At 41.0% G+C, this 288,358-nt stretch overlaps 1 protein-coding gene across 4 annotated transcripts; it reads right to left on the bottom strand.

Annotated features, from left to right (window-relative positions):
* Positions 1–49,940: 49,940 nt before the first annotated feature.
* Positions 49,941–273,680, bottom strand: LOC141925972 (sodium channel protein type 5 subunit alpha-like). 4 transcript variants are annotated; one of them, XM_074830944.1, is made up of 27 exons: positions 273,489–273,680; positions 230,973–231,291; positions 229,145–229,262; positions 223,794–223,884; positions 220,237–220,365; positions 215,327–215,418; positions 207,061–207,291; positions 191,184–191,247; positions 178,294–178,435; positions 176,482–176,679; positions 172,491–172,673; positions 159,917–160,049; positions 156,195–156,433; positions 151,218–151,391; positions 149,458–149,814; positions 125,394–125,864; positions 109,903–110,049; positions 103,005–103,125; positions 93,775–93,929; positions 89,736–89,909; positions 74,587–74,709; positions 67,930–68,211; positions 59,816–59,869; positions 58,125–58,266; positions 57,289–57,389; positions 56,535–56,805; positions 49,941–54,746 (listed from the first exon to the last, which is right to left on the bottom strand). In XM_074830944.1, exons 2-27 carry the CDS (start codon positions 231,237–231,239, stop codon positions 53,512–53,514), a joined length of 5,694 nt encoding a protein of 1,897 aa, XP_074687045.1. In that variant the 5' UTR covers positions 231,240–231,291; positions 273,489–273,680; the 3' UTR covers positions 49,941–53,511. The 4 variants fall into 4 exon arrangements, with proteins under 4 accessions (XP_074687045.1, XP_074687055.1, XP_074687066.1 ...); XM_074830954.1 differs by having other exon boundaries at positions 109,903–110,046; XM_074830965.1 differs by lacking the exon at positions 59,816–59,869.
* Between the last annotated feature and the right edge of the window lie 14,678 nt (positions 273,681–288,358).

Below are 288,358 nucleotides of genomic sequence, written 5' to 3'. Positions count from 1 at the left end.
CTTTTATAGTGCGGATGTGTGTTATTTTCTTATAGCTTTTAAATTTGTTCCTTGATTTGTTTCTTTATCTGTTCCCTGAGACTTTCCTGATTAGTTGAGATTTTTGCACTCACTAGTTGATTAAATAATGAATACATTTGTTTGATTTGCAGTTGCTTACTTAATTAAAATTTCTTTTCAGTGCCCCAATTTTCATTATGATTTCAATTTTGCATTTAATCACTGTGTTGTTCTTTGCTGCCACCTCTCTTAATAGAGGTCTACTCTCCTGTCAGCTTTATTGCAAAACTTGGCTTCAGGCTGCACATGGGCACACGGTAGAGAGAAACCTCCATTTGTGCTGTTGATTTAGACAGGACCTAGAAAGATGGGGTGGAGGCTGGGAGGAGGTTGAATTTGCAGGAATATCTAAAGAGTATAGGCGCGTTTTAGGCTTGAAAATTAAAGTAAACTATTTCTAACATTGTCTGGTCAAGGAGCATCATATTTGCTGGTATAGGAAGATCAGATTTTATATTTAACAGCCTGAAATCCAAGTATAAAAACAGGTCTCTTCGTCCCACAGTGCAGAGAAAACGATCACCAGTAGCAGTAGGTGGTTTGTAGCAGTGGGACAATATTTCCTTCAGCAGAAATTGTGTGATGAGATATGTGTTCAATGTTTTAATGCTGCTTCATTTTATGATACTGCAATTTCTTCCCCTTTCTCTTTCTTCTCACTTTTTCCCTCATCTGATTCTGCTCTTTTGTCTATATTTGCTTTCCTGCAGTGATCCCCAAACTTCTATGTCCTGTACTTCTTTCTCAGTCTGAACCTTTTGGTATTCAACAGTGGGATCATGCATGAAATGGTTAATGTTGTCCCATCACCAGATTTTAATCCCAATCTGATTAATAAGAGTGAGGGAAATCCCACTTTTGATGCTGATGCGGTCTGCAGACGTGGGCACATGTCCCTGTGTTGGATCACAGTTGAAGGGGACCCTGAGTCAGAAGTGTAGTATTGGTGTTTCAAAAGAAAAAGGCATCTGTCATCCCATGTGCAGCAAGTTCAGCAGGTTTTTTTTTTTTTTATTGCCAAGCAAGGCAGAAACACTGCAAGAGAAACCCATCCCCAGGCTCTCGATAATACTGTTATGATAGGGTTCTTGAATAATAAATTATTTCTGATATATTTTGTCATCTGCACAAGTATTACAGTAAGACTTATCAAAATATCTAGCTGGAAAAACTGATCACCAGATCAGAAGTGAAGAGAATGCAACACAGAGGGGTTTGAGGAAACAGGCACTGAGGACAACTGATACTTTGGGAAGTTGGGAGGAGGGAATGACCAGGGTTAATGCCTTAAATCCTTATCCATCCAGGAAATCCCTTTAACTCCACTGAAGTGAATATATGTCATCTTAGAAATCACAAGAACATCTGGTTTATGTATTTGCAGAAGTAAGTTTTTATAAGGACTCAAATTTTGCTATACTTCTATGTCTGCAGTTTTTAATTCAGGAATAAATACAAAAGCATCTTTTAAAGCTGTCCGCAAATAACGACTCTTCTGGAGTTATGAATTATTTTTGCTAACACCAAAAGCAGTAGGAACAGATCTTGCAATCTTGACAACTGTGCATGACAGGTCTATGACAAATATGCCTTCTCATAGAAATTAGAAATCAGCTATTCATAAAAAAACAAAGCTGAAAGAAACCTTGAAAATTCATCTTTCTCAGACATAGAGCTTCTGGGAGCCAGAATCAGAGCAGAAGCCTCCCTTCCCCTAAAAGCTGGCTTGTTTCTAGAGTAAGAAATACAGAATAAATGAGTGAAAGAATCTCATCCATCACCTGTTCAGGCAGGGACTAAAGTGTACTTACTCTGAAGCAACCTCATGAGGATGTTTTCAGAAGGTATGTACTGTAATGTGGACCTTTAAAATAAATATGTGACTTCAAGTGCATTAATCTAATACAAACAGTTATGCTTCCTCATTCTGGATATTTCAATAGCTCTCTTGCTCAAGGGGTAGCAGCCCAAAGATTTCCTGCTCTGGTCTGTGATTTGGATCTATTCTAGTCACCAGTTGCAATGACTATAAAAGTGGGTTACACCTCATTAAACATCTTATACCACTGAAAACACCCATTTCTGAATTATTCATCTGTTTTTCTTATTGACCATGGAGTTGGAAGAGTCCATGGGTTTGGAGGCACAATTCACCTTGTCCTCTAAAGCCTGTCAGATGAATCAGGTCCTCAAAATGCATATTTCTCTGCACTAACTATGAGAGCTATGCCAGCTGAGATGCAGGAGCCTGCGTGGCAAATGTCTGAAGTTGGAAGGATATTAATCTTGTAGAGCATATGCCTCTATATTTTTTCTGCTATCTGTATTGATGGACCAGACAATATACACCCAGGTCTTATCACTAGGAGAAAGATATATGAGTGCAGCGTGGAAGATAGGAGCAATGACCAGTCACACAAACTGAACAAGAGGTTATCTCTTGTCTCAGTTAGTCTTTTCAGGTGGGTTTTCCTTTAATATTATTTCTCACAAAGTTAGATGCTAAAAGGTCCATTAGCAGTCTGTGATGAGACAGGTGCCTCACAAAGGACAATTCATCCCCTCTTAAATTAGATATCTCAGATAAGTGGGATGAATCAGACTCTAGAGGAATTTATCCCTTTCCACCGACTATATATTAGGTTCAGTTAATCATGTAGTTTGAAAGTTTAGCCTTTGCTAAGCAGTAACAATGGCAGTAAACTTGCTATGAAAGAGCACTTGGCATCTAAGTTTTTGAGTTAAGTTGCTGCTAGATACTTTTTTAAAACTGCCTCCATAAATCTGAGAGCTAAAATGTAAGGAAAGAAAATCAATCTGATGCAGGATTTTATTGTTTTTTTAATTCTCTAACCATTCAGCAACCTTCCCATTTTAACATGTAGCAGCTCATAGTGGTTTAACTTGTGGAAGAACCATCGTTAAAAAGATAAATCCCATTTTACCAATAAAAGACTTGTCCCACTATAAAACATATGCCAATGGAGCAATTGAGCATTTCTTGATGGCAGTGTCCCTGGGGAAGACTTCTTTGACTTTGTATTTATCACAATCCGAAGCACCATCAGCCTTAATGTCTTAAATTTAATTACCTCTTCTTCACGCAGTTCGTAATTCAGATGACTTTGTTGTAAATCAACCACAACATAATAACCTAAGTCACTTTTAAGCACTCACTGGACAAGTGTATGTTCTGTGCTTCAATAAGTATTGATAGCAATTTCAAGTTATAGAACAAAGATTCAATTATATCTAGGACTAGCAACATCTCAAGTATTTCTGATCAGTGCATTCATTACAGAGTGAGAGCTGGAGAAATTCGTAAATAAATTATTTAAATGAAAAGCGAATGCTGCCATTCTCTAGTCTCATGAGTGAAAACAAAATGCAAAAAGCATAATACCCGCTGGAGTTGTTTCATTTGGAAAGTAGCTGGAGATTTTGGTATGGCAGCACCCCTCTCCTGTATGGAAGGACCGAAGTCCAAACCTCACTAAATATCTGGATGCACAACCCATCATACAATTGTTTGAGTCAACCTGCAATTAGTGGAAATATTGTGGAATATGGTGCTCTCTAACAAATGTATGACTGGATTTGGACCTTTGGTAATATCAGCTACCCTGAAACTTGCTCAGTGAAGCCTGGACTGTTCCTGGCACCGCATCGGAAGCAGAGGGTCCAGCTGCACCACGGTGGAGACTGGCTCTGGGAGGAATCTGATGGCTTTTGGTGATGGTTTCTGAGAAGGTGGACTGAGAAACTGAAATATGAAAGGTAGAGACATTGTTACAGATGTCCACAGGCTGAGATGTGGAGAAATATGGAAGGAAAGCCCAAATGTTGTGAAGGAAAGAAAGAACAGCCCTTGGCAAGAACAGACATCTATAAAGTGCTTGAAAATTATGTGAACATTGCAATTCTTTAAATAGACATTTTGGCTTATGTTTACCCATGATGGTTAACAAAAGGAAACAGAGACTGGCACTCTAATGAGCTTTCGTTCCCTGAGGCACATGTTGCCTTTTTTTCAGGTAACAGCACCCTTTTCAGTGCTAATGATTTTCTTCTGTGTACCACGCAGATTTTTTTTTTTACCGTTTATCCTCCACCTCTGTACAACAGATGGTGCGATATGTAGTTTTGGGAGCTAGTCTAGGGTGCATGAACTGATATACATTAAGCTCACAAAGTCAATTGTGTCTTACCTGTCTGCCCGATGAATCCATCTACTAGAAGAAGTGAAGAGCCAGAGAAAGGCAGCAGCTTATGTGTGTTTGTTGTGTTTTTCTTTGCCAAAAAAACCCTGTAGTTTTGCCTTTCTACTAGAACTTTAAATCACATTTCAACAGAATATGTCGAGGGCTTAAGGTCATCCTCTTATGAAAGCACAGGCAAAGGGTCTGGGAAGCTTCAGGATGAAATAAGTGTTCCTGATCTAGATAAATTCAGGGTATGCAGCAAGATGCTTTGCTCTTAGGTATTTAGGTCCAAAGCCTGCAAGCTCTGAGGTACTTAACTTTACTCACATGAATAGATCAGCTGAAGCCTGTGCATCCATTTCCAGGAGACAGGCTAGGCATGTGCATAAATAACAATAAATCAGGTAAAAATCAATGGTTTCCAACCTTTTCAGAGGCCTGTACCTGCTCATTCAGTTACAAAAATGGCAGTTACAGTTGGTACCCATCTTTCCCAATTTTACCTCTAATGGAGGATGCATGGCTGAAGCTCGGGGCAATCTGTGTTGACCCACATATGACCCACAACTGAACTAGAGACTGATTAAAGCATTGTGTGGTTCAGCATCACATAATCATTGAAAAGGGCAAATATGGTAAAATAAGAGTACTAATCACAGGAACAAGGCTGGTGCACATCCCTTGGCTTGCCAGGTGCAATGATTTTTTTTTGCCCCAGGTTATAGAGGGCTGTATTGAAAACAAGATCACACTGTTTGTGGCCTAGACAGACATCTGTTCCTGGGGGACTATTTCTTTCCTCTTGCTGATGTAGAAGAATAATTCGGTAGAGAGAGTGTCAAGATGTGGTGGGTCCCTAAAGAACAGGCTGAAATAACTTAAGCTATCACCCATGCTTGATACAGGGCTGAACCAGACTTTTTTACCAAAACAAGGAGCCAGGCGAGAACACTCTGACCTCTTCTTCTGCCAGCACAGTATTGCACTATTTTTTACATTGGGAGAAGAGGAGTTGCATTGTTACAGTATACCCCCTGCAACCAAGTTATGGGAGGTCAGACCTAGAGCATCTGTTGACCAGCTCACAAATTACCTTGTAGAACACATTTCACCTGTAAGCAAAAGTTTTAAAAATATCTCTGATGCAGTGGCCTGGGTGGAGGAAGGCTCATAAATTGACATACATATAGTAAATAATTAACATTACTGACTATTTTCAATGAGCAATGAGATCTGGCAAGGGAAAACAGGTCAGCAATATTGGTTTATTTATTTTTCTATTTAAGCTATAACTCTCACTTTTTTTTGGCACCACTCACCATTTCCTAGCTGTCCAAACATATGGCCTGTGGTGAGACTTGAGACAGGTCTAACTCAGATACTCATATACTCCCTCCTTCCTTCTCCCTTCAGCTGTATCCTTGCAATGTGTCATCTAGATCAGCATCAGCAGTTCTTGCTTTGTAAGTGTTTAACACCAGCAAATATTGGTTTGAAAGCATGCATGAAAAGTTCATGTGGAAGGAAGAGTGTTAAATGGCAGTGCAATGGAAACATAAAAGGTAAAAATCCCTGAACTGAAGCCTTGCAATCTGAACTTGCACTATTTCTAAGGTCACTTTTTCACTTTGAACCAATGTGGTGGTAGTGATCAAAGTCTGGGATGTCCTTTGTTGCAGTGTAAAATCTAGAGAAAAAAAGTAAGCTTGTTCCTCGTGCTGCTTCTTCCCTTCACCCTGCATCATGATTCTCAGCATGTCCTACCCAGAGACTCATTCCTCTATGGAGTGCAGGGATGTAAACAAGAGGACAATGAAGGAAAAATTCTGGTAAGAATTTTTTAAGGAAAAAGGTGATGAAAGATGTTAAAATATCATTGATTTAGATGGAATTTGCAAATTAAACTGCTTAGTTGGCTTTCATTGACAGCTAAAGAAAAAAGTAGATTTCTCTGTGTCCCAATCTCCCTCAGCCCAGGAAAACACAGATACCATTCCAAAGGCACTATTTTTTCCAGTTTTCAAAACCCATGTTTTCCAGCGTTTTCTAAAAAAAGAAGTGTCAGCTAAATGAAAATTTCCTATGGAGAGTTTTGGCCAAAAGCCAGAGGGGAATTACCAGTTCATTCATTCAGATGGTTCTGTGCAAGAGCAACGAATATAGGGAATGTGGACCAAGTCCTGACTTTTGAGGATGTTAAACAACCCTGAAGATACAGAAGTGTGACCTCATTTAAAGCAGGCTGCCGTGGCATCAGTTCCCGGTGACTAAGACCCACAGTGATGTCAAGCTTTGCTCATGTTCCACTCAGTTATCAGAAATGTAATACGAGTGCAAAGTTTAGCATAAGATTTCATGGCAAGGGCTGAGTACAAGGTTTAATTTATTAGTCATTAAAGTGTAAAGAACTGAGATTGTGTGGAAAAGTAACTTATCATAAAATAGAGAAACACAACAGTGATGTCCAGATGATTTCTTTTTCCTTGACCATCTGGGGGAGCCTTATGCCCTACTGTAGAGACCAGACCACATATGTTAATTCTTTTTTGAGCAACACCTGCATTGGGGTCCTTCTGCATACAGAATTTCTTAAATTTCCTTCTTAATTCTGTGCCAGAAAGAATGGAGAGATTTGGTACCACCTGAAGCTTTGAGCAGGAGTGAACTTGCATTTGGATCATTCCTTACTCAGTGCTAATGTAGGATGCAGCATTTCCCCAAATCCTGATCTGTTTATCTAATTGTAGTGAAGAAGGTGACACTACCAAAAGTTCACCAGAGGAAATGCACTAGTGAAATAATAACTATGCTGACCTTTTCTGCCTTCTAAAGGTCTAGGATGGAAAACATTTTTCATTTTCCCTCATCCTTTGCTGTTTTGATGTTCTTACTCTATTCTCTGCTTTGTGAGTGTGAAGCTCTTTACTTGCTTTCTCCCACCAAAACCACTTTGGAAGTAGGTGCTGGAATTTGGACTGAAGAGGTAAAACCTGGCCTTTGAGCAGACGTGGCTCCACATTGCACGATAATGGGGACCAAGAGCTGAATGTAGGTACAGTCTTTTGTACTCACTTTGCATGGGTTGGTGCGGCAAGGCTGGAGAGAACCTGGCTCAGAGGGTGAGCACAAGGAAACCAAGAAAAATGCTAATTTTGAGAAGGTGTCCTCTCTACAGCATCTACTTTGCCTTATTGCACACCTTAAACCATTTTCTTACCACACGGTCTTGTAGGAACAAGCCTGCAATTCAAGCCTTTTTTTTTTTTTAATTACCTCTGGCTTTCCTCACCATTTGGCATATGTACAAAAAGAGGATAGAAGAGATTTTATGGGAGTAAAATTCTGTAATGAATCACTTATATACAAAACAGATCACATACTAATGGGGGGGATGAGAAAGTTGCTTTGACCATGGGTTGTTTTGTGCCATTACCTTATTATTATGCATCCCAGAAATGAGTGGAAAACTCATTTGCTTCACAAAGTCTCTCCTTTGCTGCAGTACAGCGACATTACCTATAGATACTGAATTCTAGTGTGTATAAAGGAGACCAAACAGTGCATTTGCCATATGTAAAATTTAATTGTAGCATTTCCATGACAACAAAACTGACCATAATGCTTCCTGGATGTTGACACAAAGTTTGAGTGTTGACTTCTCCCAGTTATAACATATTCCAGAGCTGATTTAATATTCTGCATCCAACCTTTTGGCATCACCTACCTGGCACAAAAAGCCATTGTCTGACCAAACTACCCATTCTCTGAAGAACTTTCATGGGAAAGGACTGAAAGATGGCAAATCACAGAGAAAATGAGCTTTCATGCCAACTGCTCCAGTCATCTCGGCATGGGGATGTTTTGGGGCAGGAGCCAACTCCTCGCGGGCACACAGTCCTTTCGCCACTCCAAGGCATGAACAGAGTGAGAAGCACAGCCCTTTCCCAGCCCCTTATATGGAACAGATTTCAGTAAAGGAGATAATCAAGCCCAAAGGGGTTATACAGATAATACCCAACAGGCATGATGGAGGCATGCTCTGCTGAAATGCTCTGCTGAAATACCCTTATATGTTGTAGCTGAATAGACTCAGATCTCCCAAATATCTGATGCATAAGAGAACCCTGCATGAGGTCATACAGCAGATGGAAAGCCACTGTACACTGTCAGAGCACATCATCCCATCACTCTCTCTAAAGCCAGATCTCAGAACGCTGCAGTCTCTCTGCCCTGCTGGTTTCCTGTGCATGAAAGCCAGCTGCCCCTGCACCCCACATGGGTGGGTGGGTGGGTGCCTGCCGCGGTGCTGCAGAGTGGTAAATGCAATGCATACATTTGCTTTGGGGCAGCACCTAAAGTGCAGTTGCATTTTGGAGGGGATTCATCTCATTTCACTTTAGGTGTCTACCGTGCAAACATCTGCAGAAGAACTATTCACCCTAAACTCCCTTTAGAGAGACAGGCACTTCTAGTACCATTTTTCTGCCCTGGTTTAGGCATTGTGATGGAGCCAGGCCATGGACAACATAAAGTGCTTTGCTCCTTGCTGGCTGTGCTGGTTGGTGCCCTGATCAGACACAGACATTTGTACTTAGTCAAACAAACCTATATTTTCATGTGAAACCTGGCACATCTTTAGATATTTTTTTTCCACCCCCACTTCCAAAACAATTACTCAACTTTTTTTTTTTTTTTAGTGTGTTCTTTCATCTTCAAATAAATTGCCGAAAAGCACTTAGTGTAGGTACTAGCAGAACAAAATGACATGTTGTTAAGGCATTTTCAGAATGTTGTTTATACCTACAAAACTCTGTTTCTTGAAAGTTTTTTCTTAATTTTTTTTGAATAAATATGAAGTATTCCTTCCAAGTCCAGAACTTGTAAATTTATGACAAAATTCCAGTCCTGTCAGACTCAGCTCAACACAGCTATTTTCCATTTCAAAACAAAAAAATACAAAGTGACTGGTTGCTACATTTTCTGACATACATCTCTTTTTGAACTTTATTATAATCATTGTGCAGCTGAAGAAAAATTCTGAATAAATCCAACTTTGTAAAGCCCATGGTGCTCCAGCAAAGGTTGCTGTTCACAAGCCAGACCCAGAGGGCCCAATGCCCAGTCACCTCCTAGCAGGGAAATTCTACTTTTCCTGGGAGAGCAATGCACCTTTCTCCATGATGCCCATTCCTTCCTCAATAACCTTTACCTTGTTTCTCATGCATCGACATGAAGTATGTCAGCATATGCTGTGGAGGGATATCTTAACATCTGGTAATTTTTGGACAGGATCATGACTTGAATGGTCAGCCATGTTTTGCAAAAATGGTTTAAAAAATAATAAAATCCAAGTCTCCTCTGACAGTACTCTGCTCTTGAGCCTTTGAAAAACTTACGTCAGTACTAAGGATTTTACTTTTTTTTTTTTTTTTTTTTCATTTAATTGATAATTACCAGTATGGTGCACTTTGAAAGATGAAAAACCTGATCTGTTCTGAAACTTCTAAAATTCCCAAACTGAAATTCTTCTTCTGGAGAGTGTCATATACTAGAAAAGGAGCTGATCTCTTGCGGCTCTCCTCCTTAGGGAAGAGTGGGAGTGAACTGGGTAGCAACTTGTCTTCATCTGAGATTTCTGAGAGGGAAAAAAATACTGAAAAGTTTCAGAACAGCATCATAAGTAATGTAACTTATTGCTTGCTAATTGCATAATTTTCTGCTCAGAAACTCTGTGGTTTGCACACTCTTGTAAGAGTAGGGTTTCCTCTGCTGCAGCTCCTGGTCTTCAAGCTGTTTGTTCGTTATTGCATTAAGCAGCCAATAGACTAAAGCTCAATTAATCCAAGGAGCACAGTGGCCCATTTTTCACAGAAGAGGTAGATGGTTCTCTGTCTTCCTCTCTTCTAGCATTTTCAGTGCCTAAACCTGCCTAAGTCACATCTAGATGCTTAATCCTTTCTTGGGACTGGTCCTAAGTAACATCCCAGGAGGTGCCCTGCATGCCAGGGTGGGAGACCCACTGTGCCACAACATACTGCATTCCTCCAAGCACTGCCCGGCATTAATTTTTAAAAGCTAAAGGATTATATGTGCTTGCAGCTGAATAAACATGCATGGAATTCACAGACACAGACAACACTTGCTTGTCCATGCAATGGACACTTAGGTATCTCATGTGAAAAATTATGTGCTTGAAGTACACATAGCTGGCTATTTACATGGGTACAAAAGCATGCGTGCTAAGCAGGTGTCTGACTTCAAAATGTATCTACTTAGTTTTGTTCTTTTTATTTGCACTTTCTTCAATAATTTCACCTGCTAACAGACTCATCAGAAATGCAAGATGCTCTGTAATGGCTGCCTAGCAACTCAGTGGAATGAACAAACTCAATTTTGTTTAGGTGTTAAATAATCTAAAGTGCAGCAAATTTATCTTATGCAAACATCGGAGGGCTTAATAACAGCAGCAACAAAACGCAGCATTGGCATAATGGTGATGATGTTCTAATATAATGGAAAAAACTGATATTTGGAATTTTTGAAGCTGCAGTTTGAGAGGTTTGTTAAAAGCACATATCTACTAAAATGAGTGAATTGTTTTATGAGTTCTGCCTTTGTAAAGATGGACAGATAAAGTAGTGATCCGATCACTGCACACACTCCATGTGTGTTCATCTAGGGCTTCATGATCTACCTAAATATCTGCAGATTTTTAAGTTTGGCAGACCGGAAGTTGCTGCTTACCAAACCAGCAATTTTTACTGCAAAATATTTGGCTTCAACTTGTTAAACAGTTCATTGCAGATTGTTAATTTTAGGTTGTAAGCAGAATAAAAATTGACTTTGGAGAAAAAAAAAGTTAAAAACCCCAACATTGTTTCTGCACAGGAGGTATTTGTGTGGCAGAGTCCTAGCTGGGATGGACAGAGTCTGCCAGGTAGAGATGAGGGAGAGGAATGTATGAAAATAGTATAGAAAAACTAAACCTCCTGGATATTTTAGTAATGCTGATTAAAATGATGGTTCAGACAGTGCAAGGAAGAAGTCAAGACTGAGTTTTTCTATAATATATATACAATGAAGATAACAAATTCACAGCTTGTGAGGCTCATGGGTGGTTGCTTCTGCTCCCACTGGGCAGAGCAATGATTTTCTTGGAGGTCACAGTTGTGTCAGGCAGTGGGGAATGAAAACTTAGGTGGCTGCTATCCTGGGACGTAACCAGCTCAGTTCAGCTTGAACTTAATGAAGTTGCTACAGCAACCTGAGAAGGTTACTGTGTGGCCTTGTAATGGCCAAGCTGTTTCAGAGATGTGGAGAACCAGGAGTGCTGCTGGGGAAATGTCATTTCCCAGTGTCATGGTTTAACCCCACTAGGCAGCTCAGCCCCATGCAGCTACTCCCTCAGTCCCAGCAGTGGGATAGGGGAGAGACTCGGATGGGTAAAAGTGAGAAAATGCAAGGGTTGAAATAAAGACAGTTTAATAAGTAAAGCAAAAGCAAAATAAGGAATTAATTCACTACTTCCCATCAGCAGGCGGGTGTTCTGCCATCTCCAGGAAATCAGGGCTCCATCATGCAGAATGGTGACTTGGGAAGGCACACACCATAACCCTGAACATCCCCCCCCTTCTTCCTTCTTACCTAGCTTTTATTGCTGGTGTGGGATATCCCTTTGGTCAGTTGGGGTCAGCTGTCCCAGCTGTGTCCTCTCCCAGCTTCTTGCACACCCCCAACCTACTTGCTAGCAGAGCAGTGGGAGAAGTAGAAAAGTCCAGCTCAGCAATAATGAAAACATCCCTATATTATCAACACAGTTTTGGTCACAAATCCAAAGCGTAGAGCCATACAAGCTATTATTAGGAAAATTAACTCTATCCCAACCCAAACCTACATCTAGGCACTGGTGACACTGTCTGGATGCAAACTGGATGTAATGCATCAAAGTGACTCCCCCAGAAGAAATGCCTAATTATTAACACAGATCTTCACTTTTCCAATGGATTCGTAGTGAATTTACACTGATGGGAAAACCAAAAGAAAACAAAGCACAGTGCAGCTTTGAGTTAGAAAAAACCTGAAAATAAGTTTTTATTTTATATTCTGCTTCCCCCTGTAAGTTTTATCCTGTGGCAGTAACAGAGCAAAATCAATTATTCACACAGATCTGTTGGAAATCAACAGTAAAGACTAGCACACCCGTATCATTTCACAACAACACTTAAACAGTCCTTACAGAGGCAGAGTCTATTTCAGAGCAGTGGAGCAGATCTCAGTCTCTGCTCATTGTGGAAAGCAAAAAGGCAAATATTTTTCAAGTCAGCATGTGTGTGTGAGAGGCAGATTTTCAACAATGGTTTTTAGATTGTCCACATAAATGTTTTTCTCAAAGAACAGGTCCTCCTAATTGCAGAATATCTGCTCTGTAGATGAAGGTCTTTGTGCCAAACTGCTCGCTAATCCTCTTCCCTTGTAAATGTATTAGTAGAGAATACAAGTCCATTAAGACTCACATTTAATATTTACAAATCCCTATTTATCTATAAATGCCCTCCCATCTCTTTCTCCATCACGCTATCATCACCTGCCTGTCTGCTGCCTGCAATAATATGTCATGGTGGAATATGATTTCGTTTGGGAGAACCTGCTGCTTTAGCTTTTTGCAGAACAGTATTTATTACTTTAAAAGTATGGTAAAACACTGCATTTTCTCACTTAAGCCTCTCTTTTTCCAAAGGAAATTCAATTAGCTTTAACATATTTCCAACCAAATGGAAACCTGGACTGTGTAACCTGTATAGGTCTCCTCTGAGAATAGTCCTTGCCTTTCTTTCCCAATTACTACTGAAATGACAGAAAAATCTGCTGGCCAGACCTCCCCTTTTATCAGAGGCAAAATTAACTTGTCCCTCATGTGTTTTGGATTCCAGTCTAAATCTGGATACTGGGGGATTTTCTAGTTGATTTTGACCTTGAAATAGGACATGTGGGTGTAGCTGAACACACCTGGCTGTAGGGTCAGAGCAGCTGAAAGACTTTCAGGAAAAAAAGTATGAACCAAGTCCACTCCCAACCTCTTTCACTTCTCTTTATCTCACCCAGCAAGGCCCCATCTAAGAGATCTTCCTGTTCTAGTTTGCATCCTAATAAAATACATCTCAGAGATTTGAAACCCTTTTAGGGTTTTTTGGGACGTATTCAGTTAAGTTACAAGATGCAGGCATTTTGACTTCACCCATGCCTTGGGCTCCCGTCACAAGTACAGATACTCAGTCGAACATTTTGCAGGCTGCATTCAAAAGACCTATTACAGTGCATCTTGTTATCAGATAGGCAATATAGGGGTTTCCACCCAGGTGACATGTTTTTCTGAATAACACATTGCTCAGAAATGGGGAAATGGGCAGCAGAGACCATGTAGGGTGCAAGTGACAGGTGGGGTACATGTCTGTGAGCGCTGGTTGGCAATATCCGTGCTGCCTGGCTGTCCACTTGAAGCTGCAACCTGATGCTCTTGTCCCCTTCCTTCTACGCCATTTTCTGTGCTCTCCAAAGCCCCATAAATTATCTGAAAAAAAAAAAATGCTTTTGTTCTGCAGTACTTTGTTTCCTCTTCCTCAAATTCCTGCTGCAGTTTGAGACTCCAACCCTTTCTGCAGCAAGAGCTGGTGATATCAGAGGCAGAGGACTGTGACCTTTAAGTGTGAACAAGTCAGAGAAGGAGATAAGTTATAAGAAAGTTCCTGCATGAAATAATTCAGTGACAAGGTGTTCTGAGGGACAAATATCTGTAAATATATAGGCTGTAATTTCAAAGCTGAGGGGGAACCCTAAATGATCTTCAAAAAAAACGATAAGCTAAAAAGTGGCTTAAAGACCCAAGGATTTATTTTGTTATTCAAGTCCCATGCTATCCCAGTGTATATGAGGATATATAGGGCTGAAACAATACTGGATTAGAAGCAATGCTGGCACTGTAATGTTTGAAAATACAGCCAGTGAAGGAGAGAGGACAGAATATATATAATAATAATAACTATAAATATATATGTCTATGAGATTGAATTAATTTGTTTTGTTGTTGCATTTTGCCTACACTAAAAGCAGAGCATTAGATTCCTCCAAGTGTCACTAACACTGAAGATACATGTGGACCAGCATGTGATCAGGTCTTTAACGAGTCAGAAGACTAAGACAGTCCTGTGGGTAACTTTGGATTTAGAACTGTATCAGCTTTTCATTTTTTGGCTATATCCTCTGTCCATACTTCAGAGCCAGATTTTTCATGCTGGCAACCTGGATCAAAGGCAGAGGTGATGTTTCAAATTTATATAGATTTAGCTGAGAGCAAGATCAGAGTCATCTTGTGACTACATTTTAGAAGTCCAGAAAAATGGAACTGTAGCTGAAGGAAGAGAGAAGGAAATGGTAGCTGGTCACCGTGAAGGGGAATGGTGACCCCAAGTTTTGGAAGCAATGTTAGAAGGCATAGAGTCAGGCAGTAGTAGATCAGTAAGGATTTTTTAATGTTCTCATACCAAGGATGAAGGATGAACATTGATTTAATCACAAAATCAAAAGCAGGAGCATGGTCTTGTATTTAGGTAAGGAAATAAGATGCAGAAAAACAGTGTTTAGCTCCTGCCTTTGGCCAGGTCTCAGTGGGTACTCCTGAGGTTTTGTATTGCAAATGTATTTTAAGATTGTTCTTGTGGTTAAATTGTCTAGTCATCTACAGAGTTTGAATGGGAGAAACCTTAACATGGGCTGGCTCTGACCCTGGGCGTCTCCCTGCAACTGGAAGAGATCTCATTCCTGCACACGTGCCTGTAACATGGAGGGAACAGCATCTCCTAGGGCTGCACAGCTAAAACAGTGCTGTTTGAAAAATGTTTAAATAATATTTTGTGGCTAAACCGCTTTGCAGAAAGCCTTAGAGGGAAAATGTGAAAAAAGCACTAAAAACATAGCTGGAGTTCAACTGATTGTCTGTGTGAAGGAGACCCCTTACGTGGCTGGGCGAGCACCATCACAGAGGAGGCTTGCCTCGAGCAGGCAGAGAGCACGCACAATGTTGTGTCTTGGGCTCACTCTTGATGTGTAAAAACAGAGGTGCTGTCTTGAGATACTAACAGGAAACTGCTCATTTTTGGCAAATACACGTTGCATATCAGAAACATAAAAATACCTATGCTGCGCCAAACCGGAGCTCTGTCTTGCCCAGTGTCCCACCTTTGCCCATGAGCAAGAGCAGGGTGAGCAGATAGGAGCAGTGCCCTGTGGCACCCCAACAAAATCCCCATACTTAGCAATCCCTGGAGGACTTCTCATCCATCAGTTTGCACTATCACATTTTGAGCCCATGTAACAAAATGTAATATTTACAGCATCCCGCAGTCCAAGCTCCAAAGCTGTAATGCACAGAGGATACAAAATATCTTATTTTATTTCTTTCCCACTTGCTGCTTGCTGGTTTATTTGACACTTCCCTAGTCCTTGGATCAGAAGAGTCAGAGTCTCCTTCCCTATTCATTTTTTCCAGGCCAGTCATGATTTTATATCCCTCTATCACATCCTCCTTCAGTTTATCTGCCCTGCAGGCAGAAGAGTCCATCTATTAAATCCTTCCTCGCATGGGAGCTGTTTCATACCTTTGATCCTTCCTGTCACCCTTCTCTGCACCAACTCAGCAGCATCTCTGGGGCAAGGGGGAGATGAAAACCAGGCACAATGGAGACTCACCCCACATTTATGGAGCAGCACATTGATATCTCTCCCAGTAATGCCTAAGGGGTTTTTTTTCTGCCTGTGACCACTCTTCGAGCTGATATTTTCTTAGAATACCCATTTCAGCTCCAGGATTTATTTCCTGAGTGGCACCTATTTCTCCAAAATTGAGGCTTTTTGCCCACCTCTCTCTGAAACTGGCTGTGTGGTGGTGGCACAAGCGAGATTGCCAGCTGAGCTGGGAATAGGATTAGAGACTTCAAAACTGCAAAACACATGAACAGAGCTACACACATGGGGGAAACTGATGTTTCTGTGTTTGCTCTGCATCCAAAAAACACATAGATTGCTGATTAAAACCACTACTACTAATGGACATCAGAGGCATGAATGAAAAGAAAGCAAATAACTCCATGTAGACCTTTACTCCAGAGTTGGATCTGCACAGATGGGAAGTAGATCTGATGGGCCCGGGTTGCTACTCCTCTAGCAAAGGACTTGGGGTATTTTTTCCTATTTTTAGCTTGTTTGATGAGGAGCATTTCCAGAAATCGTGCCCAACTCTAGAGTCTCCACACAGTTTCTCTAGTGTTACTAGCGTCTGGAATTCAAGCTGCGGGGCTCTCTGGACAACCTGGTGCCAAGCATGTTTCACCACCCTGCAGACTGTGCAGGAAGGAAAAACACCACCTTCTTGTAGAAAATGTTTTCCCTTCCCGTAGCACATGGGTTACCGGAAACCTCCAGGACTGTCAGCAGTTGGTAGCTGGAGCAGCAGCCAGTGTGATTTCTTCTCCGAGTTTTCTCAAGCTCTGGAAGGGTTATAAAATGCTTAAGCTATGTAAATAAATCTCTTTCCTATGGACCACTTGATCTTAACTGGGTGGTGAAAATATTGTAAGTTTGTGCTTCTGCAGCATCTTTTATGCAAGGATATCAGAAGTGCTTTATAAACATTAACTAATTGAGCCATTAAACCGCACAACACCCCACTGAGTATGTAAGGATTTATAGGGATATATACAGTAAGAAGATTAAGTTTTACTCTTAGATTTTTTTTTTTTGTTAAAAATTGGAAAAATAAATCCAGAAATTATTTTTCTATATAAATGACTTAAATATAAATCAGGATGATGTCAGCAAATCAGAGACGGACAGGCTGTGGGTGGGTGGTCTTGGGAGCATGGCAGCAAGCACCACGTTGGGAGGTTGCTCAGCATTTGCCCCATCCTGTACATTGATGGGAAGTAGGCACAATTCAATGTCAAATCCCTCAGCTTTAAAATAGCCCCTACCCACTGGTACTTCAAAGTGCTACATGTTGAAGAACACAGATGCCCACACTGAAGGCCTCTGACATCTTAGCCACATCCATCACATTAAACACATCTGTGCTGAAGCAATATATATTCTCATAAACTGATGCTGCATATATTCATGCAGAAGTTGCATCTGACAGCCTGGAAGAAAGGAGAAGGGAGGATGGAGTTGTCACCTCCTGATCACCGGCTGCAGGAAGACAAGGAGCACCCCAGGTTTCAGGAAGGGACAAATCCCGTGTTTTTCACAGGATGCCACAAGAGCAGTGGTGGTGGGTATCAACAGCCACCACCACGTCAGCAGACCCAACTCAACAGCTTGCTTGGAGCTTTTAGTTTCTCAGACACTTCGGTATCGCCCCAAGGCACGAAAGCTGTTCGGTATCGTGTCTGCCTGTCATCTGGTCTGAATCAGGGTGTCAGGGCTGATGGCCGGGAAACTTTGGAAAGTTTTTCAGGTCGCAGATAAACGGCAGCAAGTGTTCTCAGGACAACACATTCTAGAGCCCCAATCTTATCAGGGCACTTAGGACGCAGTCTGTATACACGTTTCAGGCCAGACAGCCAGAGCACACAAAACAGCTATGAAGACCATGTTGATGACTGCAGGTTTTGCTTGCTTCTTTCTTTCTTTCTTTTTTTGCCATCCTGATATAACAGGGAATGCTCTGCAGGGCTGACAAGAGAGTGCTGATTAAAGCCAGCTTTGCAGAGATTGATGCAAAACCTAATAGCCCTGAGTGCCTTTACAGCTAACAGGCTCACCATGCTGTCTTGTGGGGATGGTGGTAGAGAAAAGCAACCCAGGTCATCCATTCACATGTGAGACAGTTTTGAGTTCTGTGTTCCCTGCACACAGCTTAAAGGGAGCATTGCACAGCATTTGCAGAAACAGCTTGCTTCATGGCTGGTATGCAGCCCCTGTTCACCCCACATTGCCCAGGCAAGGGTAATCTAAGCTGGCAGTGTGAGTGTGGCCATGGGGCTTCTGATATTGTTTGGCTCACCTTTGTCAAAGCAAGCTCAAATCTGCCTGCACCGTATATTATAAGCTTAGCCTCAGTCCTTGCTTTGCATTCACAAGTGGTTGGTTGGGTAGTTTGCAAAAAATCATCCCACTATTGTGACTTTGAGAGCTCTTATTTAAAAAAAAAAAATCAACACAAACGACTCTTCATGGCTTTTGTTTGAGTAAGGTCAGGGAGTTATAAGTAAAATATGTGCATTACAATTTGAGGTTGGAAAAATCAATGTGTTTCACACCTACGTGTATGTTGTTACCTAAAACACCTCCTCCTCCTTCCTGTCTCTGCCTGGAGACTTCCCTGCTGCTCAGTTACTGCTAGCGGATCTCTGTGATCTTCCTCCATCAAAACAAGCTCCCCCGCTAAATTCTTTACAGCCAAAGGATGTGATGGATATGAGCCCACACATCAGCCCCAACTTCATATTGAAGTCAGATGTGAACTTCAGGTGAACTCCCACATATAGTGAGAAAGATGATGCCTGATCCCAGACTCCTTTTTTTCTACACTCTCTTCTGCAGTTTGGACAGGGTGCTGTCACAGTCAGGTCCTTTTAACTATGCCCTCACCTCCTCTTCCCTGCTGCTTCAGGATGGAGTTGTGGCCAAGATTATGTTGAGCAAGGAATATGATGGGCTTTAGACAGATTGTCAGCAACCAACCTTAAAGGTTCAAAGGGACAAAAATACAGTCAAAGCCTACTTCTTTTGCAAGCAGAAGGGACAAGATTGCAAGGGTAAAGGGCTGCATCTTCTTATTGATCCTCATACCTTCTTCCCTGCACTGTTCCCCTAAAAGCAAATATAGCTTTTGGTGCATGTATGTAACTTTAGTGTTGCAAACACTTCCCCTGATCCTGCTTCACTGCTGTGGATAATCAGTGTTTGTCAAGCTCTTCTTGGGGCATCTGTCTGATGTGGGAATGGGCCAGCTGCTGAATGAAAGCTGAAGTCAAATAAAGTGTCATCAGAGCTAAAACATTGCATTTTAAGGTGATGTTTGTGTTATTCTATTTTGAGTTGGATGTAAGCATGACAGCACAGTCCCTCCAGCAGTGTTGTACTGTTTTCGGTATTAAAGGTACTGCTGGAGATGCATCTTTGTAACCAGGAAACTAAGCATAAAACCCCGATGACTTTTACTGGAAGCTCTTGATTTAGCCAAAATTTTCTTATTTTTTTCCTTTTTTACTTACATTAAGGCATTCTAAAATTTCCAGGTCCTTTTATCCTAACCAAAGCATTCCCCTTCCATACCAGCCTTTACAAGCTAAGAATCAGATTCTGCCAAAACCTGCTCCTCAGTACCTAACATAAGGACAGATATGGATAGAAAAGGATGTAACATAACTCACTTTTTCCTGCACTTGCTTGTTCCCTTCACAGCATACCTACATAATCCTAGCACATAAGCCTATATTGTCATCATACATAAATCAGTCTAATTCTGATTTATTTTTAACCCTTCTGTCTCTTACTTTTTCATACTTCTCTCTCCATCATCTACCCTGACTTCTTCCCTTCCTATTAACTGTTTGCAGAAATCAGTACATACCAGGAAATCTCCAAAGTCACAAGAACTCGCTCTTGCTATGGCCAAGCCCACCTCTGCAGGTCTCTTGGTAAGCAGTCTCCACTGCCTGGTGGTGGAAGGGCTATGGGATGTTGCTGTCAGACCTTGGATGTCTCAAGGGTTCCCAATTTCCTTTCATGATCAGAGATGGGTATTCTCTTGCAGTGGTCTCTTCACAGCATTTTCTATTGCTTATTTTTGATCTTTATCACACCTAGGATGTTGCACCAGGAGAAGAGAACTGAGCACCCACACTGAAGCTTTTTTTTATAAGGTGACCTGACATCTTCATCCTAAGTTTCCAGTATTATCTGGCAGGAGAACACACTTAAGATAAACATCTGTCTGAAGCTTATCTGGGGTCAGATTATGTTCACAGAGAACAAATGAAGAATACAGGGATTTGAAACTTTTCCTTCTGTTAAAAATTAGTTTAAACTTTACATAATCTGAAAAAGCAGAATCACAAACTTAATTCAACATCCAATGAAGTTGTTTAAAAAATTTTTTCCTGGGGTATGAGCCGACCTTTTCCCAAATAACAAAATGCCAGTGACTTCTATCAGAGCCACTCTCAAAAATGGCAGTTAGGTGTTTTTATGCCATCTCTCCCCACAGCTCCTATAGGAGCTTGTTTTCTCAAGGTCTGACTGTATTTATCCTTACAAAAACCCTGAAGGAAGCAGAGACGCAATCATTCCTACTTTACCTGTTGGGAACCCAGACCTAGAAGAATAAATCTTGAATTTTGAAGCCACTGTGGAGCAGTTTAGCTGGGCAGATAACAAATGGTGAGCATGAATCCAGGCATGGAGTACACAGGTGTAGACCCTCATGTATTTGGGCATGAACATATGGACAAGCTGTCAATAGGGGGCCATGGTGAATTATCGCATGTTAAGGACACAGTACAGATGTTGAGTCTGTGACTGTATCTGTGCCTGCTCTAAGAGCACAATGGAGTAGACAGAGCCAGGATGAGACTATTCAGCCAAGGGACCTCAGCTGAACTATTGCTTCAGGCTGTCTTTAAGTTAATGGAGAGAAATAGGTGCCTCTACAGAGTGATTCATCTTCTCCTAATATGGCTGTCTATGGGGAATTGCTCCCTGAAATTGCCTGTTTCTATTGACTCCCACTGGAGACAAGGGCTTCTTTCTCAGACTGAGACATCAGTTTTAGGGGAGAAACTCAGAGAAAGGATTTGAACCGGATTGTGCCCAATGTCTCAGAACTCCTGGAGTAACCTTTCCTGTGGCTTTGCTTTACCCAGGGCACATTACCCCCATATCTCAAAACAGCTGGTAAACTCTAGTGCTCTAAACCCCATCTCTATGGCTAAACCAAAGGGTCCACAGGGGAGACACGGAGCAGGTCCACAAAGGATTTATCTGCCTTCCAGAGGGTTTGCTCCAACACTTAGACCTTCTTGCCAAGCAAGCTGGCAGAGTTAGAGGGAAAACTGCCCCATATAAAATATTCTGAGTTTACATTTACAAGACTTTCAGTCATGAATAAACAACAGAAGGAGAAAAGACTGCATTACAGTGACGTAATCCACGGGCAGAATAACAATGAGCATCCTTGAAGGCGAGCACTCAGCTATTCAGCCTTAAAAACAGCAGTAAAGAGAAATATGATCCATGTCTGGATTTTCTAATTCCCTTAAAGTTTAGATTCTACATAATTTAATTTCATGAAGACAGATAAGTGTTTTCCAGCAGGAGTTGTGATGAGGAGGTCAAAACTTCCAGCTTACAAACACTGGTGCAAACTTTCATTTAAGGATTAAATAAAAAAATGTCCCAGACTTCATCAGCATAGTTCAATTCCCTGTTCTGCATCCAAGAACAAGCATTACATGCCACATTTGCAGAACTTATTACACTCCCCTCCCCATTTAGTAGTCATGTATATCACAAACACAATCAAAGAAAGATATGGCCTCCCTCAGCATGGTTTTACTTGCATAATTGACCCTTCCCTCAATAAATAACACCCGGCAATATTTCTTGGGTAGACAGCTGTATGCAGCTGCTGCAAGGAGCACCAGTTCTTGGATGTCTGCTTCTGCAAGTGAGATGTCACAGGAGCAACTGAAGATGAGCTGCCAGGTCAGCCTGTGGCACCCACACCCTGCAGAGAGCAGATTGTCCAAGCACTGAAAGCATTTTTGGGGTCGTAAAGGCTCATTCTCCCCCACTCATGGCTGGGCAGTACAGTGCAGCTGGGAGCCGGGGGGCACATCCCTGAGGCTGGAGCAGGGAGGACAGGAAGAGCTACCAGCCCATGTAGGAAAGAACCCTCCGTTGGCAGCCATCATCAGACAAAATGGCGCTGAGATGTACCATGCCCCCATTGTCTTGGTAGTAAGTGGGACCTTGTAATTCTTGCTCATACTAATTAGGATCTAAATCACTGTTCCCATAATTATGGATTCTGCAAGAGGCAATTCTCATCTCTTGTGAGGTTGTTCAAATTCTGGACACCCTATCTTATACACAAGCATTTAAATGGTACTCTGGAGACAGGATATGGAGAGAAGGACCCAAGAGGTTACTGCCTGTATCTACTTTTCTATTACCAATATGAAAAAGGCTGTTATAATATTCCCAAACAACAGGTCCTTCGAGTACACATTACTGTCCAACTAATTTTATTCTATAGTACCTTTTTCCTGTGCTATCACCCCTGTTCTCCTAACAATTGTTTTATTTTTAGCAGGACAATAATCATATAGTTGAAATGAGCCAGCCAACAGAGCCTCTCTGAAGTGATAGTCCAAATACTAGAATAAGCAGCCACTGGCCCTGAGACAAATAACTTGAATGGTATGGGAAGTCCTTCATCTTTTTTTTTATATGGGGTAGATGGTAGGTTTCTAGATGAAGAGAGCCTGACTTCCATCTTGCATGCATGCAGTGAATTTTCTCACACTGACTGTCTAGCAACTTTTTCATGGCTGCTAGGCAGGACACCTTTCCTAACCCTGTGACCTTTGATTCTGCTAAATACAACAAATATGGGTCAATGGCTTTTGGAGAGATAAAACTCCAGAGCAATCCTGTACTGACGTTGAAATAATTCCAGTGCATGAAAAGTGAGAGCAGCTGTGACTGCTCCCACATCCATAAGCAATGCGGCTTGCTTGTTGCCAGTGATCCTTAATCCTCTTTGAACTCCTGACTTTACATATTGAATGGTTGCTCCATGGAGTAATATCTGAGTATTATTGCCCATTCACTGTAAGTATTTTACAAGGTGATATAAAGTCAGGAAATGTATTCTCAGGAGCCACAGGCACAAAGGTTACTGAATGCAAATCATATTTGTGTTGGCACTGGTATCTGACATGTTTGTAAAACCAGGAGCAGGGTATCAAGTGTTAAAATGAGAAAAATTCCCTCTGCATCCTGTGAAAATGCTGGCAGCCCAAGGGCAGAGGGTGCCCACGGGTGTGGTAATTCAGTATGGGCGCTCCTTACTGAACAAAATAATTATTTCAGCCACCAAATAAAGGGATAAAACTTTTTCAGAAGGCAAAATGGCGTTTCTCTTAATCTGGGGAGAAGTAATAGAAGCCTTTAGGTCTACGTGAGAGCCATGGACGAAGGAGCACACTCTGTTAGTGTCTGCTTTTCAAATTAGCTGTTTTGCAGTATTCTGTATTTTCCTTAAAGCCCTGGGTTTAGGAGTCTAGTGGTTAGGTGTTTTAAACATTTTTTTAGGAAAGATTTTTAAAAAGCAAGCTTTTTGTCTTACAGTGGAGAAAATACCCATCATGTTGCAGCCTGAAAATATGAACTGCAGATGCTGAAAAGTCAGAAGCCAAAAGAAGGAGCTTGAACTTTTTCTTGATTTTTTAAAATACTGTTTCCTTCTCTCACCCTGTTGTTGGGGGCAGGAAGGGAGAAAAAAGGGTTAGCCAGTCACAATTTGGGAACATTTATGTTAGTGATCCCATCAGCCAAGGGGATTGTGCTCCTACAGAGATGGATGCTCCCTCAGAATGGAGTCATTCACTGCTGGGCAGAAGGGTATTCCTGCATGTATATATTACACAGAGGTTAAGAATAATTTTTTTTCCAGAAGATATTTACAGCTTGTTTTCCCTTTCAAAAAATTTGTTTTGGTTTTTGTTTGTGGGTTAGGTGGGTTTTTTTGGGGTTTTTTTTTGTTTTTGTTTTTTGTTTTTTTTTTTAAATAAAATGATTTGATTTCCTTACAAGACTGAGATTTGTTAATCACAAGAAAATACTTCTCACAACAGATGGCTTCACCACAGAGTCAATTTCTTGCTGAAAAGGGATTCTGACAGATGAACTGAACAGTGCTCAGGTCTCATTTCCCCCAGTCTCCCTCTTTTGCACAGGGACACAGCATAAGGGCTACGTGGTCAGAAACGTGTCAGCCACATAAGCCACATCCCAAGGCAAACCTTCCTTCGAGTGGATGCTAGCCTTGGGTGCAAGCTGATTTTAGTCCCATGAAAGTACTTATGGTAAAATTAATCCCCATGCTTTAGGTTGCCAGTGTTAGGGGTGTTGTGCTGTAGGGTATCAACCAGGACCCATAACCAGTCCTTGCCAGGCAGTGCCTCCATGAGCCTTCCTTCAAGCCTGCTTGCAGTGGTCTACATATTTGACTGCAGAAGGAAGGTCATTGATCAACAGCTTTTTTATGGAAAGACATTTGCCTCATTTGTTTGTATTTGGGTCCACCTGAAGCACAATACCAAGGCTGACTCTTCCACAGAGAGACTGAGGGCTCCAACTCCCTCATGTCAAGTCTGTCCTAGGGAAAAGACTGGAAAGAAAGAAGAAAGTCTGTTCTTTCCCCACCAAATCTGGTACAGAAAGCAAATCCTGCACCGAGTATGAAGAAGGGTTAGGAGAGCTGAGACCTTGTCTGGAAGCCATGGTCCTGTCAACTGAGCACTATATTACTGTCAAAACCTTTCCACAACCATATTTCTAATGGCTCTTGAATTAGGTGCATGCAGCATTAGCATCCAAAACTCCTCTCTGGACTGAGCCCATGCTTGGGAGGCCTGGTGATAGATCACACTAAAGACCAGGTCCACATCCACATCTCACAGAAGGCACTTGCTTTAACAAGGCTAGTGGAGCATGTGGGGTCAAGTCTGTGTCCTGAAACACTCTCACTGCAGCTGACTTTTGACTAGAATAGAGATGACTCCTGGAGTCACAGGCAGAATAAGCTCTGCTCTCAGCTGCCTGTCTAGAGATCTGAATGCAGGACATGTCCCTGAGTTTCCACCCTTTACATAAAAAAATGACAGAACCTTGGGACAAGCAACCTGAAGAACTTTGTCAAATTTTACTGAGGGAGGAGAAATGAGGGATTTCACCAGCTAGGTACCAAGTCTATGCCAGAAAAACATAACCCCTGTACTTCAGATTTAGAAATACTGTTTTGCTCTGAACTCCACTTCCTTGCATTTTCCCCAAATAATAGAAAAATAGGTTTACAAAGGAATAAGGCAGTTTCCTGGAATACATCAGCTCCTGTCCTCATTTTCTATGGTCAGTCATGGTGTCAGTCATTGAGCATCATCTGAAGATGGGTATGATCTTAACAGCATGAAAAATTATGATAATCTTTAAAATTCCATTTCTGAAGTTTACGATCCATGCTGGGGCAAGAGACAAAATTAAAATGTGAATTTACTATTCAGATATCAGGGATGTTCATTCAGTTCAACACGAGTTAAATGTCAAGGAGATGCAATGAAGGGGTACAAAGCCAGAAGCAGTGAAACTGTAACTCATTAACATCATTATTCACAACAGTGTATCTCACTGATGTTCTTGCAGAGCAGGTCACTTACAGAGTAGAAGAGATTTCTTTAATTAATGAGACAGATACTAAAACAATTAAAAGATTCCGGAAGTGCCAGGGCAAAGGTAACTTGAGGCTGCCTCACGTTGTGATACATCCTAGGGATACTCATGTTTGTGAAACAGGTAGATTGTTTTCTATACTCATAAGAGAATGTGTATGTCTTACCAGATAAATGGCAGGAAAAAGCATTTGTAAATAACATATATAGAGAAGGGACTCACTTGGAAGCCATAGGCATGGGCTTCTTTCTAGGGGATAAGTAAAATAGGTGCATTGTGAGCTACCTGAACTATGATTTTTGTCTGTGCCAGGGTATAAATCAGCAACACACAGCATCTTCCGTGAAACAGCTTTCCCAATATTGTTAGTTGTTTTTTTTGTTTTAGTTTTTTTTTGTTTGTTTGTTTTGTTTTGTTTTGTTTTGTTTTTTTTCCAAATAGGTAAAACACATATTGCAGACCATTCTTAAATTGCATTTGGGCATACCCTGTTAAATGGGTTCTCTGACAGGGCTGATATTGTAATTATGACATGTGTTGTGCAGTAACTCTTCCCAATCATTCCTGATCTGCTGGGCTGGAGGGGTGGGGAGAAGCTGTCAGTGGTGGTGTGCAGCAGCATAACCCAGCTCCTTGGCTGCCAGCCAGCATGGATAATAGACATTTATTCAGTAGGTGTTCCTCTGACAGACCCCAGGGAAACTTCCCAGCACATTTGTGACACTGGAGCAGTAGTCTGCACCACCTCCACTCTATATAGGTATTGCCAACCCCCTCTTGCAACAACCTGCTGCCCCTTCACTTCGGAGGACAGATCTCCGGGTCTCTCACTCTGTGCAGTGAGGCTTTCCTCTCCTCAACAAGGGCTGTCTTTCTTTCGTCTACTCAAGTGACCCTTGCTTGAAGGTGTGGACTCCAGGATGAGGTTCCCTAGTACTGTCGATTTATTGTTGGTACTGGTTGCAAGCCAAAACCTGTTCCTGCTGCAATTAACAGGCATTGGTATAAAAGGACTAATATTTGGCCTTGCTCACTCTTTGGTGAGTTTCAATAGGAAACTTCAGCTGATAGTAGGTTATATCACATCTTCTCTGCAGGGGAAAATCCCTCTTCCACAGGATCCCCAGGGAGCCCCAAATCACACTGAGCTCTCAGACCTTATGTCCAAGGTTCTGGTAGGTCCCTCCTCCCCTCAAAAGTCCAAAGGTTGGACACTGACAGCTGTGCTCTCGAGGTATTGCAGAGCTGCCTGTGATAAGGGTAATGTTCACATGTGCATGAGGAAGAGCTGCAGTGGACCCCAAGCCCATGTTCAGCAAGGGTATAACCTAGGAGCTGATGGCTACCTCAAACCTCAATGTCTTCTGCTCAGAGCGGGGCATGCATACTTCGTCTTGTCTTTTGCACAGCACCAGGTACCCAAACCCCACATTTGGTGTCCTCAAAACACACTTAAGAAAACCTGATGCTGGTTTTGTCGTGTCTCATCTGTGTGGATAAGAGCTACTGTGCTGATAAAGGCTAATGAATTTACAGAATATTTCCAGCATGATAGCAGCAGCTGCAGCTGATCCCAGGGACATTCCCCAGTCACTCAGTGAGTCGGCAGAATTGTTAATCCTGGGGCATTAGTGACATGAGGAAGAAATTATGGAAGAGACACAGACTGCTGCTTGGCCAGAATTATGGGGGGGGGGGGTCTCCCATTACCACCCTCAACATAAAATTAAATACAAGAGCCGTAGAGACTCTGCATGTGGCAAGATTGGGAGAAGTGCCTGCAAATGCTATACTTGCTTCTTTGTCTTGTTTTTTCAAGCTTCTGGCAGATTTAAGAGAGGGTTTTATGAGGCAAAGCACTGATCCATTGGGGTGGGTTGTCCAGGGAGTGCCCAGACATGCCCAGACCCAAAGTCTAGGAAAGGTGGATATGGATGTTGATCATGGTTGGGGTCTTGCTACAGGTCTTATGATACCTTCTGCTGTTCCCAGATATCATCTGCAATTTCAAAACCAACGAAAATACCAACTGCAATTTCCAACCTCTCCTCTAACATCCAGGGATCTGTTTTGGCATGTCAATGACTACCTTAGACACCACCATAAGTTTTGAATTCTTCTTCTTAAACACATTTTCCCTTCAAGGAGGTGATACACATGGAAATGTCAGAGCAGGCACTCTTTTTCCACAGGTCATGCTAATGAGCATCGCTGAAACATCCTCATCCTTGAGGCACCACAGCAAGTGACTTGCTATGTTAAGTAATATGTTCCTCAGCGAGACAGATGAAGGCCAGGCCAGCACATAACATTCAAGTTAATGGATCAGATCTTCATCTGATCTTCAGGACACCCCTAATAGCCCATGGAGCAATACTCTATGATGCATGCCTCAAAGATGCTGTAGACTCTGCTGTAATCCAAAATATTCCCAGGGTACTTCTTAGGTAAATCTTAACACTTTAGGGGATGCCTTCATGGTGTGGCTCTACCACAGCTCTCACTTTCACCAGGTGTGACATCTATTTGACGATTTATTTTCTGAAAAGCCTCAATCATTTTAAATCCTAGGGTGCTGCAGAAAATAACTAGGTGGGGTTTTTTTTCTTTTTTCTTTTCTATGGATAATTAAACTTCATTTTATTCAAAGCCTTTCAAAGAACAGCTGGCAGAAAATAAAACCTCAAACTCCAAGAAATGAAGGACGAGTTGCTTTTACAGAGACATCTAAATTACACACACTTCGAAAACAGAACATTGGCACCAGCAAAAAGGAGGCATTTAAATAAGGGTCCCTTGTTCTGTGGTTGCCAACAAAGACATCATTGTTACTGGACAGAGCTGCAAAGCCTTTTTTAGCTCAGTATAAACAGCTTTTTAAAATCCAAAGAAGTCTTTAAAAGGCCGTCAGATTAGGGCAAGAGAAAAATTGTAGCTACATTACATTGAAAGCTGTGCTACAAGCCAAGGGGAATGTCTATGTTTTTGGCTGTGTTTGCTTCTACAATACTTACTCTTCATTTCTGGCTTACATGCTGGGATGCTATTCCTACCAGATGCATCTGCTGAGAAGAAACAAATGGGAAGGGCTTCCCCTCCAGCACAGTGACTTAAGGATACCTCACCATCTTACTATGTAAAAAGCAACATCGTCATTTTCAGACAATTCCTGCATTTTTTAAACTCTGACAGTGTTCACATCAAGCTGGAGGGAGAGGAGGTGGATTAGACACAGGCTTTTGTTTGTAGAAATAATCCTCCAGCCTTGTGAGCCTCTGACCCTTTCCATAGTTGTGTCCCAGAAATTACTTATTACCACGGGTAAGGAGCACGGAATAGATGTTCAGTCACACAGCCCAGATTGATTTAATTAGTGGCATTTTTAATTAAACTTTACCATGAAAGTTGTAGCAGGAACACGCTTATATAAAAAACATTAAGATTTCCTTGGCATCAAAGAAGAAAGGTGTGACTTCAGCTTAATTACTTAGACCAACAGAGGTAGAACTTGGATGCATCTGAGAATTGGTTGCAAGCAGTGGTCATAATTCAACCACCAAATTAAGGCTGTAAACAAAGACATTTGCTGTACACCCCATGGTTGTTCTGCAGTGTTTACTGGCATGGTGGCTGTACAATTTGATGTCAGCTGAGATACAGGTCTTGGGACATTTTTACTGTTTACATTATATGATTGATTAGACCTACAATTACACTGTGATAATTGTTAGCCAGGAAGAGACACTTCTGCTCTAAGCAGGCAGGTAATAGGATGTAGCATAATATAAGTTCCCTTGAAATTTTCAGACCAAGAGACAGATTTAGGAGTTACCCAAATCTTGCTCAAATGGAGCTGGGATATTTGAACCTCATGGATCCTATCATGACCAAGGCCCGTTATCTCTGTTGGAGGGCTCTGTTGCAGAAAAGGAGTTAGTGAAGTTCCCCCTTACTGGTTTTCCTTCCAGAAAGGGGACACTCGTCTGGTTTGTGAGTCATTGCATGCTTGGAAGAAATGTCTAATTTGTCTGTTCATTGCCAGACACATCCCAGGCTCATCATTTTCTACCAGGAGGCCATTAAACCCAGCAATGAAAGAAGAAAATCACATGCACAATTTGCTGCCTGTGCCTCTCCCCTGGGACTCCAGGGTTTAATACAATTTGGTGTATCCCAACCGGTGGTGCTTGGCTGCTTTTAATTAAAAAAAAATTAAAGGATTTATGCTGGGATTAAATGGGATAATTATTGATTGATTTCTGCCTTCTAAATTGAAAAGCATTTGGATTAATCAGCTTTTAAGTAGGAAATCACTCAGTTCTGGACAGGAAGCCAGCCTTAGGCCCTGCACTTTGCCTCTAGAAAGGTTTTATTTTGTCCTCTTCCTCCAAACCCAATGGGGAAGATTTTCCTTTTTTCTCTTCTTCTTGATTCATACTCACAGCTCAGAAGAAAATTGCTTTTATTGAGGCAGGCTCTAGGTCAGAAGTGTTAAGATCACCCTACCTTTGCAGGTTACCTTGCATTACCCGCAGAGAACATCTGCCAGCCTCTGTAGCGTCCTGATGCATCTGACCAGGGGGCCTGCCATCCTCCAAAACCCTTGTGCTGGGAACGGGGCAACCTACCTCCCAGGCAGATCAAATCAGCACTGAAATACTTCATGGATGGAAAGAGAAGGTTTGTACCAACAGTGATGTGGTAGATCTGCCTTGTAGGTCAAGCAAAGCAGACAGCCAAATAGTCAACTCACCGATCGGAAGGGACTTATAAATAAAATGGTGTAAAGCTTGCTCTTGGTATATATCACCCCATTTATACATGTAGTTGGAAATTAGGTTAAGCAGGTGAAGAACGTGATAGGTCAGTACGAACTAAAAATAATAATGTCACACTCAAAATAATAATATTCTCCATCCTCAGCTGCAGAAGTAGGCTGCTGACCTAAGCATTGTGCGCTCAGCGTTCTGCATTTATTCTGGAACAGAAATGGTGTAGCTGTCTGACTCTCATCTCTACTTTGGTTGTTCCACCTGCATGAAAACAGAAGTCTTGTTAACTCCTAGGAAACCCCAAATGGAGAATTTGGAAGAAAAGATTCGCTATTTCAGGAGAAATATTATTTTAGAAAACAAGAGTTCCAATGGGATTTTTCAGCCTCTGAATAAAATTCCCAGTTCCAATGAATCATGTTTCCAATCTTAGAACTTAGAGACAAGTTTTAACTTTACCCTTTGTGAATGAGAAGAGTAATGTCCACATCACAGACATTGTTCTCTAATTTATTTAGTGTTGGGAAATTTTCCTATTTTATTTTAAAAAGTTCCTCCTTCATCTAAAAAAAATCTCCTTTCTAAACACGTTTTTTTTTTTTTTTTTTTTTTTTTAGGATTCCCCATCAGAGAAAGGAGGATGCTCATCCAGAAAGACTACAGTTTTCTAGGAAGCATTTCTGCTGAAATACTCCAATCACTGAGATGCCGATCCAGCATTGACTCACATGTGAACCTCCACCACAGCTAACCTACTGGAAGTAGGTGACCTTGCAGCGTGGTGGCAGATTACATCCTTCTGCAGATGTAAGGATGATTTGAGTTCCTCACACAGTAGTCATCTCTATACTAATTGGAATAAACAACCTTTCTTCAGCTCAGTGAAAGCCTCTCCTCCACAGACAGCCAAACTTGGAGAGCAAAGCACCCACATTGTTACAGCCTCATGCTCTGAGCACCCTGAAATTATACCCCCCCCTGACCATAACCCCTGAACAATCCCTTCTGCTCAGCTTCATTAGGAAGAGCATACTCGGAGCTGATCAGCCTAGCTCACAAGTGTGTCAAGATCTACTGATGAGATTAGGTTAATGCAACATAAAAATGGGTGAACTTTTATTTGAACTCTGAAGTTACTTGTCTCATCTCAGTTAGAGGGAACAGCTAGTGCATTTTCTAAAGTGGTCTGATCCTCAGACTGACTTCACACATCTTGGGTACAGGGCTCCCATAGGATGCCTTCTAATGGACGTGAAGAAATGAATGAGCTCCACCGAATATTGACCAACTCCAGTGGGGCCATTCAAGCCTCTGCTCCACGCTCCTGGTGCATGTACTGGTCTGCATTTGGAGATGAGCACAGGGGAGAACAGTTTTGTCTACATATGTATGCAGGCATATATGTATAAGTCTATGTTCACAAGTCTATGCAAGTGCATGAGTGTCATGAGAAAGGGTGGGTCCATGCATCCCTGTGCATGATCAGCATGTCTCTCCACTATGTCCTTTAGCTACTTCCAGAGCTGATTTGATCAGGTGCAGCATTGAGATGTAAAGCTACACGTGTCTCTGTGTCCCCAAAGTGCTGTTCTCCCTGGGTCTGGTGCTGCAGAGCATGTGACATGGGATGCAGACTCAAAGGGATCTGCAGAAGTCACTCCAGACCTAGGAGAACTTGTTGAGCAATGTCATACACCAACCCCTTCTGGACAAAGCGGCTCAGGTATTTTCATTACTTTATGTTTATCCCAGGACTACATGATGGTGGAAAAAAAGGGAATTTGTTCTCTTTTTAAGAAGAGACTACGTAAAACAATGAGGCACAATAAAATGAATTGGTTAGAGAAGATAATTGAACATGCTTTTCTGCATAAGAGTTGTTACAATAAAAATATGTAAGAGCCAGTGACATAAAAAATTTAAGGCTAGACATTCTACCTTGAATGCAGGCGAGAAAATATAAAAAACAACTCCTGTTCTTGTCCTTTTCCCAAAGTAAACAAGAAGCAAGACTAGGGATTGGGGATCAGAAGAATGCAGAACCAACATGATCACCTGCTCAAGGGAAATCATCTTGCTCAAGATCTTGTCAGACTACTGCACTATGCTATTCCCTATGGTGAAACTTAAACCCACTCTCAGATATGTCATTCAAAAGTAACTGTCCTTGCTTAACATCTGATAACCACCTGTCTAATGACCTCCTGGGTTGACCAGAGGGAGGCAGCACATTGAAGCCTTAGTCCCAGATCAGCTCCTGCACCTAGGAATAAGTCCCCTGCTCCTTTCCAGGAGATTAAAGTCACTTGGACCACCAGCGCAGCTCTTTTCCATCTTCCAGACTGCGCATGGCAAGAAGGAGCTGAAGTGCTCCTTAAAATCTTGGTCAGACTTGCCCTGAGACATAGGAGACTGGGACTGAGTTTTATTTTACCAGACAATGGGTAACAGAATATTTTCCTTAACAGTGTCTTAAGACATATTTTGTCCTCATCCTTCAGTTAATGTGCTTACTGGAAGTCTGGTGTCACCTCAAAAAGAAGTGGTACAATTCTACCAGTCAATCAATGACCTTTTTGAATTTCTTGCTTTCCGATCTCAGAAGCCATACATACCAGGCATCAAGTGCCACTTAAAAGTCAGCTCGCGTGCCAACTATTACTTTCCCTGGAAACCAAGGGGAGCAGACAACATGGTGAGGGTCAAGGCTGACATTAAGCCAGAGAAATGGGCAGAAGGGAAACATCACAAATTGCAGCAAGAGCAAATGCTCTTGCAGTTTGCTCAGCAAGAACAAGTACCCCAGTCCTACACCCGGGGCAGAATAACCCCACAAAATTGGACCTGCTGGGGACTGACCAGCTGGGGGGAGCTTTGCAGAAAGGGTCCTGGTGGGTAATGAGTTGAACAGGAATCTACAAGAATCCCTCACAACAGTGAAGGTCTACCACATATTGGGCTGTATGAGCATAAATGCAGCCAGCATACCCAGACATGTAATTTTTTTCCTTCTCTTGAGCCTCATAAGGTCATATCTGGATTACTGTGTCCAGTTTCAGGCTTCTCAATTCAAGGGAGATATGACAAACAGGAGCTTGTCCAGTGGAGGGCCAACTTGATGGTTAGGATGCTGGAGGGCACAGTCTGTGAGAAGAAGGGGAGAAAGTATGTTTTCCTCAGCCTGGAGAGAAGAAAAGACTAAGACTAAGACTAAACACTGCTGTTTTCACCTACCTGATGTGGGAGAAAATAGAGCCATATTTTTTCCCAAGGACCACAGCAAAACAATAAGATGGGCATGCTGCACTGTGATAGCTAAGAGGTGACAAGCAGACAAGCTGTATCGCTGATCAGTAGGAAAGGATATTTGGTCAGGAGACAAGAGAAAGTCTAAATTTCTGGGTGATGCTTGTTGTACTTTTAGCAGGTGTTGCTTGTGGTAGGAGGACACCATGCCTCATGCCTGAGGAGCTTTTAAGGCAGCAACTGAACTGCCCCTGCAAGAGGCTGTAGCATTGATAACCCCTCACCACCTCCTTGCAGGCAGTAATTGGGGCAAGCATCAGCTACTGCCCGCATCACTGTAACTTGCTTAAGCAACTGCCTCTGCATTTAGAGCCAGCCCTGCTATGGGATAACTGCAGAGAGAAGGTAACCTTCACTCATTTCCTAGGAGCGTCGCAATGAGTTTCTTTCTTCTCCTCCCCCATCACTTCTCCATGACCTCAAACTCCCCCTGGGGACTGTCAGAGTTTTGAATTATTTATTCCAGTAATAGCAAAAGCCCTACAGAGCACATCCTCTTCTTCTAAGTAACTGCTGGCTGTTTGGGACAGCTCAGGTCACCAGAGGGTGCTGCTGGGGCCCTCCAAGAGCCAGCCTGGGAGATTGAAAGCAAAATGAAGTGATCTTTTGCCCCTGCTCCTTTTTTTCTGTGCGGTGACCCATGTATTTTCAGGCAGGTTGGCCTTTTCTCTTGTGTGGTCCCCATTCCTGTGAAGGTAGGCAGTGTAAAACTACCTTTCTTTGAAGTCTCAGGGTTGCAGCATCCTGGACAGAGATGGTGTGTGCTCTCCTGAGATTTTGCTCATGTTTGTTCAAAAAGTCATCTGGCAGCCCCTCGGTACAGGAGGAGCAGGAGGGTCTGTCAGGCTGAGTGGTTGACCACAGTTACACATTAAGAAGGTCTTCCACCACCCCAGAGAGGAAAGGAGAGAATGTGTGTGTATTTGTGCACATATGTTTTGCTGATTAAGGATACCAATTAAACTCGGACACCAGAGTGAAAAGAGTAGGCGTATTTTACTGGTGATAACCAAATAATGTAACAGAGTAATACAGAAAACATGCAGTAAGAAAAGGCAGAATAATGCACCTAAAGCAACAAATAGGAAAATACAGGGTAATGCATCAAATCATTACTACACGCGAGAGAGAACAGTGATTAAGAGAGATACTTCACCACTTGCATATATCATCATCATCATCCAGATCCGCAGTCTCTGGGGAGCCCCGGTTACAGCGAGGATTTGGACAGCCTGTCCTGGCAAGTGGGAAATCCTATGTGGTGCCTCCACCCATAGGTGAGGCTTCCAAAGTCGCTGCAAATGGGCCCAGCCTTATATACCAGAGATCGACAAGCTAGAATAGCTGGCACCTTTGTTTTGAGTGGAAAAATTCTGGTTTCATTCTCCTGTTGGATTCCACCCAAAGCTTGGCCAGGGCTCGGGGGGGGAATCAAGGGAGTTTCTAACAAGGCCAAATACTTGGGTTCTCAGCCTCGAACAAGGCTGTGGAAGGAAAGTTGGATACATTCTCTCCTCACTACTGATTATATTTTGTCTTTCACTAGCGAGTTTACATATTTTATTAATGACTACATGCTAAGTTAGCAGCTTCAGCTTGGGGCCTGTTGTTCAGGCTGCAGTATTTCAATGCTTTAGGACTTTTTACACCAGCATAAGTGGGTTGTTATAACTTAGTACAATACCTACTAGCACAATGGTTATCAGTTATAAAATATACAGAATTCATCTATAGGTCAACTCTGGCTTGGGCCTGTTGTCCAAGCCTTAGCACTTCAACATGTGCTGTACACAAGCACACATAGAATCACATAAAGCCAGTAAAAGCCAACACATTAGTTTCATGGAGCAGCAGGGAAGTCCATCTGGACATTTTGGCTTCTTGTGCCTAAAGCTGCTGTTGTGACAGATTATCCTAGCAGTTTCTGAGGCATCCTTGAATTTAGTCTTACATGTTTCTATACTGTTTGGTTTCAGCCAAGTTAATCCTGGATGTCACTTGAGTACAGTTAATGGTGTTCTACTCATAGATTTGCAGTTGTTCATAATGGGGCTAAAGTCCCTCCCTGTGTTCTTCATGATGTTTTCAGAGAGCTTCTTTTGGGCATGCAGGAGTCACAGCATTTTGCAAAGGAGTGCTTGAAAATTAATTCCGCAGTCCTAAATGAGTTGCTTTATAATCCTTCTATCTTCTTCAGGCTGTCTCAGATTAATTTTATTTGCCAGTCACTTCCACCTCTCTCTAAAAAAGGCACATATTTTTAGCCTCTCAAAAAATCTGACACACTGGAGTTTCCCTTGCGTGTAATCCCACTGTCACCATTTCTAAATATTTTTTTAAAAGCTCTTAACTTCATGTAGTCCAGGACGGGGAATTTAAGATCAGTAGTTTAAGCAGCTAGTGCCTATGGATACATGTGCATTTATAATACTTGCAAGAGGCACAGCCCTCAAATTGCACCGGGAGAAAAAAAACAACATAGGTTTGTAGAGTCACAGAAAGGCTCTTACTGAAGACAAGCTCTGTGGTGAAGTCAATGGCTCTCTCCAGCCCATGGTTTTAACGTGCCCTGTGCAGGCCAATTGTGGTTATATAATACTGGCTCCAGAGCAGATGCTGCCGTGTTTGGGCCAGGAGATTATCGCTGGCATGCACGACTAATGGAAGCTTTCTGACAAATGCAGCCATCTCTGTCAGGCAGGGGATGCAGTGAGGCAGCCGCTCTACAGCTTCTCACTCAGCAGCTCTTACCCACAATTCTGTGCAGCTGGGATGGAGATGGGGACCAGACTGGAGGCTGCAATGGGACCCAGTGTTCCACTGGGAGAAAGCAGCCTTCCAAAGCAACAACAAAAAATCCCCAACAAATCCAGCAAATACTCTCCTGCTCGACCTGTGTATGTGTGGAAGTGTACTACAGGCTGTAACTGATGGACTGTAACAGTTGTCAGGCACGGGTGTCTCGTTTGGAGGAAGATGATATACCGCGTCCAGGATGGTTAGTGTGCTCCTGTGGTTGAGTATCTGATTGAATATTTCTTCATGTTCCTTTGTGATTCGCCACATGTTTGGTGTATCGAGTGTCTCATTACCTTTTTCAGTGCTGTGACTTGGCACTGTGGCATGTGCAGCATAATGCCACCATGAAAATGGAACAGGTCCTTATCGCAGTGTGCTGGGTACAGCTCTGAGATAGGCTTTAACACTCAGGTATCGAAACACTATCTTAACAATCCCAAATCTGCTCTGTCTCTGCTTCAGAAAATCTCATGCGTCATCTTTTGGTGGCACGGGCTTTTTCCAGGCAGGTAGGAGACAAGAGGGAAGCAGAAGCAGAATCTCCAGCTGCTGTTCACAACAGCGCTGCTCCCATCCTCACCCTTGAGAGACTTTCTATGTCTGACTGATCAATGACAACCCCTGCTATCCCCGAGGGGCTGCACATGCAGCCTCTCAAGCGTCCTGCAGTTTGACAGACACAGCCATTGCAGTCTGCTGACTTCCAGCACATCCCTCCAAAACTCTGGGCTGCTACATCATGTTAAAGTCATAGATAAGGAAGAGCCGTACCCAGCAGATTCAAACCATTCCTTGTTAGTGCTTAAAGGTAGCTTCACATCTGGATCCCATTAAAAAAACCCTATCCATCTTAGTTACCAAATAAAACTCTACCAGGCATAAGACTAAATGAGCAAGCATTTCTAGTAAGACCAGTATTGTCTGATTTGAGATATGTGCCACCACTGATGCCTTTATGCTACCTTTACAGAAAAAGCTAAGCCATACTAGGGATAGGATCCAACTAGATCCTTTTCTTCATGAAATAAAATAATCAATAGGGCATCTCCTACTTATACCCATTTGACCATTTTCAGCTTAACTTTCTGTTGTTTTCTGATGTCTGACAAAACAGGCCTTTCCTGTTGCCACTTGCATCTGAGTCAAGCAGGGAGATGAAAGAGGGTGGTACATTCCCATGGCATACACCATGGGACATCTCATCTGTCCATATGGAGCTGTGGGAGGACTCCATCTCACCTCAGCCATTTCCTAAATCCTCACTGAGAAGAAAAGCAAAAGGAGATCTGAAAGGTATGCAAGTGCCTTAAATATGCCTAATAATGTCCCTTGGGAAGGTCTACCTAGGAGAGTCTTCCTACCTTTCAGTCTCAGCTGAATAGCCACCTCACCATTTATGGTCCTGAACAGTGAGAGGTCAGATGTGTTGGAGCCTCAACCAAGGGAGGATTTGGCCTTGCTGGGCTGCAAACACATGTATTGACTTCTAATTAACACTTTAATTATTCCTTTCTTTTTTTTTTTTTTTTCCCCCTTCCAGACCTCTGTGCACACACATTCCATCCATTCATTTCACAGAGGTCAGAGAAAGCAGGCAGATTCCTCAAGGGGTTAATCTGCAACATAACCCTTTGGTTGAACTTCAGGTTCTTCTAGGTACCAGCTGTACCTGAGCTTGTTTTAAGACTTCTGGCTTGCAGCAATCTAGTTAAAACAGCACAGAGGTCAGAACAGGCTGTATAATTTACCCAAGACAGCAGATGAATCAGTTCATAGAAGGCTCTATGCTCATGTCTGTGGTTACAGTGGCCACCAGCACCTGAACTATGTAATGCCCATCTTGCAAAGGCATGTCTACATGATGCTGCAGCTCCCAGCAGTGGTGTTACCAGAATAAAATCTTGGGCTCCAGCCACTGTCCAAACCACAAAGCCTCTCTTCCCTCAGTAAACAGCAGCTGCTTCTCTTCCCAGAAGTGACCACATTTCAGCAATGCCTGTTGCAATGTAAATATTTTCTAACCCACCAGAAACATGTGGGCAGACTGTACTTAAGGGTTTGTGTTCTTAAAGTGAGAGATGCAAGTGTGGATCTTGATGGTCTTACCAGGTTTATTTGTTCACAGGGAGCGTGAGAGCAAATGATCACGTATTTGCTGTTTAAGAGCACTGCTGTCAGCTGGATCCAACTACAAATAGTTCAGTTACTTACACAAGAATATAAGAAGCATTGAACCACAGAAGGAAGAGCAGTGATCCTTTTGTGAACCTAATTGTAGCAGAATAGTGGCAGCTCCATGGTGCAATGTGTGCATAGCAATGCTGACACTGGGGAGCCCATGCCACATTTCTGCATCCCAGCTCCTGTATTTCATTTGGAAAGCAACAAGAGATAGGATTGCAAGTCATCATGACTGCATAGGCTCTGACAGTCCCACAGACCCAGCAATATGCCTCAGAGAGGCAATATTTCATTGTGTAGCTGGAAGGAGGCTGTGGAAGAGATTACTAACATGACCACTACCACTAAAATCCTCTAGGACTGTGGTCATTTTCTTAGGCTGTTCTGGGGAAAGCAAACATGACAGAGGGGGCCAAAAACAATTATGGTAGATCAAGCAGGCTTCAGGTAACAGTTTTCAGTTGCAGTTTCACAGCAGGACACTTCTTAACCCCCTTTTTCAAATTTGCATGAATTTGAACATAGTTCAATTGTTAATAGCATATAAGGAAAATTTACAGTCATTTGAAGAGATATTAGATGACCTTGGTTCTTTACAGCATCAGCCATCTAGGGCAAAGGCTGTCTTCATTCATGGCCAGGGTTGGTCTTGCATGTGGAGTCCAGCAATGCATTTGCAGAGGAGCAGGCTGGATCTGGGCAGAGCTGGGGCAGCTTGCCAGTCTCCGCAACTAAGTTTGCACAGTGCTATGCTCCAGCAGCTCACAACTGTCTGTTCACTGCTGCATTAACAATGTAGGGATGTTCTCAGATGCTACAAAACCCCCAATAGGTAATGGAGACTTTCATCTCCAGGACATGGTACAGCTTCAGGCTGGAGTGCTACTAGAGAGGAATTCAATTCTTTGGACTGTAGCACTGACAGTAGCACCAGGGACATCTGACATGAGCTGGATGCCCAAGCTTGACCAAGGCTTGAAATTCTTTTAGTCTGAATCTTAATGAAACAAAAGGCAGGTAAGGAAACAGAATATTCAGAGAGAAAACTGCGGACTCCAAATGTTTGAGCATGATATTTCAGTATGATGTCTTCAGCAAAAGCTGCCTTTAATAAATATACAAGTAGTTCTGGTTCAGTCAAAATGTTTAATATAAAGTTGACCAAAAGATTTGAGTTTGGAACTTTGTTCAACTATTGAAATAAAATGTCTGCTGGCTGCACTTCTCTCACTGAAAGTCAGGGAAAGTCCTGGCAGAAAAACATTTTTAACCAGCGCTGAGCTGGAGACCTCCATGGTGAGAGCGTGAAGGAAGGAAAGTGAAGAGGAGCTACGGTGTTTCTGGAGACCATATCAGCATGGCTGATGCCGCTGGACTGCCACGTGGCCTCCCATGAAGCATCCCGTGGCCCACTGAGCCCCAGACACCGGCCATGAGCAATGCAGGACAGACTGCATCTGCCATGTGGCTAAAGGACATCAGTTGTCAGTGCTCTTTGGAAAGCATCTTATGAAGAAAAAGGGAATCCTCGACTTATTTCCCTCTCTCAGAGACCCGGGTCTTGCTGAGCATGCAATCTTTATAGACCTCCAAGCGTCAGCAGAAAGCTAACTCCTGGAGCTTGTCCACTGCTTCTCACACTGATTTGTGGCAGAAGATTACATTTGCTCTACATAAAAGCCTTTGCTTGTGCACAGCTGAATGATTACCCATTTTAATGTGCTATGACAAGGACAACTGGGTCTTGAACCTTTTGGCCTTGCTGCAAGATCACTTTTAGCCTGCAGTGCAGTTTGAGTTTTCCTGCTGAGTGTGACAGGAGACATACCAAGATTTCTTAGATGCCTCTTTGCGCTGAACAAAGGGACAGCTGCTGTTACGAGAGATGCCCAGAGCATCCTTTATGGATCAGCAGTAGTCATGCTGCACGTGGGGAGAGGAGGAAAGCTGATTTACTGCTGAGTCAGATGCATTTGTCTCACTCTGGCCTTGGGTCCTGTGATGATGTTGCTGTCACTAATGAGATGAGTTGTTTCTAGCATGAGGAGCCTCCTGGATCCCTCTGTGATCCCCTATAAACAAAAAGGAAAGAGATTTAACAAGCAGGAAGCAACAATAACAGCAAACTGCACTTACATCTTGGGTTGCCAGCTGCTTGGGGCAGGTTTCTAGCCCAGCAGGTTTTCTCCCCAGGAGTGGTGACAGTAGTGGCCAGATTGTGCTTTGCATTCCTTATGGTTATCTTCTTGCAAGCCAGCAGACATTTGAACTCCACCAATATTAGATTTTGTGGTCACTTTGTAATGCAAGTGTAATTGAGCCCTTTTGTGGTTTTGGCTTCATTAATATTGCACTCCTTTTTAAGAGTATAAAATAGCCTACCTTCTCCATCCTCTAAAAGTGAAGAGCATGTTTTGGCTTAGACAAATATCCTCAGAAGTCCAGGATGGAGACATGGAGTCCTCTCCAGGTAAATCACTCAGAAATTCCTCCTGCAGCCATGTATTTCTATGTATACACACACACGAATGCAGAGCTTTGCTTTTCTGATTTTTTTTTTTTTTTTCAATATGATGAGATTTGTTAGACTTGTGGAAAAAAACCCAAACCATCAGACATCAATTCCCCAGAGTCTTCAATTCCTAGGAGACCTACCAAGGAGAACTCTCAAACCAGAATATACTACACTTTTTGGTGACTTGACAAATCAGCGAGGTTTCTCATCAGGACTGAACAGATGGAGAAGCAGCCCATCTAGGGAAATTCCTGAGTTGCTCCCCAGGTGTGTGAACCCTTTGTCAAAGTGATTATTCCTATACCACTAAACAAGACACGTCCAGGCACAGACCTCAGTGCTGGCACACTATCATATGGACTGCAAAATTTCTCTGAGCACTGCACCACTTGCTCCCTGTGTGCTTTCTGGTAGTAGTAGCAGCTTGGTGGTGTCCCCAGGCCATTCCATGCTACCCATATTTAATCCCCCTGTACCCTCACACCCCTTCCCATTTATCATTGATTGTCTCTCATCATCAGCTGCCTGTTCTGCCTACATTTCTTTTCCCAGCAGCCATTTTTCCTCTCAGAAGCTTTTGAAGCTTTGGTGGAGGCTGGTCTAGCAGCAAGCCCTGATAGATGACGAGTGAAAGATCCTTGGGACTGTTCTGATCTAGGTTAATCTGAATCTCCCAAACATGTTTTCCAGGGTTTACACTGGCTAAGGACTTCTCCAACTAAGCAGATTGGAAGGTGACACCCTGCTGAGGAAGATCAGAGTTTAGTCCTGCCATCCTATTTAGCCTCTGAGCAAGAACAACCTGTGATTCATTTTGGTTACCAGCATGGGTGTAACCTGTATGAGTTGGAAACAGTCTAAAATGTGGTCCATGCAGGGAAACAGACCTGCCTGGCTCACTGCTGCAAAATTACTGATGTTTCAGGTTAACAAAGAGCATGTCTTCATTGTGCTTATCTAAATCCTACATGCAAAGTAAAAAAACCACAATAGTCAGCAGTTCATGTATATCCTTACAAACAAAGAAATCAGCAAAAAACTAGCACTTGAACAAGTGTAGCAAATCTCAAACATTTTGAAGGGGTGGGGGAATGAAGTGTGTCTCATGCTGGATGTGAGGACTTGTGCACAGTGGTATAGCAAATGCTGTAGGCCAAGGAACATTTGATTCATATCGAAGGGACCGCCTTCTCATAGCTTTTGTCAGTGACATGATGCCCTTAAGAAAATCTGTGCCTTGCAGGCAGACCTGTCTGACTCCATCAGCTGGGGAGGGAGATGAGTGTTTGGAATGGAAACTCTCATCCTGATTCTTTCATAGACCAATAAGACAGAGCACCAAGGTGCAAACCTCAGAGTGACTCATAGAAAGCTGAACTGAAATAGAGGTGATACTGAAGCATTAATAACAGCATCTTTGCACTGCGGTGTTTAGAAAACCAGTTTAGTGACGGCAAAGGAGAGTAGAAACCAGACTTAGAGGGTAAAGAAGCTGTTTGTGGGCCTGACTGGAGAGCATGAAGTCCCCCTCCTTCAATAAAGGGATTTATTTGCTGAGTAGGTGACAACATCAAACTGACACCCCAGAGAGAGAGCATCCCAATTTAGGATAGCGTCACGAGTATGTTTTGCCAGTCGCTATGAAGGTATTTACATGCATTTAATCCACACAGTCAGCTGGTGTGAGAGTCAAAGCTCTCGAATTAGAGCTGGGTAAGGACCTTAAGCTTCAGGCTTCAGGGATTTGGACACAGCTCTGAGACCAGAGCTGTGATACTTGCAACCATCAACTACCTACACCAAGAACGGAGAGGATTACAAAAGCTCAGATTGCTAATTGCAAACATCATCAGATAAAAAGATTCCCACAAGATTATGTTTTATCACATTCTTTACTCTGTGAAGCTCACTTTAACTTTATTTGGATTTTGCTCCAGGACAGATTGCTGAGGAAGATGCGCCCTCGTTGCCTTCATGGAGGTGATAATATGGTTTTACTGAAAATCCCCCACACCAGTTCTGAGCATGTGAACTAAATTCCTTTCAGAGGAAACTATGGAGGACATGCCACTTCAAGCATGAAGGGGTGTGCTTTGTCCACCCTTCTCAATACACGTTGCAACACTGAACTGACTTGAGAGGTGTTAGCCAGCAAGTCGCCCCCCACTCCCCATGTCACATACAACCTTATAAAGCAACAGCCCTACTACCCCTGTTAGATTTGGACAGGGGCCAAATTTACCACCTTCTGAAGGCTGGGTAGCTCTTCACCTTCACCCTGTCAGTGTCCAGGAGTGTTTCTATGCCAAACACTCCAAGAATGTGAAAGCCGACTAATCTTCAGGATGATCTTCCCACCCTCCCCAGGGAGGCTGAGGTGTGAGGAGATCGCAGCTGCTGGGTAGCAGGTTCACACTCTGGCCCCTGAAGCTGTTAAGTCCTTGAGACCCTACCCAAAAATAAGCTCTGCAGCCTTTGTGGATTATGGCTCCCAGCATATGCATACCATATGTGAAATGCAAGACCTCCTGGTGCAAGAGCATGGGTCAACAGTGGGGTGACAAAATGGGGCTTTATCCTTGATGGTCACACATGACACGTGGACTCCTGACCAGCTTCCCCTTGCACCATGCACTCCTGTTTTCACTGGGGACAATTTATCTTTGGCTGCACTAAGGCAGCCCAATGCCAGGCCCAGAACAGGATCTGAAACCCAGCTTCACCCAGCTGAGCATTTCCCTTTCTGGCTAACCACTAAAAGCTTGCAGCAAAATGAAGACAACCTCCCTGGAGCCCAGCAAGCCTCCATCTGTGAGAAGTTAGGTGGTTTTTCTGCTGACCTCTGTTGTCTTCTCACTAGATAAAGTGAGATCACTCATTTACACTAGTTCTGTTGTAAATGCTACTATAAGGAGCTACTTTTTCACCAGGCACACACTCATGGCAAAAGAAATTTCACCATGGCTTGAATGGCAAAAAACTTAGGCCTTTAAAACAGGGCATTTTCATTGTGTTTTTTCTTTCTTATCCTATACCAACATCCAGCTGTACAGTGTGCCCTGTTATACAGAAAGGAGAGAAACAACTTGACTTATAGCTGCTAACAGGAGTAGCAACAGTGGAGTGAATATTACAGGGCTTCAGAGGGGCTTTCCTCTGACAACAAGAAGAAAGAGGACTTGAATTCAAGTCCCCCAACACAGCCCTGAATTTTAAAAACAAAATAATGAAAAAGGATCTTATTTCCAGTGAACATATTTTCTATCCCACCACATCTTCTCTTTTGACTTGCTGTATCACAGTGCTTTGTGATACACTTTCTGGGAGGTGAATCCAACTGTTGGAGCCCCACGTGCAGTAGCACATCCAGACTGCTTCCCTCTGCACCTCCTCGCTGCCTGGAGAGGACAGTCCGGGCAGCCTTTTGTGCACTGAAACCCTAAGCCTGTATGGCTAAACCCTACAACATTTCTATGGGGATAAATGAATACTGGAGCACTAGCCGTGCAGATAAGCAGTTATCTGTGCTGTGCACATGGAGACATTGGTTGTGACACTGCACACAACCCTGAGCTGCTTACAAGTCTGCATCACTGCTGATGTTATTGAGATAAGCATTGCCTATTGCAAGCGATTTATGCCAAGGTCATCACCACTGAGCTTACCGCCTCACCCACCCACCACACTATTCATTAACTGCTTGTACCAAAGCAAATCAAAGTACTTGTATACTCCTACTTCCCCACTTTGCTTCTCCCCATATTTCCTCAACTCCTCAAGCTTTTGATGAGAAGCACTTCACAGAATTGTGGCAAGGGAAAAAGGTACAGGGCTGATCTTACTTCTAAGGTGCATAGCCATCCTCCCAGGTCTTCATGGAAAACAAAAAGTACAATAGCATCTGTCTCAAGCATCTTCCCATTCGATAGTGAAGACAATCCAAACAAATCTCAAGACACCAGAACTAACAACTTCTGACATCCTGTGTTTCATGTTATGGAATTGATGGTCCCTGATGAACCTGATGAAGAAAACGTAAATTAATTGTTCCCCCTACAAATTGAGGCATTTATAAGATCTGCCCTCTCTATGAAAATGTTTTGTCTCTCCTTAAGACCTGAATTCTTTTTACAACCTTTCCTGCTTGCTGAAGCCTCACAGTGGATATCTCCCCAGATGCTTATTTTCTCAAAACTCGTAGGGATTCACTTATCTTTGAGACTCCCACCCCTCCATCAAACCAGACTGAAACAGGCCAGGGAAGAGACACAGGCAGATCCCTGTGAGCATGTAGCTTGTGTCTCCATGGAAAACCAGATAGGTCCTCAGAGACACCTGCCCTCCTTTGAGGGCTGATATCACTATCAATCTTCCCCTTTTGGGTAAGGGGCTTCCTTCTCCTATAGCACAAGAGAAACAGCTATCTTCACCCCATTTCAACCACAGCCTTTAGAGAAGACCCTGCACATCTGCAGCACCTCAGCACAGCGCTGCTGAAGCACTTGTCACAGCTACAAACCTCCTCCTGCAACATACAGAGCAACCCACCTTCAAACCATAGCCCCCCAAATTTTTCACAGGCTAAGGAGGACCTTCTTCTCTTCTGCTTCCCTTGAAGTCTTTCCAGCAAACCTCACATCAACTCCAGACCATACGACAAAGCCAACTAATCCTCAGAACATCCCTTCAGTCCCCACTCCCATAATAAGAGAAGGAAGCTTGTTTAAAGCTGCCTAGCTCTTTCTCTGCCTTGCTTGGCCTGTGGAGTAAGGCAAACACAGGTAGAAGTGATGCTTACTCCTCTTTAAGGTTTAATGTGGCCGTGACTGCAAGTTGTGGTCTGCAGTCTTCAACTGAATAAAAAAAAGAACATTAAATTTCTTCAAGATCAACAAAACACCTTTCAGAAAGAGCAGGTGTGCCTTCCAAGCATTGTCATGCTCTGTTGTGAGAAAATGCAGCCCTTTACACCAGTCTGGGAAGGAAAGCGGCCCCAGAAGTGTACTGAGAATTTATCCTTCCCCCAGGTCTTACTCCACTCAGGTACAAACTGGGAAACAGCTGCAGGATGAAGAGCATCATCCATGATATAAAGGTACAGAGAAGACATGGGGATGTGTAGGAGGGTGGAGGGCTTCTTATGAGAGTACCTAGGTTAGAGACTAAAGTGTGAATGCAAGCTTTGCCTCACCTGAAAGTCTTTAGCTCAGCCTGCAGTGTTTCCACATCTGCTGGTAGCAGGTTCAGTGCAGTACCTGCAGTAACACAGCAGGTCTGCAGATCCTGTGAAGAAAGAGTGTGAACAGATCTGCAGGGGGCATGTGGTTTTGTCTAGAAAAGGGCCTGTATAAAGGAGAGAGCTTTGGGCTCTAGGGTCAACTTTTCCTTGTGCCTGAGCTGTAATTGCACAAATATTTTCTAAAAAGCCAGCCCTGCGTGATGCAGTGATCTTTTCTCCTTCTCAGACATCACCAAGACAAACCATGCTCCTTTAGCTGGTTCTCAAAGAAGGCAAAAATTCCTTTGCACGCCAAGACATCACTGAGGCCAGCAGTGGCTGAATTGGGCCCCATGACTCCAGGTTTGTATTCTCTATAGAAATCCTATTACCTGCACAGCTGGTCCCTGAGCTAAAAATGAAAATTATTTTATTTGTGCTTGGTCTGCAGGTTTGGGAAAATTAAAAATTAAGACAAATGTGAGCAACTGGGGCAGTATATATGAAAAAAGAGTTGAAAACTTGGCTTCCCTAAGGGCAATTGCTAAATTCCCTTTGGCTTTAGGGTAACTGGGATTTCACAGAAAACACAGATGTTTTAAAGTACAGGTACACAGTTCAAGTCACTTTTAGCAGAGAACAGCATTTTAACTCCTTTTAGGACCACTTTGCATGGTTTTATCATAACCATCTCAGTCTTTGGTCTTTTTGTCTTAAAGCCCCAGGTTTTTTCCTAACATAGTTAGAAAAACAGAAAGCTTGAAAATATGACCAGGACGTACCCTTGAAATTCTGGGGAAATAAAAATAAAATAATAATAATTTAAAGAAAAAAAAAAAACCAAGACACATTCCTTTTGAGTTAATATCTCACTTTTTAGGCCACTTGTGACTTTTGAGCACTGGATCATGGTTTCTGGGACTGTGCAGTATTCAATATAGTTATTTTCTAGGGAAAAAAGATCCACTCATGCCCTGGCCTGCCAGGGACAAACTACCCAATGTACAGCAATGAGACTCCAGGGACAACAACTGCAGCAGTGGTCTCAGAAACTTTTCCGCAGCAAAAGCACATGGGCCAGGAGCTGCTCAAAGTCCTGTTTTAGCTGGCTAAAATAGCTTGAGTGGAGGTGCTGACAAACCCATACCCACACTGCAGGCCAACACCTCCAGCCCTCGTGGGGTTATCGGTGACATTTGACTCTGAAGCATTTTTTTGCTTGCTGCCAATAGCCATTCCCCTTAGACTATTTGCTTTCACATGCTTTCCCTTTGACATGGCTGCTATTTCTTTGCAATATGTAAACACTCAGAAGGATTTCCATGTTTGTTCTTCACCCGGCGCGGCCAGTCTTTCACAGCTTGCTGTGAGAATTGACACGAAGAAGCAGCCGTTCGCAGGAGTTTGTTATTTTTTGTATGTGTGCTCTGCTCCAGTCTGTTTTCTCTTGTTTTAAATCCAGTTCTGCTCTTGTCTCAGCACCCTGGCACACAGCAGAGAAATGCATTGCACTTGTCAGAAACATGACAGTTACTGTCATCCTACATGGGCGTCCTTTAATACTAGAGCCCAGTGGAGGCTTTGCACTGCAAAACATTTATTTTTTTATTTTTCCTCTTCCTACAGCAACTTTTGATGATTATAACAATTTTCTTCAAATGTAAAGCAAGTTGCTAATGTGTGTTTCTTTCTAAGAAAACTGCCTGAGTTAGTCTGTGCTGCTGTAACTGTCTGTCTTAACGCAGACTTGTTCCCAGAATGACCCTGGTATTTAGTAAGACAATTTGCATCAAAAGTAAGAAGGAACTGAAACCACTGAAAAATCTCAAGATTAATTTGAAAATTTCAGGCCCTAACTTCAATCTCATGAATTTCACACTGGCTTGATTCAATAGATCTGCGGCTTTGTGAAATCAGCATAATTTGACCAATTAAAAAAAAATCCTATAAAAACTCGCATTTACGTAGGAGCCAGTCCTCCAGGTTTTTCGTTACGGCTGGAAAACAAGAAATCCCTTTGTCAAAAATTTTTCTAAATTTCACCCTGAAAAAACAGAAAATCTGAAAGCCTTTAGAAAATTCCCTAAGATCTGCATGAAAATAAGGAGACTCCTGTAACACAAAGCAGCCCCTAGCACAATGATGGGAACACATGTATAGGACTTAGGTGATTCTGGTAAAAATCTAGGTGTGGAAATATTCATTGTAGGGATTATGACCCTGAATTTCCTTCAAATGGGAATTTTGACCACAAATTCTAACCAGGACTTTCCCTAACTAACCTGACATATCTCTACCGAGAGTTCTCATTTCAGCAAACTTCTTCCAACGAAAAATATCTTGCTGAAGATTTTTCAGACAGATTTATTCTATACACACAATTACTCAGAAGTCATTATATGACACATTTTAGCAAAAGTTTATTTAAAAAAAATGCCTTTTCCACAAGGCAGACTGCCCAGGTCAATGTAAAACATGATTACAAGCTGATTTTCATAGAATCATAGAATCATTGGTTTGGAGTAGAAGGGACCTTAAAGATCTTCTAGTTCCAACCCCCCCTGCCATGGACAGGGACACCTTCCACTAGACCATTTATTAAACTAATTTCATAAAATAATTTAATAATTAAACTAATTTAAAGGACTGAGTGGACTTTTTCATTGTTGTTTAAACCAGCTCAATTTTGTTCTATTTTAATATGATTAGGAACATGCCACGTTTAAATAGAAATCAGAGCACTGAAACAGGGTAACCAAATTGGTGCTAGCCTGGGTGAAGATAAGGCTTATTCAATCAGTGCTGATAACAGCTAAGGGTCATCCATGTCCCTTCTGAAGGTCCTTCCAGGATTAAGGCATGCATGTGTTGAGAACGATGTTATTCTTTGTTTAATACAAATTTTAACAGATAGCTAATATAATAATAACCAAAATGCAAATCAATATAATTAAACCAGAAAGACGTCCATATTACCATTAAGAAAATCTCATTTATGTATTTTTTTAATCTCTAGGTGGCTTCTATGTTTCCAGTAAACCCCTTCCTCTTCCACCTAATTCTACCAGGCAGGATAAGTTGAAATATTAATGCTGGGCTCATCCTATAGTGACTCTCTTTGAAGAGAATCTTTTGGGTCTACTTCAAATTCTTCTGAAGTACCCAGGAATTCTCCATCAATTTCAACAAGCTTTGGCTCAAGCCTTTAATGCCCTGTAGTTAGTCTTACAATGCAAGATGAACTGGAGAGTTTTTCATGACAAGTTTCTAAGAAAAGTCACCATGCATTTCCCAAACAAATGTGCTGAAAAAAGTCAGAGAAATGATAACATAAATGTCAATAAAATAACAAAACAAACAAACAAAAAAGGCACGGGAAGTATTTGTTATCCTTATTTATTTAATAAAGAAACATAATAAACTTGAATTTTTTCAGGTACAAACAGCTTAATATGTCCTATGATATTGGCTGATATTTTCCTTGCTCTTTTTGTAGCTTGGGTGATTCATGTGGTAGCCTTTATTGAACAAATCAACAGAAAAAATGGTAGCACTCACCATGCTTATTGACAGCGTGGGCCAACTATTGAGTTAGTGTCGTTAACTAAATCACTGCACCGGGAGGTTGTATGACTGCTAGATTCGGATCGGCATCTCCATTAATAAAGATCTGCAAGTGAGGTTATTAGAAGTTTTTGAGGGGACTTCTGCATACCGTACAAAGATACCATTCCCTCTTCAGCTCTAAAGAAATGTGCCACAAAACAATAGAAAACCCAATAGAAAACCAACCTTCCAGATACAAAGGTTTTGAAAGTAATTTACAATTCAGTTTTAGAAAGTTGCACTGTAAACATCTATAGTTAAGACCCTCTTTCAGATTTTTTTGCATTATGATTTTTTTTCAAAGGTTTTGGGTAGAAGACAGAACCATTTGTAATTGCATCAGTACTATAGGGTCTCACAGCAATGACAATAAAATGTTCAATGCAAGGGTGAAGTGACCAGAGGAAGAGATCTCTCTAATATAATCAGTGACCAGCTTTTCATCCCATTACAATCTGTTCATTACTGGGCCTGACTCTTAAGGATATCAGTTGAATATTTTCTAATATAAGTTTCAAATAATTAAAATATTTTTAAAACAGCGTGAGCAACACTGCACTGCTGAGTGCAGGCTGGCTTTCTCTTTGGGTTTTGAACAGCTTATATTGTATGTGAAAAAAATCACATAAGAAATGCTTCTTTTTCTTAGTATTTTTCCCTCTTTTTTATTCTAAAACTTTGAAAGGAAAATAATTTTATCTGTTGTCAGCCAATAAATGCTTGTTCAGCAAGTAATGGATGTACTATTTTCTAATTAAACAGTTTCATTATAGACAGCAGGTCATTGCTAATGATCAATAAATCCCATTGAGAAGAAAACATTTTAATCAGTAAGTCGTGTCCTCTGAGTGTCAGCCACTCTATAAACTCACGAGATGATACATATATATGTATAGATTTACGTATGTGTGTATATATATATGCATATAAATATAAAAATCGCATACTCTGGGTGATATGTATGTACAGTCAGAACAAGATTACAGCATAAATACACAAGGAATCTGTATAAAGTTTCTCTAATTCGAGAAGCCTTGAGCAGTTTTTGTTTTTGGGAGAAGTTAAGGGTGGGGAGGGAGGAAAGAATAAAGAGATGTTTTCACTTTAAGGAACAAAGAGTAGTTCCCTTAAATTAGAATCTAATTACATACAAGATTTAAAGGCAACAAAATGCCCAGAGCAACAGCCCTATGTTATATACCATAGACATGGGGTTAAAAGGGCAAGAGAGGATGATTATAATAATACTTATATAGTACGTTTCATTCCCTTATAGCACTTTGCAACCAGAAAGTCTTACAACACCCCTGTGAGGTAGGTAAGTATTATTATCCCCATTTTACAGATGGGTAAACTGAGGCACAGATAGGTTAAATTATTTGCCTAAAAATCATGTAGTAAGAATCAGGAATAGACCCCAGGAATCCTGACGGCAAATCCTCTGAATTAACTGATAGACCACTCTCAAGTGAATGCCTGAGACACCTCTCAATGAATGGAGAGAATATATTAGCCCATATTTACACAGATACATCGTCATCCTTTTGACATGTTGTCTTTACATATTCTGACTTGTTTAGAGGACAGATAACAATGGCCATAGATAAACCTGACTGTAACATGTTGCTTTAATTCTTTTTGCCAACCCCATGTATTTTGACTCCTTTACAACCTGGGATATAACTAAATGTCAATGACAATACACCATAAATACATTCCTGATATTTTTGCTTCTCCAAGGTGAAAAGCACAATTACTCTTCCTTAAAGTGCAATGGCTCATTACAGAAATCTCAAGATTTTCCATGAAGTCCAACCAAACCCAACTACAATCAGTCTGAAGGTGGAAAAGAAACAACTTGTCTGTAATGATGGACTTGTCTCTATATTCCATAAACGCTTTTTCAGATTCTATCTAGGCTGAAAGTTTAATAATAAATAATAATCTATGTTAGCACGTAAAACCTCTAATACTTTTCTACAGCCACACATCCACCTTTCACCTCGTTGTCATTTCTTTGGCCTGAAGCTGATGGACACGTCAACTGTAAATATTACTTTGCCTACAGGAATGAGGATATATCTATTTTCTAGTAGATTCTTTTTATTGGTTCCTGTATTTCTTGTCCTTCCCCAGTAATCTAACTGTACCATCTGAGAAAATGAAAGATGGACACTGAGTAGAAAGGATTCAAATCCTCAAAATTTACATACAGATCCAGAGGCAATTCCCCTCCCACCTCCTTGATCACACTGTCGCAGCTATTCTGCATGGTCCAATTGGCTGTTGTTGTTTTTAGTAGTAGTAGTAGCAGTAGTAGTAGTAGTAGCATTTTTTGAGTAATATTGATGCACAGAGTTTCCAGTAAGGCTGCTTAGCTCAGTGTTCCTGGGGAAAACATAACCTATCCCACTACCTTAACAAAAACATTGCCAGTATAGATGGTGCTTCAGAGCACTACGCACAAACGTGATGCACTACTTCTATGGTGAGTTTGATTGCGGTATTCAAAGCAGATTCTTGAAACATACTAAAAAATTAGTGCTTTTATTAACAGTTTTACAAAGAGAATCCATTACTGTCTAGTTTCCTGAAGGATAGAACAAGCCATTTCTCATATTATTTTGACATAATTTTCTTCTCTGTTTTTTTGTATTTCTGCTGACTTGCACTTGCAAGTCCCAAGAGGGAGGGCTTAGTGTAATAAACAGTTAAATTGTTACTAATTTGATAGTTTACTTTGCAACAGCTTTCCTCTTCAAACGTTGGGGATCCTGCAAGTTCCTATTACCTTGACTCAGACTTCATCACGAAGAGTGTAAGGATCATTAATCTCCATGGAAAAAGAGACTTTTTTAAGTAAAAAAATATCAAATATAATAAATTTATGAAAGACCATTCACAACATATACAGTAAGTGTTACATTTTGCTACAGCAGCTGTGATTTTTTTTTTTTTTCTTTTTAGAATGCAAGGTCATACATTGCCATAAGTAGACACACTAATATGAGTAAGACCTTAAAAGAATGTATACAGCCAGGCTTTATCTGTGGATAGATATACACTGTTTACTGTTTTACAGTCTAGCATATTCTTATTCACACCATTGATATAACAGCTATGACCCTGCAAAGATTCTTCCTGTGCATATATAAATATAAATATTGAGCCAAGTCAAAAAGAGCAGGGTCAAAGGTTATATGACTTATTAGACTCCTGTAGTTAAGGGTAAAAACTCCACTGTTTCTTCTGCAACTAATTTTTAATAAGAAGGCTGCTTCAATTGTTGTGTAGTTACAGCATTACATTCTGTAAACAATATTTTAAAGCATTCTAAACAAACATTTAAACGATTGATTCTTTATCCTTGTCTGGTGAGAGAAGACAATCTATAGCTTCATCGCTTTTGCTCGAGTCCGTCATCTTCAGCTGGAGATTCTCACTTGTACCTCTGGTGACGCTGTCGTAGGATGGAGGGAAAGACGTGGAGGACAGAGTTTCTGATTTGTCCATTGGCCTGCCGTAGTTTTCGTTCATCATGAACGCAATAAGACCCTCCTTCTCTGGTGCATCGTCCTCAAGGATGCTGCTGTCAAAAGTTCTGTGCCGGTACAAGTAAGACGCCTGCTTCATGGAACGCCGAAACAAATGTCTCCTGTAGGCCCGCTGGATGATGATGGCAGAGACCTCTTCTTGTTTCCGTCTGAGAGTTGTTGTAATTGGTTCATAAGAGATCTTAGATGGATTCGCTGCCATGAACTTTTCCTCCATCTGTATTTTAAGGGCATCCATCTCTCCAGATTCTCCTAGCACCCTTTTTGTAAAAGCAAACAAAATATCCAAGCAATGGATCCTATCTCCACTGACCATGGGCAGGTCCATTGCTATGAGTTTGATTTTGTTTGGTTTTGCTATGCGCAAAGGTTCTGACAGCGCGTCTGCAAAGTCTGAAAGTGCAGAATACTCAATAAACTGAGTGGCTTCAGGGTCAAACTTCTCCCAGATTTCATAGAACATATCAAAATCATCCTCGCTTAGAGGCTCTGTACTTTCCTCAGTGGCTACACTGAAGTTCTCTAAAATAATTGCTATATACATGTTTACAACAATGAGAAATGATATAATGATATAAGTAACAAAGAATAAAATCCCTACGGCAGGGCTTCCACAGTCTCCCTTTGAACCATTTGCATTTGGAAGGTTTGGGTCGCAATACGGTGGTCCGGTGTTTAAAATAGGATTAAGAAGACCATCCCAGCCAGCTGATGTTGTGATTTGGAAGAGACAGAGCATGCTGTTAGCAAAGGTTTGGAAGTTGAACATGTCATCAATCCCATGCTCCTTCTTAACATAGGCAAAGTTAGCCATGCCAAAAATGGCATAAATGAACATGACCAGAAAAAGCAAGAGACCAATGTTGAACAGAGCAGGAAGGGACATCATTAAGGCAAACAGGAGAGTTCGAATTCCTTTGGCTCCCCGGATGAGTCTTAGGATCCGGCCAATCCGAGCCAAACGAATGACTCTGAAGAGTGTGGGAGAGAAAAAATATTTCTGGATGATGTCAGAAAGCACGGTGCCTTGAAAAGAAGAGAGACAAACAGCGAGTTAGTACATGGGAAATAATCCCAGGCTTCCCTTTAAAGCAATCAGTCAGGATTATGGACAAAATCAATTAAAAGTTCCCCAGATTGGAAGAGTCATGATAAAGGGAATGACATTGTTGTTAGTGTTTTCATGCCCATTTAATCCATGCAAACTTTGTTGAGACTATGAGCAAAGGTGTCAATGATAGCGGCAGTTTTATTAAGGGAAAGCTTGTCTATTGGGAATGAGAAACTAAGATAAACTCAGATAGGACACGGATATCTGCAGCTTCTGGCCATGACCCACCTGAGAAATTTGTCCTGAGTACAGCTGGTCAGAATTTTTCTGATATGACAATATTTTTGTCTGTAAAATGTTAGCGAGTCAGCACTGAAACACTGGTGTGCTGGGCCCGGTTTTCTGAGCCATCACCAGAACAGTGCAAGTTTCTACTGGAAAACGGCTTGGTTGTTTGTTTGCTTATTAATTTTTCCAGTTTCCATGGTGGACTGGGAGGGAACCAAGGGCTTAGATAGTGCTAACAAGGAAATGAGCTTGCATCCCTGTAGCTAAACTCTTCCTGCAGAAACAGAGTATCTTGGTCGAGACTGTCTAATGCCAACAGTCCCTGGCTGCGCTGAGCCGTGCTGAGGTCATGTCTTCCAGCCCAGCTGGGGAGAGGGCTCACCGGCATGGCCCAAGTCCTCTGACATTGAAACAACCTGGTTGATCATGGGGCAGCACTATGACCAGCGTGACAGCTCTGGTTAACTGGCTGCTATGGTCATATCCAAAGCATCCAATATGAAGGCTCTGATGAGAGCTGTGTGGTAATGATCTTCTCTGGGTAACCCAAATCTGTGAAATCCAGGTGGTCCAAGGCCTCCAAAGCACAGGCTGCTCTCTGGGCATCAGCAATCTCCTGCATAGGGATCCTGCAGGTTCCCTGATGAGGGGAGAAAACTCTCTCCCTCCAGAGAGAATTTAGAGCGACAGGAGCATCAGTCAAAGAGAAGATGGCTCTGTTTTCCTAACATGACACTCTTTCATTCACCTATTCCTTCCTTCAAAATGGAAACTTTTTGGGAAGAGAGAGATTTCTGAGTTCCTTCTGCTCACTGGATCAGTTGTTCATTTTCTAGTTACTACTGTATTTCCAACTTTAATGAAAACTCTTTTGGCAGGATTTCAGATTCACATTTGACCTGCACTTCTGTAGCACCTAACATACTGCTGGTTGGGGCTGCAGAACAGCAAAAGGCACAAATTAACAATAAAACTGTGTCTTTCTGTTTCATTCCTTGGATATATAAGTGTGGAGCTCTAGTGACAACAGGGCTGAGAACAGCCAGACTCACTGCACCTGCCCAAACCTGCCGTGAAGGACTGTTTCATACTATTGTAATAAAAAGTAAATAGCAAAACAATAGCAATCCACATGTGCCCTTTTCATGGGGCTTTTTTACTTCTCTGCCTTTGGCTGTTATGCAGAACTGGGGTTAAGTGTCTGGTGCCAGTTCTGGACCATATATTATCACCATGAACCATTAAGTGTACACTGAAACCAATACTGTGGTATGATAAACCTCATCATTTTGCTGATCACACAAGTTATTGTTAGGCAGTGTTATGTTATAATTACATATTAAAAAAATATGCTTAGGATCCAATTCTCTGAGTTGAAAGTGTACAGTATTGCACAAAGCCTTTAACTATGTCTAATTAATTTTATGTCTGCCTTTTTAATTTTGGAGTTTGAGTGAAAATCCAGGTTCACCTACCTACAATAGACAGAATCACGACGACAAAGTCAAATATGTTCCAGCCATTGGTGAAGTAGTAGTGTCGCAGAGCCAGCATTTTGATGATGCACTCCCCAGTGAAGATGGCAACAAAGAGCATGTTGATTTTATGGAGGATGTTCACTTTTTCTTGACTTTGGTCATCCGTTTCCACCATCATGGTAACCATGTTAAGGCAGATGAGAATCATGATGGAGACATCAAAGGCTTGTTTTGAGACCACATCAAAAATAAAACCTTGGTATTTGTTCTGGAGGAAAGGAAAAGATTTAGTGAGGAAATTTGAACCATGTCAAAATGATGACATCATTATCTACTGATTGATCAGAAAGTAGAGAAACATACATACTGCTTCTGATTGGAACTTCATAAACCTAAAGATGATGACAAATGACAGAGTTTTCAAACTCATTTATTCTTAATGTTTCTTGAAACTACTGAAAAAAGACCCTCGACTGGGACAATGAATTCATCCAAAACATGCATGTGGCCACTGGCATATGCAAATTGCATATGTAAATTGGACCTCTAGTCAATATCACAGAACAGTGGGAATTCTGTACCACAGGTCACTGGACTCGCAAATACTGTCCAAAATCAAAACATGTAAATGCTGAGTGGCTTTCATCTGGGAGTGATCACCCTTCCTACACTGGGAAGTTGAATTGCATTTATTCTATTAAATAAATATTCAGTTATTACACAAAGTTCAGATGAATTATGCCATTCTTACCAGTGGCCTTGGGATTGGCTTTTGAGGTTTCTTAGATCCCAGCTTTTTCATTGCATTATAATACTTCTTCTGTTCTTCTGTCATAAAGATGTCCTGGCCACCTAAGTATAGGGTGAGAACAAAACTATTACTTTTGATTAAAAGAGTTCCACTGCCACCATCCAAAGTTCAGGGCTGCATGCTCTTCTTTCTTATTTCCCTTTTCATGTAGCTTTCATCAAAATATCTAAGAAGGTCTTGATGAGATGCAGTGCTAGGAGCTGCTTATCACATGGAGGCAAAGGGCAGGAGACAAAGCAGTGCAGGCAACCAGGAGGAGCAAGGCTCAGATTCTGTCTGCACTAGAGATAGGTCCAGGCCGAGAGGGGAAAATACAAGAATGTCAGCCCTTTGTTTAGAGTCTACAAAGCAGTGAGAAGCACAGGTCTCAGCCCAGGCTGCTCCTCCCTGACCCTGCACCTTGAGGCAGGGAGGTGATGGGTTGAGGAGAACAGGTTGCACTGCTCTGAGGGACAGTGGTGTTTGTGCATGGGGGACACCAGGGTGGTCTGTGCCCCTGTGGCAGAGTTTGTGCAGAGATCCCATCTGCATGGAGCTGCTTCACTGCTTTCCGTGGGGAATATAACCCCCCCAGCCTGTATTTTCAGGATGCTCATCCTATGGGGATGTTAGGGGCTGCTACAACTGAGCTTTTGTAAAAGTCCTGCAAGGTGGTTTCTGTAGCTGTTCTGTTGATGTTAATCTTGAGGCTAATGCGGCAAAGGCACTGCTTGTATATCTATCCCTTGCTCTGTTCTCTGCAGCGATCACAGGTTGATGTGTAGCATATGCACTACTTATCTTTTTCTTTTGTTGGTTAAAATTGTCAATGATGACACCTATGAAGAGGTTCAATGTGAAGAAAGACCCGAAGATGATGAAAATCACAAAATATAGGTACATGTATAAATTACATTCCCATTCAGGCTGCTCCTCACACTGCAAAGGGAAAAGAGAAAATGTGAAAACGACACCATCTCTGCACATATCAAAATATTAATGCAGTTAAAAGAAAGTTGTCCACTGGAAATAAAGATTGTGAACTGGGAAAAATAGTGTAACTCCCACCAGCAGAGTCAGTTGCTCCTCAGTCTCTGAAGTTTACTACTGGCATCTATCTGCAATGCCACGGTCATTTAAACTACGTTTCACAACACTGTCACAGCAAACACACTGTTCCAGAAAGTGCAGCTTCAGAATAAATCTCATAAAATATTCTCAGTCTGAACACAGAAGGGAAAAAGAATAATTTTTCAGGTTATCCCTAATCTTATATGAACTAATGGTACTTGTAAAAAGCAAAAGCAGTTTAATTAAATGCTACTGAAAAACAGTGTATTTAGAAGAACAATTTTTCTTTTATGAAGGGTGGAAATTAATAACGTCTCTTGCTAAAGAACTGAGCCACGCAGTCCAATAGCCTCAAATCATATGTACCACATTTGGCAAAGCATGTACCACATTTGGCAGAAATGCTCAGATTTGCCCCACCAGCTCCAGGTATCTAACCTAGATGTCAGAAGCTTGCATTTCCCTAAATGCCATATTTTCTCATGTGTAACCCATGCGCTTCATTCAGCAGAAGGGAGAATACACACACATGTACATGTAGTATAAAAATGAATCAACATCATGAGCTATGTTATGAAAAGGTACTTCTCTGCCATTATGATGCCATGAGGTTTTTCCACCCCTTATTCCTCCATTTAGGGCTCAACTCCCTGTTACTCAATTCAGCCTGTCAAATTCCCAGTATCAGATAGCTAACTCAAAAATTAACAGCAAGTACAATTTTGTTCTTTTAGTATTATGAAAAGAGGGAAAGGACAGAAGGGACAGGTCCTTCAATAAAAAATAAACTGCATTGATGTAATAAGGGAAATGTCTTTTTTTTTTTTTTTCTTTAAGAAATCGAAAGCTGAACAGGATGCAGGTAAGAACTGGGCAGTCCCCAGCACATCTCAAGCCAGAGCTGGAAGCTCACACCAGCCTCTTTCCCTGCCAGGAGCTCCTCCACCCTCCTTGGGTGGAGCTGCTGATTGCAGAGAAAAATCTTGCTCAAGGTGGAGATATAGGGATGGTTGAGTATGTGGGTCACAGGGAATGTAATTTAAACCCAGCACTTTGAAAGAAGTTCTACTGTCAGAATTCAGACCCTTGGAAAATATGGCAATCAATAGGGAGAGTGGAAGAAACAGAGAGGACGATTTAGGTTTTTGATTGACTTAATCTCACCCTGGAGGTGCCTCTCTGTGCTGGGAATTTTGCAGTATGAATAGATAAATCAGTTGTGCAGAACTGAGGGCTACATTGTTTTAATCTGAGGGTCCTGATGCTTCAACAGCAGCTGCGAAAAATGAAGGTCTGCAACTGTCTCAACCAGAGTAAGACAGGGACTGGCAACCTGCATGTATTTTGTTGTTAAACACCATGAATGCTGCAAAAGTCAATGGAAAAGGAAATTATTAATTTCCTTGCAGTGACCTACCTCTCGTGAATCCACTGCTGCATACATAATATCCATCCAACCTTTAAATGTTGCCTGAAAAAAACCCACAAATTACATAATTTAGCATATTAAATAAGTATATCTTGAAATGATGATATCATCTCTGTGATGAGTTTTCAAAATGCAATGTTGAGCATGTTCGTCACAGTTAATTAATGGCCTCTCCTTTAAAGCAGTATGTATCCATGAGTTTATGTTCACTGAGATATTTAAAATGGTTTTCTCCTGGATTCTCTCACTCATGTTTTCTGAGTTTCTGCACTTGTTGCGATAAAACAGAGTTTTGTAAAAGAGATTATAAAAAGGATAGAAAACATCGAAATTAAATCTTTGGAAGTTTTGACCTTAAGAATTTCAAGTAGTGAGAAGATGTGGCTACACAGGACAACTCAGAGTGCTGTTCTGCACAAGTCTTGGAGCAGGTGAGATGGATACCATCCATATTGCTTGTTCAGACTGATGGTCAGTGACTACATTGTAGGATCCAACTGAAACTTGGATTCTGCCCTCTTTTAAAACAGAGTAAGTCAAGGCAGTGTTAAAGCCCAGGGAGTTGCATAAATCACAGCTGACTTGAAAGGAGCAGAGGTGATCAACACCTGCTGTGAGCCTAGGCCTGGAATCTCAATCTGCTTTACTGTTCAGATTTTTTTTTTTTAAATTAGCATTTTTAATTTTTTTGTTTGTTTGTTTAAACAAAGGATTCCACAGAAGTCAGTGTCTCTTACTGGAACCTGCAATGGAGAAAAGGCAATAACACTTCTAGGAGAAACACGTAGAAGTGATTTTTACTATTCTATAGCAAAACCATGACTCTCTGCTCTCAATATATGCCCCTCATTAGATGCACCCTGATGTCAAACATGCCTGGCATTAGGTCTGACTCTGGCCTAAGCCACATTCCCTTTATGTTAGTTCTCTGGGGTTGTTTCTCATTTGACTTCTGACCTGTTAGACCTACCCTGGATTTAAAATCAGTGTGAGCAGATAATAAGGCAGTTTTATATTTTTAATTTAATCAGATTTACACTAACATGCATGAAAGACCCACACCCAGTATTTTTTTTGCACACTACTGACACTTCGGTTGAATTTTTTCCTGGTGTGTAGGCATGCAATTCCAGATAACATTAATAAGAACTTGGCCAGTGGTTCCCAGGAGAAACCCAGGCATTTGTGTTGAGCTAGGTACATCCAGCGCCTTTAGAAATGCTCCATTATATACTACTATTAAATTAAATCCTGGAGGTAACACTGCCTTCTTATTTCTCTCTGAATGGTACTGAGCCAAAGGAAAATGTACAAGAGGTCAACCATATTTTTTATGAAAGTATATATAAAATAATGCTTGAAAGGTTGTATTAATTTTTATCTACTGGTTGAAAGAGACTAAACCCCCAAAATCAGAACCGTTTGGAAAATCTATTCCATGGTACTGTGTGTTAAAAAACACTTCAGATGTAAAGTGTTTACAGGAATGATTAGAAGTTTTATTGAAACAAAGAATTATTTGAACCTGTCATGCTGATCCTCCTTAACTGTTCTAATATGTTCATTTTTGCTGCTCTCTTTCTAATATGATGAAAAATTTTCTGGTGTCATTACATTCACTTGCATCTTCCAGCTCAAAGTGCCATTCAGGAAGGGTGGATGAAATGAAACAAGAAATCCTTTCCTTGTAGCAGAAGATGATATGATCTTAGCTTATACTTTTCTCCCACTTGGGATGAAATCTTTTCTCTTGAGTAGCTATTTTACCCCTCGATGTGTACCACAGACACAAGAGACTCTACTGCAAGGCACAGTGCTTTATAGTGATGACAGATGATGAAGTGATCTGACAAAAATAAATATTAAGATAATGAAGTACTGTGATTTTCTGGTTTTCCCAGTTGTCCAGAAGTAAGAGAATTAAAAATCCACAGGGCTTCTGGAAAGCTTCCCTAGACACTTCATTTGCAAAGGGGAAAAGATACTGAAAATGAAAGAAATATAACACTGGGGAAAGAAATTATTTATCTGGAATTAGTAACCACTTACACTCTGGATAAAGAAGTGACAAAATCTTCATGGGAGTGTTTGTGATATTATCCTACCTGGAAGCTATCCAGAAAAACACCATTTTCTACTGAAACTGTCATGTGATGAGATTATCTACTGATAAACTCATCTCAGGATGGGATTACATTTTGTTATTTGACTGGTGGTTAGAGCTGCAATCCAGTAAATTAGTGGGGAGGAGGATAGGTGGGATCGCACTAGCTGTCCTCAAACCATTTATTGTATAACCAAATGTGACTTAGAATAAAACAAGACTTAAATCTGTGAGTTTGGTTGCTTTCTTTTTTTCTAGAAAAAGACTCCAATAGTGCAATAAAAATGGCTGCTTTTGACAGCAGAAGTACCAGTCTTCGCATTTCTGAAATGCTTCTTTAAGCATTACTATTGGTGAAAGAAACTTCTGAAAGCTAGAACAGAGCCACCAACAGACAGCCAAACTACACATATTTAAGTCTGCTAGGCTACCTCCAGTATCTGCTGGCTTTTCTGTTGAATTTTTCAGTCTGCTCAATTTCATTATAGCAACAATTTTATACTGAACATATATTTTATGTTTATTTTGCATTAAGATGATTTGATGGGGAGGTCACCACTGAGCACTGGACCCACCAGAGCACCCCAGAGGTCTGCACTGTACTGGGCTATGCAGGCTCCAAGGGCACCGCCTCTGCTCCCCTTGAATTTCCACCAGTAATTCCTCAGGGGAATACTGCTTATTTCTGATCTTTTGACATATGGAAAAATCTACCCTGGTGCACCCATTTAGGGTTTGTTCCAAAACACAGATTTTTTGCACATTTTGCACCCACAGTGAAAGTAAAATCTAGCATTACAGTTTACAGAAGTGCAAGAGATTGTGTAACTCAGTAACTTTAGACACATGCCACTGTCTCATGACCATTTTGTAGCTGATTTACGAGCTCAGTCATGACTTCAAACCTGGCATGAGCAGCATTAACTCTACAGTTCCTGATGGCTGTACTGGTCTAGGAGTGCTTCTGTTATCTTCCCATTCCTTATCTGGAGTTCCAGAGTGACAAAGAGTTGTAGGACATATTGGATGTAAGTCTGTTCCTGTCTAAAGAGAACTTTTCCAAGCAAGCCAGATGCTGAGTGAGAGACCACTTGGTTTTTTGGTGTTCTTCAATAGAGTATTGAAATTTCAAGATACATTACCAAAAAATATGTGGAGGTGATAATAATGTGAAGAGAAGGATTCCACAAGGGAAATACAAAATTCCCACTGGAAATTTAAGATATTTCTTTGTTCAGCTCAAATACAGATTTATAGAACATAGGTGCTGTGATCTGCAAAGCAATTCTGGAAATATAGAAAAAGTATTACTGAAGCACTGGATTGCAGAAATAATTTTTTCCTACTAGGTTAGAGTTTTAAGGGTGTTAAATCCCCAGAAGACTGAATCATCATTCTTGCAAATTAAAAAGTCATGATAGTAAAGATCTTCCCATCCCCATGAATGAGGCATTTCTCTTGCTTGTAGAGTAGAGCAGAGTCTACCTCCTTTTTTCCATAATCTGTTGTGACACAGCCCGTTTGTTAGTTGGAGAATCTTGAAACTCAACTGACCACTTCACATGAATGTTTTCTTAGACTCATTAATTATAAAGTGGCATCTTCAGAACAACATGATAGATCCTAAACAAGGTAGGAAAAAAGCAAAGGATATTTGGGGAAAGTTTCATGCTGTTCTCAACTACACTGTCAGAAAGCTTGGCTCTGGATAGTAGTAAGCCTTAAAGCTTCCATAGTAGCAACTTCTCATTTCTTTCAAGAATGCTGTAGAAGTGAAGACAGAACATGAGGCAGACAGATTTGTTTTATGTATTTCCATTTGGGTTTTCAGACACATTCAGGCATCCAAAGGTAACTTCAGAATTACTTAAAGAGTGTGTTGCGGTAGCTGAAAATGTCAACAGTCAAAATACAAGTTCCACCTAAAAGCTCATATTTTGGATCCCGTAGGGTTGTAACCAAAATGCTTATCTCATCATTACTACGTGCTGTCTCAGCATGCCCAAAGATGCATGGATGTGTCTGTCTCTTCAGGAGATCTGAGATGTTAACTGATCCCCTGCAATTCCTATGGTGATTTGCTCATGGAATGCTACCCCATATGGAGAATATTTGGCAAGGAGCACCTGTAACCGACACTCCTCAGCTGGAGTCTGGCAAAGGGGATCCAGATGTTTGGGCCCCTTCTCTGTGGGTGTCATCTTTACACTTTATTGCCTAAGACTGTCGTTAGCAGCAGACATAAGAGCTCCAGGTGCAGGATGAAAGTTAAAATCAATCCCCTAATGGCATTTGTCTCCTGTCCTTCCTCCTGGAAGAAGGAGCCAGCAGCTGCCATAGCAGCTGAGCAAGGTTTCTGGGCTCCCTCATTTCCTGCCATAATCACTTTGTCCAGCCTGCACAGACACTACTTTTATGGCACCTCTTTTGAACTTCTGCAACTGGGAAACCTACTTCTCTGCTACCCAATACAGGATCAGAGGTTTGAAAGAAACCTGCAGGGTCATCAAGTACATTTTCAGCTGGAAAACAGCACTATCAGACCATCCCTTCATAAATGCGCTGAGATCCACCTTATGATCAATTTTGTTTCTTCTGTCATCACTGATCCCAACAGAAGGCAGTCCCACCAGCTGGATGCAACTAGTATCACCAGTGCTAAGTGCCCAGGAACTGGTACTGCAGAAGAGTAGAAGAGACTGCTTCAGGATACTCCTTAGGCAATGCTAATTTATGAAAAGTCACAGATTTTCAGAAAGATGAAGCTTGAGTCTTATAAAAGAAATGGTGAAGGAATAACTACTACTATAATAGAGTTTTTTCACAAAACAAACTAGGCATCTGTTATGGAGAAGATAAGAAGTTTCAGGTAAGGCACAGTATTTTAAATCTGGCTCAGCTAGATTGGATGTTTAAATAAAAGACAAAGAAAGCACTATATAGAACAAAAAATCTAATTAAAGGCATTCAAAATTAATCTACCTAGCATGGGTGAGCTGAATATCATAATTACATGCAGAAGATAAAAGCTTTTCCTCTCAGCAAGTTCAGCTTTATGTCATGGAAAGAACCAAAAGTGGTTGTATCCATTTCCGCTTTCCATCATTTACCAGCAGTCCTGGCTGACCAGGGAGGTCCTGACAGATTGGAAATTGGTCAATGTGACGCCCATATATAAGAAGGGTCAGAAGGATGATCTGGGAAATTACAGGCATGTCAGCTTGCCTTCAGTGCCCGGGAAGCTGATGGAGCAGCTCATCCAGAGTACCATGATACAACACATGCGGGACAACCAGATGATCAGGCCCAGTCAGCATGGGTTTATGAAAGGCAGGTCCTGCTTGACAAACCTGATCTCCTTCTACGACAGGGCGACCTGCTTATTGGATGAGGGAAAGGCTGTGGACGTTGTCTACCTTGACTTTAGTAAGGCCTTTGACACCGTTTCCCACAGCATTCTCCTGGCGAAACTGGCTGCTTGTGCTTAGATGGGTATATATTTTGCTGGGTAAAAAACTGGCTGGATGGCCGGGCCCAAAGAGTTGTGGTGAATGAAGTTAAATCCAGTTGGCGGCCAGTCATGAGTGGTGTCCCCCAGGGCTTGGTTTTGGGGCCACTCCTGTTTAACATCTTTATTGATGATCTAGACGAGGGGATCGAGTGCACCCTCAGTAAATTTGCAGACGACACCAAGTTGGGTGGGAGTGTTGATCTGCTCGAGGGTAGGGAGGCTCTGCAGAGAGATCTGGACAGGCTGGAGCAATGGGCTAAGGCCAACTGGATGAGTTTCAATAAGGTCAAATGCCAGGTGCTGCACTTCAGCCACAACAACCCCCAGCAGCGCTACAGGCTTGGGGAGGAGTGGCTGGAGAGCTGCCAGTCAGAGAGGGAACTGGGGGTGTTGATTGACAGCCGGCTGAACATGAGCCAGCAGTGTGCCCAGGTGGCCAAGAAGGCCAATGGTATCCTGGCCTGTATCAGAAATAGCGTGGCCAGCAGGGACAGGGAAGTGATCTTACTCCTGTACTTGGCACTGGTGAGGCCGCACCTCGATTTTGGTGTTCAGTTTTGGGCCCCTCACTACAAAAAGGACATTGAATTACTCGAGCGTGTCCAGAGAAGGGCAACGAAGCTGGTGAAGGGTCTGGAGCACATGTCGTACGAGGAGAGGCTGAGGGAACTGGGGTTGTTTAGTCTGGAGAAGAGGAGGCTGAGGGGAGACCTCATCGCCCTCTACAACTACCTGAAAGGAGGTTGCAGAGAGCTGGGGATGAGTCTCTTTAATGAAGTAACAAGTGATAGGACAAGAGGTAATGGCCTCAAGTTGCACCAGGGAAGGTTTAGACTGGATATTAGGAAGTATTTTTTTACAGAACAGATTGTTAGGCGTTGGAATGGGCTGCCCAGGGAGGTGGTGGAGTCCCCATCCCTGGAGGTGTTTAAGAGTCGGGCTGACATAGCGCTGAGGGATATGGTGTAGTTGAGAACGGTCAGTGTTAGGTTAATGGTTGGACTAGATGATCTTCAAGGTCTTTTTCAACCTTGATGATTCTGTGATTCTAAACTTTTTGCTTTCCAGAGGTTATGAAAGCAAAGACTTGATGGACGGTGGACAGAAGATCTCAAACTCAACTGTATGTGTACCAGGAACAGAGTATATAAGGATACTTCATGGAGCTATTTCATGCATCTGTGACAGAGAAAAAAAGATCTGGGAGAAAACAAACTTGCATCATGGGAAGAACAAGGGCTGGTAGATGTGGTGGGAACCAGTGGGAGGCTCATGCCCTCTTGGAAGGGCAAGTGAAGGCCCAGGGCAGTACCCTACTGCATTGCAAAGGGTGGATGCCTATACGTGACAACTGAATTGAGCTGCCAGCATGCAAGTTTTTATCCGAGAAGCAAGGAATGTCATCACAGGTGCTTCAAGAAAGTTATCTCCCTGTCCAAGGATGTATCAAGGGACTTCTTTAACTCTACATACATAAATGGCAACACAACAAACACTCCTAATGTTTATCCAGCCCCTGTCATCACTAAGCTTCAGAGCAAATTATGAACAAAAGAAATAAGTATAGTTACCACTATTTACATGAGGGCCTCATGGCACTGAAACACAAAGCATTTTTTCTAAAATCACTTGGCAGTCCAGTGGCAGAGCCTGGGCAAGATGGAGTCCTCTGCAGCTCTATCCATTAGGTTGCAGTACATCACAACACAGTAAATCTTAGTGCATACAACCTGTTTATCCATGTTTTACATTTGCTGCTGAAAAAGGTTGTAAAAGTGGTTTACTTCTGTCTTTATAGATCACAGTCTCTTCTCTAATATGCTCTTGACACCTTTCCAGAGAGACCAGGCTGTATGGAGTTACAGCAATCTGATCACCACCACATTTCATAGTTAGGTCGAATCTGAATTAAGTTTAGCAGGTGGAAATGAGGTGAGGAACCAGAATGAGAAGCACCAGTGTCCTTCTTGAATATATCCATGGAAGGTGACCAGAGGACTGTAAATTAAGATTCCTCTGTGACTACAGATTTATGCAATAACTTGAGCTGAGTAATTGAAGGCACTGTATCTTCATTTTTCCCAGCAGGATATAATGAAGTCCCAGAATGTTCAGGAAGGCCAGTGCACTCCGTCTGCATGAACAGTCTTTCCTGGACAATGACTTTTTGTTTCTGGACCTGAACTCTGCTCTGGATCACAGTATTGACAAAATGGTCTTTAATTGACCTCAATAGTCCAATCACCTCCCAGAGGACTGTATTAGTGATGCACCAGAAACTCAGATTAAAATCAGAAGCTGCCATAAATATCTTTAGGCCAAATTAATATGCCAAATATGACTCATTTACACCTGAGGAAAGACATTTCCCTGATGAGTAAGACTGGAAAACCCAGAAAAGCATAGAGATTAACCTGAGCCTTTAAACTGAAGATTTCAGTGGGGATAAGAAACATTTGCCCATTAATTTGTGACAGTCACACTTACCACTTGTAGCAGAGCCAGGTACCCAGCACCAACATTATCGAAGTTAACTTTAACTTTTGTCCAGTAAAATGTGCCTGACACGTTATAGAGTATACAGTCACTCATGTTGTTAATAATTTTAGAATCTAAAGGCATATCTCCCTCTGTCTTATTAATGCACTTCCCAAACTTCCCAGCGAAAAGGTTCACTCCCATGATGCTAAAGATAAGCCAAAAGATGAGGCAGACGAGCAGAACATTCATGATGGAAGGGATGGCTCCCACGAGGGCATTGACCACCACCTTGGGGGAAACAGGAGAGGAAAAACAGGATTAATGTCAGCACTTAATATAGACACTTTGCTAACAAGCTGTTGTACACCATTGATTAACTAAGCTGAACCCTCACATGGCGACAGGTAGATAACTACTCACACTACCTAAGGAGCCAGACCACCATTAAAGGCTTCACACATGATTATTTTTTTTCCTTTTGTAATTGAAGAGCTAATCTTTTGGCATCCCACCCATGGGATGATGCTTTTTCAAGAGGAATCTTTTAATTCAGGAGCAATCTGTGAAGTCATCTTGACCTCTCAGATCCTACCGGATAATACACTTCAGTCAAACTGCCTTTCATAATCATAGGATTAATTGGAAACAGCTGGGGTACATCAAAGTTTCTCAAAATAGACAAAAAAACATTTCTGAAAACTTTTACTGAACTCAGGTCTCCATAGTTCTTGGGATGTGAACTCTAGCTGTGATAAATTTTGCTTATTTAAATAATAACTGATTGAGACATATTGTACTAAAGCCAGCTTCCTCTGTCTGATCAGTATGCATGATTAAAACAGTGAAACCAGACTAATTTAACAAAAATACGTTATTTTTTTCATGTGACATTCTGTACAGCTCCTACACACCAACCCAGACAGGGGTGTAAACCCCTGTGTAAAATCATACATAAAATTGAAAAGCAAAAGGAACTTTTGAAGTGTGGGAATAATGGCACTGGCAATGGACACCATTCTGAAGCCATGTAAAAGAAATAAAGGTCGGACCATCTACAGACCCTCTACAGCTGTTAGGTTTGAATGCAGCATTATAATACCAGTACATCAACCTGGCAAGATGCACATCATTTACTGTTTTGAGCATTAAGACGTTTATGCATGCCAAACGTTATACTAAAGATATTTTCTGAGGGAAGAACACTATCACAAAATGTAGTCTTCTCCTTTCTATGTCAACAAGGTTTCTCCATATTCACAGCTTTTGGAGATGCTGTCATTGCACGATTCAGGCAAAGCTGCCTGACAGCATTGCTGCAGACACCAGCCCCACTACATCGCTACATGAATTTGTCTCCATCTCTGCTCATGCTTTGGAGATTAGAATCTGGTAGGCAGACACTAAGCTCTTCCTCTCCTCCATCTACATTTCTGAAACTGAGACAAGGTGATATTGATCTATAAAAATGAAATTTTATTCAGTTGTGAATCTGATTATGGAAAATGTCAGGTCTTGTTTTCTCTTGTATTACTGTCCAATTTTCTAACAAACTACTAATGTAACATTCGTTTCCCCATCATTCTTGCATTGCTGAGGAAGAAAAATACCCGGAAAGAATAAAATGGGTTTCACGCATGTATACAGCAGCTTCATCTACAATATACAATACAAAATTACATAGATCTTTCAAAACTCAGATTTATATTTTGTGCATTTATGAATGAAGCTAATTTTCACCCAGGAAAAGCTGCTTGACCATTTTTTTTTTATTTTTTTCTGTATAGGCTCATTCCTGATGACTTTTCAGTGTCTGTCTGTTTGGTTTTTTTTCCTTCCTAATTTTATCTTTCAGTTTTGGATGTTAATTTCTAGCTTCATTGTTTTAAGACCAAATTTACTATGTTAACCAAAATGCTAAATAATTTCCAAATCAAGGGCTTATTTAGATATAGCCTCAGCCCTTGCAAAGTAGCTTTGATTTGCTGCTATGTGGGACAATATTTTTGTTTAATTTTGATCCATGTCAGGACAAGGCAACTGCACTTATGTTACATATGCTGCTGAACCTAACTCCCACCCACAAGCCCTGTGACAGGACAGACATTCAGGTTTCATCAGTGCAAGCAATGCCCATGACTGAATCCTGCTTTTTTCCTCCTGCTGAATTATGTTCAACAGCTTGTAGATAACAAAACATGACATGAGGCTGGAGCAAATCCTGTAACACCTCTCTGAATGAATTATTAACAGGGGGTTTCATTCTTCTCTTGCTGCTTCTGCTCTTATGCCAGCATGATGCCATTTGGCCTGCTGGAAACACTCCTGATTTGCACTGAGACAAGTGTGAGGACTTAAAGACCTGGATCTATAAAGGCAAGTTATTTTCATAAATTCATGTTAAAAGTTCAGCTGCAAACCTTGCCATGGAGAAAGTTGAATTTCTGCTTCATCTAAGAACAGCAACATATATAACCATGTATAAGAAAACGTTTTATACCTCTTGATTTTCATCAATACCTTTATAGGTGAAACCACCTTCCAGGTGACTCCTTCAGGGACAGCCTAGAAACTGAGCCACCCTCTGCCCTAATCCACAGTGGTGCAAATCTGTAGCCTGTGCCTGGTCCCCAGGTCTCCTGATCTTGTGAACCAGCTCCTCAGCTGAAGCTGATTCAGACTTTAAATCCAGAAATAGACTTGCACGATATGTTAATCCTCCCTGTGCTACAACACAGCCCACCAGACTTCCTGCAGTAATTTCAGGCCCAGGCTATAACTCCTCGACAAGCCTGGGCACAGCTTTTCCAAAGACATCTAATTTACAGTGTTATGATGTCAAATAACAGACAAAAATTTTATTATTAGATAATCTATTCCTGGTGTCCTTTGCCTTCACTGTTAGAAACAGGTGCTGTACTTTTAGATTGAATTTGTTGTACTTGAAGCACAAGTTATCTGCTGTTAGATATCTTCTATCATTCCCATCTTCACTGAAGGTGAGTTACCACTGAACATTGCTTTGGGTAATTAAAAAAACACAGATCTTCTTTGTAATTGTCATCATTCCTTCAGATTTCTAATCACACTCGTAGCCCCCTGCATAGACTTTCCCATTTTTAACACCCCATTTCCAGCAGTTTGGTGGAATGCCAGTATTGAACCACTGCTCTCTCCCACTGCTTGCTGGATTATTTCCCTGTATATTGAGGGACTGTAATAGTCACCTCATTTATCTGACCTGCCCAAAAGCTTATGTCCTGTTGAACAGTCATTCCAGTCCCTAAGTCCTTCTCAGCTGCTGTTTTCCTAGAAACATCCCCCAGAGTGACCTACTTTCCTCCTCCTGAGGTGTATGATGTATGCGGTTTTATTCAAATGCATGTTGTACAATTGATTTGTTTTTCACTGTGATCCAGATCAGTCAGGATAATTCTCTTATCCATAATACCATTTACTACTCCGCTCACTTTGTGTGTTGTCATCAAAGATTTTATATTCTCTTCCAGGTGCTGTTAAAGTCCAGATTAAGGACAGTTCTCATTCTGAGACACTCATCACTGAATTTACAGTGTCATCACTCTTTACGATTACTTTTCGAGATCCATCACCCTTTTAAAATTAATTTAAAATACGTTTACTTGGCTTGGTACAAAGCTCGTCTTTTCATCACAATGTCCCGTGGTATCAGATTCCTCTCTGAAATCTAAGGATATTATATCAGCACGGTTACCATCATCAGCATAATTTGTAATCAAATCAAAGGACCATATCATTTTTACAAGAACTATTCCCATGAAATCATGCTAACTAGCATTAATTATGCTATTTCTTTCCTGCATGTATCTTGTAGCAGCCTCACCATGACTTTGCCTATATCATTTTCACATTAAACGGTCTATCATCATCCCACTCATCCTTCTAAAATACTGCAATAACCTCCCTTGCTGGGAAGAAATTTGCAGGGAAATGACACCTCTGAAATAATTCCCTGAAGGACAACACATGAGGTGACATTGGAGACTTCATGGTTTTGGGACAGGCAGCCCTAAATTAATTTATGCTGGGCCTTAATATGGCCTGGAAAGCAGTGGGTGAGGCAGGGTGGTGGCACATGCATGGAAACCCCCAGGGTCTACAGTAACAGTCAGGTGGCATACTGGTCTTACTGGGGGCTTTTTGGGGGACAGAGAGGCAGCATGGCAACAGTTCAGCCTTATTTTGCAGGCATCTCATGGGATGGGAGCTGCTGAGACTTGTGTCAAACTCAGACAGGTCCCAGCCTGTTTGAAGACTGAAGTCTGATGGTAACAGGTCCTCTTGGCCATCAAAGTGCTACTCTGTGCCTTTGCTTCAGGACCAATTGTTTCTAAAGTTTATGTACAGTGTCAATGAAATAAGTCTTATTGCAGTATAAATGAGAACTTACTTTCTCCTGTTCTAGCCATGCAGAGATCTTTCAGTTATTTGAGAAGAAGACGTTATAATAGAGCAAGCTATTATTATTTTCTTACTGTCAATGTTTGCTTCTCAACATTATCATTATTTAATCCATCACTGTGCTGGCAATTTTCCTGTGCATTTTGGAGCATATGAACTCCTCATAATGAAAGGTCTAACTGTCCCTAGTCATGTTAAGTGTGGTTAGACAAACTAAAAATAAAACGATTTGATTTTCCAGTAGCACGTATTCTCAATTACACTTTATCATAGTTTACAAGCTAATTCACTACCTCCTCAGTGACTGAATATATTTCAGCTACTGCAATGGTACAGGGAAGAAAAGGGATCTTGAGTCAGGGATCAGGGGGGCTTACAAGTATGAACATGTTAGGAAGGAAACTTGCTGGACTGACACGTATGTCTACGCCACATAAGATCTCCACCAAGCCAACCTCTTGCTAGTCTCAGATAGAGATGCAAACTTTGTCACATTATTTCTCTCTTATTTCAGTTTCACTTTTCTGATGCTTTGGGCTAGTCTTCCCACTGCTTTTCAGGTTTGAATCCAATTTAGTTAAACTGATGCAAAGTCATGAGTCTTATGTCAGCTTATAATACGTTATAGGGGTTTTGCTTGAACTTGCAAATCCACTAGTAGAAGCTAAACCTTCATAAGCCAGATTTAAATTGATTTGAGAGTATGTGCACAAATCACTCTGGTAGTTAAACTAGTGCAGCTTTTGCTGATACCAACATTTGCTCAATTTGCAAATGTTTAATAAAGACTTGGAGTGAGGTCATCAAATGAATGACGTAGGAGTGAGAGCTTTAATTAACGTCAGTAGTGCAACATCACTTTGTGGCAGCTGATGATCTGCAGTTTGCTTTTGTTTTATTTTGTGAATAACATTTAAAATATTGCCTGTGTTTGATGAAAAGAGTGTGGTGAACAAAACAATTCAGGTTTGGGTACTCAGATGAATAGAACTTTTTGAATTTTTTTGTCTTACTACTAACACAGAAGAGAATAGTCTGCAACTAGATTTGTTTGATCTTCATCGGCCAAAATAATGTGATTTAGGTAATCACAAGGTCTGTGGGACAAACACATAGATCCCCAATTCTGGTCATCCACAGAAGAGACAAAGTATGGGTACAGGGTTTTCACAAATTGCTCTATTACCATATTTCCTGGGTTATCTCAGTCATTAGACTCTCTAGCCTTCAGTCTGTCCTGCTGCAAGGGTACTGTAATGAGAACACTTAACTGCTAGGAGCTCAGTGCATGAACTACACATTTTAGTCACTGATGACTCAGACAAAATTTTTGTCTACAGGAAGGCTTTACCCTGAATATACCTCAGTATGAATGCTGTAGCATTTTCATTGGCCTAACAGAGTTGGGATCGTCAGATGTTGTAAGTTTGGTTACGTGTAATTTTCTTACACATGCTTTATCTTGCTATGCAATCTGCAAGATTAGCAGTAACCTCAGCTCATACAGAACACAGTTGTCACCATCTGCAAGTCATGCATGGTGCAAGGAGTTAAATAAAGTGCTTATCTAGGCAATAATTGATTAGTGTAGCAGGTAGGCTTAACAAATAAACAGGTATGCTGTGTAGATATAGCCACTCTGGCAAAGGAATGCAGAAGAGAAAGAGATGGATGCACAAGATGGAGCAACAAGCACAAGCGACATGGTTTTAATGTTAACCTTGACATTCCACGTTAAACCCCACAATCTGTTCAAAGGAATGATTTTATATAGTCATTCATTTGCTTTCCCTATCTTTAGCATTTCTAATTTTTGTTTTAATTATTAATGAAAAAGTCCTTAAGAACTTTCTCAGTCAGTCTCATTTTAATACATGTCAAAAGCAGAGAGCAAACTTGTAGCTTGGTTATTCCCCGAATATGTCTTATAATTGAGAGGTAATTGTTAGCCAGATGCTTCCTCAGTCAAAAAGCTGTTTTTTAAAAAGCAATATGACAAGTTAGACAGCAGGATTAGTTTATCATTAAATCCACCAGAGGATGAAGCTGTAAAGGTACAATTGCAATCAAGACAAAGGAGGGATTTCTGATATTGTTGTTCTGATACAGCATTATAATGCCTTTCCTTTGGCAGACAAAATGAAGATAAAACCACATGCAACAGTTCCCTGTTACATGCTTGATGTCACACAGTTGATCTTTGATCGATGCTTCATATAGTCTTACCCTCATCCCTTCAAATCGTGACAATGCTCTTAATGGTCGCAGAGCTCGGAGCGTCCTGAGGGATTTAATGGGACCCATCTCAGAGTATCCAAGTGAATTGGCGATGAGGCTTATTAAAGAGACCTGAATGGAGACACAAAGGAAAAATCTAATCTGTTAGTATACTCCTGACATTTTCCTTCTCTTCTGACTTTCCTTCCTGAAAAGAAATAACTGGTTAGTGGAACAGTGGAAAAAAAATCTTAAATGGAAGACATTAAATTAGACCAACAGAGAGGAAAGGAGATTTTTACATCCACACATATACAGAACTCTTACAAAACCTTTGTTTCCACAAAGTTTATAGAAATATAGACTTTCAAAGTTGGCGGTTTTCTTTTTAACTAAGCACACAGAAATCCTCTTAATGTCAGCTTGCACAAAGTGGATGAGAAAGGAGATCACTGTTACAAAATCACCATTCTGTGACACCCATGCTGTAGGTTTCCTGTACACTCCTCAAGGTGTGTGTATATTTGACTATTGAAAATATGAGTCACGTAAGTGTTATAATTTAGGGCTTTCTGGATGAAAGCACCTGTAAGATCTAACCATTTCCAACAGAGATTAAAGATTTCAGCATTACCATTCAATTACTAATCTTAAACTTACTGATTAGAAACAAGTCTTCTAGATTGCTGATAGACATGACTTTATACCATAGACTCTAAAAGAATGATGTGCATGACTCACTGATTCTGCACTTTCTCACTTTTTCTGGTTTCTGCACAGTCTCTGAAGGAGAAGGAAACTTGACAGGTGCTCAGCACTGAAGTTTATATCTCTCAGAGACTATTTATTTGAAATAAACTGTCTATTTCCAAATCTGGAGACAGCAAGGAGGGGTTCCAATGCTGCTCATGTTCTCAGAGCTTTTGTAGTGCCCCGCTGGTCAGAAATGTGGATGCTACCAGGCACAGGACTGGAGTCTGGATGAGCTGAATGGCAGTAGAGATTATGAGTCGGATTAAAAAATACATAGAGCAACTGGGTTTTGTATGCTCAAATCAGTGTTCACAGCCTGAGGCAGTGAGAAACAAACAGCTCTCCACCACCATAGGTATCATGCCAATTTGCATGTATTAAAAAAAGAACCAAAATTAACTGTCACATACTATAAAATATATTTTCTTAGAAGAGCGAGACCTATGCATTTTGCTCATCACAGTTTTCTTACTCCCATCTTTAGCTGATTTCACAGCCCCAGTTACCGTAGTATCAGATTATCTCACACTCACTAATGTGAGTGTGCAGAGTTTATCTGGAAGGACTGTGCTTTATTGCCATTTAAAGATAGCAGCTAAGTCTAAAACCAGGGATTCTTCTACACTATATAAAAAACAGGTGCTTAATGTAAAAGGAAACTCTAGGGTCCCCCATGAAGTCAGACAGCTCTGGTGGGAAATATTCCTTTTCATTTTAGGATGGGATGATTTTTCCTCTGAACCCCACTGCTGGCTGGCCAGCCCAGAATCACCCATGAGGTTTGTGATAAAGCAGAAGAACAGCCTGGTCTCCTAAGTCTCAAGCTAGTGTCCTCTTTGGAGCAGCCTTTCTCCTGAATATGCATTCATTTATGTACAAGCACTGTCTGCACAGCTAAGAATCTTTGTAAAACTTGACTAATTTCTTAAATTATTTACCTATTGATGGTTTTATTGTGGCATGTGGTTGACAGTGAGCCTAAGGGCAGGAGGTCTCAGAGACACTAAGCCTGGGCTGGATGCAATGGGCTGGATATCTTCCAGGATAAAACAGCCCACCTCTGCAGACGACTAAGTGGCACAGAGGTTGACTGTCATGCTTTAACATGTCACTCTTTAACAAGGCATGACACAAACTCACCTGCTGTGTATATAGACCCAGAGGCTGACATGGAAGGAAGGTCTTAATAAACACTTCTTCATTTTAATGGTGAGTGTGCTATAAAAACATCACAGTAGACAGACAGACTGGATTCAAGGTTTGTTGTCTTAGGCCCCTTAGACACTGGGGAGGTAAAAATCGCCAGTGAAGCCTTCGCTTCCATCTCTAAGAAAGCAGGTGTGAGCATGCCTAAGAAGCTATTTTAAAGTAATGTTATAGGTTTGACATGCTTCTTTCACCTAAATCCTGGTCAGTCAATGCTCAGTTTTAATAGAGATGAAAATCCGGGTTTGACTTAAAAACTATCTTAAACTCACCAACACTTCCAAACTGAGACAGCACCCATTTTCTGTCTTCCCTATTTCTCACCACCCTTGATTACCTCTTCTACTCTGAAGCTGCATTAACCTACAGTCCAAAGCCGCCTCCTTACACTCACTCTCCCCATTGACTTAATGGTGCCTAAATAATGAGAAAGGACTGAAGGATTTAGATGGGGCTTTGAGCAACAAGCTAGTGGAAGGTGTCCCTGCCCATGGCAGGAGAGTTGATACTAGATGATCTTTAAGGTCACTTCCAACCCAAACATTTCTATGATTCTGTGATTCTATGATTTGTCTAATAGCAGTAAGTAAATGCATAGCATACTTACATACTAAAGCCATTCAAATAAGCAATCTTAAAATTGTAATATAACTGGCATTAGTAAGATATTATAATAGGAGTAACACTGTGGCGCATATTTCTGTCTTTGATGGAAAATTTAGTGTGGAAAGCAGACTTAACCCCACAAAGCCTTGGAGCTTCCTATCCAGAAAGGCTGAAGGTATAAGAAAAAGAGCTCAATGATAGCACACTCAGTGATAGAAACCAAGATGCATACACTCACAAACCAAGGGAAGCTCATTCATTTGTAAAATGAATGTAGAGATTTAAAAGAAAATTAATCAAATACAGAGCACCCAACACACTTCTTTGCTAACTTCATCCACAATGACTGAAAGTCAGATCTTCTCTAGGTCTTCGAACTGCTTGGGTTTGTGCATCTGCATGCTTGTTCCCTCAGCCTGGATTTATGTCCTATAACTCCCCTTTCTATCAAGGCAGAAGATGTTCTATTCAAATCCTGCAAGACCAGACTTTGGATCTGAGTGGATTACCATTTTCTTTAGAGTGCTGTAAGTGTCACCCTGAAACACATCACAGGTGCTGTTGTCCTCCGGACACAGATTTACACAGCATTAGATATCTCTTCAGAGGATTAGGCCATGAAGCTGTGTGATATTTGGCAATTTACAAGGCTGGACTCAGAACTGAGTTTGACACAACTTGTTTAAGTGCTTGGATATTGGTTTTGAAGGTATCCCCGTCAAATTTTATTTATAGGAGAGTTACTAAAGCAGAGACTTGGCCATTTGAACTTGATTAAAAGTGATTCGGAAGGCTATTTTTAGGAAAAAAATCAAGCAGTTTTCAAAATTGGTGCTGACTGCCCCACATAATCACAGCAAAAGGTGAAGTCAGCTGTTTCTGTTATTTTTTTTTCCTGTTACAAGGCCGTGCAGCCCAAAGCTGTTCTAAGGTTCTGCTTTGTGCTCTGCTCAGTATCAGAAATGTGCTGGCATCCAGAAAACACCTCAAAGGTCAATGTAACCTCCAGATTGACAATATAGCACACACTTCTAATCCTTTCCATATCTGTTTGCAAATAGTTTTGTAGGTTTTTCAGAGAAAAAGCAACCTCTGAAGACCAGGCAGCACTGTAACTTTGTGGAGAGCAGGTGAATCCTAAGGAGTCACTATTGCCTGGAACCATTTCCCATAAAATCCACAACTTGCTGTTGGGCTTGAGCTTTCACTTCACCTTCACCTTTCACATGGCATGTGTGCTAACAGGTAAGCTACAGAGTCTCTCATCCTCCTGTGCACTTCTTCTGACCCAAGAAGCCTTACCATTGTTCTCATTTGCAGATGCTCTGCTTCTAGCATTTCCCTTGAGAGTCTTTCCAGAACCTGCTAGATCTTACTAAGAAGCTTTCCATCTAAACCTTCCTTACCCTTAATCAAGTAATAATATCCTCCATGTTAGCTCTAGACTGTTCCTTATCCCCTGGACTTGCTGTTCATTTTGTGCCTCTGAAGTGTCCAGGACAATGTTGTCACTGGAATTTTCTATCTATTGTGAAACCCAGTGTGCAACCTGGCCAGCAATGAGGGTCCCTGAGGTGGAGAGTAGTCCTCATAAATTGGAGTATGCAATCCTATCTTCACAGATATTAACGGCAAAAGTCTCACCAATTGCATGTGCTAGGATTTCAAACACGTGTCAGCTCTTCCCCTTTGCTTTCCTCAGATAATCTCAGCACAGCTCAACAAGAGCTCAGTGCTATCAGCAACTTCCCAAAATTTAGTCCACCCCAAAAGAGTGGAAACCCTGAAAGAGTCAGCATTTATTGCCCAGCTCAATGTTAAGAGTTTCCCAGCAAAGCTCAGGCTTCAGGCAAAGCCATGTTGATGTTACCTACACACCTTGGCTTATTTTTGCCATTGTAGACAGGCAGGTGTTGTTGAGTTCTCTCTGATCCTGGCATTTAGGGAAGATTTTGCCCCTGTTCCTTACTTTCTTTGTCCAGAGATAGTTTTATCTATGTATCTATAAATATTTTATCTCTATAAATATATTAGATCTAGATAGCTATAGACCTGTATTTCTATATACAAGTTTATCTATACAGATTTTACAATGATTTGTATGACAGCCTTCTGGAGCTGGGTAAAGGGAAAGATAAATGAACCCCACAGCTTCATTTTTGCCATTTTCAGTGTTATGCTCAAGTGAAAAATGAGAGCTTTTAAATCTTGTGACTGCATTGAACACTAGAAATACCAGCTATGGGGATTATCAGGCCTGTGGCTGGTGTTCTGAAAGCCAACCTCCTGTCATCTACATCGCTTAGTGTCATTAGCAGCACAGGTCTGGAGTGCCCTCTTGTATGACATTCATAGGTCTTTTGAGGGGAAAATCAAGAAGAATCAATGAATCTGGACTGCTAGAACACAGGCAATGATCTCTGTAGAGAAGCTAGCCTCACCAATAACTGTTCAAAGTTATTGCTACAATTTTCTAATGAGATGAATGTCTGAACTTCTTAATTATTTTCACAGTCCACTACTAGATTATATTTGACCCCCAAAAAAGTCTTTTCTAGGAATCAGGACACTTTTTCAGTAACTGCCACTTTTTTGTTTAATCATTTTAGCGGAATATTGTTATTCTTGAGATAAGAAATATGATTAATGTATTTGTACCCAGGTGGCACCCATGTAGAGTTAGGTTCCCATTGTGCTCACATTGGTGCTCACAGCAATTCATCAGTTAACAGATATGCAGCATTTTTTGACTATTAAAATTGTTCACTATGAACACACAGAGATAAAGTTATACAATAGGTATATACATCTTCATTATCTGACAGTGATTTAAGAAATCAGTGTTGTAAACCAATATAAACCCCAGTAAAGCTGTCAGAAGAGATTTTTAAGGCTGCAGCAAAACAGTTATAAAGTAGGAAGTGCAATAATGCAGCTTCCTTTCAGCACACACAAGGGAAACGATCTTTAATCAAAAGATCACAGACTCTCTCCCAAGGAGTAATTGTATTTATAACAGTAGTAGGGTTCCTTCCTATATGCATACGTTTTAATAGCATATTAGCAGCATGCACAGACTCCCTACCCATGAAATTATGCTTGGTGGCAGTAATCCAAGGGGTGCAGTCTTTGGGAGCAGTGTTTCACCTGAGGCTGACAAGGTTTCCTATAGAGAGGAGGTGGGTTTGAGCTGGAATAGAGACTGTTCCCCTCTTTTTTGTGTTCCTTCCCACCAGCCTAAAACACATCATCTCAGATAACCAGTGAGCATCCACTGGACCAAGCTGGAGGCAGACCTGAGCAGAACCATCCAAAGGCAGATGCTACTCGGCATAGACAGCATTTTTGAATTAACCCCAGATCACCACTGAGATGAATTAATAGCAGAGCCCAGGGAACAAGGATTTCTGCCTGAGCAACTGTAAAAATCGTCCTTAGCTGGTCATATAAATCCTAAAACCCATGAGAACAATGAGAAGCTCTACTAAATGTCTACTTGCTGCAGCACACAGCTGTGAGCAATACCCTGCAAGCTGCTGTCTCATAGAGAAGAGGGGACCTCCTTCCCATTTTGGGCAACAGCGTATGTTTTATGCAGCTAGGGATTTCATCAAATTAACCTGCTTGTTCAAATTAGAGGGGAGGGAGCAGGGGAAAAAAGGACATCTGAAAGGGAACACAGCAGCTGAGTTGAAAGCTCTGGCCGCTTATTTAAATAAGCAGTTTCAGCTAATGCAGGCCCCCAATGCTTTCAAATAGCTTTTTGTGTGCCCCAGGAACACCTGTCTGACTTGCTAATTGTGCTTTAAAAAAAAAAAAAAAAAAAAAAGTAGAAGAAAGAGAGCTTGGATTACTTTGGGTGCCTCTTTTCAATCCAGTCTGGTTTCTCCTGTCCATTGCTGCCAAGGATACCCAAAGATATCTTCACAGCCAGAGTGGCAGCCCAGTGTCTTTAAGAGCCAGGCCTGTGGTCCCAAGTTGCTCCCCTTGATTTGAAAAGGAACAAAATTAGGCCTGTACCTCAAATGCAAACTGGAAAAACTACAGGAAAAGGGGAATTTGCAAATAAATTGAAATACATGGAACTTTTTATTGCCACTCTGAAATACTGTTGGGAGAAAAGGGCTTGTAATGAGGTTGGTATTCCCTTTAGCGTCTACCATTTCTAAGCAGATGTTTATTATCACCATAGTTTTTTTAAATATCTCTTTACCTTTTCACTCCAACATTACATTTTCTGCCATACAGATGCCTAACTGTATGATTGCACCTGTCAATCCAGAAATTGCATGTTATGAATGACATAAAGTTAAAGGAAAGTCTTAAAATTAGGACACTAGAGAGACACTACGGTGACCTAAACCAAATTCTCATCTCTGCTATCCGTTTTCTTGAATCACAACCCTCACATTCAGGTAAAGACTACAAACTTCTTAGCACTGCTCTGGAGTTAGTCCATAGCATGGAGATGAAAGTGCGTTTGCAAACGAGTTAATGAATAGCTTCTCTCACCAGCAGCAGAGTTCATTACTGCTTGTGGAGTGCTCTCGTGTGCCTAGATTAATTATAAACAAAATTATCTCCTGTAAAGCCTGACACTACTTCTTATAACTCAGGTTAAAAAAGGCTTTTACATCATCCACTCATGTTTTTTCTTCTTTTTATTTTTTTGATTCCTCATCTACTACTCAAACAAAGGCTGTGAAACTCTGTTAATATTCCATCTTCTCAGCTTGTTTCTCAGTCCTTATGTCCATGCTTTTCAAAGCAATGTTTCCTTTTCAGAGGGCAGCCTTGTTGCAAACAGCATGTGCCACTCCTGTTGGCTTAAATGCTTTTAAATAAACTGTTCCTGCATCCTAATTGCTTCCTGGTGGTTTCCAGAAGAGCCTCTTAATGTCTCGCTGTTCTCTTAATCTGTCACCTCCTATACACCTGCTCAGGCTTTTCTAACAACTCCAGTCAATTCCCAAGGCAGATGGCTGCAAATCAAGAATTAAACCTCAGCTAATTTCTGAGGGCAAGTCAAACAACCTGCTGCTCTGAGCTTGCATCCACTGAGACAGAAAACTGACTTATTGACTTGCAGTTTCCCCACCCCATCCTTTCCAAATGGATTTTCAGCTTATCTCAAATCACCTTTTCACTGCAAGTAGACACCTTTGCCAGACCTCCAGGTCCCATTTATCAGCATTGGGTAGGGATGGCAGAGGGATTGCTGTGAATTCTGGGGACCACACAATGCTCCGTGATCAGCCAAACCTTGGCTAAGACCAGTCTTTCTCCTTGTTGCAGCAGTCGTGGCTGTGCCTTGAAAAGTCTGGTATTTCTACTGGGATTTAGAGGAAAATAATTTCTTCATCATTGACTATGTTCTGTTTCTCATCCAGATGCAGTGTGAAGACAACCTTGATTTAGGGCAGCTGAAGAGGAAAGATATTCTCCCCTTAAAAAGATCTCCAAAACCACCGCACAATTCATCCCAGTGTACCTTCTTGATGCTGAATGCTGTTGTCAGGAGTAGATGGGAATATTATTATTTATTATTTGAAGATAGCGTTACAATGCCAGGGGTGGGCATAGTGATTAATGAGAGAACATTGCCCTGGAGGCTCAGCCACATTGACTCTGCTACATTTCCATCCCAGCTGGTGGGAGTTGAGGTGCTGGGCTGAAGGCATGTTTATTTCTGGGCAGTATTAGAATCAACCCTAATTATGCAGGACATGATGAAAAAAAAAAAAAAAGAGAGAGAGAGAGAAAAATCTGTTTGGGTAGTTTCCACAAGGTGCTGTTCTGGATTTGCTCAATTTACTACAGCATTTATTTTATCAAATGTTCCAGATCAATATGAAAAATACTGAGTTGATGTGGGAAATATGACAATCTTATCTTGAAAATAATCTCTGTTTAGTTGGATTCTTGAACCTGATTGATCCCAATATTGTATTGAATATGCTAAGATAGAGAGGGACTCTGAAGAATTATAGGATCCCCGATTTCTGCCAGAAAAGACAATACTACAAGTAGGAGTCTTCATCTTCATTTGCCTTAGCACAAAGCACCCCAAAGCCAGGGTAGGAGACGAGTACAAAATCTCAACACCACTGGGGCACAGCTTTCAAATTTCATCCCAATTCCTTTGATCTCTGCCCCCAATCCCAGATAAAGGATCCCTGTGATCCCTCTGCAGGCTGCTTCTCTCCCTCCACTACTTCCTTCCTTCCCCCTCCTGCTGGCACCAGTCTCTCGAGCTGCTACTGACCATCCTGGATGGAGCCCCGAGGGTGGTGGGAAGACATTTTTCAGTCTGCAACAATTGTGGGATTGCAAAGGTGCTGGTCATCAGGAATAGGAACTGTAGGACAATACTCCTCTGTCCCTGCAGAGTGTGTGGGACTCTGGACTGTTAAATACAGCCTACATGTCCCTCCCAGCTCTGATTCTCCATGCAGGGGAGAACATCACTGTATAAGGAATTTGACTGCTACGGTCACAGTAAGAAAAGGGCCAAGCAAGCTGCATGCAAGAGCTCCAGGGTTTTATTCACTCTTTTCTTTTAAAGCATATTCTTCTAAAAAATGACATTGAGATGTGCTCCATCTTTAAATAACTTGAACAAAAATGGTGGTAAACCTAATTCAGTACAATCTGAGTTGAGATGGGTTTTCTACATCACTTGCAACAGCTGTAATTTTCCCTCAGTAACTGAAATTCTTCAGTGATTGCAGTAATTCTTCATCTTGCAACGGTTTTGCAAGATGTAGGCAGGAGTGAGCTGCACTTACTGCTGGACTTTTCCCCTCACCTTCGTTTACTGTCCCTTTTCCTCCAGTCAGAGCATGCTTTGTCCTTCTGTGCCTTGTCTGAAACCGAGCTTGTGTTTCCACTTGGCAAAGCCGGGTTGCTCTCCTTTTAGCATCTATGTGGTAACTAACATGAGGTGCAAACCAAGATAAGACAAGACATTTGGATGTTTTTGCATGTGTTATGTTGAGATAAAATGTGGGGAGGCAGAAGGGAGATTTACAGCGTCGGCTGACCTGCTAACACACATTAAAACCACTTATCTCATCTTCATGTGGATTTTTTTTTTCACTTATCCTGAATTAGCCAATATGTAGTAAATCAGCATTTTTTTCTCTCTCTCTTTTTTTTTTTTTTTTTCCCCCAGAACCAGGCTCGCTGGCTTCTGGAGACATATTCTCTTTCCTATTAGTTATCTGGGAGGTTTATGTCATCAGCAGAGGCCCAGAAGAATGTACACTGAGACATCTTGAAAAATCCCACATGAACTTTGAGGAACTGCAAGAAAACTAGTCAAAAAAAAGAACTCTGAAATAATAGTACCCTATTGTAACCCGTGGATTTTTGATAACTCATAAAGAGCACTAATAAATTAATTCTTAAAATGCTTCTCCAAGTGACAAGCTGTATTATTTTTACTTTGCCTTGGTTGTATTTTTGTCATTCTGCTCCTGTGTGCTTTTCTGAACAGAAACTAGATGAAATTCACATGCTTTTAGGATAATTTCCCAAGAATACAAATTGGATTTCAGTGCTGTTTGAGAACACCTCATTACAGCAGATTGTGTAATTACTGGTAAAGCAAACAGAAATCACCTTGCTAATCAACAGGGAATACAGATGGAAAAAACAATTAAAGTAATCATAAGCCATCAATATTTACTTCACACAGCAAGTTTTTAATTATCACTTAAAGACAATACAACACAAGGGCGTAATTTAATTCAATTCAATTTTTAACTAGGGATAGAAAGACAGTTTTAAATTGTTCATCTCAAACTCAAAGATTATTAGCTGCTTCTTAACTCACCTGGCAGTAAAGTATCCGAAGTAAAAATCTTAGAGCAAGTGCTTTCCAGTAAACCATCTCAGAAAACTTAATATCTGTATTTTTTTAAGCATGCAGTGAGAATTATGGTCCATTGACTGAACATCAATGAACAGTTCTTAAACAAGCAAACAGGAAATTTGGCAGCAAACAGGAAATTTGGAAAGCTGCTCAATGGGGAATACAGACCTCTAGATTCAAACTCAGCAGCTCCAGGCAAACACCAGGAACCACTCACAAAAGTTACAGGGGGTTGTGAAACGTACATATTATTTAACTTTCGTAAAAGTGTCTACAAAATTGTGCCTAGTGGAGTTGTTGAATAACTCATTTGAGATGTCTGGCCTCCAAATCCTTTGTTGAGCCTTGCTTGAACTACTTTGCAGACAGATATATTGCTCAAAGCTGTTGTGAGCCACTGCCTCAATGGTGACAGAGCAGGCTCTGTGGGAAAAGGGATGGAAGGAGCAATCTTTCTGCATGGTGATGCAGCTTGGAGAGAAACTGGTGGGACAACAAGGCAAAAATTGAGAACTAGAGATGAACTTCCCTGTTGCAGGACATAGCATTAGGACCTGTTGCTGGAGATGGCTGAAGGGAAAGGAGGCTGCCAGCATCTCTAAAAAAGCAATTGTTTGAGAAAACAGCTTTCCCCAATATCAGATCTTGAAATGGGATAATTTTAGTAAGAATTGGTGGAGAAACCCTCATCTCCCCTTGTCTCCAAAATCAGTAAATGACAATCAGGGTTTCTTTTAAGCCTGGATTGGGACTAACTTTTGGTCAACTAAATTGAACCCAAAAGCTGCAATGGAGATGATGGATTTATGATAATGGACTTTTGTACACAGATGACATTAGTGCCAGTTTAAGAGGATTTTTCTGTATATGCACAGGCAATGAAGCTTGGCTGAGTATTCTTACTAATGAGTTAGAGATTTTACATCCCTTTCCTGAGAGCTTTCTTGTTACAGCTTCTGTAGGGTACTGGTTTCTCCCCTCTGCCTTCAATGCATGATCAGCGAGTGAAGAAGCTGTTGACCACAACACCTCCTGTCTTTGAATGATGCTAAGCTCCAAACTGACCACTGCAAGGGAATAATACATCTGCTGTCAGCAGAGACTGGGACATAGCTCAGAATTAATTGGCTGAAGCTCAAACTAGATAAGCTCAAGATAATATTTATAGGTCAGAGGAAACAATTGAAAGGAACATCAAATATGACACCAACATGCACAACTGGTGGAGTTTATCTGCTCCTTGTTTAAAACCCCAGCCATCTCTGCCTGATGCAGGACATGCCTTGTTGAGAGCAGTTTTTATAAACATTCATTCTGAATGCCATGCACCTCCATCTCTGGCCAAGTTTAGACTCCTTGTTAAATCTGCTTTGTATGAAGAGGTTTTGATTGCATGAATGCTTGGAAAATATCTATTCTTTGTGAAAATATTTTCCTGTGCATAAACACCATTCCTGATGGTGATATTGATGTCTGTCTACACTTCAGGTATACTATGGTCTCTGCTTTTCCCTCATTTGAAAAGAGCTGTGGACTGAGTGCCCACCACTCCAGTTCATGAGCACAGAGGGGCTATATTTGCTGTGTAGAAGGGGGTTACTTTTAGCAGTATACTTGTTTTTTGCAGGGAGGTAACATGTACAGATGTACAGTAATGCTGTTTGTTCAGTATATCCAAATTTCAGCAGACATCTAAAGCATCTTTCCCAGGTGCTCTAAGTTGAAATGAGCCTGTATTTTGTGGTTTGATTACTCCTTTCTCCCTTCCTCCCAAAGAAATCTCTTGTGGTGTTATTGATAGGACTTTACTGTATTGCAGTGTATTTAAAAGCACTCTCTTACGATTTTGCTACACTAGCAGACTTCTTTGAGATGCAGAGAAGCCCATTACCAGAGATCATCCTTTAGGGATTCTACATCGAGCAAAAATAGCTCTCAGTTTGTGGATTACTGTGTGTTTTGATGTTCAGCTTTGCAAGACAGAATTTTCTTTAGTAATCCACAATTGTCAGATGGAGCCTTTGCTGTTCTACTGGCCCAAATCAGTGTTAAAGCTCTTTCACAAGGCAGGGTAAGTACAGAAAAAAAATTAAAAAAAAAATAAAATCGGCAGCAATATGCTTATACCCCCTCTGGGTTCACTTCCCATTTAGAAATAGTGAATACTTGCAAATTTTGAGCTGGTTTTATGAATTATTCACAACAGAAAAAGGATTCTGAGTTGCATTTGTACAATGAGAAAACACAGATGATAGATGGTTTCACATGTCCAATGAAAAATCAACCATCACAGCTTGAATTTTGAATACTGATACCAAACTGCTAATGAATAATTTGCAGATCAGGAATTTTTAAGTGAATAATTTTAAACAAATAAATTTGAGAAAATCAGACAAGTGGTTCATCTGCTTCTTTTGGAGCAGCTAATTCACCCATTCACTCCCTTCTGCAGCTCAGTTGCAGTGATTTGGTTCTCAAAGGACCAAAAAGAAAATGTAAATTAAAGTAAAAAGTGTGCTGGAAAAATGATAGCATGTTACTCTGCCAATTCAGAGTGGCAGGGTGTGTGAGCAATAGGGTAGGAGAAGAGCATCTGTTAAACCCACTAAAAATATAGTACCAGGTTCTCATAATCTACATTGGGAAACTACTTTGAAGAAAAGAATGGCGCCTGGGAAAAATTTTATTCACTGAGAACATTAAAGGGCAAGAGATTTCCTAGAGCCAATAGATAACTAAAACAACTCAAGGGTGAAGCAACTTTTAGGTTAGATTGGGAGCCTGCAAAAACAACATTTAAATGTGGGTTAAGAAAATAAAAAATTCTGGGTCAGTAAGAAGGGGTGGATTTTCTGGGGACAAGGGGAGTCCCATGGGTCTATGGTCCCCTTTCCCCCATAGAACTGTTTTATGCCATATGTGCTCTGGATGTGTGGCAGGGGAGGTGAAGCCCCTTTCCCCAGCCCACCTGTGACTGTCTCTGAAATCTGTCATTATACTCACAAACTCCACATTAAAAGGCAAACATGTAACTAAATTTTGGGGTTACATACTGACTTTGCATTCTTGTGTAACTCCTGTTCCAAGGGGATTTTTATCATGGAGGACAGAATTTAGCTTAGTTTTTGTTTTACTCTCTTTGGTATTAATTAGATGTTATGCTACAAAGTATGTATTTCTAAGAAGCACTGAACTCATTTCAAACTGTTAATGATGCAGCAAAGCTCCAAACTGTTTCCGTGAATTCATCGTGCAAACTGTTGCTCCTGTCAGGAAGGCCTCTCCTTATATTTGTGACAATATTAAACCCTCATCCAGCCCTTCTAATCTTCAGAAGCTCATTAAAACAGTAACTCCAATAACAAATTCCTGGAAGTGCATATAATACTTTAGGTGAGTCCTGTTAGTCCCATTTTACAGATGGAGAAACCAGGAAAGAAAAGCTATGTCACTCAACCTAAACCACAGTAAGCACAGGGTTGGGCTATAACTTAGGAACTGGTGGTTTCCAATTTTGTGGTTAGATAATTAAACCAGGCCTTCCTCTTCTATCAAAATTAATCTGTGAAAAATGAGTGCCTTCCCTTTAAGAGGTTTCCAAGCATGTATGCAAAAAGGGATTTATGACCTACAGTTTATGTAAAGAACTTCCTTTTCATAAATCAATTTATTAAAGCTCTAGAGAAGCTTCCAAAGGCTCTGATCCAGCAGTGCACTTAGACATGTCCATAACTTCAAACAAGTAAATCGTCCCATTGAAGTGCTTTCCTGGGCTGGGGCCAAAGAAAGTGCAGTTCTCCCCTGAGGCAACGTTCAGATGTAAAATGGGGAAAAATAATTTATCAAAAGTGTAATAAGTTACACAGTCATGGCAGAGCTCTGCCAGTCTTCCACATTAATACCTCAAGCTAATATGAAATGACCTCAGGGAGATAATTGCCTCCTTTATGATATGCTGTGATGCAATGTTAACTTCATTTGAAGGATGCAGTATTGTTGGCTTTTCCTGAATTTGCTGATCCTGCATCCAGGCAACGTGAAACTTCAAGAGGAGACATGCCTGGTACTAACAACACTCCTGGGGCATGACCTCTCCTTTGTTCAGCTATTACTCACTTTTAAGGATTATCCTTGTAGGAGAACGAAGCATTGTGATATTTCAAGGATTTGGAGTATTCTGTAAGGTTTTGTAATAGTGAAATCACTTTGACAAGACGATTATTCACACCTTCTGGACTCCTTCACTGGGAAATACCTGGGAGACGGTACTGAACATACTGTTATGTGCCGCTGGCAGCCTCACTGGGAAACTACGCCAAGGACAGCTTCTCTAATCTGCTGAAAGACTTGTGTGTCAAGGTCACGTGTGGAGCATTCAGAGGTAACCAGACCTTGTGCTAGCTGGGAGTGTGGAATGAGATGTTAAAAGATAGAAGAAAGAGTGAGCTCCTAGGGACAAGAAGGGAATGTGACTCAAATTATCAGGGTGACACCTCTATGTATCGACACAAAGTGGTCTTCTCTGCTCTGGCACACTGATTCCTGGGGATGCATGGTTACATATCAAGACCTTCTTCAAGCTTTGCCTAGAGTTGTTACTCAGAATCAGAGTGACAGCTGTCATTTTGTAAACACAAAGCTGCTAGACTTAACAGCCTGTTCTTATGCATTATAAAACCCAACACAAGAAGCATCACAGCTCCAAAATGATACTTACATCTACAATAAGGAAGTCAAGCCAGCACCAGGCATTAGTGAAATACTTCTTGAAGCCATAAGCCACCCATTTCAGGAGCATTTCCAAGACAAAGATGTAAGTGAATATTTTGTCAGCATATTCCAGCATGGGTTTTATGTTTTTTCGATCATCAAGGTAAATATCTTCAAAAGCCTGGAAGTACAAAAGATTGATTAAAAACTTCTCCTAAGCTATGTTGGAAAGCGTTGGTGCTGCACTACAAGTATTTGATCGGATATCATGTACTGTCTGTGATTTCTGATATATTTTAATGTTACCATCAGAAAGAGCTCACAAGCATAAATAGAACTGACCCTAACCTAATAGAGATCTGTTCAGCTTTCCCTTATAATGGACACACGCTTAGCTATCTTTCTCCAGCCTCTACTGGCTGTACTGACTAGACATCCTCTGAGTGTAAGAACAGCTTAAGCACCCTAAATTTGGGAATGTGAATATGTGAGCAGGATGCCACCCCAAGCTGCCCAAGGGCATCCTGTCTCAGCTACTGTTGGTTGTGTCAGTGCTGTCAGGGCACCTCAGATTTACCAGGGCATAGGATGCCTGTCTTTAGGAGGCAGAATCTGACCCTTATGTTTAGTCATATATGTCTTATTGCTGATGATGAAAAATTGAGTTATTAACCTGCCCGTGTTATAGAGTACCAGAGTTTCCTGGCTTCTGTTCAGCCATCACATTTCAGGTAGCTACAGCTATCTGCCTCAAGAAATGCTCATTATTATCCACTTAACAGAACAATTATGTTTTAAAGGTCAAGGTATCTATCTACCCATCCCATCTGACTCTCTAACTAATCTTATGCAGGGCATTATCAAAGGACTTTCAGTATCTGTATCAAATACATGCAACTTAATAACCCCTTTAAAATATCTACAATATAAAACAATATACCTACAAAAATGAAACAAATAAGGTTGTCCAATAATTTAGCTCTCACTTTATAATGTATATCAAATAAAATGCAGGATCCTAGTGTCACGGTTGCATATATATGGCCTGTTTTGGGGCTTCTAAGTTGAGTAGTGGCTATGGTCTGCTTCCCCAGCTACTCTAGTGACTGTCATTACCCAAGCTGCTGCTGTGTCTCTGTAACCTGGATAAGCTGGATACCCAAGCTTTGATATATTACTCTTGTCCCATCCTGTGACCCAGAGCACCTGGCAGTAAGAAACAACATTATTTGAGGGGGTCTGGGCTAATCAGCTTAATTATCTGTATTTACATATTTTAAGATCTGTAGCTATTTTCTGAGGAACTTCAAAAAGTTAGCAAACACCCAGTGCCTGGAGATACAAGAAGTGTGTTACTTGTCACTCAAGCAGTCACACCGCTCTTCTGCCTGCCAGGGAACAATAATTAAACTGACAAGAAAGCTTTGGCAGCCTGTGTCAAAGCTTGTCCATTTGTCCCCACACCTTGGGGTGACGTTTTCACTGCAACTTGGTCTTCTATCTTGCCTTCAAAAACGATATTTAAAGGGTGTGAAAGAGCTGTGGAGAAAGCCACAGAAAACAATACACAGAAAGACTGGAGTTTACCACTTCTAGTAGGGGCTCACTCACTTTCTCAGATGACTTGCTGTACTTTGCAATTACTGCAAAAATAACAATAAACTATTTAAAGTGAATTCCTCTTCTCCCTCCTTTGCTCTCCCTGTTTTATACTAACTTTCCAAAAAGTACATTGTGTTTTGTCTACTAAAAGCACACTGTGTGTCAGGAGGCAGCTTAATAAGGGATGAAAAATATGCTACCTGAATGCCTCAGGTGCACTGTACTTCTGCACCAGCTATGGATATTACCCAATGACAAAACTCCGGTGTTTTGCATTTTTTCACAGTGACAACAGATGAAATTTTTGCAATATAAAACATTATTAAGTGTTATTTCTTGTGCTTTGTTTTCTGAGTTAAAAAAGAGTTAAACAGGATATCTGCCGTGTTATCCACAATTACTATTAAAACACAGGCTCCCAGTTGGGGTGCTTATGGCTTAAATGCATAAAAAGGGGTTTTGGATCTTTTATAGTAAGCTCTCTATATATATTGTGATGGTTTAACTACCACACACTGCATACTGGCTTTTAAATTCCCTTAAGAACTTAGCACGTCCCAGGGATGTAGCCAGATGAGCTCAGTTTTTGGAAGAGCTCACACAAGAATAACAGAAGAAAAATATTGTGTGTTGCCTCCAACATCTCCAGTCCAAATACTGAAGCACAGTGCTGATATGTGAGAAAATGCAGCATAATTTGCCCTTATACAGAATTGCACTGGCTAAATTGAAAATCACAAAAAGTAAATGAATGCATGCAATGAAAATTAAATGAGATTCATATTGCAGTGTTCAGTAGCTAAGGCACTTTTAATTACATATGTAAGGAAGTGTATTAATCTAAAGTGTATTATAGCAAGCGACATGCCCCCTTTAAAATGCGTTAAAAAATTAACATGCTGATTCTCAAGCTGGTGCAAAAACTGTCAGACTCCATTGATTTCAGCAAAGCTATGACAATTTTTAGCAGCCTACTATTTACTCAAGTTTTTCAGCCTCTTACTTTCCATAATAAGACAAAATCCCCTGGGTGAAATTTCAGCCCATCCCTGGTGGACCTGGAAAACAGTCCATTCCTTTCTTTTTTCCATCAACGTTTATGTATTTCCACCTTCTTATCTACCTGCAGAGACTTTCTTTAAACTACATAAGCCCAGTACTTCTGTGTTTTCCTCTTTTTTTTTAGGCCACTGATAATTTGGGTTACTCTCCTCTAGAGTTTCTTCAATTAGCCCATGTCTTTCCCAAAGTGCAGTGCCCAGAGCTGAAGCCAGTGCTCCAGCTGAGGCCTCCTTGATGCCAACTGGAGTGGAAGAACATACTTATTCATACAGCCCAGTGGGGTGTTTGGTTTTTGTGTGGTGTTGTGATGTAGTTTACTCTATTCTGTTTGTTGTCTGTTCTCTCTCCAGCTCTTTTTAGTAAATCTGCTACCTTACCAGTCATCCTGCATCATGCCTTTCTGCCTGTGATTATTCCTGATAAGATGAAGCAGGCAACTTTCCAAGATGATGTTCCTCTTACTATGTAAGGCAGATTCATCCGTTTGGCTGAAGTTAATCCTGACCTCCAGAAATACATGGATAGCCTGTCCAAACATGGCACTGCCTGCAAATTTAATAGGTGTATTTCTTGCTCCATCACGGAGGAGATCAGTGACCACCAGACCAAAGCCTAGAAAACTCTTGATATACCCTTTGCTCTATGCCTGGATAAAAATCTGGGAGAAAGCCCACGAACTTCAGTGACATTCCTGACGTGTAAATGAACAACATAAATATATGCTGACATGGCTACAAAGAGCCGAGGGCTGATAATACAGGGAGGATAATCCCACTTTTTGGGATCTCAGGAGGAGAGGATCCCTTATCAGAGTCCTGGGCAATGACCAACCAGCCTCCATACATACCCATGCATGTGGATGTAAACAGGAGTTATCTGTGCAGGGAAGGTATGGTGGTTTGAGCTAAGGTGTATTCAAAACATGACAGGTGCCCATTAGCTTTACAGGTAGCACCAATTCAGTGTTCCCTGTGTCTTTCATGATTTTGCTTTGCTGGTTACAGAATGTGCTAAAAGCAAAGCAAAGACAAAAGCCATCCCTGGAGAAAAATACAAGCCTCCAGATGGGAACTACCATGGAGCAGTTATGGGATGCTGAAGTAGTAACTCTGGGATAGTTCCTCACACAGACTTCCTTAAGGTTTTGCTTTTCAAAACCTGTGCATGTCATAATTTTATGTTATAATAGAAGAAAGTTCACCACTGTATGGTAAAGGCAGGTGAAATCAGAAAAGCTGAAGACCTGTTTTAGCCCCAAACATGCTTTGCTTTGAGAAAAGATTAGTAAGGGCTCATAAGGTCTTAGAGACAGCTAACTGGAGAACACTTTCTCCAAGACCCATGTCCACTTTCAAGCAGATAGGAAATCCTGTTACATTTACCAGGGCTCCACTGCTCAGCAGGATCATGAATATGATGAAAGTTTCAAACCAGTTGTGTTCGACGATTCTGTAGCAGGTTTTCCGCAGTCTCCACCAAATTTTGCCTGGAAATTTTGTGATGTCCACTGAACAGCATGGGAAGAATCTCACACAAACTGAAAAGGAGCAAAATGAAAATAAAGCAACTGTTAAAAAAGCCCATTTAATTCTTAAAGCTGCAATAAGGAGCTGCTAAACAAGATTTCTTCCAGCAATAAGCTGCTGCATGGAGTCTTTCCTCCCTTGTTTTTCTCACCAACCTCTTCTGCTCTGCCTTCTGTTTCCCCCTCTCACTCCTCTATTAAAAAAACATTCAGAATCACTTAAAATGTGCCCCAGTGATTTTTCCCGATGATTTTTATGATACAGAATATGTTGGTCATGAGTCACCAGTGCCCTAGGTCAATCACATTGTGTTAGCTGAGTTCAGGCAGCACCCCTGATCAGGACTAATGACTCTAGCAGGGATTACCAATAGTTTCCACATTCTTTTGAATGGAGGAAGGTACTACGATACCACTAGAATTACTAATTAAAAGTGGCAATCTGATAAAAGGGAGATGAGGGGAGGAAGTACTACAGTGCAGATGGGACTGACGTGCTGAAGAGAATCAGACAGTAAAAGCAGTAGCAGATTTTGATTACTTGGACTCTCACAAGCTTAAACAAGACATTAGAACTGCTTTGTAAATACAGGTAGGCAATTAAATCCCCTTTGTTGTCAGCAGAAATTTAGATATCCAGTCCACAGCAGGTTCCCCATTGATGTTTCATAGCACTTTCTGACTTTAGTGACAAATACTGTGTGATAGTTGAATGATGTGGTTGTAATGGGGACTACACAAGGATTTCTCACAGGCAAAACCATGGCAATTTTCAGTTTCTTCAGCGACATTCATTTGTTATAGCAAAAGGATATTGTCATTGGTAATGAACAGATTCATCTTTCCTGTTTTAAAAAACAACATGTACATTGCCTTGTGCTGGGTAAGAACTTAAAACTGTGTGAGAAGACACCCTGGTAGTCAGGACTTGTCCTTTACCACATTGGCCATTCAGCTTTATGACAGATAATTTCATAACTTGAATCTCACAACTCAAATTTCACAACATTTGCTGATGAGAATGACTCTCAGAAACTACTTTATTTTTCAAAAGCAAGCTTTTTAACCTACATTTAATTCACATAGGAAGAAATTTAGCTATGAATCTTTATCAGTCCCATCACGAGAAAAAAACCCCAAACACAGCCCAACTGCTTCCATAGCTGAAAGGTAGCCAAGGTCACTAACATGTCTTGAAGCATACAACTGCTCAGAAGTGACAAGGGAGGACATCTCACTATGGTGATGTAAAGAAATGTTATTGCAAGTAGAAATAATGTTTAGTCGAGGAAGTTCGGGAAGGAAAGAGAGTGAGTGCCAAGGTTACGCAGACAGCAGATGCTACTAATTTAAGGTGGCATACCTGAGGCGCTTGAGCTTTATGTGATATGCAAGGAGATCAAGTGCAACTCCTGGGATGCCAGGATTCCCAAGCAGTTGGAAATGGGGCTGACAGCAGGCTCTGCCAGGAGGAATAGAGCTGCTAAGTTTGCTGCGGTCGTCCTGGCATTTTCTGTAAGTTTTTACTATCCCACATCCCTGCTATGGAGCAGCAGATCTGTAGGATGTTTCATACATGAACCACTCCCAGAGCTCCCCTTTCCCTCACATTTCTGAGATTTTGGTTAGGTGTAGGCTCTAGGCTGTATGAGGTTTTGGTATAGGACTAACAGGACAGTAAACCATTTATGCAAAGGTAATGGGACAGTGATGCAAGTAACTACCTGTCCTCTAAAAGCCTGCACCACACAGGCCCATACCAGTTCCCAGTTTATCACTGTATTCCAGAATTCAGAGAAATTCTGGGCTCAGTTGAAATACACTACATTAATCAAATTTTTTGAGAAGGCCATAATGTTAGGAGACTTAAAAAGTTAAAGCCAGCTGAACATGAGCCAGCAGTGTGCCCAGGTGGCCAAGAAGGCCAATGGTATCCTGGCTTGCATCAGAAATAGCGTGGCCAGCAGGGACAGGGAAGTGATCTTACCCCTGTACTCAGCACTGGTGAGGCTGCACCTCGATTACTGTGTTCAGTTTTGGGCCCCTCACTACAAAAAGGACATTGAATTACTCGAGCGTGTCCAGAGAAGGGCAACGAAGCTGGTGAAGGGTCTGGAGCACATGTCGTACGAGGAGTGGCTGAGGGAACTGGGGTTGTTTAGTCTGGAGAAGAGGAGGCTGAGGGGAGACCTCATCGCCCTCTACAACTACCTGAAAGGAGGTTGCAGAGAGCTGGGGATGAGTCTCTTTAATGAAGTAACAAGTGATAGGACAAGAGGTAATGGCCTCAAGTTGCACCAGGGAAGGTTTAGACTGGATATTAGGAAATATTTTTTTACAGAACAGATTGTTAGGCGTTGGAATGGGCTGCCCAGGGAGGTGGTGGAGTCCCCATCCCTGGAGGTGTTTAAGAGTCGGGTTGACATAGCGCTGAGGAATATGGTGTAGTTGAGAATGGTCAGTGTTAGGTTAATGGTTGGACTATATGATCTTCAAGGTCTTTTCCAACCTAGATGATTCTGTGATTCTGTGATTCTGTTTGTCCAGAAAATTTCCCCTCTTTTCTCCTAAGTTACTTCCTAGATGGATACTTGGATTTTTAGTCTCTTAGATGAATGCCTAGGCTCAGCTAGTAACAGGCACGACATGCTCTTTCATGCTCTTACAGAGTAGAAATGCTCTGTAAGTACCATTGGAAAAGGTCTTCCAGGAAGATGTTTTCCCCACTGTAAGACAGTTGGATGAATCATTCCCTGGAGGAATCTGCCTCTGTCTTTCCACTACACAGGAAATGTACATGATTACCTGAGCCCAGGCATAGCTATAGTCAGGGGATCACCTTCAAATTAAATACTAATGAGCAGGGCACCGTGAGGTTCAAAGTAATTTCATTTGTGATGGAATATACTTAGAAAATGGCAAAAACAGGCTATTGCTGATTCAGTCAGCTTCCATCTGATAATCTACAGGTACAGAGAGGTATTTTTAAAGACAGAAAGCCAACTAGAATCACTAATATTTTTTTTTTTATGCTCTTTGATGGCCTTCATGAAATTTCAATCTGAAAAAAAAGTCCTAGTTACTGACAGCAATACCTTGAAAAATCCAAAATAGCTTCTCAGATGAGTCAGCCCAAAATCACAGTGCTATTAAATCCCATGTTTTTGATTGGGTCCAATTCAGAAATGTTTAGACCGGATTCTGATACAATTACTAATGTCAAGTAGCACTTCCGTGAATAATCATGCTGGCTGCAATTCATATGAAATGTTATTTTTATTCATAAAATCAAACAGAAAGAAAGAAAATGGAAAGAAGAAAACTGACCACAAATAGGTTAGTAAAGTTCTATTTCCATTTCAAATTTTCTGAGTTCCCTCAATGACTGTTATTTCATGCCTGTGCTTTTCTGGACTCTCATAGTGCTGGTAACCTACTGTTCTAGTGACCTTGACCCAAGCTTAAATGCTGAATTAGAAGCTTCACATAACCCAACAAAAAAAAGTTTACTTGACCTTGGTCAGCATTCTAATAACTGTTTTTTCTTCAATTTCTGTGAAATCAAAATATCAGAAGCACTCCTACCTGTCTTAGGCATGACCTGGCGAGGGTCTGAGCAATCATAACTCAAGTTGGCTTCTATAACAAGGCAGGTGGTCAGCAGAGCCCAGCTTCAAGTTTTGAAAGCTACTTTATCCACATGAAGAAGACTATTCATTAACACCTTTTAGCACAGCAAATGTCAAAGCAGGAATAAACTCTTTGGCATTTCTTATAACAGCATTAGTCATACTGCCTTGTCTAATAGATTTGTGCTATCCTCCCTGAAATCAATTCTAGTAGGGAATGGGTTGTGCAGAAGAAACTGACCAACTTGTGATTTAGTCAGGACTTAGTTTTGCCATTGTAATTCATGTTGGGTTACACCTTTTTTGAGAGCAAACTGACTCATTTCCACCATGGCCTTTTAAGTAGTAGGTTCCTGCTCAACAGAAACACAGAACAGCAGAAAAAGTCCCCCCAAAGGGTTGAGTTATTTGCTGGTAAATCAGTGAAGTTGTACTGAGCTGCATCAGTGGTCTACTTGTCCAAGAACAGTGTCTGTTTTCAATTAACATTTGAACATTACATATAATTTCTCAGGAAACAGAGACCTATTTAACAAGAAACCTTTCCAAATGTATCTGCATATCATGATATTACCTAATTTTTGTTTGTTTTTCATAACAAGGGAATTGTTCCCTTCAGTCACTGGGGTGTCCTATAGCACAATCACAAACTGCAGCTAAAAACGTGTCCTAAACTGTAGTCTCCACTGCAGGCGTGAGAGAGAAAGCTCTTACTTCAGCATCTGCCACAATGATAAACAAGTTACCCCTCCCCCAAAAAAGGCAGGAGGAATTTAATTTACAATGCATTTGTGTAAATATTCCTTTGGTTCCACATTCACATTTTCTAGCCTGATGCATTATAATCATGGAGCTGTTAGACCTGATTGCATTATCTTGGTGCATTGGGAAAAAAATCTCTTTATAATTGTGGGAGCTATATGGCAAAAACTTCCTCCTGCATGCACGACAGCCAAACCTATTGATTTCAGGCTTATGAGTAAACACTTTACAAATCCACTTCGTGTTCACACCAATATATACACTTAAATTTACATAAAATTATAGATATGTTTTGGAGGGATTGAGTTGCTCATTCTTTTCAATAAACCAGGAAGACCAATTAATTTCTTCTATACTGTGGTCCAGTAAGTCTGGTACCTTATGTTCAAACTGCACTAATTTTGTTACTACCTTTACACAGGAGTTCTCAATTATTGGAACATTCATTTTTAGAACAAAACAATATTTTGCTTAGCTTTGAATGCTGGTTACATTATTACTTGGTTTGACACAAAGAAAATACAGCTTCCTCAGCATAATCTCTAGCAGGCAGGTATTCATATCTGGCAAGCTGCGTTTCTAATGACCAGTCTGCCTAGCTGTGTACACTCAAGCAAGAAAGCAAGCCTGGCTGTAGTCCCTTTGTAAGACCCCAGCTGTCTCCCTGTGCTGAAGGGAACATGATTTCTGCAGATCCTCCTTATTTAAACCCTTTCTCATCTTCTGGCCCCACTAGCCCACTGGCATACATGGCTGGGATTTATACTGTGCAGCTCTAGGACTAACACAGAAGAGAGTCTCCAGCATTTAGGTACCTGAGACACACATGGAGATTGAAGTCTTTTCTTGTGTACTACAACCCAGTGCTGCCAAGAAAGCATCTGACAAAGCCACAGTCTGCCAGGTGTTTTTACTCTTCCAAGGGCTTTACAAGGGTACATTTCTTGTTTATCTGCTGCTACTCTCCTCAAAACATATCCTCTCAGAGGTCACTACAAATAACGGTGTGACACTTTGAAGCCAAGGCAGTGGGCAGTCTGGTCTACAACCAATGTCAGCCCTGCTTTGAGTGAGGGGGTGGATGAGTTGAAATCTAGACGTCCTGTCCAACCTGACTTAATTTAATTCTGTACATGCAATAGGATGGTAAGAGTCTTATGATGTCTGAAAATTGTATACAACAAAATACTAGCATGCCCTTCTTGATGGAAAAATACACTGTATCTCAGGTATTACGACTAGAGGAAAGAGATACTTTAAAACTTGGGTTAGTTCCATGATTTTTTTCTAGGATGAAAATTAACACATTTTATTTTGTTTTACTTGGCTTTTAAACATCATCTGGTGGCGGTCCCTGTAGCTCAGTTTAATTTGCTCAGTTTAATGGTCTGTTTTTCCTCCTCTTCACTAGAAATAAAACTAAACAGCCACTAACTGAGGTTGAAGAGGGCATGACGCAGATCCCACCATTAATCAGAGTAACTTCATTTTAGCGCATGGTATTTTCCAGCTGCGATAATTGCTCCTACACGGTCACATGAAAAACTGGTTTTGGGCATCCTTGGTGTCACGAGTTGCGATCAACCGCGCATTGAACAAGGTAGCTCATTCTCGCATGACCATCTGATGATATTCCTTTGAAACCTTTGCCAGTGGGCTGTGTCCGGGCAATTACGCTTAAGGACTTGGTGAAAACTTTCTCCTATTAGGGTCTGGGAGAGAGAAGTGTGCTGGGGCCAGGGGGCTCTCTTTGGACGACCTTCTGTGAGACACGGAAGATAATGTCCAAACAGGCAGCAATTTCTAATGCAGAGAATGCATACCAATAGAGGTAACAGGACTGGAGTGTTGCAAGGCATCTGGAGGAAAAAATACCCAAATAACTGGCATTGCCTAGATGTTGCTTTCCCATCAACCAGCAACAAGAATGATCTCCATTTCTATCAGGTTTTTTCCAGCAATACTTGCTAGCTGCCAGAACTGTGACCCTACCCTGGCTTCACATTTCCTGACCCAGGAATATTCCCCGTTGACCCTAATCAAAGCTATTTTGAGATGATAACGAATTAACAAGTCTCCCCAAGAAAAATGACCTATGGCTTATCTGGGTCACCCAACTCCCGGAAAACTGTGACCTCAGCAAACTTTCAGCAACTATTTCAAGAACATGCATTATCTTCCTTGCCTTTGTTATCTGAAAAAGGGGGCTGAATCCAGAACATATTTGTTCAGGACATAACCTATGCTGGATGGGTTTAGAAATGTCATAGTTTGAATTTGGATAGCTGGTGATCTAACAGGGTAAGAACTTAACCCTTCCCCTCTCACTCTTCATCTCACCTAATCTCCTTCTTTCACAAATATTAGCTGGTCATTCTCCCAAATATACCAAATATTGTTGTACCTCTTTATTACAAGCCAGTAAAGGCAATATAGATAAAGTTGCCCAGTGCATGCCCTTCAATACTTCCATTTTAGAACTTATAACCTTGTCATATCTTAGCTGACTAGACTGTTGTTTGTTGGCTTGCTTTAGACTGAAATGATAATTGCATGAGGTTTAATTGCAATGGTAAGTTTGGGTAAAAATATTGGAAGGTATTTAATAGAAGAAGATTATAGGAAAATTCCCTTCATAAATAAAAACAAAAGTTAACAAATTAATTTGGACTTTTAGTTTACAGCATTTTGACTTGAAATTTTATGAGCAAACATTCATGTCAACTTTATGCATTTTTGCCAAATTCATGAGGAATGTGATCACGTTTAGCCTGCACAGTGTCCTCTAAAAAATCTGCATGGATATCTGCTGCACAGGAAAGAAGAGCAGATATGTTGGGGAGGATGTCACCTGCAACTGCATCCCTAGTGCCCCCAGACACCCTGCACTGGTCCAAGGGCTGGGAGAAAGCTCTCCTTCAATTCCGATTCAGAGCTCAAGGCTCAGCTGGCCATACCCTGGGAGAAGAGGAACACACCCTGACTTGAACAGGGACTGGTGAGGAACTAGGAAACATGAGGAATAAAAGGCAAAAGGCAGGAGCAGGGATGCTCAGGGGGAAGGGAGCAGGAGCCAGCAGGGTGGATGTAACCCACCTTGGGGTTCAGCCCACAATGCCTTTGTTTCTACATTTCTCTGCTGATGGATGACAAGTGAGCTTCAAAACCAGCTTAATGCTTTCAGTGATCCATCTAGAAGAGCACCATTTGTTACCCTGCATCCCATTGACAGCGGTGGAGAAGATCTGACAAACTGAGTTGGTACGGATGTGGTCTTGAATGATGGAGTTTCAGGCAGTTCTGATTATTTTAAGACAGAGCAAATTACAGAGTGCTACTGCTCTTGGAATGAATCAGGGCTTTCCACTGAATGAAGTGATGGGTTGTGTGATGTCCACCTTATTTCTTTTAAAAACTGGAAGGCGATCATGGCCAACCACAGTTTCAGAACGTGTAAACTGGCATCTAACTAGGACCGGTCTTACAGCACTGGTCTGTTTAAACAATTATAATAATTTCTCACTTTGTTCACTTAGTGAGCAGCATAACATAGATTGCTGCTCGCTGGCCTCATTAAGAAATATATTGTAAAAGAATGAAAACACCAGATCTAATTTCTACATGTTATTGTATGGACCAGAATAGTTACACCATGCTTTCTGCCTTCGACTGCATTAATTTTTGTCTACTGCTTTTAAGCAGAGATGCCAAAAAAATGTTTAGATCCTAGGGATATTTGTAAGCCCTGCAGGGCTCCCCTACCTCATTCAATCATCCATCTCACAGATATAGAGATGCACATTTTTGCTGACTTCAGGGGCATTCATATACCCAGCAAATCATCTCTGTCTGATCCCATCTGAGCAGCTCCATTTTTATTTATAATAATCCTTGAATTTTCAAGGCAATATACTAACATTCAGCTAACCCTATTTTTCCTAACTCAGATTTAAAGGAAAATGAGGAATCTGACTGAGATAATATTTGGAATAGAACTCTGAGAAGAAATAACTTAGGATGTTATTTACCTTATAGATTTACTTTAAAATAGATCTTCTGACGTAGCTGGGTTTTAAATCTGTGTTTTAGAGTAGGTTGGTGTTAAAAAATTAACAAAATGATGGCATATTTCAGTATTAAAAGTTATGTAAATGTTATTTATTGTTATCTAAAATAATTAAGCAAAATACCCTTTACGTAGCACATCCCTGGCCAGATGAAAGTTACTGGACATGCTAATGTTAACATCCTTTAAAATAAATGGAAAAGAATCCCTGGACTCACGAACTCTCCAGACAGTTTCTGTTAAATGCCTATATACATTTAAGCAATAGAAACATCCTGATCTGGTCAGTTTTCTATCAAATTTGATCATGCACACATATTGGAAGGCAAAAATCTTCATTGGCCAAGTTAGAAAAACCAACATTTAAAAAAAACCCAAACCCTTTATCTCTTTTTTTATCTCTTTTTTTCTTATCTCTTTTTATCTCTTATCTTGGAAATCCAAAGACTAATGATAATAAGTGATCTTGGGTGTGTGTTTGGAGCATTACAGTATCTAAGGAATGAAGTGCAACCAGTGAAATACTACTGCAAGCAGCCAGAGCAATGTGGTGTGTAGGTGAAGAGATGTTCACTGAGAGAAGAGGAAGTTTCTTGCCTCAGCATTTCTGTGAAATATGCAGGCCCTTACCTTCGGGAAAGCAATCTTCAGGCTCCATCAGCTCCTCAGCAAACTCAGGGATCTGCTCCAGCAGTTCTGCAGGATTTGTCAAATCCACTGTGCTGCCTTCAGAAAGACTGATTTCATCAAGCTTGTTGTCAACAAGAGCAAAGATGAGGAAAACAAATTGATCAATAGTTCCCGAAGGAAGTAGCTGAGTTTTTATTCCACTAACCAATATCCCAGCTAAAGTCACCACAACAGAGACATCACCATGCACTTCACAGTGCCCACTGCTTGAGCGACAGCTCTGCTTATGCTGTGGTGAGCTAACAGCTGACCCATCAACAACAACAACAACAACAAGTTAACACGTAAAACTTACTTTTTAAAACAAAAGAGAAGCAAACTGTAGAAAGGTAGTGAACAGCCACTGAATATTAATGGTAGGTGGAAGCTTGGGATGATGGAACCAGTCATGATTTTAAGGCTTGTATGTCCTGAAGGCTCATACCTTCAGGTGGGGGGGACCAGAAGTGGGACCTAGCTCCTGAAATGCCGAAGGATGAATTTGATGCCCTGTGTTGGGTTCCTGTCTCTGGGACCTCATTCCTAAGGCTACTCACCCACAGCTGGTGGGTGAAATCTGCACCTCGTCAGTCAGGACCATGCTCTGTTCCCTTCTGCCACAGCTTCTCCTCCGAAATAGGCAGAAGTCCTTCTGTCACCAGGTCCAGTCACACGATACTACAGGCACACGCGTGTGAGAGGGCTCTTCCACCTGCCTCATCCCAGGCCTAACTTGTTCCCACTACACGATGTGGTCCCTTGCCTTTTGGTCACGTTTCTGATCTCAAGGTGATGTAGGAGAAGGGACACATGACTTTTGAAAGCCTGTCAGAGGCTCTATTGCTTGCCTGAAATATTTGACACCGGCATCTTAGGCACATTGTTTAAATTTTGTGTTTCTCAAATCCTACTCTGCAAAATGGGGATAAGAATATTCCCACTCCCTGAAGCATTGGTTGTCTTATCTTTTTAGAGCAGGGACTCTCAGGTAGATATGGGTGAAAATTTCTGGGGAATAGATTATTTTTAAAAATGGTTTCAGAGGCTGAATTTGTTATTAAAAGAGTTATGATACATGATTAAATATCACACAAATATGAAACAGAAAATTAATTTCAGGTTAACACTTTCTTTCAATAGAATTAAAACTTTTTCTTTAGAAGAAACCAGGATTTTTTCCCCCATATTTTATTTTACTAGTCAAAATAGAGCATTTCTATTTTGTGTTAATCCAAAATTGTATTTTACTTGATTATTCAGCTTGGCCACTAAAGTGAAAGAACTAATATTTGCCCAGCCCTGCATACAGTTTATTTATGACTGTATTAGAGCACTGTCTGAAATAAGTAGGCAACATCAAAGCTGGTGTCTTCTATGGGTCAGAATAATGAAAAATAACTATAAGCAGGAGTCACGAGAACTTGGTTATTTATTGTCTTATTCTGTTCTCTGAGTACCTACTAAAATATTTCTGTGCTTTATCTTGCAATACTATTGTCTCCATTTAAAAAAATGAGGAGAGTAATACTTACCCATGCTTTTAAACAACCTGTGAGATAGTTATATGAGAGATGGCACGTACACATAAAATATTATTTTCATGAGGATGATGGTGATGGAGTTAGAGAATAGGTACAGTTTTATATATTTATTATTAATGTAAAAATGGGGCCTCTCTTTTCAAGTATACACAGTCAATGCAAAATTTATAGCTGAATTCAGAGAAATGCTGAACCTGGGGTAAAATGGGCAAGATTGAACATTCCAGAAATGCTTGCGAGTGGGGATGGAAGCTAATTTTTTGCAATTAACTGCAGCACCCAGAAGGTCACAGTCTTGGCTAGGGTTTTTAATGCTCTACTCAAAAGGGTTGCAAACAATCAAGAAGAGATCTTTTAAAAAAAGAGTCAGAACAGAAAGCACTGGTCAAAGACATGGATAAAGCTTCTAAAAAATCCATATTCAGAATGCAACTGTTGTACAGAGCCCATTTTCTACAGACTACCAACGGTATATGATGGTGGAAAAAATGTCATACCAAGTCTTAGCAGTCAGAATTTTCTGCTACTCTTCATTAGGGAATGCATTTAGTCATTATCTGTTCTGTTATGAAGACATCAAAACACAGAGCACCAAAATAGTCCTAAACATATACAGCTGTAGGATGTAGAAAATAGGGGTTCCAATGTGAAAAGAAGCTTTGTTGGATATAATTCTCACCACCAGACAGAAATCAAAGAAAACTGTGAGAACAATGTCAGCTTGATAGAATTGTCAATGAAGAAGCTGGATTTAGCAGAGACAGGTTAGGAAATTCACAGAACACAGTACAGTGCAATTATAATAGACTATAAGGAAAACATCTTAAAGAATTAAGAATTCTCAAGAGTTATTTAGCAGGAATTTTCAGAAAATATTAGAATCCATAAGTGTCAAAGTGAGATGGGGAACATGCAAGACAAAACAGACAGGATTTCTTCTGAAAAGCCTTCAAAGAAGAAAGGCAGTGAACATGGATTCAGAAAACACTAGACAAAGGCTTAAGGGTCTGAACTGGGACTAGAAAAAGAAGGAACCATACATATAAGAGAGGAGGGAAAGATTAGGAAAGCTTGTAGGAAAGAAGCAAAGGTTATTCTTTGCCAGAAAGGTTAAAGGGATTAAGAAAGTTTTCATGAACTCAGTAATGGAAAGAAAAGAACTAGAGACGTAATAACAATTGATGAGGGAGATGTAACTAATCAAAATTCAGTTGCCTAAGAAAATAAACTCTTCTTAAAAGAATCCAACAAGGGGATCAATAAAAAGAGGGGGGAAAGCCTGTTAGAATTTATACAAATATAAGTAAAGAAATATCTAGAAAGACTGAAACATATGCAAATCAGCAGATCCAGACAAGGCACATTTTAGGGCATAAACAGATCCAATACACCGAGTTAATACACCATTAGCAATCAATAGTGAATGCTCATGTAAAACTGGAAGCAGCCCAGGAGAGCAGAAATAAGTAAACACAATACTGAGCTTAGAAAAGAGGAAAAGGGAATAATCATGGGAATCACAGATCACTATACACTTGCTGTAGCCTGTAATTAAAGTAGATTAAATAAAGACTCAGAGGAGAAAAGGATAGTGCTTTCTTGGAGTGAAATGTCATAGTAAAGGCAGTAAGGTGGTCCTTATGCTAAGGGTACTGTGCACAGATGAGGTGAAAAGAGGCCAAAAGAAGGCAAAAAGGACAAATACAGAATCTCCTCTTTCTTTCTTGGAATAAGTGATTGGAGGAGGTGCACCAGGCAGAGACAACAGGATTCATCAGAAGCCCCTTTGGAAGACCTCCCACTAGTGCATAAATTCATGCTTCAGAGAGCAGTTTTTAATGTGTTTTTGGGTGGAGTGGCTGTTTTAAGGACAGGGCTTCCACACCCACGCTTGTTTCTATAATAGTGGCAAATTGATCTGAATGGGTTTTTCAAAAAGCCTTTAGCAGTGAGATGCTGAAATCTCATTGAAAGTTGATGTCTGCTGAAGGCTTAACTCTCTCTTATCTCCCTTCCTCTCTCCCTCACCTCTGAAGATCACAGCCTTAATCTATCAAATTGATATATGATATATATATACCTTAAGAAAATGTCTGGATGTCTGTTATAGAAAAGTCTACTTTTAAAATAAATTGTAATTGGCTTGGATTCACCCATTGCTGCTTGGAGAAAAGCCATCCTAAGGACCCAGATATAACACAGACTTTGTCTTCAGAGGAGATCTGTAGGGATTAGAGTCAGCATTGTCTTCACTAAAGATATAGCAGAGGTACTGACTGATATAATCCTCATGTTAGCAGATAACATTAAATTGGAGACGGTATTGAAACTGAGGAAGCAGAAAGGAAAATAGAAGTGAAACACGGAGAGAATAGAGCAAAATGGGACTTGACTTAAAACAGTACAAACGAGACAATTCCAGGAAAATTTCAGTGGAAATCCTGGAAACCTGCAGTAATATTTAAAAATTAGATGTGATTTTGCAGTGGGATATAACAATGCAGAAAACCTATATGAAAACATCATGTCTAGATAATGAGATACTATTTCCTCTCCTTACAGTTCTGTGGAAGTTGTATTTGGAATATTGTGCTTACTTCTCGGCAAAACAACTCCAGAAAGAACAACTGAGGGAGTTGCAAAGAAAGAGGTAAAAAAAGTCAGATAAAGGGCACAGAGATACTCATTTACAAGAAGTAATGAAATGAAAGAACAATGACATGTGACTTCAGGGGGTAAGCCAAAGACAAAAGGAAATAAACAACAGTCTATTAAATTAAGAGATATTAATTCATAAAAAGAGACTGATGGATAAAATTGGTAAAAAGAGTAGTGAAATTATACTTTGAAAGGGAAAAAAAAAAAGGCTGGTTATTATGGCAATATACTCAGCCATGATATTTTTTCTAAGCAAGTGAATTGTTCTCTTTGGCAAATGAAGAAATCTAAGTTGCCTGATACATTTAAAGGTAGATTCCACCAAGCTGTACAAAATATTTTATGGGGCAGTGCTTTGGCAGAGAAATCAACCAGTTTGTTCTCTGAAGTCTTATCCACCCATGGCATCAATGGTTTTATTTCTATGGTGTCTTTCTGATGATTTATATAGGATGAATTTTTAATCACATAATGTATCCTTTACTGACATCAACAGTGTTTTATTCAGAACACATTCAATGCTTCCTGTTAGTGACTGAATCACTCAAAGCTCTGTCTTTTGGACATATCAAATCTGTTACTTCCTCCCAGTTGCTGGCTTTATTTGGCTAGTCACAAGTTCTTGGGACATTCATCAAAAAGATGATTAGCATGTCCTTGTGTGCCAGCACAAAGATTACTTCTGAATAGGAGGACTGTAAGTATGTAATGTCCACATAAGATCTGGCCTTCAAAAATAGCATCCTTTGGGCTTTGCTCTTTCATGTTGGCATTTGTAGCCTCATGTGAACTTCCGTTTGATTTCAAGTCATCCCTGGATTATTGCCATATTTCTCCACCTCTTTCTAAGCAGCCACAAATAGAATCAATTACACTCTACTATAGAAAGGTGACATTTGTGTCCCAAGACCCTTTGAAAGTTGAGGGAGGAAATGGGGATTATTTCTTTATCATGATGTTGCTCAATATATCAAGGCTAGAATGTTCCTGATTTGTCACGACATTTTGTTATAGCGCTAAAAAAGGAAAGAGTTTTCCAGCCTCCGTGTTAGGATCACAGGGTTTATATATACCAGAAAGACATTTAAACATGAAGGATACCTAATCCCCTGAGAGAAAAATTCCTGACACAGTCTTCTAATTCATCTTAGTTATAATGCTTCATCTCATTATTTTAAATTCTTTGGTAACTATATATGCACTTTATTCTGAGGCCAGGATATCAAATATTTGAGTCATCTTCTTCCTCTAAAGTTCAAGACCTTTTCTGTCTGAAGATGAAGTTCAATATGCCAAGAAGTATTCTGGCAAGGAGGATTGCTCCTTAAAGAAATACTTCATGGCTAGAGGATTTCTGGTTACTCTGAGTGGAATTTAGCTCACCTAAGTGTACAACCCATCTAGTTACCCTGGGTTCCCTTTATAGTCAATGGAGAGAAACAGTCACTTTTAGAACATGATTCATCTGACCTAATTTAAATGTTGATTTCAGTTGGAGATGAGACACATTTACCTAACTACATTGGCTCCAGATCCTCATTGACTATAAATGGGCTTTGGATGAGAAGTTCAGATGCAGATGTCTACATTTAGTTCAGTAAATTCCACCCCATATGAATGACAATATGAACCAGCAGGCCTGAAGAAGATGAGTCTGTTTCCTGTTGTCCTGTCAAGATTTCTCCATGGTATTGCTCCTGCTGTGCACAAACTTGCCAGCAGTTTTATAACAGAACTGGGAGAGGTGTGATGTACGTTGAAACTATGTCATCCTTTCCCTTTCATTAATTCAGTTCCCCAAAAACACCACTGGTTCCAATCTCAAGGAGCTACGGAGTTCTCCAAACTCCCAGGACATCACCCAAAATCTCCAGTTGTTGATTTCAGAGAGAGGAATCCATCAGTCTCTAATAATAAAGGTAATGTTATGTCAATAAAATGCTAAATCTGAATGGGAAAAACCCTGAACAAGTCAGCAGCTAAGATACAGGGAATTTAAAGCCTGGAGTCACTCAGTGTACAGTACAAATACATGTAATTTTGTTATTCATGTTGATGAGGACAACATAATCCTACAAATTGAAAATAAGCGTCAACATGTACACATCAAGAAATGACAAGCGAGCCGCACTTTGGTCAACATCAATTGAATGATACCAAGCTTTACTATTTAGTCAGTATCTTCATGTCAGCTACTTAAATTGTTGCACCTTTGCTGGGTGTATGTGCTAACAGGAAAAGAAATGGTGATCCGTGACAGATAGTAGATGCCCTCCAGTGAACTCGAGGTACAGATCTGCCAAGTCATCAGATGCCATTCTTAAAGCTACTTTTCAGCAGGAAAACAGACACATATTTGCTCCTAAAATAAGACAGTAATATTATAGATGATTTTGTGGGCTTTTTTCCCCAAGTCTCTTGGAATCCCATCTTAATTTATAATGCACATTTTTCAAGCTTTCCAATTATTTTTATAATAACAAATCATCTCTCTTCTTTACTAAGACTGTAATACCTACTACATACCATTGCTTTCCTACCATTTAATGAGCAAGTTGTATTTTTATAAGCCATAAACCCCACATAAATCAGTGACATGCACTACAGAGGTGGTGCAATGAATTGCATGCAGTATCAGGTAGGAAAGTTGTTTCTGTTACCTCTTTTTGCCCTATTGGAGGTGGTGGCTCAGCCTTCAACTGCTTATCCACGTGCAACTCACTTAACTCTTCACAAATCTCAGAGTTCTGACTCCGGACGCCTGGGCTTTGGCATCGCTGCCCCCTCAGCTGCAGCTGTTTCTCCTGCTGGAAATAATCCTAGATGGGTTTATTTTCTTTTTCTTTGATAGCATGCTTACTTCTTAAGGAAAATACCCCAGCTAGAAGAGAAAATAGCCTGGACTATACTTGTCCGGGGATGACATATTAAGGAAAAAGGCAAGAAACAAGATAACACGAGCTTACACTGTAACTTTTGAACTTTAGCAACTGGATATGTCAAGATATCTGTCTGTAGAAAATGGAAATACAAATAAGTCAACTTTTCTTCTGAGCTGTTGTTGCTGGGGCAGGAGGAAATTCCCTTGCAATCTCCATTTTGAGTCTCGTTTTGAGACACAAGCTTCCTCCAGTGACCTGAGGCACACAGAAAGGTGCTTGCAGTTCAGTCAAATAACTGAGGGGTGTACTCTGAAGTCGTGCAATCAGGCAGTGATAGTGTTACAGCTGGAGAAAGGCATGAGTGGAATACCCAACACTGTGCTACAAGTCTGCTTGAAATAATGTGGAAAAAAATTCACCCAGAGGAGATAATATACACATTGAAGGGAAGGAAAATGCAGAGTTCACTGGAAGAGATAAAAGGTATCTAAAACTAGATGTGGAAAAACTGCAGGTAAACATGTAAATATGGGGCTCCTGTTCAGCAAAACACTTAAGACTACTTTGCACCCACTCATGTCAACGGGTCTTAACTGTAGGTTGAAAGGAGAGCACAACCTTAAGTACTTCCCTAAAAAGGGATGGTCTCTGGAATCACAGCAGTATTTTTTTTTTCTGCAAACACATCTGACTAGACCTTGCTTGCTAGTATGAGTGATGCCTTTAAATTCAGCCACTTCTTCCTGTGGTGATTTTTATTGTTGCTGCTCTCCAGAAGTACTCCCAGGACTAATGGCAGAGGAGAGCATGTTTGCAGGGTTAGTCCCTACATCGGCGGCCCAGGGTCTCTGCTGGTGTAAATCAGTGTGGCTTTATTGATTCACCTAAGACAGGGATTTCTCTGAAAACTCCATAGCTCATCACAGCACTACCATTGTTCATGCCATTACTAATGCTGCTACTAAAATATTAATAAAACTCTAACTGGTTTCAAAAGCTTGGGCTGAATTGCTTACAGAAGGACTTCCATGCTGAGAAAAAAATTACAAGCATAACAGGATTTCAACAGTAATTATTTAAACCTATTTATCTTTCACTTGTCCACCTTTTTTTTTCCCTCGGCTTGAGTGACATTCGACGTTATTCATGTATTAAGCGAGTTTCCCTTCCCCAGGGAGCCACAGCCTACCTGCCTCAGTTCTAAAGCCACATCACCACAGGAAGTCCCTCAAGAGGTACCAGGAGCAGAAAAACACTTTATTCCAAATATAACTATCTGAAAGAACGGATGACACAAAGGAAGCTGTTGGTTAAGCAAATTGCTCTCCATATAAATACTTTTGGACTGTCAGGTTTGTACCCGTTATTTCAAATGTCGTTCTGTGTTTCTAGCAAATTAATTTAAAATCAAATTACTTGTTTCCTGCTTCAGAGGGCATGTGGTCTAAAATATATTCTAACTTTAATAAATTAAATTATTTGCGTCCAAGCCTGTACCGTCTGAATAAGAATATATTACATACAATTTCTAGGCACAGTGTATCACTGATCTTCACAGGCCAGAGATTGCTCCATAATCACTGAGTTACAGTTCTGTCCCTGTCAAAAAGTAACACTCTTTAAGGCGCATCTTTGGAAATAGTGTAATATTCGGGGGAGAAGCTAATGTGGAAGGCATACTATGCACAACTAAGGCACTCAATCATGAAAAGTTTGGTTTTTTTTTTTTTTTTAATGCAATGTGCATACAACTTAGTACCAAGTAATCTTAATGGCATGATATTGGTTATAGCACTAAAACAACAGAAACAATTGTTTCATGTTAAAAGTGCAATGCAATCTGAGGTGACATCTCAAGTTCATTTATGCAGAAAGGTTGTGCACTCAGATTCTTTAGAGACTATGCAGTGTATGAGAACAGACTATGTAACTCAGTTGATCTGACAAATACTCAAGTTGTTAAGCAAATTATTGCACTAAGCTAGAGTCAAATGCCAAACTTACACCAATTCTCTATTTGTTAACCCCTCTGTGTGGTAACAAGACTTTGCAACACTTTCCTAGAGGCTAAACTCCAGGAAATGTGGACCCAGCTGCTTCCCAGAAATCACATTTGTACCAAGTATCTGAAGAGTTAATTAAAACTGATGAAATATATCCTGGCAAATTGTCCAATGGGGACAACATGCACATGTGCTCGGACAATGATTTGCTTCACCATGTGTTTTCAGACTTGTCCTGCAAATTTGTAAGGTGGGAGCAAATGTCTAAGAGGAATAGACTCTTCAAAAGAATCTGATTGTATAGACTGATCCCAAAAGGAGTGCTAGGGAATCAACTGAGTTTTTGCAAGCAACTGATGGCAGCCCTGGTAAGCCATGCTCATGGGCTGCAAGTCTCATTTCCAGCACACAGCACCTGAAAATCAGTACAGACCTGTCTGGGGAAAGGTGCCTTTGGTTTATGTTGTTTAACTTTGGACTGTTTGCTTTTGTTCTGATTCCAGATGATTTGTTCTTCTGGCAGCGATGGCAGCAGGTTTATCTCCTGTAAAGCTCCCCACCGTGGGTGGTTTATGTAATTTGTTTTTAATTTTTGTATCAAGTGCCATGTTGCCAAGGCAATACACATTATGTTAATATTTATTGATTCAGTTGTTTTCATAATTTATGAAGTAAAACCATTCAGCAATACAAAAACTTTGTGCATGCAAACAGAGGGTTGGGAGCCCAGGACAGACCTCAGCTCCTTCACAGCATAAACTAAAATTTGCTCACCTCTGCTGTGATCTGGGCCCTAAAAACAGGTGATCTGCCAACACCATACCAGCAATTAGCACATGGAGGAGGATGGATCTAGTTGTCTCCTTGCATGCTACAGGCCAGTTGTAGCACCAGAAAAACAGCAACCAGATTGAAAATAGAGCATAATTTGGGTGACATCTCAAGTGTGTTTGTGCACAGACCCACATACTTGTTTGCTGACACAAATAAATACAAAGGCTCCACACTGTGTTCTGCCTCTGAAAAGCACAGATTGGCTAATTGTTTCAGGCTCAAATGGGGATTAGTGCAAATGCCGGTCCTTTGGAAAGAGGACTTGCTGTTGGCAAAACAAGACAAATACCTGTCATCAGCATAGATTCACTTTATTCCTTCCCCATGGAAATACCATTTTTTCCATCCTGTGCAAATAAATTTAGAAAGAGGATCCCAGGACCTGCCTTTTAAATGGTGATCAGTTCAGATGGGTTCTCCTGATGCTTCACTCACTCCCTAGATCATGACCCTGGCTTGTAACATTTGTTCCCTGATTCCTTGGGCATGGCTGTTTTGGGAGAGAAGATGTGCAAAGCCTTTGATAGCAGGAAACTTCCTCTCCCAAGCAGGTAGGGAGGCAAGAAGTCAGAATTGGCTCTGGAGCCCTTCCCCCTTGCAACTGTCACTTCAGAGTCAGCAAGCAAGAATGAAGAATGGTGGCAGGATAAAGTCAATTTAAGTTATTTTATGAGGTGGACAGGGTATCTCCTGTCTCTGGTGAGACAGTGCAGATGCAAACTGCCCTTTACTCAGTCCACAATGCAATGGGAAGCTTCAACCCTATGTATCTTCTCTACTCCCCACCAGACTCATGAATCCCTCTGTCTCTTTGAAGACCAGTTTTGAGACACTAGTCCCTTTCATGGATGTCCAGGTTCTGTGGTCACTTTCCAGGAACGAGCTGATCAGGTAGGTCATTTCCAGGTGTAGACTCAGAGCAGTGGAGGCTTGTCCTGGTCCCCCACATACAAGTCTGCACACACTTGGTCATATAGGTGGGACTCTGCTTTACCAGGGGAAACTGCCCATCAGAGGAAGCAGCAGCAGCAGCCAAGGATACTGGCAACAAAATTATCTCTGCATTAGTCATTCATAGATGACTGACACCTTGAAATGGAGCCTTCTGGAGAAATGCAGCTCAATAGAGCAGCAATTAGTACTTTAATAGATGACAACATATTTTAACCTGCAAAGTTCCCTATAGCTAGTTTTCGGATATGAAAACCATCATAGGAGTTTGAGGAGCTTTTTATGTATAGTAAACCCAGTTCAGCAATGTGACACACATAGTTAAGAGATGACTGTTTACTCTGTAAAGTAATTGTTGATGTTTGTGTTCCTCCTTGCAGACAGCTATGGATTTCATAAAATTACCGTGCCTGGTAGCAATTGGCATCCTTTCTCAGCAACAGTTTGTGTCTAGTATCTGGCACCCTTCCTCTGCAAAGAAGCCAAGAAGTAAATGATCATGAAAATTGAACTGTTTATACCCTACCTCTGCATAAGTGGAGAAGCAAGCAGATTGCAATGCTGCTGAAATACGGCAAGCTTGCATTACTGCCTGGGTGGCACCTGTTTCATGTGTAAAGTAAACAGGAGACTACAGTCTGCCGAGCTGTCGGGCTTACAACTCTCAGATATGCTGAATTCAGTCTTTCTGAAAAGCCTTGAAGAAACTGAGCTAAAATGGGAGAGAAATAAATAACCACAATCCAGGGAAACAAATTGTGGCTTCTTATTACCAGAACAGATCGTTTATGATCTTGGTTCTTCTCTTTCACAAATAAATGCAAATCCTTGTAGCACCAATAAAATCAGTGGATTTATCTTTCTGCACTTTGGCAGGAGAAGAAAAATCACCAAATACATCAGGAAAATCCCCTTGCTTCCTTAATACGAGAAGGGGAAGATTAATATCACTTATTCTTCTAGGAATAAAAGAGGACTGGTGTGCAGCTGTCAATTTTAAGTGTGCACATTTAAGAACCTCTCTAACCTGCTTTGAAGAATTGTTTCTGTAAAGCAGAGTTACTACTACTCTGTTTAATGAGAAATCAGAGGAAAACCTGCAGCAGGACCACACCACAAGGCTAGGATTATAGCTAAGACAGAGAGAGGACTTGTGCTACACTACATTCCTTTACAAGTGCATTTTATTAGCAGACTACAGCATTTGCAATACTGATGTAAAGCATGTGAAGTCCTGGCTTCAGGTTGCAACACAGGTACATAATTTAAGACCTTCAAATTCCTCATAGAGGGTATGAAAACAGGAAAGAAAAAGTCTAAACCTGATGTCGTAGTTTGAGCTTAGAGAGCAACTGAGCACCACATAGCTGTTCATTCCCCCTTCTCCCCAGCGCTGGGAAGGAAAAAATAAAACAAAAGACCCAGAAAATGGAGATAAGGACAGAGAGGAATGAGCTGATCCATTATGGCACAGGCAAAAGACAGACTCATTAGGGGAAAAAAAAAAAGAACATAAAATTTAATACAGACACCACCACCAACAACAAGTAACAGACAGAGTAGGACTATGAGAAGTGTTAGCACATCTGGAAAACACCTTCTCCCACCCCTCCCTTCTTTCCAGGCTCAGCTTTGCTCCTGATATCTCTACCTCCTCCCTGCAGCGGCACACGGGGCAGGGAATGAGGGGTGTGGTCAGTCCCACCGCTGCTTCCACCTTGGGGCAGAGAACTTCTGGCATTCCCCCCCTGTTCCAGCATAGTCCCCCTCTCACAGGAGACAGTCCCACACAAACCAGTTCTGACATGAGTCACTCCCACAGGCATGTGAGTCACCCCACATGTTGCAATCCTCCCAGCGCTGAATTACAACAGCAGGGCCTTCTTCCCGCAGGGTCCCAGCCTTCTTGGGACTCAGGGCTGCAAATCGGTATCTGCTCCACCAGTGACCTCCATGGGTGGCAGGGTGAGTGGCCCTGCTATCTCACCCTGGGATACAGGGGAGTCTCTGCTCCAGCACACCTCTCTGCCTTCTCCTTTCTTCCGCTGATCTCGGTGTTCACACAGACGTTCTCCTCGCAATTTCTTCTCACAACTCCACCCACTCCTCCCAGGTTCCCCTTCTTAAAGACATTATCACAGAAGCGCAACTAGCTGGCCTGACCTTGGTGCAAAAGTGGGTCCGACTTGGAGTCGAGGGAGCTTTGAGAAGCTTCTCACAGGGGGCCACCACTGTATCTCCCTTCCCTGCTTGAAAACACCCCCACCACTCACTCAAAGCAGAACATTCGATTATTTGAGACTGGTCATCCCCACTCTCCATCCTATGCTACCTGGTCCATCAGTCCACTTCAGCAGAAACAACCAGACATTAGGCTAGTTTAGTAGATTGATTTTTGTTCATTTTTTCAGCCCTTATCTACCTCTCTCAGTCTTTTCACTTGCCATTCATCTATGCAAAAGCCAGCAACAGTCTGGGGCAAAGGGACTAGTAAAACATCAGAATTAGAATGTGCTGCTCATATTTGCCACGTGAATCCATCTGGGTTTTTTTTTTTTTTCTTGATGACCCAGCCTTTATAAGGGTCCCATTTATTAAAACCCAAATCACTAACACATGCATGCAGAAGAGCAACATGGGCAAAACAGGTTAAACACAATAGACTCCAAGTTCAGAAACAGCATAGACCTGTTGCCCAGCTTCTGTGTAGGTGAAATTATGCCCCCAACTTGGATGTCCACAGGCCCCAAGGGAGTCTCCAAGTCTGCTGTCACCTGTCAGAGTTAAGGCCATTAATGTTTGAAGTTACACCTATGTAGCTCAACACAGAACTTGTCCTCCTGGTGGACTTAAGAAACATATTTTTCCCCCCAGATAGTCATGAGGTATTCGGAAGAAAACTGTAGTATTTGTTCTAAAAAAATAATGTACCTGTGAGTACTTAGCTGGATAAAAATACCAGAATCTGGCCCTTAAAATTCAGAATGGCTAAGGCTAAGTCTGGCCAGAAAATGCAGCTGCTCATCAAAGGATGTTAACAGCAAAAACTCCCCTGGAACCAGACTGCGCTGGGATTTTTTTTCATTTTGAATAAAGGTGAACTAAAACTTGCCAGACAAACAACATCACAGCCACTAACTGCTGGTCTCTGCACAATCACTGGATGCTTTGCCAAACATCATCCCTCAAGGAGAGAAACATCAGTTTAGCAGTGCTCCTTCTCTGATTAATCCAGAACATTTTAAGCATTTGAACTCTGGCCATGGAGGAGCAAGGCACGTTATTTCTAATGGCTTCTGCCTTGCTGGCCTAAGATCTTTTCCCACACTGGGCAACACACTGCCCATAATAAAACATAGATTCATTATTCCAAGGTTGACTCTTAAAATTAGTCTAAGTGGGAGAACTTGGCAAAAAGATGGACTGCCAAAGTTAATTTAGCCTGTTATCAATTCAATAGGCTTAAATAGGCAGTGAAAGTGTTTCATAAGTGTTCATTGTTCAGAGTTCAAGCTAATACCTTCTGCTAAATTGCGTTTTGAAGTTTAATCACACTCTACTTTTTATGTTTCTTTTGGTAATTGGGATCTCTCCACAGTATAATATGAAGAACTCAGACTAATGGGCTCCTCTGATGGAAGTTTAAATTTTGGAAGTTTGCCTCAAAATGCAGTGAGTGAGAGTGCCTGAAATAACCTGCAACCTTTCACCCAAACAAGCCATTAATATTTAGATCATTAAGGAAGTCTTATATTATTTCTGGCAATAGCAACAAATAACCATTATTTTAAATTATGTTATTTTGGACCACAATTAATGGGAGTAATTTCAAGCCCCTGACACATGCATGCACTGTCTCACTTGGCACAGGAGCTGTTGGGGAACTGGCTGCTGTTCTTTTTGTCCAAAATGTTGTATGTCGGCATTTTCTTTATCAAAGGGAGAAACAGTGAGAAATGCTCATTTCTGGGCAGCATTTTGCTCCAGGGAGGGATATGGATACTGGGAAATGGCACCCAGTAGACTGTGACTGACACGTAGTCCACAGTCTGGGCACTTGTCCAAATGTATGTTGTCAAGTCCGCTACGCCTGATATCGCCTCTTTCAATGCCAGGCTTTTTTATTTTTTTCTCTCCTCTCTTTCTCTCCTCCATCAGCTCCCTGTGTTTCCTGCACCTTAGGCGTTATGCTGTGGACAAATACATTTCCCTGCCACCGCATACTGAATAAGTACCCTAAAACCTTTATTCGTAGTGTGACTGCTCTTATCACATCAGCAGAGATCTGACATAGACTCATCTTCTTCTGCCCCATCGTCCTGAAACAAAATAAACACAAATGTCTTTCTATATGTAAAGCAAAGATGAGGACATAGGTGCCTTAAATCTGCTGCTGTGATTTACAGTCCTTTTTCTTTTTCTAATGGCCTTGCTGCTATTCTTCTGAAGAATATAAATACAGAAATGTTGTATTTTATTGCTAAAAATAATTAGCAAGTAATTGAGTTCTATGCAGTTTTCAAGAAAGGCAAAGCAAAACATACAGTTTAAAAAGCGAAAGTCCAGGTAAACTGTGTGTGTAATAATAATGAAAAAACCCTGCTATCTTACTTAATGATCAGAAAAATATTGACCCAAATAAAGATGACAAGAAGAATGCTGTAAGATTTATTGCATGCTGCATGCATGTATACACGTGAGCTCATTCTCCTGGCAGTAAGAACTGGGGAGTTACCAACAGAATTCAAAGGTATTTTATCCAGTTGCACTAAACGTGAACGTGACCCACAGTCTGGAACTGAAAACAGATGGAATATAAATATTGTTTGAAAGGGCATTATGGTTCCTGACAACAAAGTATATTTCCTGCAGTAAAAGGCTGAAATTAATGTACCCTGTCAAATAAACACGACTTCATTGTATCTCTGATTTATGGATGTTAGAATTATTAGGAGCATAAGACATTGTCACAAACAATTTTATATCAAAATCTTTATGCACTGGCATTTTTATAGCAATTTTCAATAATTTCAGCTACACTTATGTCAACCTGGAATAATTCTATTGACTTTTACAGAGTCACTTCAGGTTTAGGAACAGGTCTGTAATGCACAGAAATTGGACAGTAAAATTTCCACTGTATACAAAGGAAACAGATGTGGGTCCAGATGCAGATGGTGAACTCGCTGTTACCTGAGACATTTCATTCTTTTTCTGTCTTACAAATCATGTATCACAGCTAAAATAAACTTACAGGCTCTGTGCAGAAATCAGTGGTTGAAGTCTTTGACTCAGTATTATGAGAAAGCTAAACCATGTTGATCCTAATGGTCCTCTCTGACCTCAAAATTATGAACCGCTTACTGATAGAAAGATGAAAAAAAGGCCATCAGAAACAGATTCACCTCGTTAAATGAAATAAAATGAGTCAGTAATTCTGAACTATAGATGGGGAAGAAGAGAATAAAAGCTCGGGGTTTTAATCCAGTTCAGGGCAATATAGAAGCTGCATCATTGAATAGTGACTGTGGTGGCAGCCAGCTCTGTCGTTGATGTGTACAGAGGCAGTTACTCATCTAAAGTCTGGAAACCTGGTTTTCCTGGGAGATGTGTTTGGTGGAGCCCAGACAAGGGTATACACGAGGGAGAACTGCCAATCAAGAAAGAATTGTGAATATGATTGAGAAAGCAAGGCATGCTCTGAATACTCATTCAGTGTGCAAAATCCAGGCAAGGTACACTCCTGGGTCTTCTGTGCAAACCAAGACCCAAACCTCTTGAAAATCACAGCAGAGGCGCTGCTCTGCCTTGGAGGGGTCTAGGAAAAGCACACCGAGAAGCACATCTGTGCAGGTGGGAAACTGGGAAAGCCCGAGAGACAATGAAAGACTGTCTCCTTCCCGCAGGCAGCACTCCCTATCAGGTCATGGAAAGGTGAGCCCTAGAAGGCACAGCAACAACTATTTGCTATGTAAGGATTTCCGCAGCCAGGAGTGAGCCTCAGGCAAGAGGATGGGCCAGCCCTCCGCCTGCTTTGCAGTCTCAGGATTGCACGAATTAGCTATGGCGGGAGCTGGGACCTGGTCGTTGTGCACTGAGAGGCAGCTCCCACGGCATGCACGCCTGCTGTCAAGGAAAGGGTAAGAAGCTGCAAAGTGCTCCGTCCCGGCAGCAGGCAGCCAGCACTTTCCATATGACCCAATTAGCCACTCCGTCGGAACAAATCAATAATGGCATTTTCTGAAGACAAGCAGGCAAGTGCTGCTGGCTCGGCACTCTGCTGCATGTGAAAATACAAAGGTGTTATCCCTGCCGGAAAGCAGCAGCCGTGCCTGGCTTTGCCACAGCAGAGGGGATGAATGTGAGATGTGGCTAAGAACCACTAGCCACCACAGTGTGGATTTTCTTCTCAATGGCATGCCACAGACAGATCAAGTTGAGGGCAGTAGTTTGAGTAAGGCAGCACATGCAGTAATTAAATTTAAGAGAGAGAAGAAAGCAGTAACAACCCTGGTGGGCTGACTCAAACAACAAGGAGAGGGTAGAGCCATTTTCTTCATTTGTACTAATAAATTGTGCTGACTGTAGGAACTCATCAATGCAGAAAAGGATCCAGGTAGCACGCAGAAAGACCTGGACATCACTGAGGTCTGGGGTAATAGAAACAAGACAGAGTTCAACAGTGTAAGTGCAGGACACTGTAGTTTGGAGACTGAATCAGGACACTCAGTGTTACTCATCTGGAACCTCTTCTTAGTCCATTAATCACAGGATTCCTCTGAATCACAAAGTGATGTCACTGTGAAAAAGGAACACACTGTTCTGGGTAACAGCTGTGGGCACCTTGGAGGTTAAGCAATACTAAAGTAGGAATTGTGAAGGTTTAAGCTTTGGATTTATATATCTAATGTAAATGGTACAAACCCCTCTGAGGTCTGAAACATTCAATGTAGTTAAATTGCAGGTAAGTTCTGGTAGAATCCACTGTGTCAACTGGACTGGACTGTGCACACCAAATTGTCCTATCACCTTACTGTCCCCATAATATGGTTCTTCATATTCAGTCTTCAGGAGACTGAAAGCTGGTGTCACATGTGAAAAGATGGTCTTTATAAGCAATTACAAGACACTCTACAGAGGTTCAAGAAAATATTTTCCATATTTTAATCATCTAGGAAACCAAAATGAAAACCCAAAAGAAACTTGAGGAGATGCAGCCAGCATGTTACTGTGGTTGCTGCTGAGCTTTTGGGAGCTGTTTTCCTGCTAGGACAACCCATTATACATGTTAAATTATACATCTCAAAGGCAGAGGAAAAATGGAAGACAGTTATTCTTGTTCTCATTATGAGGCTAAACTTATCAAATCCTGAAGAAATCTTGTGGACTGACGGGGAGAGACTTCCCCAGCACTGTGAGCAGGGAGAGGGAAGTTAGATAAAGACATAAGCTAAAATGTTTCAGTGACCAGCATCAACACAGGTTTCACACAATAATGACAAATTAATTAAGTTCAAGGCAGTCTTTTCTCAGCCTCACTCCTCTTCTGCCAGATTCTTGCAGCTGTGCTGACTTTTATTGTTCAGCTTTTCTTTCTGATCCTTTCACCATATATGTGGGCTCCAGGCATGTGTCTCCTGGCTCTCCAAGCTGGCAAAGCATCTCACTTGCATCTCAGTAATCAAAGAAGATTTAGAAGTTATCAGATGGGCTCGCTCCCTCTCAATGACAGTGCCACAAATTGGTAGCTTTCAGGAAGACGGCTGCTGCCAGTGTAAGCTTTGATAATAGAAATGGCAGCTGAAATTTAAACTTAGACATTTCTATTACTCAGAGGAAAATGTGCAGTCACAGAAGGGTTTCTCATCATCTGAAATTTCAAACTGGTCAGTGTAACACTGTGGGGCCCATTTCTCATAGCCACAACGGCTTAGAGTAGTTTTCTGACTTTCTGGGAAGAGTCCGGCATTGGTACAGGAGCTGTAAACTGAGCTGATCATCACCCTAAAATACCCAATTGGGATCAACAACTATGCCTGAGACCAGCCTTCCCTTAGCCTCTCCATCATGACGGATGAGTCTGGACTGATATGAGCACATGGTGAATAGAATATGGTCCAGGATCTTCAACTGACAGAGAAAGTGCAAAGGATGTGTAAGGATTATTTAGATTTACCTAGCCATGCACTTGAGAGGCATATGTACATATACTCCCTTTTTATGCATCTCCTTTTACCTCCTCTTCCATGCTATTGCACCAAAATCTACATGCATGAGGAGAAAAGCAGGTTCTGGGAATGTTGCCAAAGGGCTGCTAAATTCCAGGTCAACCAACAACTTTAAATGCGAGCAGGGTATATTGCCTTCTCCTGAGAAGTAAATATGCATACACATTCTCTTTGTACATACTAAAATATTTAAATATGTAAAAATACAGATTATAATTAAGAGAAAGTTAGAATAGATTTGAATGTTTAGCATACTCATGGTAGTTCTTGTTTTGTTTCTGTATGATGGCCTCCACACAAAAAGATACTTCACCATAATTATGCCCTTTTAGTGCAATCATGTAAATTTTGCTCTTGTTTACATTTTTCTTCCTTTATGAGCTCTGCCATGGTTATCATGGCTATCCTGGAGGCAAGGAGGTAAAGACCCGCATGGAGGTTGGGCTTGCAGGATTAAAGTTTCTGTGAGTGAGTGAGAAGTTTATTCCCCAGAGTCCCACAGGGATGCCCTTGATACAAAGGTTATCATGCTGTAATGCCCACAACTCTATATCCAGGGAACTGGGATTTCATAATGATCTCCAGGTGCAATAATTTCTTCTGCAGTAACCCATGTGTTGATCAAGAGTTTTTTTGTGGGTCCATATCTTATGTCTTCGGAATGAGCACCATTAAAACTTACAGATCTTTGAATGATTTGGGATCTGCTTTCTCATGGCTCTGCTCCTTACAGAGACATTTACAGCTGTGCAAATTTATTATGGTTTTATAGAAAAGAAAATGCAAAGCTCATCACACAATTATAATTTCTCCTGTTGAGCTTCTTCTTATTTTTGTTTTTTTATTATGCCAATGTATTTTGAGTCTTTGACTTGGAACCCCCTTGCATGTACACATTTTCCTCTCTAGAAATTTGATAAAATTGTTTGCTGGATATATGAACTCACTTCTTGTTTGGACCTTTCCAGCAGTAGACCCCGCAGGCCTGCAGACAAAGGTTGAAAACCATTGATCAGGGCTATACACAGGGGAGCAGCAGTGACCTGCAGCAGCTGTTTGTTAAACCGTGGAAAATACTAGTGACAAAGCTAATTAATATATTTCTCAACTCCATGCCTCCTATTTAATACACATGCTAGCAGTGAACTGTATTATTTCACTGTAATCCAAATATCTTGTGGCAATGTGACAATGTTATTCTAATGTTTATCGAAAATTTCATGAAAAGAGATAGTGTGAAAACAGTATTTTGGTTTGCTTCTCCTACGGGGTTTTGTTTCCTCCTGTTTTGTTTCACTCTGAATCCTTGATGTTTATATTACATAAGATAATGTTTCAATATTATCAAAACAATTTGAAGAAGTTTTCTTAATATTTTCAAATCAAATTTTTTTCATAATGTTCCATTTCACTAAAATGCCTATTTTTCTACATCAGTTCTCTCCCTCATGACTCTGATAGATCTCACTAAAGGTCTAATTCAACATTCAGTTGCTGTAGAGCTTAAAATGGATGGCTACCTGTTCTGTCTACTATTACACACACCAGCACCTACATGGACACATTGTACAGCTAAATAGAAATCCACATTTCTATACTTTTAAGGTACAGTAAGACATAAAAATCCCAAAGCCTCCATGCTCTATGCAGCAGTGTAGCTTGCAATTGTGAACACGTGTCTGCATACACACACACACACTTCCAGACCTCATGGGCACTTATGTGAAAAGTTTCAACAAAATTTTTCTTTGCACTGTGAGGGAAAAATCTGAGAGTTTTTAAGATGGTGACCCTCTGTCGGATGTAGCAGAAAGGTGTGGATATCTTTAAAGGCCAAAAAGAAAAAAAAGACAAAACCCAAAACTCCAGAATTAAACATATTTATACACTATTAAATGCATTTATACTAGTCAGTATTTGCAGATTGGCTGATACTAAGAAACTCATCTACTATGTTCATATTTCTTTTCAAGTGTATTTTTCTTGTAGGTTTAACTGATACAATGCTGGGAATAGAGAAGGACTTCAAAGAAAAAAACAGATATTATCCATGCCACCCACACTGATCCACAGGTCATTTCAATAAAAGTATTCCCTAAAAAAGATATAAAAAAGTCCCTAAAAGTGTTTACCAAAAAATTCAGACTTCTTTTTTTGTTACCTAGATGTCTATTTGGACAGTGGGCATGATTATAAAGTTTTCTAACCCCTTGCCATTTAGCTCCCCACGGAGATGATCAATGTGGTGGTGAGCAGATGCACTAACATGGAAAAGATTTCCTCAATGGAGCAGCAGGAATTAACATTTAGCAGCAAATTTGTGCCCACCTTCTGGCACAGAGTCCTTCCTCAGGGCTTTTTTAGGACAGCCCTTCTCTAAGGACAGTTTTGCTTCAAAACTTTCTTCCCCTCAACCGAGAGATCAGGGATCCCTTGTGACAGCTGGATCTGAAACAGGAACTTTGATCCAGTGCCTGCTGAACTCCGCAGGTCTCAGCCAGCATCAGAGGATGCTGAATCAAGGCTGGAGGGTCTGGAAAACATTAACTAGATATGGTGTGTGGAGCCAAGAGATAAAGCTGGTAGAAAGGGAAGTGGGGGAGAAAGAGAGAAAGAAAAGAGTTCTTACGAAGACTTCTTCTCCATTTTATACCAACACTTTAAACCACACACAATTTTTCAGCCTTTACTACTGAGTGCTCTGGGGAAAACAAAAATCTGACATGTCACACCAAAGAACAGGCAAATAACTATTTTTCGTGTCTGAATACATATGATTACATATCTTCTTTCTTTCTCTGGTGCCTTGTCATATCAGCCTTTGCCTCATCGTACTTTTAAGAGAACTACCTGGTCTTCAATTCTTGCTACACAAAACAAACCAAGCCATTGCTTACTTTTGCACACTGAGAAATCCCCTGTCACAGTCAGAGGACCTAAGATTTGTTCTGTAATATTTTATTCAGCTGAAAGAAAAAAAAAAAACAGTCTCCTGTGTGAGAAAGTGTTTAATTGCTCTGGTTAGAAGAATTAATCTAGTCAAGCTCAAAGAATACAAAGAAAGGGAATGCCTCTTGTTGGAGACTGAATTTTGCTCTTGGATATGCACCTGTAACTTCTTCTGAAGTTAACAACATATCAAAGGCAGGATTAGGCCATAGGACATTTGCATCATGAGCCATGGATCTAGGTCAAGGGTGGAAACAAATGCCATCTTAATAAGCTACAACTAGCAAACATTTTAGTTGCCTACCTGCTCCATTTCTGTAAAGGTGCTCTGCTCCTCATCTTCCTCCTCGATATCCGACTCTCCCACAGCAATAGGAACACAGATGGACAGGTCAGGATTGGTCATAAAATCATCATTGTCTGTAATTCCCAGGTGTTTCTCCCCATTTTTATTCATTCCATCCTCAGTGTGGTTCTCTTTGTGATTCTCCATGTCTTTGCCAAGCTCAGCAGTTGTGTGACTGTTCACACAATTGTTAAGGGCACCTGTATTCTGGGCAGCAAGTTTCATCATGGCCTTCTTTTCAGCCGTTGTCTTGGGGTGCCGGAGGACATTGCAGCAAAAATCCCATGTTGTGTGTTTCACGTACTGAAGACCCCTGTTTATTCGAGCAAAAGCAAGCTGCAGGTTGTTCATCTCCCCATCCTCGTCTGGTGCTGAGAGGTTGTCAGCGCTGAAGGAGCTTAGCAGCAAGGCCAGGAACAGGTTGAGTACCTGAAATGAATAAAGTTAAAAGGAAATCAATGACCCTTAAATGTGGAGGGTGAATGTTTGGTCTTGGAAGCAGGAGGGTCTGAGTTTCCTCTCATCTATGCCATCATAACACCACCAGCGTTCATGGAACTACCGCTAACTATAAGTGGTTTCAGTAGGAAAAGGAGGTCTGCAGACATTTCCAAACACATTAATTTCATGTGCAGAGGTATAGCATGAACAGTAACACACTCTGACATTCCCTTTCCCTGACCAATACCCCAAAACACAGAAAAGAAAAGATAAAGCTCAGAAACAGAATATGGGATAAAACTTTCATTGGAAGTTACACAGTGTAAATATTCTCATAAGTGGTGGTATAATGATTTTCCTGTAATTGCCAGTATTCCATCTTGGAGAAAATCACTAATTGCAACACTAACTGACATCCAGAAAGGTACTGCTTACATGCAGAAAAACACTATGGGAAGAATGTTTTCAGGACCTTTTTGTTTTTTACTCAGTGTGAATATTGTTATTTATATTTCATAGTATATAATATATAGGGACCTGGACAAGCTTGAGAAGTGGGTCCATGTGAACCTCATGAGGTTAAACAAGGCCAAGTGCAGGGTCCTGCCCATGGACTGGGGCAACCCCCAGTATCAATACAGGCTGGGAGATGAAGGGATTGAGAGTAGACCTGCAAAGAAGGACTTGGGGGTACTGGTGGATGAAAAGCTGGACATGAGCTGACAGTGTGAGCTCGCAGCCCAGAAAGCCAACCATATCCTGGGCTGCATCAAGAGAAGTGTGGCCAGCAGGTTGAGGGGGGTGATTCTCCTTCTCTGCTCTGATGAGACCCCACCTGGAATATTGTATCCAGCTTTGGAGTCCTTAGCACAAGAAAGACATGGACCTGCTGGAGTGGGTCCAGAGGAGGCCCACAAAAATGATCAGAGGGATGGAACATGTCTCCTATGAGGAAAGGGTGAGAGTTGGGGTTGTTCATCCTGGAGAAGTGAAGGCTCTGGGGAGACCTTTCAATACTTAAAGAGGGAGATGGACTTTTTAGTAGGGCCTGTTGTGATAGGACAAGGGGTAATGGTTTTAAACTAAAAGAGGGGAGATTCAGACTAGATGTAAGGAAGACATATTTTATGATGAGGGTGGTGAAATACTAGAACAGGTTGCCCAGAGAGGTTATCAATGCCCCATCTCTGAAAGTGTTCAAAGTCAGGTTGTATGGGGCTCTGAGCAACCTAATCTAGTTGAAGGTGTCCCTGCTCACTGCAGGGGGATTGGACTAGATGACCTTTAAAGGTTCCTTCCAATGCAAATTATTCTATGATTCTATGATTCTATGATAATAATATACATATGCATGGCACTTAAACCAAATAGTACATTTGGAAACATTTCTAAACATTTGTATGTATTTTCACAGACAGTCTTGATTTAAACATCCTTTGGGCCATGAAGATCTATTGTGACTGTAAATAAACACTTAAGAGGTCATATAGCTTCAAAACCTTTTTCCACCAGGCAAAAACAAGCCATCACAACCAGGATTAATGTGGCCAAATCTTAGCAGGTCTCATCCCCAAAGCAGGCTTGGTCCTGGAAATGCTGCTACCAGTCAGGAAAAAAACTACTGGAAGAATTTCACAGGTGTATGAGAAGATCCAAACTGAACTGGAGACTGTAAGTTGGCTTCCTAATTGTTTCCGCAACTTCAGAACCTTTGCTGGCAGTGCACAGCAAGATTGGACACAACTGCACATTTGGGTGACATATTTGATGATTTAAATCTCTTTTTAACTTCCCCCCCCCCCCCCCCAAAATAAATACAATTATATCCCATAAATAAAACCAGTTTCTAGAAGGCTATTCCCACTAATATGTCTTGCAGGCTGATCACCAGTTGCCATGTATGGAACATTACACCTGCTTGTGGTCTGAAAAGGAATGAATTACAGCTTTTGTGCTGGATTGACAAGGGCAAGAAGCTCACACCGTAGACAGATGCTTGGGATGACAGGAATGGGGCAAAGGTGACTCAAACCAATATCAGCTAAAATATATTTACCCAAAATAAACTAAGACCAAATTGCCTGGTATTAACTCATCTGCTGCCTGTACAAGGTGGGTGAGGGCCAGCTCTGTGGCACTGCAAGGGAGAAATCAGTGCTGCAGCACTTCTGCCATTTTAGCAATAAAATGGACTTTGTGAAGATATTTTCTCTGATATCTTAACGTTACCAGAAATGCCTGTAAGTCCCCTGGCTTCTGTCTTTCTGATAGTATTTTAAATTAATAAAGTCTGCTAGACAAAAATAAAGAGGATAAAAAGTACTTATATTTAACTGGGCCTTATCATAGAGCTGCAAGAATTTACTATCATCCCCCCACCCTGTTCCCTCTTATTTCAAATATTCAGAATATATGAGCTGGAATTTTGAAAATCTGGTCTTAATCACTTTGGTGAAACTGCATTTGAAGTGTCCTGTCAGTAATGTTTGCAATCACCATGATTATAATTGAAAGCAGTTGGTAGCGCAGCAGATGCCCATGTCCATTATGAACTACTGAATAAACTATTGCTGCTCTGAGCACTACCCTGCTCTAAAGCAAAGTGAGATTAAAGCTAATTGTTTCTTAGCTGGTCCATCATACTGGAGTGTCACTGACAGTTTGTGTGGGTGTCTTCTTAATCATTGTGGTGGTCTGGTATGAATCAATCTTCCATTTCATATCCCACTTGAAGGTATTGCAAGTGATGTTGTCTGATAGGTAGTTGAAAACCAGAGTACTGAAAACCAGAGTACTCCCAAGTGCTGGGAACCCATCAGTGAAGGGGTCACTGATAGAATGACTTTAGCCATTCTCAACAAAGTTTGATAGAAGGATGGGGTCCCAGAGATAACATTACTACAAGTGTGCTGAAAATAAGCATGTATGTAGAGAAGAGACACTGTCCATGCCACCAGTGCAGATAGAGCTTGGAACAAGTCACAGCATGTGTCTCCTTCCCATTGGCAACCTAGGGACATGGGAAGGAGCTGGAGGAACGGAGGGGATAAAGAAATCCAGAATAAATATCTTCTGTACATTATAGGTTCAATTCAGTTACCTTAACAGAGGTGTCTACTGTTGTTTGAGGTTATCTGAGACATCTATACTACACCTACAGGACATGTGTGTCCTCCTAAAGCTCCAGCTATCATCCAACCAGGCCATGACAGGGTGGTGCAGCAGGCAACAGACGGGTACTGCTTAGGGAGCTGAATCACTCTTCAAGGATGGCAGCTGTCTCCAGACTCAGACGCCAAATCTTGAAGATCTAATGGGGCATTTAAGCCCCATTTCTATTTAAAGAAATGCGTAATGTAGACAACAGAGGCTGACAAAATACAGGTGACCATGTTAGACCTGCACGTATCTGTCAATATGTAGTCATCTAGTGCCAACTGACCCTAGCATGTCCAAGTCATCCTGAGTCAACTGGCCAATAGCACACACTGTTATGAGACATCTGTAAGGTATCTATCCTCATCTAAGGATGGATACCTTACAGTATCCCCAGTGGTGCTACACAAAACTGAGTCAAGTCCTAGATCTCTGCAGACTGTAGTGGTAGCTCAAACATCTTGTCCATACGTGAATACTTCCATGTAGGCACTCAGACTTTGTTATCTGAAGCTGAATTTTATCCTATACTTCATTAATTCTGCAGTTCACAGAATAACTTGTTTGAAATGCTTTGTTTTACTTTTCCATATTTATTTCAGACGTCAAACTACAGTTACATAAGTTTAACCAGATACATCCTGCAGGTGTATATAATAGGTGGTAACATTCTAGTGTTGTTATTTACAATGGATTATTAAGGCAGTGCTGTTTACTTCCCAGAAATGCAGCTGACATTTTGCACAAAGAGCTATTTGCACTTCATGCTTTTAGCCAAAAATAAATCTCAAATATCGTTCCCTCCTTCCTTTATGAGCAGGTAACCTCAGAGTTGTATTGCTGGGCATTCAAGTAGAGTGAACTGCTGTATAAGCACTTTATGTTTACTTATTCCCCCCATTTCACTGTACACTGCATTTTCCAGAAAAATATATGCTCAACCCATGACACACCACATTTCCTGTAAAAGGTTACTAATAATATCCAGTTGCCCTGGTTGCTAAAGCAATACTTTCAGTTTAAGTAAAAGCAAACTAAAGACTAATTCAGTTTTCAAAAGCAATGGCAGATTTGTATGTCCATATGGATCCCCTTAAAGAGAAATCTGTTTTCCAGTGACACCAAGCAGCCAGACTATGAAAGCAGGTCACCTTTTTGGTCTTTGAGGTTAGGAATCAAACAACAGATACACTCAAAGACACCCGCATTCCTTTAGCATAATGATGTTAAGCGTTTACCCTAATGACAATACAGAGTGGTTTCATAAGCTTTGTCACTTTTAATGTCTCTCCAGAGCTAGTGACTCTGGTTCTGCCATTGTAAAACAGAAACGTTCAGATTCATCCAGCCTAATGTCAGGTGCCTCCCTGAGGTGCTTAAGCTGGATGAGTTTTCCTAGGATGACTGTAGACAATGGAGACAGTCTGGCATCCCAGGAGATGCTGAAGAACTGAACCATCTCTGGCAGTGCCTATTGAAGCCTAAGCCAGCTTGGGTTTAGTATCTTGCAGCTAGATTAAAGTCAGGGCACTTACTGATGCAGGCCAAATAACGAACATAGAATCATAGAATATCTCAAGTTGGAAGGGGACCCATAAGGATCATCGAGTCCAACTCCCTGCTCCTTGCAGGGCTCCCAAAAACTAAATCATATGACTAAGAGCATTGTCCATGACTTGCCAAACCCAGCCAGGTGTCCAGAAAATCGTTCTTGGTATCAGTCTGGTACTCCATGCTCCAGGCCAGTGGTGGCCAACCTTTATAACCAGGCAACCTTCACCAGGTGAGAGGAGAGCCAAGGATGTTTCAGCCCCACCCTGAGCAAAACTGCAGCACACAGGTAGAAAGCCTGGCATTGTGCAAAGTGCTGCACCAATCCTGTGGCCGCAGCAAGTGAAGAGTACAGAGGCATGAAGCTGTAAAGCAAATTCCTGGCTCATCAGGCATGGGGAGAAAGCAGGCTGTTGGAAAGACCCCTCCTTCCCAAAGAGCCCTAGGCAGGGGCTGCTGGTAGATGCTGAGAGCCACATATGTTGCCATGGTGGGCTGCAGTCTGAACAACTCAGCTGCATCGCCTCCTTTTGTTTTGGCCAACACAAGACAAAACCAGACAGCTTAATTTCAGATGACGCCTTTTCATCAAACCCTCTTCAAAAATACGTCTGCAAACTCTGTTGCTGAAGTTAAAATACTTTTGGAGCAAAAGCGTGTAACTACTCCCTCATTTCCCTTCCATTCTTGTATTTACCTTGATTTGCCAAAAATGGAGGGATCTAAATCTTTATGTATTTAACCTTCCACTTGTCATTCAGTCAAACAGTGTTCAGCCATGCAGTCCTCCTGCACTCCTGTGAATTCATTCAGCAATACATTTGCTGCCCAGCACTCTCACTGGTGTCACCCAGACAGAGGGCATTTGGCACCTTGCTCAGCACTGTGCTGAATATAGGCTGAAAATCCACTGAAAAGTCTAAGGTTGTTTCTTAGCAGATTGAAAATAATTCTGTGTTTCATTTTGGTAGGAGCAAGACTGAACTTGCACCTGCACAAGTTCAATGGCAGGGTTAAGCCATCTCCAAAGTGATGTCCTCAGCTACTGGTCTTGTTTAATCGCAGAAGGTCTCATATGAGCTCACCTACATGGCTTCTCCTGTAGTGGGGATCTGTCTTGGCCATACACTGCCAACAAAACAAGTGAGTTTGATTTTCAAACCCCTGATCTTTTCCTGTGCCTGAAGTTTAAATGAACTTTCACACTGAGCAACAACCAAGGCCATACATTCTCATCTGCCAAGACCACACATGACAAATCCTAGTAGGCTGGAATTAAAGATGGATCACCCTTGCAAGGGGGAGGTTCATAGAGCAGAGCAGTTCAGGAGCTGCTCTCATGAGCACTTGTTTCTTTGTAAACCCACAGGACCCTTCAGAGAACTGCAGATGTGTATCATCCTCTCATGTGCAGGAGAAGGAGGATGGGAAGGACAGTTGAGGGCAGCTACAAGGGACCTATATCACCTGAGGGTGCTTCCCTGTAGAAGAGGGATCTCCTAGGAGCCAGCTAAGTAGGCTTTTCTAAAACAACAGGGTCCAGAGCAGAAAACATGCCCCATCAGTGAGTGCTGTCATGCATAAAAGAAAGCAGTTAAAGCAAATTGTATCCCTGTGGCAGCACATTGTCACTGCTGTCACTCAGCAATATAGAAAAGCCCAGACAGCACAGCATGGTGAAGTATCTGCCAGGATCATCAGCTACTCATCTAATGTGCTTTTTTGTGGATAAAACAGGACCCACACACCTCAGCCTATTAAAAGCCACTTCTCTGGCAGTGCCTGTTAGACACAGACCAGCAAAAGCTCTTCAGGCACTCTCTGAGCAGTGGAAGAAACTGATTTTCTTCCTTCCTGTTTGTTTTCTGATGGCAGTGGACAGCTGCACTGTTCTTTGGCTAGCACAGATGGGAAAGATGCAGTATTCTCTTTGGAGACCTTGATGACTTCTAGCAAGCCTAATACAATATGTACCAATTATTTTGTTTTGTTTTGTTTACTGTAGCAAAATCCATGAAGCTGCAAAGAAAAACTTCTCATAAAGGGGCTTTCACTGCATCAAGGAAGTGTGAGATCTAAGTTTAAGACAGAGACCTGCAGTAATAAGTCATCTAGTCCATCTCTCTAGAGGATTATTTCTTTCCTTCGAAGTGCATTTTCCAATCCTTTCTATATTTTCATCCCAGGGCAAAGTTTACCAAGAGAGAGTACTCCTGCAGAAAGCAATTTACATGATCAGTTATTTTCTGTAGTCCCTTTTCTATTATTTCAGCTATTTGTGCTTGGATAAGAGGCTTATATCCTCCCAGCCCAGTTTCTCTTTATCCTGTAGTCAATCTCATAATCCCATTCTCGTGATGTCTTAGTTTCTTGCTTTTGAAATGAACATGATGCCACAAGCATGGCATGGGGTCCCTGTGGCCAGGGGCATGTGGAAGAGGCCACAGGTTGGAACAGGATTGATCACCTTCGTTTCTTGCCCAAGATTAGCTAGGAAAATGCATTGAAATGGGGATATGGATTTCCTGCCTTGCAGACATACAACTTCCCAAGTGGACCGTGTTTGATCCTACAAGGCAGGCTAGCAGTTGTAGATTAGAGTTTTCTGAGGCACTACGATACAAGTTTGTTGCAATAGGAATTTTTTCTTAGCAAATCTATGTTAATCTGTTTGGTAAAATAACTGGTTTGTCTGTTTAAATATAAGAAAATTAAATTTAATAAAAAAAATGCTCTGAATTCAGCCTATTTCCCATGTCAAATCCCTAAACTACTTTATGGTGGTAATGAGAGCAGATGTTCTCCACAGGAAAGAAAAAATGGAAGTAATGTGGTACAAATTCTGGACAGGCTGGAGTGATGGGCTAAGGCCAACTATATGAGTTTCAATAAGGCCAAATGCCGGGTGCTGCACTTGGGCCACAACAACCCCCAGCAGCGCTACAGGCTTGGGGAAGAGTGGCTGGAGAGCTGCCAGTCAGAGAGGGACCTGGGGGTGTGGATTGACAGCTGGCTGAACATGAGCCAGCAGTGTGCCCAGGTGGCCAAGAAGGCCAATGGTATCCTGGCTTGTATCAGAAATAGCGTGGCCAGCAGGGACAGGGAAGTGATCTCACCCCTGTACTCGGCACTGGTGAGGCCGCACCTCGATTATGGTGTTCAGTTTTGGGCCCCTCGCTACAAAAAGGACATTGAATTACTCGAGCGTGTCCAGAGAAGGGCAACGAAGCTGGTGAAGGGTCTGGAGCACATGTCGTACGAGGAGCGGCTGAGGGAACTGGGGTTGTTTAGTCTGGAGAAGAGGAGGCTGAGGGGAGACCTCATCGCCCTCTACAACTACCTGAAAGGAGGTTGCAGAGAGCTGGGGATGAGTCTCTTTAATGAAGTAACAAGTGATAGGACAAGAGGTAATGGCCTCAAGTTGCATCAGGGAAGGTTTAGACTGGCTATTAGGAAGTATTTCTTTACAGAACAGGTTGTTAGGTGTTGGAATGGGCTGCCCAGGAAGGTGGTGGAGTCCCCATCCCTGGAGGTGTTTAAGAGTTGGGTTGACATAGCGCTGAGGGATATGGTGTAGTTGGGAACGGTCAGTGTTAGGTTAATGGTTGGACTAGATGATCTTCAAGGTCCCTTCCAACCTAGATGATTCTGTGTTTCTGTGATTTTGTGAAATAATTCTCTCATATGCAAATACAAAAGTAGCTATAACTTCAGTGACTTCATGTGAATGATTTACATTTTCCCTAAGAAAGAAGAGAACAAGGCCTGATTTTGCCCCTAGCCTCACAGCTCCCAGGTGCATTTCCCCTGCCTGTGCAGAACATCGCTCACAGACAGTGCTTGAAAATCCCAGCCTTGGGGCATGGCTGGCACTCACACACCTCTTAGGGGAGTCAAAGGCATCTACAGTTCTCTTTATAGACAGGCTATGTCCAGTCCATATGGTCAGAGGAGCTTGGGCCCAATGTGTCATATCCTAAAACTGATAGCTGCACAGGTGAGATGAAATGAAGGAGTAAAAGTGCCTTTTCTCTCTGTTGACTGTGAAGAATAAGTAGGGTGGCTAATATAGCTATAGCTATCTTCATGATAGACTCTAAAAACTGAGTGTGAAATTAATGCCCCCCCATCCCAATAGTGTTTTTGCGGTATTTATCTTAAGGCTAGGAAGTTTTCTGACCGTTCTCCACTTTGGGTATTGACATCATGTTTCTCTGCATTTTCAGTGGTCTGTTGTGCAGCTGGTTGTGTTTAAACAATACAAGGCAGAGAACTGATGCTGGATGGCAGCTGTGTTCCCAATGTTTTATGGTGTGTGCATGGGTGGGGGGAACAGCCACCCTATTTCTCGCTTCAGAGTTTAAAGGGGTATGTATAATTAATGGAGCAGATTCCTTGGTGCAGTTCTTGCCACTTTACATAGGAGTAAATCTCCATGAGTAATGGAAGTGTAGATTAAGCCCATTAATTCCACTTCACAGCACCTTTGTATCACAGAAGATTTTTTAAGGTCATATTAAGCTGCCATTCATTGCTCCCTGCTTTCAGTGGAGCTATAAAGCTGCACTAGCACTGGGGTATGTCAGACCTGGCATGGGTTCATTCTTTTGGGGAGGGGGGTGGGCAGGTGGGGGCACCACGTCAACATTGCTCTTGCTGCCAGTCTGACATGCTGGACCACACAATGAAAAACACCTCTTCAGAGAGGGAGATGGAACTGGGAAGGGAGGCTGGTGCTCCCCCAGCTCCTGGCTCACAAGGACCAGACACTAGCCTCTGCCTCTCCTCACTCCCAGCCTCTGCAGCACCCTGACAACAGCCAGAGCGAGAGGCCTATGTCCTTGTCACTCTGAAACACAGGTCTGAGGCAACCCATGACACTTCTTACTACAACCTGGTGTATCCCTCATGTTGCCAAGTCTTCTTCATTTGTTATTCACCTATGTGGGTATAAACATGAACACAAACTGTACCACTCCAAGTGGTGGTCAAGAACTACTGAAATGAATTTAGACTTTTTTTTTAGCTGATGACTTTCAGTGTTTTTTGAAAGTAAGTCCTTTAGAAGTATCAGAAGACAAGTCTCTGAAAACCAAGTGCTTCCGGATCTGAAAATCTTAGTCTCCAAGTCCTATATGAGAGAGGAGGGTGGGATGGTGAGTGGAGGCAGATAAATTCTTTCCACTACTAAAGCCACAGCATAAAACCAAACATGTTATGGCAGGTTTTTCATCAGATATAAAAACAATGCTAATTCACCAGCATAGAAAGAGCTTCATCAGAGCTGCTATGGACTTCTCAAACCACTGTCTAGACAGAAAAAACATGCTATCAGACAAGTCCAGTTGCAAACCTCTTCCAGCAAGACAGCTGTATTTGTGATATTAAAGGCTCAACATACCCCAAAATCATTAGGGAAACTACAGAAAGTTTCTTGATTACAAACCAAGAGACAACTACCTTTGTGCTAAGTCAACAAAAGTGTTTAGTTATCATGGTGATGAGGATGTCAAGACAATTAGAGAGCAAGACAGACTGCACAGGCTTTGGCTGACTGTTCACACTTGAGAGTCTTTGCTCCCCTAAAGGAGTGATGATAGGTGAGAAACACCCATGTTATCCCTGGAGTATTTTTACTACTTGTATGCAAACACCACATCATGAGCTACTCTACCAATTATTATACAATGACTAGACACAAGAAAAAAACCCTAATTTTGGAAGTTTAAGTTCTGTGGTTTTTACCTGGAGACCACACCAGCCATAACCCTGCATGGCTTGATTCACATGTAGGTCACTGCCCAGTCAAGGCAGAGTGGGATCCCTGGAGTCATCCCTTCAAAATTCAGATCCTACACCTCCCCTGAGAGGGGGACACCCAACCATGACCAAAGATTATATTAAATTTTACACTCAGTCATCCACAGGCCATTATGTCCCTTGGGCAGTCAAGACTGGAGATCAAGAGAAAGAGGTAATTCCCATTCAAACACAGCAGAAAACATCTGTGGAAAGGTGAGACACAGAGAACCAAAAGGATAAGCACTCCCTGGAAACAGAATAACAGAGAAAGAAAACCAGTGATAATGGCCACAATAAGTAATGACTTCCCTGCAGCCAATATATTACACCAAAGCAAAATCAATATGAGGGTAGGCCCAGAGACTAGAATATTAAATCAGAGTCAAGAAATAATTAATATTAGCTTTGCCTTTCTGTTTGTTTTTTAACAGGGAGGAGAACACTATTTCCTTTAAAATGTTACTTTCAAAGCCACCTCCCAGGTTTGATATTATACTTTGGGTTCTATCACAGAATCACACTTTCCTATTAAGTGAAATGTGAAAAGGGTACATTTTTAGTGAATTTGGGATGTGTAAGGAGGTTCTGATTTTTTGCATTTTGCAAGTGCAGATTCCTGGGAGGGCAGAAGTTCCCAGAGTGACAGAGCTGTCTGGCAGCCAGGAGGCCTTCTTTCAGAAAAGCTACAAAATAGATTTCTATTAGTAATTTTGCACGGTACAAAATCTCCTGCCTTCACAACACATGGCTGGGCTTACAGCTTTCACGTACCTCTACTGGAGAAGACTGATGACTCAAACGTGGGACAAAACCCTATCTTTCATTAAAGAAACAGGGCAGATGGGTTTACCAGCAGTGGTACCAGTTACATCTCCAAAATGAGAGCCACCCTCTGTTTGCAAGGCAAGAGGTGCTGACATGCATGCCTCACTGCTGTCCTAAAAAGTGACCAATTTTCTCTGCCTTCATCTGCTGCTGGCTCCTGTGGTGCCCCCAGTCAGCAGTCCATCCCCTTTGCTCTCTGCAGCTGTGACTACTTCTGCAGGTTTCTTAGTGCTTCCTAAAGCCCCAGGGAGTTATTCTTGCTCTTTTGCAAGGAAGGGAAGGAGGTAGATGTCCTTTCTTCCTGCGGGGTATGTCTACAGGATAAAGCTGGCTATGAACTGTGTTTTGCAGAGAAGAATTGCTAAAAACATAAGAAAAGCACTTCGCAGAGGACTGGCTACCAGCATCCTTCAAATTAAGTCTGTACTCAACCGCATGATTAAAGTAAACTCTTTTTTCCAGGCATGATGATCTCATCTTTGACTACCTTATATATTATACCATTACAATGGTATTTTGCTGATGTGGAAATTGAAAATTATTTTATTTATTAATTGCATTCTGTGTGCTTGGCTGAAATCCCAGCAATTGGGGTTGCTCAAAATCTTCTTTAGTGTAAGACGGAAGTAAAGGAGAAAATCGGTAGTGTAAGTTGTCCATAAGAGCATTTTTATGAGTTTATGCTCTCTACCAGTCTGCTAAAGAGAATAAAGGAACTGAGAGCTAGGCAGCTAGTCCATTTTATGATCTAAAAATTGCATCTACAGTAGTAAACAAAGACAAGTCAAGGCCTGTTCTCCATCCCTGAGGGTAAGCAGCTGACCTCCCTTCCCTGCTCTTCCCCCAGACAGGACTGTTTTGTAGCTGCTGTCCCCAGGCTGGACTGTCCTCTGAATGCCCAGGCATGAGGTGGGACAGGGTGGCCAGGGATTGTGCTAACCAAGACAGAGGAGGGACACTCACAATGCTTGAGTTCACATCCTAGCCAGTTTATAGATGCAGCCACCTGCCTGTGTTTTCAAGCAGAGACACTTTAGCAGGCATTTAGCACTTGTTGAATCTCCCAGAAATGGGATGGCTTGACATCTAAACGTGGGAGACAAGAGAATTACAGGAGAGGAGAAGGGACATGGAAGTCCTTCTTGAAGAAACACCCATAAAAAGGTGTTTGTAGCACAAGGAGCATGAGAGTGGTCTTACTTGTACAGTTGCAACAAATGAGTATATGTGAGGGGGGCCAGAAAGAGAAGGGGACTGGTGGCAGGAAGGAGGCAGCAAACAAAGGGGAAGAGGATGAACTCAGAGTAAAGCTGTGTGAAAAACATCCATCCTCAAAGACAAATGTAAGTGCCTCTTTTCAGTATGGAAAATATCAAATATATTTCAATCCAAACCCTAAGACTAGGTAGCATGTACTCTTTTGTGAGAAAATATGACTATGATCCACAGATGACAGAGCTTCTGTACAAAAATTGACTTGGTCAAAAAATAAAACCACTTTTGCATTGAAATAATTACAAGAATTTCAAATAGCTTCAAGACAGAGACTTGGAATTTGCTTGTGCGTTGGGAAGGGCGAAGTCAAGATACATGATGAGATGGAGCTTGCAGAAGATGTCACGAAAGTCAGAAAGCCAAAGCCATGTTGAAAGAGGAGGAGATTTGCTCAAAGCATGAAACTAGGAAGACTACAGCAGAGATATGTGGCAATGTCAAATAGAGAGTATTACTATAATCAAGGCCAGAGCTGACCAAAAATAAAGAAAATATATTTTAGGTAGAAGAAAAATAAAGGAAGGGAGGATTTGGGTCATTTTCAATGAGAACTAATTTAAACAATAGTCCGACTAAGAATGACACAAACAAAACAGGAAGAAAATATAACGTATGAAATCTAGAGACAGGGAAACAGAACAAAAGAGACTGAAATAGTAGTAAAGAAATAAAAATGTTAAGAGGGATGTAAAAAAACCAGGTCTGATTCTCCTTTCCTTTACACCTTTTGCCATAATACAAAATCAATGGAGTAGGTCCGTATCTGTTGAAGATTCTGCTCGGCAAATGTGGGACAGTGGTTTTATTTGATTTAGAGGAGTTTGAAAGAGTAAAAGCCAGCCAAGTTGACTTTTGGGAACAGGAGGATATGTTGGGTGGTAGCAGGAGACCAAAGGCAGAACCTCTTTGACTGCAGGAACTGCTTACTGTTCAATGAGGCCCAAAAAGGCAGGAAATTGGTATATAATCATGTGTACTGCATTTAGTTTCCAAATGTATTCTTCAGTATATTTCCTTGGGAAGCCACAGACCATGTTGCCATGTATGTGCTAGGTGGAGAAATGCAGATATGAATATGCACTGTATATGGAAAAATGAATTCCAGTCTCTTTTAAATGTTATATACCTCCTAAGAAGGTTAAGGCTGTCATGACGAGCAGATTGTTTCACATATCCCTTTTAACAAGCTATTTCTAGAGGCAACTGTTAGAATGAACAGCTCACTGCTTAGTTTTGGTGGGGAAAAATAATATTTTTAACTGATTTTTTTTTTTAAACAGAAGTGTAAGATGTTTAGGAGTAATGAAGAATGTATTATATTTGTACCACCTAGTCTATTTTAACTTTAAAACCTTACACTTCCCTCAACCCATGTTAGGAAGAATTCTGTTGTCATTACCTTTTCACTGACATCCAGGCAACTTGCACAGTGACATTAATAAAAAGAGACACAGTTAGCTGTACCTACCTTTGAACACTCTTGTCCAATTAAATTTGACTCAGTGTCTTCTAGATTTTTAGAATCCCAGCTATTAGCAAAAATTTAACCACTGCCAAACCCCTACTTACACTATTAACCAAAGACAGACATAGTACAAAAAATGGGCAGTATTTTACCCTACTCATGCCTACTATATTAACAGGGCTGCAGTTTTTATTTTGAAAACTCAGCTCCTCTTCTATCACCAGAGTACAACCAAATCTCAACAAACAATCCACTAGCATCATCTTCACAAATAATATATATATATACATATATATATGTGGTGGATCCTATTAAAATGATTTCATCTTGTCAGCGGTTCATATAATGGACTCAATGCTTGAGCAATATTTTTAGAGATACATCTCTGACTTGGAAACACAATTAGAACAAAAGGCATAACAATGGTTTCCAAGGGACAGGTTGATCGAACTAATGTATTAGCATTCTTCTTCCTCCATATTTCTAAGTCCTCTCACACCCGTGAAGGTTAATGGGAGAACGGGAGATATTTTCATATTCCCTTATGTACATACCTGTGGAAGACCACTAGCATTATTGTCAGATTTTATTCCTCTCTGATACATCCCAGGGACTCATTTATAGATCAAGAAGCAATACCTATAATTCTACTAATGCCAAAATCTGTCACAGCCCACCAATGAATCTGGTTTGTATTATTGCTTTTGGGAATTCCTTATTTCACAGATGAAAAAAGAGCCTTAGTCTAGTTTTTGTTTTCAGTGTCCTTTGAGCTGCATCAGAAGCAAAAGTTCACTCCTGTTCTGTACGCCAACTTTTATTAGGATTTTGACTCTTTGTATTTAAAAGGATCTACCTTTCTGTGGATGGATGTTGCAGGGAAAAAAATGGCAGATTTTAGTATGTATTCAACATGGACACAGTATAGTACCTTGAAAACAGGAACTGGACACATTTGTCCCCTAATACAAGATGCATGCTTAGATTTAGTTACCAAGTGCCAAGATTCAACTCTTCAGAAGAAACAACTGAGCCTGTGGTAGGATACAGAAACTCACAAATCTGGAGTAACAGAAGGAAGCCATTTACTTTTTAGGAGTACCTTCTGAAAGTAGTTTCTCCTCCCATCTTTTCTCATGTGCATTTCCCTCACATCTCTTGAGCAAAGGAGCCCCATACTTCCCACCTTTGAATGGCCTCTATTTAATCTACCATACAATGTCATTTTTGAAAGCCAGCAGTATTTGAAGGTCCTTCATAAATATCCTGAGGTTAATTTCTCCAGACTTTTTAGCACCAGCATCTGGTGTTGCACATGAGGGTGGGATATATCTCCTAAAAAAAAAATTATTATTATTTATGTGGGCACTGATACATCACACAATTTTTAAAGCCTGGAGTCTTAGGCAAAAGGTTTGTCTTTAAAGTAACCCATAACCCATACTAGAATGCAAGCTTTCCATCTCTGCTAGGAGTCATCAGAAGCAACTGGGCTGATTGATGGTTGCTGTCAGGATTTATCTTTTTGATTCATCACATGATGCTATCTGTTTCTGGTGGACTTTTCATTACTCTTTAGGATGTTTAATACTTAAGTAGATATAGTCAGATGTTTGCTCAAAAGCATCAGCTACCTGAGTGCTCTGCTTCCCAGACACTTCTCAAGCAAGGATGGATAATGTGGAATACAAATAACAAAAATTGCTTTGGGACACATGGACTATGCAGGTTGCTGACATAAAAAATATTAAGGGAGAAGCTGGGAAATGTGTTGGGGCTTAGCTACTTTCCTCTGAGGTTTGAATTCTGCAGTATCACACTAAATGTACCTGCTGCCAGCCATAAGTGTACATCAGTAGGAACAAAAAGGATGGTAACATGCTGAGAGCTGTTTTGACTCTATTTTTCTTGTGTCCCCAAATGTGCTTATTAATGTATTCTAGGCTGCTTTTCTACAAAACTGCATGTGACTCAAGAAAGAAAATTTGCAACCCTTATGTAAGTATCCATGTTGATAAGACAGGCTCAAATGACACTTCCACTTCTTGCTAATGATCCCTTGGGCTCTCTGGCTTCTTCCAGACCCTCAAACTCTCCAGCCCCCATCTCCAGTATTCCCCCAGCTCTCATTATGGCTCCTGCAGCTTTCTGATGAGTCCTCCTCCTCCACGGCACCCCACATGCACTCCACTTGCTGCTTTGCAGATTTTGTGTGTCCTGACGGTGACTGTTACTGACATGTCTATTCTCGCCTGTTTGTCTGGTGCCCTTCTCAGCTGATGTAACCAAAACACAAATGCACATTTCCAGAATGTTGGGAGCTGCTGAAAGATCAGTTAAGGTGAACAACTGCATCCAGGGCACAAAAATGGGATGCAGAGAGAGTGGAGGCAAGGCAGTGCTCATTCAAAACTTGGGACAACCTGGACTTCTCTGAATCTGCTGTGGATGCACTTTTCCTTGCAAAACACTGTTCTTCCCGAGCTTTAAACAGTTGCATCTTATACCCTCTTCCTTCCATTGTGCAAGAAGTGGAACCGGTGGGCCTCAAGGAGAGTACCTGCTTGGTGGTAGAAGTACGATATACAAAGTTGAGGATGTAGACCTCTACTGTGGTTTTAAAATTAAAAAACTAAAACCTAAAATATTGTAACTTGGGCTTGTAATACCTTTTCCCAAACTTGCTTTAATTTCCAGGAAGCAGATCTAACATAGTATTTGCAATTAGAAGGCACACAGTATTTTAAAATTCCAGTTAAATTCTATTAATCATCAGATGCAATACAAATACTACATTTCCCTCCAAGGAGATTAATATTTATTCACAGAGTGGATGTGTTCAATGGCCCCCATGAATAAGAGCATGTTTGTCATTAAATGCAAAAATAATTACTTGATTCAGGGCAGCAAGTCTCACTGCAACTCTTGAGTTGTACATTTCTCTAGGGATATACAGTGAAAACCATGAAAATGGGGCTTTGGTAGTTCTAGATTTGTACATAATTTGAAAAGAAAATAAGGAGATAGCTGGAAAAGTACTATCATCTGTCATCAGTGTTCCATTTTAATTCATTTATTGGCACAAGAAATCTTAATGCATGAGGCCTCATTCCTTTGAGGTAAAGCAGCCCTTAAGCACCCTGCAAAAAGTTTCATGGTCTTAAAACCCCCTGGTATAATGCTTCATGTTTTTTAAAAGCATCAGAATCTGGATGTATCTTCCCTCAGTGACAGTCCCATCATGTCAGGCAGAAATACAAGTCTCATCTGAAGACCTTCTTTGACCATCATAATATGCTTTGACTGTCTGAGCGCTCGAAATGTGAAATAGTAATCCACTTTTACCTAGGCCTGTTAGCTGCCTAGCTATTTTGTTATTACTTGGAATTTTTCCACGAGGAACCGTGAAAGTTCTCTATATCCATTTCATTTAAACAAAGAGAAAATCTGACACATTACCATAAACCTCTTTCAAGCCTGGTTGCGATCTGCTGAGAAATTTGCAGTGATGGAGATATACCGGTATTAGGAGAGACAGGACTTTGGCTACTTCTACACTAAAAATTTAAATGTGCCTAGGAACATTTTCTGGCACTGAGGGCAAATGTAAAAGATCATTTTACTCCATATTATTAAATTTCTTCACACCCTGCGCTGACCACAAAGTTCCAGCCGGGCTAGTCCCTTGCCTGTGAAACTCCCGTACAGTCGGCCTGCTGAAGGATTCCCACAGTGTGGGCTACCAGTTCTCCTACACAGGTGGCCACATACACTCCCTCTTATGTTCCTTGATCAGAGATCGTGGTGCTCATGTAGTTAACACTCAATAATTAATTCTAGGAAATGGGTTGATATAGAAACAAATCCCCCATGCTGAAGACCGTACAATCCATATAGCAACCCCGTCTTACATTTTTATACACTATACATCACAGCTACCTCTTTTGTGAGTTTTTTGTTCTCTTGACTGCAAATACCAAACTAAAGGCAACTTTAGAAAACAAAGCAAAACAAAAAGAAGCAAACAAAACTAATCAGAACTAAACATTTATCATATGCTTTTACTTTGTTCTTAACATTTAAAAAAAAAAAAAAAGTGGGAAAGAAAACAATTGGTCTGGATAGACACAAATTTGCAGGCACACATAGAAAATGATTTTGACTAACAGTAGGATTGCAGCCATAGCTAGTAAGTATTAAAGAGCCACATGGGACCCAATGACTCCTTATGTTACTTAGGATCTGTCACTTAGGAAATTGATTCAGGATAGGAAATTGCTGTGAATTTCTTCTCATAGACTAAGCTTCACATACACCTGTAGCCACTTCTCTTCCCCATTCCAACAATCCTCCCCATCCTAAATCTCTCTCTTGCACATCTGTCAGGCTAGGATCCATGCTAAATGGCCCTTCATTGCTCTCGCCCTTTTCCTCCTTCTAGGATATTTATTCTCATCCAGACTGCATTGGTGGTGCTCAGGACAACCTTCTAGTCCTAGCGAGGGAGACTCTTGTGAAAAAACATGTTGAAGTGGAAATACTAAGAAGTTATGCATTGCTCATATTCCCTGTAACTTGATTTCTTTCTTGCCCTGCTGCAGAGACATGTCTCTGTCAAACAGCTCTGGTAATATGCCATTTCATCAACAGACTTTGGCTGTTAAAGGTCGAAATGGTGGTGAATGAGGCCTATTGAGGTTTTCTTGGCATCTGACCTGTTTGAGAGTCCACAGATTTTAACCTGATGGAGGTTTAGCAGCACTTCCCCAAAACATCTCTTCAACGAACTGTCCTACACTGACTTGTAGGAAGGGCATGTAGGGAGGGACAAACCTATCTTTTTCCAAGAATATGACATTTCCAGATTTCTGTGTGTCACAGTCATGGGTCATGTTAAAACCGAAGAAATATCCATTAAGGCTTCCTGAGACATGGAAGCAGAATAAAAGGTTGGGTTCCAGGCATATCTTGACTTCTCAGAGAAAAAGCTTCCACTGACTTTAACCAAAGCAGACCACTTCAAATCTCATCCAAACCATGCTGAGCAGCTCTGCTGCCAGCCATTCAAATTATCATGGGAAGACTAGAAGGTCCTCTTGCGTCACCAAGTCAAGCCTCTTGCTAACATGGGTTGTTTTCTTCACAAACTAATCAAGCTCCATCTCACATGCTGCTGGTTTGGGACTAGTCAGTCTTCTTGAAAAGTCCTCCTAAACAACCTCACTGAACTGATAGTAAGAAGCCTTCTTTCCAAACCCAGCCTAAAGGTGTCTACAGTGATTTATACTCCTTTGGTTTTGGATGAGCGGTATCCTGTCATTTAAACTGTTCTCCTCCCATGCCTAGTTCTGCATTCCCCTCATCAACTTCATATTCCCATACTGTGCTTTTCCCAGTAGTACTTAATCTTTCTTGAGCATCAGTCATTAATGGGATGTATTGCATATCCAGTATTGCAGATCACTGTGCAACATCTTTCATACTCTCTTTTCTCCTCTCTAATTGCCTTTCCTGATATGTATTAGAATCTCATCTACTGTTTTAATAGGTGCAATGTATTGGTACGTTGGTACACCATACTGGTTCAGTCAGCCAGGGTGATATGTACATGGGGATATCTATGTTTGATAGGAGGAGTTTGCCTCCCAAGACTTCAGGGACAGAAATAGGTACTTTTAGGGTCTATTTAATCTGACATATTTTAGATGGCTTTTTGGGTAAGATATTTTATGACTTCACTGACTGAATCAACTAGATCTGACTACAAAGGCATCTCCATGCAATTATCTTAGATGTAGATGTCCACAGTAACTGATATGTATACTTCTATTATCCTCTCAAACATTTTCTGTCGGTAAGCTACGTGGTCATAACATAAATTCTTAAACAAGGCTGAGTGCATGACCTTACACTTTGTATTTTATAATTCCATGCATCATGCATTAATACAATGATGATGGTTATGCAATTCTTCCTACAGGATAGCCTGATACCCTATAAATTTGTGATGCTTTCTACCTTTATGTTCTCAGAAATGTCATTAGTATTTTCCTGTGTGAATAGCATTTGCATGGACAGTAGACAAAAAGAAAAACCTAGACTGATCCTAAAAGAGCACTTTCAACCTTATATTTCACTTTTCAGGAAAATTCTGAAGATGTCACTTCCCTGGTTAGAGACTTTACCTCTTGGCATGCTTGTGACTCCAGGAGGGCAAAATCCACCATGTAAATGCAACAGTGAAGTATCAGTTTGTGGTGGATTGGGGATCGGTGGTGGATGTCCCTTGGAAGTACTAGGGGATGTATGTAAATCAGGCAGAGGTGAGACAACAGCAGTCCAGAAACGCAGCCCTGAGGGTGAGTTAATGTGTTGTGGCTGTTAGCTTGGATTAACACTAACCAGTCTTTTTTGAGTGTTGCCTATGTCATACACAGCCAAATAAGAGCACAAAGAAAGACAGTGAGTGCATTTCTGTCCTGTGTCAAGTTGCCTTTCACTTGGTGGCATATCAGGAGAAACTGGTAGAAAACAGGGTTTATCCTGGTGGCTGGCAGAAGAATAAAAGGGTGGCTTGGCCAGCATACGTCATGCACGCACACTGAGGTTGGAAGGTTGCTCCATCTGTTATTGAAGTGTCAGTTTTATTCATGTACATTGCTAGCACCCATTACATGCAATAGTCCCTTGGGAAGTGGCTGGTGTCATGCTCGACTCTCACATCGGCTGACCCGCCAGAGTAGGGGGCACTGAGGACTGCCTTGCTACCCAAATCCCCTACAACTTCTTAATAATTCCTGTCCTCGTGATTTTCCTTATTAACCTCAGTAACATAAACATATATAGGAAATATGTTAAGCCCTTTATAAAACTTAACAGTGAGCATAATTACTCAGCAATTTCAGAAGCTCTTTCTTACAAATGAGACAGAAGCTATTTTATTATCTGTCTAGTTTGGCTTTACCTTCCAAAGCGGCTTCAGTGACTCTAAAAATGCCATCTGACAATAGTAACAGTCTTATTGTGCAAAAGGCAGTTACAGAGCACATAGTTTTCCAACTATGTTGTGAAGTTTAGTTCTTTGAAGATGACACAAGTATCAGTTGACCAGCAGTAAAAACAGTTTCATGTGGCACTGCACTGATCCAAGACATTTTAAGGATATATGAATACAAATCAAAGATTTATGATTTACTAAAATTCCTTTCAACAGCTGGACTGCTCTATAGCATGCAGTTTCCCAGGGTACTTACTAACTTTCCTGGCTTTTCTTCCATGATTCCTTTAAATTTATGTTAGTGAGGCTCAGTAAAACCTGTAATCCTAATCACTGAACATAACACAGAATGGCAGTGATTGTAACTCTTCCAACATCAGTTTGCAGCCTTTACTTTACAGTAGCAGGTCTGCTCTGTAACACTATGCCTTGCAGTTGAAAAAGTGACCACAGGCACTACCATAAGTATTGGCAGATGTGACAAATAAAAGTATTTAATTTAGATGAATGTGCAGATCTGCTACACTGGGAAAAATGCTGTAGGATTTCCTCCATGCCTTCAGAGAATAAGAAAATGTTCAGAGTCCAAATAAGATACAACCTCAGGATAATATTTTTCTTATCAAAACTGACTCTTGAAACTCAGAGGAGGAACAATGATCTCAGCAAGTTAAAAGAGAAATTTGCTGTCACAAATTGCAACGGAGTTACAGGTAAAAGATTTAACACTCGAGATTTCTTATTTTAAAGGGCTCATGGTGCTTTTTTGGCTACCAGAATTTTTGGTTCTGATGATGTTCAGCAAATAAGAGAGCTTGTGAATTCAATCCACTCTCACAGAAGACAACAAGAATTTTGCTGATGCCAGAGGAGCAAGATGACCTTCTTTCTAGCTGCTAATCAACATCACAAAATCTCCATGTAAAGCTGTTGACACTGGATGAGCCTCACCATTCAGAAACTGTTGTTCTTTTCACACCTATTAATCTTTTGGGGGGTTTTGAGTGATCTAGAGACAGTAATCATTCCTATTTACCAGTCATTGCCACATGCTTACAGAACTGTTGGCTGAAAAGGATAAAGCTAGCATTTTTGCTTTCAGCTGACAAGTAACTTCAGCTTACCCATGTTGACAGAGGTTTTCAATATCTGGTTTTACACCTGGACAGTCTTTTTTGAGCACTGAAGGTTAAATATATGTAGATAATGTTTGTACAATCTCTGCTGAATCAGATTTTGCATTTAACAGAATTTATACACACTGATGAGTGTTAATATCTAAGGGTATCAGAAGTTGCAAATTCACATCTTTCAGTAATCCATAAATATTTCAAATGTGAACATTTTCTCCAGAATTTACCACATATTATCTTTAGGTTTCATTATCATACACAGAATCCATTGCTTAATGGCAGGGGGAGATTAACTTTCTGGATCTCAGGATAAATTCCCCCAAAAGATATGCAGAAAGTAATAATTTACCCCAGCTCCTCTAATCACAATTAGTTCCAAGAAAAATCTATGGAAATGGGAAGTTAGGAAAAAAACCCATGAGTAATCTGCCACTTTCTGAGCAATCATAATTTAATCTTTTGACTTTTATTAAAAAAACCTCTAAAATACGATTTGCTATTGCAATCAACATTTTCAGTGCAAAATTAACTGTTAAAATATAAATTAATGTAAACAAAACAATGTACTCTGCTTTTTCTACAAGCTCTTTCAAGAACTCTTCTATCCCAGCAGCTGAAAAACAAAGCATTGGGTACTTAAAAGCAAAACAACTACTGAAAGCCATCGGTAGTGAAACCCAACATTTTTTATAACAGCATCTACTATTAAACAACTTACTACCGAAGATGCTCTGTAAGCTGAACAGGCAAAACATTTCCACAATGACTGCAAGCCAACAAAGCGCTCCATAAGATGTCAACAGGGAAATACAAATCAGTCTTAATAGGTTCAGAGTTTATGTAAGCCATGCTTATGGGGTAGTCTATTAAAAAAGCAAGCGAGCAAGTGACATTACTGTAAACACAACCTGCATGTGCCTAGAACATGCAGGCTAAAGACATTTGAAACTCCACTCAGAGACACTGTGCTAGCTGTAGGGTTCACATGTTCTGGACCAAAAATGAAGAGAAATAAATATATCTCCCAATACAGTGACAGTCGAGGTGATATTCTCTTCTGTATATAAAAGATCTGGAATCCCTTCAGCCCCATTAATGGCTGAAGAAATTAAATCATTATAACAAGCCTATGTGCCTTTCTTCTAGTAAAACATTATCTGTTCTGCAAAAACCAGTGAGCTTTCATTCCTAATTAGTAATGCAATGCTAGCAATTTTGTATTTGGGATATGAACAAGTTTCTCTGTGTGACAACTTGATTCATCTAATTAAAGCCATGGGGCTTTAAGATTTTAAGATTTGTCATTTCTGGAGAAAAAAATGCTACGTTTGCACACACCCACCAGGAAAGGGAGAAAAAAACATCTTGCAAACTCACCACCAGGTTTCCTATCACCATGACCAACAAGAAGACGAGAAGGCACAGTGGCTGCCCAGCTACTTCCATGCAGTCCCACATGGTCTCGATCCACTCCCCACACAAAATTCGAAAGATGATGAGGAATGAGTGGAAGAAGTCGTTCATGTGCCACCGTGGCAAATTGCCAGTTGTGCTTATCTTCTTCACATTGTCCATGTAACTTTTCCCGAAAAGCTGCATTCCTACCACGGCAAAAATAAAGACGATGATTGCCAGCACAAGAGTGAGGTTACCGAGGGCACCCACCGAATTACCAATGATTTTAATAAGTGTATTTAAGGTCGGCCAGGACTTTGCCAGTTTGAAGACTCGAAGCTGTGAACAGAACGTAAACAACGGTGTCAGTTCACACAAGTAACAGACATTTCAGTCAATGAACTATTAAAGTGGATAAAACGTGAAAGACATTAAATGCCACAGTGTGTGTGGTACAAGGTGATTTTAGCCATATATCCTGTTAAGCTCACTACATCTATTAATAAAATACCAGTTGGGCTTCTAGGATGAGAATTAAGTTTTTCAGAGCTATGTTAAATAGATGTGCTTTGCGAGGCTCATTCCCCCAATATCGTGGTGGGAAGGTAAGAGGAAATCTCAGGTCGTAATATTTTATTTTACATTGCTTTTCCCACTCAAATTAATCAGCCTGGCAGGCATCTGGGGGAAGGGGCTTAGGGTTTGATCCCACAAAGAGAGAAGCAATTCCTCTGTGTTTCAGAGCAAGCCTCAGCCAGATGCTATTAGTTTTTAGTTCCTGGGGTGAAAATCACCTCTGTGCCGAGGATCACGCAGTCTATACACAACCCACGTCCCACTTAAGACCTATTTTAAGGACGTAAATTGGTCCTCGTCCTTGTGCTGTGTTTTCAACTGAAGGTTTAATTTCAGCCCTATTGAAGATGGATTACTCAAAAACTGACAAGAGACTCTCAGGACCAGTGGTGAAAAATCTGCATTTTAAAGCAGTGCAGAGAATTTTGGAAAAAAAAAGTCTTCTGCTAAATGTAACCATAAGGGCTTATTTTCCTGGTCTTTCCAAGTTGTGAAGCCATATCATGGCCAGAATGATTAGCATGGACATCCTGGTACATGAAGTGCAACACAAATGTCGGGCTGGCAAGGAAACTACTTTTCTGTTCCAATATGTCGACAGCCTCTCATTAATAGAATACCACTATCCCGTGCATAATAAAGGAGCTGACAGCTAAGAAGTTCCTGTGAAAGACAGATGCTATGTTACGCTGATCAGTTCTAGGAAAAAAAAAACCACTCCGTGAATAATTTAAAGACATTTTCTTTTGACAACATTTAAAAGAACAGTGGCATGTTTATAACATAATTTAGGAATAACAACTTCTAAAACAACAAGTTACTGGCTCTTGCATTCCTTAGGCTATCAATTATCTGCTGACTATGTTAACATGTGTACAGGTATAAAATGGCAGATTTTTATTACAAATTGGAACTCAAATATTTTAAGTGTGCTACAAGTACCTGGCACAGCTAGAAGGAATCAAATTATGTTCTCATTTACACTGATGTAAATCTGGAACAATTCCATTTATCCCACAGCCTATAATTAGTGTCATGTACTGTTCACCAGTTTGCAGCAATTAAAATCTTTATTGGCAGATGCTTTTTTAAGAAAATATGTTCCATTCATGTCAGAGTTTATATGTAATAAAAGAATGGGGGTAAGAACAGAATAAGACCATTACCAGTCGAAAGGAACGTAAAACAGACAGGTTTCCCATGCTGGACAAACCCAGTTCCATCAGGCTTAGAATAACAATTATGCTGTCAAAAATATTCCAGCCCTGCTGAAAATAGTAGTAGGGGTCAAGGGCAATTATTTTGAAGATCATTTCTGCTGTAAAAATCCCAGTGAAGACCTGCGGAAAGAAAATAAGGAGTCAAAGTAACCTTTTAAGCACACCTCGTTGCTTTCAGACTTTCCACTGATACATGTGAAAACAGCAGAAAGCCAAAAACATTTTACAAGCAAGCGCTTTATTTTTCATGGCTGATTCTTTATCACTATTACAACTTTGTCTAGTCTTTTCACAATGATATTTGATATTGCTGTAAACTTACAATGACATCTGAATTCAAGCTCTGGATTGGAACAAACATTTCCATCTTTTGTCATCTGAATAATCCCAGTGGTAAAAAAGAAAGTGTAAAGGTGCATTTTATAAAGGTTAAATGTATTCATTTCAGTGGAGAAACCCAAATGAATGGAGTGTGAGTGTTAAAGTGGTATTTGGGTTGTAGTGTACCTGCTGCATTATCCCTTTCTATTTTGTTATTATTATCAATACCAGGGCAATGCAAGCCTCCAGTCATTCTGAGGTTATTGCTGGCAGCTAAGGCAATTAGAAACTCTAATTTGAGACCTAATCTTTTTTTTTTTTTTTTACAAATAGTAACGGCAATTTTCTCTTCACAGCATCTTGGGAACACACTGCTTATTTATGACCCAGTTCAAACGTCATGGGGTGGAAATTCTAATTGGAACATTTTTCTTTAAAACAACATATAAATATTACCTATGAGACAGAGGGAGAGGGGAAGGGAAGGCTGCTGACAGCAAATTCAGTTTTAACACATTCCTGCAAAGTATCTCAGAGAATCAGATCGTGTCCTTTTGTATGTCCTCCTTAAGTATCAGTTTAAATGCGCAACGCAAGGCTACAGTCAACTTAAAATGCCAAAATGTGGCCACCAAATTCTTCACACACTGTTTTATTTTCGTTCCAAGTCCCAGTACATGCTGCGAAGAGCTTTATTTTTCCGAAAAATTCTCTATTATACATATATATTAAAACACATGGTTTTCCGTGAAACAATCAACATTAAAGTGTACTGTGTTGGTCAAAAAAGAGGGGGAATGCAGAGCTCACGTAACAGTAACATACAGTCAAGAAGAAACATTTTCTTTCCAATAAGTTGATCTCTGCAGCATTATCCCAGCAAAACTGGTCAACTCTGAGCAACAGACATGAGAAACCACTAAAATGTGGAAGGGAAAAGTTAAGATTATATAATTATGATATTAAGGAATAAAAATAAATTATCATAGCCTGCATTTGAGGAATGCTTGGCTTTACTCTGTAGTGCTTCATGAATGAATTCTTCCAAGTGGCCATTTTACACAATTCCTTATGTAAAATACCTTCTCTTTCTCATCAGGAAAATAATACCTTGGACTGCAACAATATCTTGGGATGCAACAACGCTCCATCACCATCTCATACCAAGAACCCAACACAACGATCTGTCTCATATTTTTAACTAGCCAACAATTTCTGAGTTACAGTGGTCAGAGATACCAAAGATTCCCACCAGAATGGTCCAATATCCCTTAAGACAGAGAACAAGAAAAAACTGGATGTCTGTGAAATTGTATCCAGGGGACTGCCTTAAAAACATGATACCATGCTGTGTACATTATGCAACCATCTTGCTGAGAAATGACTCAGGAGGATCACTTTCTTTGCCTGAATCATTTTAATCAATATCCTTCTGAGAAGGAAATGTCACAGTAAGATAACAAAATGTCTGAGCTTTCCTAAAGGCATCAGGAATTGTGTACGTGTACTAGCTATGAATTTCAAACAGCAGTTGTCAAATCACCGGCACCTGGTACACAGCGACTGTGCTTGTACAAGAGGCTGGATACTTAATATGATAAAGGCTGGAAAGAAAACAAGTAACTTAACATCCCACTAGTGCTAAATATGACACTGCTGATTTGGAGGACTTACTTAAAAAAAATTCTTTTATCTATCATTTCAGCCATTGAAGCTTTAATATTGCATACTGGTATCTCAGTTTCTAAAGGAAAACAAAACCTGGGGGAATCTTGCTCTATCTACCCACTTAGGTGGTGGCACTGCATAGGCAGATGAACCATGTAAAGATGTACATGTGCTTGACTGGCCTTCTGATCACATTTGTAAACGTTGATTCCTGTAAGTGATGAACTGAAGAAGTCTGAAAGTAGCAGATGCTGCATGGAGTAGATGAACAATCAGAGCGAGAGATCTCCAATGACTGGCAGCAGATGAACAATTGCTCTCAAAGAAAGACATGCATATTCCATTTTCATTATTTCGTTTCTCTCAGAAACATTTATTTTGAGGAAAAAATGCCAAAGGTCTGCCCTTTTTAATATTTCCTCCCATTTAATGCTAGTATAATCACTCAAACAGGGTTAGGTGCAATGGGGAGATGACAGTGGGGGCAGAGGAGGGGTCTGGCAGTCTGTGGCTTAGGGGATGCAGTCACCTGGCAGCCTGCCCTGGAGCTGGGACTCCCTTTTCATAGGGAATTGTAAAAATTGCCAATTTTCTTTACAAATGACTTTGCAAAATCCTCCACAAAATGTAATTACCTTCCTCTGGCCTGCTCTAATTGCAATCAGTCCAGTTATGCAGGGGTTTAGTAAAGCTGGTGAGGGAGAGTTGGGACAGTCTAGTCTCTCATGGACCCATCTTGGGATCTCAGGGGAGGGGACCCCTGTGCCATCCACCTGCTACAAAAAATATTACCAGGCTGCTTTGTTTATTTTACACTTTAGCACAAAAAGGAGAAATAGCTCTAGGCAGCGTTGAGAAACTCACAGTGAGATAATTTTTTTTCAAAATTTTGCAAAATTTGCTTTGCAATTCCTCCCTCTGCTCATTGTCTCTGTTTCCTTGCTGGCAACCGGCACAGCCCCACTCATCCCTGGCAGGTCTGCAGGAGTTCTGCTGGCAGGAGGGATGTCAGGGGCTAAAGTTTCACTGCCTGTGGTCTGCAAAGGGAAAAGCTGATCTGCCAAAAGCAGAGCAAGGAGCAGACACATTTACTATCCCAAGTGCCAGAGGGGGAAATAGCAGCATTGCCACCTGTTCTCATGGATTCTGGGTCAGAAGGAGTCTCTTTAAGTCATCTTAGAAGTTAGAAGGCCAGAAATTATTGAGCAACAACAAGGAAGGCTGGCTGCAAAGTGGAGCTGGATGGAATCCTGTGAGATGACTTTCCAAGCTACCCTTATCTACTGTTTTCCACAGAGGGCAAGAGCATGGGTTTTAATCAAGAGAGACCCAAACAGATTTTTGCTTAGCACAACAACAGAGGGAGATTTGCCAAAAGACAGCAGCTGAAAAGCTGGAGACTTGTCCCACAGCCTAGGAGAACATCAACCTGCCCAAGGAGGCCCAGAGCTAAGAATAACAAGGACCAGGCTAAAGAAAAAAATTCATACATGATGTACTACATATGCTAGGACTGATACAAAACGTCTGATTATCGCTCTACCCACTTAAATCTGCCAGCGTAGGATGCTTCTCACTAGAGGCAGACATCACATCTGTAGTGACTCTGCATGCTCCCATTATAGTCGATGGTCACTACAGTCACTGGCCTCCAGGACATAGTTCACCTTATCCAAAAGCAAATGTCTTTAAAACTTCACATTAATTGTGCCTTAAAATTGTCCATTATTCTCCATTGACTTTAAAGGGAGACAAAGGCAACTGGCTCAGACAGACTCCTACGCTGTAAATACCTAAGGATAGGCAAGGTGAATCCCACTCTGAGATACTGCAGCCTTAATTTTTATAGAAATAAAGTGCTTTTTTCATCTCCACTGCAAGCTTCTCAACTGCAAACTTAGCAACATCCATGTTCCAGTTTATTCCATACTTACTTATGGCCCTATAGTATATCTCTGCTTCTACCACTAGCTTTTAGGGGCAATTCTACCATGCCGTAACTAGATGGCCTGTGCCTTTTCCAATACAGACTCTTCTAACATTAAAAGGATTTTAAACATTAGGTTTTAAAGCAGTAAAACACAGTAACTTTTAAACATGAACTCAGAGAAAGACAATTAAAGAAAAAGCTTCCGTTTTGTAGTAACTGCAGAATTTTAGTGGCCCCCTGGGTTAACAAATTGTACTGCATTGCCTCTGGAAAGGCTTTTCTGCCATCCCTGCAGCTTGGCTGTAGATCTGTCACTCTGCTTTTCCTTGGAGAGGTGTGGTCTCTGCTTACTTTGCAGCTCTACCCTTGGCTGCTTCAGCTTGCACGTTAAGAGTTTCCTCTCGAAGCATCAGCCATGCTTTGCTCCATGTCCCCTCTGCCCTGGGCTTTGTATGGGACCCAGCACATGCTGCTGGACAAGGCAGGGAGGCACAGCAGGACATACAGGGACATACACAAAATGTACCATAGATGCTTTCCCACATACATATCTACCTATGATCAAACATCACTCTATTTCCCTCCAAGATCTTGCCTTGCTTTTTTCTGTAGGTTTTTTTTTTTAACTTAAAAGTCACTATTAGTCACCAAGAACTGCTGCTTTATCATTGCTTTACCAGAAATCCCAAATAAACTTCATTAACCTTTCTCTTATCTTGTTTTCTTAAACACATACAAACTAGATACCTATCAGGAATAGCCCAGAAACATGGCTTTAATGGTTACTAATAACATTAGAATAAGTTACTTTAATAAAAATAGATCCTTGTCCTTCATTCATTTCTCTTCACTCCCAGAAAGAGGTGACTGTGGATTTGCTTGAGATGTCATAGGCAAAGTGATGCTGACAGCATACCAAAATGGGGTCTTCCCAAGCTGCAACCAAAACTTTAAAAAGCAGGAAATACACTCCTCAGGTAGCACTTAGGTTTGCATTCACTTACCAAATTGCCTATGTAAAGCATGTGGTCAAATTCCTTTGTCATCTTATAATGCTCCAAGGCCATGAAGAGCGTGTTCAGCACAATGCAAAGGGTGATGGTGAGGTCAGTAAATGGATCCATTACCACAAACTTGACAAATTTCTTGATTAAAAGCCAAAGCGGGCAGCAATCCCAAATGAGAAATTTAACAGCAAAGTGGTTCCAGCAGGGAGGACATTTCTGGTGTGATTCCTCAAGCTCTAAGTCACAAGCAATAAAGTTACAGTCAATTCACACTGAGTTATATGACAAGAGAACACTTAAAATGAATCATAACATAGAGGAAGGCCCCTGAATTACCCCAAACTTTTTTTAAGATAAAAATATTTCTGTCCTAACAGGCTGACAAATTACACATTGTAGGTTTTTTGCCAGTTGACCTGCACTTAGCAGACAGTGACCTATTCTGAAAGTAATAACCTTTTAAAAGTGTCACAAGCAAAAAGGGAGAATCACACTAAATATGTAAACTCCAGTGTTATATATAGGCTCAGATTTTTACTTTGTTTTCCATTTCGTAAGCTCAAATGGATAACAATACACTATCTTCATTTAACTTAGATTGACTTTTTTTTCATTCCAAGGTTTCATTTTAGAAGTATATTAAGTAATACCTTTTAAAGCGGTTAAGAGATGAAAGAGCTTAAATCGAATATTTAGAGCTGATTTAAGACTTGAGAGCCAGACTGTCACTGGTTATCAAGAGGGTTTCTGTTCTTGATGTGCTATTCAAAAAGGCATTAAGAGTCTGATTTCTTCTGAAAAGCCCACATACAAAATCAGGGCAGTGCATAAGTCAGTTTGAAAATGCTACTAACACTCCAGTGTGCTTTTTAAAGGTGCTTTTAAAATATTACCTAAAATACAACTTTTATATGTTCATTTTATTTGAGCACAGAAGAATTGAAATAGCTTCATAAGTATAATTTGCATTAAAGGGTGAACAAGAAAAGACAAAAAGACAGTTAATGGCTGAATGATAATGATTAGCGGATTTGCTTAATGCTTTCCTTTTCTGATTCCTTTATGGGCATGGAATGTTGTAAAACGGTTTTAGTCTTTATAATTAGAACCTGCACTGATAATAGGAAAACTTCAGCCAAGGCTGTTATTTCAGTCAGTTTATAAACAGCCTCCTCTCTCAAGTCAATATGCATTCTCTGTGCTTTTTTCTTCACTGGGCAACAGAACTGAGGTATTAGGTGTCTTCTAGCAAGTTTTCAAAATATGAGATGATGTCCTTCATGCACAGGTTTTGCACAAACATCTTACACTGCTCCGAGATCTCTAGGAAACCAAATTCCTCTCAAGAAATAACTATATCTTTCCAGCCTCCAAACAGAGGGCTTATAGGCAAGTGCCTAAAGTGATGTGAGAACCATCCATACCCTAAACAATTTCAATACAAAATCCTAATTTTGCATTTTTTTGGAAACCCACCTCTGAAAATAATGAAGAGTTTAGTGCAGTCACTTCCTAAAGGACCTAATTTTCTGGACAATTCCAGAACACATCTGTCTATATCCATTCTCCTCATAACGACTTCTAACCAACCCTGCTTATTCCACTGTTATTAATTTGAGGACCTTCATGCATCACATGAGTGACTTTTTTCTCTAAGGCTCCACACTAACCCCTTCAAGTCCAGGTTGCTGCTAAAAGGAATAGTTTTATCCCTCTCAGCCTCACCCACATGTTATTTCTCTGTCCTTTTGCCAACTTTTGTGCTCCTGAACCTTCTGAGTGAGCTGGTTCTGCTAGTTGATCCAGCTGAAAACCAATTGTTTGAACAGTCAAATCAAACTGCAGGAACACAGCAAGGGAAGGAGGAAGATGTGACTGTCTTCTTTAGGCAGTCATGTGGCATTAAAACAGTTTAATTCAACCAAGAAACTACATCCTTTCCCACCATAGGTGATCTTTGGAAATCACAACAGATGTAATAGTTTTTGAAAAATATCTGCAAAAGGAAAAGTAAAATTAGACTCTAGTGCTTTTTTTTCCTGCTACTTTATATTGTTTTTAAAAAAATGGTCAGAAAAACACTAAGTTTGTGTTGGAGGTATTTTTCCTCTTATTTTTAAATGAAAAAAACCTAGATCCTTCCTTGTCTGCAAGGCTTTGCAATGTCTGGGAAAAACAGGCAGATGATGACTACCCAAGAGCCGAGAGCAGAAGACAGGTAACTAAAGGGGAAGGGATTTCTGGTCTGGCTGTTTCAGACAGTTTGGCACAAATCATACAGCTATTATTATAGTTTAAGCCTGTGATACATTTTATTCTGATTTGATATTCTTCTTGCTGTTAACAAGTATTCAATTTCAATGACTAATCAAAGTCTGGGAGTTAGGAAACCTTTGCTAAGGATTGAAACAGTTTTCTTCTATATGAAGCTAAAAATGTACGTCCTCTGAGTTACCCTAGACTTGATGGTCTCTATTTCTGTGCTAAAAAGTAATAGAAAGTACCATCAAACAAATAAGAAGTCCAGCTCAGGACTTTTAGGCATTCTTAACACATTACAAAGAAGCAAATCAATCACAAAGCTAATTGTTAAAAACCCAACAGAAAACAAATAAAAACTTTGTAGACTACACTAAACACTGGAATATATTGAAGTGGTTATTTACTTATTAAGAATACAACTCTTTATTTATTTAACACATTTATCTATTCTGGCCACAATACTGCTGAATATAACCACAGGGGATGGTAAAAAGCTAAGGAAGAAGAAGGGCTTTGTGGTGCCATGCTGGGCTGTCTCCAAAGAGCTAGGTCCAGTCTCTTTCTTGTAAGGCAACTCCCAGATAAGTCCCTCTGTCTTGCTTTGCCTTCCTATTCATCAGTAACATAGAGAATAAGGCTCCAGGAGAATCCAAAATTTCTCTTGCCTTACACTGCATTCTTGACAGACATTTTTCTACACTCTTAGTTGCTATCTCCTGTCTTGTCTCAATTTATAATGTAGGGGACATGAGGAACTGTAAGAAGCCATTTCATGCTGCATGTGAAGAGCCTAGAAATGTGATGTCTTGCTATGAGTTGCTGTCTTGTTATCAATAAATTTATGAAAAGGAAATGCAAAGTTCCTGTGTATGGAAAGACAGGGAAGGGAAATCCTCCTGTACCTAATGAGAAGCCTAATAAGCAATGGAAAATATTACTGAGAAATATTTGCATGGACAGTTGAGTCCTTTGACCATCCTTAAATTTTACAGTGGGATTCAAACACCCACCAAACTGTTGTGTCCCACTAGCTGCTCTGCAAGGAGGAGACTTTCCTTCCCCACAACTTGAAAGGTCTGCACATAGCTGGTGACTGCACATGCCACGCTTTGTATCAGCTCCAGAGAGATGAGATATAAACGTATGTACAGTCACCCAAATTGTCTGGTGCTCCACTACCCTGCATCTTGGTTAGTCCTGCATAAATCAAATGCCACAGGGGCACAAAATCTTACCAGATCCAATTTTGATTATATGGCCAGCATTTTGTCAGGATTTTTAAAAGTCCATGGGTAAGATAGTGATTATATTGTCTTCTGTTACGACATTGTCTCTGTTGTAGGGGTTATAATATCTATAACGCCTTCTTGCAAAACAACAAGAGTTTAATAGGGTCTTTTGTGTCACTTTGTTCCTGACAATCAACTTTGAGACAGGGAACTAAAGATGTATCTTACCTTCCAGGGCACTGGTGATGATGCTGACAGCGCTCACTGCCCTCTGCCTCTGCAAGGGTTCGTCCGAGTGGTCCACTGATGGGCGGTGGGGCATTAAAAGCTGCTTCTTGCTTGCCTCATCTGAGGGAGAGGTCTGTTTAAATGAACACATTGGATCAGCAGAATAAAAACAAGGCAGATACAGGGTAGTATTTTGAAAATTGCCTAACCACTATTTTTCCCATCTGAAAAGTCCAAAGCTCACTGATTTCCTAATTAGACACATGCTGATGGGGTACTGCTTTTGAAAATGGCACTTTGAGCAAATTTGGAAACTTTGCCTTGCTCTATATATTCATGTAAATAGGTGAAAGATGCAGGTGAAAATAAAGGGATGCTTCTGATGCTGGAGAAACAGCAGTGCTGCTTTACCATGCTCTTTGCTTGTGAAAGAAGCCCTGCTTAATTACATTAATTATTCCATTATTTCTGAAATGTGTTAACTGTTTAATTATACTGCCAGAAGAGGAAAAGGGGCGTGGGTAACAGCTCCATTACAGGCCTCCGATATCATACCAAGCAAACTGACTCCTCAACACATGTTTTTCCTTGTTCTGAAATACTGCCAAATCTCAGGAACATATTGTCATTCTGGTGATCTTTGGTGTCATGGATTCTGAAGCTCCATAATTAGGGGAGAATCTCAGCTTCTTTCTTCTCAGGAAAAATAAAAAATAACCTAAACTCTCTCATTCTCATATTTTCTCAAGGAAAAGCTTAAAAAAAAATCCAAAAGAAATAAAATACCAGAAAAAGAGAACTCCCAAACTGTCTTTATTCAGTGTTTTATTTTAAATTAGTTTTATGCTTTTTGAAGGCTTGGATAGCTGCAGACAAACACTGTATTAAATACTCTATATTGTCAGCTCACAGAAGCAAGATGTAAAGATTTTTATTATTAAGATCCCTCACTTCATACAGAGAAAAATCCTGATTGCTTTACTCCTCTAGCTCTCCCACAGGTAGAAGGAAAGGTGGTGGCTGAGGTGTAAGGATCTGGGAAAGCCCGCTTCAACATCATTCTCTGTCGCAGACCTCCTGGTTGAGAACTCAGTCTCCCAAAATAAATGTTTTAACAGCCTCTGTCCTGCTCCTCTGAACATATGGGCTGTAAGGTCTGAGATATTATGTAAGCAAGAGAGACGCACCGTAGATAGATGTGTCCTGATGGCTCTTGCAATATAGTCCAAAGAAATATGAAAGGAGAAGAAATCCCTACGAAGATGATAATCCCTGGTTTATACAGATGTCAGACTAGCTACTTTTGCTTCTCCATAGTTAAATGAGGTACAGGAACCAGATTTAGTCTTCTGGATCTTCTCATCACCTGGGTCCAAAATGTCCCTAACCACCCTGACCAGTGCCCAGGATACCAACCAAGATGTGCCATGGGCAGCAGCTCCATAGCTCTGCCATCTGGGTGTGGGACATCCACCCAGACGGACTCGGGATGCCTCCTCTTTGCCATTTCTCTACCAAAACTGCTCATCAAGACAGGCAATTCTGTGAAAACAGCAGGAAAAAAGTGCTGAAGCACTACGAGCTGTCTTTCTGGAGTGTGACCTCTTCAGGGCAGAGGACATCCCCATATCAGATGGTCACAAAGGGCAAAGCCGCTTGGCCCGTGGTTAACACAGAAAATAATAGCCAGGATACTGGTCCCAGGTCACTTCAAAGTACTGCAGTTTAAAATACCGATCACTGCAGGACCAGAGAAGAGTAAGGACTTTTAAAGCAAGCACTTAAAACATTAGTTAAGCAAGGAAATCAGTAATGATTCAAAATTCAATTTTTTTTTCTAAAATGTTCTTTTTTGTTAAAACAATTAGCTCATTGTCCATTGAGCTACTGACGCAGTCATCTCAAAAAGAGAGGTGTAATCAGAACCTATTCAGAGACTCCTACTTGTGCACAACATAACAAGAAAACACTCTATCCTTGGCTTAGGAGCTGGGGAAACCAGGAACGGTATTTCAGATGCATTAGTTTGCTTGATTCCCTTCACTTCAAAAACATCCAATAAAAACCAAAGAAACAACGAATGTTTTATTAATGAAAGCATCTACAAAATTGCATAATCATTTGCACCAGTTTGAAGTACACAACAAATACATGGTACTGAAAAGAAATAACTAGACAAGGAGATAAAATACATGAGGGAGACAAATTTCTAAGTAGAATAAACTAAAAAAGTAAAAGCAAAGAAAAAGGAAAAAAAAAGCCAAAGAAACCCCTAACTCTTCCAATTCCCTCTGTCTGTAGAATGAACCATAAGAAAAACCTCAAATTTCAAATTCCTCTGGATAATCTAACTCTTTCAACTGTACCATCTTCCCATCCCATCTGACCCAAAGCTTAGGACGTAGCAGTAGCATGTTGTTAGACAACCTCATCTCCAGAAGTACCACTTTTCTGACTGTCAGGAAAGATACTATATTCCTATTTATGCATGCAGAAGTGCTTTTGCAGACGTTGTGGGTTGGTGGCCTTTATCTGAAAGCCACATCTTACTCACAGGTGCAAAGAGAATTCACTGCAGAGGTAAAAAGTTGAAGGAAAAACATTCAGAGATTCATTCTTCCTATTTTTTGATTCAGCTAAACCAGGGTAAATGAAAAGTCCAAATGAAACAGGTTTGGCATATCCTTCATAAAAAAAATAGCAGGGAACTGACTTTTTCCTTAGGTTTGATGTGATATTCCCAACCCAACAAGTTTTCAAAGTCACTCTATTTTTCTTTCCAGCCCAGCATCCTCAATCCTGCCACCTGTGTCATGAGAAGCAGTCCCCAGGACTTCAGGAGTCCTGCTGGAGTCAAGGGGACTGTTTGCAGTGTGCCATCCTCTGCATGCAAAGGGGTATTTCTGAAGAAGAAATGTGCATGGCTCCTTCCTTCCTTCATCTCTGGAGAGGCGAGGTGGCGCAATTTGCTGGTGGCCCATGTTCAGAGCAAATGCCACCATGCGTGATAGCTGCCCACATGCCCAGTTACATGTGCCCCTGCTGGAGGGCAGAGCCTAGAGCCCGTGGCTCCCTGACAGCCGCTCGGCAGAGGCCACACAGCAGAGATTTGTCCCCAGAACCAGGACATTGTGTCTGGCAGGCAATGCAGGGTGTAAGGAACACTCTTGTGCTCTTGCAGGAGGACATGGTCTCTTTCCCAATAGAGCAGTAAATCTATCACAGTCAGCTTGCCATTTACTATAAAGTACTTTTCTGGGAAAGAAAGTCTCCACCAAGGTGAATTGATTAAAATTATTGAAGTTACTTACAGAAGTTTATGAACTTTTGTTCTTTGTAAAGAATAGATACACGAGGGGTTTTTTATTATTATTATTTACTTTAGAACGGAGATAGCCAATAGTCATGCAAGGAATTGTCAATTTTCACACTTTGAGATAGAAAGCATTTCCCGTAACTGGACAAACAAGGCAGCATAAAGGTTATTATTACAGAGAGAATATACACAGGCACAGTTGTTCATCATACCTATATTTCTATAGAAATTAAGCAAAAATAACAACAGTCCCTACAGTTATGCAAAGAGTCTCCTTAGGATCCAGATGAGAAATCACAATGGAGTTAAATACAGGCACCTCCAGCAGGATGAGATTATTTGTGTTGTTCCCTGATTGACTGAAAATGTTTCTCCTTTGGATTACCTAAATTCTGTAGGGACAAATATACTATTCAGTAATTTATATGTAAATGAGTATGCATAACATTGCAGAATTATTTTCTTCTGAGTGCCTACAGTTCTGAGCTATGTCAAGACTGTTACGTGAAGATGAGCTTATACATGGCAGCATTTTAAAGACCACATTTGGGAACTGGGACAGGTTTAATTTTCCCTCTACAGTAAAAATCTTTTCAAGCATAAAAAGAGGTGGCCAGGCCACATGATGAACAATGGACCCAGTAAGGCACTAGCACAAACATATAATGAGATTGAAGGTGACCATAATAGTGCACAGCATTAAAAAGAAGCCATTTAATTTTGTGGATGCTTGATTATTTAAAGAGATGTACTGTAAACTGGAGCACCTTGCAATATTTGTGTCAAATCTGAATGATTTATGCTTAAGATGTGCTAAAGTAAAATTTGCAATGAGCAGAAACTAAAGCCGCGGTGACAACTCTGTGTGACAGTGGCAGAAGTTTAGCTAGGTTTTGTCCATATAAATTATTGGCAGTGATTTTTGGATGACTTATTTTGTTGACCTTTTTTCTGAACATGGAAAGTGCTAACACTCCCTTTTCACCAGTCCTGTGGCAAAGCAAGAAGGGACAAACAGAAACTTTACCTTGGGGCAGTTTTAGGGTGAACAAGAAAATCTCAAACCAATGTGGTCAGCAAACCAGTTTTATGCTTAGTGGCAACAAAAGCCAAGGTCTTTTTTATTTTATTATTATTTTTAAAAAATAAAAAAAAAAGTTTATCTAAAGATAAGCTTCTAAATCCTTAGTATGGCACCTTGATAAGCAGCGTGGCCTTTCTTAAGGGCTCGCTCCCCACTAGTTTTCACTGCTGTCAAGCTAGCAGTACTTGTCATTTCTAGTTTCCTAAAAGAAAAAACGTATATGTGACCAGTAGAAAATTCAGGAAAGGTGGTATGTGCAAGAGGGACACTTTGGGTAGCTCCAACCTTGGCCCCATTGCCCATCTCAAAGCCACATCACGGGTGGCCCCATTCTGGTCCTGGGCTGATGGGAAGCTCTGGTGAGCAGGTGCCCCAGGGAGAGCAAAGCAGTGGGGAACACCAGCTAACAGCCAGCTGCCCACTTGAAAACAACCACCTCCTTGGCCTGCATCCATTTCTCTGCCACCTTTAATCTCCAAAATAATTGGAAAGTCAGGCTAAACTAAAAACCTTGCTATTTCTCTGCAGAATTACAGAAAGAGCTCCAGCTGGCGTTAGGAGGCAAGAGGGGATACTGTCGTATATTTCTTAACCCTCAAAAATTCTTGACAACCACAGGCAACATCTTACTCATCCTCATCAGATCCCATGGATAAATTGAGCTTCAGATAACAGCTCATTAACTTAATCCAATTCTGTTCAAACAGATCAATACCTTGTGAAGGCAGATGTTATTCTAACCTCTTAGCTAAGAAACACCAAGACACAACAGAGCAATACAAAGCTACAAATAAATACTACAGGAATTCACAGAAACTTTAAGCTGTAGTGTGCCATGAAGTTACTTATGTAATATATAGACTTTCTCTAAAAAAGGCGAAAGCCCAAACTCCCAGCCCAGCAATCAGCAGAGGCATAAAAGTGTATCATTTTTCAAACCTCTCAGTCTCAGATAAGCCAAAAAAAATTAGGACTTAAGCACAGTTACCAGCTTCACCACTTGAAGAAAGCTGGTAGGAGAACAGGATCAGCCCTGATTCAGTCCTCTGAAGAATACACCAGAGATTTCCAAGAGCGACTAGGACTTACCATGGGTTTCTTGGGACAAGCTCCCTGCACCCCTTGGACTTGAACGCCTGTCGCTCTTCACATCCAAGTGAAGACTGCCTGACCCAGAGCCACCTTTGTGGAGGGCATTTGCAGATCTTACTTTCATATTGCACTACTTTGCTCTTCATATGACCTCAGCGGGCTTTCTAGCTCGAACACTGCTAGAGTGAAACCCTCTGTGCTGCCAAGGGCAGCTCCCCAACAACGCTGCCATCACTCCTTGCAGATGCTCTTATGTGGCATGGGAATATCAATGGGTGTAACAAAGTGTGCAGAGACGCACAGGTTCCTTGCAGAGGATAGTATGTCCCTCCTCTTGCTCAGGCTGTGTACTGAAGCCCCTGGTGAATTGGCAGGAACACTTTGATGCAGAAGACTTCATGGATGGATGCCATTCTGTATGGACCATGCCATCCAGGGCCAGCAAGCCTGCTGACAGTCAGACTACCCCAGCTGACAAGACTGATGGGCTTAAACACCATCCATTGAGATTATTTGAAATCTCTCCTGTTTCACTAGCTGTATTTAGGGACTAGGGTGAGGAGATGGAAAGTGCAAACACACTTGGTTTCTCATGGAAGCATACTCACATTCATCTGTGCCAAGCAGTCAGGGCCATCTGAAGATCATTTGAAACTGGCTTTTTTAGCTTACATGCTTTTCTGCAGCCAAGTTTCAGGAGACCACTCATCTGAGTCATCAGCCTGAATAGTGGGATAATTTGCTGCAGTCACCTCTCTTATGGGAGAGGGCATAAACTGCACAGATGCCTTCATGTCACCTCAGCTGTCACCCACAGCCATTCCCGTGGGCAAATGGCCCTTGGCTGGGACAGGGGGTAGCAGTTGCAATGATACAAAGGCATGAAAGATGTTCATTGTGTTCCCAACTACTTTGCCTGCGGTAAAATTTTCAGGCTGAATGTTTTTAAAACTGATTAGGCTAAAACTCTCAAAAGTGACTAGTGACTTTTTGTGCTTTCCCTGAGAAACCTTACGAGGGCCCAGTTTGGAATGATCTGCTGAAATTATGTTCTGCTTAAGGGCTGCAGTTTGGAAACTCAAAACCAGAGATGATTAGATCTTGTTTGATGTTTACTTTGCCCTTTAAATCAGAAGTGCTCTTCCAAGCTTTCCCCAAACTAGAATTCAGTGGTCTCCCCTCTCAGTAGCAATCAGACATGTTACACTCATCTGATACTACTGAGCATCACAGAGGGACCTAAACAAATGCGTCTTCAAAACCTAATGCTGTAAAATGCGTTTTGCCAGCTCCATCAACTCAGACGTTGCATTTATATGAGTGAAACCACACTTACACCTCAGGAATTTGCAAGTCAGGGCTTAATACATATTATATTGATGTCTTTTCATGGATGGGTCGTTGTTTCTTGTTCAGGAAAGATACAACAGATAGCACAAGTCCTTTTTCACCATGGGTTTACACTAGTACAAAATAAATAACAGTGGCAGGGTCAGTGGGGTTATTGAGGTAACTTCAACTTCACCCTGCAACATCTTTCTTTTGCCTCTCACAAACGTATAAAGAGACTACAAAATGAAGCCAGAGCTGCTAACAAAGAACAAACTCAACTTCAAATTTTAACAAGAAAGGCAAAAATAATGAAACATGAAGCCCATAAGCATGTTGATTTATCTCTGAGCATACTGAGATGTTGGATTTGGTATTTCCTCCTGCCTGCGCTCCTCAGCTGAGGCTGCATGTTTGTGCCCAGCACTTATGGCTCCTGTAGTGAATACATCTGTACAGCAATGGGCTTCTTGCCAATTAGCTTTTAACTCCAGCTCACATTTTCTGGATAGGTTAAATACCAAACCTGTTTTGCAGAAGACACAACATCCTTCACATTGCATCACTGAATCTGTTACTATAGTGCCTGGGTGTTATTTCCTAGATGACCAGGGAACTGCCAAGTGAGCTCACCCACCAGGGCCATTCAATTTTCAACATTCATTTTTTTAAAAGGCAGGAAGCTGGCAAATGAAAAGAAATGCTGGCAGAACTCAAAGCCTCCCTGTCACCTCAGGGCCCAATCCTGTAAAATACCAATATTTCCTGTGAAAGGTTGAGTGCTCTCATGCTTTGTTAAACTTTTTCTGACAGCTGGAAGAGCCTCAGCAGCCTGCAGAGCTGCTTTCCTTACAGAGAAAAGGGGGACATCCACTGCTCATTTACTGAGGCCTTTCTACTTCAGATTTATTTGTTTTTTTTTAATACAGATGCTCAAACTTTCTTCCACAGTTCCTTTAATGCACAGCTTTTTTTTTTTTGCACCAAGCTAAGTCCAAAAAAACTCTACTATCTACAAATAGTGTTTCTGTTGCTCAGCTGTCTGAAGACTGCCCTCAGGACTGGTCTTCTTTGTCTGCAGAGGGTAAAAATGGGAGTACCAAAGTCCTAAATGAACAAAGGTGTGAACATCTGAAAAGCAGCAACAGCCTCAAAACTGTCAGCAAAACAGATAATTCTCACACCAGCCAGCTTCCCACACGCAGTATGGCTCCTCCTCTCATGTACAGTGTAAGAGTCTATTTACAGAACTACAGGGAATGCCTGGATAGGTGGGGAAAAAAATTCAATCCAAAGCTTGAAAGGAAAGATGCTGCTTGGCTTTAAAGAAAAAAAGCTACTTCTCAGTTTACTGATAATCAGACACCACTGCTGGAATCCATCTCACTTGCCTTTCTCTTCAGGAAATACCTTGCCTAATACATGTTAGAATCACTTTTATTTATTTCCCCACACTGTAACCCATTTTTGGCACCTTGCTACTCTGAGTGGGATTCATCTCACCTGGCTTAAGATGTGCAATTATAGAATACGAGGTTGGAAGGGACCTCAGGGATCATCTTGTCCCACCTTTCTTGGCAAAAGCACAGTCTAGACAAGATGGCCCAGCACCCTGTCCAGCTGAATCTTAAAAGTGTCCAATGTTGGGGAATCCACCACTTCCTTGGGGAGATTATTCCAGTGGCTGATTGATCTCAGTGTGAAAAATTTTCCTCTTGTGTCCAATTTGAATCTCCCCAGGAGTAACCTGTAGCCATTATCCCTTGTCTTTTCCATGTGACTCCTTGTAAAAAGGGAGCCTCCATCTGCTTTGTAGCCACCCTTTAAATACTGGAATAGGAGGATAAGGTCTCCCCTAAGCCTTCTCTTCTCAAGGCTGAACAAACCCAGTTCTCTCAGTTTTTCCTCACATGGCAGGCTTCCCAATCCCTTGATCATCTTTGTGGTCCTTCTCTGGACCTTCTCCAGCCTGTCCACACACTTTTTGTATTATGGGGACCAAAACTGAACACAGTATTCCAGATAAATACACAGTTATTGACCTTGGGCTCCCCTTGCAGTTTAAGTGAACAGAAAGAGGCACTTTCAGGCAGAGAGATTATTCCAACCAATTTTCAATCTCTAAGATGAAATAAATTCTGCCCACGCTGATTGTACTGACTAGATCTCCATTGCTTTAAAGACTGTTGAGAGTGATGAGCTCCAATGTAGATTATCCACATTAAAAAAGATAAATTCTCAACATATCAAACTGGCAACCTGTCCAAATTGCCCTGCCTGTGTACCAGTTGTTTCCAAAACACCATCTCAAGGTTTTCCAAGTGAAAACCCAAGCTTGGGTCCTAATAGTATCAGTCTTAATAGTTTTATTTACAGTCTTGTTAAATATTTTGCAGCTGTGGTGCTTTGCAACAAAGATCCTAGCAATCTGCAACAGGCTTGAAGTCTGTTGATCATTTGCTCATCTTTCCTGGCTGTTATTTGAACTGGATGCTAAACCCTTTCGGGAACCACCTTGGGATTGTAAGAACAGTCCTCCACAAGTAGCTATACAGAAGACCAGACGTTGGATGCAAACAGATAGTAACCAGTGGGAGAAAACGCAGTCTCAAGGTAGTACGATTCACACTGAAACACTTTAAAACCACAGTTTTCTAGCCACCGGACAATGTCAAGTATTCAAATGCCAAAAGAAACCAACTTAAAAAATGTCACTGACAGAAAAGAAAATTCATATCAAACCCAGGATTTAGGTATTTGCTTCCAGCCAGCTTGGAAGAGTCTCACCAGAAATCATGAACCTCTCTTACGTGGCACTAAACACACCTTGCTGTATGAGTTAGCCTGTTGTCTTCTCACCCTGCCTAGGATGGTGGGTCTGGGTTTCTCACTGTTGACTGCATATCACGTAAATAAACTACAGCAAACTCCAACAACATTTAGAAGGAAACAAGAGCTTGAATCACATACAAAAGTTATAGAGTACTCACCAGGTCGCCTGTCCCAGGTTTTTCCATAATAACTGGGGGGAGCAGTAACCCTGCAGGAGAAGTAGGGTCTGGGTTGAGTGCCCCGGTGCCTCCTCCTATCAGGGAAACCACACCATTGCAATCCACTGAGCTGTTCCTTTTGCCCATCTGGGTGTAGTTAGGAGTAGTAGGGTGAGAACTATGGCTCACTTGACTTTGCACGCTTGGACGCCTCCCAGATCTTGGAATTAAGAGAGAGCCCCGGTGGCTTTCATTTTCCCCAGCAGTGCTGATCTCATCATCGGCAAAATCTGTTTCGGAGCCAGTGTCTCTGCCACGGAGTTGGAAACTGAATACGCTTCCGTGGCTGGTTCTGCGCTTCACCAAGTTTGCACTGGGACCATAACTAATGCCAAGGAGACTCTAGAAACCCCCAGAAAGGAAAAAGGGGAAAGAGAAACAACATTTTGCAACATGTTTTCAGGAGCGAGGAAGGTCTGGAGAGAGCAGTAAGTTCCATTTTAAATCAAGTGCTTCAGAGAAAGACTTAATTACACGTATTCAACCTTCGCAAAGTTAAGAGGTTGAACAGGCATTCCTAGCCATTAGGTATTTGTCTAATACTTGACAGTTAAAGATGTACTGAAATAGGAAGGGTCAAGGTGGCATTCACCTCATAACGTGATATTTTCTTTGCTTCTACTCCCCCCCACCTGATAAGTGCCAAAGGACCTGGGAAGGCAGAACAAGGAGTGGAAGACAGGAGCAGGGAATGGGATCCAGCTCCAGTTTACTGCATTATCACACATCTTCATAACAGCTAGGAAAGGAATGTTGTAGTGGGAGAAGAAGAGATAAAGAAAGAGGGCAGAAAATGAACTGCAGGGAAAATGAGAAGAAGAGGGAAGAAGAAGAAGCAGAATACGACGGAAGAAGGTGATAAAGAAAAAAAAAGAAACAAGAGCAAGAAGAGGGATATGGTTTATTAGTTTGTAAAATGATTATCCCAATGCACATGGCTGCTTTAAGTGGTAGGTAACCTCAATATACAGCAGTCTCCCTCACACTCAAATATCAGCCTTGATGACCCACTCTGACATCAGCTAGTGAGAGTGCAACTCTGACAGAGCATCAGCAAGATGTAGCCAAGGACTAAACACACCTAAATCTTGGCAGAGTACAAAGGATGTTCAGAAAATGCATAAGGAATTCAAGTTTATCCCTTTCCCTTGTATCTGAAGATGAAATTATTGGAGTAAGAGCATTTAGGCAGAACTTACTTTTGATTTTATGACCTGTACAGAATTTTCAGCTTCTTCAGAACTTTCTCATGAACCAAGTATATATGAAGAGAGGTCAGATCTCCACAGCATCCACAAAACAGACAAACCAAATGAAGCCTGATTTCATTTCACACTGAGTTACTTAATGATACTATTTTGTGACACTGGTGCAAGGAAGAGTACAAAACCCAGGCCCTTTCTAACTAAAACCAACCCATTTAGATTGCTACCAAATTTTAACTGGTCGAAAATCCATTCCTGGGTTTCCATGACACAGTCATTGAGACTGATTTCTGATGGCAACATGCTTCCAGCTGCTCAGATTGCATCTGAATGATGACTCAGCCTTACTCCCTCCAACCTTGCCAGACACAGCCTTGCAGAGAAGATTTACTATAAGCTTTGAAATGTGTCTCCCATGTTTCTCATGCGTATGACATCCAGGGGCAAAAAGTGAAAACAAGAAATATTAATCTAAGAAACAAACTGGCAATGCACAGCTTCAATCCACAGTCATTCTGGCACATGGTGTCTCGAAACCCATCCAGAATGAAGTTAAAGAGCAATTCTAGCTTTAAGAAAGGTGTAATTTGTAATGCGACCCACTAGACCAATGAGACAACAATAAAAACAATTAGATTAAAAAATGCATGTCATTCACAGAAATCCAGCTCTGTGTAAATTTTGTGAGCTGGGGAGTCATTAATTCGTCACATTTACTTACATCACTTACATGTTTTCTATGAGTTTTATATGGCTGCCAAATATCCCTAAATTCACTGACAACAAAATATGAAAAGACTTAGCCCATTACATGGCTATTCAAAAAACCAAAATAAACTGATTTAAACTTTGCCCTCAGTTAAGCAAAGACAAATTATCTGAAGCTATTTATGATCATTTGATACATACAGCATGTGTAGATTCATATTCATGCATGTCAGTAACATTTACATAAAACCCTATTTAACAACAGTCTCACTTCTGCAATAGAAAGCAGAAACAAGTGCCACAAAGTTTTGACTTGAAGGCAACTAGCAAAGGAATATAAAAACGTTAATAATGTTTTTCTATAGCATTTAAAAAGCCCTTGAAGACAAGTTTCCTCCCTTTCTCCTCTTCTCTTTTCTTTTTAAGCTTTGCAGGTTTCTTCTAAGAATTTTTTATCTCTAGTAGGGATAGGATAGATATAATCAGATGAATGAAATTAAAGTAAGAAAATAAACCAGGCTGTGGGTAATCTTGAAGCGAAAAAGAAAAGCAAAAAAAATGAAATAAAATAGATTTGTAAGAATGTTTAATGGACATTTTTAATTAATTTTGAAAGTGAAGCGGCAATGTTTTCTTCCACTGTTCTAACACAGACTGTTTGCAGATCAGTCATGATATTAAATATCTGATTCTTTACAGCGGAAAGTTTCATCTTTAATTGCCTATTCAGAGCCTGGCCTATCCAGCAAAGTGCAGTGTGGAATAAGTGACGGTTCAGACCATGGCTTACCATTCTCCTCTGAGCATCGTCGTAGTCACACTTGGGATTTCTTTGGTCTTCCCCATACTCTTCTGCCCCCAAAGATTTCTTTTTCTTTCGTTTATTTCTTCTTTCCTTGGCATTTTTGGATGCTAAGGGTGACATTTCCAATGAACTAAGTGACATTGAATCAATTCCTTTAGCAGCTAGTGCCTAGAACAGAAGATGGTAGAAGGCGTAAAATTTATTGCATGAGTTAAGGATCTCAGTGAGAACTAATAATTACTCTGCTCAGCAATTATTTTTTATTTTAAGGTTGTATAGGAGATAAATTAAAAATTTCAGGTGGTCATTAATCATAAAACTATCTCACATGGCTGGAACCGGTCTTAACCTTCTTATAACTGCTACATTTAGGGAAAATAAACAACGAACAAGACAGGTTCCTAGTACAAATGCACACATACAGGTCTGACATCCAGATCCTGTGAGGGAGCATTAGGAATGGCTGCACAGAATAATGTGATTTATGTAGAGCTCACACACAAGATCCTTCGACATTTCATGAGAGGAACAGCCTGTGTGCACACACCTGAAGACGTACACTGTGCACACATCGCTGGAGTAACACTTCTGGTGCCAGTCAAAAAAAATCTCAAACCGGCAAACCTCAGATTAAGCCCCCCCTGCACTTCAGCCCCTTGGACTGGGAGGGCTGGACAGGAGGTCAGCCAAGCTGGCTGCCACGATTTTCCCTTCCCTGTCCCAGAGGGATGCTAGGAACAGCACGCAATTCAGCTGGCACGTTTTTGTAAACACTTATCCCAAGCAGCAGTGCAGGCAGCTATGATCAGAGATACAAAGAGAAAACTGTGGGCTTAACTGAAGATAAGGTGGACTTTGTTTTGCCATGTGCTTCAGTGCTGTGCTGGCTATCTGGTGGGATCACTGCAGGAGCTGACTGATAACAGACCAACTGCTAGAAACCCAGCAGAAGCTGAACGCAAAAGCCTGAGCACATAAAGCCACAGCCTTGGAAGCAAATCAGCAGCCAGGAGGAAGAATCAATAGGTGCAGGGAGGAAGCCACAGCCCACACCAGCGCACTGGGTCCCTGTCCCTGGTACGGGTGGGAGGAGCGAGGGGGCTCTGACCACAAGGCACGAGGTCAGGTTTGGAGGTGTTGGCGTCTCAGCAGTAGCCACATCAGTGGCCTGGAGACAAGCCCATTTGCAGAGCCCCCAGCCGAAATACATAAAGCAAGTGAATCACAAAAAAAAAAAAAAAAGCAATCCTCCGCAGGTTCCCAAGAACAGGAGAAACGGATGAATCCTCAGTGCTATTGTCTGTAAGCCACTAGAATCAAACAGGCAATCAGCTCTCCGCAGCAAAATACTCCCTTCCTCCCACAGGCATCAGTCCAAGGAAAGTGAAAGCACTTAACAGTCGTGTAAAGAATCAATCATGTATTTCAAGGAGTAGCGGTAGCTCTATCAAGCTGAGAGCACAACAAAACTTAATTCCTGTGGGAAATATCTTTCATGAGCAAGCTGCTTAGAGCAGAGGAGGAAGGCTCAGACACCGGTCTAGGCTGTTCTTTTTTTTTTCTTTCGAGTCAATTGATTTAATTGCTATGCTGAAGTGCTTACTCTTCATAAAGATTCAGCAAGTCTTTTGGTGTTAAGTTCGGGTTTAGGAATGTGTTAGACCAATTGTGTAAATTGACTGATAGTCCCCAAGCAGGTCTATCAATTATATTTGTGCTCTCTTTATACTGCACAGTGTAAAAGCTGGTCTAAAGAGTTTTGGTTTTCCTTTCTGATTGCCATAATATTTTATTGATCTACAAAATATCGTAGGTTGTGCTATTAGCATGCTGTACTCTTACTGCAAAATAAGCTAATTTTCAGTTTCTTAGCATTTTCTTACCTATTGCTTGGGTTGAAATGCTTCTGCATTTATTGAAAAAGGATTTGGACTAAATTGTTTCTCAGGGCATGGGGGATGTCTCCACGCCCTGCCTATCCACCCTCTCTGGTTGGATTCCTGTGGCTGAACCATGTCCTGCCCCTCAGGCACTGTGGTATCTCCGAGGGACAGGAAATGTGTGTGGGACCAGACATGTCTGGCAAGAATGGGTGGTGGCTGAAGGATAAGAGAAAAGCTTAGCTCACATGAGCCCTGACATGGGGATTATGCAGGAGATAGGACTTGAGACAGGAACTTAGTGGTATAGTGAGAAAGCCAAAATCAAGATCTTGAGAAAGGCTTTGAGAGCAAGATTAAAATTGAGTAGCTCTGACTGGGGCGAGACACCCGAGAAGCACATCTGAAAGCTACACAGTGCAGCCACCCAATTCACTTTCCTGAGCCTCTTCTTCCAGATGTCTAATTTGAGATGTTGGGGGTTGATTTGCAGAATTACTGGGCTTCAATCGCTCTACTCCTAAGTTTTCTTTCCATAAGATTAGCATATTTCTCCAGGAGTATTACAAATACAAATGAGTATTTCTGAAGCACAGAGTCTGAGTAGTGACAAGAGGCATTGAAAAACCTCTGAGGATGTTGAAACAGGCTTTGAATGCCTGAGTCGGAAGTCTGCTCCTTCTGGCCTAAGGCTACAGAACAAATGATGAGAAGGCAAAGAGCTGCTCTTGAGTCATGTACTGTCCACCCTTTGCAAATGAGTAGAGCACAAGAAAAATGAGACATGCTTGGCTGAGGAAAAGACTGTTATAAAGCATATAGACAAATGGGAACAATTTAGGATTTCACAAGCAACCTTCATTTTGACACATTCTGACTTTCAGGGCTTAATGTTCCTTTTTTGTGTACGTACAGGCTTAACTGAAATCAAAGCCTTCTAAAGGAAATTCTTAAATATCTTTAATTATAGCTGGGGCTACCAAAGTTGGCTGTTAGGAAGAGCTCAGCTGGAGTCAAAACACATGAAAATTTGTATAAAATAGGTGGAGTTTGAGCTCAGTTTGCTCCTTTAGGTTATGGCAGAAAGTTACTCCGTTCAAAGTGCCTGTACATGGACTAAATTGCATTTACCTATTACTTAAACCATCAAAGAGGATCTTTAAAAGGACTTAAATGATGTATAAGCCTCTACTAGCACTTTGTCAAGGGTGAATTGCATTTTCTATTTTCTTTCCAAGGATTTAAATGGGCTTTAGATTAGGCCCTGAAGCCATATGTACCCAAAAGAAAATTATGTATATTAGTTTATATTGTGTATCATGGATTTATTTTTCTGAACTACAGTGCTATGTGCTATTTCAGACTAATTTTCTTATTGTCTTCCTGTTCACAGCACCTAAAATGTTCTCTTCAGCTGTTTAATAAAGGCTTTCTACCCCACACAAACCACATGCAAATTAACTAGTGTTATTAAGGCTATATGTCTACATCCAACATTTGGCCTCCCTGTTTTGCTTAAACTTATGACGTAACATTAAATCCATATCCTTTGCATAATTTGCAAAGTTTAACCTCAAGATCTACCTGTTAACTTGTTCAGGAATGAAGTCGTATGTGCTTTGAACAGGTTATCCTACATTTTTATCTTTATTATTGGACAGTTGGATATTCATGTCAGTTTGAATAAAATAGTGAGGAAATGAACATGAGCTAAAGTGGTCGTGGAACAAGGCTCAACTGGGGCTATGGCAGAGCTATTGAAATAGCTGTTTTGTGCTCCAATGCAAATGTAGTTATACCATCATTACAATGTTTTATATGTCAATGAATATAAATTCCTCTACTGGCATATGTGGTACAGTTAAACCAGTATAACTTTGTATATGTAAACCCTAAATGTCCCCAATCCTAGCAGGAAGAGCCATAATTTTTCGTTTAGAAAGGATGGTAATAACTCTGTCCAGGACAATAAACATTAAGCTGTTTTCAAACAAACACCTTGGTTATCACCTAAATGTAAAATAAAGAGAATGGGAATCTCAGGGTACCATCTGTTCAAGTTACCCAAGGCTAATCATGTCACATAGTTTACTGACCTCCTGCTCTTTCTTTAACATCTCCATGGCTTCTCGAAACTTTCTTTCCTTCTCCTCTGTTTCAGCAATAGTGGCCTGGTTCTGCTCTTCATATGCCATGGCCACAACAGCCAGAATCAGGTTTACCAGATAAAATGAGCCCAGAAAGATGACGAGCATAAAAAAAAGCATGTAGATCTTCCCAGCAGATCTGAGAGTCTGTAAGCACAAAAGTAAAATCTCTAACAGTTGTTTACAATGTGGGGTTTTTTAAAAAAAAGTATTTTTTAATAATTTTTTTTAAAACTTAGATTTACAATATAATTGAATTCAGCCTTTGTTAATAGCCCAAACAGAATCCCTTTGATGACAAACAACAACCACATGCAAGGAAATAATCTTCTCACCAATAAATGTTTATACCTTAGTCAAAAATTATGTGCCTTGCAGTAAAATTAATTTCCAAAAGAAGAATATTTTCCTCCTTTACCAAATATCTCTACTGGTTTTCTTTTAGAATAGATAATCCTGCAACCAGTTGCAGTGAAAGCTTTCCCCACATAGCTCAATCTATTTTTGTCCAGTGCATAGAAACTTTCCAAGAGGGATTCATATTGTATCCTTTCAGATGTCTACAGTCTAGGTCCTTTATAGTCAGTGGGGAGAAAAAGATACTTTTAGGATGCAACTCATTTGAACACTATTTAGACATCTGCCTCGGGATAAGAACCAAACCTCGGGCACCGTTGACTGTATCACCTGGTTCTTCACCAGATTTATATAAATAACTGGAGTTTAGGGTAACAGCTTGAGCTTATATTACAGATATGTCCCATGGTCAATGACTTGATGCTGGCTATAGCAACCACTGTATGATATTAGAAGGTCAAATAATAAAAGGGAGTGATGTTCACCCTTATTTGCCATGACAGTTTCAGTCCCAGAGTTGTACGTGCAGCTCTGGTTGTACATGTACAGCAATATAGTTGTTTAAAGAATCTTCAATTTCATTTTTTCACATTTTTGTGAAATTAAGTTGTATAACTGGCTGCATGTGAAGCTGAAATCCCCAGTACCTTGAAAGACGTCTACCTCAGTAAATCAGAGTGGTATCTGTCAGCACTAACTCCCCTGATTTCCTTATGAGCATGTTCCAGTTTTGGCAATTTTGAGATGTGGAAGTAAATCTTCAGTGGCTTCATGGAGAGAGTATGTAATTCAACACCAAACTATCATGTGTAGTTCTTTAGAGTTTGCATATGTTTCAGGAAATGCAGGCTAAAATGAGGATTTACTAGCAGACCACCTTGCAGACATGACTGTAAGTTGACTCTCACTCCATTTGTCCCTCTGGTTGTCAGGCATCCATGATGAAAAGTTTGCAGTGGGGAGAAATAAGACGTGCCAAGTAGTCTTGTCATTTGCTGAATTTGTGTTCATTATCATGCCTTGCAAAACCAGATATGCCAAGTACACAGGTGCTTCTCTAGTCCTTTTTTGAGATGGACTCAAAAGATTAGTTCATGTTACACCAGCCACCAAAAAAATCATTAAGTGGTGAACATTTAGATTCAGGTGAATTACCCATTCAAAGTGTCTTTCAGTACCAGTCTTCCCCCCTTTCCCCAAACACTCAGCCTAATATCATCTGGTATCATGACTCTTAAGAAAATAAATTAATTGTAACAATTGATGGTCCTTCTCCAGAACACACACAACACAGTTTACCTAATAACGAGTAATTTTTTCTTGTCTTTAATTATTGAATATATAACTGTAACAAGATAATGTGTTTATTTCATATTTTTTAGCAGTAATAAAATAATCTCATACCTGTTGATAAAGACGTTCCCAACAATCTTGAGTCATAAGACGGAACAAAGAGAGAAAAGCCCAGCCAAAGGTATCAAAGCTTGTGTAACCATGGTCAGGATTTTCCCCAGCCTTTAGACATATGTATCCCTCAGGGCATGTGCTGCAAAACGTGAAAGACAATACATGAAATGCATCACAGCGTGGAGAAACTGATTTCCAGGGGAACTTATTGAATACTCTGGGTTAAGAGCACAGATCCTCAATGGTAAATTCCTTCACTGGGTAAAAACACAGGAAACTGGCAGATGCTAACTTCACAATACCAAAGTTCTTTGCAATCTTATTTTTCCTTCGAAAGGATAAACTGGAAAATGGTAACCACTGCTCAAGCTGCAATGGCAAATGAGCTCCTAGCATTTCAGATATTTAGAATAGACCAGAACTAGGTGCCTAAGCAGGACTTCGGTGCTTAAATATGATTTCTCTTGGCACTTATTCCTAATTAAGAATCATTAATTTGGTGTCTCCTGTTACAGTTATGGGTAATACTGTGATGGTGAACTTGCTTTTCTGGTTACGTAGTCTGACACTGGCTGGACAACACCAGCATGTGCCATCTGAGCACATTCCCGACTGCTTACTATGCCTGATCTTGCATTCACCTCCTGCAAAGACTAAATCTTTAATCTAAGAACACCAGCCCTTTGTTCCACTCACCGCTGCAGTCTGGGGTCATGACATTTTTTCTCTTTCTGCCAGGAAAAACTTTTCTTTGTGTGTCTTGCAGATTCATGTATTAAATGGCATGCAGATAGTATGAATTTCACTGGCTCTCATTAAACTTTGAGACTCTTTACAAGTAATTTTCTAGCCCATTATGCCAGAATAGAAAAAGAATGCTTTCAGTGGTACTATGTAAGTAGTGGATTGCATCATCAAATGAAACAAAGTAGAAGAGACCCCAGGTCAGTGAGCCACTCTCTTTCCCAGAACAGTGCAATATGATTAGTCAGAAGACCCCACACCTCTCGCATATCACAAGCCACTTTCCAAACATAAGATATGTCCCATCAGAAACTAAAGACATAGAGCAATATGCAAAGGCTTGCTGCTGTATGTATCATAGGAAGACAATATGAGATCAAGGACACTGTGTCCTGGAGTCCTACAGTATTTGGGACTTTATTAGGCAGGAACCATCTAACTATCTGGAGAAGCAGATCTCAGCAGAACTTGCAGTAATCCCAGCTCTCTCTGTTCTCCTTACATTTCAGATAGAGATGAACCTGGTATGATTCGGTGCAAATTCTAGCTGACACAACTAGGGATGGCTGGAACATGAGGGATTGTGAAAGCACTTTGTCAGAGATCAGAGACGTTGAGAGAGACCAACTCCCAGGCAGTGTTTTGGTAACAGAGATGGAGGAACCAGGTTTTCTGAACTGCCTTTATATAGGATGATTATTGTATTATCCAGCCATTTTAGACACATCACTGGTCATGTAGAGTATGTCCAATGTGTACAGCTTTTAACTTTTTTTCTCCCACCAAAAACCCACTGAGTGTTTCAATCACTGCTATTTTTTACCAAAGCAGAATATTGACACAAATTGAAATGCAAGGCAGTAATATAAATAATGCAAAGTAATTTTTAAAATGCCACCCAAACTCGAAATTGAGTCCTGAGAAAGCAGAGTGTGTCTTGGTGTGGAAATCAAGGATTTTTTTTTAAATATCAATTTTATACTGATATAAATCAAATCTCTACAGCCCAGGATAGCAATCCTGTATTGCATGTTGAGATGAGAATACATTGCTATAGGTTTTGAAATTATACAAATCTATGGTGTCAGCCACCAACATTAGACATTTCACAACATTTTAAGAAGCTTAATTTAATATCATTAGTCAAGCACAAATTTTTAAGTAAGCCTGCTTTGAACACTGAAAAAAAGAGTGCTGAAGCATTGCAAAATGTGTTCATATCCTTGTTTGCTGTAGTCTTCAGAAAAAGCAATAAAAATTAAAAAAATAAGAGTTGATGTTTAATGAATTAAATGTAACACACAAGTGAGAATATAATAAATGATTCTGTCACCTTAGGTAGGGCCAAATTATTTTATATCAGCTGAGAACTTAGCAACTATATCTCACAAAGAAAGAGAGAGACTCTTCTAATTTTTTTTCCTGCCAGCCTAGAAATGCCTTCTTCTAAATCTTTCCTACTTTGACTACTTATTGTTTTCTGGTAAGAGCCACATTTGAATAAAAATTACAGTAACATTACTGAGTTAGAAGAGAATAAAATGCAGAAATCTCAGCTTTTTCCCCTTAAAATATGCAGATGCACACTGAATCTCTCTTGTATACCCATGTCCTTTTTTGAGGCAGCCTTTTCACTAAATCTCTTCTCTCCCAAAGGCATCTGCTGTCACTCTCTGCCATAGAGACATGAGGTTTCCGCCTCTGATCTACCGCTGCAGACAGTCTTCAGTGCCTGTGATGTGCTGCTGATGCTGTTCAAGAGCTCTGAGAAATGGATCCTCTGGGTTTCCAAGAAGGAAACCTTTTCCACTTGCTTGCGCTAAGGCATTGTGTCCAGACAGGACATGAACATTTTTGTAAGGCTCATTCCTTTTGCCATGAGAAAATGACTGTACTCACACACTGTGCTTGGCTGGACAGCCTTTCCTTAGTCTTCCATGAAAGACCAATCCCAAGTGGCTCCACTGAGCAGGTCCCATCGCTCATATTTTCCCGTTATTACTAATGGCTAAAACATCTGAATACAGCTGTAGGAAACTTGATGGTGGTTACTTTAATGGTGAACCTAGGCAGGACAGCCAGTTGGAAATTAGATTTCATCTAGAATAAATTTGCCTAAAATCTTAGACAAAATGGAAATTTTACCATTAATTTCAAGATGAGATGAGAGACTTTCCTCTTATTCTCTTTACCATTTTGAACAAGACAGTCTGAAAGAAAGGAGATATTAGTAGTATTGCACTTAGACGTATTTTCATAGGAACCTATTGGCAGCCCGAGATTAGAGGCTACAGCGTCACTCTTAGGTTCACTGCCAATGTTGCTTCCTGGGGAGACTCTGTTTTGATGCAGATGCACATTAGAGCAACTGCTCATAGAACTTTACCACAGCTGCTTGGAAAGCCCGAGGGCATGGAGATGCAACTCTTCTGACTGTGAAAGTAAGCCACGGTACCTCAGATGAATATTTTCTGTTTATAATACAGTTAGTATTTTTTCATGTTTCATTCTGTCTTTATGTGTCTCTCAAATGTTTTCCACTCGACAGTAGATTGCTGGTGTGAAAAGATCTGTCTGACTCCGCAGTGAGTGTACACAGTTCTCTAACATTATGTTCAGGCGTAAGAACATTCAAACTAGGTATCTTCAGCATGAAAAGCATGAACTCCAGCTCAAAAATGCTATTAATGTTAGCTCACATCCTCCTTATGGAGACCAAACACTTGAGACAAAATATCCTACTTTTCAACTCCTTATTCTTGCTCACTCTCTTTCATAGTCAACAGAAGAGATAACCCATGGGGTATGGGAACGCATTGAAAACACTAAGAGGAAAACAAAATACTGCTTCCCAGAAAAACACTCTACAGAAATTTAGGTGTAAGACTCTCACATGAGAATATTATTCTGCAACTGACACCATTTCCTCTGAAGATTTTTTTTAAGGAGTCTCAAGATTTTGCTGAAGTGTCTTCAATGTATAATATTAAGCCTTCCCCTTTGTATTTTTTAGCAAACTCTTTAGCTTCTTTTACTTTGGGGAAGCATTTCATAGGATTGCACTGTCCTCTGATGCACAAGGATGGGCAACAACAGCAAGCTACATAAATATAACATCCTCCACAGGAGCCTCACAGGATGCTGTTCAATTGATCACAATAAAATTAGTGTCATTGATTCAGAAAAGTTAAAAGCATCAGTCTACCTACCTATCCATCAGGCTCTAATCATCACTGTAAACTGGCATTGGTACAGGAAATTAAAGAACATAAGAAACAGCTTTGTTTTAAATAACACAGATTGGGAATTCCAGAGAGTTGTAGCTGAGGGGCATAATTACAAAATGCTCTGTCTCAAGATTTTAATCTAGGCAAGCCAAGTACCTGCTGATCCAGACTGTAGTGGCCAATAGGGCTGTGTAACATAAGATTTGTAGAACAACCATGTGCTGGATTGTAACATTCAGACCCTGAAAATACAGGCAGGGTTGTCCATGTGTTACCAGGAATTAGCATTAAACAGCTGCTAATGTCAGCTACGACATCCATTGGGTAAAGGCTGCACTTTAATTTGGTTTAGGTTGCAGAAGCACACTACGCCTTGTTACACTGGATTGATTATGAAGGAAGAAATAATGGGAATTAAAGTGCATACCGCAGACACATCAAAAATTAAAAACCCAAAGACATATTGTGGTAAGGGCCCCTTAGTGTTCCTGCTTAGGTCACAACTTAAGCCCAAGAATGCAGAAACCAAGCTGAAATGTTTATAGCTGACATCTTTGACACATGGCTAATTCCAGAGGAATGGAAACCACCCTGGTGAGCACGGTGGGATTTCAAAGCCTGGCAGTAAGAGCTGGGACAGCCATAGCCTCCAAAGTTTGTTGATGTGCATGGTAGAGTCTTCCTCAACCTGCCTCTTTGCGCTAAAGTCCTCAGGCCACAAAAGAGAGGCTTTGATCTCCTTTAGGTCACAGCCTGAGCAGTTTTCTCTGCAATTCCCATGTTTTCTCGCCTCCCTTGTCTTTGAAGGAGGAGGAGGCCAGCAGTCAAACAAGGAATGCATACTGTGCACTAGTTGTGGGGGAACAGACAAAGAGCCTTAGACTAACATTTGCTCCTATCTGACAAGATGAAACTACCCATTCTGAAACAGGATGATAGTTAAAAAAATGGATGTTGTAAGGGCAACTGGGCATGTAGGAGGAAGGGGCTGAAAGGTAGAAGCACCCCAACCAAAGCTGAGCATTGCCATCAGCGGGTGCTCAGTCTGTGTGAAAGTCACAGGTCACTCTCCTTCCCCTTCTGTTTCTTGTTTTGTTATATTAAAGACTAATCATGGTTAGTTTTACAGTTCCACAATAATTACCATCTAAGAGACCACATCTGACTTGCAGAGGCACTATTCACATTGGATAGGTCTGACTAGATGCCCCCAGCAGCTCTCACTCCAGGCATCTAACAGGTCAGAGAGAATTTGAAGGGCATTCTTTAAAGCAAGGGATGCCAATGATCTGAAAGGAAGGAAGTGCAAGCAAACCCTACCAAATACTGCAAGTGGGGGGTGGGAGGGAATGAAGAAGAAGAAAAGCTCAGAATAAAGAGCAACATTGACCAGGAGCTGAAACTGGAGGAGAAAAGGGAAGAAGGTACCTTGCTCACAGACTCAGAACACTCCCTGACCTGTGCATGCCACTGACTTGTACCTAGGAAAAATGTTTCAGTCTCCGCCACTGGCTCAGGCAGATGGAAAACCACTGGTTTCAGCCTGAGACATCAGACCCCTCCATGCACGTGCACAAGCAGCGACAGGAAGAACTCCCTCTGCTGCAGTGTGGCTTTTTTAGACTTCATGCTGCAGCAAGATAAGCTAACTCTCATTTCTTCTCACTCAGTCCAGTGTCCAGACACCGGATGTTCTGTCTAACCCATCAAACAAAATATAGGGCGATAGTTTATCATCATAAACATAAAGGTAAATTACCGCTTAATGAAGACTGTAGCCCCTAGTAAGTCTGCTTCTCTCATGTGGATGATGAGCTTATTACAGCTTTGACTAAGAGGTAATATTACCCATCCTTAAGAACTGAGTGGATTTGGATTTAATCCCTACTGCTGCTGTTTAACCAGAGACATGATCATCCAAATACACAACTGATCCCTAGGAGTGGGGACTGTTATTGTTGTCCCTAAGCCTATATAACACCTAAAGGTATGCCCATGGCCCCTGCAGCATCTTTCAGGTGACATACTCGCTTTCTGTTTTTCCTCTTATTCACCTCATTCTCCTGTCACTGTAACCAACACAGAGTAGATGGAAATTTTATCCAATTTACATCAGAATCTAGTTAAAGCATGCCATACAGCCTGAAGGTTTGTAATAAATTCATTAATATTGCTTACTAATCTGGGGTGTAATTATATTATTAGCTCTGGTAGTTTAAAAACATTTTATTCTTTCCAAAATACCCTCACTTTGGTGACATTTGGGAACTGTATCTCCTTTCTCCCTCCACCAGCCTTTCCAGCCTTTCCCACCCATCAGCCAGCTGTACCCCATCAGACTGAATGTGGCAAGTGATATGAACACCCAGTCCCACTAGGCACGTGTCAAAGCTTCCCAGTATCCCGTTCACTGTGACGGACCCATTCATGCAACAAGTTAAACACACGTTGCCAGACCACGACCTGCCTGACAACGTTGGCTAGTCCAGAGATCACCTGCAACTGGTTGTTTCTCCCCAGGAGTATATATGTGCAACCAAGACATCCGAGCACCATCTTCACCCCACTCATCCATCCATGGACTGCACCTCTGAAATGCAAACCCTCCAAGCCAAGGGGGCTCGTCTCACACTAGTTATCCAGTATCCAACACAACATGGCCTGAATCTGGGCCTTCTTTATTAAGAAAACAAGTAAATAATAATAATAATCACAACAATAATAATAATAATACAGATTTAAGTTCAGGCAACTCAGAGCTGCAGTGTTCCTAACTACCAGCACCAGAATAAAAGAATCAGCTGGGTCTATTATTCTCTGGTGCAGTTCCCCAATTTGCAGTACAGCTGGGGTTGTGTTACTGGGCAAGTTTGCTTGTAGTCAGGGGACTAAGAGCTGTGGAAGAGCATGCTGTTTGGCATGTTCTTCTGGTGGACATACGTATTGTTCCAGGCTCTCTGCCTGCCAAGGGCTGGGTGAGAGCTGCAGTGCTGGGCTGTGCAAAGTAGCTTTGGTGGAAGCATCTGATAGCAGCGCTGCTCCTCAGTATGGTGCATGTTTCTTCTCTACCCTTGAGGAGTGTGATAAGCCTTTGCAAGGGACTTTAAATCACCACGTGGAGGATGCATAAAGGCAAAGGAATGTTACTATAGCTCAGAGAGATCAAAGTGCTGCATCGCTGTGCATGCTGTAACAAGTATGCTGACAGTATAGTGGTGTGGAGGACCTACCATAAAAACGTTGCTTTCGGTACTCATGGTGACTATGAAAATAGGCATCTGATGCAATTTTATGTGTTGGTATTAATTGCCTTAGTAAAATGTCACAACACAAAAGGAAACAAATCTTTTTTTTCTGATGATAATTTAGAAAGAGTTAGGACTCACTCAAAAACTTTGAGGAGCACTACACCACATGGTCGTTCCTTCATCCCTTATATGCAATAAGCTCAGTGACAGCAGAATTTAACAAACCATATAGAATCTTGCCCCATGCTGTACATTATTTTAATGTACCCTGTTAAGAAAAATCAAGGTCATAGTGAGGATAAAGGTAGCTAAAGTTTCTATAGCAACAGTTACTAGGATGCAGTTGCCAAAGGTGCTTTCTTGTTGCATCCTGAAGTAGCTTTACTGGCTGCTTTTCCTTCCTGTTCACTAGTCTTTTTGGTAATATCAGTAAAGACACAATGCAAATGTGCTTTCTTTGTCAGTATGATCCAGTAGACTATTCCTGCCCATGAGCTGAATATACAGGACATGTCATGTGAAAGGGAAAAAAAATTAAGCAGTCTGACCTTGAGATCTGAAGGGGACACAAATGGTTTAAAACATGCATATTTTCTGAAAAGCCAGCTCCCTGTTGTAGTTGCAAGTGAAAAAGTGAAAAGAACAAAGATAAGTTTCTCTTTTATGTCTGTCTTTTCACTTTGTACATTGATAGCATCTTGTCTGTTTCTCTTTCTCCTAATGGACAAATTTCCGTGTTTCTTCTATTGCTCTTCCTAACCTTCAGGCAGAAGGGGAAGAAAAAAAACAGCAGTCTAAGCACAGCAGAAATTACTAAGCACTGTGAAATTACAACAGGATAAAAGTGGAAATGCTTTAGAGCTGAAATGTATCTTCCTTTCTCATGAACAGATAATTCCAAGCTGTTGCAGCCCCCATAAGTCTTTATTCTGTGGGGAAGCACAGGACTCTGCAGTACTGGTCATCTCATCATAATGAACAGTTAATAGCCATGGAGAAGGAGCAAGCCATAATCGCATGGGCAGCATGAAGTGGGTTGGTGCTACCTGACATGAAACAGATCCCACAGCCCACTTGCTGTGAGATTTGGTTTGATGATCACAGCAGGGCGATGCCTGGTAGCAGCACTGCTGAGGTGCTCTAGCAGGATCCCTCATTGGATCTGAGGGTGGGATAAGGATTGCATCTCCCCCTGAAAGCAGTGGCTTTGGAGGCTCCCTCACTTCTTGCCTGGTGTTGGCCATGTCTCATTGCCTGGGGCTAGGCACCAACTGCTGGGGCTTGTCCTTGCTCTAGGTCTCTGAGCAAACCCTAAAGCACTGTGTCTGACTACAGGCCTTCCCTTTGTCACTATCACCATAAACACTCACCTGTGTACATGTGGTAATTTTGCGCTCAAGGGCCACTTTCACATAGTAAGGTAGATGCCTTCAAAAGACCCATGATGCCCTATTATAGGCAGTGTATGGTGCTGCTTGCTGTCACCTGCTTTCTATAGCCCTTTCAAAGCATAGTCCACTTGATGCTAAGACTGGATTTCACAAAGGCTAGAGCAGGTTTCAGCTTCTGCTCCTATCTAAGATCTTTCAAATATTTGAGCATTGTACTGGATCTTTATTGGGCCTTCCTCAGGGCTAAACCAAGGTGTTCAGAATTGGATAAGCTATACACCAGGAATTAAATTGAAAAGCAAATTTATAGAGTTTGTAATCCATTTGAAAGTCAGACTATCTGAGCTTTCTCCATTTATTTTAACCAAATAAATAAAAGCTGAAATTGCAAAGAGAACCAACTTGGATAAACCCCAGTGCAGCCACATCCAAAAGAACAACCAAATTTAACCCTGAACATCTAGGAACATGAATAATTCTGAAAATACACTATATTTTTTTTTGTTAAAAGAGCCCTGCTGTTAGCACTGCTTCCAGTACCTGACCAATCTGTGACACACACTTCAGAGCAGAGGATTTTTCCATTAACGTAGTGCTCTGAATGTGTTTGTTGTGAAACACCAAGCATGCATCACTAACATTCACTTTGAGCCAAAGAACATCTTTGATCACAATCATTTGATTTTCTCTCTTCTCCAAACATTACTTCTTGTTTCCATTGGACTCTTTGTTTCTTGTAAATACAAAGCAAATTCTTGCAGTACATCAAGCGGAAAAGTGCAGTTGGATAAACCAAATTAAAAACAACAAAAAAGTTCTTTTTAATTAAATGAAGAAAAATAAAATTTTAGGTATTATGAAGAAAGTTTCTGAGGCATCACATGGGAAACGCCACAGACAGGTTAGTCCTTGTGCAGCTAAGAAATATGCCATCTCCCTGACATTCCTACCACATCTCTGCAACGTGATTTCTCAAGTAGCTTCTTGAAGCTGCTTGAGCATATCTAAAACCATAAATAAATGGTTTTTGTTCCAGCTGCCAGGTGAAGTACTAGAGACATGTTTGTTGCTGCTGAGTGACATACATCTATTCAAATCCCTTCTGAACTAGAATCAATATTAGCTAGATCCATTATCTCCTGCTTTATTGGCAGTTTGGGTGCTTGTTCAGAAAACAGTCCCTCCTAGTAATGTAATAAAGCCCCCACCTTGGAGATAATTAGATTGTCTGTGATATAACATCCACTGACGATCATTTCCCTGCTGATTTTGGCCTGCTACTCCAGCTCAGGTTGCAGTCTCCATCACTACACACTTACATCAGACCATCTGAGTCTCATCACCTAATAATTGCCATAGTAGATTTATTTAGATTTTTTTTTTACTCTTCTATAATAACAGCAACCAGCCAAACCTCAGAGTGTCATTAACATGCTTTTAAAAATGCACTAAAATGGCTTTGTCAATTACCTCGAGATTTAATATCCCAGCCACAACACAGATATCCCTCACTCTAACAACAAATCTCTCCAGGAGTGCACACATGACACCGTCCTTCCTTGCATTTCCTTTGGGTCCTCAGCATACCCCAGAGGCTAACAAATTCAAGTTCAAAATTAGGAGCAGAAGCAAGCTCCGTAAATGCTATGAACACTCAGATATGGCTTTGCCAGCTGTCTTTCCCTACTCTGCCTTCCTGATGCCTCGATGCGTTCCTAACTTAAGCATCCTCACTTGTCATTAATGTCATTACTAATAGATGGAGGAACCACAGTCCGATGCATCTACTCACTCTTAACTCACCTCCCCTGATCCTGTGGTGCAACCTGTCTCAAAAGGTCACACACATTCAGATTTTGTGTTTTACTATTGAACGCACTTACTCCTGGCTTTGACCATTGAAGGATATGAGAAAACAAATCCACTCTGTTAGATAAGTCAGCCTGTAAATGATGGTCTCTCTATCCTAACAGCTGGGAATACATGACTTTGCAAGTCCCCTGAGGCCTTAGGATCATCTTCCCAATTATCTTCATGTCTTTAAACAACAGGAGTGGATGACTGGCAGGAAGTCTGTGCAGCGTATAATAGATGAGACAACACTTGTTAGTCCTGAGCTAAAAAACCAGTATAAATAGGAATATTTATTCCCCATTTTTAGACATTTAAAACCAAACCTTACCCAGTGGTATTAAATATGTAACTAAAACAGCAAGAGGCTGAAGAAGAAACAACTGATGCATAAAGGGAAAGTGGGTTTCCTTTAATGGCACAAACACTGATAGTTTTGATGTATTTATCAAAACAAGTACAGATACTCTAGGTGTGTGGGTGGTATTTTCATCTTCTTATACATGAGATCTGGAAGTTCTCCCCTGGCTGTTTCAGGCTGTGACTCTTTCATAGGCATAGTGCTTCCATTGAAGTTTTTTCTCAGTCATGGCTTTTTGCTGACACATTGCAATTTATTGACTTTCTAGGATAGGAAATAAGGGTGGTTTTGCTAATATGCCTTGCTAGAACCCAACACTTAAATCCATACAGGCTACATATATATAGACACTCCATGGATTTTGGATTGGTATTTAAATTCCTACCACTTGGACATTTTCAAAGCAGTAGGCCCTAGACTATGCCTCACAAACTACCTGTAATCTAATCAACCCTTTTGACATTGCTTATGACCTTAGCAGCCTGCCACCACCATGGTTCTGGTCATCAGAGAGAACAGTATGTAATATTTTGTGATGTGTAAAATATTGTTGCTGTGCAGAACATTTTTTCTCAATAATATTGCTAATTGGCTAGCAAAGGCTGAAGTCCACCAGCATAGGTAGATCGCCAAATTCTGGGATCCCCGGGAAACATCCCAATAGTCTTGGAGTCCAGCCTGAGCCTGGATAAATGCAATGTATTACAATCAACAAAGCACTTAATTAATGAATGCTGACATTGTACCTTCCGTGGAACAAAGAGGAAAGCATGGCCTTCTGCCCAAGTTGCTTACAGTCTAAATTAGACTGGCAATACAGATCAAGCACACAAGACATGCAGAGGAAAGGCTGACACTTCATCTTTCCCTTTGTTTTATGTAAATACAAATATAGGCAGTGACAGCAGAAAGTAAAGCGTCACTTTCCAGGACCCTATGGCTCCTCTTGCCCTCCTGCCCACAAGTGAGTTTAGATTTTATCTTCCCTTCATCTTCCTGCTGTCTCCCTATGCACACATGCCTTTTTTCACATTAAGTTCTTCCTAATTTAACCCTTTTTTTTTTTTCCAGTCTTCCACATTTATTTCTGCCAACTCAAAACGTCTCCCTCCAAAAGTAGATCATCTCACCTTCTCCCCTCACTTGACCTAGGTCATCCACATCCCTGGTTCTAATACTTGCACATATTTAGATCAAAATCTCATTCATCCCACCACTCTAAGGCCTTTTCTTCCTTTTCCTACAACTCCTAACAGCCTACAGTCTTTGCATGACTTATAATCTCTGCTCAAACAAGATCACATCTCTTTCCATCCCATCTGAACTCTTTCATTTCCATCAAGTTCATGAGAACCTGTCAAATAAAATCACACTCTTAGACCCTGAGGACTGGATGCAGGAGGAACTGTTAGCATCTACAGATAATGGGATATGAATAAAGTTCTTTATGCAGAGTAAGTTAGTATACCACAGAAATTACTCTGGATCTCTTCACTGTCTATACTATAAGAAAATGAAACACACGTAGTGTTTAAATATATCATGTACAAATGTATATCACAACTCAAAACTAAGTACCTTCCCACGTCCAAAGCATGTTATTTTGGGGACTAGCATTTATTGATTTGTTTATCTTCCCTTGCCAAAAGCCAAGAATTCATCATCAGTCTAAATCTCTCCAGCTTTTCCGTTTCCTTTCCTGTTTTATTTCCTTTAAAATACTCTCCACTCAGCCAAAGTGTTATTTAGTTTTCATTATTTTTTTTACTGAGAAATTTAAATGTATTGGAAAAGAACTGTAATAAGGCCTCTAAAGATTTTAGACCTGAATAAGTGACACACATAGACTTCTCTTCCCTGCAGTTCAGAAAATTGTATTACTATGCACAATATTGTCATTATCCTCTCTCCTATTATTACTGACACAAGGAAGTTGAAATATCTACTTCATGCTGGTGAGAAGTGGACAGAACTGAAGGAAAATGTAGGGAAAAAAAAGAAAAAACAAAAAACCAACCTCACAACAAAAACGAACCAGAAGTGGAGATATTTTTAAAGCACTTACCCAGCGTCAGTACTATTGCCACACAGTAACACATCTTCTGTGCCATTTTTTACAAAATAGTTCACTGCAACAGAAATACAGAAATGGCTTTTTAACAAATACATTCTGGGAATGATAACATTCACAAATATAATCCACCAACCAGCATATTCAATTGGGACAGTAATTAAGAGACGAATGACATGCTTTTGCTTTGTTTTGCTAATTTTAACTTTTACAAATTGTAAAAACAAATATAATTTTTCAAAGCATTTTAAGCACTTGCTCTTTGAATTCCAAATCTGACCAGTTTAATCAGGTGGCAGCAGGGCTGTGGGCAATGTTTGTAGGAAGCATCATCTAGCCATGTCCCTGGCTGTTCTAACTGAGAACATTGTTACTGAATTGAGTATAGCACTATGTAGTGAAACCAAACCATAAGCTTTCCTGTAACTTTTAGACTCTACACTGATGAGATACATATTGATTGAAGTTTGTGATAGAAATTCCTGATTCATAGGTTAAAAATGCAACCAACTATAAGTCAAAATGTAATAATACTAGCAAAGCAGCTCACTCTCAGTCTGGTGGATTTTGCTAGGCAGAGAAAATATACAGTATAAAGCAAAAGAAACAGAAGAGTGCACCCTGTTAAAGATAAAACAAACAAGGAAGTATTCGTAAAGACAACTGTTTATCAACGTAGTTATCTGTAATGGCAGTAGAGAGAGACAGGCACTTCTTGAGGGAGACTCAGAGGAGCAAGCTAAATTTAAGTGCACTGGATCATTCCCTGGTTGACTATCGATGAGGCTTAAGGAAATTAGCATCCCCAGGCTAATGAGAGCCTTTGCGTACATAGTCCCTCTTCTATCCCCAGCCAACAAAGTCTAACATTCAGAGAAACAGAACAGGAGGCCAACTTCTTCTCAAAAGCATAAGCAAAATCAGTTTTCCAGAGAGCATCTGAAGAAAAGGAGATGTTCTTAGGAGCATCTCTAAAACCTGAATGGCAGCATGGAAGAACTGATAAAGGCATTGATCTAGAAACACAATAAATGAAAAACCAGAGGCCAGTAGCTGGCTGATGGAGGGTAGATAATCCGATGTGCTTTGCTCTAGCAGAGAGGACATGATCCCCTGTTGACATAAGACATGATGATGGCAGCCATATGCAGCATGTGTCTGTGAGCAGAGGGGCCTCTGCAGATGATGCTCAGAAGAGGTTCTCCATTCTAGGCTAACCCTCTGTTGTGAAATATTTTAAAAATCGAGAGTGACAGCTTATCTAGGCAGGATATGCAAAGAATGCTCAATGGCTCAAGCCACCGAACAGATGTGCTGTGGCTTTCTCAGTAAGCTGCGAGCCGTGGAAAAGCCCTGCCCTGCTGCATGCCAAGAGGGAATTACTGTCCATGAGCTTGTGGTTATGAGGGCACATGATGTTGTTCACAAGTTATCAGAGCATATATCCTGCTCAGACTGTATGCTTTTTCACTTTGTCTCACATGTGGGCTTTCTACAGAAACATCTTGACTGACAGCAATATCCAAGGTATTCAGTATGGTTAAGGATATGTGATCAATCACCACAGAAGGGGGAAGGATCCCATGTCTTTCATCTCCTTTCACCCTCCACTTCTGCCGGTGAAAGAATTCTGCTTTTCTCAGGACAGGTGGTATCTTATTTGGGATACACAGATTTAGTGACACAAACCCATCAGACTCTGGGATACAGAGGAAATATGACAGAACCATGAGATAAGAGATAGACAAACTGCAGAGTTTCTGAACCTTGTTAAATGGTATCACTACACAGGGGTACCCTGAACTTCACAAACGTGCACTACTTCCTGGGAATTGCAACTTTTCATACTGCAAAAGTTAAGACCAGGAAGATCATAGATCCGTCACTGTGTGTTGACCACTTTCTTCAAGGGATGACTGAAGCTCTGGAGCACAGTGCTGATTGAAGACCAAACTAACACCTCCTGGTCAGTCAAATCAGAAGGTGAAAACAGAGTCAGACCACAGAAGTAAGGAGGAAAAGGAGACTCTGTGTGTAAACAAGAAATGTAAATTCTCAACAACAGGCAAAATTCTGTTGTCTGCTGTTGACTTAAACATTTACCTTTTTAAAACAAACAATATGGTAGGTGCCAAAGAGTGCTATGAAATGCACGCTGAGGAACCGGTGTGTAGATGTTGCTGGGGGTCGTATCTTCAGCATGGAGTCTGCAACTGTGCAACAGAATGTTGCAGCTACCATGCCAAACCTCAGCCTGAGGAAGAGCTGAATTGTTGATTCCCTACTGATAAATGAAGGGGGGATTAGAGTATTATACCCAAGGAGACAAATTGCTGTATTACCAAAAATGTGCACAACAATCAATTTGTCATTCAAAGCAAGTTGGTCTGGATTTCAGTCAAGCATGCCAGGCAATCAGAGGTCTTTAAGAACCAAACAGTCATCACTCTTGTTTTTAAGAGCAAACCACCCATGGCCTCAGCTTTGCATCAGTTAACTGTAACACGGACAAAGAACATAAAACTCCTTTTTCATTTACAGCAGGATTTTCTCTCTGAAACATAGACTGCTCAAACTGATCAACACCACCTGAAAACACAATGACTTTTTCATTCTTTTGGAAGATTACAATTAATTTTGGGGTTTTTTTTGTCAGTTTTTTCACTGAAAAAATTCGGCATGTCAGTGGGAAAAGAAATAGGAAAACAAAAGTGGAAAACAAAACTGAAAAACTCCATATTAGATTTTTTTCAACTTTTAAAGTAAAATCAAGCTGAAACATGCATGTGTGTACATAATATTTATGCAACATGCCATTCTCTCCAAAGGAAAAAAAAATACTTTTTTTTATACCAGGTTTACTAAAATGTTGATGTCATAGTTATAGTGCATACAATGCCTTTTAGGAACTTTTCTACAGGAATTTTCAGAGTAGGATAACTACCTGATCATATTAAAAGAATTTTTAAAAAATGGTCAGAATAACGCCCGCTTCATATCAGTTTCTGATGGGTCACACATTATTTACTCCATTGTGGCTAAATAAACTCATTTATTTTTCAATAATACAAAACATTTCTTGTCAGTACTCAGCAGTCAAAAATTCAACAGAAATGTTTTCTAATAACCAGATGTTATCTTCTCCAAAACATATGCACATTTGTGCCTGAGCCTTATAAATACACACTAAGACCCTGTATCTTCAATGTTCCCGACATAGTATTACTCTGTTAGGTTGATTCTGTTGCCATTAAATAGGTGTACGATGAATCTATGTGTTGGTGCTGTCTTTCCAGGACTTGTGTTTTAGAGGTGCCAAATTCAGCAAAATAATCCTGTAAAGTGAGTGTTCACAAGCAGATTACCTTCTTACAGACAGCAAGATGATGGCAACTGCTTCAGTCAAAGTGGCTCAAGCACCAATAACAGAAATATTTGCTGAAACCCACGACTTGCTGTGTTCAGGGTATGACAAAACTCATGCTACCATAACATCACTGCAACTAGTACTTGTGCCAGTTAGATGGAAAGTAGTAGAGGTCTACCTCCATCTACTATGGATCACATCTTCCTTGGTATTGACATTAGCACACCTGTACCACCAAAGAGTAAACACTCTAATGAATTCCCTTAATTGTTTTCAGAAAAGGATTAATAACAAATATTACTCAGCACAGTTGTTGCACAGTTGTTATACATTACATTATTATTTGGCAGGGACTACTGTTGGTTGTCTTTAGATGTGACATGGAGCCCAGACAACAAAACTCCATGACTGTAGAGTGGAGTAATGTCTGCTCTTCCCCATCACCATCGGAGGGACCTTATACTAAACACAACCCAGAAAATAATGTTCATTAATCCAGCTCTCAGTTACAGTTACATCAGCTGAGAGTAATTCAATCTCTCCAACATTTTCAGAGCTCCTGGCTTTCCAGGGACACCAAGAAGCTTGATAGCTGCTTGATAGCAGCCCTAACCATCAGTTGTCCCTTAAAGCTTAAGCGTGCAACAGCGTTAAGAAGATGAAAATATATCACCCCATTTTTTCCTCCTATTACACTGTGAGTTGCTGTATCTCCTGAAAGTCCATGCTCTGCCTCCTACACTGCTCAAAGCACACAGCATTGACCCTAGTTTTAAAGTTGCTGTATGCAAGTAATGAGGAAATATACAAATTCCTCTAGATTATACTTGCAATGTCTTCCTTCCAAAGTCAGTTCCTCAAGCTTCTCATTCCTCAAATTTCTGCTGTTTCATTCTACACTTTTTCCAATTTATAAATATCTTTCAGGTTTCCGCGTTGCTCCCTTCCACACCAGGCAATTCTAACAGAGCAAACATTCACAATGTCTTCACCTGTCAAGTTAAAAAAAAAAAAAAAAAAGGACAAACTTCCTCAAAAAATAATGTTTTCTAACTAAAATTATGCTCCACCTTATGCTTTCCACACCTACATCATACCACTGAGAAGAAAGTCAGTGGGGTACATAGAGCTGCAGGGTAGAAAACCTCTTCATTTCTGTGCAGAGGAAAGGAAAATTTTCCAGATCAGAAAAATAAAAAAAAATTTAGCATCAGCTAACATGGTTTCCGAGTCCAGCTTCTGTTTCTCCTTCAAAGACCCAACTGAAATCATATTTTGACTCGTCTCACAACAAATTCATTCCAATTTGAAAAACACCTATATATTATCACACTTGCATAAAGAGCAGCATTCAAATATCATTCGTCACTGTCCAGAGAAGAGTCCTCTGGCTGACTTTCTAACAATAACTTCAGAGAGGTGTCTGTTATCTCAGACTATTTATTGCAGCCACACGGGTGCTTGCTAGTTGGAGATTTTCTCCCTGTGCTATGGCTGGCAGAAAGCACTTGACAGCCACCGAACGTCCCAATTCCAAATTTAAAATGCAATTCAGAAAGCCCCATCATGTTACAGTTGTGATACGTGACATAGAAACAAAATAGATAACACCCCCTCCTCACCCTTTCGCCCACCGGCACAAACACACTGTACCTCCTCGTAGTACATAATAATTAAAACGAATCCTTGCTGCACTTGCTGTGTGCACACTGTGTCACATACGGTGAAGTCTCTAATAAATGAAATTGAGTTTGAAGATGAAAAACATGCCTCACAAAAGCGATAGAACAGGCTGTATTAAGGGTATTATTAGGGAAGAATGCTTGGGAATAAATAGCACTGCCAGTTAGTTCTTCCCTGCTAAAAGGGGTTACAAATAATTATAATAATCAGTTACTCTCCTGTTGCTCACCCCATGACAGGGGATCTGTCTCTCCTCTGCTGTCCCCTGGCATTTGCTGCTGCTGGCCCTTCTGCTGGGTTTCACAGGCTCTTGGGTGCTCTCCTCTCCCTTCTTGCTCCCCATTCTTCCCTCCCTCTTCCCCTGGACACTGGCTTCTGTCCCAGATCTCTACTGCCACCTTACCCTGTAACCATCTGGAAGGACATTTTCAAAACTTCAGTTAAAAAAGGAACAAGAAGAGTTAATTGTGAGGATGGTTGGGTGGGTAGAGGGGGCAGACATCAAGGGGACAACTTTTTTTTGAGAATCTTATAGACAGCATTGGCTAATACATGATTTCAGGGTAACTACAGCCTTGAATTCTGGGCATGAGCTATCCTACAGGAGATATGGAGGGGCTGGGAGGAGGCTGTAGAAAAATGTACAACAAGATGCTGGGAGGAAAGTGGTCTCCTTAAGCTCGAGTGTCTCTACTAGGCTCCTATGAGTGCTTCTCCCCATGCTTGAGACAAGCCAAAGAAGCAATTTCTCAGCCAGGGCTCAGCAGTCACCACAGCATGGAAAATGTGTCCGATTTTGATAGTACAGCTTTTCCCCTCTTTGAAGAAAAGACACTAAAAATATCAATCAAGCCCTCTGCTAGATGGCTCCCGTGCACTAGGAAGAGGCTCTGAAAGCCTCAAAGATCCACAGTACCTGGTTTGTGCTGCCTGTATGGTCCGAGGGAAGGAAAAGCATGCCAGGAGGGAAGGAAAAGCACATCAGGGGCGTTTGGAGCCGTGGACTAGAAGGAAGCAGAGAATTTAGATGCTGTCAAATTGGCTTGGAGACCGTGCCAAGTCCATGAGCATCCCAAGGAAGACAAGAGACAATGACTAGCAATAAATACACATGCTGGCTTTTAAACATCTTCAGATAACCTCCTTCCACGTCTCTGTGTCTGACCAGTCATGCAGACCCATGCTCTTAGGGCTGTAGGCTGCATAGCACATAACTAAAAGCATATTCAGTACCACTTGTTTAGACATACACTTCACATGAATAGGCAGCAAAATGCTGAAGCGTGCTCTCCAGAAGTTTTGTAGAGGTTTTGTGTTTTGTGGAATTTTTTTATATATTTCACACAAAAGAATTAAAATCAAAAGCTGCTGCAAGGGTCAAATGCATTTGTGTTTACAGACAGATGCCAGAAATAAAAGAAAATACTCCTGCTTGTACTGTGATAGAGAAAATAAATGAATTGGATCAAAAACTGGCTAAGAGACAGAAGACAAAGGTTAAGATGAAAAGTCAATGTGCAGTATCTCTTCAGGCTAACAGAGGGCTGTATCTGCACCACTTTATTACATTTATAAGTACAAGGGAAAGAAAAGGTGAGCAGAAAGGTGGCAAAATCTACTATATGCAGTATTCTCCAGGTAAATCAAGTCCAAAACCAGGACCGAATAAAGAACACTAGAGAGGCCTATTCCACTAAAAAAAAATGAGTGGAGAAATGCAAAGTGAGAAATTATGTTGTCAGAATGTGAAGGAAAGCAGAGGAGAAAATCTCACCCATCCATAACCTTGTCAAGTTTTAAATTCCCTGCATCAGTTCAGGTAAAGATATGGAACTTTTATGGATCTTTAATGAACACTTTTATGTAATATGAAGCTATGATCAAAGAACAATGTAATATTGAGAAACAGGAGGAACAGGATGGAGTACTATAAGGGAAACAACCTATAAACCAGTGGCTTGTCTCATGCAGTTCTGTTTAATATCATTATCAATGATCCAGACAAGGGGATAGAGTGTACCCTCAGTAAGTTTGCAGATGAGTTGGGCTTGAGGGTAGAAAGGCTCTACAGAGGGATCTGGACAGCCTGGATCATGGGCCGAGGCCAATTGTATGAGCTTCAACAAGGGTCAGTGCCAGGTTCTGCACTTGGGTCACAACAACCCCATGAAACACTACAGGCTTGGGGAAAGCTGCCCAGTGGAAAAGCACCTGGGAGTGTTGGTCGACAGCCGACTGAAGTAACAAGTGATAGGACAAGAGGAAAAGGCCACAAGTTGCACCAGTGGAGGTTTAGATTGGGTGTTAGGAAAAATTTCTTCACTGAAAAGGTTGTCAAGCACTGGAATAGATTGCCCAGGGAAGTGGTTGAGTCACCAGACCTGGAGGTATTTGGTGTAGATGTGGCACTTAGGGACGTGGTTTAGTGGTGGACTTGCAGTGTTAGGTTTATGGTTGGACTCGATGATCTTAAAGTTTTTTCCAACCTAAATGTTTCTGTGATTCTGATCCAGAAGGGAGACCACAGCATTGCTTTCAAGAGGGTAACTGATGGACTGGAGGGTATTAAGAGGTGGGTAATGAGAATGACTGGGAAAAGTTTAATAAGAGCGATTGAAAAAACTGAGATCTTTTTTCTTAGAAAAGAGGTGACTATCAGAGTCAAAAATAGCATGCATTCTGGAGAATGAGAACAGGCAGCTTTGTGTGCTCCTGGTCACAGAATGTGATAACAAGGTTTTTGTCCTAAGAAATGGAGGGGGAAAAAAGGAAAAACAAAAAAGAAAAAAAATTGCAAAACTAAAGATAAAGGAAATATTTTTCACTACACTTGACATTTCAACTGCTGAAGTTACTGCCGCAGACTGCCCCTGTGACCAAAACATTCAAAGAAAGATTTGTTGCTTATGTAGATAAGGATATCCACAGTTATAATAATTAATGTTAATAAGAAATTAGAAAAATATCTATACTTCAGGCTCTACTAATTTCTTCTGGAACACATTGGGCTGCTCTGTGCCACAGACAGATGTTGCTGTATGTACACCAAGGCCAGATTGAGCCTGGCAACTCCCATATTTTATCTCCACCTCACTTGGGTGAATTCAGTTGATGAAAAGTATCAGGAGAAAATATTTCTTTACTTATTTCTTAGAAGCAGTGCAATAAGGGAAAGCAGCAATGCAAGCTGTTCTCTGCCAGTTGGCTCACAGTGCACCTCAGCTGACTGTTCAGAGTTAAAAGTGAAAGCTGCTTCTTGCCTTTGCAAGGCATGTTATTGCTGGACCTGGAGCAAGCAGAAGTCCATGGACAGGCTCCAAAGGATGCAGATGAGGTCCTTTCAAATGCACATCACTGTGTAAGTCAAGTGGAATATTAGTTTGGTAGTTTATGAACAATTTGAAGGTGCAGGAAAACTCTGAAAAAGTTCAGTCTGAATCTTCCATGGCAGAACTTTCCTTTAATAGATCTGTCCTTTCTGTGAGCAGTAATGCAGTGATGAAAGCAAAAGAAATGTACCTGGGAGACAATCCTCCTGTTTTACAAATTCTTCCAAGATAAGAACTTACTCTTTTACCATAAGGCCAAGAACAAATCCTACTGAAGGGTCTGGAAGAGACCGTATTGGATACAACAGTACCAAGTCCTATGTTTTTCTGAACCTTGCACTTCTTCCTCTGGGCCTTTCTTTTTCTATTTAGCTTAAAACATTAAAGTGCACAGGTACAATACCCATGTTAGTAACACATCAGAGCATTAACGTTTGAGCATTTATGAAGCTGTTTATGAAAAGATCCACAGCACCTGAACAGAACCACAATATCTACAGTTAACGGTGGAGTAATGTGAATAGGTTCCATGCTGACAAGCACAGTCTGAAAGCCCAGAGAGGTTCTTTGTCTTAATCATTAGTTCATATATAATCATACATAATAAAACACCTATTCCAGTCTCATCCTGATTTATTGCTTCCCTCTTTTTTCCCACCTCCATAATTACTCATCAAACACTCGCTGTCTTCTATTACCACCTCAGACACCACCTCAAACACTTCAGCTTTCCCCAAACTTTCTACATTTATTATCTGATTTGGACATCATTATTTTCCATACAGTTCTCATACAATTTCAGAATATCTGTTCATACAGTTCCATTTCAGTGGTTCTGAAATAAAAAATGAAGCAATTCGTCTGGCAGAGCTAACAATCAGGCACAGAGCTTAAAGATATTTATGTACACACACCTGTATCTATATACACACATATATATTTCTATATATTCACAGACATATGCCTCAATATCCATGCCCATTTAATTCAACAGTACATTACACCTAGGAGGATGTGGAAAGGCTCTAGAATTATTTCACATTGGTCTGGAACTGCTCCTGATATATCAGCTCTCAGCAGTCAGGCTGGCTGTGATTGCATTCACACCACATGCGAGACCAGTTGCTTCCCACAAGCCTGTGATCCCTTCTCAAGGACCCAAGAAAACCATGATTTGGATGGGTAACACATCAATGTTCACCCAGTTGCTCTGCCACCAAAGGTCATCTATGCTCATGTTGCTCAACCTTAGGCATCTAACATGGTTGGTTCAGTTGGACCATCTTCCCAGACTGCTAGTATGATTAAGGGATGGAAAATGAAGCAGGCTCCTCCAGAGGCCACCTCAGAAAGTTCCATCTCCAAATCACTCCTATCACTTTGTTGGATGTAACTGGGAGCTGCAAAGACTAGGTACCTAAAATAAGGACCTAAACCTAATGTGTTTTATACATCTTTCTAAATACAGAACCTGAAGCAACCATAAGTCTTCCAGGTCTAACTGGAGATGACAAAACAGATGTTACATTTCTCTTTATCTGGATTTTTTCTTTGTAATTAAAGTTTTTATCCCCAGACCTTTGGTAACTACATAGTTTGACTTCAGAAGAAGAGAAAAATCACTGCCATGAAATGAATGCCAGAAACTAGCCTGGAAAAAAATAAAAAGAAACCCAACCCTGAAAAGTCCTCTCTTAAGCTATAAAAATAGCAGCTGAACCCTCCCAATAAAAAGTTAATAAAGCTTAAACATTATTTTACTTTATTTTTAAAACTTTTTTATTTCAATATCTTGGACAGGTTTATCTAAAGGGAATTACAGGCTTTTATTTTACCTTACAAGACACTGATTTTGAGAGAAAATATACATAGAACACTTTGAAAACAAGACCCTTTCAGTCCTCCCCTTAAACAAGATCCCTTTAAGTAGGGTATTTATTTTAAAGAAAAAAAAAATACTGGGGTTTGACACTATAATTTTGTAAGTGATTTTATACTAATTTTACTATATTTAAAGGATTTTTCTTAAGTGTTTTTTCTTATGTTTTCAGCACTTACATTGAGCTCTGCTCTACAAAAGAACACACTATTTAAACCCAGATTTCTACTTACTACTTACTGACTTGTCAATAATCCATTTTAGTAATGGAATACATAAATGACATTAAAGATTCTACAGTCATCAGCCATGTGAATCAACTACACTCAGTCCATTGGTACATCTTTTGTCTCTCTAAGCCAGTGACATATCTGACATCATATAGCTTTCAATCCACTCTATCTTACACATTCATAAAGCTTCACTTCATCAAACACATCTTTAATTTAAACACCACAACATACGACAGGCTTTCAAGTATGCTATTTGCAGCTGCTTTCCTAGAAATCTTTACACGTATTGGAATTAAGCTTGCAGTTTTTCAGTCAGCTGGTATTTCTAATCTATTAGCTCTCCTAAAGATAACTGACAGCTCAATAACTTTGTTATTGATATTTTGATCACATAATTTTCATAATGCTCTGGATGTAAACTATCACTATTTTCTACTTTTTTTATTTCTTTGTTTCATTTTTTTATATTTTTATATTTTATATTTTATTATATATGAGCACTGCTGCATCTACAACTTCTGATTCCCAGGTTTGTTGTTATTATTAATGTCTAAAAATAATCCTCCTTGGGTTTATTGATTGCAGTCCCTTACAAAATCAATAACTGCAGGTAGGAAAAAAATTACTTACCAGTAGTCATTGTTTTCCCAGATGAATGAGCTGTGTCTCCATTTTAACTTTACCATTGGCATTTGATATCAAGAATTTTTTAGCCCGATTCTATCTAATGCTCACCTGTCCCCCACCACACACTCCATTCATACAGGCAAAGAACAGTCCTACAGAGGAGGCTGGGACACCTGATGAGTGATTTCTGCCTTAATCTTCCTTTTTCCCCTTCCTAGGTTTGCAGTGGCAAGCATTATTCATTGGAGGCAAAACCAGACTGGAATAACTTTTCTGATAAACCTTATTCTTTGAGGTTGGTCTGTAAATCGTGAAGACCTAAAGTCATTTAAATTGGTGGAAAGAATAGAAAAATCCTCCTGTTCATCATGAGATAGATGTGCCCACCAAACGTCAGATTTTAGACCTTCATCTCCACTGTGGGTTGAGGAGACACCAAGCAGGTGTCTCACCTTAACATGACTGCTGTGCTCAGTAACTAAGTTGAGGCAACAGAGGCACCTACAGTAACTTAGATGAAGTTTCTTTCACAGAATTAAGCTTTTAATGACAATGCCATGAAAGTCCCCTTCTTGACAGTCTGATTAGGAATATTCAATGTCACTTTTGTATGCTAGGACTTAGTGATTAGTGAAGCTAAATGGAAGAGATCTCAGTATGAATTTTCCCACTGCTTAAGGGCTCTGTCCCTTGCTTCCTGAGTTACCTGGCACTTCCTCCAGCTTCAGGAGCCATTGAAATGATGGAAGGAACAAGCAAAGTGTTGGGTGCATAAGTAGAAAATCCTTAATCCTTATGGGATTTAGTTTATATGATCATCTCATGGCAGATGTACAACAAAAGGAGAGAACCCAACAATTCTCAACAATGCTAGCAACCTTGCAATGTAGGATTGACAAGTTCATGCAAGAAAGACTAAGTAACAGTCAAAGGCCTGAAAGGGGATGTGGTGGGGGCTTACTGCTTATGGATCTATCATGTACAGATTTAGGAAAAAAAGTTTTTATTCTGTCACCACAATTCCTGCCACCACCACTGCTAGTGCTGGCACACTGCCTTTATTGGTGGTGGAGGCAGGAACAGGGGTAGCAGAGGGGCTGGGCAGCACCTGCACCATCAGTCAAGATAGTAGTGGTGACCACAGCGGTAGAGCAGGGAAGGACATGTAGGTATTGAATGTTTAGCTAAGGGAAGGAGTTCCTGAACCCTGGGGGCACGGTGGTTATTTCCTCAAGGATCAACGAAAAATCAAGTATTACCACATAATTGTGGTTAAGCCAGTGATGATGCACAGTTTATAAACTGACTTTTTTCCCCAACTATAAAATGAAAATAAGATGATTGAGAAAACAGATGAGAAAAATTTCCTGCCTGGGGGCTGAAAGGATTTAATGAAAGATGACACAGTTTAGTCCAGATATCAAGTCAGTTTTGAATAAAAAAGTGGAGCTGAAGCTGTCCCAGGCCTTCTACAAGACCAAAATGTCTCCTGTACCAAGTGCCTGTGGCACACAGTTATCTCAAGTTTAAAAAGGCTTAGAAAGACTGAAAACCAGTTTTTATCTTCCTTTGCACATCATGACTAAGTCTCTCAGCTATTTCCTCTGCAGCACCAGGCAATTCTTCACTGTATTACCCTTTTAAGGGGTTTCATTAATTTTTGTTTTTTCATTCATACAAAAATGTTCAAAGGCACAAGAGGAGGCTGATGCCATTTCAGAGGCTCCCCGCTGTCCTTTAAAACCTTAAAAACTCTCTCAAAGAATCCAAAGCAAACTTCTGCTCTCCAAGAAGAACAGAACTGGCATATCACCCTGTTTTGATTCTTTATTTTGATGCCCTGATGAACAGAATTAACAATTCATTTTTCCAATTCTGCTTTTGAGTGTTTTTCACTCCTTTATTTCTTTACATTCCTCTTTTTTAAAAAAGTATTATTATCAATCTCTGACAATATTTCAGGTTTATATTTTCTGGTTTTTAGATTAGTATTGCTGCTCCAAACTAAGTAACTCAGTCACATTGGTTTTTAGGTCTCCAAAGAGCTTTTATAATTGTCTCTGCTCCCTTTGAGTGAACTCTACTATCTCAACATGTTGGCCAATTTTCTTCTCTAGTTCTTCTTCAGAATAAACACTGACACTACTCTATTTCTTAATATATTCCTCTTTTTATCTAATTTGGCCTGCCTACACTTTAATCTAACTGTATCTGTTGCTTAATTCCCTGCAGTACTTGAAATTCAGACTGTTATTAAATTGTGGTCAGTACTACTCTGCTAAACAGTCACTTCATTTCACCATAATACTTATGCAAAATGAAATATAAATCACTATCCCATCTAGTTACAAAATAAGCCTGTCTTTCCATTTCTGAATTGCTTTAGTGCAACAGTCAACATTAAATGAAAATCCTACTTAATATTGGTCTCCCTAGCCTAATAGCTAAGCCACCTTCTCCAGCATTTCAAGGAACACTTAATTATTCTTATTCAGAGGTCAGTACATTTTTCCTAAAAAGCTACTTTTCTTCTAGTTCTTCAGTGGCCTGCTGCACTGACTCAACACTTGAACTGTTTAAATCATTTTAGTCCATCCACCATAACTGATGGCTGTTTGTCACAAGGAACTATGTCTTTATTTTCAGACATTATGAAAACATGAAAACATTAATTGATATTATTACTTACTACTAATATCACATGGTCAAACTTTAATTCACTTTAATCCATTACCTCACCAAGTTGATTATCTTTGTAATAGGTAAATTTCCTTTAGTGGTAACAAGTATATTTTCATGACCATATTAACCATTGCTGGGTTTACAAAATGGATGCATGGGAGTGTCTCCCCTCCTACCCATATCAGGACTACACAAATAAACTTGCTCATGGTATGCTGGAGCAGCTGTACAATTCCTCCCATTTAAAGCAATGCTGCAGCTGGCCCTGACATTAACTATACTTTTATAGAGACTATCCAGTGGTACATTTACCCTACTTCCATTTCCAGAGAGCCAGACTATCTTCACAGCTCTACTTCATCCCTCCAACTTTTTTGCAGGGCTTTATAGTTCTAGACACCACTGTTTTATCTCTCAGTGCCCCTATGAAAGAGGGAGAGCCGCACCTCGCACAACTGTCAGTTATCTGTGGGTGGAGGAGCCATGAAGTGTCTTAATCCATCACAGGTGCACAGATATCTTTACTAGCTCCATGAGCACTCATGTCCAAGCTGGAAGCACAGAGAGCATGGGTGGGAAAACATGTCAGCAGGCTCATCACCAGCCAGCATAGGTCCAGTGTGGTTTTTTAGTTCTGGCGCAGAGCTCTTTCCCCTTTCAGTTGACAAGAGGCTCTGATACAGGGACACTGAGAGGACACACAATCTGATGGTCAGGGTCAATCCCAAAGACAACTGTCATTCAGCTAGAGGTTTGTGAGCTGCCCTTCCTCAATGTTGCATCAACCACATCATGCATTAAAGACACCAATGTTGAGCTTTTTATTCCTTGAATGTAACCTTTCTAACACCACTGCTTCCAGGGCTGCTCAGACTGCAGGGAGAGGAATTGAGCAGAAAGGCCAGAAGTCACCAGTGGGGAATGGTGGGAATTGGCCCAATCCCTGGACCACATAGCTTGGCTGAAGAGGTGTACAACACTGAGAAGCCAGCAGGAGTTGGAGGCAACTGTGTGCCAGGCATTCTAGAGAACCCTGGGTCAAGCCAGGCAACTTTGAGGAGTGAAGCACAAGGTCTTTATAGTGCAGATGTCTGGACATATAGGACTGTAGGGTCCACACAGTCAGAGCTGAGGTACCCCATGACACCATGTCACTTCCTCCCAACCAAATTTCCAGTTAATGAGTTGACTATGTGGTTCATTCTTCTCAAAATAAATAAAATACCAAAGGTCACAAGTTCCTACCAATGCACATCAGTCTACTTCCTTCCCTCAAGAGCATAATTGAATTGTTTTAGATGTGAGTCCCTGTCCACTGCAATTGGGGTGGGTCCTCTGGTAACTCAGGTTTTGGAGCAGTAACAGCTGTGCCACTTGTTTACATTCTGAAGTTTATTTACATGAAACTTTTTTTTTTTTTTAACGTTAATTAATTAGTTCAGTGAACCTATGTCATTGTAATGCAAAGTATAGCAGACTGTAGAGTATCAAAAATTGCTTTGGCCTAGAAAACAAGTATTTTGATAATAAACATCAGAGCAACATCAATGATGAGTTAGGGCCCTAATAGCATAAGATTTCCTTACAAAAATGCTCTTATAATTTTTCAGATTAGCAAATACTGAATTGCTCATCTTCCCGTTCATATTTTTTAAGACCCTTAATTCAAATTTTGAAGTTTTGCTAGAAAATGTAATAACTGTACATTGTCTAAAAGAAACAGTGTGCAAACCAGACCACACACAGAGTTGAAATTTTCATGTGATTGCCTAATTCCAGGAATGGGAGCTTTAAGAAAAATATAAGACACCCCAAAACTATGAAAATCATGAATGATGCAACAAGGACTTTAGTCTGTATCATAGGAAAGTACCAGAAATACTTTCAGCATGAACTGTGAAGGCACCACAGAGATCAGAAAAAGCTACCTAGATCTTTCAAAACCACATCAACATCATGAAGAGCCAGTAGTCATGTAATGCTACATTTGCTGATTCACATATAGATTTTGGTCAATATAATAATAGAAAAAAACAACAAAAAACAGACAACAGAGTAAAGGAGAGCTTACCTGGATCACTAAGAAATTCCTCTGAAGTGTTCCACATCCTGCCATTCAAATACAACGTGCCATTGGTAGAGTTAAACTTGGTGTAGTCCCTGACACACTTGTGTCGCAGGTTGCCCATGAAGAGCTGGAGGCCTATGAGGGCAAAGACACTCAAGCAGAAAACGGTCAGGATCATCACATCAGCAAGTTTTTTAACAGATTGGATAAGTGCCCCTACAATGGTCTTCAGTCCTAGGGAGATAAAAGCCAAGAGTTTATAGACTGAGATGCTGAAACATGTCTGCAGATATATACTTTTCATGATGAAAATCTCCACGTAAGGGAAAATCGGAAGGTTTCTACTACGTGTTTGTAACTGGATGGTAGAAACGAGAGACAAGTGATCCCTGTGAATGTTTAGTTTGGCCTACATTTGTCTGGACAAAAGTTTTGGTATTATTCTTACACAAATACTGATTTAAAAATGGAGGGAAATAACTGGATGGAGGAACAGTGAGATACAAAAATATTCATGGATAAAGAAAGTATGGAATGTCTTTTATATTTTCATGGAGCTGCAGTAAAGACTGTAAAGCCTAAATCCCATTGAATTTTGAGAATATGAATTAGTTTTAAATCATTCAGGTGATTCTGATAACTTTATCCCTCACACAAACAGATGAAGAGGTACGTAAATGTTATTTATTCCATGATTATTTTACATATTTTAGTGCCAAATCCAGCTTGTTGTTCTCATATGAATAATTCCTCTGCCTTCAGTTCATTTGCTTAAGACAACAAGAATTTGGGATTAGAAATAAGCCAAATAATACGGTCAATCAAATAAACTCAGTGAAAACTATTTGAGTAAAACAACCTGAGGCTCCAACAATACCTGGGTGAAGTTAATCATTTTATAATATGCTGCCAATGTAGATAAAACATTGTATTGCAAACACCAAAGGCTTGGGTCACACAAATTATCTTGTCCTGTGTTATTTCACCCTGTAATGCTAGCTCCAGTTTATTATTCTATAAATATACAGATATTAATTATTATATTGTTTTCTCAAAAGATATTGCTTGCTTTTGAATTGTTCCTGGAGATCAGCACTATTTGAGCTGATTGAATATTACATGAATACGACAAAAAACACTCTTTAGAAAAAGACCCTTCTTCTAAACTTGTGTGCTGTGGTTGGATGTTAATATCAGCTGCACAGTAGTAGCAATTTTGTTGTTTCTTTCCTATTTATATTTAATTAATATTCAATAAATTATAATCAGTGCTTCTGATAATCAGTGTCACCGGTATGGCAGCAGTAAGAGAAATTGAGTTAAATGGAAACAAGAAAATGCAAAGAGGAAACAGGAAGTATTCTCCTGGTCAATATTCAGAAACACATTGAATATGATCATACACATTAAATCTCAGTTCCCTGGAATTCCACCACAAGAGTTTGGCAGCCACAAAGGTTGAGCTAGTACTGTATAATTTAAAATATGAAAATGTACTTGAGGACTCATAGGAAGGCAAAATGGAGTTTTGGTCTTGCTTAAAATTCTGCAGTTAAAGTAAGGAGAAATGATCATTTCTCAAAGGAGGATGAGCTGCTAGAATGGCCAACAGGTCCAGCAGTTCCTGTATCCAGCGGCCTAAAATATTCCACTCCTGCATAGGGGATTGTCATTAGGTTAACCTGTGAATGATATTAACCTCTGTAAAATGTCCATTTAACAAAAAGGGACTGACCCATCAGGTGTGGATAGCCCCTTTTCTCCACTAAATTCTTTGTTTGCCTCTTCAAAGCTAGTTTGTGACATGGTAAAGAGGGAGCAGTTAGCCCCCTGCTCTACTCAAAAATATAGCAAAAAATATTGCAGTACAAACATTAAGCAAAAGGTGGATTTTCATGCTATCTGCACTTCTTCACCAGAAAGAGATTTTACAAATGAGGTCAGTTCTATTCAAGTACCTAGAAAAAGGCCAACTTTGAACTTTTCAGTCCATCTGTAGATTTGTCTACCTATTTGATACCTAAATAAAAAGCATAGCTCTTCTGATAATCTTGTCTTGGGTGAACTTTATACCTGAAGTGAAAGTAGGTTTAGTTGTAGTCCAGTTCTGAAGGACTTCCTGGGGTCTCACCCTTATCCATTGTTAAGATTATAAGACATTTAAGACAGCCAAGTCTTAAACAAGTAATGAGGTGGGAAAAAATAATTTTTTTATTATTTTATCTAATATTCTGAAATATTTTTGATTATTCTTATCATTGGTTGTCCTTTGAATGCACAGATGTTTCTTCACTGAAGCTGATGAAACTAGGTAAGTCCAAATGCAAACCAAGTCTTAAGAAAGGGAAAAAACCCAAACCACAAATTCTTTTACTGGCGTACCCTCTGTGAAATCCCTGCAGCACATTTATTTGTTTGTAATACAAATACAAGCTTGGAGCCTATATTTGTATCACCTAAGTACACTAATTAATCTTACTTATATGGGCAAGGACAATAGGAGTCCTAATGTGAATAGGGATAATATTAGGAAACAAGACCTACAAAATTGTAATCACCAATAAAGACTATCTGTTTTCAAAATCAGGCCCCAGTATTGTTAATTTCAAGGTCATTCCATGAAACATGTTTTTCTCAGTTTACTTACTAGGGCTTTAAATAGAATAGTAATCCTATAGTATTAGTTTTACAAGTTCATTCCTTGCAGGTATCACATAATTTCATTATGGGAGGGCTTTCTGCTTTACTTTCTTTCTCCTTTTTTTTTTTTTTTTTTTGTTTTAATAGCATGCAGGTTTCTGAACAGTTTAAGAAGAGAATGCTTTAGTAATACAATTGTTGTAATTAAAGACCATATAAAAATAACTTGTACTCTGCCTCCTGGACCTTTGTTAAAACTTTCCAGGAAAACCATTTGGAGAGTGGTATACTTACAGTCTAACTGCTTTTTCTCACCCTTTAAAAACAAAATCTGCCCAGAAAATGAAGTAGCATCCATCACTGCTAAGCAAAGTGTTTAAATTACCATTCATTTAAACTTTCTGTGCCTCAAAAATGGAAAGTCTGAGGGGAAATAAGGACACCCAGAACCTCTTGCAGGTGCTCTGCATTTCTCTGAATCAATCCCATGTTTTCTAAAAGCAATGCTAGATGTATTCAAATTTAGAGCACTGTTAAATCTTCTAGATAAATAATCCTCCTTTGAAATAGTGCCAATGAGAGCACTGCAATATAGCTTAATAGACGATACTATTTATGGGGCATTAAAGGCATTTACTTAATTCTTGCAAGTCAAACATCAAACGAGGCAGCATGCAGAAAAAACTGAGGATCAGATCCAATGCTGGGTAACATCTACACCCGTTAATGACAATGGGTCTATAGATTACTCCCTATGGAGTAATCACTACAGGCTTTTCCTGAATCACTGAATTCTTTCCACACTTCTGGGCCAAATCCTGGTTGCATGACATGAAAAACACCACGAGATCCAAAATCAGTAGAATGAGGGCTGTATAGGCAGCCTGACATCTGCAGAGAGCAAGAAGGATTGGGCCCAAACATTCCTGCTAATGTAGATAGAAATTACCACATTCAGAGGTTAATCAAATAATCAGTTTTCAAATGCAAATCAGAAACCATGGAAAATGCAAGCAACACCAAACAATGAGAAATGGCAAGATCCTGCAACACTGTCCATTCCTTGTATGAGATGTGAGAAATATTAGCATAATTCAGTATGACATCCATACCAGATGTTGGCAATCACCTACAGAATATCAGACACTTTCATGCAGTCTGGAAATGAACAGGGAGAAAAAGAGAAAAAAACCAAAAAACTGTGACTTGCACCAGGATTGTCCTCACCTAGCCTACTCCTTCTCCTGAGGATACTCACGTATCTTGTAAATGTCTGCATGAGTCATGTGCATGTGGGGAGAGAAGAGTTCACTCTTGATGAACATATTTTGTCATTAGCCACTGGAACATGGGACAGCAAAGAGTTTAATAACATGCTGGCAAACCTGAATGGTTGTCAGCATTCCTGTAGACCATCTCTGCATGGAAATGTGACTGTCAGGCCAGTCTCCAAGGAAAACACAAATGTTAATATATTTCTTAGTTCTGTGATAGTTACTTCTTGAGTTAAATGATTTACACACCAGAAAGATGACATTTATCTCTCTGTAAGAGGACTTCAGTGAGACTGAAGCAGTGAACAAGGATCAGTCTCCTCCACACAGTCTTAATTCTTATGCTCTGAGCTCTGTTCTGGGTATCAGTAAAGTACTGGATAACATTCACAGAACTATTTATAGATTTTAGACTCACACTAACTTAAATGAGAGCTGGATCAGGCCCCAAAGTGCCTTGGCCCAATTTTCTATGAGGTCACCTTTCACCGGTATCCTGTCATTTTATGTGAGATGTCTGTGTTGTACACATTTGTTCCAGAAAAAGCCGTGGACCTTCTCTGGATATAGGCACTTTACAATATTCTGGTGATGATGATGGCCTGCTGCATTTTGCAGGCTTTTGATGGGGAGACATAGGAGGGTGTACCTCAGGGCTTTATATTACCTCAATTAGTAGTTATCAAAAACATTGGTGACTTCCATACAGATAAACTATGATTCGAGACCCTCTGTTGTCATGGGAAGGGTTCCTGTTGAGCACACTGGGTCTTGGATACACAGATAATGGGAGACAAATGAGTGATTTTAGTGGGTTGTTCTGCTGCTGACCATGGTTCCTATCTAGACTGAAAAAGAACAAATCCAGTTGCCATGGCAATGTGCAAGACACTAATTGATAAATAAAATCACTGACACTTAAAAGTTTTATGCTCTCATAGAGAAAATGTTACCTATTTTAAGCACCTGAACATAAGCGATAACAAAGAAATTAAAAACTTTTTTCTTTTAATGAGTCTGGATAAACAGATTTCCAGCTACTGTACAAAGCTTGTTTTCTCTTGATACCATGGGCAACTGGAAAACAGAAAGAAATGAGTATGTTTAATGCAGAAAAGGGAAAGTTGAGGGGATCCATGAAGGTCCTCTGACATGTTAAGGGCTGCCACAGAGGGTGAGGCATTGACCTGACATCTTACACATGGCTGTAGGGTACAAAATATAGAGCTGATAATGCACCAAGAGAGAGTGAGGCTAGAAGAGGGTCAGGATTCAGAGACAGGACCTACAGGTGATCCATGGCCCTGGGAAGCAGGAGATACAGGCACGATGACAACCAAATTGAACCCCAGATCTCCAGTGAGCAGGAAGCAGATGGCTTGCTTGTAGATGGTAATATCTGTGTTGCTGAATCTGGATCTGAGCCCGTCCTCCCAGGGAAAATCTTCCAATGGTGAAAACAATGAGGTGCTGGAACAGACTTCTCAGGAAGATCATGAGACCTCCACCTTTGAAGGACTGTTAGAACAAGTCAGGTAATAAATATGCCAGATCTGAACTATACTAAATGAAGCCTTAGGCCAGGGGAACGAGCTCTGAGAGTTTAGGAGATCTTTTTGAGTCCTGTGAGTCCATGTCCCCTAAATGTTCCTGTGCCTGTTTGTGCACTTAGAGTCAGGCATTAAAGGTAGGTGAGATTTTTAAAAGCACTAATTGTTAGCTTTACTGGCTCCCTCTGGAGTCAATAGTGAAACTCATTGATTTCAAGTGAGGCAGAATGCCTTTGAAAACCAGCCTCTAAGTGCTTTGCTGGACAGAAGCCTTACACCATGGAGGACTTGGCCCATTACTTTCGGTAAGCAATTTCACTGAGCATGCTGAGTCCAAGCATGTTTGTGCAAATATAACTACCTGATGGAAAAGTGTGATCAATTTTATTGAGGAAAAGCTTAGATATTTGCAAAGGAGACTACATCTCAGCGTTCTTCACCTAAGATGTAAAAAAGGAAGCAAAAATAACCTTCTTCTTCTCTCTCTAGCTGTTGAACCCAAAAATCTCATGGAAGATATTAGTTGTTTATCACCTTTTCATTTTTAAGTCTACTGTGGAAAAATATTTCATCTCAGCATAAGCCTATGTTATAATTAAAAACTCAAACTGATCTCCAAATAAACCACAGCATCATACCCAATATTTCTTTTAAAATATATGTGTCTAACTGAAAAATGAACTGACTCCTCTGAAATTATCTGCTAACATTAAAAAAAAAACCCTAGCTGTGTTTTACAGGCAGCTAGATGTTCCATGGCAATTTGTAGCTCTCCACATCTGTAATTTAAACATATTCAGGGCACAGGTAATCTTGACAATAAAATCTAAGGCCAGATATTTTATTAGCATATCTTTGTGCAGTTATGTCAGCAAATAATTTAGCTACTAGTACCTAAAAATGCACTGATCAAAAAACTAATCAAATAGTCAGAAAGAAAAAAGAGAATGTGAGTTATGTATTGCTCTAATAAATAATACTCTTTTTTTTTTTTTTTTTAACCAACAAATGGAACAACTCAGGGTTTAATATCAATGAAGGGCTTTGGTGCATTTTTAAATGAAGTGGACCTCAATACTCCTTTTTTCCCCACTAAAAAACAAGTCAAAATTTATCATTTGGTGCAAAAAAAGCTTCAGCTCCAACTCTGATATGGGACAGCAGAAGATTGTTATGTATATAATCAGCAAAATTGACAGGCTCTGCTCTGAGAAGGTTCATGCTTAAGACAAGATGGAAAGCAAAAGCTGTCCCCTGGAGATGGCTGTCCTTCCAAGTTAAGTCTTCAAATTGCTAGCAAAAGAAGCTAGGAAACTGGTTTTGTTTCTGATTAGCCTCTATTATCCCACATGATCTGTAAAACTGTACTCAACTTTCTATTTCCAAGAAAAAAAAAATCCTTTCTTAATGGAAATCCAATTAGAGAAAACTTTAAAAAATCCTCTCTCTAATTGATTATTCATTTTAAACTTAAAGACAAAAATTAAGACAGGAACTTATTTCAAGGAATACCAGACATAACGAATGATCATCTTAAAGCATTCTTTAAAAGCTATATTTTGATATACACTTTCAGTGAAAACTACCTTTCTCTTTTACTAATTTCACTGATTTTAATTAATGTTGGAATGAGGGAGCAAGCCCTAGGTACATATGTATGATTTCTTAACACCTCAGTTCCAGAATTCCCATTTCTATCTTATACTCCATGTGAGTGCTGCTGATTAGTTGTAATATACATCCTTATAAGTTTACACCACAAACTTTGTTTAGATTTATATTATAGTGTAGATGTGCATAATATAACGGATGGAAAAGCCTTTCTAGCCTTAAAGATCTGTGTGTGAGAATCTGAGCAGTTGTCTCAAAGTTTTGAATATTTTTGACATGCAATTGCCAACATCTGTTCAGGATTATCACCAATAGGATATACCATGCATGGGTTTTGCTATCTTCTCTACCTTGTCATGCAGGTTATAGATGTTAAACACTGAGGCTGAATGAGACCTGTCCATAGATAATGTTTGGCAAGAAAGTATTGTCATATGGTTAGTCCTCAGTGGACTCATCTCTGCATAAATTACTTAATAGTAAATATTATTTATTATTTTAAGAAATAGTGATAGATTAGATAAAAAGCTATGAAAGAAGATCTTCTTTCACTACCAGATCAGTAATACACTGATTTTTTGGGGGGAGGGGCAGAAATCATATCCGAGAAAATGTGAGTTGATGAAATGCTGAACCTACCAAAATCAATGATGAAACATTTTCTGATCTCTTCAGGGTCTGAAATTTAAACAGTGTTTCTATCACATGCAAATGGATAAACACCATGACAAATCAGGCTATCTTTGCCTGCAGTCTTGAAACCTCAGCTCATAGCACAGACTTAGATTCCTCTATCGATGCGCTCTTAACACAAATATGCATTTTGAGGTCATTAACCTTCCACTTTTAAAAATCAATATTCGAAGACTTTAAAAGAGTTTCACTGCAATTTTCATACAGTTCATGGATGAGTACTTTACATATGTGATTCACGAGCCACTGCATACCACTGTTCTTACAGCAGCACTTGTCTTAGTGAGGTCTGTAATTTTGAAGGCACTCTAATTCCTTCTGCCCACAAAAACAGTATTGGAAAAACATATGAACAATGTATTCTATTGACAGGTCACATTCCCTACATTTCTCCATTTCCTGATCAGTATCTATGGTTAAGTAATTTGTAATTACTGTGTTTATTACTGGAAATGGCATGTAGGCTTTAACTGCAGCCGGAGTGTTTAACCTGATTTTCACCTGAAATGACTGAGATTGTTTTCAGCGCCCGCAGTACTCTGAACGTTCGTAAGGCTGAAACATTGCCCAGGTCCACAAATTCAGTTATGTATCTGTAACAAGGGAAAGTCACACACAGACAATGACAAAACACCAGCAAAAAAACAACAGTCAAAGGGACAAAGAGAGACAGAGAAAGAATCACTTGTAGCTGAGAGCCAAAATGTAAGGATCAGGGCTTCTTACCTGGGATTACTGAAATAGTTTTTAAAGCTCTCAATACCCTGAAAGTCCGAAGAGGTGAAACACTGCCTACATTCACAAATTCTCCTACATACCTGTAGAATTAAGTCACAGTTATTTGGAATTATACAATAGAGTATGAGACTTGTCTGAATGAAGAATGCATTCATACATAGTGGGAGCGAACGCAGCCAGATGAAAGGCGCAGCCACTTTTCAGGCTGTTCTTTGATGCCATTTGTCCTGGGTTTTTCATACTACACATTATTTCAAATGTTTCTTGAACTATTAAACTTATCTAATAGGCATCAATTCTTTAAAACTACTGGGTGAACTTTGTTATCGTGCTGTTCAGCAATAAATACTTAAAAAATTTTACCATCATGTAGTTTAAAAAAAAATTCTTTACATTATAGGAAACAGTAAGAGTTATTTTGCTGCTCTTAAAAAAATAAAAGCTTCAAATACCCAAGTAATTTTCATATAATAGCTTCTGCAAACTACATATAGGACAACATCGGAAAATATCAGTGAAAAGGTTTCTACTGGGTTATTTATTCTAAGATGCTGTACTCTGTGGCAAAGCAGATGCTGGTTTCAAGAGATGCTTAAAATTTTAATTTGTTTTGTACATCAAATCTATTTCCTTTGGTTGCAGAAAGATGGATTTTGAATGAATATAATTGCAATCCTACTAAAAACTATTTATGATTAAAATACCAATCCCAGCCCTTCACTGTCATACCTATTTTGGTCATCATGGAGCCCCATGCCATATCTGAGCTAAATGCTCCCAGGAGAGTCAGTTATGGAATGAGTTTGGTTTTATCAATGTTGTACAAAAATATTTCCTCCAAATCAGTATACAGTAAAAGCATAGTCACCACTGTATCTTCTGAACAAAAGAGCTCTTGGACCCTTTAATTTCACTAATAAATTTCTATTAAATTTCATTTATGTATTCTACTTCTTCGAGGCATTTCTTTTTACACATTAAAGAAAAAACTCACCTGGTTATTTTACAAAGCCTGCTTAACTGGGTTTTGTGCAAAGGTCTCTGGGGAGGACAAAGTATCCTCTCCATATCTACTAATCCAGATTATAGCCTGGAAAAGCATTATTGCTTCTCCTCTTCATAATCTCATAGGGGATTCTGGGCAAAGATTTACCTGTTTCCTCCCCAGGTTTACCCAGTGCTTCTCTCCCAAACTCTTCTGCAGCATGCAAGGGTGGAAAAAAATAATTTGGGGAGAAGCAATAACATGGGAATATGGTTTTGCTGCCCAGAGATTTGTAAAAACACATTATTAATATATGAACAAGCATATGAAGCAAATACTACTGCTGCTTGTTCACAATAGTTGATTAAGATTTATTCCAGCCATTTCTTGGATGAAATTACAGCAGACCATTTCCTCCATATCAGGATGTGTGAAACACCTGGAATTCCCATTCTGAATTTTCCTGTTAGTCAGGGAATTGTTTATTGTCTTAAAGCTTTTGTCAGGGCAGTTTCCAATCCAGAGTTATAGATGTCTCTCCCTTGCCTGTCCTGGAAAATACTTGCTTCTCTGGGAAAGAGTGATTTAAATAGGGGCAGTTTCATAATTTCCCCTGCACCCATTCATGGCCCCACAGAGGGTCACAAGCCATGGCTGTGTCTCCTAGCACAGGGTGGGAGAAAAGCCCTGGAGACCTGTGGCACATCTTACTCTCTAGTGTGCTATTTAAAACTATTCTCTGTGACCCAATCTGTGCTGTTTCTGCCCAAAAGAGGAGGTAAGAAGTTATTTTGTAGTAACTCTAAAGCAAGTGATCGTCTTTCCACTATAACACCCATAAGTGAAAGAATCAGATTTTCTGTTAGCTCAAAACCCTTGGTCCATCTAAGTCTCATAGCCCCTTATCAGGCTCTCCAATTTTGAACCCTCGTGCCATCTTTGTTTCCAGATACAGAAACACCTCTAACATCACACTAGCTACAAGCAAATACAACACCAGAGTTACCTGTGTGATCAATCTCACTTTAATTTACTTGCAAATTGGATTTATATGAAGGATAAATCATATCAGAATACAGTCCATTATTCAATGCTCTGTACTATCTGCTGCTTGCATACTTGGAAAGGAGGTTTCATTTTACATATGAAGATCATATTACAGTTAGTTTTAACTCTCTCACTGCTGGCTATGGGCTCAGGAAAACACTTTTTTATTTCGTTTCTATTCCAGAATTTCAATTCTTTCTTTTCTATTCTAAAAGTGTTAGCATAATATGCCTTAAAGTAAGAAACAATTGGAATGAATGCCGGTTTTGAAAAGCGCAGCCATTGCTATAATTTGATGTTGAGAAGCTTGATTTTTTGCAGTTGCAGGCCTCCCTGTTTTAGGATTTTCTAACTAAGACATGAAATATCATTTGGAAAGAAAATTGAAATGTAGCTAGGAAAGCAAGCACAGACACCCAAGCCTCTCATTAAATAAGCCTTAAGAAAGTTTTCATGAATCCTTGGGCTGGAGCACTGAGTAGCCATTCAAGTCTAGAATCAGAAAAGAAAAAAGACGAGTGAGCCCACAACCTCCGGGCACCAAATTCTGGTTTCTACCAGCAGGGAGTGAATTCACCTCTGGGCAACTGTCCACCTCAAGGTCTGTGCAAACCTTCACACCTTTCCAGCTCCTTAAGCCCCAAACACCCAGAGATGATGTGGAAAGAATGTAAGAGATATCCAGACCTTGGCCCACACTGACTGTTCAGACTTGAATTTCAGTGACAGTAAATGAGATGCTGCCAGAGGAGTTCTGCAGATGTTGATGCCCCAACCTCTGCCTGAGCTGAGAAGATGAGGTGGAACAGATGCACTGCCAAGGCTGCAAGATGTCTTGTCCTTTTCTCTGCTCCTTTTTGCCTCACTGTCAAAAACCTCCTTCCTTGTAGAATAGAGGGAACCCATGCACAGAAACTCTTCATGTTGTACCGAATTCAGAGACCTGCAAATGAACTTACATCCTAACTCACAAACAGATGAGCTACTGTACCCTGTTTCTACCACCTGTTTGATGGGCAGGAGAGCAGGCTGGTGATGCTTTGTGTTGTTCTGTCCTGCCTCTAAATGTTGCAGGAGAACTGCACTTAGAACTGCTTGAGGAAAAGTTTAGCTGAGAAAAATACCTGAGGTGTGCTGACCTCCAAAAGCTCCTTCCCATCTGCGTTGCATTTTTTTTAAAAGCTTACCATGATGGCCAGATGTCAGTTCAGCCAAATCCATAGGAATGCAGTAACAACTACCAGGATCTGACCCAGGGCTAGCTTTGATCCAAATTCTACTAAAATAAATGGGAGTCTTCCCAATGAAGTCCACATAGGTTTTATACATCTTCATGCTGTTCTGCTAAATGCTGCTAAGGATCATAGAACCAAAGAATCATAGAATATCTCAAGTTGGAAGGGACCCATAAGGATCATCAAGTCCAACTCCCTGCTCCTCACAGGACTACTTAAAACTAAAACATGTGACTAAGAGCATCATCCAGACACTCCTTGATTATTGGTCCTGATCCCTACCAGAGTTGTGCTGTCAACTTCAGTGGTCTTCACTGGTGTTTGACTTAAATTTGTTTGAATATTTTTTCCCAGTTTTGGTTCCATTCAACTATCATGAACCCAGGAGTTCAGCTCAAATGTCAGTTCTAAGAGGCTTGCATCTCACTTAATGCTGTGAATTATGAGGTTTAAAGACGGCAGTGAGAACTAAACTAAAACCAGAACATAATATAGGTATCATTAAGAAGAAAATAAGGGAGCTCAGATGAAATCCTTCTACAATTAGGAAATGGGGCCTTTCAGGGCATCTCTACTAGCTTCTACTTCAAGATGACATGTGGTCTTCATGTACTTTTCTCTCTTCTTTGGCTATGAAGAAAATCTGGATTTCTGGCTTAGATGGAGATACTGACAGTGTCAGACATCTGCCTTTGGCCAGAACTTGGGCTGACCCTGTGTCCACTGCAAGTGTTGGCTGACTGCTCCCCTACCCCCGTGTATTTTCAGCTGTCTAGATACCACACATCCATCAGCTCCTTCAAAGCACCAGAACCCACATGTCCTGAGCGAACTCTAATAATCCAGGTAGAAGTATACAGCTGAAGCGGAATATCATGTTGGGGGCCAAATTTCTATTTCCAAGATATATAACAAGTTTCAGAGGTCTTTAAATTAATTCTCTATTGTAGTAAAATAGTAATTACTTTCAGAGTGAAGAGGGTTTGTGAAGTCAAGAATGTGAAAACAGCTTTGGTGGTGCTATGGTTGGATAGAGTATAAGTAGGGATGTAAATACACGGGTATTCAGTCACACTTATAACACTTTCTATTCAGGGGTCTGAAGCTTCCCCAAACCACGTTAGAGAGGCAAATATTATTACAGATATTTTACAAACAGCTCTCTCTGTAGAGCACAGAGAGAGTAAATAATTTTCCAAATAGTCTAGTGAATTGAGAGAACAGAATGAAGAATTCCTCTGACTTCTTCCTCTGAAACCACTCAGGAAAAAAACTCCATCCTAATACACTCCAGCATTTTCTCATTTTTAGTACAATCTGAGTGAAAACAGAGAACAACCAGACAATTCTTTTAAAAGTTCTATTGCATATCACTGTCTTGAAATATATAAAGGAGTGCTACTTACGCCATAACAATAACACTGAAATCCAGCCAGTTCCATGGATCTCGAAGGAAGGTGAATTCTGTCATGCAAAATCCTCTTGCTAATATTTTTATCAATGACTCAAAAGTGTAAATGCCAGTGAAAGTGTACCTGGGGAATAAAGTGACCAAGATAAGCAAAAGCATTAGCAAGCAGTAGATGGCAGGAATGGCAGAGGCACACTCAATCCAATCCTACTCACATAAGACACTCCTGCCCATCTCATTGGGGTTGCTCATGTGAGTCTTGGCTGCAGCACTGGGCTGTGTATGAGCAGCTTCATGTGTGGACCAAGGAACATGCAAGAAATGGGAAAGCACTCATGACAGCTGCATGATGAAGATAATTTTCACCACAGGGTGTAGTTTGATGAATCCTCACTCATTAAGTTGAGAATGAATACTATGCTGCTAAGCTGTGCTATGGGACTTTTGAGGCTCTGCCTGCAATCACCAGTGAAAGGGGAATGGATTATGTCACATTCCTTGTTGTTTCTCATTTGAAGGAGAGTGGTTGTTCCATTCATACCTCTCATCTCTTCCTGCCCAGGACATTTTGAAGGACATCAGGTTAAAAACTGTCTCCACTTGGTTTTATTAGCTAAAAAGGGTATTCTTCCTGCAACTTCCCATGTGTTTCACTATCCATGGTAAATCACACCAGCCCTCAGAATTAAACAACAGAATGCCCTCATTGAAAAAGAGTAAAACAACTCCCACTCAAATACTATATGTAGTAATTTTGACCTGCCTGAAGTAAAAGAGACACAAGGGTGACTTTTTTCCCATAGTAAGATGTTTATTACCAAAAACCTCTTGACTGTGATGATCTGGGAGAGAACATACATCTTACCTTTTGTAATAAAGATGACACTTATAATAAAATTTAGCAAATTCTCTGTGGAGCATATCTGACTTATAACATTCAGATCTGTATTCACCCAGGACCCTGCCTACCATCAGAGACATACTTCAGGGCATACAACACCTCTCTTTGAATGTTGCTACATGAGACAGTTAGCCCAATGGGACTAGGTATTCTAGGCCATACCTTAATAAAAATAATAAATGTTTAGTATCCACCACTGGCATTCCCTATCCCTTTTCTCCAAATTAATATGCAGATGATACTAAAGCCTATTAAAAAAAACCCAAACAAACACCTAAAACCCCATAAAACACAAATCTCATAAGTCGTGATGTTAGGGGCTTTCACTGGAAACACTAGCTTGAGTTTTCTGTTCAGTCCCTAAACACCAGTAGATATAATGGTGCCATCACACACAAAAAATTACAACAGTTGGGATTCCTGTTTGGTAAAAAGTGTAAGCAATTAAAGGTGGTAATATAAGGAAGAACTTAATTATGCATAAAAAGGAAATGTTTCCTCTTAACTGTATTCCTCTGATCTGCAACTGGGCACACATACAGATAGTGGCAAATCTCATGCTCTCCTACCATCATGTCACAGAGTAGAGCTAGCTACACATGTTATAAAACCTCAGTATGCTTTATCTCAAAATGGAGATTAGCAGGACAGTTTTTGTGCAACAGTGGACGCTAAATGTTTCTCACATCTACTCTTTGATCATACACCTAAGTACTGTCTTGTATCTGACTTCTCATGGCTCCTATTTAGTTTTGCTCTGGTATTTCAAATATAGGTCACCAATGTGACAGTCTCTTTAAGCATGTGTATTCAGTAATGCATGCAGAAAACACATGCAAAGAACTAAAAAAAAAAATATTTAACAGTACATAAGCTCATTAAAATGATAAAGTACTTGTATTTATTCAGCATGTCAGATGGTTTAATTGATTGTATAATCATCATCTAATTCTAAATGGATCGGGCAAAGTCCTCCAGCAACTGAACAGCTTCTTTAACAACAGAAGTCAGGGTTTTTTTGAAATTTTTAGTGGAGGGAAGTTGAACTGATTTCTTTCTTCAAAATGGTAAGGAAAATGTTTTAAAAGAAGATCTAGGACAAATATTTGCACAAGATTACTCTTGTATCTCCTGTGAGTCTCTGGAACATCAGAACAAAATGGATTAAATGTATCTTTTCCAAATCAAATCTTAATCAAGTTGAATTACAGTTCATTGGGTTGTTTTGCTCCTCAAAAGTACCTGCATTTGATTTCATTCTATACATCTGAGGAGGAAAAGCTGAGAGTTATGAGGAGACACAGGAGAAGAAGAAACATGGAAGGATTTACTCCATGCTGCATGGAGTCCGTTTGCATTTCTGCTCTATGTTTATTGCATGTCCTGCTTGATGCACTGACAACATCATCCACATTTTCCTGCTTACAGAATACACAACAAGCACTTTGATATTTTCCTCCAGAATGTTTGAATTCCCAGCTGTAGACCCACTGACCAAATTTTGACTCACATGGATGAGATGTCCAAGTTTCAGCTGAATATATCACGGCTATGGTACTGTATGACAGTTTTCAATAGGAAGGAGACAACGTCAGGGGAAAAGGAAAGTCACAGACATACTAGGGTAGCAAGTACTACACCATACAGAAATACATGAAACATCCTGGGATTAGGATGTTATTGTGATCGGATGAAATATTTGGTTCAGTGCTATCTATAATTAGTAATTTATGGCCTAGAAGATGTGTCCTGTATGATTTTATGAAACCTAAAATAAGGACATTTTACTGTCTGTCTTTACAGCTCCGAGTAGACCAAACACCAGACTATGGAGCAGCAGATGGCTGTGTTTATCACATGTCAGTCAAAAATAAAAAGTGTGTTCTGATTGGTTCAATGAGCCAAAATAATTGTTTAATGCACTGTAGGTTGATTAGCTTGTGCATCTGGTATCTGTTTCTAAGACGAATATTTTAAAGCAACTTAAAGAAATGAAATAGGCTCTCTGAAGTCCATTAACCTCCTTTAAAATTAATTTTTAAAACAACCACAAAACCATTCAAGTGATATCTTTGTTATTTTTTCTGAAGTTTTGACAAGCTAAAAAGACAAGAGTCCTCATAAAAGTGTTCCCAGATAATTTTATGCTTGCTCATAAAGTATGCCTACTAACAATTACAGGGGAACACTTCTCATGATGTGCTCAATCCAAAATAAGCATTTGTTTGCACTAAGTTTCAGTTTAAAGACAGAACTGACAATGTCCAGGAAGTATTTTCTCAAATAGTTCAACTTAATCTCCATCAGACTATTCTAATGTGTCCAATGATTGAATCTCTTGCATGGGAACTGTGGAAGCTTGGCCAGTTTCAAATGGAGTTCTCATATGTGATTTAATTCACATGTAGCATACTAGGTACATTTAGCAATAAGGATGAGCTTGGTAGCCTAAAAATTGTTAGTTTACTTACTAAGGAAAGTTTCACAGGCAACAAACACCTGGAAAAACATTTTGTCAGGACAGATACTATGGTCAGTATTACTGGAAAGAACTTAGACAACGGCAAACAAGGTGAAAAGAAGAACGTAACAAATGGAAGAGAAAGGACAAGATAAGAATGGGGCAGCTGTAAAACAGCAAGTATACTTACTCAACATATTTATTCCATGACGGAGTCTCTGATTGTGCCATGAACACACAATTAGTTAAAATAGTGCACATAATAAACATACTGAACAATGTAAATAAACGAATTAAGGAAAACAATGCATATAAGACTTCATAATTTTTTGTCATTTCACACAAGTTGTGACAGCTCACTCATAAATTGCAAGTTGCATAAAAGGCTATAGACATTTGTTTGCAAGTGCATAAGGAAACAAATAATTATATAAACATAGAAAAAATGAGGGAACCTTCTGTCCTTTTTTTTCTTTGCCTACATCCTTTATACATACTGTATACAGTAAACAAATATACTGACTCTGCAGTCTTCTGAAAATACAATACCCCAAATTTACAGCAGTGTTGGTGAGATAACAATGTGCATAGCTGCACAACTTTGCATGAAAAGAGAGATTAGTCTCATTTAAGTATCTACAGAAAAATCCGTGTCTGCAAATTCCCATTTTATTTTGCATCCTGAAACATTTCTCAGGCAGTAGGGCAAGTTATAAATCTGGTCTTTCTAACCGCTCTAATGGGCTTGAGGTCTTGCATTCAGTATAAAGTTTCACCAAAAGCTAATATGAGTTTCAGAGCTTGGTCTGCAAACCCGTTTGGCAAATACGCAGTCTTGGTCTGCAAAGCTGACTGCCTCAGCTGAGGCACCAGTTTCCCTAATTGGACGCTAAAATGAACCTCCCAAGTGTATAGTCCATGCACTTAGCTGAGGCCATAAATTCGAAAAGGAGCACCCTAAATCGAATTCCTGAAATTGAAAACATAGTTCACTGAACTGCTCTCCTAAAAACACATGCCACTTTCTGTAAAAAAAATTACAAAACCTGATGGGATTCTCCTGTGTAAATAATAGGTCCCATGCTACTGGAGAAAGCTTAACTAATGAGTATAAGTAGACAGAAGATAAGGCAAAGGAAAACAACTCAGTCAATAGGCTGGGACCCTTCTCAGGTAAAAACAATAGCACCCAAATGCAAATTTCTTTTGCCTTCTTTAGGGAAAAAAAAAAAAAGTTGGGTTTTTTTCAACTCTTTACTAATTCCATTGGTGTTATCTTTTGTTTGAGAACAGTGATCAAATAACATAATTTCAGATGTATGTCCTGAAATGTTTCCATGAAAATTGTCCTTTTGCAAAGCCAAAATGTCTGCTGAATACAGAGTGGAATGTTTTCCAATGGGCCACATAAGCAACTATGACATTAAATTGGTAGTAATCAACCTGCATATTCCCCAGCGCCATTGCAGAAAGCAGTAATTGAACTCAAAGGGACTGCTCATCTCACAAACATTTTCCACTACTGGGCCAACACCTCCTGCTGAAGGACTGGGAAGGATATCTGATTTCCAGTCATATTTTGTCATGTCATCTTGAGATACGTTTATATAAATTGTGTCCATCTGGTTAACACAATTATGTTGTAAGCAGCAGCTAGCCTAGAAAAGACTGGATTACTTTTTCAACTACAGTGAAATGCCATGAAATGCTATGAAAACAATAATAGTAAAACAGAGTGGTATCTTCAGGCCATGCCAAACAAATACTATACTTCAATTCCAAGCAAAGAAATTCCTGTCTAACCACCCATTTTAGGATCACTGGTCTGATCCCTGTTTCCTTGTGGTATAAGCTGAATCTAACAGCTTTCCCAGATGCTCACTTGTAGGCAGGTATCATCCACCTTCTTATGCAGACACCAGAGAGAATGTACCCGAGAACACAGGTTGAAAATATAAGAGGTCAGCTTTGGGACATCAAATGCGCTATGAATTCAAACTGAGTTTCATGACCAAAGTGAAAACTACAAAGAACATAAAATGAAACATTTCAGCTGGTTATGCACCAAAGTCAGAGATCAGTGTTAAAAGAGAAAACGGAAATTCCTACAGAGTGAAAACTAGCATTCCTACCTGAAATCTAATGTAATTGTTTGTGACAGAAAAAGTCTGTGATGATGATCTACTCAGAAAGGACAAAGTAAAGGAGATGAAATTGAGATAAGTTATATTCACAGCACTGTCTATTACCTATCTTGGAAATGCTACTAATTCCAATTTTTGAAAGCCTGCTGATCCATGAGTTGACATGGCTAACACATCCAGAAATATGGGTTGGACTCTGTTATGGACCACAAACCAAATACACTACTCATCAGGATCCTTTCTGTGACAAATTAAGCCTATTTCCAGTTGAAGTTACAGAATAGGCTTTGCACAAACTGATTCTAAAAGTTATAAATTTTATCTTCTAGCACAAAGATATTGAGTCAAATACGGCATACTTCTATTCTAGACTTCATTATGATGGATAATTGTTAATTAGCAGACTGAATACTAGAGGGTCTTTAAGTGATCATTGCCAAATTACATATAATATGTGCAAGCAAAGGTTAGTCCCAATCAATAGTACATATAATTGGTGCTTCACAAGGTCTTATCTTCCCTTACAGAGGAAAGTGTGTAAAATCAGATGGGAGAAAAGTTGCAAGCAGAAAACATGAACAAAAATTGGAAATTCTTTAAGAAGATTTTTTTTTAAAAAAATGGGCCAGATTCCATAATTCTAGCATCAAGGAAAGTAATTTTGGTCAAAACACCATCTGGATCAGTGGCAAACTGAGAGCAACTATCTATAATACCTAGAAAAACTAGGAATAGCAATTGTTATGGACTTTATACAGGACTGCAAACTGCTTGAAGAAACTAAGGACACCACAGAATGGTCCTTGGCTTGCAGGCAAGAAGAACTAAAAGGAGATTTTTAAGTATAAGGCATCAATGAAATGTTAGCAGTGGTTTCATCTTATTAATAGGTGTAGTAAATAAAGATGTTAATAATAGCTAATAATGATGCAGAAGGGAAAAAGTGTTCATCCAGTGGGATGCAGACCTACAGTCCCCATGTCCTCTGTGATGGAAATGGACCAGGGCCACCTTCTGGGCGGTTGTCTGGGCCATGGTCCTTTCATGAGGCCTCCTAAATTCTGAAGAAGAGGTTTAGGGAGACATTGTTAATTGAAGTAATTCACATTACTAGGAGGCTGTGGATGCTTTTTCCCTTGGAAGAGTGTATTTTTGAATGACTACACTAATCAGGCTTGGTTGGATGAGCAGTGAACATACAGGATCTATCTGCGTGAAGTCTCAGAGGCAGAACTCCATATATAGCTACTTAACCAAGAAATGAGACCCCCACAGCTTCTATATAGGATGATTTTACTCTTTCCTCTCTATTTGGTTCTACTGTTGGCCTTCATGGTACACTCAATTACTGGAAATGGAAATATGGCATCTACTAAAGAAGTTGCTTTAGACACTTACGTGACAGGGCACCATTTGTTAATGCTCTTTTTTGGCTTTTGCCCTGGAGAAAATAAAGATTGCTTGATTACACTCATGCAAGAAAATAGATCTGATTCCCAGATTCATGTCTGTGATATTATCTGCTTGAGTACTTGCCAATTCAGGCTCCTTTCTGCCTGGGATATTGCCTGCCTGCTCAGCCAATTGGCCTTTGTGTTTCAGGTTGATGTGAAAGGTCTTTATCGACAGAAAACAAATCAGTGTCTAATGCAGGAACTTCACTGCTGTTTTGCTGGGACTAGAGCTGTTGCCTCCTGCCTGTGCTTGCCAAAGATTGAGCTGCTGGATTTCCTGACATTATCAACACAAGGTGATAACTTGGGTCTTTCTGGAACGAAAATGCTATTTGTGTTGTGACCTTCCACTCCCAAATTTTACACTGCTTATCTGATCATATTTCTATTCCTGACATATCTTTCAAATTCTCTCCTCTGTGGTCTTTATCCTTGGAAGTAATATGATAAGGATTTCATGCATATTTATCTTTTGACTGACTGCTACCAAGAGCATGTAGTACCTGTGTATTACACATACCTGTGACCTCATGGCTTTACCAGCTGGTGTAGAAGAAGGTGAGCAGAAGACATACAGACCTCTAAAGCTAGCGGCAATATTCACATATGAATGCTTTTTTGTAAGAAGCCTAATTTTCAGATTCCTCTCTTAGTCATACCTGTACAAATTCATTGACCTCAATTAACTTCAGCAAGGTTGGGCTGATGTAATTGTACCTAATAAATACTGTTGGTCTCTGGCTATGCAGCAGCATGTACTTGCAGATATAACCTGATCCATAAGAAAATCTGTCTGCAAAAATCTATGGTGTAATCTTAGTAATCATAATAATATCTTGGCTGATATCACGTATTCATTTTTGCATGGAATTATTGTAACTAGGAGCTTCACCTATTTTTCCTCTGGATAGAATATCTATATTTGCACTTTTTTTTTTTCACTGTATGGACAACCACTGGGAATATGGTTTTTTTCCCTATTTTTTCCCTGAAATTTGATAATAAACAACTGGTTCTAAGATGCTGCCTGCTTAGTATTTATTCATTCTCTGTAGTGGACATAAGCATGGCAGATGAGGGATTTCCATCACTAAAACATCACACAATCATCACAGCTGCATGTGGCGTCTTTGAATTATCACTGCCAGGTCTCCCATGTGCACCACAAAGAAAGCAGGCAACTCATGAAAAAGGGTGTGGTTTTAATAACGTTCACACAAAGCTGAACATTTGGGTCAGTTTGGTTTTCCAGAGAGATGTGTCTATGTCAAGATATGTTTCTGTGTCTGTGTTAAAAAACAAGCCAAAACCAACCACTGCAGCGTATCTTGCATGACTTGAGAACTAGAGCTAGGAGAAATCAGGCATCAACCTTCCATCAAAAGGTCCAGGAAGTCAGCCTATGCTTTATCCCTAGCTGGATAACACATTGCAATAAAAAAACTATAAAAAGCAATAAACCAATTTTTTAAATGTTCTTTTTCAGGAAAGAAAAAAAAAATCAGTTCTGAGGCAGTTCAAAATTAAATTGCTTCTGCATGTGGTGTCACAGAGTCTCATGGGAGAGGTTGTTTAAGTGCTCTCTAGCAAAGCTCTCCATCAGTGTAGATGTCCCCAGGTGTGGTCCAGACTCTTGGTTCCCTTCCTTTCTAGGGTACTACACCCAGTTTCTTCCACTGACTCCTTTTTAAACATGATCAGGCCCTTCACACCTTTTAATCCTGAGTAAACTCACCAGACTCTCCAGTGCGGCTCACATTATCTGATGCCAGCAGTATAATATAGTCATTTTCATAGCTCACATAACAATCTAAAATGAAACAAACCAAAAATCCAAGTGCATTTCTGCTTGCACAAGCAAATTCAGCCAATTTGACTTCCATCCATCTGTGTTTAAAAACCGTATAAAATACCCGAGGAGGGAAATCAACAGAAAGGATATGAATGTACCAAAATTTTAATTGCTGCTCTTCTGATTGGATGGAAAGGACTAAGTATATACAAGGCAGGAGTGGCACTAAATCGAAAGATTGTCTTCCCTTTGTTCAGTACTATAAATGTCTGGAAAACAAAACAGAAAATGAGAACATTCAGTATTTGCTTTTATGCTCAGCTTTTCCCAGCCTATATCCCACTGGGAAATTCCTGCCAGTATCCCACACTTCTTCTCCACTCCCTCCTGAGATCCCCAAATTCCTTTTCACTTGGTGAAGAGTTTTGTCCAAGATCCTCCCAGCAGAGCTGTTGCCTGTCTTATTGCAATATCCCAGTTATTTTTTCTGCCTTCACTTCTTACAGGGTGCTGTGAGATCACCTCCATCACAGGGTTGAGAAAAGTGTGGAATCACCTTTAAAAATAAAAAATGACCTGGAGACTAAAATGTGGTGGAGGGACTTTTATGATGCTCTTCTTCCCAGGGGCCAGGAACCTTACTATGTTGTTACTCCATCTTCTCTAGCCTGAGCACTTCGTTGCTCTCCGTCGTTGTTTTTTATCTCACCAAGTAAAAAGCTGCATGAGACACAGCTCCACAGCAAGATCTGACCTTGGCAGTGAGGCACTGTCATTGTGCTCAGGTTAATATGGGCAGAGGAAATCAATACTGTGAGTTATCTTAAATCCGAAGCAAAGGTGAATTGGATTTTGGCCCAATTTACAGAGCTCTGAAGATGCCCCACCATGCACAGAGGAACTAATATTCACTCAAAGACAGGATCAGGACACCCAATAGATAAACTCTAAACAACTCACCCACCTGTAGTCTAAGACCTTCATGACACTAAAATTGCAAATCTATATCCTGCTGCTTGTGCCTGGGGATAGCCGGCAAATTAAAAGGTAAATTAATTCTGGCCCCTCCAGGTAGAGTAATCTATTTTTCTTTATCCATTTAACTTTTATTCTGTCGTTCTTGCACTTGTTTCTACATTTTTAATAGAGGTAGCATTGTGGTCATATTAATTCATTGTTTACAGGAAATAGAGTAGCCCAAAATCAGGAACATCAGTACCCAAAAGAACTGGAAGCTGTCTAAAAATACACTGTGCTTCCAAACCTTATTTTGTCCTCCGTTTTGTGAAATGTTTGGAAAGGGGAATGAACTGTAGTAAACAACAGCTCTGCTGTCAACAGCCTTTTGACAGAAGCTGTTTGCACTGTTGTGGCTTTAGTCCAGCCTACACGTGATTCCTCATCAGGTGATGCTCGCTTTGGGACAAAGCTTACCTTTCTGCAAAGTGCCAGCATTGCACATGTTACTCACAATTCCCTTCAGCTCTATTTTGGTCATCTTAAATGGAGTCAAACTATCCCTCCACAGAAAAAGAACCACTGCTCTCCAGGAATGGTTGTGGAAGTGCCTCCTGCTCTTATGTAGAGTGCTAGCACAAGACTCAAGTTACCCAGAAGCCCTTAACATTAAGGAGCTTAAGTGATAAACAGACCTGTGAAGAGTCAAGACTCATGCAGAAGGCAAGATAGGGTAGATAAAAACCTCTGGCTTAATTTAACTCAGCTACTGCTCTGCTCTTTTCAGACACTGTATATTCATACTCTGAGTTATCTGAAAACACCCAGTTTTTAATTATGCTTTTTATCCCTTTTTGCTCTCCTGCTTAGCTGTTTTCTGGGAGCCCTGCTCATGATGATCCTTAATCTCAAAAAAAATATTTTTACTGGCTGTAGAAAGATGAAAAACAGAGCCCTCAAAAAAGACACAGTGTTTATGCTTTAGCAAAAAAGAAGCAGCAGGATGGCCAGCTGGTGCTCACCTTACGGTCATTGTAGAAAGGGTCAAGGTCCTCCAATGGCTCCCCAATGAGCTCTGGAGGAACAGTCCCATAGATATCAGGCAGCTTCTTGCAAGCTTGCAAATCAAACTGAGGCTGAGGTTTCTCTTCTTCGCCCAGCTGCTCTCTGTACTCCTGCTTTGCATTCCTTGCAAGCTTCTCTGCAATTCGTTTCTCAATAGCAGCCAAGGATTCAGGCGTGAACCGGTGGAAGCTGTTAGTACCCGGTGGTAACAAGAAGTCAGCCATCTTTTCATCCTGCTTTGTCTTTACTGGTCTTTACTCTTAGTAGTGGAAACAGCTGAAACAAAAAGTACCAAACATTAGTGACAAGAGAAAAGCAAGAAGAATGAAAATAATAACCCAAATAACTTGTAGGCTATCTATTATCAGGAAACCCTTCATCTATTTTTATGTGGTTAGCAGAACATCAAGGAAAACAGAAATGACTGAAACTGTAATTTCAGTTAGGAATTACTTGTGATCAGAGATAAAAGCACTTTGTAGACAGACTGTGGAGTATTCTTAAGGTTTCGGTCACTTGGAACCCTAAATCCAAACTAAGGAGTAACTTAGCTTAAGTTTCATTGAAAGCCACTGGGATTTGGATTCCTAACTCATTTTTGAAAATGCAGCTCTGGGAGTGGATGAACAATGTGCCTAAGATGACTGCAGGGCAGATTTAAAGCAGCTGATCTCCGGCCACATGAGCAAACTCTAAAAATGCCCCAGCTGTTCTATTCCAAATTTAAAGAGTGAAGGGTCAAGTTCAGATTCTTAAATCACGTAGAAATACTTCATAATTTCTGTTTTAGGCTTCTGTGACATAATTTTTATTTTCTTTGGAATACGAAATACCATCTTCAAGACACCTGTCAAGACTTTTAAGCATTTTCTTCTCTTCCACACCCTACAATCTGAAGAATGTTGGAAGCCCAAATGTGCCTGGCAAAGCCCTGGGACCTTCATGAGAGCACTCCAAGCTTCTGAGATGCTGAATAGCCACTGCTGCTAGTTCATCACATCTGAAAAATAGGCTCCTTCCACCCAATACCAGTTTGAACATCTAACACAAACCTGTGGGATTTGACCATCTTGTGTTGATGGTGCTTCACTGTTAACACTTCCAGTGCCTGCCTGAAGGAAAACGAGTGAGAATTGCCACATCTCTTCAACTTACATGGATAAAGCCAAGCATGTAAAACACAGCAAAACAAAAACTCTTCTTGTATCTGCACTAAACAACATGGATAGCTGGGAGAATTAATGTAAAACTACTGTTTGAAAGGGATGAAGCTTATCCCTGTTCTAGTAGCCTGCACAAATCCAAGTTCACTGAAGCCATATTTTGCAATTTAATAGTGACTTTAGTAGCACATTTTCCAGCAAGAGAAACCCTTACTATGCAACAATTAGAACTAATTTCACAGAAGAAACACAGCCCTTGGTTTTTTACCACCACTAGATCATTCATACTAAATCGGAGTATAAACTGGTGACAAAAAAAATAGCAGATTTTGAGGTGGGCTACCCTATTGTATTTGTTGATGTGTGCAAGATAGAATTCTTTGTTCAGCCGCAATTGTTGTTTTCTGCTTTCAGATGGTATTTGTCTATTTACAGTGGATAGTTCCAGATAGTTTACTTCTATTAGGCTCTGTGATGACAGGCTTTTTGTTAGCAAACAAGACTTTAGCTGGACTCTGCATGACAAATAGCGTATTTATTGACTCAATTTATTTGAGTAAAGTACTCTTTCAAATAACTACTGTTTTTCCTATTCTGACTTTGTTTTAAAATGAATTCATTAAATTGTCATTGATCACAGCCTGTCATACAGGAATGATTTACTGGAGCTTGTACATAATACTCCACATTACTGCTTGTTTGAACAAGCAGGGCTAAAATGAATTAGCCTTTCTGGAGTTTGGGTATTCTGACATTCTTATTTATTTAGAATTAATCTCTTTATTCCTTTCCCTTCTTCCCCCCCATCATTTGTTTTATCCCCTTCCTCCTGAAAAACAGGAAATCACAAGCTTTCCCACAAATTGAGTTTTCTTATGCTTAACGCTTTGTGACTCATCACCAGTGCAAGCAAATAGAATTTCACTTTCTATAAATGACATCAGTACAGGTGGCCAGAGAATTCTCAAAGTGTTTTGTCATTTCAATTTTTTTTTTCTTCACAGTGAAACCTTTCTGAGTGTTGAAGGGGACAACAAAAATTGGTGGCTGATCAGTACTTCTGGAAGGGCACAGACTAGGTCTCTAAACCAGAGAGGAGATCATTGCAGGCTATTAGCTGAGGTCTACATAATCATGAGCACTGTGAAGAAGGTGAATGGGGAATGATTGTTCGCTTTTTCTCATAATACAAGAATGGAGAAATTTAAAATGAAATCACAGAGCAGCGGGTTTGAAACAACCACTGGAGTCACTTTCCATATAGCGCAGACTTATCCTGTGAAACTTGTTGACTGCAAAGGGCAAGGATTCACAAAGCCACAAGACTAATCCAAGGGTAGCTGCAGAACATGGGTGCATGCAAGAAAGAATACTTAGTATGTTTGCCCTATTTTTACACTCTTCCTAGACTACCAGTCTGGAAAAACCTGTCATCTGATCTTATGTGCTTTTTTCCTTAAGTAGCACTAATGCCAACACAAGACAGCCTACATGCATTGGGCAAGGGCTCAATCTGCCTGCTGACTCTGTGGCTGGCATGAGTTCATGCAGATGCAGAAGCACACAAAGAACCAAAGTTAATACCTCCATATATCTGCAGGTGCTCAAGATCCACATCATACCAACTACCTGCTACCAGTGCTTCAAAGCATGAGCTGGGTGACTGCCTCCAACCTACACAGACATTCCTTTTGCTGGAACACTGCTGATGGCCACCTCTGCAACACCTTTTCCATATAGCTGAACTGGAGGCATGGACATATAGCATGAAGGACATCAAGTACTTTACTGAGATGATAGGAGAAAGTGTGCAATGTCTCTACCAAGTGCCACAGTATTCATGTGTGTTGCTTGATCACAATAACTGAATCTTCACTAAAATATTCAGCATCCTTCTCAAACTTCCTTAAAGTCTTCTGAAAGAAGCCATTCTGGCAACAGAACTGGTCAAAATTTTTCAAAAAAGCAAAAAAAAACCCAAAAAGGATTGGGGATGGTGAGGGAGAGAAAATAGCTATGAAAATTTAATCAAAATGAGAAGTTTATTTTTTTAAAAAATTGAATTATTGTCACAGAAACATGGTGGCATGTCTCCCATGTCTGGAGTGCACCACTTGATGGCTACAAGCTCTTCAGAAGGGATAGACAAGGAAGAAGAGGTGGTGGGGTGACGCTGTATGTTAGGGACTGTTATGATTGCTTCAAGCACAAGTATAGTGAAGACAGGGTGGAGTGTCTTTGTGTTAGAATCAGGGGGAAGGCCAACGGCAAATGTCATAGTGGGAGTCTACTATAGGCCACCCAACCAGGACAGAGAGGTGGATGAAATATTCTATAGGCACTTAGGAGATATCTCACAATCGGTTGCCCTTGTTGTTGTGGGAGACTTTAACTTCCCAGACATCTGCTGGAAATACAACACAGCAGAGCGGGACGAGTCACGGAGATTCCTGGAATATGTAGCAGATAACCTCCTGACACAGCTGGTGAGTGAACCAACCAGAGAAGGTGCCCTGCTGGATCTCCTCTTTGTGAACAGAGAAGGACTGGTGGATGATGTGGCGGTTGGAGGCTGACTAGGGCACAGCGATCATGAAATAATAGAGTCTTCTATTCTCAGAGAAGCCAGGAGAGGGGGAAGCAGAACTGCCATCATGGACTTCCAAAGGGCTGACTTTGACTTGTTTAGGCAACTGCTTAACAGAATCCCTTGGGAGATGGTCCTGAAGGGTATAGGGGTCCAGGAAGGCTGGGCACTCTTTAAGAAGGAAGTGTTAATGGCACAGGAACAGTCTGTCCCCAGGTGCTGTAAGAGAAGCCGGTGAAAGAGAAGACCACCCTGGCTAAACAGGGAGCTTTGGCTGCAAGTCAGGAAGAAAAGGAGAGTTTACCACTTTTGGAAGAAGGGGCTACCCACTCACAATGATTACAAAGATGCTGTGAGGCTATGCAGGGCAGAAATCAGGAGGTCTAAAGCCCAGCTGGAAATTAATCTGGCTTCAGCAGTCAAGGATAACAAGAAATGCTTCTATAAGTACATCAACAACAAAAGAAAGACCAGGGAGAGCCTCCATCACCTGCTAGATGCAGGAGGAAACATGGCAACGAGTGATGAGGAAAAGGCTGAGGTGTTTAATGTCTTCTTTGCCTCAGTCTTTAATAAAAACACCAGTTGTACAGAGGGAATCCAGCCTTCTCAGCCAGAAGACAGAGACTGGAAGAACGACACATCCACAATCCAGGAGGAGATAGTCAGTGACCTACTGCATCACATAGACATCCACAGGTCTATGGGACAGAATGGGATACACCTGAGGGTGCTGAAGGAGCTGGCTGGGGTGCTCACCAAACCGCTTTCCATCATTTACCAGCAGTCCTGGCTGACCGGGGAGGTCCCAACAGATTGGGAATCGGCCAATGTGACGCCCATCTATAAGAAGGGTCAGAAGGATGATCCAGGAATTTACAGGCCTGTCAGCTTGACTTCAGTGCCCGGGAAGCTGATAAAGATCATCCTAAGTACCATCACACAACACATGCGGGACAACCAGATGATCAGGCCCAGTCAGCATGGGTTTATGAAAGGCAGGTCCTGCTTGAACAAACTTGATCTCCTTCTACGACAGGGCGACCTGCTTATTGGATGAGGGAAAGGCTGTGGATGTTGTCTACCTTGACTTTAGTAAGGCCTTTGACACCGTTTCCCACAGCATTCTCCTGGCGAAACTGGCTGCTTGTGGCTTGGATGGGTATATATTTTGCTGGGTAAAAAACTGGCTGGATGGCCGGGCCCAAAGAGTTGTGGTGAATGGAGTTAAATCCAGTTGGTGGCCGGTCACGAGTGGTGTCCCCCAGGGCTTGGTTTTGGGGCCACTCCTGTTTAACATCTTTATTGATGATCTAGACGAGGGGATCGAGTGCACCCTCAGTAAATTTGCAGACGACACCAAGTTGGGTGGGAGTGTTGATCTGCTCGAGGGTAGGGAGGCTCTGCAGAGAGATCTGGACAGGCTGGAGCGATGGGCTAAGGCCAACTGTAGGAGTTTCAATAAGGCCAAATGCCGGGTGCTCCACTTGGGCCACAACAACCGCCAGCAGCGCTACAGGCTTGGGGAGGAGTGGCTGGAGAGCTGCCAGTCAGAGAGGGACCTGGGAGTGTTGATTGACAGCCGGCTGAACATGAGCCAGCAGTGTGCCCAGGTGGCCAAGAAGGCCAATGGCATCCTGGTTTGTATCAGAAATAGCGTGGCCAGCAGGGACAGGGAAGTGATCTTACTCCTGTACTCTGCACTGGTGAGGCTGCACCTCGATTACTGTGTTCAGTTTTGGGCCCCTCACTACAAAAAGGACATTGAATTACTCGAGCGTGTCCAAAGAATGGTAACGAAGCTGGTGAAGGGTCTGGAGCACAGGTCTTATGAGGAGCGGCTGAGGGAACTGGGGGTGTTTAGTCTGGAGAAGAGGAGGCTGAGGGGTGACTTCATCACCCTCTACAACTACCTGAAAGGAGGTTGCAGAGAGCTGGGGATGAGTCTCTTGAACCAAGTAATAGGCGATAGGACAAGAGGGAATGGCCTCAAGTTGCACCAGGGAAGGTTTAGACTGGATATTAGGAAGTATTTCTTTAGAGAACAGGGTGTTAGGCATTGGAATGGGCTGCCCAGGGAGGTGGTGGAGTCCCCATCCCTGGAGTTGTCTAAGAGTTGGGCTGACATAGCGCTGAGGGATATGGTGTAGTTGGGAATGGTCAGTGTTAGGTTAATGGTTGGACTAGATGATCTTCAAGGTCTTTTCCAACCTAGATGATTCTGTGATTCTATTTTTGCTTAAAGCTCTCTCTTATTAGAAAATTTAATCAACTTCAAACTAGTCAAAACCAGATCTTTTCAAATTTATCTGCAAATTCTAGAAAGATAGCTGCCTAGAAACCACTGGAAAATCCTACACAAACTTCATTAGAGTTTTTTCTACTCTTCTATTTATTTTTCCTTAAAAAAATTACATCTCCCAGCATCGTTACAATTGAAAAATTTTGACATGTTTTGTCTTCATATTGTATATAAGTTAAAGTTTCAAATTTTAAGATATATATTTAGCCTAATTCTTTTTTAATTTCATATGCTTTCAAGTAATGGACAAGATAATTTCACGGGTCCTTTCTATGTCTAATTTCTTTTAATCTATGCATTGCAAACATTTCTACAAATAGCCAGGGTTAGCTCAGTTGTTTCTTAAAAGGGTAAGAAAGCACCACAACTTAAAAAGGGAAATCATCAATGACTGAATCAAAGAGCTGAAACGCCATTTCTTAAGAGATAATAGCTGTTGTGACTCACGTTTTTACAATACAAGCCTGGATTTTTCCATTCCTCTCAGGCATATTTTTGAAGTACAAGGCTTCAAACACATTGTTTCTGTGATATCCCCATGTACAGAATAAACATTCCCCTCTTGCTTTGTCTTTGTTGAATTCAGTTAACATTGGTTCTTGCTGATAAAAATGTACTGGTTATGTAAACAAAATGTGCATATGAAAATAAAGCCCCAAGATGCATATTTTCTATGGCATGGCAAGAAGTGAGAACAGTACAAACAAATAAGATATTGTTAGCACCTGTATTTATTCAGAAAGATAAATGCCATTTTCCATTACAGTTTTAACCTTACTCTCATAAGCTTCAGCCACCCCAGCTCAAAAGACCTTTCAGGTTCTCAGAACACGACATCCACGCCCCACAAGCCTTTCCCTGACTCCCCATGGATGGGTGACCATCAGCCAAAAGGCCACTTTGGGCAATAGGTTGCCTGCAGGGGTGTAAATACAGGCAAAGCGGGTCCTGCTCACCTCCACCTAGCTGCCCTCCTGCTCTTGCATGGGCTTTGTGGACTCAGACTACCACCCTAGCACCTACCAATGCCTTATCACAGCTCAAGATCCTGACACAAACCAGAAGGGATGAGTTGTCCTCCAGAAGCAACAGGGAAAGCAGAGGCTGAGGTCCTTGCTGTGCACTGGCCCTGGTTGTACACTGACTTCAGAGAACACTGACTTCACAACTTGTACCTCAATCTCCTGCTTGCATAATGGCATAGGGTTGCTTGCCTGGTGTGGTATCAAGGACATGCATGCATGTATTTCAGACACTTGGCAGTGATAATAAAGGAGCCAAACTTGAATAACAACAGTGTGAAAGTGGTGCTCACAGGCTAAAGGTTATATACCATCAGACATGATCATCTTGAGTAGGATTGTATTCATTTAACCCTACTGATTTCCATGATGCCACTCAAGAAACTACCACTGACCATGGGCTGTGGAGACAGATGGTCGCCTGTGGCAGCAGGTATATTTCCTGCAATTTTGCTAGACCTAAATCTCACAAAATAACAATCAGGAATCCTAAATTCTCCTTTTGTTTAAGAAATGTTTGTGACTAAATATAGACTTCACATTCCTAACTGATGTGGTAACAAAAACAGTAATGAGGATGGGTTTCTTTTAAATGTTTGAGTCTACATGGAGCACAGCCATTCCCCGCCCCCCCCCCCCTCCCCTTTTCCATATAATCTCTTTAGCATTTTCCTTTGACCTGAAAAGCACTGCAAAACATGAGAGTAATAGGCTAGGAAAATAAAGAACAATACAATGACACATCTAATTTAATGTCAGTGGCCTAGATTCATAAATTCTTATGCATAAATTTAGACATACACACAAATATTATATCATATTTAAAAAGTCCACAAGGTGATACAGGATCACATGGAAGTTTTATTCCAACCATGAAGTAATGGCTTCATAGAGAACTCCTGTTTTTAATTAAGATCAAATAAAGACCTTCTACATAAAGATCAAGAGGCTAAAGGAGTCTAGGTGACTTAGACACACTTCATAATTTTACTGACAATCAACAGGCAAACTTTTGAGACTTAATTCACATATTTATACTACACTTCACATTCCACAACTAGGAGGTGTCATGGGAAATTCTCGTTTAACTGAAAAATTTCAGTTGCTGTTAATACACCCTCTGAGTGTCTGTGTGCTCACGTCAAAATGAGGGGGAACTGAATAATACAGTTCTTGAAATTTTACACAGCACACTCATTACTTCTGCTTAAACTGATATCTGGTTTGCTTCTTTTTTCCAACAGACATAATTTTGTCAAGACCATAAACAATTATTTTTTTTGTAGTACATGTTCCTAACACATATAATCAGCCACATCTCCAGCTGGCATAAATCAGCACAGCTCTACCCATCCCAGTGAAGTCACAGCAGCTGGGGAAGTGATCTATTAGGACCAGGAATATTTGGATAGAAATGTTTTATTTAAAGAGAGTACCAGAGCATGAACACCAGAGAGTGTGTGATTGAGGTTTTAAAGTCATGGCCTAGAAGGTAACCAAGCTTGAAGGGAGCTGGAAAACCCTGAGATTTTTTGCAACGTGTGATGTCAACCTGCAAATACTTCTTCATCCAGAGACATCTTGTTGGGTGAGCTCAGAGTAGAAGGTGCAGAAAGGGGTGCTGCAGACACCAATGACTGCTGGGGACTGGGAAGGCTCCCATGACTGGCCTGCAGGTGAAAGGTTTTGTACTCCACCAATCTGATGGAAATGGCTGCATTGTTTAGCTCTTGAAGGAGATCTCGGAAAAGCACAGCATTGAAATCAGCCCCAGACTGATGCAAGAGGAGCTATGAGACAGAGTTCCTCTTGTTGCCCATGTCACAAGGCAAACCTGCAGGTTGATATGACATTACATAACACAGATTTCCTAAAACAAGTCCTGTTTGTTCACCATGTATGCTGGCCAGGGGCAGAACTAAGTAAGAGAACTCATTGCATTCACATTGTTGGGAAAAAAACACAACACAAAATGTCCAAACTGAAAACTCAGAGTCACCGACCTGTGAGCCTTTCATCACAACCATCTCTGCCTACGCTGTATCTTCTTTTAAATCCAGTTTAATGAGTTTTGCTGGTATCTTGCTCATCAGAATCATGGCATTCTGATATTACCAATGACTTACTGATAAGATAAAGTCTTCAGAAAGCTAACATGTGTTAAAAGGAAATTAATTCAGAAGACTTCATCCCAATATTGAAACAGTATTTGGGGATGACAAATGTTATGCCAAGAATTAAATGCTTCCACTAAGTCTTCTCTTATGATAAAATATATATTTTTAGTGAGCTAAAAATATTATGCTTTCTTTGCAGGTGTTTTTATTTCAAATTATGCTGCAACTAAATGACATAAATAAGCAAGAGGGAAGCAGCACATTACAGTTACCAATGCACATCTCTATATTTTGAGGAAAATTATAATTCTCTGCTCTCAACAGGTTTTCATGTCTATTTTAATTAACTACAGAATGGCCTCAGAGTTATTTTACTATAAACTACTCAGCCTTGAGATCCAGGGAAAGATTTCTCCTTTGCTACTCTGAATCAACAGAGCTTGCAAAGAGCTACCAAGGAAGAGGAATGTTTTCAGCTCAGGATGCAGTCACTAGCTTTTGAACAAGGAATAAGAAATCTACAGGAGAACTCCATGTTATGCCAAATATAATATACACTGCTTACACCATTAGGTGCTTTGAATGCTCACATGAATAAAACATATCAAATCTGGTCCATTTTATTCACAGAGTGTTTTGTAAAGACTTTCTAACGGATATAGGAAGTTGTAAAATGGCTATTAAAATATATTCTCAAGCAATTATGGGATAGTTACACTGCTGAAAGAAGGCAGGTTTTATGCTGGCCACCAAAAGCTTGGCTGCATGCTTCTAGAGGAAAGGGAGCCACGGCTGGAAAGCTGTCTGATGTATTACCATTAAGTTATAGCTAAGGCATCACTGTTTCCCGCCCCCTCATCTAAGTTATGGAGACACATTTCATCAGCAGGGAAAACCAACAGACTTATAAAAGCCATGACTAGAACTGGCATGGTTACATTAAAAAAGATGGATGAAACTCCATAAGCAAAGCCAGGGCCTCTTTCACAATTTTAACATTGAACTAAGAGACAAATATGACGTAACAACTGAACTTCACTTTTAATAGTGAATGAAGCAATATAGGTTTTTCTCCTTTCAGGTGACAGAAACAAAAAGACTGAGGTGAAGGGTCAAGAAAATACTGGATGTGAAAGGCTGGGGGAGACAGACCCAAATCATATAAAGTTAAGCTGTGAGAGGTGGCAGATCCCCCTCCCACATCCTGCAGATATGAGGTGAGACAGCAGGTCCTGCCAAGTCTGCAGTATCAAAAGCACTTTGCTGCACAACCACATCCTTCATTGGACTCCACCTCATCCATACACGTATGGTACACTCAGCTTCCCATCCTTCTCTACCTCTATCCCTCTCCTATTCATTAGCCAAGAAAATGACCTCATCCTCCCACCTACTTTATTTCAAGTCAACATAACCTTTCCACAAACCTCTCCCTGTCCACAGCAATAACCCTCAAGTGACATTCACACCAATCCTATGCGATTTTGGCATAGCTACTTTATTGTCCTCTTTGTCCCATTCAATGCATCTGTGTCTATCATGGTATGTTCCCCTGGACAAGGATGCAGGGTCCCTATTTGTCTATGGTTTTGGATGGTGGTCAGTGCTAATGGAGACCCAGCTACTGGCAAGCATTTTCAGTGCTTTTTCAATAAAACACACAGGAGAAAAATGAAAAGCCACAGATTTAGAAGTGCACTGGCAAAATTATCTTCCCTGGTAATGGAAATAGAGACTCACGAAGAACAAATTGAACAAAGACCATATAAGGCAGTGTCTGGTTGCTGCTTGCTGGGGTATATTGAAGATTTGATTCATTATTTAGTGCACTGTAAATTTGACAATACTGTTTGGATAAAGGTAACGGATCTTCCACTCTGATGGAAGAGATTTCCCCCCCCCGAAAGACAGAGAGATTATTGCTGTCCAAAGAGGAGGGATATTCTGCCCGTTTGCAATTGAAAACTGCCTGGGTTTGGTTGCCAAGTTTAGGAATCAGAGTTAAGAGCTTACATGGGCTCTGGGGGTGCAATCCTCAGCTCACATCAGTCAAGAGGGATATTTCATGTGATTGCAATAGGCGACGGGTCAGACCCCTGGCATCAGAGAGACAGAATTATTTAATTTCTGTCATTCCTTTCAAATATATTTACTTCAGCAACTCAGCGTAGCTTCATGGAAAAGATGCAATGGATACTGGTGCAGATTGACAGCAATTTGATTTGAATTACATAACGATCTAACCCATTATGTAAATGAGGCAAATGAAAGCACAGAGATGGAAAAGCCAGGGATTTTTCATTGGGTTTTTTTTTAACACCTAGTAGCACTTCAACTCTAGAACCAAGATCACCTTCTTCTAGGTATTATATTTTGCTGGCAGGTTGGCTGAGTTAAACTTTATTTCTCGTGACATTAACCAGAACATAAAGTGCATCTGATCTAATGATGGGGACCATCTAAAGAGTAGTGAATATAGATGATTTTAGAGGTACATGAGTGAGTCACGTTACCAGGAGTGGTTTTGGCTATGTCCCACTGATGTCAATGAGACTCACAGTTCTGAGAACTCTGTGGCTTTCCACAATGTTCCTCCCCTTCTCCCCTGTATAATTTTCTCATCTTTTTACATGAAAGAATTTTTCAGAGTAAATAACACATTGCACAAACAATTATTTTCCAAAAGTCATGACATTTTCTGTTAATTACCAATAATATAATCATCCAAATAAAACTGCTGGGGACATTGCATTTACTAACAAGCTACATCCAAATATGCATTTATCTGTCAACAGTGCATGCTTGAGTGGTTGGTGATACTCAGTTCGGCCTGAGGCACCATACACTGGAAGCATATGATAGTGGTCTAGTATTGCAAACCCTTTTGTGGCTTCTGGCTTAATTTAGCTTATGGGACCAGTCAATGAGTAAACCAGAAAATAATACATCAAGTGGCCTGTGAAAGAGAAACATCTGATGATGGTATCAATGCAGTACGTTTTCTAAATGGAAAATGCACTAGCTCCGTAATTTGGGAACTTGTTTGCACTTCCTGAAAGAAAAAACACTATTCCTAAAAATAACTTTATTATGACTAATAGCAGCGTTAAATAGCAATTGCACTGAGAGATCACCCAATATCTTGACCCTAATTCCCTCCTATAGCCAGGGTTCTTTCTATGCTAGAGACCCACAATAATATGTGGCAGCCACACAAGGTTAACCCACCACACCATTCTTTGTGGAAACTGTGCTTCTCATTTGATCTCCTAGTTAGTGAGCTGCAAAAAAGTTAAAGATGTCCTGGAAGAAATGGTCACAGCAGACCAGATAGCAACTTTGTACTTCAGCATGACTTCTCCTACCTCCCCTTTCCATCCACCCAAAGGGATGGAGCTGGCAAAGAGAGTTGTGTGAAATGTTCTCACAAAACACAAAAGAGAGCCTGTAAACCAGCCCTTAGGTCCAAGCAAGAACATCTAGCTTGAAAGATCAGACCATTAAAAGCATTACTGATCCTCTCAATTCTTACAATTTATAATATTCCCAGATGAATCTAAATTAAATGGAAGATTCACATTAAGAATGTAATGGAAAATCCCATTTAACATGCTTAACATTTACTCTTACAGTGGCTAACAAGAATAAGATAGTTCAGGACAGAGTTCTGTTGATTTATCTTAACTTCCTTCTCCCTACACACCCAAGGCAGAAACACATCTCAGTGCCTCGTCTACTTCTATCTGTTTGGGTATGGCCTGATAGTACAGATATCACTCCTCCATTTTACTCAATGCACACTGTAATGATCCCAAGAACTGATGGTTTAAGTGTGCTTTGTTTTCTGCTGTCTGGTACAGACAGGCAGGAGAGATACAGGCCCTGGTCTTCAAGTCTTTTTGATGTGGCTAGTGATGCCATCAGCTCTGGCCATCTCATAGCTCACTCATCACTTCCTTCTCCCTGCCCTGACAAACAGAACCTGGGTTTATCTTTCCAAAACTGCCTCCAAACCCAGGGCCTGGACTGCTCACCATGTTGACCCTGCTGCTCCTTCTTGTTCTCACATGTCCATCTTCATTTGGAAGCTCTGACTTAAACTAACATTACTACAAACTAAATAGAAATGTTTTACTGCGCATGTCTAAAAATAGAATTGCAATCATCTATGCTTCCGTTACTTTAAAACTAAATTTATCAAGAGATTATTCTTCCGTGAGGTTTAGCACATGAGAAGTCTTATGTTTTAAAGTTCAGTCATTTCACAGTTATTTATGAGCAGAAAATCTTATGGATTAATTTTATAAAGAAGCACAGTCATCTTGGGGATCAGACCTTCTTTCGGTGTAAATGGTCAGAACCAGTCTGCAGCCCATCAAGACAGTTTTAGGCTTTTTTTATTAATATTTTTTGTTATGTTCACAGATAATATGTAGTTGAGCACCAAAAAGATAAAATATAAGGGCTATAATTCTGTTTGAGAGAAATCTTCCAAGTAACAGTTAAGACTCCTACAACAAAATAAGGAGAGAGAAAAAATCATATATTTTCTGGATTTTTTTATTAGTTTAGTTTCTACATTAGACAGATCTTTGAGTGCAATTGATTTTGTAGTTTCCTCTGTAGTTTCCAATTAATCATCCTCTCTCTTTGTGAGGAAGCTTTACACAAAAACAGGAGACAGGAAAACATTTTAAAATAGGAAAATGTGTTTATAAAACCACAACACTGGCATGGGTATGCAGAAGTGCAGGTTCTGTATGAAAGCACCCTTTCTAGAGGAAGGGGGAGCGGCATTGCCTGTCGTATGTAACAGCTGACTGCAAATTTCCTATTGAAACTCTATTTCTATAGCAAAATTTTTTTTTCCAATAAGAGAAGTATTTTAGTAAAAGCATCTACTTTGAGCTATGAATTTCTTTGTACAACAAAGAAGCCTCCAAACTGAAAAGGGAACAGATTTCTTAGAGAAAATCACAATTTTTCATGGGGGAAAAAAAAGTACTTTCTCTCCAAGAATGATCGAACACAGGCCAGAAATCACCCTAATCACATCCCATTCTGATTCTCCCGCTGGCTTGACATCCCTGTGTTTGTGTTTTTAAACTATATTAAAATATTGGGAAATTTACGTAGTAATTTTGATCCCAGTATAAAAATGTATTTTAAAATTACACAGTTTTGACAAGACAAATGACATCTCTTTAAATCAGAAATTAATGAATGTGCTGATACCTATTCAAAACCAGGAAAACAAGCTTTCCTTCTAAAAGTCATCACTAGAATCTCATCCAAGCACAAAACTTCTGACTTAAGACAAGGATCTTTTGGAGCTTTGAATGAGTAACAATGGCATTATTACAAAAATAAATAAAAGAAGAGCAAGCTGCCACTTAAGATATGGATTACCCACTGCAACACCTTCAAAAGTTTCTTGAAACACAACAAAAAAAAAAAATGGGAGGCAGACGATAAGACTCTGTCTAACTGATAGCATGAAAACATCAAGCACTTTGATTCAGATTAATAAATAATGATGGCGTGTTATCCAGGAAACAGTACAATGCCAAGTCTGTTTGATCTCAGACCAACTGTTGGGTAAAAGTATTCTGAAACATTCTCTTGGGCAAACGGGCCAGTTGCATCTCATCTCTGGGACTTTGATTATTTAAATGGGGCTTTTATTAAAAGAAGGAGTTTTGTCCTAGAAGAAATTTTATACCGTATCACCTTCCTGAGGGCGAACTCCAGCTTTACTTCTCTTATTCAGAAGGTTGGGGTCATAGGAGGAGGGGAGCTTGGAGCATCCTCTGTTATTGCCCTCCTACCTCCTAAATTGAGATGGAAGCAATGGGAAAAGAAGAAAAGAGGGAGACTTGTGAGACCTGTCCTTTGCATTCCAGGGCTGTCCCAGAAAAGACAGGAAATCATCCTCCCTGCAGCTCCCCCAGCCCACACTAAGAGCTGTGAACCCCTGCGAGCATCTTTTCCCCCTTCGCCCCACACAGCAAGAAGCATTACCCTCATTTTATGGCTGAGAGCACATGCCAGCCTGGCTTAGGTGCACAGGGATGTTGAACACTCAGCGACACAGCGCCATGTCATGGGGAGTGGACAAGACTCAGCGTGGACACATGTCCTCAGCACTCCCAGAGCCTTCTCCTAAGGTGGCTACATGAGATGTCATGTGGTATGAGGAGGCTTTCTGGATGAACCACCTAGAAACTGCCCCCTGGCTCCAGCTGCCATATAACCCCCTCTGTTGCAAGCCGTGGCTCTAAGTCTGAGTCCAACCCCTAAATGACATCCCAAGGCTGACAAATGAGTTCATTACAGTCCACTTTCAAACAGCAGAAAGTGCTGCCTTCCCCCAGGTCAGCTTGCCACAACCCACCTTCTCTCCAAGGGAGAGTCTGCCGTTTCTTAGGCTAGCATTTACATTTCATACCCAACTCTATTACAGGAAAGTTATCTCCCTGTCCTTCTCGAAACGTCTGAAAAACCTCTAGGTTTACAAACATGCATTGCCCAGACAGGTGTTTCTGGACTTGTTCACTTTTTTTCAGTATACTCATTCCCCTCATGAAACACTCCACTGGATACATGGTTCTTTCCCTACCAAACAGGGCTTTGACAGACTGAGAGCTCAGCTGAAAAAAACCCCAAGCACTAATGCAGGAAGCGTAAAGAGATCTGATAAATGCTCCAAAGCTTCAGCTTCCAATAAACATATGAACTATAGCAACTGCCAAGAATTATGACTGCATGACATTACATCCAGCTCCTTGCTCTTATTAAAAAGTAAGCATGGGTATCCAATGTGCAGATGGGCAGTACCACACAATCTGCTCTGCTCCACAATCTGTGTTTTAATGGACGCTCATAGGTTGTCACAAAGCAAAAGTTTTCATCTTAAAGAAACACATGAACCCTGCAAACAGCTGCTTTTAGGGTCTGCTGTAGTAAATGGACTGAAGTGAGTGATTCTGGAGTTTCGGTCAGTTTTTGTATGCTCTGAAATGAGATGTCTTCCAATCTCCTTCCTACTACAGAGAATATAATGGGCAGGGATCACTAGTTGAAATAGAGGAAGGTCACTTGTAGGTGAAAATTAATATTTTTGGGAAATGCTAAACCGATGAGCTTCTTTTTGCCTCCAGAGCATGAGAAGTGACAAAGTAAGGTCCTTGGAAGAGTAACAAGATCACCAAGATACTCCATGCTAATATGGAGAGATCACTTCTAGCAAAATGAGGATTGTTTTACATTCATAATCCCTTTTACAAAGTGTCAGTTTACTCAGTTGGTATTGGGTGTAGGGTTATTGAGATCTTTGTGTGATTACACTAGTAGCACTTGCCCTCAATATTCAAAGCTAGTAACAGAGAGGTGATGTTTTGGAGACTGTAAACATTAAATTGATTTTAGTCTATCAAAAACTTTTGGCACTATTAGCTGCAACCCTGACTGGTAAGAAAAATACTCTGTTCCTTTTCAATAATAATCCTCAAATTTCCAAAACTACAACTGATACAAAGTGGGATAGATGGGCAAAGAGTTGCAGGCAGGAGAAGTTTGAATTTGGCATCCTCTAAAAACACCACCAGCCTTACTGTGCTGTGGAGTCCACAATAAAGATGCACTACCAGCATCAAATTTTTATTCCCCAAATTTCCTTGCTGAAAATGTACTTCAGTGATGTTCGCTCTCACTCTGAGTAGCAGCGCTATGAGTCTTTGAGACTGCTCAGATTTTCCCCTTGCTGTTATGGATGTTGTTCCTTGGTGCACTACTTAACAGAAATGGGGCAACATAATTTTTTAGAAGTGATAGTATTTTGATCTGTGACCATCAGTATGTCTGTGGCCTTCAGACCAAACACTATTATCAAGACATACATTGAATTGGAAACAGCATTAGAGAAGAGACAGCCAACTCGGCATTACTCAAGACTTTCTGTTCTTCCAGTATCTGAATATTGCCATCAGGCTTTCTGATAATACCAAACTTCTGGCAATTCCAGGCAATCACACACTGATTTATTAAGGTGGTCACGTAGACAGGTGACTTGTGATACTACACTACAAGCATTATGTCTCAGAATGACAATTGACAAAATCATTTCTAGGGCCATGCACAAGGTCCAATGTTCACATCAGATTTTGCATGTCAAGAGTCAGGAAATTCTGCAAATAAATAAGATCGTCTAGTCACAAATTTGTCTTGCTCTACGAGCAACAGAAATTAGACAAGTTACAGTATACATTTGGAGACCAGCCCAGTCTCCTGAACAAGCCCTTTAGCAGTCTAGTGAAAATCACCAGTATAACCAGCATGTTGGCTTCTCTGCCTGACCACAAGATGCTATCCAGTTACAGTCCCAGCACCTACAGGGTTTTTTTAGTTTAACCAGCACCTACAGGTTTTTAAATCTGGAGCTCAGTTTGTAGTTGTATTGGTCAGCTGTAAGAACAGCATCCCCATCACTGCTCTGCACAAAGAAATTGCAAGTCTGGCTCCTTCCACCTTTCTTAATATTTATGCATCTGGTCTGGCAGCATGCATCATTGGAGTAGCTTTACTAGGTGCCCCAGAGGGATGAAATAATAGCAGTTGCAAAATGAGGCACAAGATAAATGGGAATAAGGAGGGTGGGAGGGAGCTAGTATCAGGAGTCTTTCAGAGTTAGGTTATATGAGGCTATATTGCAACACAGGAAGGAAAAACACCACCACAAATTAGCAACAAGGGAAACCAATGCTGGTTGGGGTGGGAGAAGCATTTGGTAGAACCTTATACAGAATATTGCCCTTGCCAGAATAGGCATCTTGCAACCTTTAGGCACGGGCAGTGGTCCACTCCTGGACAGCACACTCCCATAAACCAAGCCAACAAAAGCAGCAGTAGAAGCTATCTATTCTCAACTGCCTCTGGAGAGCAAATTGCCAAAAGACAGCAGCTCTGTCATCCCCAGGAGGAGAGGAAACATCAGACTTCAGCTGAGAAACTGCTTTCTGACACCAAGTTTTTTTTTTTTTCTGGCTGTGGCAGGAGATGGTGGGGTTTCCCCCCAGCTGCACACCTGATGTGGCCAGGGTAAAGGCGGCTTGGTCCCTCCTGGACAGCAGGCTCACACACAGATAACGACCCTTTTAAGTGTAGTGCTTCATTACACACACCAGATTAATTCCTTCTCACAGACCTCAAGAAAGAACTTCGCTCAATTTTTGCTGCATACTCAGGGGCTTTAGATTAACTCAGACAACAAAGCAAATTACTAATCCTGAAGACTATGCATGATACCAAGAGTTCCTTTGCAATGTTAAGTGCCCAGCTGAGGGAGAAGGACAGGGAGGGATTTTCAAGTGTACACAAACTTTCTGAGCCTCTGAACTGAAGTTCAGCCCCAAAAATTCTTGTTGTTATTTTTTGTTCTTTGACAGTAGCACCTAGAGGATCCAAATGAAATTACTTTGCAGCTAGGCGCTGGAAAAACACACTGTGGATTGAATGAAGGGCAAGGAGGTGTGAAGTTATTTGCTTCTTCCACCAGCAAGATGAAGGGATCCCAGCTCTCCTAAACTTTGCCCAGCAGCCCATCCTCTGCCTCCCCATGCAAGAAGTGCAGCTGCACCATGAGCTGGGGTGAGACACACTCGGAAGGACTGAAAGCCCAAGCAAGCACCAGATGAAACATTTTCCATGGCAGGTGTGAACTTAATCTGATGTCCGTCACCTCAAACAACCATGTTGTCCACGAGCTCATCCAAATTCCTCCAAATAGAGTTCAAAGCACTGATTTTGAACCATAAAACCTCTTCACCCTGAGGATGCTCAGAAGCAACTAGACACTCAGCACTACAGGTGCAGGGGGACAAGACAGTCTCTCTAGGCTGTTGACTGGAGCTCATTCCCCATCCTGCTCTGGAAAGTTGCCACATGGGCTTCAGCAATGCTTGTAAGAGCTCAGGCATGTCGTGATGGCTGAGATGATGGGGATGTCAGAGGAGCAGGAAGGGAGGGGAGGAGTGCTGTAGCCCAGCTGGCTCACTGGATTTGTGTGAGTGGGCGGCAGGTTCACAACCAGCTATTCCTTTTATTTCTGGATTTGTGTGTCTGCTTGAAAAATTGTACCAGCTCTGTTATATAAACAGGAACACAGAAAATTGGGCTAGAAAAGCCAAGATAACCCAGAACCCCAAATCTTAGCCTCATACCTTTTCGTCACATTTCAAAATCCATCTCCCAGAACATGCCTTTATTTAGCCTGAAATCAAATTCAAGTCTTAATACCCTCACAGGCTTTAACTATTTTCCTTCTTGCAACTGAGGCTGGCTTGCATCCCAGCACCCTTTTCTCAGATGAAAGTCTCCATTAAACCCAACCCCTTTCCAGCACTCCTCCTGGATCATGGGATCATGATTAACAGAGTTTGCTCTGATATGTGCACAGGGATCAAAGGGTCATCAGCTTTGCTGTACATGCAAAGTGGCAACCTACCTTATCTACAGACGAAGCACAGCACATCATGGACTTCCCCACCTCCCAGAGTCTGTAAACCTTGATTTATGAACTGGACTGAAAGCTTCTAGACAGCAAAATGTTGCCCATTGTAAAAGGTGCTGGTCAATTATATATTTAGGACTGAGATGGGCACAGCCTCATAACCCTACTTGTCTTACAGCCTCTCAACGAACAGTGACTAGTCCATGGGTCTTGCTCCTGGCAGCTAAATCCTGTTTGGGGCAAGGGGGTGTTCAGATGCATGTAACCTGGAGCCGCTACTCACACACACACACACCAGATTTCAGCTGCTAAAAGAAGGGATTGATGCCATGTCAGTGGGCTGACCACATTCAATATTGCACATGTAATGTAAATAAACAGTCAGAGGAAAGGAGAGTGGCATTTCTGTATGTGCTGCATCACTCATTTGTAAATACTCAAAGCTTCCAGTATCAACTACCACAGATGCTGAAAAAAAACCAGGATGTACAGAGGACATTGCAAGAGTCCTTGCACTAGATTTTTTTTTCCCTTTTTAGCCTAGTTTTCTGAGGAAAAAGGCTTATCTGATGATGCTGTCTGTCTTTTAATCCCCTCTAATAACTTTTGAATCCATTGGCCAATTTCAACCACACTTGAGAGAGAAGTAGATGTTTCAGATACACTAAACACCCACTCATACTATAGAAATGAAGAGCTAAGTAAAATAAATTAATGGTAGTTAGTGCCCCCACTATGGTGTAGCTCCAACCCCTTATCTGTTCTGAGAGATGGCAATCAGCATGTCAGTTTAGGAATGCAAATGGATCCTCCATAAACTGTTGCACACATTGCCACTTAGCCCCACAAGTGGTCAGAAAGAGACTATGGTCTTGGAAGGGCAAGTTAAAGATAAACAAGCTAGATCCACAGGAAATGATGTTGAATTAATTTTGCTACTCACAAAGCAATAGGAGCTTTATTTTTCCTGCTTTAGGAAAATAACCTTAGAAAAGCAGAATCAGTGTGGCTGTGCAGGGATTAATATTGTGGCTTCCTCTCTTACCCTTTTCTGCCTTGAAATAGTAAAGTCTAAAACTTAGCTCCTGAAGAAAGGGGAGGAAACAAACACTGATGACATGAATCCATCCCTTAAAGCAGCACCATGCAGAATAGTGAGACCATGAAAGCCATTCAGCTTTCCTTGGCTGTGTTCAGTTCTCATTTTAGTTCAGGAATAGTAACTTCATGCAAAGCCTCTGACCAGGGCAGCAAAGCAGCCATGAAAGACTCCCACAGGAGCCTAATTGTTGGGCTGAAATCCTACTCCCCTGAGAGCAGCATATGGTACATGAGAGCTTCAAAAGCAGCCTCTGGATTTACACACACTTTCAGCTTTATTTCCCTGACTACATGCACCACATTGTAGATCTGCACCTAGAAACAGGACCTTGGTATCTTAACAAGAGGTCTTGTGCACTCATGCACAATATGCTGAAAGCAAGTTTTAAGCCAGGAGCAGAAATATGCTCCCAAACTCATGCGCCCTTGCTACAAATAGTTGCAGACAAGCACAGGGCTCACAGAACTTTTTTTCTCATGGCAAGCTCAACATGTTTCAAAGCTTCCACAAAAAAAATCTAGCTCAGCTGCTATATATCATGAGAAACGGTTGATGCACCCAACACACTGGCAGGCTGCCTGGCTACCAGCTGTAGTCTGATTTCTAACCCTGCTAAAAACAGAGGTCTGCCAGTGGACACAGTGCCACAAAAAGTGCAGAAAACAACACCTGCCTTTGGATGTGCCTGTGAAACTGCTACCATGTCCAACAAGATGCACACCATGCTGTGGGCAACATTTTAGGCAGTTGGGCTCTCTTTGCTGTGGCTAGTAATGACCTGGCATCCTGGAAGTCAGTAGGAAAAGTCAACCCTGGCTTCTGCCTGAAGGGCAAGAAGTTCAAATGACTCCAGACTGGCCTGTGGCCAGACTGAGAGGAGTCTTTAACTGGGTGCCTGTAAGAGGCATTTCAGACATTCCCATAAAAATGCCATTTCCATGTAAGTCCTACACAGGCAGGCTTGCTCCACTCCTCTCCCAGTCAAGGAATGCAGCAATTATGCCCATAATGGGAGGTCATCTTCCTGCTCAACAGCCAAACTGCCTTTCCATCAGTCATGCTCTGGTTCTGGAGGCAGCTCTCACCTCAAAATCAGCACCTGACAGACAAACCAGACCTGCTGACTTTGAAAATTGGAAGGACAAGGTACAATTTGGATGTCTGGGAGGCCAAACTAGACTTGGAATTGCTTTTTGTGGATTGGTCACTGCAGACCTGAAAGGTCAGTCTCCATGATCTCTATGTACCTTGTGCTCTGCCCCTCTCTCCTGCCCACGTGAGAACTTCTACTGGCAGCCTGTATCACTCTTCTGATATATTACCCACAGTTATTAACAAGACTGTGATTTTCAAGGCCACATCTGCTCTACCCATCTTTGGGATTCAGAATTTACTGTCTGCATGTCCTGTAAGTCTTGTCTTGAAGGCAGCCTCAAGGTTGCCATCAGAAGGCAAGATAGTACCAACTTATTTCCCACAGGATAGTTCATTTAATTGCTCTTTCCCCATTATTGTCATCTCTGTATTCCTCTATCTTATAAATAGTTCTGTTCAGGTCAAGATTCTGAGAAAAATCTGAGTTGCAAAGTCATATACACCTTGGTTACACAGTTCCACCATGAAAGTCAATGACACTCTATCTTGTAATCCTTTTCCAGAAGGTGCAGGTCACTTGTCTCCCTGGTCATGCAGTTCCTGGAACAGACAGGAACCTTGATGAAATCCAGGTGATTGTACCTCAGATAAGATAAATCAGAGTGATGTCCAGCAGAGAACTACCTTTTAACAAGAGTAATGTAGGCTTTCTTCTTCCTCATCTTATCCTTTCTGGCATGTGTCCTCTGGGTCATTTGTAACCTGGTGGATTATTTCTGGCTCCATTGTAGAGGAGTGCCTTTCTTTCATTTTAGGCATCCGGAAGACTATACATACCTTTATAAAGTGAAGTTCTCATAAAGTTCATTCAGGTCTCTGTCATTGCAAGGTTGCATTATTGCAACACACTTAACTTGGACCTACCTTTTTAAGACTGTTTTGTCAAGAATATAGTGAACACTAACGTGAGGCTATCTGTTGACTGAACAAACCAGGGCACTTGAGCACATTACATGTGGAATACGCACATGTCTGACTGAAAGTTCACTCCTGTGTGTTGTTCAGTGTGAAAGTCCTTAGCAACAAACTCAAAGAAAGATTTGAGCCCCAGCTGTACGGCTGCTCTGATGTAGCTCTCTGTGATGGAGCTAAGCTGTGTCTGTAGGACAAATCCTTCCTCTGGAATTCAGCCATACCGGGAAAAAATCTCGCCTCCATCCTGGTTCAGTACAGAGTAAGATAAATAACATCCTTCTATTCATTTACAGCTGAATGCAGGTTTTTCATTAGATTAATCTCTGAGCTGCCATTTGGGATCTGAAGACAGCTGCTCCTGTGCCCTGCCCAGTCCCAGAACAAAGATTGGTCCTATCTTAACTACAGCAAAGTAAACCTCAGCTGGAGGGTGATAGGTGTCTTTTAAGTACTCCTAGCAAAACAGTAGATAATACTACCACTTGAGACTTGACTTAGCACTTGGACTTGATCAACACCCAGTTCAGAGGAGGTGGCAAACAAAGTGTGACTCAATGCCATTTCATGTCTTCACCATTTCCCCTACTTGCTAAACAGTAGTATATCTGCACAGGCAGTAACTGGTGCCTAGCCCATGTGTCAACATGAACTGCAGCTCCCTATGCTCACTGGTTTATTGCTAATGTAACAAATAGCCTTGGGTGTGCAGTATTTGTTGTGACAAGCTGTATCAGAAGTCCCTGTATCAGATGATGAAGTTGCTTTTGCTACTAGCAGGTAAGGTTGTCTTTTCTGCTGAACTAGCAGGACCCTTTCTTTTCCTTTTGCTCTTAACTTTTTCCCTTTTTTGACTACTTTTAAAATATTTTACATTGTATGTTCATGGCTAAGCTCTCCAACACATTTTCAGAAGTTTTGTTGAGTCTGCATTTTCAGAGTCTATATGGGGCTGGGATCAGAGTTAGAGCCACTCATGCCAACACACTTTGAATGCTCTGTTATTCCTACAGCATGGTCTCAACATGCATGGCAAACTCCATGCAGAGAAAAAGCTAGGCAGGCCCCCAGGAGAGTTCCATTCTGTGGACTCAGAGCAGCATAAACCTTGGCTGAAAAACTCAGCATCCCCAAGGACAAGAGCTTTTTTGTGTTTGATCATCTAAGCAGCACATTTTAGCCATCCGACTTCAGCAAAGCACATGGTGAGAGCACAGGTACTCTAGGTTCATATGGGACCAATACAGAGACAGAGGCACCTCCAGGCAATGTCTGAGGTCATAAAAGAGCATTGCCATACAAGCTGTGTTCTCTTTCTACACCTGATTAACACGCAGTTCATGTTCATGAAAAGCCTGAATCCAGTGTTGTCTCTTGGGGTGGGAGGTGCTCCTGCTTGGAAGGAAACAAAAGCAAGGTGATGGGGAATGTTCTCCTAAGCAGAACTCAAGACAGGAGTGGGAAGGTCTTGGAGAAAAAAAAAAGAAAAAAAAAAGAATTGTGCTGAAGACAGAAACTCTGGAAACCTACAGGTGGAAGGATCCTTCATCAGGCCCCTGGGACTGGAAAGTGCATGCTGGGGCTATCTGTGGAGGTTTGAAGAGGGGGTCCAACAATTTGTTTGCTGGCGTAGAGTGCAGGGCCAACACTCTGCTATGCAGTTTCCACAGGACTTTGTCCTCAGCTCTACCTCTGTAAAACAAGAAAAACAGTGCTCCCTGTGGTGGAAGGATGTTCTCTAAATAAAAACAGGGGATGTCACTTTTTGGTGGGTTATTTTTGGGGGGAGTTGTATTTTTTCTCAATTAATTAATTTAGGTAGTAGCTATCTCATCTTCCCTTCTTTGACATCCAGTCCGTTGATTTTCTAGCCCAATTTGGCAGTGTTGTCAGATGCCCAGGTACCTCGTTCAGGTGACTCAAAAGCATCCAAGGCAAACATCACCCTTGGAGTGATCTCCAACTCCCATTCTGAAGCAGACACAAGCTCTCCTCCCTGGAGAGGTGGCCCTCTCCTCCAAAATTACAATTCCCTTTGCTTCAGCTACTGCAGCTTTTCCTTTGGAGGATATCTCAGCCCAGCCCAAGTTTTGTTAAGGCTGGTTGAACTGACAGTAACTGCAGAGCTTCCCAGTCCAACTGGATCAGTCTTTGAGAAGCTCTGACCCTCATTCCAGCCCCATGCTCAGCCTGTCCTGTGACTTCACCCATTCTCCCCACCTAGAGAAACAAACAAAGTGTCACAGACAGTAAAAGCCAGGAACAGTATTTGGACATGCCCTTAAAAAATAACTTTTAAAAATGGCAAGTAACACATATGAATACCTCCTTTGACTTAAAGCTAAACACACGTGCTCGTGCTCACAGTACCCAACAGTAAAATCACATTGTCATCCAAAGCTTTTCCCTCCATAACACAAAATTTTTGTCACTTCCCATATGAAACTGCTACTTTGGTAACAAAGAAGAGGTGTTTAGATTTTCAGAATACAGTCAAGGCCCCTATGGGCTACTCAGGCATAAAAGTCACCATTTACCAAGAGAAGGCTTTCTCAATTTGTCTCTAATCTCAGAAAGAAACTGGCCTCACAACCAAGATGTTATTGCCTGGATCAGCTTTTTAAACATGGGGGAAAAAAAAGGAGTAAAATGCTGTTAACTGTCAAGAAACCATGAAAAACACAATAAGCAGCATGTGCAATTTAGACTGTAGAATGGGAAAGAAGGCCAAAACTGGCAATACCAAAACACACAAAACACAACTTATATTACTATATATACTGCTGTGATAAAAGCTTAAATGTCTACAGATAATGTCAAGACCCATTATTTTGGCCACGGGAACAATTATAAGACAGGGGTGATACTGGTGATGGGTCAGGATGAATGAGAGCTCTTTCCCTCACCAGCACTCTCTGCATTTTTCTCCACCTTTCTCTGCCTCATCCTTTCCCTCCTTCCTGGAGGCTCAACCTGCCGGAGAAAGAAGATGGGATGGAGAAGAGCAGCCGTGGCTGCAAGAATCCTGGACTCAGCAGTGTGGGAAAAGGTGAGTCTGAGAAACCATCCTTTGTCCATTTCTAATTTGGATGCTGTCAGGTTTCCCATTAGCAGCAGCGGGGGATAACTCACTGTTCACTGAATACCCTGCACACCAGTGCTTGGACTGAAGTGCTCTGCACACACCCTCTGAGTTCACAATGGAGTAAAAATAAACCCATGGCCTTGTGCAGTGATGGGGACCACAGAGGTGTCCCTCCCTTCACCCCTCCCTGGCACCCCCCAGTACTCTGCAGGATCCAGACTGCAGCATAAGGTAGGGTGGGCTGCTGGCCTAATTCCCCAATTCTCCCAGTCCACAGCAGTGTAATAAACCAGCTTTCCCAGTGCAGAAGATGGTGTCATGCTGAGCACACCTGGGTCATGCGGTGTTGAGTCCCATTAGAGATCCCTGGACCAGCTCCAAATGAGTAAAAGCATCTATAGCACATAATAGAGCAGCATGCAATGATAGTAGGTCAGGTCCTAGAAGCAGTAAAACCACATTAGCAGCATGTAAAACTATGCTAAGTAGCCTCTCTGTTTGTGCCCTGAAAAAAAATAGCCTCCTCGGGTAGCTCTTTACTGCAACCACTTACATGAGCACCTGTGAATTTTTAGGTGCACAGCAAAAGCTCTTGGGCCATGGACTGTCCCTTGGGCACAGTGGGATGGTGAGGGATGATATGGATCCTCAACAGGGATGATATGGACCCTTGACAGCTCATGCAATCAGCCAGAGAGAGATACTGCTGCTCTTGCAGCAGAGCTTCCTCCCACTTGGTGTGTGACTACCTGCAAGGTGCATGGGGCATGAGGCTTTGGGGTGCTGGAAGGAGCGATGCCTCCTTGGGGTTAAGGGCACTCCTTTGACCAAGAGTACGGGAACCTGACTGCTTCTGAACTGAAGAAGTAGACACTTGAATCCAAAAGTAAGATTTAGAAATTCTCAAAACTAAAAATACTTCCCCAGTAAATCCAGTGAAGCACAGCTTTCCCACCAAGCCAAGTTTATCATTAATATTTACTATTATTCCCATGGCACATAAGAAAGGTAGATGGTCCCTGCCACAAGGTGCTTACAAAGAGCCTAAAGCCTATACATAGAATCCATGTTTCTTCCAAGGGACACCATCCTACAGCTGATACTAGGATGAAAGGGAAAGAGATTGTGTTTTTGCTACACATTTTTCCAGCAAATAACTGATTAAAGTTTGCATTCCAAGTACAGCTATGCTGTAGGCTTATGAAAAATCTTCTCATTTGAAAGACATTTTTCTCCCCTGCATTTAGGACAATCAGCAGCATGATAGAATAGAGAAAATAATAATAAATAAATATGCATCAGCCCAGAGTTCATGTTCAGTCAAAGCCAGGAGGCCTTGTGTCTCTTGCTAAGGGACCTCAGTATCAGTGGGTTTGAAAGACTGATTTCTGATACTTCCAGTAAATGGAAGAAAATCTCACTGGCTTCTAGGGATTCAATCATGATTTGTGAAGTTTTCCTTCCTCCTCATAACCCTTGGTGTCTGGCTCATTGACCCAGTGCTATAGCTCACCTCCCAGCCTGAGCTTTTCCACAGAGTGGAGGGCTTCTCTTGAAGTCCTGAGTGTTTCAGCCCAGCAAGAGCATGATGAGGTCATTGACTGTCCCAACGATGCCATTTTGTTGCAGTGTCCAGCTTAGGATGAAGTCAGAGATGAGCAATTTACTGCTTGGCTGCAGAAAGACTGGCTGCAGGAGGTTGCAGAGAGCTGGGGATGAGTCTCTTTAACCAAGTAATAAGCGATAGGACAAGAGGTAATGGCCTCAAGTTGCGCCAGGGAAGGTTTAGACTGGATATTAGGAAGTATTTCTTTACAGAACAGGTTGTTAGGCATTGGAATGGGCTGCCCAGGGAGGTGGTGGAGTCCCCATCCCTGGAGGTGTTTAAGAGTAGGGTCGACACAGCGCTGAGGGATATGGTGTAGTTGGGAATGGTCAGTGCTAGGTTAATGGTTGGACTAGATGATCTTCAAGGTCCTTTCCAACCTAGATGATTCTGTGATTCTATGATGACTCTGTTTTTGACCCTGGTATCATTTTCCTAAGTCCCAGTTATGTGTGGGCTGTTAGCAGAAACACAGAAGAAGGTGGCATGATATTGCAACCACATTTCATGGGGGAAAAAGAATATATCTGCAGTTGCCATCATGTGATATGATGTGGGAACACATACCAGACTGCTCTGTATTAACAGCTGGGGACTTGCAGCCCCCCTTTAGTCTGCCTTTTATTAAAAGGGATGCATCAAGGTTTGGTGATGTGAAGCAGATGTGTTTCACTGAGGCTTCCTCCAGAGAAAGGATTTCATCCTTAATGAGATTTGGGGACTTTTCCCTTTCCTAGTTTCTCAGCTCTCTTCAAATACTCGCTGCATTGTCCTTCAAACCCCATGTTGCCCATGTAGTGCAGAGACTGTACAGTCACTCTTCCTGGGCACTGAAGGGCTCAAAAAAGTTTCTACCTCCTATCCTATGACAACCAAAATGTCTTGCACAGTACAAAGAAATGCTGCACACACTCCATAGTGCAAAATGCTTAAAAAAAAAAAAAAAAAAAGAATAAAAGGAAGTAAAAAATAATACATGTAACTCAGGTGCCAGTGGTAAAGTAGAAAGACACAGTGAGAAAACTGTAGCTAGAGACATTGCTGACCTTTTTAAGGACAAGAAGGAACTTTTCAAATACGTAAGGAACAAAATGTATCCTGTAAGTACTGTCAGGCTTAACAGCACAGAAAGGGAAGAAATGTTCAATACATATTTCTGTTCTGTACTTGGGAAAAATCCATGCGATGGAGCAATAATATGCTGAGAATGACATTCTTTCCAATTTAAGAGTGATAAAGAAGTACAATATACACCAGCTTCTTTAGTACAATATACACCAGCTTCTTTAGACTTTTTAAATCAACAAGTCAGGATAATTGCACCCAAGAGTTACTACAGACTTGGCCAAGATGTACTCTGAATATCAATGTTGCTTTCCTAGGTATTGGGACACTGTTGTAGAGCACCAGAAGAAAACAATGGTTGTGGCAATACTTTATACATATAAACAGAAAGATCTGAGTGACTGACAGCCTCTCTGCTTTCTGGGCAAAAGAGCAGAATAACTGATGCAGGGCTTGGTTAATCAGGGCTCAGAGGACAGTAATATAATTTGACAGGAACATTACCCCTGTAGAGCATTTCAGTTCAGATATCCAAAACGTAAGGGTTATGCTGATAAATTAGAAAGATTTAGGAAAGTATCATTAAGGGCAATTATGGGCTGGAAAACAGGCTCATAGGAAAAGCTGCAAAGAGCTCAATCATACCAAAGAGAAAGTAAAGGGATGAATTAATCACTGTACCAGAACCCTTGGACAAACACAGCTATATTACTACTACTACTCTACATATTACAGATACTTTTCAGTCTGTCAGACTAAAATAGAAGAAATCCAATGACCAGGAACTGGAACAAAAGATATATAAATCAGGTATAAAGTGCAAACTTTTAAGAAAATAATTTAACCATGGTTTACCAAAGATTGAAAATTTACCAAAGACTGAAGGATGGAAAATCCATTCCCCTCAATTCCTGTTTTCTAGACGGTATATGCTGTAGCTCAAATAATACTAATTGGTAGGAGCTCTCTGCTATTCTGGAGACAGAGTAGATGATCACAGTTTTACTTTATGATCTTATAAACTCTAAATTATGGGGTTGAGTCTAAACGTTATAGCCTTTCTTTTTTTTATCCCACTACCAAACGAACAGAAAGGCACAAACTGAAATCTTGTGCTTGGGCTTCAAAACACCATACAACATGATGTGTATGGAGCGCGGTTATAAAATGTGGTGGGAGGGATGAGAAAGCTATCTAGTTAAAAATAAATAGATGCAACGGTGAAAAATAAACATTACTGCAAATCTAGACAGGATCAGGGTCCCTCCCTGCAGAAAGATGGCTCAAATCTCTGCTTCTTTTCTGCTCCAGCGCCTGCCACAGCCCGGCTGCCATCGGGGCGGCATTACAGACAAGCGAGCGTTGCCCCGCGACACCACCTATTTGGCACCCAGCCTTCCAGGGAGTGGGAGATAGTCAGCCTAAAAATAGGCTGTCCTCTGTTTTGGCTCTCCCCTCCCTCTGTCCCCCTTCAAAGGCACAGGGCTGTCGGTCCAGTGAAAAACATCCAGAAAGGCAGCAGCCTCAGTGGAGGGAGTTGGGTGGTATTTTTGGAGATGGAGGAGCAGGATGGGGTGCTATCAGGGTGACACCGAGCATTGGACGGGGGGACCCTGCCTGACCTCCCACTTCTGGGAAAGAGCGATTTCCACCATCTTTAGCACGGGAGCTGCAACCCGAGCCTCCCCAGCCTCGCTGGAGGTGCGGGGACAGAGTGGAGCCACACAGCCCGTCCCTGCCCTCCAGGATGCTGTCCCCAGCCGACCCATAGCCAAAGCAAAGCAGCTGAGCTTGGCTCTCGTGGCAGCTCCCATGGCAGCTTCCCTGTTGTCCCCTGCTCAGAAACTCTTTCCAGCCATCCCTTTGTCCCATGGAGGCCTTTGCTTCAACAGTTCATGCAATTTCTGGTTCAAGGAGCCAGCATTTAGAGGCAGCAAAGCCTCACAGGACAGTTTTTAATAGGAATTTCATTGACATTGAAGATTCTCCTAGGACTTTGATGAACACTTGAACTTTAGTCTGACATTTAAGTGCCTAAAACTCTGTATGAAGCCCAAATTAAGAGATCTTACACTCTGCTATCGATGCTTTCTCTCATATGCAGGTCTACTGAGCTCCCAAACATCAGTAACATTTCAGAAAGCATTGGTTCTGCTTTTAACTGGATACGACAAGTCAAAATCAATTAGAGATTGATCTCAATTTTGCTTTTTTTTAAAAAAAATTTATTTTTAGCATGCAGTTCAGTAACCAAAGTGAAGAACTGCAATCAATGAAGGTAACTTGCTTTGTAGCAAAGCTGTTGCCTAGATTATAAGATGTTTTGCAAAGTTTCCCAAGCTCGTAAAGGCAACTGTGTAAATAATGTCGCTTATTGAATTCTACAGAGTGCTCTAACAGCAAGACTGATGGGTAGCCTAATACATTGTGTAGTTGCTATAAGCAATAATCTCCCAGCTAATCACAACTTTCACATTCATTAACATTATAGAAACCTCCTGAAAGAAATCACGTACCAGGGAACCATTCAAATATATGCAAAGCTAGCTATGACTATAAAACTAGCTTTCAAAATAGCATTGGGAAGAACATATCCAACATATTTTACATCCCACAGACCTACATGTGCGAGGTGCTGCTTTCTGAGTCCTGCTTTGGGCCATGTGGCCCTGCAAACCACTGTACATGTTCAGCTGACACAACTTAAAATGAGCATGAAGTGATAGTGCTCTGCATTCAAGGTGAGATCCTGGTCCAGCAAACTGAGAGGAGAAAATGCCCTTGCAAGAGCATTCCTCCTCTTGTTGCTGCTCAGCTTGTTTCCTGCCTGAGCAGGACTTCAGGTTAACATTGGGGAGGGATAACTCTACAGACTCACAGAAGTTAAGGCAGTGTTACACCTTGGCCATCCACAGGGACCATCTCACCATAAAAACAGTACAGCTCACACAATCCCTGCCTTGGAAAATAAACTTATGAACCACAGTGCTAATGGGGCTGGTTGTTGGTGGCTGTATGGCTCTGCAGCACTGACTGGCACTACTCCCTCCCTTTACAAAGCTGCCATCAGCCCAGGGATAAAAAGCTAAAAATGAAGGAGCCCAAGAGGAGTGAATGGATGAGGAACCTCCCTGAAAACTCTTGCCCACACTCAGGGAAATACCCTCTGCAATTTGAGGCATGAGGACTGCTGGAGCTGACAGTCCTTCCAAAGTATGTTTTAAAACACCTTCCTCCTGGTCCTGGCAGACAAGCAGCCTTTCTAACAGAGATAAAGTTTCTTAGCTAGGCCACCCACTGCAAACCAAATCAAGGGCACTAGCTTGCCATTAATATATACCATTTTAGTGCTGCATGTGCATATGCCTGTGTTTTCCCTGGCTCCTTGTGGCTTTTTAAATTCAAAAATAACCATGTATGCCGTTCCCTCCTGCTCCTTTCCTCCTAGAGGCAGCTTGGCCAGCAAGGACACTGCAGAGAACTGGGCACAGCTCATTACATGCCTCTGCAGTGGATCTGCCTGTGACAACCTTATGACGACTCCCAGCCTCGTGCCATTGTGATTTATCATTTGGGGTCAGAAGACCCTGTTCATCAAGAGAAAAGGCAGCCAACATGCATGCATGTCACTCCCCTAGCAAGATGCTTAAGAAAGATGACTATATGCCAATTACTAGCTCAGAAAGTGCACCCGGCTGTAAACACCCTATGCAATATATAGGGAAAAAAACATTATGATTTGCAACTGACTGCAGAGGGTGGGGTTTATTTATCAGAGAAGGCAAAAGCTGTTGCATAGTGGGGCAAGGAGGAGGGGCCTGAAGGTGGCTCTCAGCCACCTCCGTGCTCCTTTGATCCCAGGGCCATGCTGGCCACAGGCCAGTCCCTGCTCTGGGCTGTGTTAATCTGCGCTGGCTGCGGGTGCCTCCCGGGAGGCTCGGTGGCAGCTGGGGATTACCGGGGTCAGGGACACCCTCCATTTTCCTTTCCTCGTATCACTCGCAGTGATGGTCAGGGCAAGGGCTGGGGAAGAAATAGCCACAGCCTTGTTGCAAGGGTGCACACACGTAGGGGGCATCCTCAATGTATCCCTTGCTGCCTCTCATCCTGGTTTGCACCAGCTTCTTGCAATAGCTACACATGCCACGCCTGACACCACAGATAAGCCAGTTCCCAGCAAAATGAGGATTATGCAGCTGGTGGAGTTGGAGATTGCATTTTCAATATACCTGTTTCATTCCTGATTTGTTTATATATATATATGCATACATAAATAAAATATATATTTATATATATGCATATATATCATTATTAATCCATGTCTGATGCACGTAACTGGGCAGTGGTGCCAATAAAGTCAAACATCCCCCATGTACACAGGGAAACTAGCTATAACAGTGCATGGGGCAGGATTAGAGCAGGAGGGCCATGGTCCTCCGGAACATCATCTTTGTCCCTCTTTCACCTCCTCCAGTCTTTTGACAGGACCACAGGCTTTCTCACGATTGGGGGCACCTTTGGTCCCTGACTCAGGACACGCACTCCTCAGCAGATGGCATGTGCAGACCTATCCACAGCCTTCTGAAGCCAATGGGGATCTTCGAAGGGTCTGGATCAGACACTAAATCCATATGATGGAGCCTTTTCAGATGTGATTTCAAAAGGGGCTGAAATCCCAGGGCTTTGTTTCCAAGTTCCCTTTAAAGCTATACAATTATAGCCTACACCTGGCATTACCTGATCTCATGAACCTGGTTGATGTAGGTTAAGCAGTCACTGGTCTGGCAATATAACACAATAAAAATTCTGTTAACAACCCACATCACCTAAGTAATCTGCTGCCCTACGGATCTCTGTTGAATTCATTGTTGTCATACTACAGGTATGTGGCAGAGACACCCTACAGATACTTTCTTACATATGACACCCCTTTGAGTGTCTCTACTGTCTACCCAGGAACATCCTTTGACAACACTTGCAAAACCCAAGTAACTTTTAGTCCTAAACCTCTGAATCAAATTGTCCCATGTGTTCAAAAACTACAGGATAGGACAGATGCATAATGAGAGCAATGATAAACCAACGGAGAAACCAAGCAACAAAAAATTATTTTCCATGACTTGCACAATGAATGAATAAGTACATAGAAAATTAGAATTTCCTGTGCAACAAAGTAATTATGCTATTTCCTTATATTTAACCAATCCAAGCACTAAAGGGATACAGAAGACATTACATCTGGCATAATAGTTAATCAAAAAACACCTAAAAGCCAGCTTTAGAAAATTCCAGGGAAGGAATGATGTTTCAAAGTGTAATACCAGGTCCAAAGAAGTCAAAAGGAGCTTTACCTTTGGCCTCATCAGGCTCTGGATCAGGCCCTTAAAATAGTTCTGGAAATGTTCCAGAAAACTTATTTCAGCTACATTTAAGCTCTGTGCTTTGCAGCTATTCAGTAATTTTCACTCTTAGCGTTAAACTGTCCAGGGGACTTTTATGCTCGTAAACAAATCCTCCATCTCCCTTATGTTGCTTTTACGTTGACGCTGCATCACTGACTTCAATAAACAGTCTCCTCATTCACGCTGCTATGAGACAGTGAGCAGAATTAGGCACCAGAGATGTGTCTAAAAGCCTTGGTTTCAGGTTCTGAATATCACTTTAGGTAATTAATAAAAGAAAACCACAGCCCAGAATCTTTCAATATTTTCAGACCATAACCTCATATTCAGGCACTTGCTCTGTTCCCAGAAGTCTAGAATCATTGGGTCTTTTTTTTATTTATTTATTTTAATTGTTGTTATTATTATTTTGGGGGTCTTTTTTGCCATTTTCTGTATTTCTTTAGAAAACGCAATGTGTGACCCAGTGCAGTGTTTCTAGGTTCTTTGTGGCCTGCCCTGAGAAGCAGCTAAAAAGCAGAGAGCTTCGCTGGGTCCTCACTATTGAGCTCACAACACACAGAGCAAGACCTGCCAGCCCAGCACACTCAGATTTCACAACATGGGGAAAACCTAGGGAAAGCTGGAGGTTTCTTTTAACAAAAAGAACAACTTTTCACTGATCTAACAGCTCATGAGGAGCAGTGCTGCATTTGACAGCTATAGGAGAAAGCAAGTTCTACACGCCATCCTGGGTAGCCAGAAGGACCCCTGTACACTTTGCAGATGCTTGTTCAGACACCCTGTGGTCATGACAAAACTTTGGGGGGTTGTCAAGTTTATGCAACTTCATAGAAAAGCAAACTTAGTGTAACTCAAACAAAACTTCCACTAAGGGAGAAGGAACCCAAGAACTCAGAGGCTTTCCTAGGAAAGTCTCAATTTCATCCACCCATGAAGAGCTCAGAACCTTGATTCAAAACTGCCTGAACACAGAAGGAACAGGAGCTCAATGGACCTACAGGAAATTTGTTCTGGACTAAAGTACTGAAGCACTTCTTTAGATAAAGTACTACTACAGAAGTATCAAGAAAGAATGGGACAAGGGGGAAAAGCACAGTGAGGATTTATTCTCTTTTTCTTCCCATATTCATATGATTATTCCTTTTTTTTTTCCTTTTAGCTATGACGTATGGTTTCATAACAACTATTTACTTTCCTCTCTTTATCTAACAGCTGTCTGCTGAGAAAGATGGAAAAATAAACTAAACATGTTAAAAACGAGAGAAACTATTCATATGCAATGTATAATTGCATGCTATATTTAAATCTTCACACATTATCTTTCAAATTATATTTAGTTTCAACAGGAGGGGAAAAAAATCCCCCTTATTTTCTAAAATTAGCAACAGAATTTTTATATTGTTTTCAAATACAACCACTCTTCCTCAGAAACTTTTGCCAGGGAATAATTAATGGTTGGAGACAGGGAATCAGATGTATTTTGACACTGACCCACTGTCACCTACAGCAAAAAAACAGGGAAGTCCTCAGGAAAGGGCTGTGTAAATCTGGATTAGCTCCACTGAAGTCAAACGATTCAATCTAGATTTATGCTGGCGGAGCCAAGAGGAGGATTCATCCCTCTGCTTGATGAACACATGATAAAAAAAGAGCTACGAGGACTTCAGCAAACGGGGGGAACTTTGCCACATGCTGCAACTCTGAAGGGATTATTCCCTGAAACACACAGCACACACCGGCAGCAGCCCCTGCGCTCACATGAATGAGAATTACATGCACGCATCGAGGGAGATTAGACGTCTCAACGTGAAACACTGTTGAAAAGAGATAAAGGAAAAAAAAAATTCTTAAAATACTTGCAGTGCTTTCCAGACCCTCTTGCTGCAGACACTGCTGGCAACACCTCTGGCCTGTCCAGCAGCACAGGAGCCACTCATGGCTCGGTGTCGGAGGCTGGAAATCTGGCTGGGGAGGCAGCGGAGATGATGTGCTCGGCCCCAGGGAGAGAGAGAGGGTGGCTGCGTCACGCCGTTGTGCTGGCTGTACTAATATGGGGAGCAGCAGTGGCCAGAAATTCTCATCCACAAGGAAAGGACAACCCCTGTAACACGAGAGTCGGCACGGGCACATGAAGTGGGGAGCAGACACACGGCCGTGGCAGAGCTTTGGAGGGTTTAGGACTTCCCAGGTCCAAGAGGACAGGACTGTCATCCAACATGGCAGGGAAAGGAATAGGTTTTGGTACAGGGGAGTCTCTTCCCCACAGCACCCAGCTCTATTAAACACGGCATAATTACCCTGTTATAATCAGGTAGGTATTTTAAAGAGGCTTTAGTGTGATTTTATAATTGTGCATTACGTAACAGTACTAATGTGTCAGGCCTCAGACAACATTAAATGTCTGTCTATAGGTCAGGCTGTAACACGTTAATGATGCATTTCAGAGCTGTTCAGTCTGGGCTTAAACCCCCTTATTATTTTGCCCTCTCCTTTCACCCTATCACCATTCAGAGACTTCAGCTGCATCTCCAGTGAGGCAGACGCTCACAGAGCTTTTTCCCATCACCAAAAGCTTTCCTCTAACACTTCTCTCCATAGCCCCATGTCCACTTTTGGTAGATATATCATGGGAAAAAACAAAAAATTCATCACAGAGTTGCTCCTCTTTACAAGCTTTGCATGATGGTGGGGGCTTTTTTGCTTATTTAATCATCACTTTGTAGTTGATATAGTTCATGTTTTTCAGGATTTTCCAGAGGCAGTGTCTGCCCTTGCACAGCCCAGCAGCAGAGATGCTCCTCGGAGGACTGAAGTGGGTTGGCAGCAGGGCATAAGATCTGAGCTGGCTCCTACAGGGTGAATATTTGCTCAGTGAAAATCACTAGAAATGATCTTTCTGTGCTGTCCTGTTTTGGTTACCCAGGACCATGTGGACATCTGGTTCTGTAAACCTGGAGCCGTGATGCACGTAAAGCTTGATAGACCCGGCAGCAAGCCAGTCGGAAGGAACAGTGGTGTATTCAATCACCAAGGCACTAAGAAAACTGTCCATTTCTTTGGATAAAGTGACCATCTTATGATAAGAAAAAGAATCTTGGAAAAATCACTTCATAAATAATACAGTCTTTGAGAATGGATTTTGGCCTAAAAAGTTAATACCTAATTCATTCAGCTAATGGGTCCTGGAAAAATTTGCCCATGGACAAGTTTTTCCATAACTTCTTATCACATAGATTTTTCAATTTTCTCTAAAGCCTTTAGAAACAGCAAAAAAAGTCTCACAACTTGCCCTTCCAAGACCCCTCCAAAAGCCCCAAACCTGACGTATTAGTCAAAATCAGCCTGAAAATGCCATGAACATTGAGAGACTCCTTGCTTCTAACACAGACACCTTACTTGTGCCCACGGTCTGCATTCAATTACCTAACTTTTATACACTTAAACATGAACCTGATATCGGTAAGACTTTTTAAATATCCCATACTAATACTGGAGGTGGATTAAAATTAATAAAGCACAACTTGCAGATATTTTTCAAAGGATAACTTGGATGCAAAGCTTTTTAGTACCTTGGGAATCCAGCAAGCTTTAAAAAGAATGTATAACCTGTTGGTAGAGCTCTCAGCATTGCAGTAGAAAGCCTCTTTGGCAGAAGTTTAGTGAACCAGGAAAGTTCAATTCAAAATGAAAGATGAAATAAATAATCTGTGAAAGAATGGACTTATTCTTTTCTAAGATAGAAAAGAAACTATTCTCATTTTAAAATTAAATAACAAATGGCAAAAAGAAAAACTCAGAGCTTAACAGAATTTTTAATTTTTCTGCATGTTTTTGTACAACATTATTATTTGATGTATGATATCTCTACATTTAAAAAGCTCTTGCAATATTATGATAAAAATAAAACCCAAGCCATTCTTGTCATGCAGAATTGTGATTAAAAAAAGGCTTTGTTCATTACAAAGAGCAGGGAGGCATGTTTTTACCATGAAAGATAAGGGATCTTTTGACATAAATGAAAATTTTGCACACAAAAGATTCACAAGGTGAGCTCCTTGCAGGAGGCTAAGCCACATCTACTCAAAGGTGCGCATGTTAGAAGAGAGGGAATTTTTGTGGTTCATTTGCTATCTCTCCTGGCAATATGCCTCTGTGAACTGAGACTGATAAGAAACCTAAAAAGGGGGGTAACAAATAGTGATCATGACAGTTGGTACTACATGTATGTAACAAAACCAGTGTGTCCACTCTGTCCCCAGCCTGCTTAGGGGCTGGGATGGGGCATAACTTTGGTAAATGCCTCCTTGTTCTTCTCCTAGGTTGAAATCTGAGCAGCTCCACAGTGGGATCTTGCCCACTGCAACCAGGCATCGCACAGCCGGTCCAGTAACACCATCCCAGAATGAGTGCGAAATAAATAAGGAAATGGTATTAGTCTAAGGAAAAGAAAGAGTGACCACATCACCTGCAGCTACATTTAAAGGAAATCACTGTCTGTATAATGGAGCAAAAGGGTCCTCTACAACAAACTTTCTGAACTACCTGGATCTCTTCAGTGACACAAAAACTGCAAGAAGGAGAGAGGGGTTAGGGACATTCCAGTTCTGGAAAAGTTTTCTTTTCCTCATTATTAGTAACTCTAATTACTTTGAAAGAAGAGCAATGAGATAAATCCTGCAGAGTCAGAAATGTGACCTGATTTCCTTCCTGATTTAGAAACTGTTACTTTGCAAGAGAAACCCAAAGAGACAGAGTCAGGTCAAAGTGGGCCCATCAGTTTGGTTTGCAGAGTAAATAATAAACCAGGATCAATAGAAAGATAACCAACATCTTCTTTTGGTAGATGTTCATCAGGACAATGGCATTTAAATGATAAGTACACACACGTTTATCTGAACTATTTGCAGCCATACATGACACCATGGAAGAGACATTCACTATAATCAAACAGGGATATACCCAATTGACTTTATGTATTTTTCTCCATGTTAGAGGGTAAAAGTGAGAAATAATGACAGAATTTCAAATATAAATTGCTTCATACTATGATTAAGGCCCTACCTCAAGACAGCATGTAAACACAAACCAGAAAAGTCAAGCATATACTTAAGAGTGATGCTGCTTCTGTGATACCTGAGTTTTATTTAACAGATCTGAGAAATTACTTGTTGTCACCTTTTAACTATCAGAGCTATAATTTTCCAAAGTAATTCTTGAGGAGGAATGGAGACAACTTACAAGGTAGTAATTTTCAGGAAGAACTGAGCACCCACCCTCTGAAAACAATAGGTCTCTTCTATGTTTTTCAAATTGAGCTTCCACAAACTAAGGCATCTGAGGTGATAACAGATAATAACTTGTTCCTTCTGAAAAGCATGACCAGGATTTCTGAACGACCGCCAACATGCTTTAATATGCAACCCAAAATGTTCTTTACTCACAAGCATACACAGAGCATTTCTTCAAGATAATAAACAGAAAATGGTGAGGAGGAGAGGAGAGGAGAGGAGAGGAGAGGAGAGGAGAGGAGAGGAGAGGAGAGGAGAGGAGAGGAGAGGAGAGGAGAGGAGAGGAGAGGAGAGGAGAGGAGAGGAGAGGAGAGGAGAGGAGAGGAGAGGAGAGGAGAGGAGAGGAGAGGAGAGGAGAGGAGAGGAGAGGAGAGGAGAGGAGAGGAGAGGAGAGGAGAGGAGAGGAGAGGAGAGGAGAGGAGAGGAGAGGAGAGGAGAGGAGAGGAGAGGAGAGGAGAGGAGAGGAGAGGAGAGAGGAAAGGGTCAATCCCTGTCTAATATCATAAATAGGGTATTCTAATGAGATTAAAACTAGTTATATTTCATAAATCTCCCATTCCCCTCAGGATGTCATTTCCTACCAGTACATTTTAAAATATAATTTTGACAACACATTTAAATCAAGAACACAGCAACTACTCAACGTTTTTCTGCAGCCTGTAAAAGTCCTGGGAGGTGTTAGCTGGTGCCACAGGTGTTAGTCCATCATAGCAAGAACTGAGGCCAGTTTCTGATTCAAGCCAGGAATATAACACCTTCAACTCTGTTTCAGTTTTAACGTCTGCACCCATAAGCTGTCATTCAGAGTCAGGAAGTCTCATGGTCTACATACACCCTTCATGGTCAAGGTATTTAGGCTACATACCCAATGATGCAACCGAATACCTTTGTGAGCTCTGACGAATGATTGAGCGTATGGAATGATATCAGTTCTCTACCATACTGTACAGAGTTTTTGCATGCTTTAAATCTGCAGGACTCCTCACAGCATAAACTACTTTTCCATGCAAACAAGGGCATTAGAATCTGACCCTTTGTGTTTATAAAACCCTTTTAGAGTCTCAGACAGAAGTACAAAGCTGTATTATGAATGGATTCAGAATCAGTGTTGAGAACTGAGAAAAACCACGTTACAACATCGAACTCCAATCTCATACAACTTAAGTAACATATTCACCTATGATTATTTCAGGCAATACTGTGATCTGCCTCAAACCAAAGGTTACATAAACTCCACAACTTAAGTCTGAGACCTTTTGGCACATTAATCTAAAAATATCACAACTTGCAGGACAGGCTTACATTGCTTAAATGTCAAGACACTTGCCCCCAAAAGACATGTTTTTTTAGTTAAGGACCCTCTATTTCTGAAGCTGTCAACTGTGTTTGCCATTTGAAAAGGCTACACCAGAAAAAAAAATAATTACCAAAATCAGTGGACATCACTCCAATCCTATTTGCATCATTCCCATCCCGTCCTGACACTGGGCTCTCCTCAACTTTTTCAGAACCAGATGTCTCATCGGAGGCAATGCACTCAAACCAACAGCAGCAACACTCTCAAAACCACCACTTTCTTGGTCCATTAGAATAAGGGGGTTTCACTCCTCACCGCCTCACAGCTCTGACCTTTTCAATTCTCTGCCACCAAAAGCTTATAGGATCTACCGGATCCATCTGCGTCTCCACCTGGCCTGCTTTCCCACGCCAAAAGGACGGATCAAATATACGTGTCTGCAAACACATCCCTGCTTTCTCTTCGTATCACGCGGGGGGAACCTCCCCCCTGTTTTCAGACGAGAGGAGGCCTCCAAGACCACTCTGCAAAGTCCCGAAATCCTGGGAAATCGCAGCAAAATGAACTTCAGCACCTTGGACAGGACACACACAAGGAAAATTGCCGAAATCGGCTAATTGGCCCTGAAAATGCTGTGCCTGGATATGACCCTCTAGGACACATCTGCGGGCCTGTTTATTTTTAGTATTGACAAATCCTCTTTGAATCACTCCGTTTATTCCACCATTCGCCCTGTGTTTTGGGAAGAGCTGCTCACCAACCCGGCAGTGGGATAAACGGGGGGCACCAGCTCCAGATCCGACGCCCATCCGCAGGATCAGCGGCTGCCCCTGTTACAACTGGAAAGACTCGTCTCAAACACTCACAAAGCTCAGCTTATCCTTTCCAGACAAAACAAGACCTGTTGCCATAGGCGTGCGTGGTTTGTGTGTTTCTCCACTTTCCAGAAGCTCATCTCCACCTCCCCACCCAAATCTCCAGGAAAAATAAAATAAAAAGGTCTGATTTGTTTCCATTGCAGCCACACTTTGGTTGCATAAGTTTTGCTTTGATTCAGCTTTCGTTCTCTCTTGTAGTGCTCCCAGTATGTCACTGTTCCCCTCGGGGCTGCCTCAATAAAATCATGATCACCTTGCCAGAGTGCAGCACAGTCTTCCTTTTATTTGCATAAGCCAAGTCCAGTTTTTAATTTGTGCCAGTAAAAACTCCAAATGTTTAAGCAGAGGTAGTCTACAAATAGCTTTGAGGTGAGTGGTGCCATTAAGATATATACTTAGAATATGTCAGTTCTTACAACAAGTAATACCAGTAATATTCTCATGATAGAGGAGAATGATACATTTTTCCTGCCACTGCAGAAATACCCATTCTAGTTCATTTCTTTCCTTTAAAACGTGCCACTAAATTTCCACTCCAACACATCTGACGCCACATGACATTAACCGAAACATTTGCAGAGTATTTTCTGTGTTGCTATTTCTTTCCGGCACTTCTGGGTGCGGAAGTGAGATGGAAACTAGACCGATTCTCCACCAGAGTTACCCTTCAACAGCAAAATATCTATCTATATACCTATATCCTCCGCTTTTACACCCCGGCGCAAGCTTTGCTGAGCCAACTTCTCTCTCCTCCAGCCCCGGTAGCCTTTCCGCCACCCTGCCCGGACGGGACGGCCACGGTGCCGGTGCCACCGCTCCTCCTGCCTCGAGGGGAAAGTTTGGGGAAAGGGAAATCCCGGCACTACCAATTCCTCCTCCACGACACGCTCGGAACCGGACGTCTTTTTGGTTTCCTTTTTTTTTTTCTCCTTTTTTCTTTTTTATTATTTTATTAACAAGCAAACAAAAAAGAGAAACTTACATTGGTTTATTTAATTTTTCCTGCTAAACCAAGAGATCCCAGAGCCACTTCATTGTATCCACAGAGTTTTAGTCCCCGAGCGGTACCGTCCCGCGGGAAGGGCCCGACTGCTGGGCGCGGAGCGCGCTGCCCGCCCGCCGCGGAGGGCGCATGGCTCGGAGCCGCCGCGCCGACTGCGCGGCTGCCGCGGGAGCGCAGCCCCGGCCGGGCGGCGGGGCGGGGGGGGGGGAGGGAGGGAGGGACGGAGGGAGGGAAGCAGGCACCGCCCGCACCGCCCCTCCCCGCCGAGCCCAGCCCAGCAGAGCCGAGCCCAGCTGAGCCGGGCCGGGCCCGCAGCGCCCCCTGCCGCCGGTGGGGAACGGGGGAGGGGGCGGGCGGGGGGGCATGGGGCGGGGGGGAGGAGGAGGAGGAGGAGGGAGGGATGGGAAGAGGCGCTGGGGGAGGAGGGACGGGGAAGAATGGGGAGGGGATAGGATGGGGAGGGAGAAAGGGGGGGGTGGAAAAAAAGAGGGAGGGAGAAAGGATGGGCATGGGGAGGAAGATGGGGGAAGGATGGGGAAGAAGGATAGGCAGGGGTGAGGAAGAAGAAATTATGGGAAAGGAGGAGGGGAGGAAGGAGGGATGGGAGGTCTGGGGAGAAGGGAGAGATAGGGAAGAGGAGGATGGATAAGAAGGCAGGAGAGAGGATGAGGAAGGGCTAGGGAGCAAGGTGGGGCAAAAACGACTGGGGAGAAAGGGGGGAGTGGGAAAGAAGGGGGATGGGGCTGCAGTGGAAGCTGGGGTTTGCCACGGGGGACTTGGAGACAGGGTTCAATCAGGGTGAGGGGTGTATAGGGGAGAGGTGAGGCACCAGGGAGCAGGACAGAGCAAGGGGTCCCCAGCACACAGGGGAAGGGGGCAGGTGTGGACAGTGCCAAAGCTGGGCCCTCTGATCACCCCACTGACAACCGAACACAACGCCTCCTGCAGCTGCCCGCCCCAAGTGCCTCAGGCCTTAAGGAACAGATGCCTGGGTCATGCTTGCAGGGCAGCAACTCCAGTGAGCAGGAACAGCTGCTTTTACCGAAAATAAGCTGCCCAGCAATGACTGGGAAGGTCATAGATGGATGCTCATAGGTGGAGAGACGGGTGGCAAGAGTTTGCTGGCAATATTGAAGTATTCAGGGTGGGAAAACTTCCAAAGAACTGCAAAAAGACCTCAGAATACTGAACAAGGTAAAATAGGGTTTACAGGGGAGACTGTCATCACTTTACTGGCTTTCGCAGAGCTGCAAAGTGGCTGTTACCACTCCAGAAAGAGTCTGGAGCTGTAATAAACACTCCCGTGAAAGCAGTTCAGGGTTTGGTTGCGAACAAAGAAAGCAAGTGTTGGGAAAGGAGTGCATCATGTAGGGAAAAGCTGAGGGGACTACAAAAGAGCCCAAAACCTGCAGCAGTGGCCCCAGGAAGGTGGACAGAGAGCAGGTCTCCATTCAAGAACAAGTTTATGCTCAAGGAAATTATCCAGTGAGTGATTCAAGATAGACAAAGACTCAGAACTGGAAAAGCAGCAACTTAAGTGTATCATAGGGAAGAGCTGGGTGAGGAAGAGGAGGAGAGAGGGAGCTAAGAAGAAGGGGTAGAGGTCAGAGACCGGAAAACGAAAACTACAAATGAAGGGAGATGGAGGGTAATGAAGACTAGGAAATGCAGAGGAGGATGGACGTGAGCTCCCTGGTGGGAAAACAGCCTGTGAAAGCCTAGAGCAGTGCAGAGGCACAGAACGATGTGCAAGGTAGGAGATAACAGAAGACAGATCCTCAGGGATTTAATCACTCAACGTGAACCTGGATGGTAGCTGTGCAAAGGGAAGAAGGTTTTCACAAGGACTCAAAGTGAACAGAAGACAGGCATGTCTTCAACACCAGAAAGGCAAACTGAATCATCACAGCTCAACCCCTACTATTGAACCCCTACTGCTGTGCCACACATTTCAGCAGGACATCTCTTTTGGAACAGCTTTTTTTCAGCAGAGTTTAATGAATTTCCAACAGTATTTTAAGTTCAACCAGAAAAAGGAATTTACACCAGAACAGAAATGCCACGTAGGGATTGCTGCTGGCCTGAGCCCAGCGGGCTGGGGTTACACTGCTCATTGCAGCAACACAGCCCCAGTGGAAATCCTCCAAGTTGGGATGGCCGCAGCATGGTCCCACCACGCAGATCCTCTCAGCACCCTGAAAGACCCCCAGCTCTGGGACAGCGAGTCCAGCATCACTATGGGGTTGCTCAGACCTGCACAGACTTCTACCACAGAGTGATGCCCTATATCACTGCTGAAAATGGTGCTTGTTCTCCCAAATCACCCAAACAGCTAAAAAATGCTACCAGTACTTTCATGGGGGAGCTTTACTTGGCAGAGAGAGGACAGGGAACCTATTGCTTCTTCCTGCAGAGGAGGAGTTAATTAACAGACTGCCTTGGCTGTGGCATAGTGCTCTCTGCTGACCACAGATGAAGACACATGTTTTGGGGCTGATTTACATGTATATGCATTTGAGTGAATTTTTGAGTTGGTATATCCTCACCTGTGCTTTAACAGACCAGAGTTTGCCTCTGCAAGTTGATATTACACAGACGTTGCTGGAACTTTAACTTAAATTCAGGAATTTCATATGGAAGGGGCCTTGGTAGCTAAAAGTAAATATTTTAGTCTCTTCTAGCCAGTTCTTGCTCCACTCACAATTCATGAATGAAGGTCCTTACCTCTGTCCTCCCTCCTTCCTCAGTCCTCAGTCTCAGGGTTGATCACAAAAATTAAGTGGGAGTGGACTGAGGGAGCCAGCAGGGTCTCAGTGTCACAGATTTAGTGTCACAGCCAGGGAAAGGAGGGGAAAGTCATCAGCTTTCACTTAATGTCCCATCCACTGGTCCTGAACTAACCATTTCTTGTCTCTCTTTTTGCAGTCTGTAATAGATAATGCTACTGTCAATCTTCAACTCTATTGCTTTTTTACAGAGGGAGGAAACACTGTTAAACTCTGATGAAGCACTAGGAAGACCTGTTTCATCTATCTTTAGAAATTGAGAAATTATTCCTAATACTAGCAAATCCTCACTCCTGTGATAGTGAGGTGTGATAATGATAATGAAATCAGTCTGAACCCAGCTTATAGAAAAAACAGAGCAATATTTGCAAAGGAAATAAATAAGATGAATAAAAGGTAGGAAGTAGAACAGGAGGAGAAAGCTACCTGTCAAATTTATTCCATGCCAGGAGCAGGACTGAGATGGTTGCCTGATTTCCTACCCCCTAGTTCAACTCACAGACCAGAAAACTGTCCCTTCCTCCAGTTTTCGGTTCAAATATGTACACATTATTTGGGTCCTTTCTTCTAAATTGCCTCCCTTTGAGCATAGCTTCAGAAGATACAGAAATGTAACCCAGGAGCATACACTGAAGGCAGTGCTTCAGGGGTAGGTTCTGGATCTGTGCAGCATCAAATTCACGCAGCAAGTGGGGAGCATCCTTGGCACAGGAGTAATTCATAATGCAAACACTAATCATAAAGCAACCATGCTAATTGGAACCCTATAGACAGACTGATCAGAGAGGAAAATTGATTAAACCTGTGCTGCCTTGCCAAAATCTTCCTTTCTACAAGAAATATTCAGGTAATGCTGGCTTACCGAATGTCTGAAAAAGTTCAGACGAGTCAGCTGAAACCCAATAAATGTGCATGTCAGATGGAAGTAAGTACCAGCAGCAAAATAAATACTATGCGGGAGATCAGTTGATGTCATCTTTCTATTCACTTCTCTCCAAAAAGATACCTTTCTCCCCACAAAGCAATCACTGCTTTCTTAAAGGGATTATAGACAGCAGTGCTGGTTGCAAAGAGCCATTTATTCTCCCAAGATACTTATAAAGCCTTTCTTTCATTCCATATCCCTACACATTTGTTGCTGCCTTTTTTAAGGAAACAAAGAAATTAAAAAATGTGCAGTTCTTGAAAATGTGAGTGTTTGGGGAACAGTTTTAGATTAAAACACATTCATTGTTTTTTCTTAAAAAAACCCCACGCTTCTTTAGAAATATTTTTCTTCCAAAACTGCATTTGGCAAAAAGGAAAAAGAAAAGTATTTTTCTTCAAAATTTGAAAGGTTTTTCCCTGCCCTCCCACCCTGCTGGTGCTCAGTGGAGTGCTTTTGATTTCCACAGACCCCAGCTTTCTATAAAGCCTTTTACTACCTGGGATAAGTGGCGTGAGAAGCTGCTTTAGCACGAGGTGCCACGAGGCTGTTGCATGCAAACCTCAGTTTAGCCAATACCTCCCTCTACCGGGAAAGAAAAATACTGCTATTTGTTATAATTCCCTTTTGAAATAAAGGAGATAACAGGACAAGAAGGGTTTTCCTGTCTAAAGATGACGGGAGATTCAGGGTGCCTGGGATGAACAAAGGGCATCAGATTCAGGATATCACCATGTTGCTCATTTATTAAACGAGCAAAAGGATTTTGGCCATCCCATATTGACACCCTTTCAATGAGGATCCCCCACAAGCTCCCTTCCCTGCTGGCTTTCAGCCCCACTGTGTGTGAATGGAGCATCCCCACCTCTGTTCTATGGAAAGCATAAAGTCACTATTTACACCAGGACTGAACCCATCGCTGGGTCGCATCTGGAATGGTGCTAAAGCTTCATTGAATAATGTTGGCTGGGATCTGGGCTTGTTCTTTCCTCTGTGATAAGAGCCCTGATTTCTTCTCATCCCCCACTTCAATTTCAATAAGCAAAGAGACCCTGACATAAATCCAGCTGCTGTGCCAGGGTACATCTGTATCAGTCTCCAGCTTCTGTCTTTTAATTAAGTGTATCATTCTCATGGAGCATCTCTCATCAAGCATCCATGGGGAAATCCTGTAACGCCTGGCTAAATTGCTACATTTGTTCAATCAGACTCAAAGATATAATCCTAAAGTGAGCTAATCTAATTTAATGGGGAAAAAAATTTACAGGCAGACAGTGCCTCTGTCAATGAACATGTCCAAGTGTGAAAAAAGCATTCAGTGCTCCAGTAGACACAGAACAGCTCACATCATTAAAGTAAAATATATTTGATCTCCCTGAAATGGCTCACCACCACCACCACCCCCCCGAATTAGGCCACTTTATGTCACACCAGAATACAGCTGCATTTTAATTTAGAAGGGGATGAAGGTTATGCTACGCTGAACTGAATTATGTCCCATTACCATGCTCTTGCTGCCTGTGGACAACACAAATATGTGGTGATTAGGCAGTTCAGAGAGCAGAGAAACACTGCTTCACTGAGTAGGGAAAGTGTTTACACAGGGTTTAGTGATTAGCAGTGTCAGAAAGGCAGAGCTTGGGTTTCCGGCAAAGTTTTCTGTTCCTCCCATGTTCTCTGCATCATAACAAATCACAGGCTGGATGAATTTCTGACAACCAGAATGTTGAGAGAAGACTTCACCTCACATGAACTTTCTTTTGCTAACTTCATCCAAAAAGTTATCCAAAACCCCCTTTCCCAGGTTAGGTAAAGCCTACAAGGGAGCAATCACACATTGAGCCTTTGCAAAGTGACTGAGAAATATAAATATATTCCCTCCTTTTTGGGTCAAAGGCACCAACTCATGACACCAAAGTTGCTTTACCCCTGTGACCTGTCTAGCAGAGGACACTGCCATCTCTTCAGTGGCTTTAAGGAACAGCAAGGCTTAGCCCATGCAGGGAACCAGGAGAGCTCCTAGGCACAGCTGGACTTTGGATGACCCAGGAGATGTTTTATCAGGGTGAAATCTAGACTTTGCCAAGTTCTGTGGGAGTTTTGGCTGTAATTTCCATAGAGAAGGGTTTCAAAGTAGACCAAAGGAAGGTTAACCATTTCTAGAAAAAATTTCCACACAGAATCTAAAGCATCTAGAAATGTTGGTTCTTTATAGACACTGCAAGATCAGCCACACCTGATGTAAAACCACATTTGATTTGTGGCAAATCACATTTGCTGTGTGCTTTTTTTTCCTTGCACAGGCACTTTGAGCAAATCCTTGCCTTACTTCTGACTCCAGAGCCATCCCTTTTGCGTTATGCAGAGGATCTCCAGGGTATCTCACTGCTGTTTCCAGGCTGAAACTAATACTGGCTTGTCCTTTGCATTTCATTGTGTTAAAGACATCAAAAAAAAAAAAAATCTCTAACAGAGTCAGAGAAAGTTGGTTTTGGTCAAACACTACTTTCAAATCTGCAGTTAGAAACGTGCCTTCTGGTACATCACGGGGGCACACCTAATGAGAAGACTCCCACAGGGACTGGAGGGAAACTCAAAGTGATAAAGTAATTTTCTGCATTTTGTACCCCAATCCCTCTTCTTTATTTCATTGCAGTCTATCATTCCCTTCCTTCTCCATTTTAACACTAATTAAAGTCAAGCTTCCTTCCAGTACATTTACTTAATATTTTACACGAATCATGAACCATTTCCTTTTTTTTTTTTTTTTTTTTTTAATTTGAATCTTGTAATTAATTGTAATGCCTATTAGTGTGTATTCAGACACTGCCATTTCAGTTTCTGGAAAGTGCTTGGGGTAGAAAGACCCAGTGTAGCTAAGCAATAAAGACCACAATGTCTTTCAGCCAGAAATAATCCTGTGGACTTCCTTAGGGCTGTTCTAGGACTCTTGATGCTCACATAGGCCAAGTCTGAGGCAAATTGTGGTTACAAGTGGTTAAGTGACTCAGAATTTCTGATAAAAGATTGATAAATCTGAGGGAAATTAAACTAAGCTATCCTCCTGTTCATTTTCATGTAGGGTTTTGTGTAAGGTTTCTACATCATCTTTATCCTTCACTATACTTTCTCTGGTGCTCCTCACTGATGTTTTCATCCTTATACTTACTAAGTTGCAAACCCAGGGGTCTGGGTTTGCAGGCTGCAGGGCTTTGACTGCCCATGTTATTTTGCTTGCAAAAATCTCCAGTCCACCAGGTGATTTCTTTCTGGTCTTTTTCCCCTAGCATACCTACTTTGCCATCCATTTCCAACCCAAGTCTACTGCAACAGCACAGAGATGTGACAACAGTTTTTCCTCCTGAAAAGAGGAAGACATGACTGAATTCAGAAACTGTCATTAGTATGTTTTCCAGTATCTTCAAGCTGAGAAGCTTAAGGAGCCCCTGGTGGACATGGGGCCTGTCCTCAAGCTCTTTCAATCTAAAACACTTACTCTGATACTGCATGTACATTGGCAACTTGTCCAAGCCCTGTTGTCCTCAGGGACTGCTCGCATGAGTGCTAGTACTCATCCTCCTGGTGGGATGAAGGCACAAGGAAGAGGGGTGGTCAGCAAAAACCTGGGTGGAAGGTTGTTAGTAGAAAAAGATTCAATGACAAACAGGTGCTGACAAACTGGTGGTTGTGTTGAGCTGATCCATTCCCTACTTGGGGAATACGATAGGAACCAACAAGACCAAAGACCAGGATATGCTTTCATGTGCAGACCTCCACCCTTCACCTTTGAGTGAATGTTACACAATCAGAAATAATTAGTAAATATTTTCACCAGCTGCCTCTTCTACCAAAGTGAAGAGCCAAGCACTAGCTCTCACACATCTCTTTGGGCTTTCTTTTCTCCTTTGTCTGTCTGTTTGCAAGCACAGCCTGAAAACTTCTCACTCGTATCCTGTTTACTCCCACTTCCAACTTGAAACTTCCACCAGGTTCCACCACTGATGTCCTCCTCATCTTCCTTTCCCCAACAAGCAATTTTTAGACCAAACTAGATCTGAGACAAACTTAGAGTCTCTGCAAGAGCACCCTCCAGCATAAATCACCTGTAACCCTAATGTAATAAACCAGCCTGTCACTCACAGTAACAAGAAAGGGCAAGAGGAAGGCAGCATTCAACCAGGATCTGGCTGCTAATGCAACAAGCCTGATTACCTGCTGGGATAAACTACAGTGAAGTCACGGGGTCCTGCAAGCATCCAAAAATTTGCCCTGTTAAAAATCAAGGAATCCTTTGAATCCTTGTGGTTTGCCTCTTTGGAGAAGATTTTAAACAAAGCTATAATTGCTCAAGGCTCTCAGCTTTTCATACTTCATCCTTAATGCAATATCCTACGTCTGACAAATGGAGCCTTTAAGAACCGTACTGTCCTTGACTGGAAATCTAGCATTAAAGCACATCAATGCGCACATTGAACAACCACATTTTGCTTTCCAAGCTGACCCCCCCCGAGTGCAGGGTCAGACCCCTGCTGGATATTGAATGCTCTCCTCAGCATCAAGCAAAGCCCTTTTTTTTTTTTTTCTCTGTAGAGTTCTGAGTGCTCTCTCAGAGAGGTTTTTTTTTATTTATTCTTTCATCTATTTTCAAGCATTGATTTGGGGGTGACTTTAAATGGGATAGGACTGGGGTTTCTGCCAGGTATTTTGAAGGGAATTGCTGTCCTCAACACAAACACAGCCACCCGCGGACAATAACACATAATTCTAACAATTTACTTTGGTCTCCAAAAGACTTGGATGGGTTCAAGAGTGGCTTCTCTTTGTAGGCATTTGGGAGTCTGACAAAAAGGATGGATGCTGGAGAAGGACTTCCCACTGCCTACTACTTTTCATATTTTGCTTTTTCTAATGGATTTTCACTTCTTGTCTTTTTCTGTACTCATGTTCATATCAGAAGGGAAAAACAACACAAAAGCTGGTTTAAATGGATGATTTGAGGTAAAAGAAAAGTTGAAGTGTAAATACATGTAAAAGGCAGGTACCCGTTTTTCTTACGAATGGGATCAGTGTTTTACTATTTTTGTACAACACACTGACACCAGTAACTCACTCGTGTTGGTCTCTCCCAGAGAACATCCCACCACTCTACAGTCTCACTTCACACCCCAAGTTTAGTATCTGACACAAAGAGAAGTGCAGCTATAAAACCCAGCCTGTACAAATGGATAAGCAAGCAAAAGCAGTCATTTCTTAAAAAAATAAACAAAGAAGTAGGATGAACTCTCCAAGACCACATGCTTCGAAAACTTGGATCCAATAATATCCCCAGTAAGGAATTCCCTAAGAAATACAGCACAAATATCTATCTTAGCCCTATTACCTCATTAGATACAGAAGCCATAACTGGTTTAGGACTTTAATGTAGCACAAGAAACTCAGACTGAAATGAAGGAGGGTACTCACTAAACTAAGCAGACTTGGGCTTACTGCAGAGTCCAAGAGTTTCTCCCAAAATTGTGACTGTCCAGCAAACCTGCCAGAGGTTGGTGCTTTACAGTTATGAGGTTTGCATATTTTTTCCAGTGTTGTGTGAGTCATAGTGGGATTCATGTGCTCCCATTAAGGTGTCTAAAAGTTAGACCTAAGTCTAAGTCTGAATAAGTCATGTCTCCCCTCTAAAGAGTCAGTGGAGAGATGCGATTACTCATCCCTAGACCATAGATAAGATCCATCAACCTCTGGAGATGGCTTTCTCCCCTACTTTGACTGTGTCATGAGCCTAGAACTGAGGTTGTACTGTATTATTGATAACTTGTGTTGGTTTTACCTTGTCATATAAACCAAATACATAAATATACATCTCTTCTATGGGGTTCTTCCTGCCTGAACTGACTTGTAAGCAGTGAGATGTAAAGTCACCCCGTCCCAGTCCTCCCACTTGCTTTCTATACCTTGAAGAAAGTCACCCAGAAATCTCAGCATTATTTTTATTGAATTGGGTTTTAATTTAGATAAGTATATATATATATACACACACACACACTCACATGGGGGTTTTAGGTGGTTTGTTTGGAGGGGATTTGTGGTTGTCATTTTTTTCTTCACTTCAGCAAACCTATAACTCCAACAAGTTCTTCAACAGAGGTGCTAAGCAGACCAGTTCTCCTGGAACTAGTAAGATCTTGCTATAAGCATAACCAGAAGACCTCACTTATAAAATAGCCACTGCCTGAACAGTACCTACTTCCTAAATTTTTCTTTCATTTTGCTGTCTGTAAGAGCCACCATACTTTAGATTTTTCTCAGCTTGAGCGAAAGGTTGAGACAGTGTCCTCCTGAGCAAAGACCAGTGCCTGAAAATGCACTCTAAAAAGAGACCACAGGAACAGGGATTGTGCCCAGTGAACTTCTCCGTGATCAGTTTATTTGTCTGAAGAGATGTTGTTTGGAGGACATGTTGGGACTGATGTCAGCTAATGGGCTGCTAAGGCTTGCACAAATAAATGAAAAATGGATTTTTAAGGAATTTTCCAGAACTTAAATAATAGAGGAAAAAATAGTATTTTCCAAGAGGCTTGGTAATGCACGCAAGTCTGGCTTAATCAAAATGGGGAAAAGTAGTTCTGGATTGTTTCTAATATATAAATTCCATGTTAGCTTGTCTTGTGACTGACCAAAAAAAACCCAAAACCCAACAAACCCCAAAATCCCAAAGCCCCATAACTTTGGTTTAGTTCATGAGGATTTTAGCAGACAAGCTCCTCAGCTCATATAAATGGGCTCAATACCATCAATCAAATTATACCAGCTGGGGGCTTAACTCAGGAATTGCTTGAAGAATTGAAAAGTGGGTAAAAGTTTCCCAGACAAATTAAAAATTAATTAGCAGCTGAAATTAACTTCTGGATGATGGTGGGTACCACTACAATTTTTCTTTCTACTGTGCTGTAACCTCAATGGAAGAGGGAACTAATTGCCATATGAACCTGAACATTCACCAGCTGCCTTTTCCCTGAAAAAACCTCACTCAAGAATGTCACCAAAAACTTCAGGGAGGAACAGGGGAAAAAAATAGTTCTGTAAAGAAAATATTCAAATTGAGTGAGATCTTTGTCCTTAGATAAACGAGGTAGAATAAATGAAAGTTGTATTTCACACCTGCTACACGTAATGTAAATGGGAAGGGGTGCTGAGCAGCCAGGAGGGGCTATTTGCAGTGTCTCTCCCATTCCCCCAGCATCAGTGGAACAGCCTACATGGTTTACATCAAGCACCCTGTTCCCTGCCTAGAGAATCTGACAAATGCACTTGCAGAAGATTTACCTGCATATAAACCCAAGTACATGATACAGTATGGTCAAAGCTGGTGGGAAGAGCAGTGTGAAGAAAATAGGGGCATCCTCACCCCCACCAGCCTCCTCTGGCTGCTCACCATCAGTGGGGGCAACAGTGCTTGGTGATGCATTTTGCAGCAGGGCCCAGAACAGCTCCTTCTGGCAGCCGTTGTAGTTTCAGTCATCTTCCCAGTTTGCAGCATGGCCACATCCTGTTCTGCACAGGGATTTTTCATGGGATTTAGTTTTAGCTCTGTAGACATCTTTAGGTTAGGAGTGAGCCACATGTTTTTCAAGAGCATAATAGCAGTCACTCTCGCCCATGATTGGCAAACATAGTTGTGTGAAAGGAAGAGTTTTGTCATTCTCCATTTTAATTAAACATTTTAATCATGCTATCAATTCCAGCAAACAGTGTGCAATATATGATACCTGACCCAGTGAAACATTAAAACTGTCAATAGCCTATAACATACATAGGGGGTAACAGCCCCCCATGTCACTGTGCTGTGCTTTGTTAATACTATAGCAGGAGAACAGCTGGTGTTGAACAAGTGCATGCTGTTGAGGCTGCCCTACAGTTGGGTGTCAATGGAAATGCTGTCATTGCATTACATGTTTTAGTACCGTTTCCTTAATCCAACTATCTGACAAGGTCACTTCTTTCCTCTGCCATTCCCAAAATATCTGTGGCAGAGTATTGCTCCTGTGTTGAACCCTATGATGTAATACTACATCAGACCCCTGGTTCTCATTTCAGAATAAAACTGCAATTCACACTGTGAGGAGAAGCTTGAAAATGTGACTTGAACCTCACTGAAATAAAAACATGAGCCTGAGATGTGAACTGCATCTTGCATGTTACTGAGAGGTGAACTCTGGACCTCACTGCCCCACAGACTCTCACAGCCAGCAGCAGGTTAAGCCATTGAGAAGTTACAAACCAGAACAAGGGAACAGATCCATTTGAGATCTTCCCCATTTTTGGAGAGTGGGGGGGTGTAGAAGTTGTATGAGAATGTTTGAAGATCACCAAGCAGAATGATCTAAAACTTAACTAAAAGAGTGCTACCTCTGTCAGGAAAGATTCTTCCTTTCAAGATTACATGTTGATTTGAAGGGAGGAAATATGAAGCAAGCCTAACATTTCTAGGTTACTAATCTTATGAAGAGATATACTGACTGAATTTTCTCCTTTTAGACATGTGAAAACATATATTGTTTAGATAAGCAAGCCCAGATGCCTCTCCTCAACATACTGCCAGACATCCATTTTCTGGGCTGGCTCAGACTCAGCCTGGCCCAGCTTGTGGCAAAGGGTCATGACTTCCCACCAGAGAGTTTGACACCTGACTAAAACATCAAGGCACTCCAGGGTTTACCAAGGTAGATGAGTCACCCCCTTGAGATCCTTCCACCCACAGAAGCTCACACCTTATCCGAAATCATCCGGTCCCATTAAATCCATCCAAGTCTCCCTCCAGCTACCAGTCTTCAAACCACTTCTTCTCCCCCCAAAACAGCACTCAGGTCTCCCATACCATACCTTAACAAGACTGAAACACTCTTCTCCCAGACATTCACACCTACCCTAAGCAATCAACTCCACCCTTTTATATTTTTTTTTTTTTTTTTCCCCAGATCTTTTATAGCTTATAGCTGGCTCCTGGTGGCTGGGTGGCTTAACCCTTTCCATGCCACATCCAGTAAAGCTCCTGACAGTTGGTTCCTGCTCTTCAGCTTCCAGGAGAGGGAAAATTGGATGCATGCTATCAGGGCTATAATGATAATGACAGGCAGCAGCTATGTCATTGGTGGGTCAGATATAGGAAGACACTGAAAAGAGCCAAAAAATTGATTGATGGGAAAAATGCCTGTGTGAGAGGCTTTAAGAGGTCATTCCACTCACATTAAAATAATAAATAGAGAGGTGATAGTGAATAAATGCCTTCATTGAATGAAAATAGCAGGTACTAAGAATTTTTTAATGTAGCATTAAAGGTATATCAAGAACCACTGGCTTGAAGCTGAAGTCAAGCTAGTTTAAATGAAAAGGTAGGCTTGTGATTTGAAGTGTAAGGCCAATTAACTGTGAAACAAATTACCAGGGGGCAGACATTCTCCACGATGTTTTCAAGTCAAGAGCTGTAACCCCAGCTGGACAAATTATTTTAGTCAAATGCAGCCCAACGCTCACCTGCAAGATATTTGACAGCATTTAAACCTGTGTTTCCAGTTTCTTTCAGTGGTGACATGAGATATAGTTATAACATGGCAGCTTGTACTATGGTCATTCAGTTTGTCCTCATAGTACCCAAAAGCAGACCCTCTGGATCTGCTTTTCATATCAACTTGCACAAACCTTATCTCAGTACCCGTCCAACAAGCTTCTGCATCTGTTTGCCTGCAATTATATTAACACTTGTCCTACACATGACTTGTGCGCATGCCAGCCTCCTCTGCTACACCCTATACACTCCTGCAAAAATTACTTTGTAGCTGTTGCAGGAAAATCTCTTTCCACCTTCTGGTGTTGTTTTCCCAACACATATGAGGTCTCAGTGAGGGACCATCTCAATCAACTGGCTGGGATAAGCAGAAGTATTTTGCATGATTGGATCTTGCTGTTCTGGAGCAACTTGTGATTTGAGACTAATAGGGTATGGGTGACAAATTTTCTAGGTACATTTTCCAGCTTTCCTCTGTGCCAGAGGCCTGGCCCATAGCCATGGGATCATGGAAAGCTTCCACAGTGAAAACTCACCACAGAGAAACTGCACTCCTCCTGTACACTTGAGAGGAAGGGTGGTTGATACAGTCTGTATTCAAACTAAACATTGCTCAATACTCTGGTTTAACCCTTACTGACATTTATTCCCTCTCAGGAACAGTCACATCTCTCCTCCTGACTTTCATTTGGTGGGATTAAACAAGCTAGGACTCCAGGCTTTTTTTTAAAACGTTTCTAATCCCCTATCTATTGTAGAGGCCCTTTAATTCTTGTTTGATTTGTATGAATCTTTCTTGAGCATCATTTACCAGTGCATGCATGGGTGCAGATGCAACCCCACCCTTGCCTTCCCATTGCATTAACACATCCTGTACTCCATGGACTGTCTCAGCTGATAGATCTTCACGTGCATTTCTCCATTTCATGATTGAATCACATTGTGCATTGTGGCAGGTGCACCCACCCTGATGGAAAGACCGTTGAACCACAATATTTGCTAACTCTGGTGAAATATAAAAACATCTGCTGACTCTGGACTCTGGTGAAATATAAAAATATCTGCTAGTCTGGCAGATATCTGCTGACTTTGTCCTGACTTGTGTAACCACAACATCTGCTGATTTTTGCCACAACAGGGTTATACAATGGTTTTTTGTTAGATCCACACTTCTGTTGAAAGCTAAGATCCTCAGTCAATGAGGACAAACATGATCATAGTTTTGACCACAGATCAGATTCAACTGGAGTGTAAATGGGGTTTTGCTGGAGGACAAATGGAGCCAGTCCTCCTCGGAGCAACAGGTTTGCAGTCAGGGACTCTCCCCTTAGCTTGGTATGCCTCCTAAGGAAAATCCTCAAAGTTGAGAGCCCTCATCTTTCAGGTGAGTCATTTGTGCATTTTGGGTCATCATTTCTAAGGCTTCAGAATTTGTAAGTTGGTTGTGCAGTAATTAACCCCTCTTATATCCTGAACCTGTGGCTTGCTAATGTTGTTGGAGTATTAAATCATTTTTGATTAGGACAAATTTCTTTTGAACTTATAAACTACCTAGGTTAATTTTGTGAGCCTTCAC

This window comes from Strix aluco, chromosome 1 (assembly GCF_031877795.1).
Source record: "Strix aluco isolate bStrAlu1 chromosome 1, bStrAlu1.hap1, whole genome shotgun sequence".
Classification (NCBI taxonomy): Eukaryota; Metazoa; Chordata; class Aves; order Strigiformes; family Strigidae; genus Strix; species Strix aluco.
This window is presented reverse-complemented; position numbering and strand designations above follow the sequence as displayed.

Excerpts from the sequence above, each read along its gene's own strand:
- LOC141925972 (XM_074830944.1), bottom strand. The coding sequence starts at position 231,239 with ATGGCTGACTTCTTGTTACCACCGGGTACTAACAGCTTCCACCGGTTC. Across the intron at positions 229,263-230,972 it reads CTTTCTACAATGACCGTAAG|ACATTTATAGTACTGAACAA; the intron begins GTGAGCACCAGC and ends TTTGTTTTCCAG. Across the intron at positions 223,885-229,144 it reads AATTAAAATTTTGGTACATT|CATTGTTCAGTATGTTTATT; the intron begins CATATCCTTTCT and ends TTCGTTTATTTA.